A 253790-nucleotide genomic window follows, 5' to 3' on the forward strand; every position below is an offset into this window, starting at 1 on the left:
AGAAAATACCTGGGCCTCTTGTGGGAGGGCATGTAGATACAGAGAGAAGAGAGGGCCCATCCCAGACCCACCATCCAGGGAACATGGCCTGTATCCCCTCCTGTATCCCCTCCTGAAGGGCCCTCAAGTGCCTGGATGGGAAGTCAAATTCTTATTTACTTAGCTCTTGAGGGGGTGTGGTGTGCCCTTACTGAGCAATGTGGGGCTGAAAACTGGTGCTATGATCATTTTTTACCAGAGAAACTGACTAAACAGGAATTTAAAACTATTCTCACACCCTTGTACTAAACTCTTAACCTGGGTGGCTGAGACTGGCGATTCCCCAGTGGGTCCTCTGGGCCTCCTGAGAATACTTTGGGAGGCCAAAACAAAAACCAAATAATGACCAAAAGCACACTAATAGATACTGTTTCTCTTTCTAAAAGAAGCAGGAAGTTAAGAAATTACTCAAATTAGAGGCAGTGTGGGAGGCACCTGGGGCCTCATTCATAATCTGATTGGCTTTGAAACACTAGAAGCACGGTGAAGCTAAAATTTCTTCATAGAAGGAAATTTCTTTTATCAAATGACAGAAGTGTTTGTAAGGTAGACCATACCTGAATTTACGCTCTAAAGGTGTTCCAGGATGGGAGCTGCCAATGCAGGAAAGATTAACCATGGAATTAGAGTTAGATCTTTGAGTCAGGAGATCTCTGGTTAGTGGATGGTATCTGTTTAGAGAGGTAGGTGTTGAATTGAGGTCATTCGTGTGGCTTGAATGAGTTAGTTTTTGCTACATAACGAAACCCCAAGATATATCCCAAACACTGAGGCTCCACTGAACTTTCTGACTGGTCAACACAGAGATGTTCTGTGCAGGTGACAGTGTACTAGATTCTACACATGCTTGTGACACAATCAGACTGCTCTCCCATGCACCTATTTCTTTGGTGGGTTCTGATGCATATACTTTAAAAAATAATTCTACAACACCAAGTATAGCTGTTTTCCTGAGTTCTAAACCTGGAGAGGTGATATGGCCTGAATTTGTAGCCAGTTTTAAACTAAACTATAGGTGATTTGAGCACACTCAAATTTTCTTTTCTTTTCTAAAGGCAAAATCACCTATGAATTGGCATATTTGTTTATTTTTCAGTTTGTAAATGTCCTTAATTTATTGATGCAGCAACAAATGTCAGCTCTGATTGCTACACAAAAGAACATCTGCTTTTTCTTTCTTTTTTTTTTTTTGCTTCTCTGTCATTTTTTTCTTTTAAATTGTTTTTTTTTTCTTTTTTGGGTCACACCCAGCGTTGCTCAGGGATTACTCCTGGCTTTGTACTCGGGACTTACCCCTGGCGGTGCTCGGGGACCATATGGGATGCTGGGAATCAAGCCCGGGTTGGCCGCGTGCAAGGCAAACGCCCTACACGCTGTGCTATCACTCCAGCCCAGAACATCTGCTTTGTAATGAATGATAAAGTTTAATTGCACTGAAGAAACATGCTACATATGAAAAGTTGCTAACTGAACCATGAATCATAAATACTGAAAAAGTGTACAGCTCAATATTATTTATTTTATTGAGCAATCTAGGACATTCTCAGCCATCAGCAGCTCCGGGGCAGTATCAGATGCAATTGGGAATTCAGGAATCTCATTCAAGCTGTTAGTGTAATAAACATTGTAGGTGAAATACCTACATATCTTGGCTAGAACATGTGAAGGGATCTCTCTAAAACTCACTTTATTGACTTCATTTTCAGCAAACCTATCTGGGCTACTCAACATGACTTTTATTGTTCTAACCTGGGTTTGATTCCTCCGTCCCTCTCGGAGAGCCTGGCAGAGCCTGGCAAGCTCCCTGTGGTGTATTTGCTATGCCAAAAACAGTAACAACAAGTCTCACAATGGAGACATTACTGGTGCCCGCTCGAGCAAATCGATGAACAACAGCAGGACAGTGCTACGGTGCTACAGATGTTAATGCATGTTCTCTTTGTAAAATAAACTCACAGCCATCAAAGAATATTAATTCCGCATATATAGGTCAGGGCCTTCATGGTCACCATAGCTTTTCTCTTTCCCATATATTATGTTCTTGTGCAATTCTACTTCACTTCCAGAGGAAATGTAGTAGTTTCCTGGAGAGGCAGGGATGTACAAGATTCCTTCTCACTCACTGGAGTGTAGAGGAAGTAGCAGGACACACTAAATGTTTGAAAGACCTCTAAAACAAGGACAATCTTTTTTGGAGACTGTACCCTAAACCTGTAAGAATTGTGCTAGGAAGTTAAGGTCACACTGAGCGGAAGAGCTGAAAACAAGGAGGGAGTCTTGGTCCCCTGCAACTGCCATGGTCGCTCGTGTATTGAGATGGCAAAGGCAGCCTTTGCCTCCCCCGCCTGCCCTTGCACCCAGCCTATTCTTGCTCCACTGCCAGTCGCTGTAAAACTCCAGCAAAGAAATAGACGTTTCCCGCCTTCAGATGTACAATGAGGTCACAGCCATGACCTTATTTCCTGAAGTGCTGTCCTACATTGGCTCCTGCTAAGTGCCTGTGCCCCATGAGGATTCTGGGAATGCCTGGAAGGGTGGTTCATGTTCGCTCATGATCAAGGACAACAAGTTCTTTCTGAGGTTTCTGGAACCCCACTGTTTGCCCCAGGGAAGCAAAACTATGCTGCATATTTCTGCTTAACCCTCCAGAGTGTCTCTGCCAAACTCCGGGATCCTGCAATGCCTCTATGAATGGAATCAATCCAGCGACTTTGATCCTGTTTCTGGCTCAGATTTGGCCGATGGCAGTGGAGGGGCTGGGAATGGAGGAGTGTGAGGTCAGGGTGTTATTCCCTCTTTTCAACCAGCAGAAGTTTCCTGGGTTCTGCTAACAGAAGCTGCAGACCTTCACTGGTACTTAACCAATTACTCTCCGCCTAGGTCAAAGAGATAAAGGGAGTTTATTTGAGAATAGGACTTGTGATTTGTGTCCGTAACCAAGAGCAGTGTTAAGACATGTTGCAGTAGGACCAGCGCATAGGAGACCTTTAAGGATCAAGTAGGGAAGTGGTCTGATCTGGCTCGTTTGCTGTTTAGCTTTTTGAGTTGGTTCTCAGACCTGTGTGTCTTAACTCCTTTAAGATTGTGGGACCAGACAGGAGGCTGCAGGGTGAAGTCCGCTGTCACAATTAGCAGGTGACCTCTTGTTTTCTCTCCAAACTGATTAGAGTCAGGCTGGTTCATTTCCTCCTGCTTCCACTCATCATGGCAACTTCAAAACAGGATGATTCAAAACAATTTTCACATTTCACCCTTTTCATGGTGAAAAAGACAAAAATCCTTTTTAGGGATCAATCCAGTCATTGCCAGAGTGAAGATGATTCCTCTGTTCTAGTTCCACCACTGGATACTGAATTGACCCAACGGACATCCCTGGGATTCTTCCCTCCATTTTCTGCTAGGAATCCAGCTAGGTCTGAAGGAGGGGTTAGTCAAATGTCTTTTACAAAATGTTTTAACAAATTGTAGAGATAGGATTACACAGACCCAGAGAACACAAGTCTAAGCTCGTGATACTGTACCTGCAATGGCACCCAACTTTTTATTTATTTATTTATTTATTTATTTATTGACTCACCGTGGGAAAGGTTACAAAGCTTTCAGGTTTAGGTCTCAGTCATGCAAATATCAAACACATTTCCCTTTACCAATACTTATTTTTTACCATGAAGAACCCCAATAAAACCCCACCCCCCCACCCCTCCCAGTCCCTGTGGGGCAGATGAATTCTAGTTAACACTCTATCTGCTTCGATTAGATTCATTGTTTCAATAAAAGATTCACCACTATTATTTAGAGTTTATCCCCCCCCCCAAATCAGACATGCTGAAAAAGCATTGTGAAGTGATTTGCTTTCTACAGCTGGGTTCAAGAATTAAATGTTGGTTTTGGATTTCTGCTATTTTACTTATTGACCCTGGAAGTATTTCTACTGAAAGTCAGATAGTTAAGAAATTGGTTTCTGTGCTCTGGAGTCGTGGCCGTGCTGGAGAGCCGCTATTGGGGGGCAACTGGTGGCCTCGGTAGGGCGTGAAGGGCGGACCGAAACGCCCCCCTTCCCATGAGGTTTTAGTCGCCCCCAGTCCCCCGGCTCATACCTGCTGTCCACAAGGCTCCCATGCGGCCGCCATCTTTCTTTCCAGAGAGGAGAAGGCGACTGGGGCAACACCCTTTCCCCTCCGGACAGACCTGATGACCTGGATTAACGCATAGTCCGTTCACTTTTCTGCTCCAAGCTGCCGGGTTCTGCATTAAGTTCCTGTGCTTCTGGGGCCGTGGCCGTGCTGGAGAGCCGCTCGTGGGGGGCAACTGGTGACCTCGGTAGGGCATGAAGGACGGACCGGAACGCCCCTCTTCCCATGAGGTTTTAGGCGCCCCCACTCCCCCAGCTCATGCCTGCTGTCCATAAGGCTCCCATGTGGCCGCCATCTTTCTTTCCAGAGAGGAGAGGGCGAATGGGGAAACACCCTTTTCCCTCCAGCAGACTTGATGGCCTGGATTAACGCATAGTCCGTTCACTTTTCTGCTCCAAGCTGCTGGGTTCTGCATTAAATCCTTGTGTTTCTGGGGCTATGGCTGTGCTGGAGAGCCGCTCGTGGGGGGCAACTGGTGGCCTCGGTAGGGTGTGAAGGACGGACCGGAACGCCCCCCTTCCCATGAGGTTTTAGTCGCCCCCACACCCCCGGCTCATACCTGCTGTCCACAAGGCCCCCATGTGGCCGCCATCCTTCTTTCCAGAGAAGAAAGGGCGAATGGGGCAACACCCATTCCCCTCCGGACAGACATGATGACCTGGATTAATGCATAGCCCGTTCACTTTTCTGCTCCAAGCTGCTGGGTTATGCATTAAGTCCTTGTGTTTCTGGGCTGTGGCCGTGCTCCAAACTTAACTATGATTTTCAGAGAGAAACGTTGGGTGGTTTACTTCCCATGGTTCACTTTGTATATAGAGAGATGTCGCGCGGCTGCGTAAGTGGCCGCGCGGTTTTGAGGAAAAGTCCTAGTTCCTGCATACTCGAGCTGTGCTTGTAGAGGCTTCTGGTCACTGGGGTTCCATCTGGGGGAGGCGGGATGCAGTACCTACCCCATCTGGGACTTCCCGATGATCTCGGCTCTTTTTGGAACCTGTTTTTTTTTTCCTTCGGGATCTGTGGATCCCGCCCTCCATGTAGTCCTTCTCTTCGGCTGAATGCTGTAAAGATGGCCAATGGCACCCAACTTTAACCAATTAAATGACACAAGGAAAATTCATAATAATAGGAACTGAGTAAGAGGATTCTTTGGAAACCATGTATCAATGTTTCCAGATTTAATGAGTCGTGTTAGCTAGAACATATATTACTCCTTCTTCTTACAGATAACCCAAGGCAGTTCTGTGATCTAACCCAGTTGAATGAATTCAGTAACTTCTCCTGGACAGCAGTAACTTTAGTGAGGATTTTAGTTCTGACCTAAGGTGGAACAAGGTTCTAACTCTAATCTGGAAAAGAAGTAATCCAATCGCACTTTGTCTTAAAACTTCTTTATAACCTGCTCGCATACCTTAACGCTCAAGTTGTGCCAAAGAGTTCTTCCAGTTAAGAGAGTTTGATTCCTGGAAAAGATATGCAATAAAATGTCTTTAGAGTCACTGTGCAGGCAGGATGAGTCAATCTTTGTTGACACTGATTAATATATTAATCATGAACAAATACATTTCCAGGTTATTCTCAGACGTAAGGTCTGAGCACAGCCAGGTGTGGCTCACATAAGCAAGCAAGTAAGCAAGAAAGCAAGAAAAGGTGGGAGTAACTAATTAGGTTTTTAGAAGGGAAGTAGAGATTGCACTTTCTGGTATAATTATCAAAATTCAAAACACTGATCACATTTATTTAACCATAGACCAATCTTATCAAATCAGTGTTATCATGGGGGCTAGAGAGATGGTACAGTGGGCAGGGTGCTTACTTTGCATGCAATCTACCCAGGTTTGATTCCCTATAATCCGTATGGTCCCTGGGCCTGCCAGGAGTATCTCTGAGCACAGGGTCAGGAATAAATTCTGAGCACCCACTGGGTATGGTCCCCATCCCCCCAAACCAAAAACAATCCCCCCAAATTTGTGCTGTCCAACAAAATATCCTGTCATGATCTGAATTCTGGTAATTAAAATGGATTTAGATATAGTGCAGAAAAATAAAGTTGTGAGATGTTTCTTTAGCAATAAGGCATACATGGTGTCAACTGTTATGCAATTAGTAGCTTATATGAGACAAGTTTCACTCTGCCCTTTCACTCTTCTTAATGCCTGGAGATTATTTTTATTCCAGGGATGTGCTTCCTGGCATTTTCTCAGTAATCTCTCCGTTTCCTCCCTTTGTTATCATTGGCATGGGTGTATGTGAATCCAGGGACCTGACTTGTCTTCTGCGAAACAGGCTACAGAGATCCAGTCCAGTCTTGTACCACTTATCTCCTTTCTGCCACTGGGCACACTTAAGACAAAATCTCTTTCTCATCTCAATATCACCCCCCACCCTTTTTTTTTTTTCAAAAAGCTCTGATTTAAAAAGTTACTGATAGTTGCATTTTGGGCATAGGATCTTCAAAACCAATCCTTCCACCAGTGTCTTCTTTCACTACTGTTCCTAGATTCTCTCCCCATCCCGACCACCACTCACCCCCACCTGTCAACTTGACAGGCACAATACAAAGTTCCAGGGTGTGCTAATTGCTTCTTTGATGGCATGCTGTTAGTTATGTAGAATCTGAATATGACCCATTTTAAAATTGCCCTTTGGAGCCTTATTCCCTTCTGGAGAAGCCCATGTTCTCTCTTGAGCATATTATTGTTTTCTCTTTCTTACACCTTCACATTTCCCTACCGTACCCAGATTGCAATTTGGAGAAATTGTATCTAAACTTTTCCATAGGTCTATTCGAGGCTCTTTTTCTTCTCCTCTGGATAAGCTTGTGTTCTATCTTAAACAGGTATGACTTTCTCTTTTTTTCTCCCTTCACATTTTTCTAAGTAAATTCTGTTTAATAAAACTATTTTGTTTCACTAAAAAAATAAAATTGTTCTTTTGTTGCACATGATACCTCTGTTGCATGAGGGTCTTGCTTGCAACCTGGGCGCTCAACTCTATAACTAAGCCGCCATTTAAAATATTATTTAAAATAAGTGAATTTAAAGTAGGATACTATGACAGCTCAATAGTAAAATAAGCCATCACTAAGGAAATTATTTGCATGTCAAATCAAAATTGCAAGTGCAGTAAGTTTGTCCATGAAAACCATAAATATTAACCCTGTTGTAATCATCTTACCTAAACTATAATAAAAATAAATCAACAAATGACAAAACTTTAAAAGATCTATTTATTTTTCTATTATCTTGATATTATTTTTCCCTCTTTTCCTCCTTGTATTTCTTCTCCTCCTGCTCCCCCACTTCCTCCTCCTCCTCCTATTATAACATTTGGCTATATCTGCATAACACCCTGGGTTTTTTTTTTAGGGGGGGAGGGCAGTTTTGTGTCACACCAAGAGATGCTCAGAGGCTATTCCTGGCTGTGTGCTTCGAGATCACTCCTGACAGTACTCAGGGGATCATGCCGTACTGGGACAGATCACTAACAAGGCAACACCTTAACTCCTGTATCATCTCTCTGGCCCTCCTGCATAGCAAATTGCATCAAAACTCAATGGCACACAACAATAAGCATTTATTTTTCTTGCTTTGGTGTTTTTAGTTTGGCTGGAAAAACACTGCTTGAAGCTACACATCCATGCGGCTAGGATTAAGTTGGCTCGTGCGTATCTGTCTCCATATTTCCCTTGGTCCAGCCCTACTAAAATATGCATGTTAATTTCATGGCAAAGATGAAGGGCACAGACAGTTGAGTAGAGACATATGATGCCTTTCTAGTCATTCCTGACCATATTCCATTGCCCAAAACAGAACATACAGTCAAACCTGAATAAGTGACTTAACCAGAAGTTGATGCCACTGATAAGCATTGCTATCTTGAGGTAGAGGACAACCAGCATTGCCAGGAAACACAATACCAGGATTTGTGTCCTTCAAGACCTCCCCAAGTCTGCTATAGATGTCTCTTTTACAGTTGCCAACTTCCCTTAGCTTCCCGCTCTGAAAGCCCAGTTTCCCAGGAGAAGACTGAACTAGTCTTGACTCTCCCACAATTCCTAGTTTCTCGTTTCCCTTGCAGCCATTTCCTCAGAGGTTTGGCTTGGGGGATGAGGGCCTGGAGGGACTCAGGATTCTTCCACAAGGGGCCAGCCATTGTACTCCGGTTGACCACTGGGAGCCAAGCCGGACCAGACCTCTTTTTTATTTTCCTGTTTAGTACCTCAAACACAAATCTTTCTTGCACTGATTTTTCATACAACAAGGCTTGATGTACTTTGTCAGAGAATGAAGATCCTCAAATCACAGAATATCTATTTCTCTTTCCTGGATTTAGATGAAGTCTGGAGCAGTAAAGTTTCAGAACTCAGATTAGTTTTTCAAGGTGACCTTTCCATAGTTTGCATTCTCACTAAATCAACCTGAAAAATTGTAATTGGTTGAGCTTGAGGCAAAATTCTACAAATGTTTGATCAACCTTTTGGTGTAAATAACCTTCTGTCTGTGTATTTCCATTTATCCATTCTGCTTGGTTCAGTTCCATTAGTAATAGGAATAAACATTTTCTTGGACATAACCTAAAGTTAGAACCAATTTTAAAATCTACACAGGCATTAGTTAATTTAGCAAATGACACAGCTCCACCTAAAAAGAGTTGCAGCTTGGGTCTTATCAGTTTGTCCCCAAGGAGACTGTTTTGGTATAATCTTTGCAATTATACCAAAATCTTTCTTAGCAGACTTTCAGGAAAGTGACAATAAAAAGTAAAGCTACAACTTACTTTTTTAAAATCAAACTATCCACATGCCTATCTTATGACCCATGAACTCTACTCCTAGGCATTTTTACCCTAGACAACTAAATGTTAAATCTGTTCCATTTCTTGCACTGCTTTGTCATTCAACAAGGCTTATATGAAATGTAAAGACACATGAATGTTCATGACACTCTTATTCTTTTTTTTTCAAATGTGTGAGTACTACTATTTATCCAGGCGTTGATTAAGCTGGTCAATCTTATTCTTTATAAAAAAAAAAAACCCAAATGCCTAATCAATAGATGAAACCCTATAAAAGCCAGCTTAACAAAGAAAGCGAGTACATATGCTGCTTAACAAATTGTGGGTTAAATGCATGATAGAAAACTCTTCCATGAAAAGCAAATGACTGATAATACAGACAGCAAAATAGAACAGCTTCACATATTCTGAATGAGAAAAGTCAGACACAAAAGACTTTCTTTCTGCATGGTGCCATGTAATATGACACTGTCTTAATTACATCAGAATACCAGACTAGGAGACTTAGAAATAACTGAAATGTATTCCTTCCAGTTCTGAAGGCTAGAGGTACAAGATGAAGGTGTGGGCAGAGTTGGTGTCTGATGAAGGTTTTCTTAGCTCATAAACTGTGTGATCTCATTTGGTGGCAGTGGAGGGGGAAATCTCTGGAGTCCCTTTTATAAGTGCACTAATCTCTAATCCAGTTCACCAGGGCACTACTTTTCCCAAAGTCTCCTAATACTATCAGGTTCAAGCTTCAACATGTAAATTTTGGAGAGATCAAACACTCAGACCACACAAATATTCTTTCTAGAAAAGACAAAACCAAGATATGGGAATAGAAGTCAAAAGAGTTGGGATTGACTGGGATAGATCAACAATGAACTTTTCAAAGTATTTTGGTTTGCCTTACTGTCTATGACAGGGTTTCAATACTGTCCATGATTGGGTTTCATGCATGCAATGTATTTCAACACCACACCCTCCACCAGATGGCTGCTTTCCTACGCCATTGTTTCCCTGTCCCCTCCCAGCTCCCCACCTCCCAACCCCACCCTGGAAAGCTCAGTTCTATAGCCAAGTTCTCAGGTTCGGTTCCCATCTTTGGTCATTTGTTATTCCCTTACTATCTTTCTTTGCAAGAATTAACTGTTCATGTGCTAGAAATGTTTTGTGTTTGGATGGGAAAATGGTTATATCATGTTAAAATTTGTTAAAATTCATCAAGCTCTGTAGGTTAGGCCTGAGTACTTCACTGTATAAAAAGGATTATTCAAGAACATTCTAATTGGGTTATTTCCTTACGTATTTAAAGAATACACGTAGTCCTATATTAAAAAAACATAGGTAAGAGATAATCTCATCATCAGCCACCATCCAGATATCATGACTGCTTCTCCCGGAAGGGAGCATAACATGAGGCCCCCATAGCCATGCCACTGGACTCCACACCAGGCTGTTTTCACTCAGGGCATCCCAGAGTGGAGCAAGTGAGAGCCCTCCCCACCCCAAGGGACCCAGCTATGGGAGCCGACCTCCACTATCCAACTACTGCCATGCTCCAGGCTGCTCCCCACTCGCTGGGGCCAAACCTCACATATGAGTGAACATATTCCTGGACACATCATAAAACACTCCCTACCCATTCTTCATAACTACCACACCATATTTGATGGGGTTCAGACAATGGGCAACAAATCATAGAGGTAAATATATATATATGTGTGTGTATATGCATATATACATGTTTTCAGATATATATACCAAAGTTCACATGCACTGTCCTGGCAGGGACAGTGGCATGGGATTTATAAAGGACTTTAAGCATGGCTATGCCACGTGGACAACCAGTTCCAGGAATTCTAAGGCCCTGGTCTGCCCTGCTTCTCCCTGGTCCAAGATGCAATTATTATTGCAGATTATTAGAATAGCTGAATAAAGCATCAATCTTCCAAATCTTTCCAAGTTCTTCCCTCCTCTCTAGATAACAGGATGCAATATCCTAACAACTTTAACATGTGATATTCTATAGATTGTCTTAATGGCTCCTACCAAAATAGAACAATCTTCACACGGTTTCCTACATGAACACCATTTTTTGTAAGCATGTTCAGCAGTTCTTCGTAACAGACAATACAAAATATATTCTTTCGGTTGTGTTTTGATACAGGGCTTGGAGCTTGGGATGGAAACATCCTGAATTTGGTGGTGGAAAGGTGTAATGGTGGTGGGATTGGTGTTTGAATATTAAATGTAATCAAATATTGTGAGCTAACTTATAAAATTAAAAAATTTTTAAAAAACATAGGTAACTTTTGAGTTGGAGAGATGGTTGGTAACATGTACTCAGCAGGCAACTGACAAGGCTTTCTGTCCTGCTGATCATTAACAAAAGGATTTTCTGAAAAAGGCATATGAGACTCATCCAATTAGGTCCTTAAAATAATTTCAAAAATGGATCTCAGTTTCTGCTCAGTGAATTCAAAATGTCATTATAGATGGCTTTATGTCATTAAATCCCATTATGCTTTCTAGCTGAGAAACAGAGGCTCTTCAGCCCTCAGACCTTGGGTGTGAAGAGACTGTGTGATGCTTGGGACTTACAGGAGAAGTGTGAGATTCTAAAGGTGCCATCAAATAGATTGTGATCCTGCATCCTGTTATCTGGAGAGGTGGGAAGAACTTGGAAAGATTTGGAAGATTGATGCTTGATTCAGCTATTCTAATAATGTGCACTAATAATTGTATCTTGGACCAGGGAGAAGCAGGCCAGACCAGGGCCTTAGAATTCCTGGAACCGGTTGTTCACATGGCATAGCCTTGCTTAAAGTCCTTTATAAACCCCATGCCACTGTCCCTGCCAAGACAGTGCATGAAGGCTTTGCTTTGTTTGATGTGGCCTGGAATATCCTTAAGTTATGCTTAAGACTGGCATACATGCCTCCAGGTGCCATTTAAGCGCATTAACAGTCATGATCCAGAGACTCACAAATGAATCTCAGAACTGAACAGCTCACTACAGAGATGCCTCTGGACCTTAAAATTTAAAATTTTAGAATTTCAAGAGCATGTGGCCATGACAGCTTATACTTTTCTTAACAAACAATATGAAAAAAATTACCTAGCATCAGTCTGTTGGGCAGGTTTGAGTGGTGGTGGGAAGGTGTAATGGTGGTGAGATTGGTGTTGAAATATTGAATGTAATCCATTTTTGTGAACAACTTTATGAAAATAAAATTTAAAAAAAGACTGGCATACACACACAGACACTTAAGACTGGCATACACACACACACTTAAGATTATGTCTTTTTGACATAATCTTATACTGGGATGTGGTGGGACTGGGAAAAGCAAAACCAGAGCATAAACTGGGCAGGAAAGAGCTTTCTGCAATTTTTCTTAGAATGTACCTTTTCTTTTCTTTTATCCTTCATTAAATTTCTTTCATTACAATTCTAAGTATCCTATAACAGACTTTAAAGTCTTCTGGTGAAAAATGCAGAGATAACAATTGATAAGACTGGTGGTACTTTGCTTTTGTTATCAATTTTACTTTTTATTTATGTCTATATTTGATAAAATGTGCAATTTTTAAAAAACAGTTTTTGATTTCTGGCATTTGCCACATCCTAGTCAGCTCTGATAATTGATATACTGAGCATGAGATTAAGATGATTATACGATGTAGAACAGGGAGTTCCTCGTTGTTAAATTACTATACCAGTCACCTACTCCTAAGCATATTTCTCCCATTTTTATTGAGGTACCATGATTTAGAATACTGTTAGCGGGGCTGGAGCAATAGCACAGCAGGTAGGGTGTTTGTCTTGCACGCAGTCAGCCTAGGTTCGATTCCCAGCATCCCATATGGTCCCCTGAGCACTGCCAGGAGTAATTCCTGAGTGCATAAACCAGGAGTAACTCCTTTGCATCGCCGGATGTGACCCAAAAAGCAAAAAAAAAAAAAAAAAAGAATACGGTTAGCAGTACTTTCCCATATATATTATCCCAACAGGAAATGCTTTCCTCCTACCCTACAGGCCCCTACTATTGAAGGGGATCACCGCCCCCCCCCCCAAGAACTTTCAGTGCCTGGTGGTCCCAGGATGTCTCCTTTCACTCCACTTCCAGAAATGATAATGAAGTCAAGCCAGGTTCCAATTGACCAGGGCATTAGAAAGTTAAACACTGTCTCATTGACTTTGGTAAGAAAAGAAAGGCTTGCATTATAATTGAAGCAATGAGCAAACCTGGCCTCCTCTCCCTTTGTTTCTGGGAATATTTATACAAGTAGACAGAGGACCTTGAAACTTTCATCTTGTCTATTTTCTGAAAAACAGGACATGGGTTAGAGAATCAACAGGACCAGTATCTTTAGGAAAAACAAGAGGTCTCTAGATAAACAAGATGATAGTGTAGTAAATGGCTGTTGTTTCTTAGTGCAAAATTGCTTAATTATAGTGTAGATCTTATAACAATGTGTATGTATTCATGTCAGATAATCAGGATTCAAGAATTAGGTATGTGTGTGTGTCTGTGTGTGTGATATAGGAAGGTAGACAGGGAAGGGCCCCCATGGCAATAGAATTCCTAGGAAACAATAAAACCAATAGCCCAAGACTGCAAAAAACCCACTTTGCAGACACAGGAACTAAAGCCTAATATCACTTCACCTGGTGCCAACAGACCCAGAGAAGGCTGGGACCACCACCCCACTCCCCCCAACTAACCACACACACACACTCCTGAGAGAATTTCCAAAAGGAACAAAGGTCAAGGAGAGGAATTTCAGAGAAAACCCCAACAAAACACAACTCTACTCCCCCCCCCCCCCCCCAGCAAAGGACTCTTACCTAGCTAGAAAGCCCCATGTGAGGCTGCATGGGAAGAACTTTATAAAAGTCAACTTGAACAAAGGAAGCACGTGCATAAGCAACCCATGTACTGCTTTTGTCCACGTGGCCAAGCATATGTGGTGTCTGAGCACATGTGTCACCCACATATCCCCTCTTGAGATGTGTACTGGGGATCTCTCCGCCTTTGGAGAAGCCCCTGCTCTCTCTTGAGCGCATTACTTTCTTCCTTTCTCTCCCTTCCTCCTTCCCTTCCTCAAAAAGGCTCTAAATAAAATCCATTTTTACTTCACTGCTCATCTCCTAAAATTCTTTTCTGTGAGAAAGACAAGGACCCAGAAGCCCTGGGAAAGGCCTAGGACTGACTTTCTTTCCCTGCAGAGAGCAATTCCTCACTCCAGCCTGAATCCACAGTTCCCTGAGAAATTGGGTGGCGTGGATTAACTCCTGTGCCATGCAAATCAAATGGGCATCAGGTGTGGCTTGACAACTACCTAGTGGGGTTGGTGGCTTAGTGGTCTGTGCTGAGAAGTGGCTTCATCACAGGCTTTATTAGTCCTAGCCTTCCCAGGCTGTCCGAGGGTGGCAGAGGTGGATTGGAATAAAGTGGCTGTCTCTCTCCTCGACACAGTAAGTCACCCACGGGGGCCCACCAACTTCACTAGTTAGCTGGGATTCACAAATAGGTGTGTGTGTGTGTGTGTGTGTGTCTGTGTGTGTGTCTCTGTGTGTGTTTGTGTCTATTCAATATCAGATAGCCAATACTTTCTCAAAGGGCATGGGACCCCAGTTGAAAACCTAACAATAGTAAAAACTTGTTTAAGTGAAAAAAGGGAAGGGATATTCACTTATTCTAGAGGAAGAAACAGCAAGTGCAAAGCCCCAGAGGCAAAAGTGAAAATGATGCAGTAAAGAAAAGAAAGAAATTTCTCCCAGATGGTTGCTTAGGGAAGCATGCATCAGGAAGGAGCGTATTTTAGCAGCTGATTTCAAAAGAGGGTAAGTTAAGAGCCTTGCTGGTGTCTCTGGGCTAAGATTGCTTCCAATGTGTTTTGGCTTAGCCCATGGTGATCTGTAGGACTGCTGTTTCCTCTTGAAGAATCTCCTCTGCCTCAGTAGAACGGTATTAGTGCTTTTCTCTGAAGGAAGACAGAAAAGGATAATGCATGTAATGCACCTAGAATTCCCAGCATATAATGTGCCCACGCAAATCAGCCATTCTTGAGTCCCTACCCAACACCAGCAAGTCAGGAGTGGTCCCTAGACTGTGAGCAGGCTGGGCCTAAAGGCTGTAATTACTTCTAGCCAACCGGCTCATTACCCTGAAACAAAATGCTTACTGTCAACAAAAACTACCTCCAACACTATGATCGACAGAACAATGCAGTTCCCTGCCAAATGGCATTTTAAAAGTGCACCATAATGTTCACACATCTTTTTTGCTGAAATCTTGAAACTCTCTCTGAGGAGGGAATAGAGTTACAGAACTCTATTCCTCTATAAGAGCTGCGTGACCTCTTATACTCTATCCCACTGATTATTAAAAGTAGCACACATTTGTTTGAGTTTGTAATCTCTTATAAAAGGATTAAATGCCTCTGGCATGAAATACAACTATCTTCAGACACTTTCCTCTTATGGTGAGGGGAACGTGCATGGTGATGGGATTGGTGTTTGAATATTATTTGTAATGAACTATTGTGAACAACTTTATAAAATAAAATTTAAAAAACAAGCAAACAAAAGAATTACAGAAAAGGAAGCAGGAATTTTTGCCCAGAGAGAAAGAAGTCTCAGAGCCTAGAGTGGTTTCAGTTCTCTGACCCTCCATCTTCCACGGGCTGATAAACTTGGTTCCTTCTCGCCAACTCCCTCCATTCCCACTCTACCATGTCCAGCCAAAGAGCTTCCCAGGCAAGACCACAGTGGGTACACCACTGCCTTTGAGGGCTGCTTCCAAGGGAGTTCATCAACCCCACGGCCCTCCAGTCGCCAGGAAGTGGCTATGATGTAGTTGGGCGTGAGAAGGAACAGTGCGTCCCACTTTAACTCCACATCTCATCCTTAGGTCAGAAACAGCAGCTGCTGCCCTGCCTGTGAACAGCTAACTATGCCCTGATCTCATCGGAGGGGAAACAGTTTGGTTCAGCTTGCCTGTGTTGGTCTGAGAAATGGCTATGATTCTATTGGGAATTAGTTTCACCTCCCACCCTCAGCTAATTGGAGTACAGTATTATGTTTCCTGCTTTTCTGGTGTGCACATTGGCTCCCTGTATAGGGCAAGGCATAAATTACTCAAAATCTAGTGTGACCACAGAGACTGGCATTCATCAGATAGAGCAAAAGTAACTAGTGTTGGTGCAGATGTGGGGAAAGAGGGACCCTCATTTGATGCTGGTAGGAATGTCGCCTGTTTCAGCCTTTTTGAAAGACAATATGACATTCCTCAAAAAAAAATTGAACTTCCAAATGACCCAGCAATTCTACTCCTTGGGAATATGCCCCAAGGGCTTAAAAACAAATCAGAAAAGACATCTGCTGTCCTTTGTTCATTGCAGCACTAGTCACAATAGCTAAAATCTGTAAATAACCTAAGTTCTCAAGAACAAGTAACTGGATAAAGAAGCTATGGTGAATCTACACAATGGAACACCACTTGACCATAAGAAAAAATGAAGTCACACCACTTGCTGCTACATGGATGAATATGGAAAGTATCATGCTGAGTGAAATGAGTCAGAGGGAGAGGGACGGTCACAGAACTATCTCACTCATACTCGAGATCCCTTGATCACTTGACATCCCGTTACTCATCGATTTGCTCGAGCAGGCTCCAAAAATGTCTCCATTCGTTCCTGTCACGTGCTAGTGTAGCCCGATGGCGTCTGCTCGCTCTGGGAACATGAAGAGCCTCAAACCGATCGTTCAGATTCTTGATGAAGAAGTCTGATCATCTTGTAGGTGGGCAGCCACACGATCTTTTGATGTCCCGTGGAATCCAGTCGATAACGGCTTTCGTCCAATGGTCATCTCCAATCACATTATGTGTCCAGCACACCTAATTTTCGACGTCTTGGCAAATGAGACAGCGTCCCTGATTCTCAATCTTTGACGGATTCTTTCTCTCCCTTGAGTGAAGTGTGATACTCCAAGCATAGCTCTTTCGATTCCTCTTTGGGAGACCCGAATAGCGTTCTCATCCTGTTTTCATAGGGCCAAGGTCTCAGAGGTGTATGTTAATGCAGGAAAAACAGTGGAATCGAAGAGATGTGCCCGGAGCTGGAGGTTCTTCATCCTCTTAACTATTTCTTTGATGCTCTTGGAGGCGTTCCAAGCCGCTTTCTTCCTTCTGCACAACTCAGGTGCCAGGTCATTTGTCATGTTGACTTCTCGACCTAGGTACACATAACTGTTGCATTCGCAGATGTTCATTCCATTGAGAGCAAATGGAACATCAGGAATGAGTCCGTTTCCCATAAACATTGTCTTTGTGAGATTCAGCTGGAGTCCGACCTTTCCACACTCATGGTCGAAGTCGCCAGCATTTGTGCTGCTTGGCTAATGTTTGGTGTTATTAGAATAATGTCATCAGCGAAGCGGAGGTGGTGTAGTTGCCGACCATCTGTCTTCACTCCCATTCCTTCCCATTCCAGTCATCGCATGACGTTCTCGAGGGTGGCACTGAATCAGTTTCAGTGAAATGGTATCACCCTGCCAAACCCCTCTCTTGACATCGATGATCACTTCCTTATAGAATGGTGAGATCCTTGTAGTGAATCCACAATACTGCTCACGGAGGATCCTGATGTACTGAGTTTGAGTACCCTGTTAGGCTAGGGCTTTGATGACTGCTTCAGTCTCAACAGAATCTCATACGTGAGATATAAAGAAACATAGTAGGAGAACAACTAAGGCAATATAAATGAAGAACCGGAGAACTGATATTTGCCATTGAGGGGTTGGGAGAGAAGAGGTGGATTTAAGTTAGATAGCCAGACACAGTAACAACAAAGTCTCCAATGGAGATGTTACTGGGCCCGCTCGAGCAAATCGACGATTAACGGGAGGGCCTTTACCTTTACCTTACCTTTAGGTTAGTGAAAGAACCACTGTTCTGTTACTGTTGTAACAGTAGTCAAGAGAAGTGATCATTCTTTAACAGGACTAAGTGCTGAAAGGAGGTAAAGTGATATGATGATATCCTGTCAATAGCAGAATTGTAAATGGCAGTGTCTAAAAGTGGGGGGAGGGTGAGGGGAGTGGGAAGGAGAGGGTGATGTGTAGGAGAGGAGAAAAGAGAAAGAAAAAAGTGACTTCCATAGAGGCAGGCCTAGGGGCAGGAGGGAAACTGGGGACATAGGTGAAGGGAAGTGGACACTGATAAATGAATTAGTGTTGGAACATTGTATGCCTGAAACTCAATCATAAATAACTTTGTGGCTCTGTAATTCATGGTGATTTACTAAAAAATATTTAAATGAGTGTTAATCATACATTTATCACAGATATATGCACACAGATGAGTGTGTACTGTAAGACGTGCATTGTTTATAGACTGTGACAAATGAGCAAAAAGAGTTGAAATTGAATAATTATTTCCTAATCCTGGTTGAAGGTGGGCTTTTCAAGGAGAATTTGTTGCAAGAGAGTATCTGGGAACCTCAGGAGAACGTGAGTGGAAGTCAGGGCTCTCAGACCTGGTAGAGGAATGCAGGATTTTTTCTCCTCTCTCCTCTTTTCCTGTGTTCCTTCATCTTTGTTTCTCTCGGTTTTCTCTGCCAGCTTTACTATCTCCTGTTTTACAAATAACTTCTTACTTGGGGCTCCTGTTGTACCAAAAATGAACTCAGTCCTCTATGACTGTACAACTCCAGTGGCTCACATAGTTTAGTTTCTGTTTCTCTTACTTTGAATGCTTCAGAGAGAGTCTAATTGGATCAGCTTGCACCAGTTTTTCTCAATGGTCCAATTAGCTATGGCCAGGAGGTGGGTCCTCCAGAAAAACATGGTACCCAGCAACATTTTCTGGAGGATGGGTGTGGGAGCAGACAGAGAACAGAAGGTGCCCATCCCAAAGCTATGGAACACACTCAGTTCCTGTGCAGGGCCCTAATCCACTCTTCCTCCAACCCACGTGAACCTAGGACAGTTTGTTTCAACAAGCATTTTGAAGGTTGGCCTACACCTTCCCAAAAGTCTCTTGGTCTTGGAAAGGGAAAAGAAAAATTGAAATATAAGGATTCTTACTCCAAGTTCTAATTTTTTATTTTTTCATTTAAAAATTTATCTTATTGTCCAAGGTCTGTTTTTAAATAATAGAAACTTAACCACTGGATCCAGGAACTAGTTTAAAGTTAGAATATGGAACAGGTACAGTAACTTTTTTTTCTCTTCTTTTTTTTTTAATTTATTTTTTATTTTTTTATTTTTATTTTTTTTATTAGTGAAACACCATGAGGTACAGTTGTAGATTTACAATTTTTTGTGCTTGGGTTTCAATTATACAATGATCAGATACCCATCCCTCCACCAGTGCCCATTTTCCACCACCATGGATAATATCCCTCCCATCCCCATCCCCCCATCCCCCCTGCCTCTGTGGCAGGGCAATCCCTTGTGTTCTCTCTCTCCTTTTGAGTGTTGTGGTCTGCAAAAGAGGCTTTGAGTGGCAAACATGTTCAGTCCATAGTCTACTTTCGACATGCATCTCCCCTCCTGGGAGGATCCTCCAAACGCCCTTTATTTGGTGCTCCCTTCTCTATCTGAACTGCCCTTTCCTCTAGGATACCCGGCTGGCCTCTAAGTTATGGAGTAATCCTCCTGGTGCTGATCTCAGCTATTCTTGGATATTAATCTCATATTTTGTTACTTTATATCCCCCAGATGAATGCAATCTTTCTATGTCTATCCCTCTCTTTCTGACTCATTTCGCTTAGCATGATACTTTCCATGTGGAACAGGTACAGTAACTTTTGGTGGCAGAAACATAGGTACAAAAGCTTGTAAGAGCTGATGGGGCAGATCTTTTGATAATAACTATTTTTCAATTGACTGGTAAATGTTGAGATTAGTACTAACCATATTGGCAGGTTACAGGGAAAACAATAATGGTTGTCTCCTGCTAAGGGATGCAACAAAATAATAAAGCCATAGTGCTGTAAGGCATATGGCAATATTTACCAAGCTAGTAAATATGCATTCCCTACAACTCATCAATTTTAGGTCCAAGAATTTATCTTCAGTAATAACTAGGTTCAAGGACATTTGTGTCTGTGCTCTGCGTGAGAATGCAGTATTATTCAGAAAAGTGGGGTGGAGGGAGACAGATCCCAATTAAGTGCTCACAAGTTTGATCAGGAAATTATATTATAAGAAAATATAATTGTATAAAAGTCATGAGACAGTTATGGTTTGGTATGGAACAGTAGCCTGGATGTATTGCTGTGTGTGTTTTTTTAAAAAATCAATATAGACAATTGGGGACTGGAGAGGTGGTCATCAGGCAAAGCTCCTGTCTTGCACGTGGCTGACTGGGTTGGATTTCTGCATTCCACGCGGGTCCTGAGCCCTGCTAGGAGGATCCTGAGCACAGAGCCAGGAGTAAGCCTCGAGCACAGCCAGGTATGGCCAAAAAAGTTTTTTAAAATCTGATAAAATAGCAACTTATATAGTATCTGCTTTATAGCTAATGATGCCCTTTAATCCTGCAGACACCAAGAGTGCTTGGAAGGCATGTCCACAGTGATAAGGAGAGGCTGAGGGCATTTATCATCTCCTGTTTCCCAACAACACAATCAATCACTACTCTGGCCATAGCATTTTCTGAACCTACAATATTATTAATTTTCATAATTAGTTTAGTGACATTTTATAATTTTACATCATATATAACTTCATGAACTTATACATAATTTTGTAAAATTATGGAGTCCAGGTCTTCCATGTGCACTGCTCTGCTGAGCCCCAGCTCAGCCCCTTACTGTAATGCTTCACTGTAGAATAGTTTTGTAGAAACCAAAGTAGATGAATCTACAGGGCCCACTGTTTCCCACTGTTAGTATTTTGCATTATTAGCCTGGTCCATTTTTTTTTTACAAGTAATGAAACAACACTGATACATGATTATGAAGGAAAGCCCATTCAGATTTCTTGTTCCATCTCTTCAAGGATGGAACTATTTACATAATTTATTTAGAGCTCTTCTACACAGCAGACTTATTCAATTGTTTAATCATTTATTTATGCCCATATAGACTCTGCGTATTTATCATGCACTTATCTTCAGAAGCCCATGATACTTAATATTGCTGTCCAAAACATCTCTGTGCCAGCTTCTGACCTTTGGTAACGCTTTCATTTGGCTCCTGTTCCTTTTTCAGTGTTGAGTGTGAGTGCTGTGTGCACCCTTGAAGATTTGTTTCTTTCAAGCATTTTACTTCCTAGCATTGGAAAACGCTTCAGTCCCAGTTCTGTCTCTCCCATGCTCATTCTAGAATCTGTCTCTCCTCTAAGGAGCTCCTCTTCTTTACACAGCATGATGGTGTTGGACGTCTGGTTCTGGGCATACATATCACACCTGAGGTGCTATAGCCAGTGACCAACAGCCTTGGAGACTCATAGAGGCCAGTGCAAAATGAGGGCCCCTTTTACAAAGGCAGGTGGTAGAAGGGCTGCTGTGTGTGTGGGGGGGGGGGGTCATCAATCATGGGGTATGTGCTGAGTAAGCAGAGTCTGCCTGGTCTGGTCTGACCCAACTCAGAGTTCTCTCTGAGGGGCATAAAGGGAGGAGACAAGTCTCCCACCCTCTTGACCTGTAGGCACAAGGGCAAGGTGGGGCCTGATTTAGCGCTGGGGATCATGGTAGGTGCAAGGTGATACTTGTGGAGTTGAGACCCACTATTGGGGAGCACCCAATAGAATTGCTGAGAGAACCCAGTGTTGGTTGCATACAAGAGTAGGGTCTTTGTTTTAGTTAATAAAAATGCAAGACATGTAGTGCTACATGGAACATGTATTTGATAATAAATAACTCACTTTATTATCAAATACACACATACTCTAAAAATTATTCCCAGTATATCTGAGACTAAGACTAAACTAAGTGCTGTGTTTTTTTTACTGTTGTTTTTTCCTTTGTATTTTATTTTATTTTTATAAAGTAGTTTACAATATTTGATTACATTTAATACTTGAACACCAATCCCACCAGCATGACTCCTTTCCATGTCATATTTTGAAAGTTTTCATTCTGAACCCCAACACCTGCCCCCAAAGCAGAACCAAAATAATTTATTTTATATTGTTTGTTATGAATAATCCGCTAAAAATGATCCAAAAAAGGTTTCTTAGAGAAAAATGTGTGAAGATAGTTGTATTTCATCTAGGAGCCATTAAGCCCTTCTATAAGAGATTATTAACATATTGTTAAAGGTTGAGCCTTGTGTGCTTATATATGCATTTCTATATGTAATATATGTAAGATCACGGATCACGGTTTGGATCACGGTCCTCCAGTTATTCATCGATTTGCTCGAGTGGGCCCAGTAACATCTCCATCATGAGACTTGTTGTTACTGTATTCAATATATTTATATCTGTAAAAATATATTTTCCCCAAAGGTTGGTTGCCTTCTACTTTAAACCCCATCAAATGTGGTGTGCTATTCTTGGAATACTGGTGGTGTAAAGTATGAGATATCATGAGACCACATTTGCAGCCATGCGGTCTAAGAATAGGTTCACTCATGGGTGAGTCTTGATCTGAGTGTGCAGAGAGCAGCTGTGAGCATGGCGGTGGTTGAGTTCTAGAGGTTACTGCCACCATGCTCACAGCTGTTCTCCACAAGCTCGGATTGAGCTTCACCCATGAATGAATTTGCGGAAAACCCAGGTACTCAGGACTTGTGACTGAAAACTCTAGGTTCAATGGAACCAGGAATGGGTGACTGTTGGGGGGAACAGTTTCCCCAAGGTGCCTGGAACCATTGCCACTGGGTCTGGGCAGGTGCTTGGGCTTGGGGTCAAGGGGGATGGGTGTGTGGAGAAACACCCTTTGGGAGCAGATGATGGTGGCTCACTTTATTATCAAATACACACATATTTTATAGAGGGTCTTGACTTATAGGACGGTCCAATCACATAATGTTTATTGTTATTGACCTATGATCTTTCCTACTCTGCTTTGCCAAGGTCCAATCCCAATCAAGGCTAGATGCTGCAGTTAGGATGACTTACAAAGCAAAAGTGACAGTTTCTGTGTCTTTGGCACATGTGACTAGGAGGTCGAGTGAGGCTCAAGGCCAGACACCTGGTGCTGACACCCTGTTCTTGCTAACTTTGCCCAGTTACTCCCTCTTGTGAGGCCTCACTTCAGGGTTGCTTTGCAAGGTTGGGTTCTACCTGCTTCAGTGCCCATCGCCATGCTCCACAGGTGACCTCCCCCCCATCTCCCCGTTTCTAGAAACTTGGCAGTCACCCCCACCAGCCACCTCTGGCTGGCGCCATATAATCTCATCAACGGCCATAATCCAGAGATTCAAGAATAAATCTCTCAGAAGAGAGCACAGAACCATACGCTATAGTCACTCCTCCAGACCCCATGCCAGGCTGTTTCAACTGGGGCAATCTGGAGGGAGCTGGTGAGGCCCTTTCCTCCCCCAGTTGAGCCAGTCCTGGCAGTCAAAAACATGATGTTGTTTTTGGTTTATCAGGCAGCCTTCTCTAGGCTGCAAAATGCCTACGTGGGAGTGGCTGCCCCTCCTAAGGGGATTCTGGGAGGGGACAGTTACTTCCCAGGCTACCTGCTCCCTGAGAAGTTCTGCTTCTTCAAACTTTCTTTAGAGGAGTCGCCCTAATTGTGGACAAGGCTGAGGTCATCAGACAAGAAAAGCAAAACAGTCAGAGTGGGCTTGTGCCCACTGATGTCCTCCCCTAAATGGATTATTGTGTCCTCATGGTCAAGAAAGTAAAAGATACAAGTCACAAACAAAGCCAGGGAATTAACAGTATCTGATGACAATAAACCCTGAACTTTGATTAACAGTGAACTGAGCAGTGAAAGAGGAGCGTAGGGATTGGGAAGGAAGAGGTAGACTAAAAGTAACATAACGGCAGCAATGGAGGGTCTCTGGCACTTTGGAGGTTGTGAAGTTGCAAGAACTATACATCAAAATCATAAATTTTGGCGCTATTATAACAATGTTACCTAAACTTTAATTAAAATACAATCACAAAATGGGGGAAAGTTTTTTCAACTAATATATTTAATAAATAACTTTCATCTAGAATATATGAAGAGAATTCTAAGTAAAAACTAACATGATCCCAAAAAAAATTTTTAATGGAAAATAATCTAGATAAACTTTTCTCCAAAGAAGAAATGGAGAGAGATGCCTCCACACCCCACGCCAGGCTGAGTCTAATCCCGGGCACCCCAGAGTGGAGCGGGTGAGCCCACCACCCGCCCAAACAGTGCCTCGGCAGCCAAAAGCTTCCATAATCTAATCGCCACCATGCTCACAGCCAAACTCCACAGACTTGGGACAAGACTCATCCAGGGAAAACCTGTTGAAAAGCTCAGTTATGTGGGTTTTTTGACCAACATCTCAGGAAGTCATGGATGGGTAACCTCCTCATCGCCCTGTTCTTCCCGCAGCCTGGCAGTCACACCCAGCAACTGCCTCTGGCACCATATAAGCTCATTAAAGGAACATGATCCAGAGACTAAAAATTAAATCTCAAAAGAGATTAACAAGTTACAGAGATGCTTCTGTACCCCAAAGTCACCAGTTAAAAAATTAACTCCAGCTATATCACCCCATTCAAAATTTTAGAAGTACTGGAGCGTGTCAATGTGACATTTTATACTCTACACCACTGATACATCAGGAGTAACACACCACATCGATTGGGATGTAAAGTAGAAGGCAACCTGCCTTGATTACAAGGCTCAACCTTAGCATGTTAGTAATCTCTTAACAAAGGCTTAATTGCTCCAGAGTGAGATATAACAATCTTCACACACTTTCTTCTAAGGAAATATTTTTGATCATTTTTAGTGAATTATTCATAATGAGCAATACAATTAAATTATTTAGGGCCTGTTAATGGGGCAGGCTTGCATGGTGGTTGAGAAAATTGGAAATAATGTTGGTGGGAAGGTGTAATGGTGGCGGGCTTGGTGTTGGAATACTGAATGTAATAAATCATCGTGAACAGTTTTATGGAAATAAAATTTTTTTAAAAAAAGGAGATATGGAAATGCTCAGTAATTGCCTAAAAAAGATACTCAGCATCACTAGCTATGAGGAAAATGCAAATTAACACACGGATGGCAAAGAAAACATTTTCAGTACAGTGGGGAATAAAGGTAAGAGATGTTTTGTTCTGAGGCAATTGGGTGAATAATTTTATCTCCTCTACTTGGTATCAGTCACAAACATCAATTTCAAATGGAAAGTAGTTCTAAGTGTAAAAGTAGGGGCCAGGAGAGGGGGTGGTGGGGAACTCCGAGGAGAAAAAAAGAAAACAAACTTGGGGAATGCAACTATTTTTCACTATGACAATAAAAAACCACTCATAAAGGGAGAAAATATGATACATTGGACAACATTATGATTAAGAAAACAAAAACCAAACCTTCAGTTCATCACAAGATATTACTAAACAAGCGAAAGGGGGCAGGAGGGGGCTGGAACACAGCCATTAGGGTATTTGCCGTGCACGTGGCTGACCCGGCTTCAATTCCCTGCATCTCATATGGTCCCCCGAGCACCATCAGGAGTAATTCCTGAGTGCATGAGCCAGGAGTAACCTCTGTGCATCGCTGGGTGTGACCCAAAAAGCATGAATAAAAGGGTTCAGGAGAGATAGTGCAGTGGTATGGCATTTGACTTGCATGTGGCTAATCTAGTTTCATCCCTGACACCCAGTATGATCTCTTGAGCCTTCCTAGGGAGCAAGGATGGAACTCAGTAGCCAATGCCCAGCGGCTTCTACTATGGGCTAATTTGTATCCCTCTTCTAATGTTGATGTCCTAATCTCTAATACCATAGAATACCACTGTGCTTGGAGATAAAGTTTAAAAAGATGAAGTTGATAGAAGGCCTTTTGGTGGGTCTGCTGTACCAGGCCTAGTGTCCTTATGAGAACTGGTCCAAACGTGGATCTGTGCAAAAGGAAGAGCATGTGAAGTCTCAGGAACATGGCTGCCATTTGCAAGCTAAAGAGAAAGGCCTGGAGGCCACCAACCCCATGGCCACTTGCACTTGCAGTTCCAGTCTGTAGAGTTGTGAGAAGCTTGAGTTTCAGCCACACATTCTGCCCTGCCCCCGACTTCCTCTTTGTGACCCTCTCTTCAAAACTTATGCAAACCATTTGTCCTCCTTCTGCCCCTTCCCCTGACTTCTCTTCCCATCTTTGCAGCAACTTCTCCCTCCTTTGCAGATAAAACTTCCCTCTTTGTCTCAAGAAGAGCAGTCTGAGCCTAATCTCAAGTTTCTATACCTCAAAATTTTTAACTTTTAAACTTTATCCAGAAGTTTTCCTAAGCAGGTTTGCCCAAGAGGAAAGATCTTAATCTTTCCTACCAAGGTCATAATCTTTCCCCCTTGTTTTAGCTTTATGCTCATGACAAAGACAAAGACAGGTATTAAAGAAGTATCCCTTAAAGAAGTGGTGACACAAAAACACAATGGAACACCATGAAACCTCAAGGGGGGAAAAATGAGGTCATGCAGAAGCAACTTGGATGGAATCACAAGGCATCATGCTGAGTGAATAATCCAGGGGCAGAAGGACAAATACAGAATCATCTCACTCATCTGTGGTACATGAACAAACAAATCAAAGATATGGACAATATCAATTAATAATTAACCAAAGAGACTACAATACCAACCGGAGAGTTCTGGGTTGTGGGGGAATCAGTGAGGGGAGCCATGAGGTTGACCAGAAACAACATTGGTGGAGGGTCTGCAACTCATGGAAGGTGCTAAAGGAGATAATAGTATGCAGCAAAATCATAACTGTAGCACTGTCCTCCCATTGTTCATCAATTTGCTTGAGTGGGCCCAATAGCGTCTCCATTGTGAGACTTGTTGTTACTGTGTTTGGCATATCGAATACATCACGGGGAGCTTGTCAGGCTTTGCCGTTGGGCGAGATACTCTCGGTGGCTTGCTGGGCTCTCCTCAATAAAAAATAATGGGGGAAGTAGATTGGACCAGAGGTGACATGGGGTGGTGATAGAAGGTCAAGGGCATTTGGGTGGCAAGGGAGAGTGGTAACTTTGTACAACAATATCATAAACTTGAACACTATTGTAACCCTATTACCTAAACCACAATTTTAAAAAAATAACAAAACAATAAATCAAAATATATGCTTCAGATTCTTAGTGAAACTGAGTCATATGCAGGATCACCAGCAGGATATGTTCACACTAAACTATCTTCTGGGGGCTGATAGTATAGCAGGTAGGGCGTTTGCCTTGCATGCGACTGAACTGGGTTCGATTTCCAGCATCCCATATGGTCCCCCAAGCACCGTCAGGAGTAATTCCTGAGTGCATGAGCCAGAAGCAACTTCTGAGCCTCGCTGGGTGTGACCCAAAAAGAAAAAACAAAATTTTTTTTTCTGTACATGTACATGGTCCACACCCAGGAAAGTGGGGGTGAAAGCACATGGGCTACTCTGTGGGGAAGTGCATCCCTTTGACAGTTTGGCTGGGTCCAGTTCTAAAGCAGGAGCTATCTGGGGTAGCCAGCCAGGATCTGTGAATGTTCCTTCTCAGAGGGTTGAGAGGAAGATTGGCAGCTGTGATTTAAATAAAAAATCTGGCGAGTCCAGGGCACATCAGCAGGACTCTTGTAGATTCCAGCAGTTCTCTTTAATCTTCCAGTCAGCCAACCATAGAGAATGAAAATGGAATAAAATACTGTTGTTTATTACATGGGTTTTACATTTGGGAAAGTTAAGGCTCACTTGGTTAAGTAAACTCAAGCTCAGAGCCAAAGTCTGTAGACGGCAGCCACTGAGCTGAGCGTCTAAGATTTACTCTTTTGATCTCATTCCTCCTTGTTTGAAAAGGGTTATGTGTAGTGATTAAAGAGCAGAGATGGGGCTGGAGTGATAGCACAGCAGGTAGGGTGCTTGCCTTGCATGCAGCCGAACGAGGTTCGAGTCCCAGCATCCCATATGCGCCCCCGATGACCATCAGGAGTAATTCCTGAGTGCATGAGCCAGGAATAACCCCTGTGTAACTCCAGGTGTGACCCAAAAAGCAAAAATAAAATAAAATAAAGAGCAGAGACTTTGGGTGTCAGTTCTGACTTTATTAGGGACTGAGCCCCTTTGGGTAAGTTAATGGACCTACCCAGACTTCAGTTTCCATAACTGTAAAGGGAGGGATTGCAATAGTGCTTGTCTCCCAAGGTGGTTGTGAATATTAATCGAGATGACAGCATATTAGTAGCTATTCAATGTGCACTTACTCTTCTCTAGTGCCTCTTGCTTCAGTCTTATCTGCAGCAACCGTGATATAATATGTAACAAGCAGCTACTAGACATAGCTTCTACCTTAAAACTACCTTAAACAGGAGTGGGGGAGGAAGGGTGTGGATTCATCATCTGTGATTCAGTGACCCTATTGTGTGTGGTGAAAACTGAGGCTGGTACAAGGGGCTGCAGAGAACAGAAGAGCAAAGCCACCTAGGAGAGGAGATGGTGTTCAGACAGTGCCCTTTCCAGAGGACCTAGAAGAATGATGGCTTTCCACAAAGGCATGGCATTTGTCACACTGAGTCATCAGGAGCTGGAGGAGTGTGGCAGCAAGAGAGATAAAGCCAATTCTGAGCAATTTAGCAGAGCAGAACAGAGATGGCTTGGAGCTAGAGAGGTCAAAGTGCTCTCTACACTGCTCCTCCATTAGACAACTCAAATCACTGCTCCTGGGGTCTGGGCCAGCATTAGCAGAAAGGGCTGTCAGTGAGAAAAGACAGACTGGTAAGACTCTGTTGTCTAGAAAGGCCCATTCCCATTCCAACATGCCCAGGCCTAAGGTCTATGGGAACTCAGACGGCTAATGAAAATCGGGAAGACTTCACCCTGGATGCTCAGGCACAGGCTCATGGGTGTGTTTCTACTGCCTCAGTTTACCCTGGGAGGAATACACTGCTCTCAAGAAGCAGCCACCCAGGCGAAAGAGGCCAGAGGCTTGCACATGGAATGAAAGAATCAAACCATGTGGTCCTAAACTTCAGCTCAAAACGCAAAGAAATAAAACTTAATAGGGGGTATGGTGCCGCCAGCAGGTCAACCTGTACCTGAGAGGTGAATGCATCAGCAGCCTGATGGCACCTTCAGACTTCCAGATACCCCAAAATTGCTGCCGTGCCTTTAGCCAGACCCCAAAAACTTGGGGCAAAGTTTACCAAGAAGTAAACAGCCAAATATTAGATATGTGGGAGACAAACCCACAAACCACCTCTGGCTCAGCTATATAATTGGACGCATGACCTCTCTGTTTTCTAATTGAACTGCTTAATGGCCATGATCCCAGAGACTCAGAGACAAATCTCGGCACCCAGCGGCTTTTGGCAAAGATGTATCCAGTTCCCGCAATGGGTTACTGGTGCCAGACCACCCCAGGGGGGAAAGGGTGCTGTTCCTCTGCCTTCTCCCCCTTGGTGGCTTAGTGGCCGCCATCCTCCAAAGGCCATTGGACAGTCAGGTTTGGGCCCACAATACGAGACACGTGGGGATCACGGGATGGGGGTGGATCTGGCCCTTTCCTCCCCACCCCAATGAGATCCCAAGTCGCTGCCCACGAATGGCCTCTCTGGCTCCTGATCAAACTGCTTAACGGCCATGATCCAGGAGACTCAGGAGCAAATCTCAGAACCCAGCAGGTATTGGCAGAAATCTCTCCAGATTTAATTGTTAAAACTTCGGAATTCCAAAATCGCACGGCCACTACTGGTGGCCACATGACATCATATGTTATTCATAACCAGCAATAGAAAACAAATTGTCTACTGTTGCCTTTTTAGCAGATCTGAGTGTTGAGGTAAAATCTCAAATAATAATGGTGGGTCTGGTGTCAAAATATTGAATGTGATCAAAGTAGAGAGAGAGCAATGTGGAAATCATCTGTCCCACAGGAAGGGGGAGGGTTTGGGATGGGGGTATGCGAGGGGTTTTGGTGGTGGAGAATGGGCACTGGTGAAGGTATGGGTGTTTCATTGTATGACCGAGACTTAAACCCAAAAATTTGTAACTGCTTTCATGGTAATTCAATAAATAAAATTATAAAAAAGGGGGAAAAAGTAAGGTGGAGTTCATGCCCAGTTCAATCAGCCTAATCAATAGCTGAATAAATAGCAATACTCTTACATAAAAAAAGAAATAAGTGAGTAGGGAGCTTGCCTGGCCTGCAGCTGACCTAGGTTTGATCCCTGGCACCCCAGGTAGTAGTCTCTTGAGCCCCACCAGGATTGACTTTTGAGCACAGAAAAAGGCTTGAGCACTGCCAGTTGTGACCCAAACATAGCAACAAACAAAACAAAACAAAAAAGAAAGAAATAGGGGGGTATGGTGCCACCAGCAGGTAAATCTGTACCTGTGAGGTGAGTGCATCAGCAGCCCGATGGTGCCTTCAGACTTCCAGATACCCCAATATTGTTGTTGTACCTTTAGCCAGGCCCTTTTGGGGCAAAGTTTACCAAAAAAGTAAATAGTCAAAAGTTAGGTATGTGGGAGATACACCCACAAACCACCTCTGGCTCAGCTATATAATTGGACGCATGACCTCTCTGTTTTCTAATTGAACTGCTTAATGGCCAAGATCCCAGAGCTCAGAAACAAATCTTGGAACCCAGCGGCTTTTGGCAGAAATGCGTCCAGTCCCTGCAGTAGGCGAACGGTGCTGGGCCACCCCAGGTGGGAATAGGTTTCATGTATTGGCCTGTTCCTCCTGGCGGCCTAGTGGCCGCCATCCTCCAGAGGCCACTGGACAGTCAGGTTTGGGCCCACAGTGACGAGACATGTGGGGCCTCACGGGATGGGGGTGGAGCCGGCCCTTTCCTCCCCGTCCCAACGAGAATCTGAGTTGCCATCCACGAATGGCCTCTCTGGCTTCTGATCAAGCTGCTTAACGGCCATGATCCCAGAGACTCAGAAACAAATCTCGAAACCCAACGGCTTTTGGCAGAAATGCATCCGGACTATGCAGTAGGTTACTGTCGCCGTGCCACCCTAGAGGGGAAAGAGTGTTGTCCCTCCATCTGCTTCCCCCTGGCGGCTGGGTGGCCGTCATCCTCCAGAGGCCATTGGACAGTCAGATTTGGGCCCGCAGTGACGAGACATTTTGGGCCTGATCCCAGAGACTCAGAAACAAATCTTGGAACCCAGTGGCTTTTGGCAGAAATGTGTCCAGTCTGTGCAGTAAGTTACTGGTGCTGGGCCACCCCAGGTGGGAATAGGTATTGTGCCTTGGCCTGTTCCCCCTGGTGGCTCGGTGGCCGCCATCCTCCAGAGGCTGGACAGTCAGGTTTGGGTCTGCAGTGACGAGACACCCGGGCCTCATGGGATGGGGGTGGAGTCGGCCCTTTCCTCCCCATCCCAACAAGAACCTGAGTCGCCATCCACGAATGACCTCTCTGGCTTCTGATCAAGCTGCTTCACGGTCATGATCCCAAAGACTCAGGAGCAGATCTCGAAACCCAGTGGCTTTTGGCAGAAATCCCTCCAGATTTAAGTGTTAAAATTTCGGAATTTCAAAATCACTGGCCACTACTGCAGCCAACATGACATCATATGTTTTTCATAACTAGCAATAGAAAACAAATTGTCTACTGTTGCTTTTTCAGCAGATCTGAGTATTGGGGTAAAATCCCAAATAATAATGGTGGGTCTGGTGTCAAAATATTGAATGTGATCTAAGTAGAGAGAGAGTAATGTGGAAATCATCTGCCCCACAGGTAGGGGGAGGGTGTGGGATGGAGTGTACTGGGGTTTTTGGTGGTGGAGAATGGGCACTGGTGAAGGTACGGGTGTTTCATTGTATGACTGAGACTTAAACCTGAAAGCTTTGTAACTGCTCTCATGGTGATTCAATAAATAAAATTATAAAAAATGAAAAAAAAGAGTAAGGTGGAGTTCATGCCCAATTCAATCAGCTAATCAGTGGCTGAATAAATAGCAGTCCTCCTACATTTAAAAAAAAAGAAAGAAAGGAAAGCTGATGATTGGCCCCATACACTTCACACACACAAAATAGGTGGAAGAACTCTATGACTTTGAGAAAATGGTTCACCCAAGAGATTTAAGTGTTAAAATTTCGGAATTTCAAAATCACTGGCTGCTGTGTGGGTAGGAAAATCAGGGAGTTTCCTTCATTGCAGTGGGGCGTGTTTTCCTCAGATTTTTCCCTAATGCTGGAGGAGAAGTACAGTAGTGTGCGATCACCAGCTGCCTGGAATATGCGGCTATTTCTTCTCCACAGTAGAAATTTTTTGCAGACAACTGAAGAACACTGACGAATGAGAGCTGCCAGGGTAGTTTTTGGACTTCCAGACTGCACTACTGGGGCGGTAAAAGTCCCAGAAATGCCGCTGTTTGGTTTATAATCTAGAAAAAAATCCACCAAATCGAAAGGAAGGAAGAGAATGAGGAAGTGAAGAAAGGAAGGAGTTCTTAAGTAAATTTTTCCTCTTTTTTTTTAAGTGAGAAGTTGGCCCTAAGTACCCCCAAGTTCCCTCCCTATACAGCCTCACCTCGAGTTCCTCCTGGAGTGCTGGTTTCTGGAGCTACTGGAGGTGTCATCTTTGTCTGGTATTTTCTTTTTGGACACGTCACATGATGCAATCACCAGAGCACCTGCACCTTTCACATTGCCCCGAGCTGGTACCCACCTTCTTGCCAGTTGGGCCATCCTTCTGGGCACTGGTGATCAGTGGTCAGTGATCTGTCTGAAGGTGGACCTAGTGGCTTCCAAGTTACATGGTGAATTAGATCTCACAAAGTTTGTGTCTGGGACTGACTGTGCAAATTCACCTGTTTATCGTAGGTAGAGTTGGCAGTTGAGTCTCCCTCCAATCCGGTGTCTTTCCAGAGCCAGGTACAAGGCTGTGGTCTCCTGAATCCATCTGGAAGGTACTGTTTACCACAGAGCATTGTCCTCTTTTTTGTTTTGTTTTGTTTTAGTAAAAGTCTTACTTCCCCCTAGGGAGATAGGGGTGTGTGTGTGTGTGTGTGTGTGTGTGTGTGTGTGTGTGTGTGTTTGTGTGTGTGTGTTTGTGTGTGTGTGTGTGTTGAATTGAAGATATACAGTGGTGACTGAGCTACTACCAGGGCAGTTTGAGGCCTGGGACACATGACTAGATGAGGAAGGAAAACACCACTCCTGCTTCCTCTATTGTTTTCATCTTGACATTCCCAAAGGCACACACTTGTGAGTTGCTTCCTTCCTATCCCACAGACACCTCGGAGATGCTTCTGGTCTTCCTCTGGACACAGGCAAGAATCTCCTGGCAGGAGCTCCACTTTGGACTCCAGACAGATAGAAAGCTCCACATCTAACAATTGGCTGCCGGTTCTAGGCTTTAATTTTTACACCTGGTAATCTGTCTGGATGGAACATCTGTTTTGACTCTGGGACACAGAACACAGCGCAGACACTCTGTGAGACTCCATGGGATGTGGAAGCATAATAGCAGCACACACCTGCATAGGCTCTGGCTGCTCAGACCAAGGCAGCTCTCATTTGCCAGGGCCGCCTTTCTGCAAATGACTGTGCCACCTCAGAGGACAGAAGCAGGCTCAAGAGGCAAGCACTCGCCTAGTTCAGCACACACAAGAGCAGACTTTGTGCTCTCCCATCTCTCTGTGGGCTACTTCTGGCCTGCTCTTCCCTGTGTTTGGCTACGACTGAAATCCTGGCACCCAGCTCAGACAGTTTTCAAGACTGAGAAGCAAAAACTGTTTTTTGTGTGGCTATGTCATCTTCCAATCATCAGGCAATAAGTGGCACTTCCTAGTGCCACATCACAAGGGCCTTTGTAGACGTGACAGTGTCCAGCATGGTCAGACATCCTTAGCTCTATTTATATCTTTCTCAGTGGACATGCTTATTCTTCTTTTATTATTTATTTTATTATTATTTTTATTATTATTTTAACTTTTAAACAATGATAAACACACCTTTCAAGTTATTGGATCATTTTTACAGCTGAATTTATTAGCCTGGGTCTCCTTCTTCAGGACTGTTCTTCCCAGGCCCTCTCCTGGTCTATGTCATTAAAGACTATAAAATCTCTCTGAATTCTGTCTAGTTCCTTTGTTTGAAACACCACTTCCTCTGCACCAGCTATCACTGTATCACTGTCATCCTGTTGTTCAAAGATTTCCTCAAGCAGGCACCAGTAACGTCTCCTTGGTCCTAGCCCTGAGATTTTAGAAAGTGCCACATTCGCGGCTCTTTCAGGGTCAGGAGAATGAGACCCATCATTGTTACTGGTTTCTGGCATATTGAGTACGCCACGGTGAGTTTGCCAGACTCTGCCGTGTGGGCAGGATACTTTTGGTAGCCTGCCAGGTTCTCCAGAGTAAGAAATGGATAATAAGATGTCCAGGAGCTGGGTTTTATAGTCTTTTATCGGAAGAGAAAAGCGCAAAGTCTCCTGCCTCCGCGCCTGGCTGTCCTCACCCCTTGGAGGAGGGTGGGTTGAGTTTCCCTCCCTACCCCGAGCAGAGCCCTGGCAGCTGAAGACCTCTGATTCCAGCCACAGCCATGCTTAAGACCACTTTCCACACGTTCAGATGAGCCTAACACATGAAAGAACCGGCAGAGGAACCCAGATGTGCAGGACCCAGGGCGTAGATCTCCAAGCCTGCTCGGATTGGAACTGGGCCTCCTCCATGCAGGTCCCCCATATTCCAGTATGTAGGTGTTACACCCACCAACTGCCCCCCGGCACCATGTAATCCCATCAACAGCCATGACCCAGAGACTATAAAACCCAGCACCAGCTGTGCCTGCCACAATATATGGAAGTAACTATGCATATTCTTACCCCCATCTTCTGGAGACAGTACTCCTCCTGCCCTAACCCCAACTGTCTGCCACGGTTGTCCTCTACCCCTGGCAGCAAAGAAAAGACATGAGAATGAGACTCAGACAATCAGAGGGAATCAATCCCTGTGGCCATCATGATGGTTTGGAGAAGGGCACATGACCTAACCTGATGATTTCCATTTTTCCTTTTTCAAGGAAAGATAGCAGTGAAAATGCTACATGTTGGGGGTAAGGTGCTGCCAGCAGGTCAATCTAGGCACTGGTGAAGGTATGGGTGTTTCATTGTATGACCAAGTGTTAAACCCAAAAGCATTGTAACTGCTCTCATGGTGATTCAATAAATAAAATTATAAAAAATGAAAAAAAAAAGTAAGGTGGAGTTCATGCCCAATTCAATCAGCTAATCAGTGGCTTTTTTATGACATCTTATTATCTCATTCCTACTTTGAGCAAACTTGCAGGCTATCGAATGTAGCCTGCCCACAGGGCAGAGTCTGGCAAACTCCCCGTGGCGTACCAAATATGCCAAATACCAGTAACAATGATGGGTCTCATTCTCCTAAAGAGCCTTGAATATAATCTCAGGGCTAGGATGAAAGAGACATTACTGGGGCCTGCTCGAGGCAATCGACGAATAACAGGATGATGAAATGAAAAAATGAAATGAAATCAGTGGCTGAATAAATGACAGTACTCCTACATAAAAAAAATGTTACATGTGTGCATATCTCGTTTTACCATATTTTGCTTTATTGCACTTTGCAAATATGGCTCTTCTATTTTCTTTTTTACAAAATAAAAGCTTGCATCAGCTGTGCATCAAGCAAATTTGGGGGCCATTTTTCAAGTATGCAAGCTTGTGCTCACTTTGTGTCATTTCACTTAGGTATGCAAATGTACACAATTTATTGCACATTCCATAGACTATAGTATAGTGCAAACATGATTTTTGTGCACTGGGGAAAGCAAAACTTATACATGACTTGCTTTATTGTAATTTTTTGTTTATTGTGGTGGTTTGCAGTGTGGCTGTACTGATAAACTATTTTTTCATTTGTTTGATTATTTCCATTGGATAATTTGTCCAATTATTCCCTGGCTTGGAATTGCTAAGTCATGTGTGTGCATGTTTATAAAGATTTTCCCCAGTCTACACCATTCCACAGTCTCTCTTTGGGTCATACTAAATTGCAAAGTGAGCCTTTCTCTTATGTAACTCTGTTTGCAATTTAGTAGAGGGAAACCAGATCGATAAAGTTGTCCAGAGGGCCAGGAGAGTAATTTAGAAACTAGGCCAGAGGTTAGCAACTTTAGAGACAGGCATGTAGGAACATGACCCAAAGAGAGGATCAGAATCTGGAACAGAGTTCATCAGCTGTTTTTACTTCTGAGTCAGATAAGTAGTTCAAGACTGACAGCACCAGGTTTTGCAGACTGGATGGGGGTGGAGGTGCCCGATCTACTCTCATCCATAGACTGTGGAATGGTGTAGTGGGCCACACCTCGCTGTGCTCAAAGCTTACTCCTGGCTCTACACTCAAGAATCACAACTGGCAGGTGGACCATGTGGGATGCTGGAGATGAAATCTGGGTCAGCACATGCTAGGCAAGCCCCCTACCCATGTACTATCACTTTGGCCCCTGAATTTTATTTCGAAAATAATTATTTTTCGTGAAGTTGGTACTCACACTCCAGCTGAGGGTAAAATATAAGTGAAGTGCCAACTTGTTGACACTCACACTCCAGTTGAGGGCAAGGTTTAAGAAAAGAGAGGAGAAGGACAGAGAAAGAAATCAAGGGGGGGTGGAAGAAGATAAGAAAAGAATAGTTATATCCAAAGCACAGACACAACATCACTGAAATCAAGAAATCAATGTTGCAACCACTGGACTTTATAATGCGCCTGCCAGGATGGCAGACAAGAGGGCAATGTAGTAAGGAAACTGGTGGAGAAAGAAGACACTGGTGGTAGGATTGGTGTTGAAATATTACGTGCCTAAAACTCAATTATCAATAACTTTGTAAATCATGGTTCTTTAATTTAAAAAAATTTAAATGACGAATATTTAAATGCTAGCTAAATTTACCATGTAAAAATATGCTTTAAAAAATTACTTCCCCAAAATTAAATAAATGAACATTTTTTTTTAATTTTTGGTCACACCGGCGATGCTCAGGGGTTACTCCTGGCTCATGCACTCACGAATCACTCCTGGCGGTGCTCAGGGGACCATATGGGATGCTGGGAATTGAACCTGTGTTGGCCATGTTGGCTGCGTGCATTGCAAATGCCTTACCAGCTGTGCTATCACTCCAGCCCCAAATGAACACTTTTAAAAAGGAAAAGAGATAACACAGCAGACAGGACACTTACCTTTCATCTGCTGACCCTGGTTCGATCCCTGCCACCCCATGTGGTCTGCTTCTGGGGTTGACCATGTGCCTCTGAATTCTAATGATTTATTTTTCCAGTGGGATCTGTCCAGTTAGATGCCTTCAGTTCAAGGAAACGTCAAATTCTTTCCTGAGCCTTCCTGCCACCCTGTCAATTGGTCCACTTCACACAATCAAGTTAATTGTCAATTGCTTTGGTCCTGAGTTCTGCCTACCTGGAATTTGGGAGAATAATTAACATTTATAGAGTGCTCACTTTTTGCCAGGCTTTGTGCTAAGCATTTAAAATAGTTCATTACTCACATTCTTCATGCTCCCTTTGATGTCCTAGGAATTTCCCCCACAGCAGTCCTGAAGGGGAGTTGGGGGCTCAGCAAATGTTTGTTCTTTATACTTCCTTTTATGTCCATCTGCAAAGTATTGTTTTTAAACTTCTAAGTCTTTCACTTTTTTTTTAATTAGGTCCACTCTTGGGTGTTTAATCTTTCTGTGTATTGAAATGGGATTCATTTTCTCTGATATTCAGAAATTGGCTTCATTTGGTTTATGAGAATATGGCCTTGTTTGTTGATCTTCTACCTGGTCACCTTCCTAACTTGCTCTTTTAATATTTTTTACTTCTATGCTCTTTGGCTTTCTCAGCAGACAAATATCTTCTGAGAGACATTTACCCTTACTGTGCCTTACAGGAGACATAGTAAAGTTTTTTACAACTTCGTGGACCTGTGATTCATGCACCATTCAGTTTATCATTTGAAAGGTACCACACCCACTCCATAAGGCACGTGCCTTGCAGGCAGCCAACACTGTGATCCCTGATACTGTCAGTGGTGATCCCCTGAGTCCAGAGTCAGAAGTAAACCTTGAGCAATGCTGGCTGAAGCACTTTTAAAATATACTCAAAGTTGTACAACCATCACCTGAACCAAATTTTACAACAACAAAATTCTAGAACAGAATTTCTCTCTCTTTTTTTCACATAAAATTTATTAAGGTCAGCCATAGGTTGTTGAGTAAGTGATAATGGTGTTGTGAGCAACCAAATCTTCTTTCTGATTTTTGTGGAATGTCTAATAACTTTTTACATTGAAGAGTATGTCTGTTAACCATCTTTGGTGATCATCCCTTATTTATCTAAATAAGAATGTTTCCTCTATCTCTAACTGGTCAATAAATATATGATCTTGAAATAGGCATATATTTTACAAAATAAAACATCGGCTTCCTCCCTCCCTCCCTCCCTCCCTCCCTCCCTCCCTCCCTCCCTCCCTCCCTTTCTTCCTTCCTTCCTTCCTACCTCTGAGGAGGATATGAGGCGGGGTTCTGTTTCTGCAGGACTCTGATTATAGGCAGTCTTCTCAGAAGCATCTCCTTGGCCTAGCCAAGGTCAGCATCCTCATCTGATTCCTTCCCCTTTCAGCCTGGATTCTCTCCCTTTTTACAGGCTTTTCCCCCATTAAATTGTTTGCATTCCTAATTCCCCTCTAAGTCTTTCCAGAGCCCAGGGACTTACCCTACATGCTCACCTTTCCAACTTGGCGGCTACACTCTGGAATAACATATATCAAATCACTGTCACTGTCCTCCCGTTGTTCATCGATTTGCTCGAGCGGGCCCAGTAACGTCTCCATTGGAGACTTTGTTGTTACTGTGTTTGGCATATCGAGTACGTCATGGGTAGCTTGCCAGGCTCTGCCGTGCGGGCGAGATACTCTCGGTAGCTGGCCGGGCTCTCCGAGAGGGGCGGAGGACTCAAACTCGGGTCGGCCATGTTGGCTGTGTGCAAGGCAAACGCCCTACTGCTGTGCTATTGCTCCAGCCCAACATATATTAAATAAAGTAGAAAAATGTTTAGATTTCTAAAAATTAGATTCAACTCATCAATAAAGCCTCTTGTTTGTTTTATTTTTCTGGGAAAGAACTTTGATCATAGAGACTAATTGTCTATAAACGAATGTTTATTGGCCATTTTAGGTTTTCAATTTTATATATTTTGATAATTTGCAGTTTCTTGGGAAGTTCTATATTTTGATATAAATTTAATTTAATTTTTTAATTAAGATTGTTTTGTTGGGCTGGAACGATAGCACAGTGGGTAGGACGTTTGCCTTGCACGTGGCTGACCTGGGTTCGATTCCTCCACTCCTCTCCGAAAGCCCGGCAAGCTACCGAGAGTATCTGGCCCACACGGCAAAGCCTGGCAAGCTACCCGTGATGTATTGGATATGCCGAACACAGTAACAACAAGTCTCACAATTTGTTGTGAGACATTACTGGTGCCCACTCGAGCAAATCAATGAACAACAGGAGGACAGTGACAGTAATTGTTTTGTTAGAAGTTTCTTGGAATACTTTAAAATGTGTATTTTATTTCTCATTAATAAATGTTAGCTATCATTTAAATTTTTATTCATGTGTCCTATGTATGTGATCTGATCAGATTTTTAAAATAATAATAGACTCTTCAAAGATCAAACTTTTATTTTATTTTTCAAGTTTTGGAGAGGGGGGCAAAAGTATTACACACCATTAAGTTCTGTTAATTTTAATTTTCTATCTTTCTCTTTTCTTCGGATTGATTTTGTTGCACTTCCATTCTAGCATATTGATTTTAATGTTTCTTGTATTTACTTGGAGTATATTTTGTTTCTAATAAATTGCCCCTGAGTCACACTTGGATCATATCCCACGAGCCCCTGAAAAACAGATTCCATTGTGGCTTATTCTGAGTTTATAATTTCCTTTTTAGCACAAGAGTTAGAGGACACTAAGATTTTCAATTTATAATTTTATTGTTCAGCAGCCAAAATAATAGAATTGTATGATTTCTGTGTTTTGGAATGTTTAGGGGTTGCCTCTGTGGTCAAAACATTACTAATTTATTAAGGGGCCACAGATGTTTACAAAAATCAATGTTTTTTATGGATACAGATTTTACACACATGTATAATGATATATTTTAGAACATTATTGTGTGGTACCCAGAGGCATAAGACTTACATCTTTTTGGTGGGCCGTAGCTTTAATCAATATGATCTCATCATTTTTTGGCCTTGATAAGTTTTTAAATTGTGGTAAAATACAAATAATATAAAATTTTCCATCTGAACTATTTTTTTAAATTGAAGTCACATTGGTTTACAAGAGTGCCAATTGCAACATTTTTATTGTATTGTATTTTTAAATTTATTTTTGTTTGAGGGCCACACCCAGCTGTGCTCAAGCTTATTCCTGGTTCTGTGCTCAGGGATCACTCTTGGAAGTCCTCAAGGGACTATATGTGGTTCCAAGGATGAATCAGGATAGAGCATACAAGACAAAGATCTTACCCTTTATTCTATCTCTCTGTGTTTAAGTGTATTGTTTGGTGGCATTAGCACATTCACATTGTCTGTGTGTGTGTATGTATGTTTGTATGTATGTGTTCACATTGTATGTTTCTTTTTGGGGGGGAGGGAGGCACACCTGGCTGTGCTCAGGGATCATTCCTGGCTCTACATTTAGGAATCACTCTTGGTGGTGCTCAGAGGACTATATGGGGTACTGAGATTGAACCTGAGTCAGTTTCATGCAAGACAAGTACCCTAACCATCCACTGTACTATTGATCCAGCACCCACTATTCACATTGTACAACCATCTTGCCATTCGCCCACAGAAATCTTTCTTTCTTTCTTTCTTTCTTTCTTTCTCTCTCTCTCTCTCTCTCTCTCTCTCTCTCTCTCTCTCTCTCTCTCTCTCTCTTTCTGATATATACTCAGCAATGCTCAGGGGTTACTCCTAGCTCTGTACTCAGGAATTACTCCTGATGGTGCTCCTAGGGCATATGGGATGCCAGGGATCAAACCAGGGTAAGCTGCATGCAAAACAAATGCCCTACCTATCTCTCCAGCTTCTACAAAAATCTTTTCATCTTACAAAACAGAAACTCTTAACCCAATTAACAATAACTCTTCATTTCCCAACCCTGTATACTGGCCAAACATCATTCTGCAGATTTCTGTCTCTGAATTTAACTACTCTGCATACTTCATGTAAGTATGTAAGATTTGTTTATAATAATCCATCCATGTGAGACTCATACAATAGTTGACATTTTGTTACTGGCTTACTCTCTTAGCATGATGTCCTTAAAGCTCATCTACTTGGTGACATGTAAAAGTAAGTAAAAAAGTAAAGGCCCTCCCGTTGTTCATCGATTTGCTCGAGCGGGCCCAGTTACGTCTCCATCGGAGACTTTGTTGTTACTGTGTTTGGCATATCAAATACATCACGGGTGGCTTGCCAGGCTCTGCCGTGTGGGTGAGATACTCTCGGTAGCTTGCCGAGCTCTCTGAGAGGGGCGGAGGAATCGAACTAGGGTCGGCCATGCTGGCTGCGTGCAAGGCAAACACCCTACCCCTGTGCTATCGCTTGGTGACATGTACTACAACAAATTCCTTTAAGCTTTAAGGTATTTCAGTGTATGTACTCACCACATTGTGTGTCTCCCTCACATGTCAACAGAAACTGTTGCTTTCCTCGGTCCCCTTTTAGCTACCGTGAAAAAGGCTGCCATGTACCCATGAACGTAGGTGTACAAAGATTGCTCTGCTTGCAATCTTTTCAGTTCATACCTGGAAGTGGAATTACTGATTCATAGGAAATTCTCTTTTAGAATATTGTGGAGCCTGTTCTATTGTTCATGGCATCTCTGCCCCTTCACACTCCCACCAACACTATGTCTCGGTACCTTCACATTCTCACTCAGGCTTGTTATTTCCTATTTTTGGTGTTGTGCTTAAAATAAAAATGAACCTGTCTTAATGGGTTTGATAACTTTTAGCTTTAAATTTATTTCTCATTAATTAGAAAGTACATATGCACACCTATGTTCATCACAGCATTATTTACAACAATCAAGATCTTGAAATGGGGGATGGAGTGATAGCAGTTAGGTCATGCTACCTTGCTTGCTGCTGAACTGGATTTTATCCCTGGCATCTCATATGGTCCCCAAGCACTGCCAGGAGTAATTCCTGAGCATTATTGGGTGTGACTCAAAAAGACACACACACACACACACACACACACACACACAAGATCTGGAAACAACTCAAGTGCTCAATAACAGATAAATGGATAAAAAAAGTGTGGCCTCAATACATATGGAATGCTACTCAGCTATAAGATGAAATTTTGCAGTATGCTGATACTTGGATGGAATTGGAAGATGTCATGGATGTCATGCTAAGTGAAGGGAACTGGAAAGTAAAAGACAAATACCAGGTGATCTCGCTTATATTTGGATATCTGGAGTATGAAGAAAGGAAAAAGATTAGACAATTTCCAGTGGGAACAAATCCTGAGAGATGATCGACAGAACTGGGAACAGAGGAGGCTAAAGGGGAGGGAGAAGGACCATGAGACTATGGTAGGGAGATATTGGCACCCTGGTGGAAGGATTGGTGTAGCAGCACTGCAAAGACAGAACAGTGGTGTCAGCAGTGTAAATGATGACACTTTAATTAAAAAAATAAATAATGTTTTAAAATGTGCCTTAAGAACCAGAGAAATAGTACAAAATGCAAGGAGCTTGCCTCACACATGGCCAACCTCACACTCCATATGGTCCCCCCAGGCACTGCCAGGAGTGACCCCTGACCAGGAGTAAGCCCTGAGTTTCACCAGGTGTGGCCCAAACACCAAAATGTGTTTTATAGCAATTATGTAATATTTTATACAAATATAAGTATTATAACTTCCTTATTGCTTTATTTTTTTTGAAGTTTCTACATAATTTTGGTTTGGGATGTGACTTTTTTTTTTTTGCTTTTTGGGTCACATCTGGCTTTGCACAGGGGTTACTCCTAGCTCTGCACTCAGGAATTACTGCTGGTGGTGCTCAGGGGACCATATGGGGTGCTGGGAATCGAACCCTGGTCAGTCGCGTGCAAGGCAAACGCCCTACATATGCTACGGCTCCAGCCCCTGTATGTGACTTTTAGACAGAATATAGCTTAATTTATTTTATATTAGTTTAGCTTTTGGGTCACACCCGGTGATGCTCAAGGGTTAGTCCTAGCTCTGCAGTCAGGAATTAATCCTGGCAGTGCTTGGGGGACCATATGGGATGCCAGGGATCAAACCTGGGTTGGGTATGTGTAAGGCAAATGCCTTTCCCACTATACTCATCTCTACCCCTGTTTATTTTTTTTCCTGTTTTTTTTTTTAACTGAAAAATCTGTGTCTTACAGCAGTCTACTATAGCCTATTCGTGGCTACTATCATTACTTATATAACTAGATTCATCTCAGTCGTGTAATCAGGTTTTTTAAATTTATTTTAACTTTCTTCTTTTCCCTATTTTCTTCAGCTATTCACCTTTTCTTTATTATTATTATTTACATTTTCTTTATTTTGATGCTTTTCCTCTTGTGCATTGAAAATTATATACCTATATTCTTTTGATGGTTGTCATTAAATTTTATCATAAGCTTTAACGTGATTTTCTAAAGTACTTTGAATAAATCTGGAGCAGAGGTTGGCAGTGACCAAATTCAGCCTGCTACCTATCTTTGAACATCCTGCAGGCCAAGAATAATTTCTTTTGCTTTTTAAACAACTCATTTAAAAAAAAATCAAAAGTAGAATGGTATTTTGTAACACATGGTAAAGGTAAAGGTAAAGGCCCTCCCGTTGATCGTCGATTTGCTCGAGCGGGCCCAGTAACGTCTCCATTGGAGACTTTGTTGTTACTGTGTTTGGCATATCGAATACTCTCGGTAGCTTGCCAGGCTCTCCGAGAGGGGCGGAGGAATCGAACTCGGGTCGGCCATGTTGGCCGCTTGTAAGGCGAACGCCCTACCGCTGTGCTATCACTCCAGCCCATGAAACTTCTATAATATAAATTTCCACGTTGATAAATATTATTTTATTGGCACACAACCTCTTATTGCTTTGTTAGCTTTCTTGATTGGGGGGGGCATACTCAATATCAGTACTCAATACTCAGTACTCAGCAGAATCATCAGGACCACACCTGGTCATAATGCAGAGAAGGGGCACATGAGATTATGGGAACTGAACTCAGGGCCGTGTGTGTTCCAGAAACAAGCTCTTGAGTCATAGCCCACACCCAGAGCCTCATTTTTGTTGTTATTGTTGTTCTTTGCATATTGTCAATAGTTGTTCTTGCGCAACAGTAGCAAAACCTAAAGTATTGTCAATTCTGCTCTTTACTGAACGTTGGTAAAATATCTATCAGTCTCTAGTCTAGATGAGTACCTCATCCCCACTCCTGAAAAGGAAAGAATTAATGCAGATTGATGCTTCTTTCCTGGCTCCACACAACTTCCATGTTGTATTCATTTAGAGTACTTTTTACAGAAGCAGAAAACAACTCAAAAGTCCAACAGGTGAGTGGTTGAATTAATTGTGGCACATGAATACAGCAGAAAACTACTCAGTAATAAAAAAAAAAAACCTCAACTTTTGATGCACGTAAGTGAAAACATTATGCGAAATAGAAGAAACAACATGAAAAAAGGTGGATGATAACATTGATGTGGAATTCTCAAGAAACTCTTTCTCGGGGGCTACTAAAACCTCATGGGAAGGGGGGCGTTTCGGTCCGCCCTTCACGCCCTACCGAGGCCACCAGTTGCCCCCCACGAGCGGCTCTCCAGCACGGCCACGACTCCAGAGCACAGAAACCAATATCTTAACTATCTGACTTTCAGTAGAAATACTTCCAGGGTCAATAAGTAAAATAGCAGAAATCCAAAACCAACATTTAATTCTTGAACCCAGCTGTAGAAAGCAAATCACTTCACAATGCTTTTTCAGCATGTCTGATTTGGGTGGGAGGGTAAACTCTAAATAATAGTGGTGAATCTTTTATTGAAACAATGAATCTAATCAAAGCAGATAGAGTGTTAACTAGAATTCATCTGCCTCACAGGGACTGGGAGGGGTGGGGGTGGGGTTTTATTGGGGTTCTTCATGGTAAAAAATAAGTGTTGGTAAAGGGAAATGTGTTTGATATTTGCATGACTGAGACCTAAACCTGAAAGCTTTGTAACCTTTCCCACGGTGATTCAATAAATAAATAAATTTAAAAAAAAAAAAGAAGAAGCTCTTTCTCAGTGATAGAAATCAGCGGAGATCTTTCCTGGAGCCAGGGGTGAGGGAGAGAAGGCTGACAGCAAAGAGGCATGAAGGAACTTGGTGAGGGAAATATGTGTTATCATGATTGTGGGCATAGCTCTGTAACTGTCTACACTTGTCAAAACACATCCAGTTGTATACTTAAATTAGTTTATTTTGATGAATATAAATTATAGCCCTACTGTATCTTAATGGGGAGTTGTATTTTTCAGATTTTTCGCATTTACCCAAACTTGATTTGTATACATCAACCATTTGTACATTTTGGGGGGGGGGTCATAAGCAGCGATGCTCAGGGGTTACTCCTGGCTCTGCACTCAGGAATTACTCCTGGCAGTGCTTGGGTGACCATATGGGGTGCTGGGAATCGAACCTGGGTTGGCTGCATGCAAGGCAAATGCCCTACCTGCTGTACTATTGCCCCAGCCCCCCATTTGTACATTTTATTTTATGTAAGCTGTGTACCAAAGAAAATGTATTAAATATGTAACTAATATAATGCATGCTTGAATATTTGGAGGTAATTATCATAATATATAAAATTCATTTCAAAATACTGTAGCACTATAGCACTGTCCTCCCTTTGTTCATCAATTTGCCTGAGCAGGCCCAGTAACATCTCCATTGTGAGACTTGTTACTGTGTTTGGCATATTGAATACATCATGGGTAGCTTGCCAGGTTTTGCCTCAGGCGAGATACTCTCAGTAGCTTGCCGGGCTCTCCAAGAGGGGCGGAGGAATCGAACCAGGCTTGGCTGGGCCAGCTGCGTGCAAGGTAAACGCCCAACCACTGTACTATAACTCCAGCCCATTTTTTGAAATACATCAAAAATAAATGGCTTGGTGGATAGATAGGTGATAAAACATGTATAATGAAGTAAATGAAGTATTAATAGTAGAATCTAATTGATTGTGTTCTCTATAAAATTCTTATTTTGGTTTTTGGGCCACACCAGCAGGGACCAGGGGTAACTCCTGACTCTGTGTTCAGTAGTGACCCCTGGTGGTACTCAGAGGACCACATGTAGTGACAAGAATTCAAACTGGAATTAGTTACATGCAAGGAAAGTGTTTCACCCCTGTAGTACCTCTCCAGCCTGTAATATTAAATGCTATTTAAGAGCTTGTGTTAACATGAAGAGTTGTATGTGCTCAACTTGATCTTTAAGCCCAACCTCTTTAAATGATCTCCCGTATAAAGAAATAATTTAAAACTATTTTTTAGCGGGGGATGAAGAGATAGAACAGGCGTTAAGGTATTGCACGCAGCTAAACCCGAGTTCTATAGCTGGATCTTCATAGGGTCTCCCACGTACCACCAGGATCACCGTAAGCACAGAGCCAGGAGCAAGCCTTGATCAATGACAAGTATAGCCCTAAAATGAGCAAAAACATATGTATGTTTGTTTTGGGGCCACACCCAGCCACTCTGACCCATTTATTTATTTATTTATTTATTTATTGCTTTTTTGGGTCACACCCAGCGATGCTCAGGGGTTACTCTTAGCTCTGCACTCAGGAATTACTCCTGGCGGTGCTTAGGGGACCATATGGGATGCTGGGAATCGAACCCGGGCTGGCTGCGGGCAAGGCAAACGCCCTACCCGCTGTGCAGGCCCTGACCCAATTTAAAAAAAAAAAAACACTTTCATTGTGGACAAATATGTCTCGTGATCACCCACTCTTCATTTAAGGTCTGAGAATCATTTAAGGTCTGAGAATCCTAATAAGACCAGCCACTGCTCCATTTGAGCTCTCCGGGTTCTGCTGACATCTGGGGCATGGCTGTTGCTGTTGACACGTGGATGGGACTCCTGTCTCTGAGGCAGGGAGAACTGTAGCAATCTTCCAGTTTTCTGCTGCAGCTCTGAAAGCGGCATTCTGGGAGTTTGAGAAGCTTCTCGAACCCTACTTGGTCTGAATGTCTGAACAGAAAACTAGTGGAGTCCTGATAGGTGCCAGAAGGGGCCTTGGAGCAGACCCCAGTCCATAGATAATGAAACAGAGCAGAGAGGAGACCAGTTTCCCCACACTATTTCCTGACAGAGTCAGTTCTATGCCCGAGTCTCCCCACTCTCAACGCTATTTGGGCTGCAATTAATCTGACTTTGGCTTCTTTTCTTTTTTGTCTTTTCTTTTCATTTTGCGGCCACACCTGGCAGTACTCAGAGATCACTCCTGGCTCTGCACTCAGGGATCACTCCTGGTGGGGCTTTGGGGACCATATGGGGTGCCAGGGATTGAACCTGTGTCAGACGTGTACAAGGCAAGAGACCTCCCTGCTGTACTGTCTCTCTGACTCCTGATTGCAGTTTCTTAAGAGACATTGGTGGGAAAATATGGGGGTTCATGAGGTGGTAATAATCTCAATGTGAGTGGGACCTGGGTTCAACCTTTGGTTCTACAATGGTGGTTGATTAATCTCTCCATTTGGGGTGCTCTTGGGGCTGCCATAAACACAATGCTATCCTCTTCCTTTGGTACTGTGATATTTTAAAGGAATATAGTCTGTGAAGACCTTAGCACAATGCTTGGGCCCAATAGGCACTCTCTCCATGGAAACCACTATTATTCTTGTTGCTAATAATAACTTCCCTCCTCTGACATTCTGAGAAGCCGGATCTTGGCTCTGGCACTACACTTACTCACTGTGACTTCAAGTCTCACAACATTCTCCACGGTTGTAGTATTTTCCTGTTTTACAAATAAGTAAACGGATACACATGTCCCATTTTGAATCTTCAGATCAGGATCAAACACAAATACTGACTCTATGTAGGTGTGGTCACAGCTAAATTACCATTCAGCTAAAATTTTTCTAATACCTTCGTCATCTTTTTCTTTCTGAGAGCGCAGAGGTGCTGGGGTGGGAGAAAGCTTAGGCCACACCCAGTGGTGCTCAGAGCTTACTCCTGGCTCTACACTCAAGGATGATCCCTGGTAGTGCTCGGGGAACCATATGTGGTATTAGGAATTTGAACAGGGGTAGGCCTCATGCAGGGCAGCCTCCTTAATCCCTGTACCATAGCTCTAGCCCTCCTTCATCTCTTCCAACTGAAGATTTAAGTCATATCAAGTATCTTTTCCCAACACAGTGGCATAGAAATCAACAACCAAAAACTGGAAGAGAGGGTCAGAGAATAATACAAAGGGCATGGCTCTTGTCTTGCATGAAACCAACCTGGATTCAATGCCCAGCACTTCATATGGTACCTTGAGCACTGTCAAGAATGATCCCTGGGGCTAGAGCTATAGTACAGTAGATAAGGTATTTGCCTTGCACATGGCCAACCTGGGTTCAATCCCTGGCATCCCATAAGGTCCCCTGAGCAATGCCAGATGTAATTCCTGAGTGCAGAGCCAGAAGTAACCCTTGGACATCACACCCAGTGTGACTCCAACACCTTTCATCCCACATAAAAAAAGAGTAATCCCTGAGCACAGAGCCAGGAGTAATCCTTGAGCACAACCCGGTGTGGCCCAAGCCCCAGTCCCTCAAAGGGAGAAAACTCAGATCTGTGAAGTCTAACCATCACACCCCTGAATAACTCTTTGATTAACAAGGAAATCAGAAGAGGAATATAAAATTCCTAGAGAACTGCAAAATCAGAGATGAGTTATTAGATCTTATAGGATGAAGCATATATCTTAACAATATATTTGGAGGGGCTTGTTTTGGGGCTGTGCTTGGCAATGCTTAGGTGTTACTCCTGGCTGTGCGCTCAGGAATTACTCCTGGAAGTACTTGGGGGACCATATGAGGTGTTGGGGATCAAACATGGGTTGGCCATGTGCAAGACAAGTGCCCTACCTGCTGTACAATCTCTCCAGTCCTTATATTAACAATTTTTTTTGGCTTTTTGGGTTACACCGAGCTATGCTCAGGGGTTACTTCTGAAGGTGCTTAGGAGACCATATAGGATGCCAGAGGTAAAACCCAGGCCGGCTGCATGCAAGGCAAATGCCCTACCCACTGTACTATCAGCACCTATATTAACAATCTTGATCACAATGCAGACCCATATCAGTAAAAAGAAAAGTCTCAAATAAACTCTATAATTTTATGCCTATAGGAAGTACAAGAAAAGGAGGAACAGAATCAAAAGTTAGCAGAAGGAAGGAAATGATAAAAAGTAGTGTTAATAAACTAAACAGAGGCCCTAAAAGAGAAAATACAAAAGATCAGTGAAACCAAGAGATGTTTCTTTGAAAGGATCAATGAAATTATTAAACATTTGAGTGGACTCATTAAGTAGCCAAGAAAATCCTAATTGACAAACAGTCAGGGCTGGAGAGACATTTCAAGGGTGAAGGTTCTTGCCTTGCACGCTGCTGACACTGCTTTGATCCCTAGCACCACATATGATCTCTCTAAGCACCACTGAGTGTGGCTCCCTCCCTTATCCCCAAGTCAGAAATAGGAGTCAAAATTAAAACTGATATTGCAGGACCACACAGAAAACTACTGCAAATATCAGTAGCACTGCACTGTCCTCCCATTGCTCATCAATTTGCTCGAGTGGGCACCAGTAACATCTCCATTGTGAGATTGTTACTATTTTTGGCATATCGAATACACCATGGGGAGCTTGCCAGGCTCTGCCATGCAGGCGGGATACTCTTGGTAGCTTGCGGGGCTCTGCGAGAGAGAGACTGAGGAATTGAACCCGGGTAGGCCACGTGCAAGTCAAATGCCTTACCCGCTGTGCTAATTGGGAAAATAGTATAATATCAAAAAGCACGCCCGCTCCTCTCTGGAAAGAAAGATGGCGGCCGCACGGGAGCCTTGTGGAAAGCAGGTTTGAGCCGGGGCTGGCGGGAGCGGCGGGGACCTCATGGGAAGGGGGGCTTTGTGGGCCGTCCCCCACGCCCCACCGAGGTCCCCAGCTGCCCCCCACGAGCGGCTCTCCGGCACGGCCACGGCCCCGGAGGCACAAGGACTTAGCACAGAGAACCAGCCGCTTGGAGCAGAAAAGCAAATGGACTTGTGTTAAACCGCGCGCCACCAAGCCTGCCCGGAGGGGAAAGGGCGTTGACCAGCCCGCCTGCTCCTCTCTGCAAAGAAAGATGGCGGCCGCACGGGAGCCTTGTGGAAAGCAGGTTTGAGCCGGGGCTGGCGGGAGCGGCGGGGACCTCAGGGGAAGGGGGGCTTTGTGGGCCGTCCCCCACGCCCCACCGAGGTCACCAGCTGCCCCCCACGAGCGGCTCTCCGGCACGGCCACGACTCCAGGGCACAGAAACCAATCTCTTAACTAGCTAACTTTTAATAGAAATTCTTCCAGGGTCAATAAGTAAAATAGCAGAAATGCAAAACCGCGCGGCCGCTATTGCGGCAGCGCGACATCATTTTATTCTTAAACCAAATTGTAGAAAGCAAATCATTTTCATTTCACAACGCTGTTTCAGCATGTCTGATTGTGGGGGGTGGGTCGTAAACTCTAAACAATAATTGTGCATCTTCTATCGAAATAATCTATCTAGTCAAAGTAGATAGAGTATTAACTAGAACTCATCTGCCTCACAAGAATTGGGAGGGGTGGGAGGTGGGGGTCTATTGGGGTTCGGGGTTAAAAATGAGTATTGGTAAAGGGAAATATGTTTGGTATCTACATGACTGAGACCTAAACCCGAAAGCTCTGTAACTTTTCCCACAGTGATCCAATAAATAAACTATAAAAAAAAAAAAATTAAAATTAAAAAAAAAAAAGCAAGTATCAGTATTTAAACAAATTGAACAACCTAAATAAAACATAATTACTAGTTTGTTTGGGGGCCACATCTAGTTGTTATTGAAGTCTATTACATTGTTTGGTGCTCGGGGGTTGCTAACCCAGTGGTACTCAGGGGACCACGAGGTGAGTGCTATGGATCCACTGGGCCCTCCTGCATGCAAAGCATGTGCTCTAGCCCTTTGAACAAACTTTATGAACAAACAAATTTATTTGACACTCTAGAGTCAACCAGGGAGATGTAGATTACACAAGCAGAACAGTCATCAGTACAGAAATCAAAATAGTAATAAAAAATCTTTGGGTGGAAATGGGAAGACAGTTTAAAGGACTAGTATGCATGCTTTGCATGTAGGCAGTCCAGGTTCAATCTCCAACACTACCTGATCCTCCAAGCATCACAAAGAACACCCCCAGAACACCAAGCCAGGAGTAGACCCTGAGAATACTAGGGGACATTACTCCCCCCCTCAAAAATTGTCCATATGAACAAGAGCCCAGAAACAGTTTCACTAGTTAATTCTAAAAATCTTTCAAAGAACTAATTTCTGTCTTGCTCACAGTCTTCTAAAAGATAAAAGAAAAGAGAATACTTCCAAACACCACATTCTACAAAGATAGTATAATTTTGATCCTCAAAACAGAAAAAGGGGCTGGAGCAACAGTACAGCAGGTAGGGCATTTGCCTTACACACGGCCAATCTGGGTTCAGTCTCTGGCATCCCATATTGCCCTATGAGCACTACCAGAAGTGGTTCCTTAGTGCAGAGCCAGGAGTAATTCCTGAGCATCGCTGGGTGTGACCCAAAAAGCAAACAAACAAACAAAAAAGAAACAAATTAAGAAACCAGAAAAGGGCAGGAGGCCAGAGAGACAGAGACAGTACAGCGGTAGGATGCTTGCCTTCTATGCAGGGTTTGATTCCTGCACCAATATGGTTCCACAAAAACTGTCAGGAGTAAACCCTGAACACGATTGAGTGTGGGGGCAGGGGAAATAAACCAGAAAAGAACTCACACATGCACTCCACGCATGTGTACATGGACACACATCTACAGTTTCTGATATACATAGACATAGAAACTCCTCACACCAAGAGATCATGGTGGGCATATATATATATTTTCTTCTTCTTTTTAATAATCTAAGAGTACTGCTATTTGTTCAACCATTGATTAAGCTGATTGAATTGGGCATGAACTCCACATTACTTTTTATTTCTTTTTAACTGTATCACTATGAGATAGAGTTACAAAGCTTTCATGTTTGAGATTCATACAATGATGGAACACCCGTCCCTCCACCAGAGGTACATATATTTTCAAATTAATGTTGTTGTGCCCTTGCTCTTGCCAACGGTTGGAATTGCTAGGTCAAATGGAAGCTCCACTATTAATATTGAGAGACATTTCCATACTGTTTTCCATAGAGGCTGAACCAGATGATGGTCCCACTAAAAGGGAATGAGGGTTTCTTTTCATCACACTGGTTGTCCACCCCTGGGTGTGACCTAAAACCTCCTCCCCAATTATATACATATGTGTGTATGCCATCTTTCCTAAAAAATACATGAAATCAAAGCAATTCTTGTTATGAAAATAAACTTCTTTGAGCCAGAGTGATAGTGTGGCAGGGAGAGTGCTTGCCTTGCATACGACTGACCAGGGTTCAATCCCTGGCACTAAATGTGGTTCTCTGAATCCCTGAGCACAGAATCAGGAGTAAACCCTGAGCATCACTAACTGTGGCCCCAAAATAAACAAACAAGATGGGCTTTTTCAAGAAAACAGAACGAACAAAACTGAAGTTTGGATAAAACCACAAAAATCTCAAAGAATCAAAAAAATTCTGAGAGGATAGAAGAAAACTAATGGCACAACACTTCCTAACTTCAAACTAAATTACAAGCAAAAGTCATGAAAAGAATATGGCATTAGTACAAAAATAGCCACACAAACTAATGGGATAGAAAATTCAAAAATAAGTCCACATAAAGATGGATATCTGATCTTCGTTAATTTTGCTCGAGCGGGCCCAGTAACGTCTCCATTGGAGACTTTGTTGTTACTGTGTCTGGCATATCGAATACTCTCGGTAGCTTGCCGGGCTCTCCGAGAGGGGCGGAGGAATCGAACTCGGGTCGGCCATGTTGGCTGAGTGCAAGGCAAACGCCCTACCCGCTGTGCCATCCAAGATAATACAATAGAGAAGGGAAAACCTCTTCAACAAATGGTGTTGAAAAAAACTAACCTGCCCCATAAGGGGCCAGGGAGTAACCTAAATTATTATTTAACTTAAACTGGATTTAAAATGTGTATATTAGGCTTAAAGCCACAAAATACATGGAAAAAACAGTAAGTGATACACTCCAGGACCTGAGCATCAGATTGTATTTGTACATGCCATTCCACCATCAGGGGAAACAAAAGTAAAAGTAAAGGCCCTCCCGTTGATCGTCGATTTGCTCGAGCGGGCCCAGTAACGTCTCCATTGGAGACTTTGTTGTTACTGTGTCTGGCATATCGAATACTCTCGGTAGCTTGCCGGGCTCTCTGAGAGGGGCGGAGGAATCGAACTCGGGTCGGCCATGTTGGCCGCTTGTAAGGCGAATGCCCTACCGCTGTGCTATTGCTCCAGCGAGGGAGCGATAGCAGGGGAAACAAAAGTGAGAATAAATCAATAGACCTGACTACAGACTAGAATAAAAAGTGTGCTAAAGAGATAGCACAGGGGATAGGGCATTTGCCTTGCATGCAGCAGCCAACCTGGTTTCAATCCCCAGGACTGCATATGAGCTCATGAACACTGCCAGGAGTGATGTCTGAGCACACGAGTAAGCCCTCAGTATAACTGGGTGTGGCCCCAAATCCCTGAAAGAAAAAGAATGAAAATAAATTCAGAGTAGAGCAAGAGCTGAATTCAGCTGTTTTCATTCTTCTTGTTCCAAAAACATTATCTAAACACATAAAGACTGGCAAATTGAAGGCAAATTAAATAGCTGTTTTATGACTGAATAAATTTAATTCTATTTTCCCCTGCTGAATCACCAGAAGGCATGCATGTCTAATCCTTTAAGTCAAGTGAAAATAAATAGCTAAAAGTAAAGTGAAAAGCTTGTACTGTAAAAGAAGTTGCCACAGATAAAAAGGCACCCTATCAATTTGGAGAAGATATTTGCACATCATACATACAAGAGATTAATATCCAAAGTATAGAAAGAACTCACACAACTGAAGAACAAGAAAATACTCAACCTAATTTTAAAAAAAATGGATAGGCCATTTCAACTGAAAAAAAAATGTGGCTCAGTGGTAGAGGCCCTGCCTTGAATGCTCGAGTCCCTAATTCAATCCCCATCATTACACACAGAAAGAAAACAGCCAAAGACCTGAAAAGGCAGACACTCTCTGAAACAAACTTATAGATGGAAGATGGTCCACAGACAAGAAAAAGGGATCAATATCTTTATTAGATCAATTTTACTTATTAGGGAAATCATGCCTTGCATGCAGAAGGCCAGAGTTCAATCTACCATACATCTAATTGCTAATATTCAAGATATATAAGGAACTTGCAAAATTCAGCACACACAAAAATACAACCTCATCAAAAATGGGAAGAGCTTGGGGGTGCAGTTCTGCTAGCAGGTCAACCTGTACCCATGTGGTAAGTGCATTAGCAGCCTGATGATGACTTCAGGCTTTCTAATAACCCCAAATTGCTACTGTGTGTGTCCAGACCCTAACAACTCGGGACCAAGTTTACCAAGAAATTCAATGGTTGAAAGTTAGGTATGTGGGAGCCACGCCCATAAATCACCTCTGATTCAACTATACAAGCTCATTTACCAACCTTGCTTCAGAGATCCATAAATAAATCTCAAAAGAGATCAAAAACCACAGTTTTTCTCAGACCCACACAAGGCTGAACAAACCAGGGTAAATCATAGGGGGGAGGGTTGGCCTGGTGCATGTCCATGCAGAGCCCCTGGCAGCCGCTTGCTCCCACAATCCAAAATCACCGCCATGGCCCCAGCTGGATTCCACCTTCTCAGGAGACTTCACCAAGATAGCACAGCGGTAGGGCGTTTGCCTTGCACGCAGCCAACATGGCCGACCCGAGTTCGATTCCTCCGCCCCTCTCGGAGAGCCCGGCAAGCTACCGAGAGTATCTCGCCCGCACGGCAGGGCCTGGCAAGCTCCCCGTGACGTATTCAATATGCCAAACACGGTAACAACAAAGTCTCCAATGGAGACGTTACTGGGCCCGCTCGAGCAAATCGACAAACAATGGGAGGGCCTTTACCTTTACCTATTAACCTGTTGAAAATTCGGATATGTGGGTTTTGTGACTGAAATTTCCAGGATTTCTCAAAATTAGGATGGGCTACCTCCCCCCACCTTCCCAATACTCCTAGGAGCACTGGCAGTCACCCCCACAAACCACCTCCTGTGCCACCATGTAAGCCCTTCTACTGACCTTGCTTCAGAGACCCATAAATAAATCTCAAAAGAGATCAAAAGCTGCAGTTAATCTCAGACCTACACAAGGCTGAGCCGATCAGGGTAAATCAGAGGGAGGCAGGTTGGCATGTGCCCGCCCAAGCAGAGCCCCTGGCAGCCACAATCCAAAATCGCTGCCATGCCCCCAGCTGGACTCCACCATCTCAGGATGAACTTCACCAAGAAATAATTTGCTGAAAATTCAGGTATGCAGATTTTGTGACTGAAATCTCCAGGCTTTCTTGGAGTCAGGATGGGCTACCTTTCCCCACCTCCCTGTACTTCTGGAAGCCTCGGCAGTCAGGTCCACACCCCAATGCTGCCATCCAGCCAAAAAAGATTCTCCAGCCTTACCTTCCCAAATACAAATACTGAACACCCTGAACAAATGCAATGACCTCTTAGTACCTGTCTTGCAAAACATAATACACAAAAGAAGAGAGAAGGAGGAGGGGTGCCTGCTATAGAGGTAAGCTGGAGGGGAAGGAGTTGGAGGACAGTGGGAGGGAGGCAGGGGACATTGGTGGTGGGAGGTGGAGAAATGGGTATTGGATAATCGTGTGACTGAAACCCAGTCATGAACAGCTTTGTAATGGTCTATCATGGATATTTAATAATTTTTTTTAATGGGAAGAGATGAACAGAAACCAAAGAAGACATTACAGATGGCCAACAGAAAGCCATAAATGAGTGATTGGCAGGGAAATGCAAACCAAAATGACAATGAGCTATTGCACTCACACCACTGAGAGTGGCCTATATGAAAATAGATCAGAAGCAACCAGTGCTGATAAATATGTGGAGAAAAGGAACATTCAGACACACTTGTCAGTGGGGTGTAAATTGGTCCTGTCTCTAAGAAAATCACATTTCCCTTAGTTCTTCCAAAATTGAAATATCTTGCATACATGAGACTTGGGTTCAATTCCTACCACAGCAATAAATAAATAATAAAACATGATCCAGAAGTTTCATGCTAAGTATCTATCCCAAAATCATAAAACTAATATGAAAAATATGCATATCTATGTTCACTGAAGCATTATTTACAATAGCCAACATATGAAAACTACCCAACTGCCCAATGACAGAGGAGAATTAGAAAATTATAATATGTAGATTCAGTGAAATAATACTCAGTAAAATCTTGCCTTTTGCTCCAACATGAATGAAACTGGAAGAGTCATGCTAAGCAAAGTAAACAGAAGTAGAAAGACAAAAAATAGATTAGGGGCCAGAGAGGTAGTACAGTGGGTAGGGCACTTGACTTGCATGCAGTAAACCTGGGTTCAATCCCTAGCATCCTGTATGGTGCCCTGATCATTTTCAGGAGTAATTTCTGAATGCAGAGCCAGACGTAACCTATCACTGGGTGTGGCCCAAAAACAAAAACTGGGTGATATCATTTGTATGTTGTATAAACTGTAGTAAAATAAGGGGGGAAATGTGGCATTGGAAATAAACCCTTTGTTCTGATCACTGGACTGAGATTATCAAAAGGATTGAAAGAAGTAAGTTGAAAAGACCTAGTGGACAGCAGTGGACAGATTTTGGCACTTTAATGCAAAGTATGGTAGCATTGTTCTCCTAAAACATATAAGCATTTACACTTTCTAAACGAATACTACCTCAATGATTAAAAAAAAATTAAAAAATACGAAGGACGGATTTCAGCACTGGTTCATAATGGCCGTTGAAATCAATGCAAAGAGAACTACTAATGCTGGGGAGGCTGAGTACAGGTATGGCAAGAAAGTTCCTTAGAACTTGGCATCTCAAGCCATGATTAAACTTTGTCAGTCCCAACTCCTCCCCTTTAAAGAGGATGCAAATGCAGAGCATCCTCAATGAACCATGCAGGCACTTTAATGGTAGGTGTGGTATGGTAGCATATTTTGAAGAGGTGTGAAATTGTATCCTAAAGCATGTACAGTCTTGCAAAACACTACCTCAATCTAAAAATTTAAATACATTTGCTCTTCTACTAATGTCTGGTGTTAATTTGATTAAGGGATCTGGTAAGTGTTCCTTACTGGGCTGGTTGTACGGGAGTGGAGTGCAGTTTTGTGGAAAGGCAGTTTCAGGAGACCAGACAAAACCTTGGAACCAACGTTTGGAGCAAACAGAGAAGCGGGCCAGGCCTGAGGAAGTTCATGGAATTGGCTCTATAGGCAAACATTATATTTTTATTTATTTATTTATTTGTTTGTTTTGGTTTTGGGGCCACACTCAGTGGTGCTCATGGTTTACTTTTGGATCTGCATTCAGGGATCACTTCTGGGGTGGAACTCGGGAAATCATATGGGGTGCCAGGGACCCAACCTGGGTTGGGTCAGCCTTATACAAGGCAAATGCCTACCTGCTACACACTTGAAAACAAGTGTTATATTTTCAAAAGTCTCATTTTCAAGTGGATTTTCAATATATCAAATGGAAGCCTATTGTTGGTCAAGGGGAGGACAGAGGAGAGAACTTGAATTCATGGTTTTCATGAATCTCAAAGCAATCTCAGTGTTATTCAGCCTTTTTAACCCTGGCCAACTCCCAACTTACTATTCACAGATATGCTGGATATCAAGGCTAAGGTAGCACCTGTCCCCAGCCCAAGAATTTTTGCTTCTCAAGAGAAATGCACCCCAAAATGTACACAGCTGGAGCTGAATTAAGTTGTGCTTCACCAATATGTTTTCTGAACATAGACATTTATATGTAAACTTAGTTACTGCTAACTCCGGTGAAGAATTCTCTCACCTACCCTCAGATCACCAAGCAGCTGCTTGCCTGTTGGTAACGTATTTTGGTAACATATACATTATATAAAAGTATACAACACAGGGCTGGAGTGATAGCACAGCAGGTAGGGCGTTTGCCTTGCTTGTAGCCAACCCAGTTTCGATTCTCAGCATTCCATAGAGTCCCCTGAGCACTGCCATGAGTGATTACTGAGTACAAAGACAGGAATAACCCCTGTGCATCGGTGGGTGTGATCCAAAAAGAAAAAAAAATACAACACATGTTATATACATATAACATAAATATACATGTGCATGTAACATATGTGTTATAATGTATTGGTTACAAATCGCATATTTTAAATTGGTCAAGAGATAGCTCTTAAAAGATCTCATTGTTGTTGAGATAGGGTAAAGATCTCACCACACACAAAAGACAATCTGCCGTCATATGCTACAACTGAGATACGGTGATTCACTAATCATGATGATCATTTTGCAATACAGAAACTTTTTTAATCCTGAGTAACATTTATGTGTATGTCACTGTATTTTATGTCAAAAACATATAAATTATCTAGTAATATTACCCCCAAAAAACAAACAAAAAAACCAAATCAGACAGGAGAGAGCAGCCAATGGGCGACATACTATCTTTACGTGCCCTGTAACTATTTTCTATCAAAAAGAGTGACTTTGAGTGGAATGAAACAGGGCTGGAGCGATAGTATAGCGGGTAGGGCATTTGCCTTGCACACAATCAACCTGGGTTCGATTCCCAACATCCCATATGGTCCCCCTGAGCACCACCAGGAGTAATTCCTGAGTGCACAGCCAGGAGTAACCCCTGTGCATCACCAGGTGTGAACCAAAAAGGAAAAAAAAAAAAAAGAAACTTAGTGGAACCAAATGGGCGCCATGGGGCAATGCCGGCCCAGTGGGACTCCCGGCCCTACTACAGGCAGCAGGCAGCCGCAGTGGCAGAACTTCAGGTGAATGGGTGGGCTTCAGTTGAGCTGGCACTGCTGCGGAGCTCAGGTCCCAACTGGGGCCCCCGGGTTCCCACATGGCCAGGTTGCCACCACCACTTATTTCCTGGATCAGCCTGTGCCACCAGCGTCGCACCCCAGCATATTATGGATAAAAAATGCCCTGCCTGCACACACCAGTGTGTGCCCCTGGTCAGGTTCTGCCCGACTGGTGGCTGCAGCCGGGTCAGAGTGCCGGCGCCACAAATGACAGCAGCCCTTGCTTCAGTCCTAGCCCAGTAGGGCTGTAGCTGCTGCTACCGCTGGGGCCCAAGGGGTGCAGCACCACCAGCAGGCCGACCTGGACTTTGGGGGCGAGTGCATCAGCAGCCTGAGGGCGACCTCCACCTTCTGCACAGCCCCAAATCACCCTTTTGCCTCTGGCTGAACTCTGACAACTCAGAAACAAGCTTTCCAAGAAATTAAACCGCCAAAAGTTAGGTATGTGGGAACCATACCCACAAACCATCTCTGGTGGGCTTCAGGTGAGCTGGCACTGCTGTGGAGCTCAGGTCCCAGCCGGGGCCCCAGGCTCCTGCATGGGAGGTTACTCCCTTAAATGAGCCATATAAGCTCATTTATCAGCTTTGCTCCAGAGACCCGTAAATAAATCTCAGAAGAGATCAAAAGCCACAATTCATCTCAGAGCCACACAAGGCTGAACTGACCAGGGTAGACTGGAAGGGGGAGGGTTCACCTCGTGCCTGCTCAAGCAGAACCCTGGCAGCTGCTTGTTCCCACAATCCCACAATTGCTGCCATGACTCCGGCCAGACTCCACCGTCTCAGGCCAAATCTCACCAAGATATTAATCTGCTGAAAATTTGGGTATGCGGGTTTTGTGACTGAAACCTCCTTTCATGGGGGTTGGGATGGGTTACCTCCCCCCACCTCCCTATACTCCTGGAAGCATCAGAAGTCACATCCACACCCCAAAGCTGCCATGCAGTTAAAAAAAAAAGCTACTTTTTATGTACCTTGCCGATAGAAATACTGAACACCCTGAACAAACACAGTAACTTCTTAGCACCTGTATTGCAAACCATAATGCACAAAGGGGGGGGGGGAGAGAGAGAGAGAGAGAGAAAGAGAGAGAGAGAGAGAAGAAAGGTGCCTGCCATAGAGACAGGCAGGGGGAGGAGTGATGGGAGGGAAATTTTATTTGGATGAAGCAGAGAATTCACAGGAAGTCCTGACCAGGGCAGACAATGGCACAGCAGGAGGAGCCAGCCTCTGGGCCTCAGGTTTGTGAGAACAGAGAGAAGCCACACTCTTGCTGATAGCACCCTTGGGTGAAGCCCATCCAACTCAGGAAGCAGGTGTCAGAGAGAAATGGTGATTGAGGTTTGCCCAACCCTCATTGACCCCCTAGAGCAGACCTCATTACCCCCTTCGAAAAATCAGGACAGACCTCATTGCCCCCTACAACAAACCTCATCACCTCCCAGGACAGACTCATCCCCCACCTGGAACAGACCAAATCAGTTTTTGGTTTGCAGCTGTGCTGCTGGGACAAGTCCTGTCTTCTGTCCCCTCATGAAACTTGTCAGCTTGAGCATATGCTTCTGACATGGACCCCTCCGGAGGCTCCAGCACTAATAGACATTCCCTCGATCTGCTCAGTATAATGCCTTTGTTAGAACGTCCGCCAGGCAAACTCTCAGAGCCAAACCTCCTACAAGTTGTGAAAGCTTGCTGGAGAGACAGGGACTGACTGTAAAGAAAGAATGGAAGTGGATTCTACAACGCTCCTCGCTCACCACACACTACCTCGCTCCTGTATCTGTTATGCCAGTTATACCTGTCTACTTCCGCACTGCACTCCCATTTCAGAGGACTCCAGATTCCATTGCCAGGGAAGAGTCCCAGAGCCCCCAATGCAGCTGCATAAAACATTCCATAGTTTTTGCATTTGGTAAAGAATGGGTCACCTCTTAACCAAAGTTCATCACTTGCAGGAAGAACCTTGACTCAACTCTGGCTCCCTGCCCAGTTGGGTCCTGTGCCAGGGGTGAGTGGTGCCAGGTTAAGTTCTGTTATGTATTAGCAGTAGAGATCCATTTAATAAAAGACAGAGAGCTTCTGAAAATGTGTTGGAGGAGATAAGGAACAGATGAGAACTGATTGAGCAGAGGCAGAGTGTGGGGTGGGATTGCTGAGGGTGCGTCTCTTAAGAATTAGGGTCTAAGTGGCACCCTCTTACACACTGGGGCTACAAATCAGGCACCAGAGATGGGTGAATATTAAAAGGTTCTCCCCCACTGAGAATTAGCTCTCAGAAAAGATCTATTCCAAGCTGGAATCCTTGGTCTCCTTGCTTCTTGTATGTTTGCCTCTTTCTCTCCTCCTTATCTCCTCATTTTCTTCTCTTCTCTCCCCTTCTCTTTCTTTTCTTCCTTCTTTTCTTCTCCTCCTCCTCCCCCCTCCTCCTCCCTGTTCCCCTTCCTACTCCTCCTTTCTCCTCATCTTCCTCTTCCTTTCCACCTCCTCCTCTTCCCCTTTCTCCTCCTCCTCCTCCTCCTCCTCCTCCTACTCCTTCTTCTTCTTCTTCTTCTTCTTCTTCTTCTTCTTCTTCTTCTTCTTCTTCTTCTTCTTCTTCTTCTTCTTCTTCTTCTCCTCCTCCTCCTCTTCTCCTCCTCCTCCTCCTTCTCCTTCTCCTTCTCCTCCTCCTCATCCTCCTCTTCCTCCTTTTCCTCATCATCATCATAAACATCATCATCATCTTCTTCTTCTTCCTCATCCTCCTCCTCTTCACCTCATCTTCTTTCTTTGGTTTTTTGTTTTGTTTCGGGGCTACACCCAGTGGTTCTCAGGGCTTATTCCTGGTTTTGAGCTCTTTCTTTACAACTTCTTTTTCTACTTTTCCCTTCCTTTTGATATATTTTTATTAGGACCACACCTGCTCAGAGGCTGTTGCCTATTCCCACCAATTTTGGTACCAGAATTATTGGGGGATGGGAGGTTGCCATGTGGAGCTGGGAGTGAAACTTAGGACCACACAGTGCTGGGCATGTGCTCTTCCCCTGGGTGGCACCTCCAGTCCCTCTTCCTGTCTTGTTAAGGTGTGCCAACTGTCTGCAGAGGATGCCTTCTCCTGAAACCACCTCAGTAGATTCCAGTTGGTGTGTGAATAAAGGTCACCTACTAACACTGTTGAAAGAAATAGGCAAAGAAAATTGAGCATATTTAGTAAGTTTCCCTTGGGATATAACCTTGCCATGAAAAGAATTGCATGTTTCTTTAAACAAAGTTTTAAAGGTCATTTTAAATATATACCTATTGGGCAAATGGAGGAGAAAAACTGTCCTAATGTTAGGCAAATGGTAATCAAGACCTGATTTAATTTTTTCACAGTATCTAACATGGCTTCAGAAAGTACCATTTCTCAAGCAACTTAAGTAAGTGGAAATCTGGGGGTGCTGAATGAGAGACTCTGACAGTGCTCCAGGGGGAACTGTCACTTCTCTTGCAATCCCAAGTGGAACTCTTCTCTCTCCAGCTCCCAGACGTCTTTGGCTTTTCATGGCTATTTTCAGACCACTCTCATCCTTTCTGAAAAACTACCCAGTTGTGTCTCCCGTGGAGTATTGTCGGACTCAACCCACCTGCAGAGCCCAGGTGCCTTCTCGTTCCTTGCAGATGTTTTAGCTCCCCTGCTTTATCTTGCATAGGTGACTGTTTGCTAAGAAGACCCCCTCTTTGTCTAATGTCTTTGCCATTGTCTAAGGGTCTTAGTCCATCTGGGCTGCTATAATGGAAAACTATAACCAAGTGGGAGATTTCTGGGACTACTAAAGCTGGAGCGTCCAAGATCAAGGCATGCATAAGATTCCATGCCTGGCGAGCACCCTCTTACTAGTGCATAGCTGGGTATTTTCTTTCTTTCTTTCTTTCTTTCTTTCTTTCTTTCTTTCTTTCTTTCTTTCTTTCTTGAAACACCATGAGGTACAGTTGTAGATTTGCAAACTTTCGTGCTTGAGTTTCAGTTATACAATGATTGAGTACCCATCCCTCTACCAGTGCCCATTTTCCACCACCAATGAACCCAGTAGCCCTCCCACCCACCCCCCACACCCAACCCCTCCACACCCTGCCCCACCTCTGTGGCAGGGCATTCCTTTTGCTCTCTCTTTCCTTTAGGGTGTTGTGGTTTGCAATAGAGGTATTGAGTGGTCATTGTGTTCAATTCATAGTCTACTTTCAGCATGCATCTCGGATCCCAAGCGAACCCTCCAAACACACTTTACTTGGTGTTCCCTTCTCTATCTGAGCTGCCCTTCCCCCAGCATGAGCTGCCAGCTTCCAAGCAGTGGAGTAGACCTCCTGGTACTTATCTCAACTATTCTTGGGTGTTCGTCTCCCATTCTGTTACCTTATATTCCCGATATGAGTGCAGTCTTTCTATGTCTGTCCCTCTCTTTCTGACTCATTTCACTTAGCATGATACTTTGCATGTAGAACCACTTGTATGCAGATGACTGGTTAAACAAACTTTGGTACATCTACACAATGGAGTACTATGCAGCTTTTTGAAAAGATGAAGTCATGAAATTTGCATACAAGTGGTTCTATATGGGTCTTTTCTTTGTGTTTTCATATAGCAGAAGGGATGAGAGATGCTCTCTAGGTCTCTTTTAAAAGGGTACCAATTCCATTCCTTAGGGCTTTATCTTCATAGTGTTATCACCTGCCAAGACCTCACCTCCCCCCAAGTGCCACCACATTGACAGTTAGGTTTCAATCTATGAAGTTTGGGGGCCCTCTAGGACCAAGCCTTTAAGTTCTATGACCAAATCTCCACCAATGACCTCCTTCTCACCCACCCATTCCCTCATTCCTACCCTGGAACCAGGGACACCAGCTGTAGCCCTCAGCTGTTACCATTTCTAGCATCACACCCCAACAACTGTGCTCTCTCTTTTCAGCTTCCTCCTCTTTTACACACACTGGCAATACTCCTAATTAAGGCCAATTTCTTCAATGCCTCTTCCCTCCTCCATGCAAATGTCACAGTTCACTATGAAACTTCCTTGCACACATTCTGACTCCCTCCAATTTATTTGCCTGGCAAAACCTCCACTATGGCCGCCCTGTAATTCCTAGGAGAAGAAGCTAAGTAACCACAGATATATCTTCCTTTATCTCTCAATCCACCTCAGACATTGCTCCAGCTCTCTACTCCCTTTCACCAGAACATTCTATGAGCCATCCAATTGCCTCTCCTCTCACCAATGCCTCTCCTCTCCTTCTTCCTGGAACTCACACCCAGTGACTTTTGTTACAATCCATCGAAATAGCTGGACCTCATCCAGTTGCTAAATTCAATGAGTCATTCTCAACCCTCATCTTGTAAATCCCACCAGCAGCCTCTTCTGATGGAGAAGGTCATGCAACCTTTTGACCCCCTCCTCTGGGTGGATGTGCATTCTCCCTTTGATCTCTTCCTAATTGGCCATTTTATATCCCTCTCGCCCCAAATCCTGGGATGTCCTAAGGCTCAGGTTCTCGCCTCTATGGGCTCCTCGCTGACCTCATCAGGGACACAATGACTCCCAAAGTTCAATCTCCAGATCAGATTTCTCTCCCCAAATTCTATCTCTCCAACTTACAGCTTGACCTCTCTGTTGACTGATCAATAGACAGCCCACACTCAACACGGGAACTGTTTTTTATTTCTTTTATTCTTTCTTGCCTTTCATACAGTCAACTAGAAAATGACACAGCTTACTGTCAAAATACACTGGAACTCACCACTTCCTTCCACTGCTTTTGTATGCTCCAGCCCCCTATCATCTGTTGCCTGGTTACTTCAGTAATCTCCCAACTGATCTCTCACCGCTGTTCTCACCCATACCATCAGACAACTAGTGCAGATAATTCAAATTCAGTAAAATTATTCTGATTTTAAAACCTTCCTGACTTTTTACCTCATGTCGACAAATATGTAAGCCCACACAGTGGCCCACAACCTTATGTCACCTGATCTCCATCACTCTAGGACCTGTCTCTACTTCATCCCCATCATTTTGCCTTGGCCCCACTAGCTCCTCCCTTTGAATTTTTGCACTTTGCTGCTCCCTCTTCCTTTGCACAGAGTTACACAGCTGCTCTCCTTACTTTAGATGTCATATTGTCAAAAAGACCCTCTCTGATCATACCGCATGAATATCAAATCCATTCCTACCCCTTCAAGTTCTATTTTCCTCTGTCCCCTGGGGGAGGTGGCACCCTGACACTAGAACTGGAGAGTAGAAAGGATTTCAATGTTCTTCTGGTGATATTGGGGAAAAAAATGCCAAATCTTGGTTCCTCTTGCCTTAGGTTCCAAGTTATTAAACTTTCCTGTGCTTTTGGTTGGGTGTCCTTCTCCCTCTCTTTACACCTGGAATCCCAACTCCACCACCTCAGGGCTGGAGTGATAGCAGAGCGGGTAGGGCTTTTGCCTAGCATGCAGCCAATCCAGGTTTGACCTCCAGCATCCCATCTTGTCCCCTGAGTGCCGCCAGGGGATGATGACACCAGATGATGCTGATCCTTACCTAATTTGACTGCAGAGCCAGGAGTAAGGTCTAAGCATCACCCAGTGTGCACCCCCTCCAAGAAAAAAGAATGAACTAAATCCCAAATATGCCATTTCAAGCCCATTGGTCTAGGGAAGGGTCTCCTTTGGGACCCTCTGGGTTCCCCACCCCAGCAGACCCATCGTGCTCCCTCACAAGTCTTCTCCAGGACCCGTTTGGCACATGTTCTAGCACTGATTAATGGTAGGGGACAATCCTCCTCCTCTGAACGCTGAGTCCCTTAAAGGTGCCATCTCTCATCTCCCACCTGCATCTCTGATGCTTGGTCCTTGCCCTATAGCCTTTTGTTTTCCTCTGCATCATTATCTTGGAAATCTCACCCCATCACATAGTCCTGAGGTGACACTGGACAAGGGAGCATACCAGAGCAGTTGTCAAAGGTGAGGGTCTAAGGGCTGTTGTTTGTAGGGCAGGTGTTTCTACCTAGACAATTTAATGTGCTTTACACAAAAATGGGGACTTGGGAGTCATCCATACCCATGGATCTCTTTCTGGGTTAGCGGCTCATCTGAGCACAGGCCTCCCTGGGAAAGTTCGAGCTCGTCCTCTTGGTCATCCTCATTGACTCTAGACGGCATTCTCAAGCAGAAAAGCACTCAGGCAAGCCAAACTAAGATGCCTCCAACACAGCATAGCTCAGACATGCAACACTGTCACATATGTAGATGGACAGGAGATCTGTCGGGAGTGAAGTGATGCCATGGGGGAGAATGTTATCTGAGGAACTAATGCCGGCAGAGGGAACTTGGGGTTCCAGGACTAGGACACCTGCTTGATCTTTTATTTATTATCCCAGGGGGGTGTCTGGGGGTACACATTCATTATGGGCTATTAAAATAGATTGCTTGTCCTTAGAAAGGCAAAAACCAGATTCTCATAGAGTTGTCAGCTGAGGTTTGCCATTCAGAAGGCAAGAGGGGAAACAAAGCAAAGACTTCCACAGAGAACTTCCGACAGCTTCTCCCAGCATCCTCCCCTCCCAGGTGACTGTCACAGGCAGAGGAAACTAAAGGACACAGGTTTTCTTATAATAATGGGCAGAACATGAATACATTCAAATTGTATGGAAATGCCTGACTCAGTTAAAAAAGCACTCTTTTTTTTTGTTTCTTCTTTTTGGCTTTTTGATCCACACCAGGGGGAGGAGGGTTCTAGCAAACGGAATCCAATGACTCATCAAAAAGATCATACACCATAACCAAGTAGGATTCATCCTGGGGATGCAAGGATGGGTTAACATTTGGAAATCGATCAACATAATCCATCATATCAATAAAAGAAAAGATAAAAACCATATGATCATATCAATGGATGCAGAGAAAGCATTTGAAAAGATCCAGCACCCATTTTATATGAAAACTTTCAGTAAAATGGACATTGAAGGAACTTTCCTCAATATAGTCACAGCCATCTACCATGGCAAGCATCATTCTCAATGGGAAGAAACTAAAAGCCTTCCTTCTAAGATCAGGGGCAAAACAAGTTTGCCCACTCTTGCCACTCCTATTCATTATAGTACTGGAAGTTCTGGCCATAGCAATTAGGCAAGAAAAAGATATCAAGGGCATATAGATAGGAAAAGAAGAGGTCAAGCCCATCCTGAGGCTTCACTCTGAGGCACACTAGAAGCTAGGAGAGGGTCCATGGAGCATCCGTTCCCCACCCTCTCCCCGCTGGTGGAACACTCTGTGGGACTCTCACCAACCCCTTCCAGAGGTGCCCTTGGCGCCCCAGTGCTTTGAGGGTGACGTTTTGTTAAGGTGCCTGCTCTGACCCCCTTCATTCCTCCTGTCCCTCCCCTGTTTCACTCTCTTATCCCTGGAGACACTTCTTTTTGTGCAGAACATTAATACATTCAAATTGTATGGAAATGCAGTGCCTGACACAGTTAAAGAAGCACCCTAACTGAGGGGTGGGGGTACTCAGGTTTCACTCCTGGCTCTGTGCTCCGGGATCACTCCTGGCAGGATTTAGAGAACCATATGATGGGGAATGGTGCTGGGAATCAGTGTGTATTGCTGACGCCCTAACCACTGGACTATTGCTCTAGCTTCTAAGAAGCACTTTTTGAAAATATGTAACTCTTCCTTGAAATGTCCTAAAAACAGAAAGCAAGTGTGCTTGTGTGTGGGATTTTCAACATGACTTTTCATAAAGGAAGAGATTGGTCTCAAGGTCTTTCCCAGCCTTCAAAAAAGACCCCAACTCAAACACCTGAGCAAACACTGAGCTAGGAACAATGGCCCCCACCAAGCCCTCAAGGTGAGGGGCCCTCCATCCCCTCCCCCAGCACCCTAGTTCCTCTGGGCATCTAGCCCAAACAGAAGAACGATCACTGTCTGCCAAATAACAAAATCCAGACACAGCATCTGATAAGTGATTTCTGATTAGCAATTATATTTACATAGAGAATCTGACCCAAACAAAGTGTTGGTTCAACACTTTCTAATGCTTGATTGGAAGAGAAGTTCTGTGTCAGCCAGACCACCTTGGACAAGGCGGATGAACGGCCACTATTGCGTGTGTGATAATGGTTTGCACACTGAGGGCTGGAGCGATCGCACAGCAGGTAGGGCATTTGCCTTGCACACAGCCGATCCGGGTTCGATTCCTCTGTCCCTCTCGGAGAGCCCAACAAGCTACCAAGAGTATCCCACCGGCACATCAGAGCCTGGCAAGCTCCCCGTGGCACATTCGATATGCCAAAAATAGTAACAACAAGTCTCACAATGGAGACGTTACTGGTGTCCGCTTGAGCAAATTGGTGAACAAGGGAAGGACAGTGCTACAGTGCTACACTGGGGGCTGAGTTGTGTGCAGGCAGGCACGCAGGCGAAGGGAAACCCACAGGCTGGAACCCCCAGTGGCAGCTGGCATGGGAGGCACTGGGGGGCTTTGGTATGATGCTCATGCTCCTAACGAATTAGCAATGCCACCACAAACATCACAGAGCCTGAAGCCAGGCACTTAATAAACACATTAATCTTAACCCTAAGTGCTAGTATTCATCCCTATGGCTTGCTAAGACAGGTCACAAAAACTGGTGGGATGAGGGTGTGCTACTGTAGGGGAGTCCCCTCTTTCTTCTTCATTTTTTTATTTTTGGGCCACACCTGGCAGTTCTCAGGGGTTATTCCTGACTCTGCACTTAGGAACCACCCAGGGCAGTGCTCAAAGGACCATATGGGGTGTTGGGGATGGAACCCAAGGTAAGTGCCCTCCCTGCTGTACTATCACTCTGCACCTCCTTCTCCTTCTCCTTCTCCTTCTCCTTCTGCTTCTGCTTCTTCTTCTTCTTCTTCTTCTTCTTCTTCTTCTTCTTCTTCTTCTTCTTCTTCTTCTTCTTCTTCTTCTTCGGTCTCAGTCACAGTTTATTCCAATCTCATCCCTGTTCATTCCTGTCTCTCTCTCCTTCTCTCCCGAGCCCCAATCTGGAACCCCTCTTTCCTGGCTCTGACTCTGGATCTCGCACTTGATATTCACACCCCACCCCATTCTTACAGTCTAGTTAAATCCCAAAAACATGAGGGGCTGGGCTTACACATAGGTGTGGTCACAATCAATGGGGTTAAAGTTCTTTCCCTCAGGGGATGCTGCTTCTAGGGCAGATTCTCTTTCATCAGGAATCCCATGGGTGTGTTTCTCCTCTCCTTGTCCAGCAAACATATAAGCATTCATAATATTAAATTTTTGGGGGGTCACATCCGGCGATACACAGGGTTTACTCCTGGCTCTGCACTCAGGAATTACTCCTGGCAGTGCTCAGGGGACCATATGGGATGCTGGGAACCGAACTCGGGTCAGCTGCATGCAAGGCAAATGCCCTACCTGCTCCAGTCCCAATATTAATCATTTTGTATGGACACAGTAAGAGATGCATTAAGCTTACAGAATTGCTCTCCTGGGGTCATCCCGATCTCAGAATACAGTGCCCAGGTCAGATTAGTCTTTCCTATCCCTAGCAGGGTCCTAGTCTCGTCGTTACTTTTGGATCATGACAGCATTTGTTCATGATCAAACTCTTAACTTATAGTTAAGAATTGTGGCATTTTGGCCAGGCCCATCTGGATGCCAGAGTAGCACACAGCTTACCATCTTCTTTTTCTTCTTTTTTTTTAAATTTTTATTAGTGAAACACCATGAGTTACAGTTGTAGACTTACAAATTTTTGTGCTTGGATTTCAATTATACAATGATTAATGGATCACTGTGAGATAGTGACAGAATTACAAAATTTTGTGCTTACATTTCAGTCATACAATGATCAAGTACTCATCTCTCCACCAGTGCCCATTCTCCACCACCATCCTGGTATCCCTCCCATCACTCCCACCCCATCCCTCCCCACCCCTCTGCCTCTGTGGCAGGTGCATTCCCTTTTATTCTCTCTCCTTTTGGGTGTTATGGTTTGCATTACAGGCATTAAGTGGACATCATGTTCAGTATATAGTCTACTTTCAGCCCATATCTCCCATCTCGAGCAAGCTCTCCAAGCATCCTTTACTTGGTAATCCCTTCTCTCTCTGAGCTGCCTTTTCCCCCAGCATGTGAGAACAGTTTGCAAGCCGTGGAACAATCTTCCTGGTCCTTATATCTACTATCCTTGTGCACCCTCTTCTTCACCTCACTCCCTTCTGGTACCTGTTGCACTGAGGGCTGGAAATGGGAGGTAGGGTGTGAGTCATCCACAATGATAGCCTGTGGCTGGCTGACAGTAATGGAGCGGTCTGGGGAGAAGACTGGGTTTATGAAACGGATGTAATGACTGACTGGGAACTTATGCCAGAAGTGGAGAGTGTGGGGTATACAAGCTCAAAGCTACCTCTCCCAAGACAAGCACCCCTCCTGAGACACCCAGAAGCAGCCATATGCAAGTAGTTACTTTAAGAAGTGGTACCAGAGCTGGAGTAATAGTACAGTGTGTAGTGCACTTGCCTTGGCACACAGCTGACCCAGGCTTGATCCCTGGCATCCCATATGGTCCCCCAACCACTGTCAAGAGTGATTTCTGAGTTTAGAGCCAAGACTAGCCCCAGAGCAACATCAGGTGTAGGCCAACAAAAACAACAACGAAAAGAAGTGTCCCCAGGGATGAGGGAGTGAGACAGGAGGGATAGGAGGGATGAAGGGGGTCAGAGCAGGCACCTTAACAAAACGTCACCCTCAAAGCACTGAGACTTCGAGGGCACCTCTGGGAGGGGCTGGTGAGAGCCCCACAGTGTGTCCCACCAGAGGGGAGGAGGTGGGGTACGGATGCTCCATGGATCCCCTCCCAGTTTCTAGTGTGCCTCAGAGTGAAGCCTTGATATGAGGGACATAGTCAGTTGGTCTGGGAGCCTGGGTTCATGCCAGCAGTGTCCTGTCCCCTCCAAGAATGACAAGAATGATCAGCAAGACTGTGAGGCTTCACCCCAACAACTTTCTTCTTCAGAGAAGCAGGCCTAGGGGCTGGATGGGGGGAGGGGCGGTGGCTTGGAGGATGGGCGCACATGCTATGCACTTGGGAGGCCTGGGCTCCTCCTGCAGCTCCGCACGGGCCTCTGAGCACCACCAGGTGTGGCCCCGAAATAAAACAGCAGAGAAGGAAAGCACTCCTGCCCCAAAGTTGACAACGTGGGGTGACAATGTAGGCCAGTTGCTCAGACAGAGTTTCTGGGGTAAACCAAGCGCAGGTCCTCGTCCTTGCTGTGACTTGTGGCAAGAAGCTGGGACCCTCACTATCCCCTCAGTGACCGAGGTGACAGTTCCTGGGGTGGGGAGTCATGAGGCTCCCCCAATGAGAGACGCTGCCGGTCCTCTCTGAATAGGGATCTTCTGCCTCACCTCAGCTCCCTGCACAGCTCTGCGCATGGCCCTCCACACACACACATGCACATGGCCCTGCACATGCTCACTGCCCTCCACACATGAGTGCAGAGTGCCCAGAGGTCCAGCCCTGCCTGCTTGCGGAGGTCTGGGACGATGGTCCTGTGCTGCTGCAGGGAGGTAGAAACATAGGAGTTTCCTTGTGCCTTGGACAATAAAAAGAAAGAAAGAAAGAAAGAAAGAAAGAAAGAAAGAAAGAAAGAAAAGAAATGACATCTGTACCTATATGTTCATTGCCGCATTGTTCACAATAGCCAAAATCTGGAAATAACCCAAGTACCCTAAAACAGATGACTGGTTAAAGAAACTTTGGTACAACTACACAGTGTAATACTATGCAGCTGTCAGGAGAGATGAAGTCATGAAATTTGCTTATAAATGGATAGACATGGAGAGTGTCATGCTAAGTGAAAGAGTCAGAAAGAGGACAGACATAGAAGGACTGCACTCATTTGTGGAGTATAAAACAACATTACATGAGGCTGACACTTAAGGATAGTAGATAGGAAGTAGATAGTAGATAGTAGACAGGAAGATTGCTCCATAGCTGGAAGCCTGCCTCATGAGCAAAGGGGAGAAGGCAGCTGGAATAGAGAAGGGATCACTAAGAAAAAGATGGCTGGAGGAATCGTTCAGGATGGGAGATGTGTGCAGAAAGTAGATGAAGGACCAAACATGGTAACCTCTCAGTGTCTATATGGCAAACCATAATGCCCAAAAGTAGAGAGAGATTATGGGGAATCATGTCTGCCATGGAGGCAGGAGGAGGGTGGGAAAGGGGGGGTATACCAGGGATATTGGTGGTGGGGAATGTGCACTGGTGGAGGAATGGGTGTTTGATCATTGTGTAATTATAACCCAAGTTTGTAACTATCTCATGATGATTCAATAGAATTAAAAAAAAAGAAAGAAAGAAACATAGGAGTTTCTAGCCTACACCAGACTCGATCTCCAGCCTGCGCAGAATTGCAGTACACAGCGGGGTCTCCCATGTGGTGTTCAGGAGACTTGGGCCACTACCATGATTGCTCTTGGGCCAGGCAGTGCTCTAGGGGTCATGCCAGGGCAGGGATGAAACTGGGAGTGGACACATGCGTCATAAACTCGATCCTATCTCCAACCCTAGAGCTAGTAGATTTTATTTATTTTTCTCTTTTTTATTGGTTTTGGGGCCACACACACCGTTACTTACCGGCACTGCTGGGGAAGAAATCAGGGTTGGTTGCATGCAAGGCAAATGTTTTACCCCCTGTCCTCTCTCCCAGCCCTACAGCTGCTTTTCATCCTCACAGAAATCCTCTGTAAAGTTCTGTTTTTGTTGCACAGCAAACCACACATGTGAATGGTTCAACACACATTTCGCATTTATGCAAAAATATTCTTACAGCTGGGTGTATGCTCAAAAATAACACACAGAGGTATGACCACCAAACCCAATCCCAGGCCCCTGCGCACACAACGGCACTAGCTCCTTCCTCGGCCTGGCTGGCACTGTCCCCACCCCCACCCTGCCTGTTTCTGGAGGAAGTGTTGCTTGCTGCTTTTATAAACACAGTCAAGGAATCCCAACCCCCTTCCCTTCCTTAGATCCTCTTCCCAAGGTCTCCTCTGCCCAATAATCTCAACCTCCTGTGACTTCCCTTAGCAGGGACATCAGAGTCTTCCTGCTTCAGGCCATATAGGCCAGCTCATTTCCTGTGTCAGTTTGCCAGGCCAGCCCACTTCCTGACCAGGTCCCAGAGCACCTACCTCACCCCCACTGCAGCCTGGCCACACCTCTGCACTCGGGTAGGTCCTCAAACCTCCTTTGTTGGTTCTCCTGCCCCAGACACAGGATCACATGGACCCAGACACGTCCTGAAGCCTCTGGCCACATCCCAGTTCCTCCAAGGGCTCCTGCATGGTCCCTGCTTAGCCCCCTGGAGACATCCCATTTTGGGTCAGGACCTGCGAGATATAATTCATGCACTCTTATACATTGCAAACACCCAGTTCCCCATTCAGAACAGGAGAAACGATTTTCCCTACTCAAGGCCCTTGCTGACAGGCTTCTGCTCTTCTGCTTCTCTTCCTTGGTTTGTTTGTCTCTTTTTTGGGGTGGGAGGCGGGTCACACCCGGCAATGCACAAGGGTTACTCCTGGCCTTGCACTCAGGAATTACTCCTGGCAGTGCTCAGGGGACCGTATGTGATGCTGGGAATCGAACCTGGTTTGGTCGTGTGCAAGGCAAACACCCTACGCACTATCCTATCACTTTAGCCCCCCTCGGTTTGTCTCTTGACCAGCCCTGGTACTTCTGGCTGCCCCGGAGTGTGTTCACACGGACATGGGCATACCACAGCACAGCCTCTGCCCTCCCCAAGCGGACATTCACCGACAACCATCTGCTGTATTGGCATGTTGACCCCAGTGTCTCTCTTTCCATGGGGGCCTGAGCCTCTGGACGGGTGGCCACCCCAGAGCACTGTGGCAACCTGCTCCCTGGGGAACACGCTAGGATTGGATCAGAGAGGACAAAGGTTTGGCCCTGCTGAGTGGCCCACACAGCCAGCTCAGGCAGGAGAGCAGCCAGTCCCAGGACACAGCAGAGTATATGTAGCTGGGGTCGAGTACAGCAGTAGCTGCTGGGCAGGGTTTTGAGCAGAAATGGGCCAAGAGGTCTGGGACTGTGTGCTCAGAAGCTATCCTGGGAGGAGACAGAAGACAAGAGGGTGCCTGAACAGAAGCTTCAAGCCACCTGTGACCTTCATGTACAGAATAGAAACTCCCAGGTACAATAACTGAAAATGCAGAAACAGTGCCCAGGGAGCATGAAGACCCAGGCTGGAGGCTCTTCCAACCTCAGGCCTGGCATAATTCCAGACACACATGCCATCTGTGGAATCTTAGCCACCAGGTCCATAGTCCCTGGACTGTGATGTTCACTCTGTGCAGACAAACGAGATGCTTTGACGTGAGCTCTGGACAGTGAAGTGTCCAACTTTTCCCCAGTTTGTATTAAGGAAACACTCCGAATCATACTGTTTTAAATACTATAGTTTTATAGTATAGTTTGAAAATTGGGGCGCTCCTTCTAATCTTCTTCTTGCTTTGAGTGTTCAGGAGGGGTTGTTATTACTCCACATCAATTTCAACAGCATTTGATCCATGTCTTTAAAATATGACACTGGTATTTTTATAGGAACTGCATTGAATCTGTATAGTGCTTCAGGCAAGATTGATTTTGACATACTGATCCTTCCAGTCTATGAACAGAGAATGTGTTTCTATTTTTCTGCATCTTCTTTTATTTATTTTAGTAGCGTCCTGTAGTTTTTTTGTTTGTTTGGTTGGGGGTTTTTTTTTGTTTGTTTGTTTTGTTTTTGTTTTGTATTTTGACTCTTTTGCTAACTTAATTCCCAGGTACTTGGTTTTCCAAAGTACAATTTGAGAAAAACATATGTAGAACCTTCATGAAATTGACTCTAAAAGCACCACTGTTGATTCAATGACAGTGGACAAGCAAATGGAAGCAAAGATAAACAAATGGAACTACATCAATCGAAGAAACTGCACCACAGAAGAAATGGTGACAAGGAAAAGCACCCCATAGATTTTGGGAAAAAAGAAAAAGACACCCCACAGACTGGGAAAGAATACTTTCCCATCACTTATCTGACAAAAGGTTTACATCTAAGATATATTAAGCTCTCATAGCACTTTACGGGCTGGAGTGATAGCACAGCAGGTAGGGAGTTTGTCTTATACACAGCCAACATGGCCTGCCCGAGTTTGATTCCTCCGCCCCTCTCGGAGAGCCCGGCAAACTACCGAGAGTATCTCGCCCGCATGGCAAAGCCAGGCAAGCTACCCATGGCATATCCGATATGCCAAACACAGTAACAAGTCTCAAAATGGAGACATTACTGGGCCCGCTAGAGAAAATCCATGAACAATGGAAGGACAGTGACAGTGATAGCACTTTACAAGAAAAAAAAAAATGACCACATTAAAAAAAATGGGGAGAAGAGATAAGGAGACACTTCCTCAAAGAAGATGTACATATAGTCAAAAGGCATGGGAGAGACGCTCTGCTCCACTGGTCACCAGGGAAATGCAAGTCAAAACAACAATGAGATATCACCTCATACCAGTGATGCTGGTACCCATCAGAAAGAACAAAAATAACTGGTGGTGGGTGGATGTGGGAGAAAAGGGGCCCTCATTCACTGCTCATGGGTATGGCACCTGGTCCAGACATTTTGGCAAACAATATGAACACTCTTTACAAAACTAGGAATTGAAGGTTGGAGAGAGTGAGTAGGTGCTTGCCTTGCATGAAGATGACCTGGGTTCTATTCCTGGCACCACCTATGGTCCTCTGAGCACCAAGCGGGGCATTCCCTGAGCAAGAGCCAGGAGTAAACTCTGAGAATCACCAGGTATGTCTCAAAAAAAAAAAAAAAACAAAAAAACACCAAAAACCCTAACAGCCCTAGGAATTGAGTTTCCATATGATCTATTTTTTGGTCTCAACCTCAAGGGCCCAGAAATTCTGCTGATAAAATTGACATTTGCAATCTCATGTGCATTGCAGCACTATTCACAGTAATCAAAATCTGGAAACAACCTAAGTGTCCCAGAACAGATGACTGAATAAAAAAAAAAAAAAAAAAAACTATGGCACATATACACAATGGAATAGTTTGCTAGAGAAAAGATGAAATCATAGGGGAATAATAAATTGCTCCAGCACAGGGCTGGAGCAATACCACAGTGGGTAGGGTGTTTGCCTTGCAGTGGCTGACCCGGGTTTGATTCCCAGTATCCTATATGGTTCCCTGAGCACTGCCAGGAGTAATTCCTGAGTGCAGAACCAGGAGTGACCCCTATGCATTGCCAGGTGTGACCCAAAAAGCAAAAAAAAAAAAAAAAAAGCATGAAGGAAACATACAAGTGGGGGTTAGGACAGGGAGGGGGTTACTGGGGCAGTGATGAGGGAAGGGGTCATTCTGGTGGAGGGTGTGGTATTGGAGGGTTTGTGTGTGAAATGCTACCAAGAACTGTTTTGTAAACCACAGTGATAAAATTTTAAAAATTGTATGTGCTTTTTTAAAAAGAAAAAGAAACAGAAAAACTGATATAGTCAAACAGGCCCAGAAATGCTCTGTACTCCGTGCTCAACACACCCACTTCCTGTCACCCCTCACCCCCCAGCCTAGCTCGCTCCCACCTGCTGCCCCCCTGCCCTGCTCTCCCCACCCAGCTCCCCACTGGTCCCCAGGACACACTGTCCTGTCCAGAAAAAAAACAGTGGTGTGCTCCTGGACACTTAGCAAATTCACGGTGAGTAAAATAGAATTTGAAAGATAATGATGATCAATAATCTCCTCACCTTCCACCCAAATAGCCCTGCGGGGAACTATGAAAAGGTCAAAGGCTCCTGAGGTCTCAAGTGTCCCTCCCACCTCTGTCCTCTCGAACAAACTTGTACTTTGCTCTTGTCTAAGAGTCTTGCTCTCTGCTGAGTTCTTTGACCAGCCCACCCCTCAATCACCACTCAAGCTTCTCAGAGACCACGTCTGAGGGGCCCCTCCTCAGATCCCTGCAGACAGGAATTTAATTTTGTTATGATTTCTAAAATCCACACATTTATTTCTTTATGTAGGCTTGGGACCGCAGCTGGTGGTACTCAGGGCTTACTCCTGGTTCTGCACTCAGGGATCACTCCTGGTGGTGCCCAAGGGACCATATGGAGTACTGGGGACCAAAGCAGAGGACTTTATGCAAGACAAGAGCCTTATCTGCTATACTATCTCTGCAGCCCCACACAGAAATTATAAATTTTTTTTTCAGTTTTTTGGGTCACACCTGGTGATGCTCAGGGGTTACTCCTGGCTCTGTGCTCGGGAATCACTCCTGGCAAGTTTGGGGGACCATATGGGGATGCCGGCGATCGAATTCAGGTCAATTGCTTGCAAGACCTACCTGCTGTACTATCACTGTGGCCCAGAACTCTAAGTATTTGTATCACTTTGTGATTATTATTTATGTGTATTAGAAAAGCACCTGACTCACTGTCAATCTAGAATTTTAGAGGATTCTATCCTAGTCAGTTTAAGCAGCTAGAACCAAATACCTAGACCCTAAGTTGACTGACATTCGGGGAGTCTGTGCTGGGATCTGCACATGGTGGGGGTCTGGTGGGAGCCCCTATGGGCTGCTGAGAGGCAGCTTTGCTGGAAGGAGAGCTTGGGAAGGAAGCTACAGACTTCTCTATCTCAGAAATCAAGAGTTAGACGTGTCTGTACTCACTGGGGAAAAATATTTTTAAATAGAATTCTCCAGAATCCCTGAGGCTCTCCTCCTCTTCCTGAGAACCCCACTCTGTAAATCACCTCCCACATCACCCCCTGGGAAAGGTTATCAGAGAAGAATTGTGGTGGTCCAGACTATCAGTGTGTGACAGATCCAGGAAGTCCCCAGGAAGAAAGAAAAAGAAAAAGAAAAAAAAACATTTATTGAACGGGAACAAATTAACTGCTCTAAAGGAAAATATTAACTCAATAATAAATAATCCACGTAGCGCTTGGCTATAGTGAAGAACAAGAAGACAGTGTGGAGAGTTCAGGGACCAAGCATGCTAGAGGGTAAGTTCTGGAAAGTGATATCCAGCAGGTCTTGTATGTCCTCTTCTTTTTTTGTTTATTTCTTTGGGGGACCCACCCAGTGGTGCTGGAAACTCCTCCAAGCTCAGAGTTTGGGTAACTCCCAGCGATGCTCAGGGACCATGTAGTGATAGGGATCAAGCCCAAGTCTTCCACATGCAAAGCCTGCACTCAGCCCTGAGCTCTCTCCCAGAAGTGGTTACTTGTATCTGTTGGCGGGTTATTGGGGTGTGGGTGGGCCATACCCAGCTGGGCTTAATCCTGACTGCTCAGGCATCACTCCTGGTGCTGGGGCACCCCAGTCAGTGCAAGGATTAAACTAGAGCTAACTGCATGCAAGGCAAGTGCCCTAACTCCTGTACTATCTCTCCAGCCATTTTTCTGTATTTTTTTTTATAAGGAACAATATCTGGCCTGTAATAGCAGTTTGGAGGGACTGACAAAGTCCAAGACTTCCCTATCTCTGCCTGGAGTGATAGCACAGTAGGCAGGGCGTTTGCCTTGCACATGGCCGACCCAGGTTCGATTCCCACCATCCCATATGGTCCCCTGAGCCCTGCCAGAAGTAATTCCTGAGTGCAGAGCCAGGAGTAACCCCTGAGCATCACTGGGTGTGACCCAAAAGGACAAAAAAAAGACTTTCCTATCTCAGAAACCAAGAGATAAACATGTCTGTACTCATTGTGGAAAAAAAAAGTTTTTAAATCAAATATTACAGATACAGGGGATGTAGAAGCTGAAAGTTTCCCCCATAATTCTGCTTTCTAGATGTAGACAGTGATTATACTTGTTGGAAACTTCTTCCAGATATTTTCTGTGCTTGTGTGTGCATGCATGCACGTGCACATGTGCATCTCCCCGACACACACATAGATACACACACACACACACACACACACACACACACACCAACACACTATAGGCTCAGTACTCTGAGCTTCTCTTTTACTCCGGTCTGCCCTGGTCACCTTTTCACACGCATTTGTGCAGACCTGCTCTATGAGGGGACTTTAACTTCGCTAGGCAGCTCTTCAGGCTCGTGTGTGTGTGTGTGTGTGTGTGTGTGTGTGTGTCAGACTCTGTGGAGTGCCATGATCCCAAGGATGTGCCAAGTCTGAATTTCTCCCCACCATCCATCAGGAAAACAAAACAAAACAAAACAAATCATAAGAATCTGGGTGACAGTGGTAGTGCAGTAGGGAGGGGACTTGCCTTGCACGTGTCTTACTCAGGTTCAGTCCCTGGCACCCCAGATGGTCCCCCAAGCCCTAGCAGGAGTGACCCCTAAGCACAGAGCCAGGAGTAAGCCCTGAGCACAATTGGGTGTGGCCCCCAAACAAACTCACAAATCACAAGAATCACCAGTTTCCTAGGCAGTGACTCCCTCTTCTCTGAAACCATCCCTCACTCTCAGCCCAAACTACCTGCAAGTGTCCTGCACCCCAGTAGGGTGTTTGCCTTGCACACAGCCAGCCTGGCCGATCCGGGTTCTATTCCTCCACCCCTCTCAGAGAGCCCGGCAAGCTACCGAGAGTATCTCGCCTGCACGGCAGAGCCTGGCAAGCTACCCGTGACATATTCAATATGCCAAACACAGTAACAACAAGTCTCATGATGGAGATGTTACTGGGCCCGCTCGAGCAAATCGATGAACAACAGGAGGACCGTGACCATGACCGTCCTGCACCCCCAGGTGTGGGGTCTTTGTCCATTGCAATAATTCTAATCTGCTCCCCCAAGGAGATTTTCCAGTTTATCTTCATAGGAAAAGTTTGAGTTATTGAGGGGGAAAAGAAATCAATTTTCTCTCAAGTGTGCCCACAACACAATATACCAAGAAAAATTATAATCAGAATGAAGATGTTTCCTTAAAAGCCTATACAATAGAATGTAATGTAAGCTGATGGAGGAACAAATGAAATACTTCTGATTGAAAAGTGAATTGAAGGTGCCTATCCTCCTTTTGCAACAATTTTTCTCTTAGCCCTAGACCTGAATGGCTGGCTGACCCACACCTGTGGTCCTATTTGCATGGATTTCTCAGCAGTGCATTGAGAGTGCCAAAAGTAACATGAATTGTTCATAATGTCCCACTGTTTTTAGGCAAACAATTAGGCAAAATTGTTTGATGTGTTATTGGAACAGAGGCTTTATAAAGAAGGGTGGGGACATTGGTGGTGGGAAATGTACACTGTTGTAGGAATGGGTGTTGGGACATTGTATGACTAAAATTAAATTATAACTAATTTTGTGCCTCATAACCGAAACTCAAGCACAAAAATTTGTAAGTCTACAACTGTACCTCATGGTGTTTCAGTAATTTTTTTAATAAAAATTCAAAAAAAAAATTCAAAATAAATTTAAATTTAAAAAAATTAAAAGAAGGGGCTGGAGAGATATCATAGTGTGCTTGCCTTGCACACAACCTACCCGGATTCAAATCCTGCACCACCCGTGGTCCACCGTGCCCTGCCAGGAGTGATCCCTGAGCACAGAGTCAGGAATGAGTCCTGAGCACTGCTAGGCATGATTCTTAAACCAAAAACCAAAAAAATAAAAATAAGCAGAGGGACAACACAGGTCTTTTTTGTTTGGTTTCTTTTAACTCACATCTTGCCCTGCTGAGAGCTGTTCCTGGTTTGGTGCTAGACGTTTGCTTTGGCTGAGCTCAGCGGAGCATGCGGTGCCAGGGATCAAGCCCGGGGCACTCACATGCATAGTCACCTCAGGGACCCTACACACAACTGTTTGAACCACCCCACACAGCCTGTATACTGCTACTGGGCTGAGAGATGGTGTCCCGCTGAGTCAAGAGGAAGTTATTGAAACATCTCTAAAAATAGTCTGTATGTACTCCATGACCGGATGTTAGTCATCTTAGCACTCAGAGTTTCAGAGGGAGAAAAAATGGCAAAAATCAAAATCCCATAATCCCATTTTCCCCTCTGTCTCTTCAAGTCTGCCTGGACCTTTAAGAAAAAATGTCACGTTTATCATTAGTGCCAAGGCCTTTGTGGTCTAGATCCCCATTGATTAACTTCAAGAGATAATTTTTCCTTTTTTTCTTCCTTAGCAAAAAAAAATAACCAAGCATAGTATGAATAGTAAAGAACATACATTTAAGACTCTATGGGGGCTGGAGAAATAGCACAGTGGGTAGGACATTTGCCTTGCACGCGGCAGACCCGGGTTTGATTCCCAGCATCCCATATAGTCCCCCGAGCACCGCCAGGAGTAATTCCTGAGTGCAGAGCCAGGTGTAACCCCTGTGCATTGCTGGATGTGACCCAAAAAGAAAAAAAAAGACTATGGCCTAATGACTTTCTACATGGGTGCACAATTTCCTCTCTAACTATCCTCACCCTGGTGCGCACCAGCTCAGTGCAAAGGAGATTCCCATCATTCTGAAGATGCCCTTCCTCTTTCCTCCCAGATCAGAGCCTTCCTCCAAAGTAACTACCAGTGTGACTTCAATCACCACATGAATTTTGTCCATTTCTTTCCTCTAGGATATTATTGACATACTATATTGTGTGATGAGAACTTTCAGTTTTGTTTGGGGGTTTTGTTGGTTGGTTTTGGGTCTACACCAAGCAATAGTCAGAACTGACTCCTGGTTCTGCACTCAGGGATCACTCCTGATGGGGCTCAGGAGACCCTGTGTGGCATCAGAAATCAAACCCGGGTCTGCTGCATGCGAGGCAAGCACCCTACTCACTGTACAGCCTCTCCATCCCCAGTAGAAATAATTCTAAAAACTAAGATAGAATGGGGAAGGCAATAGTACCATGTGTAGGATGTTTGCTTTGCATGAAGCAGACCTGGGTTTGATCCCCAGCATCCCATATGGTCCCTCGAGCTTACCAGAGGTGATCCCTGAGCACAGAGCCGGAGTAAGCCCTGAGCACAGGAGGGTGTGGCACACACACACACACACACACACACACACACAACAAGATAGAAATTGAGGGGTTGGAGATGATTCATGGGTTAGTGTGAGGTCTTATGTTCAGTCCCAGGTGCCACCACATGTACCAAGTATGATCCTACAGCCCAAAGCTCTGAGAACCTTGGCACCACACAGGAGTTCTGGCTGCACTGCCCAACTGCTCAGTCAACTGAGCTCCTCAACTAAGGGGTGTGAGCCAGACAGTGCCAGAGAAATATGCGTCAGCATGAGAGCAGGAACCTCCCCAAGCCAGCACTGTGTGGGCACCACATGTCAAGTGCTTGACGTCTCTGCCAGGCAAGCACTGGGCAATGTGGGAGTGGCCCAGCCTGATGCGGAGTCCAAAGCATCAACAGAGAGAAGGAAAAAGGAAATAATAGGAAAAGAGGGGAGGGGAGGGAGGGAAAAATAGGAGAAGGGGAAGCGGAAGAAGTTCCGCTTAGAGACTCTTTCATGACTTCTCTAAACCAAACCGGTGACCTCTGACCTGTGTGACCCACCTAGGTCACACTCTCACTTAGGGACATGGGAAATTGCATTTGGGGGGAAGTGTGGTCTTCCTTGGGCTGTGTGTGGTGCTGCCAGCGCTGCTTGAGGTTCCATGGGTCCATATCCTCGGTTGGGAAGTCCCCCTTAGAGGCTGGGGGACTCAGTGGCCTCATGGCCTGGAGGGTGGGCTTTGCTGAGCCAGCATGGCCGCCCGTGTCCTGCCAGTTCCCAGTCCTGTCCCTGGCCTCACCTGCTGCCCTGAGCTGCCACCACCCACATCACTGTGCTCCGTATCAGTGTCGGTCTCTCACCTGCTGTCCCTGGTGGGACAGAAAGGATGACAGCAAGAATCAGTGGACCTCAGTGGTCCTCCCTTCAGACTTGGCAGAGTCCTGCATTCTCCCCCACCCCACTTCTGCGGGGTCTCTATGTCTAGAGAATTCTGCGTGTGTTTGTCCACAGAAGGACTGCTCGCTGCCACTCCAGGCCTCCCAAAGGAGTCAATGTCTGCTGGGAGGTGGGGCCTGGTGTGAGGCTCCTTTATCTATAAATGGGCCCCGACACCCTCTGCTCGTGTGTGATCATTTCTCTGTCCTGTTTTCCTGCCCTCCACACCTCATCCCACCACGGCTCACAGGTCCTGCAGCAGAACAAGCTCGCGTCCGGCTGACATTCTATCCTGAAAACAAAATAAACAATCGCCCTTCACAATTGGTCATTACGTGGCCATCACGTAAGAGTTTTCATGCTCCTGGGAGAATTTTAGCAAGCGTGCACCTTCTGGTGTTAGGTGGCAGAATTCTCAGTGGAACCTTCAAGTGTTAAGTGGTCACGAGCCTGAGCTCAGCCACTGACTGACACACAAAGAGACAGGACAGGTATTTCAAGGTTTTATTCACACACCAAAACACACTCATCCAAGGCACTCAGCAATGAGGGTTCGCAAGCCTAAGAGCCTTGGAACCCCGATCACCCTCCAGGAGAGGTGTTTAAGCCCTATGCCCTCCTGCCCGGGTGCACACCTGCATATCTGGGTGCCCCCTGCCAGAGGAATTCTTGCAGCGTTCTCTGCAAGCAAGCAGAGGTACAGAAGCAAAACAGAGCAGTTCACACGTCCTGTTACAGTTGCTTGAATTGTCCTTGTTATCTGTGGTCATATGTCTGGACATTTATGGTCATACCCTTGGGGTCTGGCACGCTTTTTATTTATTTATTTTTTTTGCTTTTCGGGTCATGCCTGGTGATGCTCAGGGGATACTCCTGGCTTTGCACTCAGGAATCACTCCAGGCAGTGCTCAGGGGACCATATGGGATGCTGGGAATCGAACCGGGGTCTGCTGCGTGCAAGGCAAACATCCTACCCACTGTGCTATCACTCCAGCCCCTGGCATGCTTTTCTTATTAGGTTGTAAACTCATGACCCTGTGGCACAAAAGGGAGTCGGGCTTTCCAAATTGGAGTTGCAGTGGTCCTTTCCTGGTCCCCATTTCAGTTGAATAGTGGCCCTCCACACCCTGCTCAGAGCCTTCAGAGGCCCCCGGTGCCCAAAGGGCCAGTGCAGAAGCCTGTCCCAATCCCGTCCAGACCTCTCAGGGCCTCAGCACCCCCACCATACCCTGGGCATCCCCACCTCTTCACCCTACCTCTTCACCTCTGTATTTTTTTAAAAATAATTTTTAACTAATGAATCACCGTGAGGTACAGTCACAGACTTACAAACTTTCATGCTTGTGTTTCAGTCATACAATGATCGATTACCCATCCCTCCACCAGGGCCCATTCTCCACCAGCAATGATTCCAGTATCCCTCCCACTACTTCCCACCCCACCCTCCCACCCCACCCCACCCCACCCCACCTCTGTGGCAGGGCATTCCCTTTTGCTCTCTCTCTCTCTCTCTCTCTCTCTCTCTCTCTCTCTCTCTCTCTCTCTCTCTCTCTCCCTTTGGGTGTTGTGGTTTGCAATACAGGTATTAAGTGTCCATCATGTTTGGTCTATAGTCTACTTTCAGCACACATCTCCCATCCCAAGCTGGCCCTCCAAGCATCCTTTACTTGGTGGTCCCTTCTCTATCTGAGCTGCCTTTCCCTGTAGCATGTGAGGCCCACTTCCAAGCTGTGGAGCAATCCTCCTGGTCCTTATCTCTATACTATTCTTTGTTCACCTCTATATTCTAACCCTGCCTGATGAGACCTGGCACCAATGTCAGCTCTCCTCCAAAGGATTCTGGCACCCATGTCACTGGCAGAGCACACTGTGTGGATTTGGGCGGTCACCCTTCAGTGCCATCTGTGGCCTGGCACTCAAGGTCAACTAGGTCAATTCATTTCACTAGTCAAACTGCTTCTCTGATCCACCATGCAAGCTCACAGTGGATCCTCCTGCTCTGTCCCATGTCAAATGCCTCCCCTCGCTCTAAACTTGGCACAGAAATGTAACTCCCACAGATAGGGCCATAGGGGAGAGAGCTCTGTAGCAGTGGAGCTTTGGAAAAAAACACACAAAGAAGTGATGTCCTTGGTCTGTTCCTCCTCTCCCCGGTGAGCAATGCATGGGGAATGCAGGCCTGGGTGGGCCTTGAATCTATGGGCTCTGGGAAAGCCCCCATGTTCCACCCTTTCCTGGGGTGGAGGAGGGGTATAAGCACTCCCCAGGAACTTCCCCCAGTACAGGGCTAGGTGCCCGCCAGAGCATAAGCGCAGAGCTAAGAATGCCCACACAAAGTCCTATTGACACTTGAGCACTAATCAGCCTCCGCCGAGTGCCATGGAAACCTCTGTGCGTGCAGAGAGGCACAGAACTCCCACACTGAGGCCATTGTCCCCGAACCACGCTGTGCCCCCTGCTTCCAGCCACATCTGCTTCCTCTCTAGTCCCCAGGAGGGTTTGCTCTGTGAGCCATGAGCCATCCTGCTCACCCCTACCCCCCGCTGTGACATCCATGGCCACCCTGGCTAAGTCCTAGGGGAGACCCCACAGGCACCCTGCAGCCCCCTTTGAAAGTCCAGACGGAGAGAACCTAGGCGGGGAGGTGGCCCAATGGCCAAGCATTGGCCTGGCAAGTGCCAGCCCCAGAGTTCCATCCAGGCACCTTGGAAAGCAAAAGTCTGTTGTGGGTGAAGGCGGCTCTCTGCTGCTCTGCCGGTCCATGCCCTCCCAGTCTGGCCGAGGCTCCTGGAAAGGCATCTGGGCCCCCGTCCCAGCTCCACTCAGGGTTTTCTCCTCTCCAGGTCCTGGGGGCAGCTTCTGTGTCTCTGCTGCACCCCCATACCACCCGTTCTTTCCAGCCCCGTGAACCCAGGCCAAGCCGCACAGACTCTGGAATAGAGTCAATCAGGGCAGGGCTGAGAGGCCTGAGGGGTCTGACTGCTGGACCCTTCCCCCCTCCACCCATTTACTGGTTTTACAGAAGCAGCAGAGGTGTGAGGAGGGGACCACCAGGGAACCCCTTTCCTTTGGCTTTGGCTGCTGTGAGCTAGAACACAGATCCCTAGAAGCAGAGAAATTCCCAGGAAGAGGAAGCCCTCGAGCCCTTTCCAAAGTGGGGTGTCAGTCAGTGGAAGCAGAGCTTATGGGGGCAGGACCCTCAGCCATTTGGGGGACTCTCAGAGCTTCTCTTCACAGACACACATTGTCACCTGCCCTAAACTTAGCACCCAGAGCCCTAGGCTTCAGGGTCAGGGGCTGGTTGCAACTGGGCAGCTGACGGGGCTGGGGCTGAGTCCATGGCTGGGGGACTGCGCTCCTGCTAGCTCCTGGCCTCCCCCCCCCGTACCCCTGTTCTAGGTGAAGCCCACCTGGAGGGCTTGGGACTAGTATGGCCCCTCCTTAGCTGCATACAAGAGGCAACACGAAGAGCCTACTCCTTCTGGGGAAGGTTTAGGGAGTGGACAGGAAGGACAGGAGTTCAGCAGGACACAGATGTCAAGGCTAGTCAATGACTGGGGTCTGGTGACCACTCATGTTGCCATTCTTACCTCTGGACAGCACCGACCTCAGGGCAGAGGGGTAAGGAGTGCTGAGGGGAGCCCCCCCACTCGTGGAGTCACCTTGTCCCCAGTCAGCCTCCTTGGTCTGAGGAGGATTGGGGGGTTGCAGAAAGGCTGAGGGCAGAAGCCCCCCTGACATTCCTGCTGGGGCTGGACAGGGGGTGGCCAGTTAGTTCCTGGAATGTCCAAGAAAAACAAACTGGTTATTCTGAGTGAAATTGCAGCCTGGCCTGGCGGGGCTGGGTCTGCTTCAGATTAAACACAGCATTTCTGAGATTCTTTTCATCTCCTTGCCACTGTGGGTTTGCTGAGACATTACCTCACCTCACCTTCCTGCTCCAGCCAGGCTAGCTCACTGGGGGTGCGCCTGGGGAATGGGGAGGGGGAGGGGCTCTGGGCTCCCGGGCTCCTGGGAGGTCAGAGAGGAGCAGCTTCTCCCTCTAGCACGGCCTCCCTCAGGGGAGGGGAGGGAGTGTGGACACTGGGGGTACAGGGTGGGGGGGTGCCTAGGATGCAGTCAACCAACTCTCAGAATTCAGCTGGGGAATTAGCATTTGCAAATCTGCTGCTTTTTCTAGGCGTGTTTGAAAACAACCGGGCAACCCTTTTACCAGTGCGAGGTCAAATCTTTCTCCCTGGGTGGCCAGGGCCTGCCAGCTCCAAGCAGAGGCCAGGAAGCTGAGGCCGGCGCTAAGGGAAGGACTTGGTCAGGGTGAACTTCCACTCTGGTTTCGAAAATTGCTTTCAGCCCTCTTTGCCAGTTTGTGGAATCCTAGAAAATTCCAGAGTGTGGAAGTCAGGCCGGCCTGGATGTGAGCCTCGGCAGCCTCACTTGATCTCACTTGGATCCTGAATATCTGCATTTTGAAAACAGCCTAAAAGGGACTGGAGTCATAGTAGGTGGGTAGATCGCTTGCCTTGCACGTGGCTGACCAGGTTCGATCCCTGGCTCCCCAGATGGCTCCTCAAGCCCTGTCTGGAGTGATCCCTGAGCTCTGAGCATTGCCACCATGTGTGGTTCTAAAATAACACAAAATAATAAGGTAAGGGTGTTGGTCTTTAAGGAGCTCAAAATTATTATTTTGGATATTTTTTTCCTAGGTCACACCCAGAGATGCTCATGGGAGGGGACTTAACTAGAGGAGCAACAGACAAAGCAAGCACCTTAGCCCCTGTACTACCTCTCTGGTCCCAGGGCTAATGCCATGAAATGTTGGGACCAGAGGAATTGTGGTGTAGGTAAGGGATTTGCCTTGCATGCTGTCTACTCTGGTTCAATCCTTGACATTATATAATGGTCTCTGGAGCGTGGTCAGTGGTCACTCCTGAGCATAGAATCAGGAATAGCCCCTGAACACGCTGGGCTATTGGGTCCAGTGCCCCACCACCCCCACTGCACCTGCCACAGGTGCTCAGGTGATGTACACCTGAATGTTTTTGTTTACAATAAACAGATTCTCTCTTAAGATGCCTTAGCATTGTAGCACTGTCCTCCCGTTGTTCATCGATTTGCTCAAGTGGGCTCCAGTAATATCTCCATTGTGAGACTTCTTGTTTCTGTTTTTGGCATATTGAATACGCCACTGGGGAGCTTGCCAGGCTCTGCTGTGTGGGCTAGATACTCTCAGTAGCTTGCTGGGCTCTCCGAGAGGGGCGGAGGAATCGAACCCAGGTCGGCCATGTGCAGGGCAAATGCCCTACCCGCTGTGCTCCAGCCAAGATGCTTTATGTCAAAGGAAAATGATTGCCTCAGTTGCCCTTATTTTTCAGTGACAGTTTGACTGTATACAAAATTTTTGAGCCTCTCTCTCTCTCTCTCTCTCTCTCGTTCTCCGGCATCTTGGGAGAATGGACCCCAGGGCCCTAAAGAGGTATCCATGCCACCACACCTCTGGGGAACCCTCCTTTCTTCCTCAGACAGCCCTTCTCTTTCCCATTCACTCTGGCTTTCTGCCACTCCTCCTGTGAGGCCCATTGTTAGCCCAGGAAATGAGGGCCATCTTCAGTGCCAGTGCAAGTCTTGGGAATAGCTGAATGCACTGCATGCCCCCCAGTGAGCTTCCCGCTCTCTCTGGGTTGGAGGCTCTGTCAGTGTGTTGGTTGATGGTGCTCAGCTCCTCAGACACCCACAGGAAACCACAGAACAGTCCTTCCTGCTCCAGCTTCTGGCCTGTGGGCTGCATGGCTGCTTCCTGCACCAAAGTCCACGGCAGTCTTCCTGCCCCCACCACCTCCTTGGCCTCTTGTCCTTTCTGAGCTCTAACCACATCCTTTCCATCCTGTCAGGATGATCACTCTTTCTCCCTCTGTCTCTCTCTGTATGTCTCTCTGTCTCTGTCTGTCTTTCTGTCTCTGTCTCTGTCTCTCTGTCTCTGTCTCTCTGTCTCTGTCTCTCTCTGTCTCTCTGTCTCTCTGTCTCTCTGTCTCTCTGTCTCTCTGTCTCTCTGTCTCTCTCTCTCTTAGGACCCAGTGGCCTAAGGGAAAATTTTCTGCACCACATATAATCAGGGAAATGCAAATCAAAACAATAGTGAGTCTCACTTCTTACCAGTGAGATTGGCACACATCAAAAAGAACAAAAACAAAAGCAACCATTGTTGGCATGGATGTGGGGAAAAATAACCCTCATCCACTGCTGGTTGGAATGTTGACTGGTTTAACTTCCATGGAAAACAAATATGACACTTCTTAAAAATCAAACTCCTATAGGACCTAGCAGCCCACCTCTTGGCATCTTCCTAAATGGCCTTAAGACACTATTTCAGAAAGGCATTTGCACTCCTATGTTCATTGCAGCACTCTTCACAAGAGCCAAGATCTGGAAACAACCTAAGTGTCCAAGAGCTGATGACTGGATAAAAAAACTGTGGTTTAAGTAAATATACAAAGAAATACTTGGCTGTTACAAAAACACCAAAGCAAGCTGTTTGCCGTTATGTGGCTGCAACTAGAGAGTATCACTGGTGGAACCAGTCAGGAGAGGAGATGCAGAGTTATTTCCCTTCTATGTGGAATATAAAGAAACATAACATGGGAATAACAAGTGTTGCAAGTGATTGAAGATGATGGGATCTGAGACAGGTCTACAGAGCTGAGCTTACCTGGAGTGGGGGCCAAGGGGGGTTGAGGGACCCCTGAGACTGGTGGAGGGAAGCAGACGCTCTGGTGGGGTGTGTGGTGCTGGGCCGTTGTTGTGCCTGGAATCCTATCACGGACTGTCTTGTAAATCACGGTCCTTCAAAGAAAAAATTACAAAGATCATTTGGAATGGTGCTTGATGATGGTAACCCTTGGCCCTGTATTACAGAAATGAGAATGCCAAGGAAGGAGGGGTGGGGGGAGGAGAAAGGAAGCAGACAGGTGGTAACATAAAGGCATAGCTCTAACGCTGTGAAGGGATTGCTCCGCGCAGTGCTCCAAGGACCATGCGAGGCTGGGGATCAAAGCTGCATTCCACGCAAGTGCTCACCCTCTGAGCATCTGAACCTGGTTCAAGGAAGGGCTCCTCCTCACTTCCTGGCACAATCACAAGTCTTCAGACTGGGAGTCCTGACCTGGCCTATGCATGTCAGGAGCCCTCTGGTCTTCTTTAACCCACGTAAGGCACCTCTGTTCAAGACGTGTTCAAGTGTTCAAGATGAACCCCAGTGGGTTCATTATGTCTGGCTTGAATTAGAGAGGGAGGCATCTACACGGACACAGAGGCTGCACCCGAGGAGGTTAAAGTGAGCTTTAGATCAGCCTCTGTCTAGGTGTGGCTGGCGGCAGGTGAGCATGTGGCTGCCTCATGGATCCGTTCAAGGTGGATTTGAGTTCTGAGCAGGAAGGCCTGGTGACTCTCGGGCTGTGGAGGAAGAGGGAGAGCTGAGTATCTGGTCTGGATGCTGAACGGGATCAATGGGGCGCCCTGTGGCAGGAGTGTGACGTCCCGCAGAGAGCACAGCCTCTCAGGTCCCAGGCAGAGGCCAGCCCAGATACAATGTGAGAGGCATGAGTCACTCGGGGACTCGGTCACAACCTTCCCACTGTGCCAGGCACCAAGGTTTGAGAGCTCACCGGCCCAGAAGCAAGCGTCCGCCGGTATGTCTGACGTGCCTTTATGCCAACTGCTGCCGTTCCCTCCCCTGACATACAGGGGAATGAACAAACCCGGCACAGACTGAGGAGACCCACTCGCCTCAATCCCGTACATGTGTACCTGGGCTCACATGAGTCATGCATGCAGCACTGCTCACCCGCGCCGGGTTCCCCTCTGCCCTCATGCCAGCCACAGTTGCTGGCCTTGAAGGCCCTTCAGAGTCAGTTTTGCTACCGCTTCTGCTCTGGCCCAGCCACCAGCCCTGCTCCGGGAGAGCACGCAGCGTGAGTAAGAAACAAACTTCTGTCATAAGAACTTCCAAGACCAGGAGTAGGAGGGGTCCTTGCTTCCTCAGTGGCACCCAGCAGGGCCCCTCAGAGTGTTGCTCTCCTTCTTTCCTCAGCCTCAGCCTTGCCCTGGCTGCTCGGTGGAGAAACACATTCCAGGCCCAGCCCAGTCTTACCAAAACACCGTCTCGGTTTCCTCAGAATGTGAAGCATGGACAGTGCTGAATCCATCACTCCCTCCCCCTCCCTCCCAAAGCTTCCACAGAGCACCAAGCTTGTGGCGACTCAAGAGTGAGTCTGGGGGCTGGAAAGATAGTAGAGTGGGTGAGGAGTAAGGCTTTTAGATTCAATCCTCAGCACTCCATATTGTCCCAAGCCCAGCTAGGAGTGATCTTCAAGGCAGAACCAGGAGTAAGCCCTGAGCACCACTGGGGGTAGCCCCAAAACTAAAGAATCTAAAGAGTGAGCTCCCCTTCTTCCTGACTGAGAATTCATATTTGAGGGATGGTGACAAAATACACCACTTAAAATACGCGCTTCGGGGCTGGAGTCATAGCACAGCAGGGAGGGCCTTGCACGCGGCCGACCCAGGTTTGACTCCCAGCATCCCATATGGTCCTCCAAGCACCGTCAGGAGTAATTCCAGAGTGCATGAGCCAAGAGTAACCTCTGTGCATCGCTGGGTGTGATCCAAAAAGCAGAAAGAAAAAAAAGAGAGAGACTGAGGTGGGCTGAACCAGAACGTGGGAACCCAGAGAAATCCAGCCCAACATCCAGGGCCATGTCTCCAAGACAACGAAGGCATGAAGGGGTGCACGCACGTGTGTGTATGTGGTGGTGGTGGTGGTGGGTGGGGGGTTTAAGGGGTGGGGATTGGTAGAGGGTTCTGCCTGTTTTTCTGGGAATGTTCGCAATGTCCAGGAATTGGGGAGAGGGAGGCTATTAGTGAATTGAATTTTAGTTTAATTGTTTCGGTTTTGTGTCCACACCTGGCAATGCCCAGGGGCTACTCTTGCTCTGTGTCTGGGGGGTGAGAGTTCTTGGTGGTGCTGTACCACAGTGCCAAGCTCTCCGTCCACTTGATATGGGAAGAGTCAAAATTGCAGTTTTTGATCATTTGTACTCTTTTAGTACTGTTACTTTTTGCTCCGGGAATGTTTTATCCTGAAGTCCTGTTGATCGAAATCACCAGTCTTTAGGGCAGTGGGAAAAGTCAGGTTGCTAAGCAGGGAACTAGGAGGCAGGACCTCTGAGTGACCCATTCTGGGAACTGGGCAAGGATAAATGGGCCAAGACTATAAATAATGATTTAAAACGGACCAAGGCCAACCTATTACCAAGGAGGATGGGGCCACTGAAACAATTAGTAAATCAATGTCTATATGGAACCTAAAACAGAATGTCTAACCACAGACATTCCTAGCTCTTGTACCTCTACGAATCCCTCTGCAGGGTGAATTGTGAAATTGTGACAAAGTACATTTTTATGCCATTCTTCACTCTGACCATTTGTCATGATTGCAAGAAAAATTCCTATAGAAAGGAGCTCTTAGGCCCTATTCTGGACCATAGTTTTAGGCCAGTTTGCTGAGCTGTGGTCTGCCTAGACATGAATAAAAACCTTGTTCCTTCGCCTAAAGATGGTTTTTGTGTGATTGATTAACCCTGTTACAACATACTTTCTGGCCTTATGGATCGTAGTGTTTTTTTTTTTTAATGTAGGAGCACTGCTATTTATTCAGCCATTAATTAAGCTGATTGAATTGGGCATGAACTCCACATTACCACATTACTTTTTTTTTAATTGAATGACTGTGAGATACAGTTACAAAGCTTTCATGTTTGAGATTCAGCCATGTAATGATTGAACACCCATCCCTTCACCAGTGCACACTTTCCACCACCAGTGTCCCCAGTATATTCCACCACCACTCCATCCCAGTCCTCACCCTGCCTCCATGGCAGGCAATTTCCCCAATACTCTCTCTCTACTTTTGGGCATTATGTTTTACTAGAATTTCCCCACCACCATTCAAGTCTTCCTACTAGGGGCAGATGCTAGATCATTTATTGTCCATTGTTCATTTTGAATAACATATGTGCTGTGGCCGTGCACTTCTGGAATCCTAGATTGTAAAAGGTTGGGTTCTAGAGACATTTTGGTAGAGCACTAATCCATTTTGATATTCAATTGGGCGTCTCTGGACCAGGACTGTTAGTGTGCTAAGATGGTGCCTGGAGGCACATTGTGGGGGTGACAGCCAGGGCAATGAGCAGGTGGGGAACTGGGGAGGGACAGCCCAGGACATGCAGCATGGAGATTTAGTGCTGGAACCCACCTACCTGGGCCTTGCTTGTGGAAGGTCTTGGTTGCCAGGATTCCATCTGGAGTAGTCAGGGAGACTGCACCTACTCCATCTGGGGTGCACCAGTGAAATTGGCTGAGTATGGGGCCTGACGAGATCTCTGGCTCTGTGGTGTCTTCTGGGACTCACTGTTGTGTCTCTGGCTTTTGAGTTCTTCTGAGATTTACTTAGGGGGTCTCTGAAGCAAGGCTGGTAGTAGATCTTACAGGGTGGTGCTGGAATTGGTTTGTGGGGGTGACTGCCAGTGCTTCCATGTGTATTGGGAAGTGGGGGTAGGTAGCCCACCCCAACTCTGTGAAAGCCTGGAGATTTCAGTCACAAAACCCGCACACCTGAATTTTCAGTAGATTATATTTGGTGGGGTCTGTCCTGAGACGGTGGAGACAGACCAGGGGTATGAAGGCGATTTTGGATTGTGGAAGCAAGTGGATGCTGGGGGCTCTGCTTGGGCAGGCATAGGCCAACCTGCCCCCATCCGATTTATCCCAGTCTGTTCAGCCATGTGCTGGTCTGAGATTAACTGTGGCTTTTGATCTCTTTTTGAGATTTATCTATGGGTCGCTGAAATAAGGCCAATAAATGAGCTTGTATAGCTGAGCCAGAGGTGGTTTGTGGGCATAGCTCCCACATACCTAACTTTTGGCCATTAAATTTCTTGGTAAACTTGGTCCCCAATTGTTGGGGTCCGGCCAAAGGCACAGGACAATTCTTGGGTATCAGGAAGCCTGGAGGCACCATCAGGCTGCTGATGCACTCGCCCTGCAGGTACAGGTAGATAGGTCATAGTTTTAATTGTGGTACAATATACACAATGTAAAATTCATCATGTCAACCTCTCAAGCTAGGGAGTGAACTCAGCCTTGGAGCTCTAGCCCTGGGCCTGTGCTGGCTGCTCTGAAGAGTGTGTTTTAGTGTATTCACACTGCCGCAGGGATGGTCGTCTCCAGACCTGTCCCTCCTGACCACCCAGCTGCACTCCTGTCCCCCACCCCCACCTCCGACACCCATGTTGCTGTCTCTGCATACCGCAGATAAGCAGGTGCTCAAGAGGTTTGCTCAGGGGATATGTGGTGGCAAGGAATAATCCAGAAGTTGGCTGCGTGTGAGGCAAGCACATTAAATCCTCTACTCTTTCTGGCCCCTGGACCCAGAGCAGTCACTAAGGCCCTTCTGTGGGGGCTGGAGGTGGGCATCAGGGAGGTGGCTGGGATCAGGCTGTGCGCATGCCTGCACAAGGACCTGCGTTCAGCTCAGGTTCAGGTCTGGACCACTAGGATGTGCTTAGGCCCTAGCAGTACTCCTGACAATACTCAGCCAGGCTGACACCTGAACACCTGAGCACTGCCTGGGAGTTCCCCCAAACTAAAAGTGAGGAAGAGTCAGAGATGCCTGTGGGCTTTGTTTGGGCCTGCAGACTGACGCTGTGCCCCTACACTATAGGATGGCGGCCTATGCGCCCCCCTCAGTGTCACCCCTTGCCAGCTGTTGTAGGGAGAACCCAAGGGTCTCTGCATTGTGATTTGTTTCACAGGCACAGATCTTGCCTCAAGTCGGGGAGTTTAACTTCCTGCCTTGCAAGCCATGCACCCCAAACCCTGTTCTTAGACTGGCTTCAGGAGCCAGCCTTTGGGCACGGCTGTGTGCACTGCTTCCCAGAGCTGTCGTGTTCTGAACTGAAGAAACCCCTGATTTCCACCCATGGGAGGACAGAAGATCCTCAGTAAGTAATCTGCCTTTTTCTTAGTGGAGCTGCTTTCACAAAACCCTGGCCGGTCAGGAGACCTCTGCAGGCACCCTGCTGACAGGGACAGGTTTCTTTTTTTTTTTTTTTTTTTGGCAGGGGAGGGTGGAGGGTGATGGTAGGGATGGGAGGATGCAGATGAGGCATGGGGCATTCCTGGCATGCTCAGGGGTTGCTCCCAGCTCTGTGCTTTTTCTAGCTGCTCTGAGCAGTAATGCAGAACCAGGGCTGGCCACAGCCAAGGCAGAGCCTTGGCCCCTGGACTCTGGCTCAGGAACTCTTGAACTGAACAGCCTCCTGACTGTGCTGGAGGAGTGAGGTGCTTTCAGGCTGCCTCCAGGAGAGCACATGGGGGTGTCCTGAGACTTCCACCCCACACTATGGGGCCAGAGTGACAGTGACAGTATAGAAGGTCTCTTGCCTTGTAGGCGGTACATCCAGGATTGATCCCCAGCACCCCATATGATCCCACAAGCCTGGACAGGGTGATCCCTGAACACTGCTGAGTGTGTTCCAAAACCAGAAAGAAAACAAAAAACCCACTCGCCGAGTAGGAAGCCATGGGGCACCCTGCACTCTAGCCCTCACAGACAACCCTGTAGGGACAGAGATGAGCGGGAAAACCTGGTCCCCATGACTCACTGCTGTTCTGAGAAGCTGCTGCCTGGACGTGATATGGCGGTCGCCAGGAGTTGCCACAGCGCGGGCTGGTCCTCAATCCTGCCATGAGGAGCCTCTCCTCGGGACCTGAGACCCTCTAAGTGGACTTTGACTAGGTGGCCCGAGGTGCACATTTAGAAATGTTTGGCCGCAGCTGTCTGGGCAACCAGGACTAAGGAAGTGGGATGGGGAAGCGATCACCGTGCCAGGTCAGAAGGCTGGTCCAGTGTACAGAAGCTCCATCGTTTGCATGGCTACTGCAAGCACATTTTCTATAGCCCTACAGCCACCAAGTCAACTGCAGTTCAAACATGTAAGACTGGTAAGGCATAGAGAGACGTGGGCAGTTCCTCGCTCTCTGCAGAGCACAAAACTCCAAACCTCTTCACTCATCAGGAAGCTCGGGAGTGTTTGTTTACTGGGATGGTCCACATTCCATCTAAATCACACAGAAGCTTGTTTGTGGCAAGCTTCCAAAGTGTGTGTGTGTGTGTGGGGGGGGGGGATAGGGGGGAAGGTTGGTTAGGATAGACAATACACCAGTACGAAATGATAGAAACGATCACTCTGGACAAAAACTGAGTGTTGAAAGTAGATAAAGGGATATACACGACACGCTTTTAGTATCTGTATTGCAAATGATAATGCCCAAAAGGGGAGGGGGGGTTGGGAGAGAAAAAGAGCAAGAGCGAGAGCAAGAGAAGTGCCTGCCGCCACACAGGCAGGTGGGGTGGAGGGCGTGGATGGGAGGGAAATTGGGGACATTGGTGGTGGGAGATGTACGCTTGTGAAGGAACAGGTTTGGAATATTTTATGACTGAAACCCAATCATGAACACCTTGAACTGTGTATCTCACTCTGATTCCAAAATAATAATGATAAAAAAAAAATTCACAGACAGCAGATAGGACCTCTCTGGGGAGCTACAGAGCTGAAGTCTAAGTACTGGCATGGAGATGGGGAAATGAGGATGGCTAGAAGTTAGTGGCTCAGCCAAGGACTGATGCACAGAAAGACGCTGATTAGAGGAGCGGCAGGAAGAGCCCTGGGGAGAGCCAGGCCCCAGGGGCCGGGGTGTAGAGAAAGGCCACGCTCCACACTGGGATCGGGACCAGGCACATTCCTCCCTCCGTGACTCAAACAGAAAATGACCTAAATACTCACGGGGGCCCCAGTGAAAATGCTGGAAGTGTCTTGATGAGAGTCCCTCAAAGGGGGGATTAATAATAAACTGTTTTGCTTCATCAAGAGGTCCATACCGGTGGTACTCAGGGGTTATTCCTGGCTCTCTGCTTAGAAATCACTCCTGGTGTGCTCAGGGGACCATATGGAAGGGACCGAACACAAGTCAATCATGAGCTAGGCAAGTGCCCTCCCTGCTGTTCTAATCTCATGCACTGCTCCAAGCGAGGGAGCGGGACCGAGCCACACCAAGGGGCAAGGTGGAGACACGACCAAGCAACAGACTACTCCTGGGCCCCAGACCTCACTGCCTCCACAGTGCTGTGAGCCCAACGCTCACTCTCCATTCCATTTTGATTAAAAAATATGCTGCTGGGATTGCTTCATCTTCTTCAGCCAAAAATGGGCTTGGACCTTGGAGTGGCTATTTCTGAAACCCAGATGTGTCCTCAGAGAAAGCCCGTTTATAATTCCGGGGCCACTGAAAGCAATATGCGGTGGCGGGGGGCCGGGGTGCGCCCAGGGCCAATGCCCTCAACACAGGGTCTCCCGAGCAGCGCCGAGAGCAGTCCCTAAGCCATTAGCGACCCCCGAGCACTGCCAGGTGTGGGCCCCCCAAAGAAAAACCATAAATAGAAGATGACTCAGCCTGAAGCGGCCTTCGCGGCCCCCCCAGAAGTTTCTGGACCAGCGTGAGCAGTCTCCTAGCTCCCCAGGGTGCACAGCTCTGGAATGTCACCCACTAGGAAGCACAGGTCACAGCTGCCCAGAAAATGTGGGGCGTGAGGGCAGGGCCCATCAACAGCCCCCCACCTGAGCTGGCTGACTTCAGAGGGCATGATCCATGCCCTGTCTCAGGGCCAATCCGCCCCTCCCCTGCGCCTGTGTGGGGAGCCCCGGAGCTGGGTGCTCCCGATGGAGCTTGGGGGCCAAGCAGCTCTTCCCTATGGGCGTCTCCTCTGACCATTCTGCAGAAGGCGGACACCGCCAGGCAGTGAACGGGCACCAACTCCAAGAACACCTTGACCTTTGGATCAGGAGCCTGAGGCAGCTCTTGCCCCGAAACCCCTCAGAGAGCACAGCGGGTTATGGCACAGAGGTTACCTTGCAACTGACCCGGGCTCGATCCCCAACAGTGCATATGGTACCCTGCACCCTACCAGGGGTGATCCGTGAGCACAATGTCAGGAGTAAGCCCTGAGCACTGCTGGGTATGGCCCCAAAACAAAAAATCAAAACCAAACCCCTGCCAAAACAAAACCCAAAAGACCACACAGAGCAGAGCAGCCGTCGGCCCTCCTGCCCACAAGTCCCGCCTGACCAGGTTTGCACAGGAGGGAAAGGCTAGGGTGGGGGCCGTCTCTGGAGGGGGCTCAGGCAGAGTGCCCTAACACCCTGTAGGCCCTAACACCCTGTAGGCCACACACAGCCCCTTCTTCCGGGCCTCCACTCCTGTCACGGGCAACAGCTCTGAACCTCTGCCAAGAACAGGAAGAGGAACCTGGACATGACTCTGCTGAGAAATATCAGTCCCAAGTTTTCGAATCACACCTGCAGAAGCCACAGGCCAAGGGGGAAAACTGAAAACCTGAAGCATCGTTTTTTCCCTTCCCAACAGTTCCAGTGATGTTTATTACTTAGCCTGGGCTGGAATAACATTAGACAAAAATAGAAACAGTCTGTGGATCTACAAAGTCTTTGTACATGTCCCCAGTCTCTTCTGGTCTGCCAGGGTGCCCAGTAGCTGGAGTCAGGTTAGGGGAGCCTAGAAGACTCCCCTCTGCACACCCCATCCCCAGCCTGCGCTGGCCGGAGGGGACAGAGAAGACAGGCAGGAACCTTATTCAACTGGGCTCTCTGGGAGTGGGCTGCAGGGCCAGGGGGACTTGAGAAGCACTGGAGGTCAGCAGGCACAGAGGTCGACGTGGGAAGGCCCATACCATCTCGGCTGTGGCCCAGGCAGAGCATGGGTGGAAAATTCAGGTCAGTGTCCACAGGGGCGATGTGGCTGTGGAGGACAGCCATGGGCCCTCGTCTCCCCCTGTGGAGAGCTGGAGCACTTGCCAGGGAGGCAACAGCAGCACAAGGGTAGGCCTGGCCTGGCAGCTCCGGCTGGAGTGGGCGGAGTCCGGCAGCCGTGCCCCAGGGGACGCTGGGCGGGCTGAGGCAGGTGCTGGCTGCAGGCTGGGAGCGTCTCCCGGGCCCAGTGGGTGCGTGGTGGTCCTGGGGTGTCTCCAGACAGCATGCCCGTCGCTATGTCAGGGGCTGCTTGAGCTCGAACAGGCCTGTTCCTCCCTTGACGACCTTTCCGACCACGAGGCAGGCTGAGGGGGACCGCAGCTCGTCGTGGGCTCCTGGGAGACACAGGGATGTGCGTGAGAAGGCTGAGAGAGCCTGTGGGGGGAGGGGGGAAGCGGGGGCCATGGCGGGCTGCGGGCGGGGTAGGGTTCATGCGGTTCTGCAACCCAGCAGGGAGGGAGAAGCACGTCAGCAGGGCCTCAGGGGGCCTGGGAGTGGGGGCCTGCACTGACCCATCATGGTGGCCTGTTTCAGAAACTGGAAACTAGTCTCGAACGTCATCTGCTGCAGCGGGGAGGAGTTGGAGCGGATCCCGAAACGATTCAGCGGCTTGTACACGCCCTCGAAGCACATGTAGTCCGCAACCAGGGAGAGGTGGCGGGGATCCACCGCGATGCCTGTGCCACAGGACGGAGCAGGCAGTGAGCAGGGGCTGTGGGGCGGGGATCAGCTCCCCTGGACACAAGGCAGCCCCACGCCTGCTCCCACGGCCTGCGAGTCCAGGCAAGAGCGGCAGGGCCCAGCGCGGAGCCTCACCTGCATGGGGGCTGAGCCCTGAAAGTGTGCTGGCCACTCAGCCCACAGGACTGTCCTCCGAGCCACGCAGGCCAGGAGGGAACAGGTGAGGGCGTCTCAGGGACAGGACACCTTACCCAGGACTGAATGCCAGTCAGACCCCTGGCTGTGACTCTCGGGGTTTCCCACAGGCTGTCCAGGCCTCCACCTCCTGGAGATAGGACTCCCGCCCTTACCATACACGGCAAACACGTCCCGGATCTCCTTCTCGATGACGCGCAGCGCAGCCTCGATGCCGTAGGTGTTGGCCATGGCATGGATGTCGTTGGAGTAGAGGCGACGCAAATCCAGCACCTGAAAGGGAAGAGGAGGGATGGAGGGGCTGGCTCTGCCCACTCCTGCGGTGAGCCCTGGCCACGGGGACGAGCTGCAGACAGAGTGGGCAGGAGGCGGGCCAGGCTTTGGAGGCGATGTGGGCAGAGCAGCTGCCGGCCCATGTGACAGGCCCAGGGTCAGTCTGGTCATCACCACCAGGGCCAAGACAACTGGTCTGCGCCTTAGAGCCAACAGGAAACAGGCCAATTTTCGTTCAGAGACGACGTCCTGGGGCCAAGGCTTGCCTTGGCAGAGAGGAACATCCTCTGGCAGCCCCTTCACCACCGTGCCGGGGGACAGGAGCAGGGCTCCACTGCAGAGGGTCAGCCAGGCCCCATGAAGGCCTCAGGCTCCAATTCAGGCCTCCCTGGGGAGCTGGGCAGGTCATTCCCCCAGAGGACAGCAGCGTCCCTGGCAGCCATGCAGGCTGGGTTTAAAGATCCCCTTGATGACCTCCTGCACGCCAAGCACGTGGCCTCTGCAGGGAGCTGCCGCCGGGAAGGAGGTACAGAGGCTCTGTCTTCCGGGATTCTACGGGAAGCACCTGGGTCACAGGGACTGAGAGCACTTCAGAAGGGGCTGGGGGCAGTCGGAGCAGAGGACAGGAAGGTACGTTGGTGGTGAAGTGGGAGAGCACAGGTCTCGGCCAGCATCAGCAAGAGCCTGGGCCACCTCTGCCCCCGGACCTGGGCCACCTCTGCCCGACCTTCACCAGGTACTTGAGTAGCTTCCAGACTAAGTCAGTCAGCCATCATCACAGTGCAGGTTCATTTCAAGGGGAAGACAATCACACTCAAACCAGCCTGGAAACTTGGGGTGGGAAAGCCAGGCGGGTGTCTGTGTGGACAACTGGGCTGATGTGGACCCCCCAGAGGTGGGCCAGCACCACAGGGCTAAGGACACTGAGGGGAGCGGAGGCCTGGTGAGTACCTCAGCGTACTTGAACAGCTCCGGGAGGTTGATGCCTTCCGTATTTAAGACAAGCTCCTTCTCGTGCCGGCTGTTGGTGGTCTCGTTCAGGAGACACCGAGTGATGCCCTTGGTCGCATAGACGACGGCGTTGTGGGCCACGGACACGACCAGGGAGCTCATGTCAAAGTTGATCTTCATCAGAGGGAGCTTCAATGTCACCTGTGAGAGGACATGAACCCTAGGCACCGGGAGGCGTCTCGGCCCACACAGGGCAGCTGCTTCTGGTCACCGAGAAGGGGAAAGAGCAGTGAGGTGCCGTAACAGCAGCAGCTCAGCTGTCATTCTGGCCACAAGGCATTGTGTGTGCGTATATACGAAACCCTGGGCACCGGCTCAAAGTGAGGGACAAAAGGCCTGCACAGTGATGTCCAGATACACAGCCCGCTCAGTCTTCGAGGCAAACATGCGTTCCCCAAGCCGGGGAGCAGGTGCTTGGTGTGAAGGGTTGAAGCATTCTGGCTGTGCCCACGGGACTCTGCTTGAGGCGCATTTAGCGCCAGGGCCAAGAGGGCCTGTACCTGAAAGTTCTTAAAAGCCCCGTGTGTAGGGCATGTTTTGGGGAAACAGCAGCTTTTCCCCGGATTCCTCAAGAAATGTGGAGTAAGAAAGGGTACGGTAACGAGGGTCAGGGAGATAGCGAGAGTGGGCATGCGCAAGGCCCGGGGCGGGGGCCCCCTCTGTGGGGTCAGCACCCCGGAGCTGCAGGGGGCCCAGGCCCACTGACCTCGCACCACAGGCTCCGCTCCGTGTCGAACTCGTACTCATGGATGAAGGGGTGGCACTCGAGCACGGCCCGCACACGATTCTCGGCGGCCTGGGGCTCTCGGCGGCGGGCCGTCCTCTGCTGCTGGCTCAGGGGGCCCTCGGGTGGTTCGTCTCCTTTGGCGCTGGCACCCGCTTCCTCCTCCTGCTCCTGCTCTGGGGCCTTGTGGGTGTTTTCCAGATGCGCAGCCTCCTCCTCTGGCCGTTCCTCCTCGTCCTCCTCCCCTCCTTTCTCCTCCTCTTCTTCGCTCTCGTAATCCACCTGGCAGGGGTTGAAGCAGAGGCAGTGGTGCCAACGTCCACCTGGGCCCTGGCAAAGGAATGAGACCCCACCTGCGCCACACCCCTGCCTCCCGCTCTGAAGGGGCAGGCCTTGCTCCTCTCGCCCACCCTGAGCTCAGCGCCACCCCTTATCTATCACCTCCTCAGTGCCTCTCTCTGGCCTTGTCCTTAGGCAAGCAAATGAGCAGGCGGCACCGTGCCCTGCAGCCCGACTTCATTGTCCTGCCAAGGGCCGCTGCATCCTTGAGTTGGACCTTGACATGCACCCTGTGTATTTCCTGCCCCAGAACAGGCTCCTCTCAGAGCACCGAGGGTGGGCTGGGCAGGCCTGTGGGTTCTGGCCCCTCACCTCCTCCTGCTGCTTCTCCTTGCGCTTGGCATCCGAGGCATCAGCATCGCCCTCCTCGGCTTCCGCGTCCACGATGCGGCCCTCCTCCTCCTCCCCGTCCTGCTCTCCCTGAGGTTTGGGGACAGGAGGAGACCGATGAGCCCTGCTGTTGGGGCTGGAGAATCTGCCGATGCACCCCAACACCTGCCATCCACTGACCTGCTAACCCACCTGCTCCCCTGCCCACCTTCCGGTGAGCTGTCCACACTCCACCCTCCCTCCACCCGCCCACCCTATGCAGATCAAGCCCTGTCCAGTCAGAGTGACCTTGTGCTGCTTGGCGCCCACACCACCGTCTCGCCAGCCAGGCGGAGGCAGTTCCATGCTGGGGCCTTGCCACACTTGGGATCATCAGGGACACCCGGATGGGGGCCTTTAGGGGCTACACCCAGCAGTGCTCAGGGGTCATGTGGAACATGCGTGATATGTACCCCTGACCCTTGCACTACCTTCCTGGCCCCCCACTTTTGAAAAACAAAAGAGCTTTCCAAGTCATTAAAAGCAGGCGGTAGGCAAGATGGTTCCAAACATGCCTGGTGCGGGTGGGGATGGAGAGAAAGGATAGGCTTGGTGGAACACTGGAGAACTAAACCAAAACACACCCCCAAATTGTGCTCTTGTTTCTGACATGGCCCCCGTAGATTCTGGTCTTCGGGGTGACTGCGGGGGTGTGAGGCGTGGGTAGCACTGGAGTCCCAGTGTGCACGCTGGCTGACACCAGTTCCTTTTATAGGGGCAAGGGGACATGGGCCCAGAGAGGGGCAACAGAGTGGAGAGCAGAGCTGGGCGGGGCAGTCCCCGTCTTTGTTAGCTGCCCTGTAGCTCCATCTCTCTGTGGATGCAGCCGCATCTTTCTGCTTCCAAGGCCCTGACCTGTCCTGGGTCACAGTAGCCTCTCACATCCCAGATTCAGCACGCATCTCGGCCCCTGCCAGGCACGCTGGGGCCTCAGCTCACCTGGCCCGAGCGAGCCTCAGGCGGAGAGAGACAGAACCAGGAATGGCTCTGAGAAGTCCAGAGAGAACCTGGCTGTAAGGCTTCACAGGGGCACCCCGAGCCAGCCTCACTGTCTGGTGGTACCCCACAGCCACCCAGGGCGGGGGGAGCTGCTGGGCTGTCATGGAGACCAGCCACGGGCAGCGTCTCTCCCCAGGACTGCGGAATGACAGGGCGGAAGAACTTACCCTGTCCTGCTCCGCCTCTCCATCCCGGTCAAGGTCCCGCTGGGTGGCTCTTCGCGTGTTTACATTTCTGAACGCGGAGGCTTTGCTATTCTTCTTTCTGATGGATTCCATCAGGATTTTAAAGAATCTGAAAGAAGAAGACAGCTGTGTAGGGCCTGTCCCGTGGCAGCGTCTCCAACCCCGTCCAGGGTTGGGGAGTCACAGCCTCTCACGGCTTACTCAGAGCAGGGGGACAGAGATGAGACAGACGCACTTTAGAAAGATGCTGTCTGCAAAACCACATCTTGGCATCTATCCTCAAAACACTACAACATGAATGAAAAAGGATACACATACAGCAATCACCACACTTAAGAGAAACAAGCCAAACGCCCCACTACAGAACAGGTCAAGAAGTTGTGGTCTAGGGGCATGAGCGATAGCACAGAGGGCAGGGTGTTAGCCCTGCACGCGGCCTACCCGAATTCGATTCCCAGCATCCCATATGGTCCCCCGAGCACCGCCAGGAGTAATTCCTGAGTGTATGAACAAGGAGTAACTCCTGTGCATCACCCGGTGTGACCCAAAAAGAAAAAAAAAATTGTGGTTTAGGCATGCAGTGGAATACTACGCAGCTCGAAGAGAGGACAGCATCATGCCGTTTGCTGTGACGTGGACAGACTAGAGTCTGTCATGCCGAGTACAGTCAGACAGAAGGAAAGGGACAGACCCAGACAGAACCCAGAATGCTCTCTCACATGAAGGACTCAGGATACACGCAAGGGAGCAACAAAGGGTAAAAGGCAGCACAGCTGGAGAACTGACCACACAGCTGGGGCGGTGGTGGTAGTAGGGGGCTTTGAATGAACGGGAGCGATGTTGGGCTTCTTGGGGGAGAGAGGTGGGGACAATGAGGATGAGTGTGAAGCTGGAATAATGTGCATGAGAAATCATCATTTACAGAACTGTAAGTCTGTTTTTAAAACAGAACTTTAAAAAAAAAAAGGTGAAAAAATATATATATATCGAGAGGCTTGAGTGAGCAGGGTGCTTGTCTTGCACATGGTCGACCCAGGTTTGATCCCTGACCCCCCTCCACCCTCCGCCAATACTAAACAAGCAGGAAAGCAGGTTTCCTAGAGAGTGACCCAAAAGCAGTCCTGAGTTTCTCTATTATACACACAGATGCTTTTTAAATGGAAAGGAAGGAAGGAAGGAAGGAAGGAAGGAAGGAAGGAAGGAAGGAAGGAAGGGGAAGGGAGAAAGGAAGAAAGGAAGAAAGAAGAAAAGCAAGCAAGCATAGAAGGAGAGGGAAAGAGACAGGGAGGGAGGAAGAGAAGGAGGAAAGGGGAGGAAAAGGAGGGGAGAGAGGCAGACAGACAGGCTGTTGGCTGCAGGCAGGCCGGGGACAGACTCTGTTTTCACTAGTGCTTCTCTGGGAAGATGTGAACAGCAGGAGGGAGGGAAAGCCAGTGAGCCCTGACCAGCAGGTAGGCAGCAGACATGGTCTTCAGAGAGCTCAAGTTCTGGGGGCACAAACAGGAGTTTCCCCTTCTGCGGTGACTGCTCTGAAGGGTTGTTTACAGCAAGTGCAAGGCCCAGGAGGGGCAGGCTGCAGAAGCCTCCCATCCCACATAAATAATTACAAATAGAACATGACCCTTGGCTGTTTCCGAAAGTGCTGGCAACCGCCCCACCACCTGCTGTTTGCGAAGTCAGGTTCACAGAAGCTCGAGCAGTGGAGGTGGCCAGCTCAGTGGAGGCGCCCAGCTCGTCCACTCCATGACTGGGGCCAGAACACCCACGCCACCTCCTCGCTCAGTGCCTGCTCCCTCCTCCACCACCCGGCCACCTTCCACCGCTGGGTGTGTCCACACGCGTGAAGCGCGACACTATGGTCTACTTGCTTCCCTTCCAGTCTCTGCCGACCACCCCAGCCCCACAGGGATGGAGGGGAGAGGTGAGCAGCAGAAGTGGGAGAGCAAGCAGGGAGACGGCGGGAGGACAGGCTTCCGGGGGCGGCCACTTTGACAGTCCCATTGCCAGCGGGGGCCCCTGGGATGCCCACGCCTGACAAAGGCGGCCAGACCGCACCCCGGCACCAGCTCTGGCTCTTCTGCCCGAGTCGTGGCAAGAGCTGCTGCACGTGTATCGGGCCCATTGGGCCTTCTCAGGGGCACTTTCCCACTGGCAAGGATTCAGGGCGGCCCGTCAGCAGGAACTGCTTGAGAAGGGATGGAATTCTGATGCCCCACGGGAATGTAAGTGAACAGGAACGGGGGCCCAGCCCCAGGCCCCGCCTGGACGCGAAGGCCCTGGCAGTGAAATGTGGGAGGAATGATCCCGCCTGCTCCAAGAACTGCAGTGGCCACAGAGTCAGGTTCCCCTTCCACAAGTGGGCCCGTGCCAGCACACTGGCGGTGCCTCCTGTAGCTGCGGCCGTGGGTGGAGGGCGGTGTAGCCTTGGTCTCCTCTCCATCACTCACTGGGGCAGTGAGGGAAGAGCTGAGAGGTGTCCCGGAACAGGACGTCGATGACCGGCCAGGCTTTGATGCTGGTCTGGATGGTCATTGCAAGCATGGACCCTAGACCCCCTGAGCACTGGAGGACACCCCCCAAAAGACACGCGCCCCAAGTTTTAAAAAAAATAAAACGTCTGCCCTACCTTTAGTTATGCGACCCACAGTTTAAACTGCTCAGGAAGATAGAAAGCAAAAACTCAAAACACAAAAACCACAGACGCAGATGACAGACACCAAACTAATAAGCGTTGCCTGCCTTTAGCTATGTACCCGTGGTTTAAGCAGCAAGGGTGTGGGTGGAAACAGTGCCCAGTGGTCTGACAGCTTTCCCTGGGCCTCACTAGGTATTTACTAACGGATGGATGGGTGATACTTAGGAGGTCAGAGACATCCCCGGGGCCAGTGAGGCAGTTCAAAGGGCCAGAGGACGGCTTCCGGTGCTGGAGGCTCAGTTCCAGCCCCAGCTCCACACGCTCCCCGGCACTGCTGGGGGGGACTCCACAGCACCTGGCCCTGAGCCGATCCCGAGCACTGTTGGGTGTGGCCCCCAAGCCCAAAAGGAAAACAAAATCAGAAGACTCTTATTTATAAAATCACAAGCAAACAATCAAAGGCCAGTGACATGGAAAAAAAAAAGAGGGGGAGGAAGAGAACTTCCTATTTCTGGTTCTGAACCAGAGATTTGGCACCATTGCCCCCACTCCTTGCCCTGAAGGGCCCGCGGCCTGCCCCTTGCACTCAGCGTTGGGGCCTGTGCTTGCCAAGCGCCCAGCGGTCACAGGAGACAAAATGGTGCTTGTCTTCCCTATCAGCCAGGAACAGAAGGAGAACTTCTAAGAATCTGGAGGTAACCCTACTTAGAGAAATGAGGCTCAAGAGGAAAATGCCAGAAGCCAGAGTAATAGCACAGCTGGTAGTATATTTGCCTTGCAGGCAACCAACCTGGGTTTGATCCCTGGTATCCCTTTTAGTCCCCTAAGCACCCCCAGGAGTTAATTCCTGAGTGCAGAGTCAGGAGTGACCCCTGGCATTGCTGGGTGTCACCCCCACCCCACAAATAAACAAAAGAACAAGAGCCACAAGCCAAATGCACGCTCTCCACAGGAGAGAAATGTCCTGGGCCCACCCCAAGCCAAAGCCCTCCCCGCTGCGGGCCCGTCAATGAGCAGGAGCCAGGGCCCCATCCACACCATGTTTCTGGGCCTAGAGGCTTCAGAGGGCAGGACTCACGCACCAGAGAAGCTAAGTGTTCCAGGAGTGCGTGCGGGAAACACAAACACCCCACAAGCCAGTAGAAGTGGGAGGCTCCAGGGCCTGCCTTCTCTGAAGCCGGTTCCCAAGGACATGCCGGAGCACTGCTGCCCCTCGGCCGGAGCCCTGTGAGGAGGTTGCAGCGCCCTGACCTGGTCTCCATGAAGTGCAGGATGTCCTCAGGTCGCAGGCACTTCTCCTGCTGGTAGTACGCATGGGGCAGGAACTCAAACCGCAACCGGTACACCCGCAACTTGCTCTGCTTCTCCCCGACACAGAAGGACTCCTGGACATCAATCTTCTGCAGCACCTGGGACCAGATGGACATAGGCATGACAGCTGGCCCAGGGCCCCAGGCCAGACACCAGGCATGTGTGTGTGTGTGTGTGTGTGTGTGTGTGTGTGTGTGTGTGTATGCGGGCACAGAGCCAGCGGTTTACCCAAGGGGCCGAGGGCAGTAGGCGCCAGGAGTGGGAAGCAATCGGGGCCCAGAGGAGGTGCAAGAATGCTGCCGGGTCCCTGTGGGACTGTCCTGACTGACCCCGGCCCAGATCCCGTAACAAATGCCGCTCTCAGAGGGAGCGGCGCCCTGCTCAGGGTCAGCAGAGCCTATTCCTCAGAGAGGGGCTCGGGGACAGACCGACTCCCGCGTAGCAGCCCTGGCCGAGACAATCACCTCTCCTAAGCACACCCTGGTGAGCTGCTTCTTCAGGCTCTTCGCTCTCTTCAGTGCTTTCTTGGTGTTGAACACTGGCACGCTCATCATGGGGGTCTTGATGTTGGAGCTGGCCACCATGAGAATCTCCCGCAACCTGTCACAGAACAGGGGCGCAGCTGAGGAGCACGGCACCCAAAAAACACAGGGAGACACACACACACATGCTGCAGCTGAGGAACAGACACATACAGGCGCATGTGCACATACATGGGCTCAGCACTCACAAAACAGACACACACACACCTACCTGGTGCAACTGAGAAACAGACACAAAAAATGCACACACATGCACACATATGGGCACAGCACTTACAAAACACAGGAAGACACACTAAGAGATAGATACAGACACATGGCACAGCCGAGGAGCACAGCACCCACTGTTACTCTCACACACACACACACACACACACACACGCACATGTACACACACACAGCTGCAGAGTACAGTACCCACTGCCTCACACACACACACGCACACACATACAGCCATAGAGCACAGCACCCACTGCTTCACACACAGAGCTGAACAGAACAGGAGGTGCAGCGCGCAAAGCTGAGATCCCCTCCTCTCCCTCTCACACAGGAACACACGTGCACGGATGCGGCACCAAAGTCCCCGACAGACCTTGGTATGCCCAGGGTGACGTTCATCTCGCCTCTGCCTGCGAAGTGGAAGGTGTTGAGGGTCATCTGTGTGGAGGGCTCCCCGATGCTCTGGGCCGCCAGCAGTCCCACGGCCTCGCCTGGGTCGCAGAGGGCGCGCTGCCACTTCAGTTGCAGCAGAGTCCTAAGGCTGGAGAGGGGCACCGTGGCAGGGTGAGGGCATAGGCACCAGGCTGCCAGCACCACCTGCAGCCTGAGGGCACCGGCTGCTCCCTCCTTCTCTCTTAGGTCCAACACAAACTGAACGCTTGACTACCAGGGCAGCTGCAGTGCCACCATGCCTGTACAAACCCCACTGGTAAAGCAGGCCCAGGTGCCACGTGTCCTGGGAAGGTCACGCAGCCACTCTGAATCCCTGACCACTGAGAATGTCTGGGCTTCCTGCTCACACTTTCCTTAGTTTTCTCCCCACTGACCAGGAAGAGGTTCACTAGGCCACTAGGGGGCTGTGAGAAATGTTCCCCCCAACCCCCCGCCATCAGTGACCTAGGAAGTTTGTTGTTTTTAGACCATACCCACTGGCTATAGCACAGCGGGTAGGGCATTTGCATTGCAGGTAGCCAACCCGGGTCTGATTCCTCCGCCCCTCTTGGAGAGCCCGGCAAGCTACCGTGACGTATTCGATATGCCAAACACAGTACAAGTCTCACAATGGTGATGTTACTGGGCCCGCTCGAGCAAATTGATAAACAACAGGAGGACAGCGACAGTGACAGTGACCCACTGGCGATGAAGGATCATATGGTCAAACTGGAGTCAGCCAGGATAACTAACCCCGGTACTCTCTTCGGTCCCACAATTCTGTAATTCTGCAATTCACTAACCATACCCTCTACAAAAGCTGGTCCTCTTTAAAAACAGAGTGACAGCAGTGGTGCTCAGTGGTATGGTGCTTGGGGTCTCCGGCCGAGCTGAAGAAGGCCCTACCCTGCCATGCCCTGGCAAGCACTCCTCAGAAAGCACTCTGACTTCTTGCCACACCCTGGTGCTGCCTGCTGCCTGGCTTCCCAGGTTATCTGTCCACTGATCCATCCAGCCTGGACACCTGGGCCTCTTCTCATCAACTTTGACTGATCTTACCTGTGTGTAAGGTTAGGGAACACGCCTGCTTCCCGGATTACTGACTAATGCTGCGGGGATGAAAGTGAGGTTCTCACAGGCGCCCTACCAGCCTGTCCCTCCTCTTTAATTTCTAGGGACACAAGTCCAAGCCGAGAGCCCCAGATGGTCCTTCTTTAGGAAACCCCAAGTGCAAAGGCTCATCAGAGTCATCATATCGTCCACCACCCCCACCCCAAGAGAGACAACCCAGCCGGCCCCATCTGTCCTGGCCAGAGGGGTGTCCCAGACCTTCCTGCCAGATCTGTGCACCCAGCGGCTGGTTCCCTCGTCCAGAGCACCGGGCAGGCCAGCTGCAGCCAGCACACCCATTACCAAGGTCACGTTACCTGTCGAGAGAAAGTGCCGACCTCCCGTGACTCTGCTCGGCCTCAGCTGCCCACTCGCGACTGTAGTCATCCATCTTCTTCTCAAACGTCTCCGACACAGAAGCAAAGTAGATGTCTGGGCGCCAGACGGCTAGGCTGGGGTCTGGGCACGGCGCTGCCCGTTTCTGGTACTTCCTCCGACTCTGCTCGTCTAACTCATACCACATACTCAGCATCTGAAAGCAACACCGGGCCTCAGTGGTGCAGTGGGACCCTAGCCAAGGGCTCTTCCCAGCACCCCCCGGAGAATGAGGAGCAGCACAGGCACAGTGTCCCCGAGATGAGCACAGCATGGGGAGAAAAACTCTCGACGAGGGCTGAATCCATGGCTCAAGGCCCCAGCCATGACCACGAACTTTTTTTTTTTTTTAACATTTTTGTGTCATACCCAGTGATGCACAGGGGTTACTTCTAGCTCATGCACTCAGGAATTACCCCTGGCGGTGCTCGGGGGACCATCTGGGATGCTGGGAATAGAACCTGGGTCGACCGTGTGCAAGGCAAATGCCCTACCCGCTGTGCTATTGCTCCAGCCCCGACCACAAGCTCTTGAAGCTGGCCGGCACCAGCACCAGTTGGAATACGGTTCATTGTACACTGCAATGTTGAGTAAAACCGAGAGCTACTGCTAATAATATGAGGGCGTGTGGCACAGCCAGGACTGTCCTAGGCAAAGCAGGACGAGCAAGGGCTGTGCCGGACGAGCCTGTCCCATCAGTCTCCATGCCTGAACTGCTCCTGCCTCCCAGCTGCACGGGGCATGAGAGAGAGAGAGAGAGAGAGAGAGAGAGAGAGAGAGAGAGAGAGAGAGAGAGAGAGAGAGAAGAGAGAGAGAGAGAGAGAGAGAGAGAGAGTGTGGTGGGGGAGGTGGGGGTCCAGCAGCAGAGGAGCAGGTGGTGGGCGTGGGCCCCCTTCCTTCCTGGGGGGAGCAAGGCCCTCCCCGCCTCCATCCGGCCGGGAGTGAGTCACCTGCTGAGTGTCAGGGCTGCGACCATTCTGGTTTGCTCCCTCGAGGCCGGCAGCCTTCACTGCAGCCTGCATTTTCTGGGAGTAATTCAGGAAGGCGCCTCTCCTCAGCGGGCCGCCGGAGTGCTTGCTTTGCCACTTCTTGATAGCTCTGAAATGGCGCAGGGCTTTCTGGGGGTCCGCCCTGGACAAAACTTCATGGAGGTGCTTCGATTTCATGATCACCTACACCAGTTGGACATACAAGGCCAAAGAAATGTGAAGGTCTCAAGGCGGGGCCCAGGCACGTCGCTTCAGGGGCAAACACGGCAGGGCTGGCACCCTTACCAGGCCTCTCAGAGGTGCGGGTCCCTGTGGCAAACGGGAGCCCTCACCTGTGCAAGCCAGGCACAGGAGTGGTGGTGCCAGGAGTTGAGGGGGTTATAGGGGCGAACCCGACTCGCTCAGAAAAATGGGGCTTTCTTTGAAGAAAGCAGGTCCAGCCTCTGTGGGTAAAGGCTCGTGGCAGGTGCAGAGACGGACAGAAACCAGGGCACAGTCCCAACCCAGACCTCAGTGTGGCCACTGTGCCAACATGTGTGGTATGGGGTCATCTTGGGCTCCACCACTACCCATGAGTGACCTGAGCTGAGTGTCAGGCTCTGAGCTACTGAGCAGGCGCAGAGGAAACGGAATAGACGGGGCACACCAGGCACACTTGGGACCCTCACCACGGCTGGGGTGGCCACTCTGCTATGGGGCATGTGCCTTTCCGCTGCCTTCCATGGGATGTGAGAGCCGCCATGTCCTGAGGCCGGGCTGGTGCTTCACCAACGCTTCCCCCTCCACCCTGCCAGCTGCCACAGGGCCTGGGTGGTGAAGCCTGGGGAGCCGGTGCACCCCTACCTCATAGTTGCTGGCGAGGAAGGGGAACTGCTTGGGCTGCAGGAACTGTGTCTTAGGGATGTCCAGGCCGTCCTCCCCGTACAGGAACTGCACCACGCTGCCGTCGCTGTCCCGGACTGATAGGTCGTACTGGACCACCAGGCCCTCCAGGTGCTTGATGATACACCTGCGGGAGACCCTCCCTCAGGCCTGGTGCAGCGCCCATGGATGCAGGGCGGGGGACTGCCTGGACCCCAGAGCGGGCTGCCAATGCTGGGGTTACAGGCCGCAGACGACGGGCTGGGTTGGGTTGGGGTGGTTTGCCCACCCACCCCATCGCGATGCTGTCGGCCCAGCCAGGAGACTCGGCCCGGATGCTGGTGGGCTCTCTGCTCTCTCCTGGGCACCCCCTATCTCAGTCTTCCCAGAGCTCAGCTGCTCCCGTCTGCCTCGTCCCTCCTGCTGCCGGCCCCTCTGTGCCGGCTGCCTCCACTCCTCCTCCTGCACATTAAGAGGCTCCCCAAGAAAGTGTTCCCCTAAGTCCACAGGGCTGGTCCAACACCAACAGCCACCTCCACTGGGAATGCCCGAGGCCTGATCTCTCATTGCTGTGCCCCCAACTCCCTGGGCCCCACACACTGCACTTCCCCAGCTCTCCAGCCCACCCCCCTGCCCCCGAGTGTATTTCCCCACCTCCCCAGGTCTTTGTCTTGAAGGGTCTGAGACGTCTCCCTCAAAACCCTGAAACCACACAGCACCCCCTTCCCTCCCCACCGGCACCTATCACTGTCAGTCACGTGGAGCCACGCAGGCTGGTCCCCAGGCGCTCTTGTCTTTTGTCCCCTCCTACTGTCCTACGCCTTAACCATGCTGGCACTTTCTACTGCCACCCTCAGGAGGTGGCTGCAGGGACTGCACTGGGCCCCTCCAACCGTCCTGTCTAAAGTGTGTTCCTGCCTCTGCTCCATGAGCCCCCAGCACCCACGCCTCCTGCTCCTCTGTCCTTCCCCTGCTGCAGTCAAATGGCCCGGGTGTCCCGCCCCACATGCGAACCCCCAGGCTCGCCTGATGGTGCCTTAGAGCCTTTTCTATGCTGAATTTACATTCTTGGGTAATTTAAGAAGGTGGAGGTGGGTAACCCTTCCTCCAGGGAGACCTGGCCAGGGCACCGTGCCCACAAAGGGAGAGCTCGTCCTAACACAAGGGCCGTTCATTTCTGGCTGCGCTGCATATCACCGACAGCGTACTCACCTCACCATGGTACACCCAAATCTGCTCCCACCCAAGCCCTACTTCTGACAAGGGGAAAGCTCAGGGGGGTCTTTGGCTCAGTAAGGAGGGCAATGGAGCAAGCGGCTGGAGCAGACAGGAGAATGTGCAGTTGGGGGCAGTGTGCCATGGGTTCCAGGCAACATCGCCCCCCACTGGCCAAACAGACAACAGGCTCTGACTCCTCCATTTCCCATCCAATCCCCAAGAGAGTCTCTGTGCTTCAGCACACAGAGGATGGCGGGGGGAGCTGGCCACTGCTCCTGTCCTGCCGGGGAGCTCAGAGCTGGCCCTGCTCAGTTTTAGGCATCAGCGCCCATTGCCTTTCCCACACAGGCTGCTCAGGGCGCCTGTTTCTGCAGCAGAGCCGGGACACGAGGTGCGCATGTCATCTGGGCCAGTCAGATTGCTTGCTCCATCTATGGGCGGGGACCCTGATGTCACCCCTAGAACTCTCTCTGCCTGGTTCTGCCCTGCTGTCTTGCCCAGGGCAGGGGAGGAGCATGTCCCTCTTTCCCCAGGGACCGGGACCGGCACGCCACAGAACACAGCGTTCCCACGCACGACCCTCGGACCTGGCTCTGCCACCCTGTTAGCGGGAAGAGAACTGCCGATCTCTTGCTTCTTGGTCCGCACTCATGGACCCCAAAGGACTCTGAGGCCAGTGACAGTGTGGTGGTAACACTGATCCAGCCACAGCAGCAGCGGGGCGAGCAGGTGGACCTTACCTCTGGAGGTAGCCCGAGCGGCTGGTTTTCACGGCAGTGTCCACCAGACCCTCTCGTCCTGCCATGCAGTGGAAGAAGAATTCCTGTAGGGAAGGGGAGATCAGCGCTGAGGGAGCAGCCCAAACAGTGCTCCCTGTGGGCAGAGTGGCCCAGGTCTCCGGCAGCCTCACTGCTCCCGCAACACGTGGCCCTGTGACTACCACCGCTTTCTATTTTTGTGGGGGGCAAGGAGAGTTTTGTTGCCAAGTACAAACTAGAGCTCATCAGTGTTTTCCCGGTGAATGAGGAGTCAACGGGAAGGTTTTTGGGGGAGGCAAGGCAGTGGGGAGTCTGAAATAAACCCATGTGACGCTCCTGCCAGCCACAAAAGCACCGGGAGGGGCAGTGCCTTTCTCCTGGCAGGTGAGAGCGGGAAACAGGAGACAGGAAGCAGGGGAGCTGGGATCGGCCTCGCTCTGCTTCGCAGAGATGAATTAAGAATGCCCTTCCCCAGCCGGATACTCTGGCTGGGTGCTGCAACACTGGAAACGACAGCATGGCCTCTCTTATGTCCAGTGGGTAAATGTGTCATTTGATCGCCCCCGGTGGAAGTTGCTGGGGAAGGTCACAGGTCTCCTTCCACAAAACTTAGAAAGTGAGAGAGAAAAAGCTGCATACGTACCGGAGGCCTGATGCCCGTGAGGAACCTGCCGGTGACGAAGCCACCCGCCCTGGGGGTGAACTCGTAAGGCTCGAAGCAGGGCAGCGACTTGCCGGATGCCATGAGTGGGGGTCTGCGACCTTCCAGCTCGATCTGCCCCAGCAGGCAGGAGATCTGCAGGGAAGGAAACCCACAGGGAACTCAGGATCCCCACAGCCGCTACAGGGTCACACCCTGGACAGGCTAAGACCGCCCCTGGGATGCCAGAGAGTGCCCGGGGTCTCAGTTCGGTAGGGGCAGCAGGGTCTCCTGCTGGGCTTCAGGCTTTAAGTCTATCCCTGGAGTCTACACCCAGCGACAGTTGGTCCCCAAGGCCTCAGGCACGCAAACACGAGCCGCTCTCCTTTGTGAACACGCTTTGAAAGCTCTAGTGACCCGAGGCAATGGGAGGCCACGCCAACAGTCATGGCGCTTCCAGAACAGGCTTGTAATGCAATGCTGAAAGGAGAATTCAGGTCACAGATCTGTAGGAACGTGGCTTAGATACCAACAGGGCTTATATACTGAGGGATTTTTTTTTTTTTTTGCTTTTTGGGTCACACCGGGCGATGCACAGGGGTTACTCCAGGCTCTGCACTCAGGAATTACTCCTGGAGGTGCTGGGGGACCCTATGGGATGCTGGGAATTGAACCCGGATCAGCCTACCCGCTGTACTATTATTCCAGCCTGAGGGATTTTTTTTTGGGTCATACTGCCACGATTGGTGAACTGGCAATATATGCCTATGTCTACGCCTCGGTCTGTACACTGGCATCAGCAGCCAGGGGCTACTGACAGTGGTCTACTTCTGTGGCGATTTCTCTATGCTTTTGTACTTTGGGAGGCTTGAGGATATTATATTTATGTATCTTTTCTTTATTATTATTTTTCCTTGTAAAGTAAAGTAAAGGCCCTCCCGTTGTTCATCGATTTGCTCGAGCGGGCCCAGTAACGTCTCCGTTGGAGACTTTGTTGTTACTGTGTTTGGCATATCGAATACGTCACGGGGAGCTTGCCAGGCTTTGCCGTGCGGGCAAGATACTCTCGGTAGCTTGCCGGGCTCTCCGAGAGGGGCGGAGGAATCGAACTCAGGTCAGTCATGTTGGCTGCGTTCAAGGCAAACGCCCTACCGCTGTGCTATCGCTCCAGCCCATTTTTCCTTGAGAACATTTTAAATGGGAGGTGAATCCTTTTTAAACTGAGAGAACAGTAATGTGAGTTACTGGCAAAGCACTTCCCTTGCAAGCCTGAGGCCTGGGCTCAATACCCACCACTGCAAAATACTACTAATAATAGTGATAATAGCAACAATAACAAAGCAATAAACAACTGCCAAATCAAATCTGCCAAGTGCCCCCGAGACCCCACCCTCCTGGCACGCCGGCCTTTGCTCGCACCTGCATGGTATTCACGGTGGACCCTTTGGCTCCGGACTGTACCATCATCTGCAGGTTGTTGTCTGGGAACTGCCGGTGCAGGCCGAAGGGCATGCATACCTGCAAATTAAACAAGCGCCTCGGTCAGGAGGCTCAGAGGCCACCCCATTGGACAGCACCTGGAACAAGAGCCAAACCATCGCTCCAGGGTGAGCCTTACTCCGTGCCAGCCCTCTGCCAGAACTCTGCAAGAGCCACCTGACGGGGGGCACTGGCATGCCTTCTACCTGAGCCTAAGGTGACCGACACTGGCCAAAGGGCAGCAAAGGCGCAAACAAAGAAAAGAAAGGGGAAGCAGACAGATGAACAGATTTTTTGAGACTTTTTTCCCCCCCTAAATAATTTAAACTCCAGGTTCAACAAAACCAGGAATGGGTGATACCCCCACCCCCCCAGCCCCCATTTCCTCTGTTTCCAGCAACTTGGCAATCACGTCCACAAGCCACCTCTGGCTGACGCCTTATAATCTCATCAATGGCCATGATCCAGAGACTCATCGTAAATCAGAAAAGAGCATACGGCGACATACCATACCCATGCCGCTGGGCCCTACACCAGGCTGTTTCATTCATGGCAACCTGGAGGGGGGCAGGTGAGGCCCCTCCCTGCCCCTAGGAGCCAGTCCTGGCAGCTGAAAATTCAAGAACTCAACTGCCGCTATGCTTACGGTTGTTCTCCACATGCTCAGGCTGAGCCTCAGCATGAGTCAACCTATTCCTGGACCCTGAAGCACTGCCGGTGTGATCCAAAAAAAGAAAAGAAAAAAAAAAGAGCCTTAACTCATCAGAACCTAGGCCCTCTCCCAATGTCCACGCCACATTCACATTTGCCAGCTGGCCACCCAGGTATATGGGGGTTTGGGGAGCCCCACGCTGGCTCTGGAAGAGCAAAAGGCCCCCAGATGGAGCCTGGAGAGATGCCAGGAGAGGGTCTGAGTCTATTGGAGCAACTGCCTCAGGTTCCAGGACCCAAACAGAAAAGACGGAGCTCCAGTCTGACAAGCAGCAGCTCGAGGCTGCTTCTGGGCCAGTGACCCACCCCCATCCCATCTGCCCTTCCTGGAAGCTCTGGGAAGGCTCTGGGAGGTGCCAGGAAGGCTCCGGTGAGGAACCCTCTTTAGGATGGCGCTACCGAAGCAAGGCCTGTGCTTCCAGCAGCCTCAGATGGGCTGCAAGGTGGTCAAGAGAACAAGAGAAATTGGCCTTGCTGAGAATTCCCGGTGGGCTTCATGGAGTCCGAAGGAGCCAGGCTGAGTCCGGCTGCTGTGACCTTAGGACTGGGAGCAGCGGCCCTGGGCCCGAAAGGTGGGAAGGATCTGGACTTGGGTGGGGGGGTTTCCCTTCTTTCTCAACCGCACAAAGAGGGACTCTGGGGGACTTCCCGAAAGCTCTTCCCAAACCGGTGCCCTGTGAAGATTAGCCTCTCCACGGCCTCAGCCACCCTTGAGGTCTGGGCTTGCACGTCCCTGGCTCCAGGCAGGAGCCCAGGGCAGACCGGTATCTCACTCTGCAAGAACTAGGCCTTCACACCTTTCTCTGCTACACATGCGCCAGGAGTGGCTTTGGGTTTTCATTCTGCTCCTTTCATCTTCCAGTAGCCCCGCAAGAAAAAAATTTCTTCAGGTTCCTTGAATGCAAACACTCGAAACCCAAATACTTCATAAAAAAAATAGTAATTCCCTCTCTGCATTAATCAAAGATCCCTTTGTGCAGATCCATTAGCGAGAGAACAAGGCCCTGCTCGTCTCACCACCCACCCCAACTCACACTGCACACACCTGACTGCCTCCATAGGCAAATAGTTTATGTGAGAAAGTTTCGTTCTTTCAAAAACTACCCCTCAGCACAGTGGGGAGAAGCACACGCACTGCCAGGCTTAACCTTGTTAATCTCGTTGCTGTAATGGTTCACTTCCTCCTTGAACTTCAGATCGATCATGTTAAAATCCCGCTGGTCTTTGCCCAGATGGGCATCCTGCCACTTCCCTCGGACCTCATCACATGACGCAGCCTCGGGCAGGTTGAAGGCTGCCCTGACGGCCTAGGAAGGGGAAGGGAACAAACACGTCAGAGGCTGCAGCGGAGACAGGAGGGGACGGGGGGTGGGTGGGCTGCACTCTGCACAGGCCCGGCTCTCCCGCCTGCTGCCCCTCGCAGGGTCCTCCTCACCCGGGGCCCGCAGCCTGCAGACTCTTCAACAATCCGGCGCCTCTCAGTATCCGCCTTCGGCTTCACCAAAATGTCTTCCACACCTGTGAAGTCAAACGCACAAGCTCAGGTAGGAGCAGGCCACCTCCTCCCAGAACCACAGTGGGTTGAGACAAGTGGTGACGCAGGGAGCACCTGAATGATGATGATCACGTTAGGCAGAGACTGTCCCACTTGGGAAGGGCTTCCCAGAGGCCCAGTCCCCGCTGTACACACGACAAAACCGAGGTGCAAACCGCAGCAATGCCCTTTCCCAGGGACAACGCAAACCCAGACCCATGACCCAAACTGGTGCGTTCGGATCTACGAGATGGCCTCCATTTACGGAAGCATCTGTTGGACACAGAGACTAGGGGTGAGGAAAGAAGTGTGGGGGAAAACTTCAGCTTAGGGAAAGAGGCGAGGGGAGGAGGAACATGTTGGGTTTGGGCTTTCAGGACGACGGTCACAGGCCCACATGCTGCTGCGATAAAGTATTTCCTTTCTTTGAACCTTTTAATCTCTGAGAGCTGCGCGTAGAAAAACAAGGGCTGGGCATCCCATCCGGAACCTCCACAGCAGGGTCCCCGAGGCTTGGGGGCTACTGTGGAGCCCTGGAGTGAGGGGAAGAAATGGGGGCTCTGTGAGGAAGCTGCGCCACTGCGATGGAGCCTGGCTCTGAGGCTAACCCTGCACTGACCCCTCTCACTGTCCGGGCAGAAAGGCAGTGTCCCTAGCCCATCGTTCTGGGGGGGCTTGGAACAAAGCTTGGCCTTCCCCCACAGTCTCAGCTAAGTGGCTGGTGCTTGCACTCAGGTGCTCACGTCCCTGGCTGCACGCGCCTTGGCATGTTTGCTAAGGTGCATCCTCACCCACAGAACTTCCACTTTTCACCCTGCAACGTGTTTGTGCAATGGGGAACCATCTCAGTCATAACGTGGACACCTTGAAAGGGTTTAAAACTTTGTTCCCAGGAAGTGGCTAAATAAGCCATGCTGTATCTATCCAAACCACAATAACTGGGAGCGACAGGCCTGAGGGTGGACTTACGCTGACTTTTCTATGGTTAATGTACATTGCATAATTTAGAAATGTTTTAAAGTATAATTAATTAATGAAAGTAATTCAAGTATATACTATAGTACTGTAGCACTGTCCTCCCATTGTTCATCGATTTGCTCGAGCAGGCCCAGTAACATCTCCATTGTGAGACTTCTTGTTACTATGTTTGGCATATCGAATACGACATGGGTAGCTTGCCAGGCTCTGCCGTATGGGCGAGATACTCTCGGTAGCTTGCTGGGCTCTCTGAGAGAGGCAGAGGAATCAAACTCGGTTGGCCAGGTCACCCTTGTCAAGGCAAACGCCCTACCCGCTGTGCTATCGCTCTAGCCCAAGTATATGCATCAGTCGGGTTGGCTGGGTCCACCGCATCAAGGCAAACGCCCTATCTGCTGTGCTATCGCTCCAGCAAGTATATACATCAGTACATATTACATAGAATTTTATGTATTTAAGTCCATAAGTGATGTAATGATCATTTTATATACTACATCAAAGAATTTTTTCAAATAAATCATTCTTGTTTTTCAAAACCTTTTGGGTGATAAAAACAAAACACCACACACACACACACACACACACACACACACACACACACATTCAGGCCTGATCCCTGCACTCAGAGATCACTGTTGGCAGGTTTGGGGAACCCTGTGAGGTGCTGGAGATTTAACCCAGGTTCATACGTTCAAGGCAAATGCCCCACCTGCTCTGTTTCCAAAATTACTTTTCATCTGTTTATCACATAAAGTGTATTGCGCAGGCCCCACTACAGGTCAATGGACAAAGTCCACTGTGGCGGCCTAGCAGTCCACCCGCAGGGTCTCTCTGCCCTGCTTGCACGTCGCCAGAGCAGCGGTGACTCCCTCATGAGCAGGCTGGACGGGAACCACTGTAGCAGGGTCCCGCTCACCGCCCCAAGCAGACCCAGCGGGGGGGTCAGGAAGGACACACCTGTGCTGTGTGCTCGAATACAGGGAGGAAACGGGGTTGTATCCCTGCCCCGACCCACTGGCATCCCTAAGAGCCGCTGGCATGCAGGAAGGCGCTGGCACCTCTCCAGGTGGACCATGAAGGCCCAGGGAAGCCAGAGAAAAGGGTCGGAGTAGAGTATGAAAGGCCTGTCCCTGGTCAGAGCACTGTGTTAGCACAGAGAGACTTGCTGTGGATGGGGAGTCTCCATGTGGGGAAGCACACAGTAGGGTGGGGCCACTGCGCAGGGGCCCACCAGCACTCACCCAAGGTGAAGCCCCTGTAGAGCTGCAGGTAGGCAGTGAAGAGCCGGGCCAGGCAGGTGAGGACGCGGCCGCTGGTCTGGCCCCCGTAGACCTCGTAGCAGCAGTGCACCAGACCGTAGGCTGAGCTGCCGTAATGCGCCTTGTCCAGCACCCCGCAGAGCAGCTCCCCGGCCCTGATGATCACCTGCAGGGACAGCCACGAGGCTGAGCAGGGGCGACACCTCGCGTGTGCGGACCCCTCTCTGCCCCAGCTGGCCTGTCAGAGGACACTGTCCTCCACTGCACAGCCTCAGCTCTGTAGCAGAATGTCAGGCACAGAGAGGCCAACCCCGCGGTTTTTAGTTTTGAAATATGGCTTAAGAGCTCAGCTCGGCCAGTGGACTTAAAAAAAAAAGTTTTCTGGGGGGCCTGGGAGATGGCTCAAGGGGCTAGAGAGCAGGTTTTGCTTTCAGGAGGCCCAGCTTCCTTTCCTGGAACCAGGTGACCCCCTGAGCACTGAGTCAGGAGCAGCTCCCCCCTTTCTGGGACATGGTACCCAAACCCAAGTGTTTTCTGGGGCTACTGGTACCCAATCCCCACCCCCACACACTGTAGTGTACTCCTCAGTTCCCCTTTCCTCCCTCATGGCCACATGCTCCTCACAGGGCTAGGAGTGGGAAGGTCTAGACACGAACTTGAACAAGGCTCTCCCGTCCCTGTACTCTGGGAGTAAGAGCACTGTGACTTTCCCAGCACCCAGGGTCTGAACCTGCACTCTCACAGAGCTCGGGGAGCGCAAGGAGGAGCCCGAGCTATAGACAAGGGCGCGCAGCAAAGCTACGGACTAGGAAAGGAAGTGACAGTTTCACTTCTGCACAAACGCTCCCCTTCCCTCGCGACAGAGGACCACAGTCATGAGCGGAGGGACTCGGAGATGCTCCCCCACCAAGAACATGTGGAGGTCTTGGAAATCTCTGTGGGGGAAGCGCCGACTTGCCCCCATGGCAGGGCACGCCTAGATGAACGCTCTGGCCTGTGCCACCTGCCACTCCCAGCCTCAGCATCCAAGGCCTGGAGTTGGGAGATGCGGACCACTCAGAGCACTGTGCCGACCTCATGCCCCTTGGGGCTGTTCGTTTTCTGCGGGTGGGGGTATGTGACACACCCAATGGTGCTCAGGAAACCACGAGGAGCTGGGAATGGAAACCGGAGCTCTGGCAGGCAAAGCATGACCTCAGCCTTGGGTCATGGTCCAGTGGCCCACGCAGACGTCTGGAGCACAGGTCCTGCCTTTCCAAGGTCGGCAGAGTCAGGCCCAAAAGCCTTCTGCTGGGGCTGGAGTGATAGCACAGTGCGTAGGGTGTTTACCTTGCATGCAACTGACCCGGGTTCGATTTCCAGCACCCCAAATGGTTCCCCCAAGCACTGCCAGGAGTAATTCCTGAGTGCATAGCCAGGAGTAACCCCTGTGTATCGCTGGTATGACCCAAAAAGCAACAAAAACAAAAACAAAACAAAACAAAAAAAGCCTTCTGCTGAAGAAGCCTGCCCAGCTGGCGTTGACCCTTTCCATAACTGAAGGGTCACCAACACAGCCACATCTCCTCTGCTGAGGCACGGAGCTTGCCCGGGGGTGGCAGGCTGCTCCAGTCCTTTGTTTCTGCTCTAGCTCAGTCTGCCCGCATACCCCAAGCCCGCAGCAGCCACACCTGGGACTCGCACATGGAGTCGGGGTTAAAGCCAGGAACCGGCCGCGGCGTGTCCTTCACCCAGGCCTTCCCGCTGATCTTTGCCTTCCCCGACAGGTTCAGGGGGATGTGGTCCTCTGGGATGATGTTGATGAGCAGCGTGGACACGACCTGGAAGAGAAAGCACAGAGCTCCAGCATGAAGGGAAGAGGGGAGAAGCTCCCTCGGAGCATCCCCTGTCCGGGCATGCGGCACTTGGACCCTCGGGCACGGCTAGGCAGCTCCACGGGACCGGCCCCGTCAGCTCTGACTTTTTTCTTACAGACTCCAGGTGCGGGCCCAGGGGTGGGGAAGACACCAGGATATGTATTCCTCCAAATAGTTCTCAAAATAAGCAATCCCCTGGACCTGAGTAGACCAAAGGAGGAAAGGAAAAAAGTATATTGCTGTGGGCTTAGTTAAGAAGATTTGAGTCAAGTGTTAGGGAAAAAAAAAAAATCAGGGTTAGAGAAATAGTACAGGGGGTCAAGCACTTGCCAGACTCATGGTTTGACCCAGGTTCAATCCTGGCACCCCATATGGTCATCTGAGCCCTGCCAAGAGTTGAGTCCCGAGTACAGAGCCAGGAGTAAGCCCTGAGCACTGCCAGGGGTGGCCCCAAACCAAAAAAATAATAAATAGAATAACATTTTAAAAATTAATAATATATATTAAATATATATATATAAAACAGGAAAATATAGAAACAAGAAAATCAGAAGGGGGGGGTCTGTTTTTCTGGGGGGTCTGTTATTCTGCCTATGGCCAGAGGTACTAACACGGCACCAGTCAGTCCAGACGGAGGCAAAGGCTGGAGAACACTCTCCACAGGGGCCTTCTGGAGAGATGACGGCTGTGAGAGCCCACGCTGCCCGCCCAGAGAAGCCCTGACAGGACGGTGGGTGCCAGAGAAGGAAAAGAGACAAAGACAGAACCAAGCACTTTCCCCCAGGGCTCCAGAGATAGTACAGCCGGTGAGCATCTGCCTTGCACGAGGCCCACCCAGGTTTGATCCCTGGCACCCCGTAGAGTTCCCGAGCCTGCTAGAAGTGATTCCTGAGCACTGGGCCAGGAGTAAGCCCTGAGCTACGCTGAATATCACCCTAAAACAGAACAAAACGAAAAAAGGGGGCTTTCCCCCGGAAAGCCTGAGCAGCAGCTGCAGAGGGACACTCCAGGGACAAGGGGGTTCCCGTGCCAGTCCCCTCGAGACCTGGCAAGTGCTGGCGTGGAGTGAAGGATTCAGACGGTCCCTCCTGCTCCCCTGGCCATTTCCTACAGAATGCTCACGCCGGGCGCCAAGGGCTAGGAGGGTCTGGACTGCAGAGTCTGCCTACGTGGAGTCTGCACCCCCAGGGGCTGCAGGGAAAGAGGGTCAGTGTGGTGGCGGGGAGAAGTAGGATCTGGACTGCCCGACGAGACCGGCAGGGAAGGCCTCAGCCAGAGCAGAGGGGCAGGGAGTCAGGTGAAGGCCACAGGAGCACTGCAGGGAGAGCAACAGCAGGGGGTGGGGCCTGACGGCCTGAGTCTGGGAGATCCGGCTCTCCCAGGACTGCTATCCTCTGCCTGGGCAGAGGCCTGGTCAGGCAGCGGGGCTGAATCAATGCCAGAGAACAAGACGAACGAGTGCCCCTGAGGAGCTGACCAGAGTGACTGAGTGGAAAGCCCCCCCGCAAGAGCTGAGTCATGGCATGGGATACACTGGTTAGTGACAACCAGGCTGAATGCGTGAGTCAGCAGGAGGGACAACAGGAGTATGGTTTGGTTTGGGGCCACATTGGTGGTCCTCAGGGACCGGTGCAGTACTCTGGGGTCATCCAGGCAGTGCTCAGTGGACCACATGGTGCTGGGGAACAAATCACGTGTTCCAGCCCGCTGAGCCATCTCTTCTGCCTCACCAGGAGTAAATTTAGAGGCCAGGAGTATTCCTCCTGTCCCAGCAAGACCCCTAAGAGCAAGGTCTCCTCAATAAGCGGCTCCCAACAGGAGGATAAAAGAGGCCATTTCTTTGTTCCTCTTTCCTTTGTGAGGCGCAAGTGTTTGGGCACATCTGACAAGCTCAGGACTTAATCCTGCTCTGATCTCAGGGATCATTCTTGGTGGGGCTTTAGGGACCATGTACCGTGCCGGGGATCAAACTGGGTTGGCTGTGTACAAGGCAAGAGCCCTCCCTGCTGTCCTACCTCTCTAGTCCCTTCTCCCCTGGGGCTTGGAAGGGTGACAAAGTGGCCACTAGGAGGATCCTGGGCCCTGGATCTCATGCCGCAGGAGAACAGATTCTCACTCTGCCAAGTTAGGAGCTGCAGGGGTGGCCAGTTCCTCCTGCTGACTCACGCACTCAGGAGCTGTCCGGGTTTGACAGGTCAAGTCTGAGCACATATCATAGGAGCAGCAGCCCCCAACCATCAGTTTCCTTTTGGGGCCAGTTTTAACGTCCTTTACTTTTTTTTTTTCCTTTTTGGGTCACACCTGGCAATGAACAGGGGTTACTCCTGGCTCTGCATTCAGGAATTACTCCTGGCGGTGCACAGGGGACCTTATGGGATGGTGGGAATCAAACCGGGGTTGGCCGCATGCAAGGCAAATGCCCTACCCACTGTGCTATCACTCCAGCCCCATGTCCTTTACTTTTAATAGTGACATAATAGTGGGCTGGAGCGATAAGTAAATAAATGGATAAGCCAGAATTTACTGAACCCCAATTTTGAATAGTAAGATCTTTATTAATTTCCCACCAATATAAACCATGGTATAACAGGCTGCTTTAATCGAGTAGTTTTTCCCACATTTTAGATTATTTCCTTAGGCTATATTCCCAGATTGAAGGGTAAGACTACTTACAAAATAACCTAAGACGGCATATAAAATAACACATAAATAGGGATAATAAAAAATACTGTTACATGCTAGAGACAAACACAGGGGCAAGGTGTTTGTCTTGCAGGCAGCCGACCCCAGTTCAAATCTCCGGCACCACACATGGTCCCCTGAACTGCCAGGGCTAACTGCTGAGCAGAGCCCGGGACAGCCCCTGAGCACCACCAGGTGTGGCCTCAAAGCCCCTAAAATAACAGCATCAGCAACCACAATACTAGCAACAATAACAAATGATGCAAACAGGAACAACACTATAAACAAATACTACACAGTCAACAAAGTCAGGGATCAAGGAACTATGGCTTATGGACCGAGTCTGGCCCTCCTCTGATTCTATAAAGTTAAACTGAGTCACAGTCAAGCTCATTCACTTCTGAGTTGTCTATAATCTTCGACTGCAAAATTCCCCATCCATTCTGTGAGAGTGGCCCATTTTCTTTTCCGGTAGGGACAGGGCCACCGTGACCAATTTACTTTCCCACCAGAAACACCAGGATCAGACCTGGACAGGAAATGATGCATTTCCAGATAGCACATACCAGGCAGTAAAGGATCAAGCAGTAAAAGTAAGCAAGGGCAGAGCAGACCTGGATTGTTGATGGAACCTGACATTTCTACAACACGATTAAGACAGATTGCATCTGAAGCCACAAAATCAACCTCAAAAAATCCAAAACAATTTAAGTAATCCAAGGTCTGCTCTCTGGCCACAATAGAGTTGAATTGGAAACCAATAATATAGATAGCTGGAAAATCCCCAAATATCTGAAAACAAAATAGTGGATTTATAAATAATTCATAGGTCAAAAAACAGAAACAGAATCCAGAAAGTTAACTGAAATAAAAATGTAGTAATTTGTAGGAGGACTGCTGGGGGAATTGAAGAAAAAAAAAAAGCGTGTAGTTTTAAAAAAGATGGGTGTGTGTGAAGAGACAGTACAGGGAGTGAGGTGCTTGCCTTCTATGCAGTTCCCTGGTTTGATCCCTGGTACCCCTGAACACCGAGTCAGGGGTCAGCACCAGCTACAGGAGGCATGATCCCACCCACCTTCAATTTTTAAATTTTTTTTTAATTTCAAAAGGATGGAGGTCTCAAATCAATGAATGACTTTAGTTTTAGGTAACTGGAAAAAGAAGAGCAAATCAAAATACACAGAAGAAAGGAGGTTAAAGTTGGTCAAAGTAAAATTAATCTGAAATAGAAAACAGCAAAATAGAAAAAAGTCATTGAAATAAAACGCTGATTCTCTGGGAGCAATAAAACTGGCCGGGGAAACAGATGAGGCATAAATCCTCACCTCCCAAATCCTGGCAATAAGGGTCTCTGTCCTGCAGGTTCCTTTGAGGAGTAAGTTAGTAAAAAGAGCAAAAACTCTCACAAAGTGCTTCATAGGTGCTTTGAACAAATGCTCTTACCACTGTGCTTGGATCTCACAAAAGGAAGGACCCTGTGCAGTCCACCGTCAGTCCCCTCTTCACTTACATCACCCAGACCCGGGCCCATGAGACAAGGCCAGACCTCTGCTGGATTCACCAGCTATCTCAGAGTGGGGGAGCGGTCCCTATTGTGGGAGTCATGCATGTCTGACGTGCACAGTTACCTGCTTTCCCGTCCACAGTGGACAGGGCTTCAAGATGGCAGGAGGGAAGATTTTCACACGCCCCACTTTGTCGGTGAGTCCTCGGTACACCAGCTCCATGTACTGCTCCCGGGTGAAAAAGCATCCTCGAATGGTCATGTTCGCACCCGATACCATGTGATCCTGGATCAACCCTGCCAATGGCTGACCGTCCTACAAACCAAAACAGACAAGAGAAGAATGAACTCCTATCTTCCTAACCACCTGCAGCCTCCTCAGAGCCCAGCTGGCCGTCCCCACACTCACTGGGTGGGGCTTCAGGCGCCCACCCTGAGAGTCAACTGCCCGCAGAGCGTCTACCTTTGCCATTTGCCACAGGGCTCCAGATCAGAACTGCTTTGGACTCATTCATCCAGCGTTGCAGGCCTGCTCTCTCCGACTCCATCTGGTCTTGATTATTCTAGTATAGCTTTGGCATTGATACACAGATTTGGTTTGGCTGCTGTCAGCTGTGTTCTTGTTTTTATATTTTGGTTTTACGCTTTCGTATCTTTTCACACATTTCTGGTCTGATTCTCCACTCAGTCAGTCATCCATTCAGCAAATATTTATTGAGAGCCTACTGCGTGCACTGGGACTGGGTTTTAAACCTTTAATCTGCTCCAGGGGCCCAAACAAACAACCGTCCTTCAGGGTGCTGAGGAATAGTTGGACAGTCAACAGAGGAATAAATACAAGAGTACAAATGTAAGAGAGGAACAGGATGGGTTGTTTTCTAGATCTAGGGTGTGGCAGCCGGGCTAGAAGCAACGTGAAGCTGAAGCTAGGCAGGGAGGGAGGGTTTCGGTCAAAGACTTCCCCAAGAAGGCCCTGAGTACACGGAGCAGAGAAGCCCGGAAGTCCCATGTGACTGTTCCTTCGCAAGGTGTCCTATGCTCATGGTGGCCATAAAGGCTGTTATCTACCAAGTGCTCAGACAAAGGCTTCTATCCAAGTCCCAGTAATGGTGGACATGTCCTCATTAGACTTTTTACAGCTTTCTGGACCCTTCACTTTCTCAAACCTTTATCTATAGAGGTTTGTGTTTTTGGCAACGAAGAAAAACAAAAGCAAAAATAGCGACACTCACTGACATTTTTAAAGATGATTTTGCAAACTTTTCAACAGTTACGGGAACCCATGGGGGAGCTCTGTGCCTTGGATCATAAGACTGTTACCATTAAATTATTTGTTTAGCTCTACCCAACATTACGGATAACTGCTTCATAACTAAGGCCAAAGGAACTCACGAATGCAACCATGGAGAAGAGCCAGGAATTTAGCTACACATACTAATTCAAAAGCTAAAAAGGCTGCTTGCCAACTTGTCTAAATAAATAACCTTGGAAATGGGCTCTATGTAAACATCAAATAATTATTATAGATGGGCTGAAGAAGCGCTGTGGATGTAAAGCAAGATCAGACTGAAGAAACTGCCCTTCTCTTACAGAGACTCTGAGCTAAAACAGGAATGAAAAATAGACTCAAAATTTTGTTCCAAGATAAGGTCTTATTTTGCTTGGGGGAAAACCCAAACCAATATTATGCATTTGACTCATCCCTTAGTCATTAGGGGCAGATAGATTTTTTTTTTTCTTTTTGGGTCATACCCGGCGATGCACAGGGGTTACTCCTGGCAGTGCGGAATTACTTCTGGGGGACCATATGGGATGCTGGGAATCGAACCCTAGTAGGCTGTGTGCAAGGCAAACGTCTTACCTGCTACGCTATCGCTCCAGCCCCTGATAGAGGTTTTTTCACCCTTTTGTTTTCTTCCTTTAAAAAAGCTAACTACGAGTAGTATAATCTATTCAATATTTTCTCCTTTCTTCATCCAGATTTTTTCCATGCTGAGAAAATAACCTAAATGGTTAAATTGCTTTCAATGCAATAGTCAGAAATTCTAGGGAAGACTGCTGATTAAAGCAATTACTATGGGTCTGCTTATACTTCTGAATTTCCTAAACCCTGCTTAGGATCAGGAAGACTGTCTCTGAGTTGAAAGTTCTGGGCCCTGATAGCTATCATATTTCACTTACTGTCACAGCAAAAGGGCATTACAACTAATGTCTTTGGGCAGGATGCTTGGAGAAGTAGGGAATTCTGTGGCTGGAATGTTCCAGCTGACTAAGTCAGTCAGGAAACTCAAGCCTTATTTAAATACTTCGTAAACTCTGGCTTTTCAATAAATATAACAGGTAGAGAGGGAAAGATAAAACCAAAACCTAATCCAAACAGAAACATAGATGAAATTTAACTTCTGGAAAAGAAATTTTAAGCTTCTATTTTAAGAAAACAATAACAACTTTGTTAAATGACAAAACCCAAAATAAAACGTACTTTAATTAGTGCTGTGGTTAAGGAAGAATAGAGGATAAAATGAAATTTAAGGAAATATATTTCCTTACAAAGTTAAGTAAGGAAAGAGTAAGAAAGAAAGAGAAATAGAAACAAAAGAAAATTTACATTAAAAAAAATTAGTAAGAGTTCTCACAACCAGCTCTTGACCACTCAGGTTGATCTACTCCAGTACTTCAAATCACACTACATTTTTGTAACCGTTAAAAACATTCTCCCCAGTGACCAAAGACCCATTAAGACTAAGTGAGCCTTATCAAAAACCACAATCTCTTCCTCCTTCCTTCTTTGGTTTTTGGGCCCTGCCCAGTGGTGCCTAGAGCTACTTCCCACTGGTACCCAGGGTCCTGGCAGTGCTCAGGGAAACGCATGTGTTGTGGGGGCCCACGCCGGCCTCCTGCAGGCAGCGCACCTTGAGACTGCCAAGCTACAGCTTGGGGGTCGCCAGAGCTCTTCCCTTCGACAAAAGACACTGAGAGCGGAGCAGACCCTTGAATCAGGCCCTAGTAGCTCGTAAACTTTTTAAAGAAGCCAGTGTGATAGCACAGATCTGTTTTCTACCTGTGTCCTGCCCTAAAACTCACAGGCATGCATACTGCAGGGCACATGGACTCACACAGCCCCTTCATTCAATCAAAACCAACGGAACATCCCGTTCTGCTGGTCTGAGAACTGCGGGGTAGTCCTGGTCAATGTCCAGCGTCACCTCCTCAGCAAAGACTCTCCTGCTGCTCCCCAGGAATGGCCCTTGGTGAAAGGCCTATAGAGCGGGTCAGTCCTGGTGCCCTGCCTCGTCTGTCCTGTTCTGTCCTGGGGGCTAGTAAAAACATGGCACAGACCATGGGGCTCGGGGGTCACTGGAGTTGGTCTCAGTCCTGGGGTCACCACACTTGTGCTGCCTTGAGCAGGCTGTTACAAGCACTGAACACAGAGCACTGAGCGAGACAGCTGACAAAAGGCTGTGTGCACAAACATCAGTTTTGCCTCCCACTACTGCTTGCTGCTAGGTAAACAGACAGGTCAGGATTTCTCATTTCCAAGCGCTCTCTTAATACGCTCCCTTTCTTTTCACCTCTTCACTCATCAACACCCTTCTATGGAAAAAAGGGAAGGAAGATCCCTTGATACCTCACGGCGTGTGGGAGGATGCCGCAGTGAGGTAGCGGGAAGAGCTGGGAATCGGAGTGACACTGCTTATCACCCTGGGGACAATGGACTCCATCACCTCTGGACCCGGGGGACAGGCCTGCCAAGAGAAAAGGTCACATGGACCTGGAGCTCTTCCTCCTAATCAGCTATGTGTCCAAGGGCAAGCTCTGTGGCTCCAATTCACCATACCCAGAGTGGACATGAACAGCACCTTTCCCATGGGCTGGAGACAGCTCTTGGGCTCAGAGCATGCTCTGTTTCCAGGGGGCCCAAGGTCAACCCCAGCACCATAAGGTCCCCCAAGCACTGCTGGGAACAACCCCTGGCCCAGGGCCACAAACAGAGTTCTCTTCCCACCACACCCCTCACCACTGGGAGTACCTCCAAAAGGAAGGGGGGAAAACCACTGAGTCCAAGGACTGAGAGGAGACCTGGAGGAAAAGAGATGCCACCAAAACCATGGTTGCTAAGCGGCGACATCTTTCTCGAGTATCAGTGCTGGTTCTTTCTGATTGCACAGAAGTCTCGTGAATGAGGCATAAGTACCTATCACTGTGCTGCAAAAGGCTTATCATTGGAAAGGCCGCGGGGTGGAGGGCGCTATGCAAGCTGGGAACGTTATTTCATCAAACATGCTTTCTCTCGCAGCCTGGCTCTTGCCCAGTGGACACCCCACCCCGCCCTGCCCCCAGGAGCACATGCTGACTTCCTGAACTTAGAACTGAGCAGGCCAGGGAAAAGCAGCTACATCCTTGGGTCTCTATCCCTTCCCATGGGTCTCCACACCCACCCATCTGAGGGCTGATCTGAAAAGAAAGAACTCCAAGGAAACGCCTTCATGTGCTCAAAGGGGATCTAGTCTGAGTCCCCCTTGGGGTTAAGCGGTCTCTTAAATCCCACCCCTGTCGGACTGTGAAGGATTAGCTACCCCCGGGCTGCTGAGACCAGGATAGCTGGAACGATAGCTAGGATGCTCATGTTTGGCAGGGACTGCTAAGTCACCTCCAAGTCTGCAGCCACTGCACTTAATGAGGCCCCAGCCCTCCATCTGAGTAGTCAGCGAGTGACAAGGCCAGCTTGGAAGCAACCAGGCCCTCTGCCCCGACATGCTCTTACCTCCGAGCTGCCCGCTCACCCCGAGAGCTGGCGAGGCACCACATCGTGCTGGCAAGGGCATGGGAGAAATTCAAGGCCGCCTACCTTGGGCACAAGGTACTGTTGGTCTGTGCAGGCCAGGATATAAGCTTCGGCCCGGCCCAGCTCGCTCTGGGGGAAGTGAGCATTCATCTCGTCGCCATCGAAGTCCGCGTTGTAGGCCTTGCAGTTGGCATAATGGAGCCGCAGGACTTTCTCTTCGGGCAGGATGCGAGCCTGGTGTGCCTGGATGGAGGGTCTGTGCAGGGTGGGCTGGCGGTTCAGCAGGAGAATGTCCCCATTCTTCACGTGCCGGCACACCTAGGGGGTGGAATGGATAAAGGGCAGTGAGCTGGGGCGACACCAGAATCATCCCAGTCAGCCTGGCCTGAGTGTGGAGTCTGGTTGGCTCTGGCTCTACTCAATTTAACAGAGGAGGAATTTGAGGTGGAGGTCCAGAGTGAGACCCTAGGACATCTTTAAGAAATATCTCCTAGGCTACATGGGCCTGTTGAAAAACAGCTCCCAGAGCAGGAGAGCCCTGGTCCTGGCTATGGGCTCAGAGAGCCAAAGGACAGGGAGTTCGAGGTTCCTGCCCTGCCGTCTGTCTTCCTTGCAGAGATGCATGGCCTTCCCTAGCCTTTCATTCCCCAGAACACATCAGGAAATGCAATGGACACGGCTAGAGACAGAGCATCATAGATCAGCATGGCACCCCAACCTCAAAAACATGGCAGCCTTCTGACCCTCGCCCCCGATGAGACCGTTACTCAAAAGATGAATTCTGGAATATAAGAAAACCTTGCCCAGCGTCACACAGCAGAGTGAGGGCTGGCAGACTGAGTTCTAGACTCCCAATTTAAAGAGCTCTGAACACACATTTTCTTGCATGTGAGACACGGAGAAGTTCACACTGCCACCAGTCTGGGGGAGGCACTGTGACAGAAAGAACTGAGGAGACTTCAACTGTGTGCGGGCATTGGAGAGACAGTACAATGAATGGGTCAGGTGCTTGTCTTGCAATCAGCACATCTGGGTTCAAGCCCCTGAACCCTGAGCTCCACAGAAGATCCCCGAGCTCACAGCAGGACAGCAGGAGTTAAGCCCTGAGCACAGCTGGGCATGACTCCCAAACAAAAATAGATGAGAAAGAAGTTGTAAGCCTTGTACTGACCTCTACCAGGTGTTCCATTAACTACTGAACTTCTAAATGATGAGCAGAAATGCTACTTAAAAACAACAACAAATACGGCCATAGAGATAGATAAACTACCATGAGCTAACGGGCTGGGCACCTGCTCTCCTTCAGGGAGGTCTGGGTTCGATCCCGAGCCCTGACTGGCCCAAGTACTGCCAGCAGTGACCCCCAAACAACAAAAACAAATGCAGGGCTGGAAAGAGAGCTCAACAGGCTGAGTGCACGAGGCCAGGATGAATTCCCAGCAGTGCTATGTGCAGTAAGGGCTCCTCCCGCTTCAAGTCACCCTGAATTCAGCTCAATCAGTTTGGCGGAAATGACAAATGACTCTAAGACTGGTGTCTTCTTATGCTGTGCACCCCCATTTTTGAGACTGCACCAGATAACTGGTTACAGAGAAAGGCCAGGGGTTAGTCAGAAACACTCCCCAACTCCCTCTCCTCACCCTAACTCTGCTGCCAGGAATTCCTCAAATTTTAACAGGTCATCTGAGAGCTGCTCGCCAGTCAAACTCCTGCTCCTGGGGTGCATGAACCTCCCCTCATGCTTCAGTTTCCAGGGAGCAAGGAGCTCCAAGGAGAATCCAGCCAGCACACATTGAAAAGCCTGAGCTGACTTCCCAGGTCTTACTGCTCTAGCCCCTCTAGGGAGGAACTGCCCAGGACCTGTGGTTCAGCCCAGAACCCGAGGCTGGGCACTGGTGCAAAGGCGCACAAATTCGAGACATCCTTCCGTAAATGCAAAGCCTGCAGATGGAGGGCACCCAAGCCAGCCAGCCAGCCAGCCAGCGGCCAATCCAAACAGACACCAAACCGGTGCCAACCCGCACCCGAGGCCCCCCTCTGTCTCTAAATAAACACCGCAGCAGAGATTAGTGTGCCGCAGTGTCAGAGTTCTCAAAGGCAGATCCACAGCCAAAGATCTGTTTCTTGTAGACTACGGGTCCAACTGCGAAGTAAGACTCTGCGGTCTCTTGGCCATTTCCTCCACACTTACACGGCCCAGGGGAGGGGGCTAAGATTTCACACCTCAGAGGAAACAGGTCCCACCAGCCACTCACGCCCTTGGTTAGCCAGGGCTGTGCTCACAAACAGCTGGGTGTTCCCCTCCCAGCCCTACGGGGCTTTCCTCATCCTTAAGCAGAACCTAACAGGAGTGCGCTGTTTTTTTTTTTTTTTAAATCCTCCTTCCTTCCACTTGATATAGTGACAGAGGTTGCACGCTTGGCTCTGGTGCTCACCTGCAGCCGCAGACTGCAGCTGTCTGCACCCACCTCACATGCACCCGCCTGCAGCGCCCCTAAGTGTCTTCAACCCTCTTTTAACATCATAAACTGGGCCTGGGCAAAGTCTGCCTCGAAGAATACGGGAGTGATGGGGCGGCCCTGCTGTGAGCCACTGTTCGAGGTCCCCCTTAGAGTCCCTGGTCAGAGCCCTGACTTGTGATGGATGCTTCTTGCCAGCCTCCTCCACGTACTGCCATGCTGGGCATTTGCACTAGGGGCCCAGGAAGTTGCTCTCAGGAACTCAGCTGTAAAAGAAGCTGCTTCCCTTCAACAGGGTTGTGCCAAATGTGGTCCTCAAGGCAGTGGCAACAGCAGCCCGTGAGTTCATGGGATAAGAACTAAGGCACTTGCACATTGGCTAACACTGGGTTGTTCTTGCTGCTCCTGCAGGGAGCTTCTGGTTTACTGAGCCACTCCCACAACAATGCAACTGAAGCACACCCAATTCCATCAGGCACTAATAATTCTATAGTGCTCTTCCCTTTCCTCTATGTCATTTGCATGGTTTACTTACCAATGTCCTTTTTGTAGAGACACAAGAAGACAGTTGATGCTATCCTTTGTAACATGGGAGTTAATTGAGTCCAAAATAATATTTACTCCTGGGCATCCATAGCCATAAACCTCAGTTGTCCTTAGTTCCTAGCACTCTAAGAGCAGCATCCCGACAAGGGACTGGATGGACCCAGGACAAGCTGTGAGCTACCCTGGCATCAAAATGGGCCAGGCCAAGTGCCATAATACTTAACTGTAAGTTAAGAGCATGGTCATAAACCATGCATGCATTAGAGTACTTTGGGACCAGAGCCCTGGCATCAATTTTAACTCTAGACAGCTCCTTTGTAAGTAAGTTTGAGATCTACCCTAAAGGAAGGAAATACTCCGTGACCATGGCAGCCAGCATCTGATGCTAGCTGTCCCCCACAGGTGGCTCTGAGGTTCTTCAAGGTCAAGACCAGTCCCTGGGTAACTTTGTATCTCCTTGGACAGCTTGATGTCTTTGGGGTGTCAGGCAGGAACTGAACAAACCCTGGTGCTACTCACAATCTTGGTGCCCTGGGGCTTCGGTGTCCCTGTGGCTGGTGTCAGCAGCTGTTTGGCGACAGCTTCCCGCTGGGTTTGGTCCACCGCGCTCAGGGCCGTGCGGCTGCCATCCTCGTTGATGACCATGGAGGCCCCTGGGTGCACGTTAGGGCCGTTGATGACCGCCTGCCTCAGTTCCTGTACGTTCCAGGGGGTAACTGGCTGCGGGTAGGTCAGTTTGGTGGCAAACACCTGGAAACAAGGAGTGGGTATGGAAACTCAGGGAAGACAGAAAAGGTTACTCGGACCCAGACCCGAGTGTGGCAACAGGCTGCGTGAGGGCTTCTCCAAGCCGGGGAGGCCCTCCTGGGGGAGGACACGAGTGGCTTCTCTTCACAGAGCCTCCTGTTCCAGTCACACTCCCTCGGGAAGGAACCGAGAGCTGGGCCGCCTGTCCTGGCACGGCCTGAGGAGACACCTGAGGGTTAAGTGTTCCACAACACTTTAAACTATTCCGACAGGGGATTACTTACCAACCAATAAATCCACAAACCCTGAAGACACAGATGGCAGCTTGAGAGGGCCAATACCAGGCCGTACCCTGACCCCACAGATGTTACTGGCTGCGGGGCGCTTGCCCTGAGCCCAGACACGACCCAGGAGTCTCTTTATTCGGCCTGAGATGAAACCAACTCCTAGCATGTAGAAGAGGGGGTCTTTACACTAGACCCACGTACCCCAAGAAAGGCCGGGTTCTGCGCGAAAGAGGGTTTCTGAGCTAGAGCATAAGCCTGCTGATGCATGTTCCCGTACACACCAGGGGCTCCGGGAGGGTCTGTCTCAGGATGTTGTTGAACTCTAAGACTCTGGACAACACTTGGACAGACCTGACCTCCGTCTGCCCTTCTGCCAAGGCACTAGCACCAGCTGCACAGCTTTTCTGTGTTAGGTACACTGGTCCACTGCTTCCTCATCTTATCATCCTTTCTTCCTCATCACTGCTTCACATCTTTCTCCAGCTCACTTGGCTGCTTCCCCTGGTAACACCTCTCCAGAGCACAGGGGAGCAAATGCAGCCATCTCACTGCGGGCTGCAGCAAGCGCCTGCAACCAGAGGCCTCGTGAGAGGCAGCCCTCGGCTACCACTGAAGGTAGAAGGCAGATGCCACTAAGGGTCTCCCTGAAAGCGAATGTTGAGAGGGGTATCGCCCCCCCCACCCAGCCCCCTGGCCCCAGAGCCAGGAGTGCCACTCCTTGGTCTGACAATGTTCTTCCCCAACCCATGACTTAGCTTTTCAGGTGCAAAGACCCATAATTCCCAGGGGGCGAGGGGCAGAGGGACTAAGTGTCCTGACCTGACCTTGTCCCCTCACCTGTCAAGCTCTGGCAGTGCAAGAAGGAGCGGCAAGGCGGCAGCCCAGGGGATGGTGACGGGAGCCCTCGAGCTCGGCTGCTTCCGAGGCAGAGAGCACGCAGGGCGGGCAGATGAGGCACTGCACAGTGAATTAAACCAGCTTCATCTGACCAACCGCTGGGTCCATTAAGGAGGAAGCTGATTACGGGACTAATAAACATCACACCCTGCACCGGCCGCACGGCGAGAAAAGGTGGCTGGCTCCCCGAGGAAGCTTGAGTTGGGGGAGATGGGGCAAATCACTCCCCACGGGGGACAGGAAGAAGAACAAGCCCATGTGGCTGCTCTGGGGGCTCATGCCCCTTCGCCTCCAGGCAAGGGTTCACGTTCCTGCTGCCAGGCAGGAACACAGGATACAAACCTTCCTTTCCCGCCTCCTGTAATGTCTTTAATCTCACTAGGTCTTGTTTCTGAGGGAAGCACTCCTGGCTGTGCTCAGAGGTTACTCCTGGTGGGGCCCAGGGGACCAGATGGGGTGCTAGTAATCGAACCCAGGTTAGCCATGTGCAAATGGCCTACACACTGCACTGGTCGCCCATCCGACTAAGAGATCATAACACAAGGAAAAGGGTTGGGGAAGTGGCATAAGGAGTGGAGAAGAAGGCTCTGGGCTCCATCCCAACACTGCAGACCCTGAGCACCCTTGCAGCAACCTAGGGGCCCAGAAACGGGCTTTCCTGTGTCTGTGATGGAGACCTGGTATGCAGCGAGCTCTCACAGCTGTACAGCTGCCCAGGATCTGCCCGGGGAGTGACAGAAGCTGGTCCGGCCCAAGACCCCACAACCGACTCAACCCTGCTTGAACACCTCATCTGCAGGGCGAGAGGCGTCTGAGTACACACCATGGGGATTCCAATCTCATTGGTGTTGATGTACATGTCCGGGCAGATGACCGAGCGGGCTGCGTAGTCCACACGCTTTCCCATCATGTGCTTTCGGAACAAGCCTTCCTTCTTCTCTAGGATCTTGATGAAAGAAGAAAGGAAAGAAGGAAGAAAGGAGTCAAACATATTATTATTTTTTCCCCTCTTTCTGTTGTTTTGGCCACACCCCGCTGTCCTCAGGATTTACTCCTGGTTTTGTGCCCAGGAATCATTCCTGGTGGACTCGGGGGACCACACCGGGGATGGAACAAGATTGGCCACTGGCATGGCCAATGCCCATACACTGTACTCTCTCCAGCCCTCTTGGTCATTTTAATTTTTTTGTTCATTTGTTTCTGGGAATTCAGCTGCTTCAACTCATACTCTCACTCAGACTGGGACAATTTAGTTGTGCCCATGGGTCTACATGCCCATGAGATGGGAAACCCATACCAGAAAAAACCCACACACAAGTGGGGAGAACGTACAAACTCCACACAAACAGAAAGGGATTCTTTTTAAATGTCATTGTCGTGATGAAATGATATTGAACAGAACATTAGTCAAAGACCATCTTATTAACCCCTCCAGCTAGCAACAGGGATCCAATTTATCCAATTTCTGATTTGCTCACCTGCCTGATACCAGGGAATTTTTCCATCATCAATTTGTCCATCTCACTATCAAACACAATATTGACGTGGCTCTGAAGGCGAATCCAAATGTTGTAAAGTTTGTCTGGGAGGGACTGGCCGGGCAGCAAACTCAGAAAGGACCGGTCCATGGCAACAGAAGCATCTTTCTCCTGAAAGACACGGTAAGAAAACAAACACGATGAGAAAAAAAACACAAAAGCCAGGCTTGATTTCATTTCTCTTTTGGAATCCAATTCAGGCAAATTGTGAGTTCCAGGGTTCACCGCCATGTCTTCTGAACCCAATAGATGGGCGGCAAAAGTGTCAATGACTCAGTCTGGTCAGTATGCACCAAGAGGACCTCAGTCCCATCGAAGCCCAGCCCAGCCCATCTCTTTCTGTAAGTGAAAAAAACTTAATCTTAGAAGTAGGCTCTGGGGGCTGGAGCAATAGTACAGTGGGTTTACCTTGCACATGGTTGCCCCGGGTTCAATCCCTGGCATCCCATATGGTCCCCTGAGCACTGCTAGGAGTAATTACTGAGTGCAGAACCAGGAGTCAGCCCTGAGCATCACTGGGTATGCAAAAAAAAAAAAAAAAAAAGGCAAAAAAAATCCCCCTATTAACAGTTATTATTATTACTTGGATACTTTTACTATATTTTTATTTCAGGCACTGTGATTTACATATTCAGGACTGAGTTTGAGGTATTCCATGCTGCAACACCCATCCCTTCACCCGTGTCCACTTTCTCCAGTAATGCCCCGTTTCCCTCGCAGCCTCCTGCTGGCCTCTATATAGGCTCCTTTTTTCCTTCTCGGCTCTGTGGTTTACGATACTGTTATCGATATGGTCTCACGTGTAACACTGTACCTTCTTCCAGCATGCCCGCTCCGGAGCAGCCTCTGCATCAGTCCCAGTGCTCCCTTCCCCAACCTCCCCCCACAACCCCAGGGCACTTTCTACAGGCGGCCAGTTCTCACACTATTTCTACTGTGCACCACATTAACAAACCCAGATTCTGGGCTCTTGGTTTCAGTCTTACCCAGAAGACAATAAAGAACAGGCCCGGAGTAGGGTTTTATTTGTCCCTCTTCTGCCTCGTTCTATTTTTTTTTTAGGGGCCACTCCTGGCAGTGCTCAGGGGTTACCAAGGCTATACTGGCAATGCTGGGACTATAAAGACAGTACCAGGAACTGAACTCAGGGCCTCACGCAGGGTTGACATGTACTCAGCAACCTGAGCGATATTCCAGGCCCCCAGCTGTGCTGAAGGTTCAGCTTGGGGAGGATCCACTTCAAAAATCCTGACAACTGCTCACATCATTCATGACTGATGGCAGGATTCGGCTGCCTGTGTGCAACCAAGGTCCTTAATTCCTATTTTTGCCTTCCGTGACTAGTCTAACACGCACCTGGTCATCTATGTATGCAGGAGGGTAACCAAGCAAGTGACCGGGAGCTGGCCTTTCTTAAGGAAGCTGCCGAAGCAACTTGATGTTTAATTCCTAAGACAAACCTAGAACTTCTGGCACATTAATACTCTTCCTCTGGGAGCTCTACTATCCCCCCGATTCCCATACAGAGCTTCAGTTTCATGTATTACTACAGAAAAAGCTGATCAATTCTCAAAATGCAGGTGAACAATTTTCTGAACGGAAGTTTGCCATCCAGTCGTCTACGTTTTCAGTTCCCAAGTGAGACATGGTAAGTTCCGGGTGATCTCCTGAATTCACAGGAATAAACATGCACTGACCCTTTAGTTCTTTCTGTCCCCACCTCTGGCCCCTGTTCCTTCTCCCTCTTGCCCAAAAGACATGCCCTCAGCCTTAGGCTACCTTAAAGCACAGCCTATTGACTTTTATTTCCTACGGTCAGTTGCTGGCTGTCCCCATTCGGGTAAGTATGACAGAGACAGACGCAGGGCCCCCCGTTCACTAGTGTGAGTCATGTGAGGAAAGAAACCAGCTGGTGTTTTGGGGAGAAAGTTGGGAAAGGTGGGTGAAGATCCAAGAACCAAGACTCAGATCCAAGAACATATGACTCAGAAATCAAGAAGTGGGTCACTCCTCAATCCTAAGGAACAGAGAGGTTATTGCAAAGACAATGATCTCTGCTCTGGCAACCCACAAAGACTCAGGCCAGGCCCTCACTCACTGCCGCCACTACATGACCTGGCTCTGGGTCTGAGGAAATGTGGGAAGGGGAGCCTTATTATTAAGGACATCAAAATATCATTCTTATTCCATTCCTATTGTCTCTGGCCAGGGGGTGGTTATGCTGTAGCCTTACCTCCCAAGTGGAGTTCCATAGTTCCATAGCTTTTTCATAGATGGTCAATTTTTCATCCACTAAGACTTTATTTAAAAAAATACACACCGACACTGACAGATTAGAAAACAAGCCAAGCTGAAGAATCCCTTAGCAGTGGAAGCACAGCTGGGAAAGCCGAACGGCAAGAGTCCAGGACACAGACAAGTGGCGCCATCTGGTGACTGGTCCAGCTCCCTGCAGCTGGACAGCACTTTTCCTATTAGCTGGGGAGGACCCCAATGATCTCCGAACTTTCTGAGTCGGGGATTCATCTTTGCACCTCCTATGCGGGCGATATCAAAGCAGATTTGACTCCAGCCTCATTGAGAATGCCGAGACCCCAAACCTGGCAATCCTCCTCTGGGGAAATCTAAGCACCTCTAACTGCCTTCCTGTCCCCAATGCTAAGCCTTGCTGAGTCATAACCACAGCAGTCCAGTAGCCCAGCAGGGACATCAGGAGGCCAAGGACAGCAGGCGGTCCTTCTCAGACAAGGGTGGGAGGCCCGGAGCATCTGTGTGCAGGTTTTCCCCACAGACCATCTACACTGTATCAGCGATGGATCTGTGAGATAAGGCAGCTAGCTCTTGGCTCGCTGGCAAGTGGCTTTTCGCTGGGCTCACACACTGCTCCATCCTGCCTGTCCCCAGATTCCCCCACTTGAGAGGTGCTCACAATTCCCAATCAGCATCTCCCAGCACTGCCTGGCCCTGCTTCTGTGTGACGAGGAGGCGAAGAAGCACCAGGGCACTGGTAATACCCGCTCCCAGGCGCACTGACCTCCTCGGGGGCGTGTTCTGCCACCTCCTGGGGCAGCTCCTGTTCTTGGGCCATCACTGCCAGCAGCTTCCGGATGAGAACGATGTCCTTCATGACTGCCTGCAGGTTCACCGTCTGGCCATTAGTGAACATCTGGTCCCCCAAGCGATTGACAGGGCGGTATCTGCGGGAAACGCATGGAATCAGAGAGCACGTAGCACGGAAGAAGGGACACGCACTTCAGAACATCACCCGGCCCGACTATAAGCAACTCACACCCCACAAACACAGAACAGCCAAGAGAACAGCCAAGGCCCCGCGAGAGTCAGGACAAACTCCCAGGAAAGTAACTACCCCACATTTCTGTGTCTCTTTTACCCATCCACCTACTCCCAGAGACCATAATTCAATGGGTCAATATAGTGTTTGCAACTAACAAGGCATTACCTTGAGGGTGGCACCACCAAGAAATCCAGGAAGAACATACTGGGATTGAATCTGGACTCCATGCCAACATCTGCCAGTCCCGAAAACAGGTAACTCAGAAAGAATCCTGTTGGAAAGAGGCCGAGAAGACTGTCAGGGCACTAATGGAGCATCACAGACATTCTGGGCTTTTTTTTTTTTGCTGAGTGTCACACCCGGCAGTGTTTGAGGGTCACTCTTGGCGGTGCTGGGGACCATAAGGCGCTGAGAACAGAAGCTGGGACAATGCACCCAGTCCTGAGCCATATTCTATCCCCTTGGTCCTTTATAGCCCCCCCTCCCCCCCCCCCACACACATATACACATGCAATTTATTGAGGGGAAATAATCTGGGAGTAGGGCTGGAGAAATAGGCAAAGGACTGAGGAAAAGTTCTGCCAGCAGGGGCCCCAGGTTCAATCCCTTGCACTCATGGTGCCCTGAGCACTGCCAGGTGTGTCCCCAAACCCAAACCCAATAAACCAAGCCCCCCAAACACAAGAAAATATGCAGCTTCAGAGCACATTCTTCTTTTTAAAAATGAGAAAACACACAATTTCCCCTAGATGGTAAGTCTACATGTAGAGGTGACACAGGCTGTAAGAAGACCACGAGGGACAGCAGGGTCTGGGCAACCAACTGCGTCACCACCCTTGTTACCCTCCTGCCTGTGACTCGGCACCCAGACACTCGCCTTCTCTCTAAGAGTGTATTTAACATAAGGGGAACCGCCAGCAAGGAGTCCTGGCCACCACTGCCTCCTTCCCTTCTCCCCCGAGTCAGCCCTCACCGCCACTGGTGGCTCCAGTAGCATATTATGGAGAAGAATCTTCCTGGGAACCAACCGGCTGGATAGGGGTTTAGTGCCCCTTGGTCAAGCTCTGCTGGACTAGAGGCTGGGGCCTGCCTGGAGCACCCAAGCCAGTTACGGGAGCTGCCCTGGCCCTGGTCTCTGCTGGGGCTGTTGCTGTCGTCACCACTGGGGCTGAGGGTGCAGCACTGCCAGCATGTCAACCTGGATGTGCGAGGCGGAAGCATCAGCTCCCTGGTGGTGCCCTCGGGCTTCCAGACACCCCAAAGTCAGTGCTCTGCCTCTGGCCAGACTCCAACTACTTGGGACCAACTTTTCCAAGAAATTAAACCATCAAAATTTAAGTATGCAGGAGCCACGCTTACAAACCGCCTCCAGTAACTCATAACTAAATTTCGAGAGAGATAAGAAAGATGCAGAACATCTTTCTGGACCTGTGTATGCTGAGTAATCTGGAGCACATCAGAGAGGGGTGGGTTAGCCTAATGCCCATCCAGAGCCCCCAGCAGCTGCTTGCTACCATAGTTGAAAATCACCACCATGCCCCTAGCCGGATGTCACCGAGATACTAATCTGCTGAAAATTAGGGTATGAGGGTTTTATGACTAAAATCTCCAGGCTTCTCTTGGGAGTTGGGATGCTCCCCCTACGTCCTTGTACTTCTGAAAGCCCTGGCAGTCACATCCACACCCCAAAGCTGCCTGCCACTCAGTTAAAAAAGCTACTTCACGCCCGCTCCTCTCTGGAAAGAAAGATGGCAGCCGCACGGGAGCCTTGTGGAAAGCGGGTTTGAGCCGGACTCGGGGGAGCGGCGGGGACCTCATGGGAAGGGGGGCTTTGTGGGCCGTCCCCCACGCCCCACCGAGGTCGCCAGCTGCCCCCCACGAGTGGCTCTCCGGCACGGCCACGGCCCCGGAGGCACAAGGACTTAGCACAGAGAACCAGCCGCTTGGAGCAGAAAAGCAAATGGACTTGTGTTGATCCGCGCCACCAAGCCTGCCCGGAGGGGGAAGGGCGTTGACCGGCCCGCCCGCTCCTCTCTGGAAAGAAAGATGGCGGCCGCACGGGAGCCTTGTGGAAAGCGGGTTTGAGCCGGACTCGGGGGAGCGGCGGGGACCTCATGGGAAGGGGGGCTTTGTGGGCCGTCCCCCACGCCCCACCGAGGTCGCCAGCTGCCCCCCACGAGCGGCTCTCCGGCACGGCCACGACTCCAGGGCACAGAAACCAATCTCTTAACTAGCTAACTTTTAATAGAAATTCTTCCAGGGTCAATAAGTAAAGTAGCAGAAATTCAAAACCGCGCGGCCGCGACATCATTTTATTCTTAAACCAAGTTGTAGAAAGCAAATCATTTCACAACGCTGTTTCAGCATGTCTGATTGGGGGGGGGGGGGGGGGTGGGTCGTAAACTCTAAACAATAATTGTGCATCTTCTATCGAAATAATCTATCTAGACAAAGTAGATAGAGTATTAACTAGAACTCATCTGCCTCACAAAGAATTGGGAGGGTTGGGAGGTGGGGGTCTATTGGGGTTCGGGGTTAAAAATGAGTATTGGTTAAGGGAAATGTGTTTGGTATCTACATGACTGAGACCTAAACCCGAAAGCTCTGTAACTTTTCCCACAGTGATTCAATAAATAAATAAATTATTTAAAAAAAAAAATTAAAAAAAAAAAGCTACTTCAGCTGTCTCTTTCTGATAAAAATGCTGAACTCCCTGAACAAACATGATGACCTCTTAGTAGCCGTATTGCAAACCATAATGCACAAAAGGTGGGGGAGGGGGAAGGGAGAGGGAGGGGGAGAGGGAGAGGGAGGGGGAGAGGGAGGGGGAGAGGGAGAGGGAGAGGGAGAGGGAGAGGGAGAGGGAGAGGGTGAGGGAGAGGGAGAGGGAGGGGGAGAGGGAGAGGGAGAGGGAGAGGGAGAGGGAGAGGGAGAGAGCGCCAGTCTGCCAAAGAGATAGGCTGCATATGGAGGAGTAAGGGTAGAATTAACTGGGGACCATTGGTGTTAAGAAATGCACACTGGTGGAGGGATGGATGTTGGAACACTGTATGGCTGAAACCCAATCATGAACCATTTTGTAATGGTCTTTCCCATGGTGATTCAAAAAAAATAAATAATAGTATTATAATAATAAAATAAGAGGGAAAAAGTCAAACCTACAAAAAGTCTTTTGAAAAGCAAAGTCAAAACAGACCCTACATAGATGCCAACAAGATGGGTTCTTATGGGGATCAGAGTTTAAGTTCCTGGTGACCGTTACAAAAACAAACCAAAAACTACAGAAAGAAGAGAATGAGCTAGGGCCCACCGCAAAATGAATCATGACAATCTGAGTGTCTTCTTCTCTGACATCACTTATCCTTTCAGCAACACTTCCATTTTTGAAGTGCTTCTCACTGTACGGTGTATGAGCATATGCTCTCAAAGGGTGGGTTATAGGAGGGCTTGAATACATCTCATCTTGTTATATACACAGGAAATAAAAGCGTGTTTTGGGTAGGAACTGGAAGTATACACAATTTGAAAAGAAAAAGACATACTAAGTTCATTTTTTGGATTTGCATAAGGAATTCTTACAGAAACCTTTGAAAAGAAATTTTTTAGTTACAAGCATTTGAAGTGAGTCTTTACTGAACCTTCTAGAGTTACATTCAAGTGTAGTAAGTGAGGCCCACCTACGGCTGTCACCGAACGAGCAGGCTCAGTTCAATCATCAAGCTTATGGTCCCAGGTGAGATAAACTTCCCACTTTACAACATACTCTGAGGCTTGCCTCAACCCTATGGACACATTTCAGGAAATATCTAGAGTTCTGGAAAACTGAAAATAAGGTAGGGTAATTAACAGTTAAGACCAGGAAATCAACATCCAGGAAATTCAAGCCAAGAGACAGTAATGGATGGCTGATTTAGTCTGGTACAGCACCTTCATTCTTCCAGATGGCAGTGAGATGCTCCCGGGCGGTGCTGGGAGTCAAGTACCCTCTCTTCTCCATCTGCGCCACCTCAATTCCTGGAATTCAAGAGGGGACAGAGCACAGTGAATCAGTAACCAGCACTCCTCCTAGGATGGGGTTTATCAATTCCTCTTCCCCATCCTGCCAAGCATGTAACTTGACCCCCCCCCCAAAAAAATCATTGTTCAAGACAGCATATTTCAGCTCGAGACTGCTCCCTTTTTAAAATCAAACTTCTAAAGTTATGAAATGATGCAAATACTGCATAAAAACCTAAAAAATAAAGGGGAAAAATCACCCAATTTCTATCACAATGTCAGCACCATCATGTTTTTTTTTTTTTTTTTGGAGGGGGGGAACAACTGGCAATGGTCAGGGCTCATTTCTGGCTCTGTACTCAAGGGTCACTCTTCCTGGGGCTCAGGGGATCGGCAGGGATGAAACCTGGCTGCAGATAAGGCAAGCCTGCTATACTGTCTCTCCAGCCCCTGTACTATCATTTTATTTCCATTGTTTGACTTAGAGTGAGTCTTATTTATATTTTTGTGTATCGTGGGTTTTGAGGCCTACAGCTGGGTTACATCCAGTAAAGCATAGGAGACCATGTGGTGCCAGGGACGGAATCTGGGGTGCCAACCTGCAAAACATGTGCTCTAGCCCTCTAAACCATCCCATTGGCTCATGCACGCATTTTAAATCATTGCAATCTTAGTGTATATTGGTTTTACATGCTATTCTGTTCATTTTGTATCCTCTGTAAGCATTTCTGCCTGCTACTGCATATTTTCGCCTTTTTTTCTCAGGCGGGAGTGCATGAAGGAGCATAGCTAGCAGAACTCAGAACTTACTCCTGGCTGTGCTCAGGGATCACTCCTGGTGGGGTTCCGGGGAACATATGCTAGGGATCAAACCTGGGTCGGCTGCATGCAAGACAAGAGCCTTGCAATTATATGTATGGTATCCCTAGCCCCCCATTTTCATTTTAATAGTTATAAATGATGCTAGAATGTTTCCTAAGTGACTGAATTATACTTTCGTTGCATATTTTGATCTCATTTTTTGTTTTGGAGTCACACCCTACAGTGGTCAGGACTTACTTCTGGCTCAGCACCTAGCACCCTGCCGACTGTACTAACATTGCAGCCTTCTCACTTTTTAACCATGAGGTAAAGGTAAAGGTAAAGGCCCCCCCGTTGATCGTCGATATAATTAATTCTACCCAAAGGATTCTTTTTTGTTGTTGTTTGTTTTCTTTTTGGGTCATACCTGGCGATCCACAGGGGTTACTCCTGGCTTTGCGTTCAGGAATTACTCCTAGCGGTGCTCAGGGGACCATATGGGATGCTGGGAATCGAACCCGGGTCGGCCATGTGCAAGGCAAACACCCTACCTGCTGTACTATTGCTCCAGCCCCCTATCCAAAGGATTTTTAACCACAAAGGTTAAAACCATTTTGGAAGCAGAACTACGTATAAGAGTCATCGTGTAAAAATGTCTATTTGATACTTCCTCTTTACAGAGATGATGCCAATGTGTAAGGAGTAGACTGTTGGTTTCTCATTTTAAGCAGAATTCTGGGATATTACCTGTTAACTATACCCTGAGAATCAGGAAACAAGTCATAGGGACCTCTACCTATGACATAACCAGAGGGTATGTCACCCAAAGTTTTTAGAAAAGCTTGCAAGAATCAACGGAAGTGCCCTAAATGACCTACTCGCTATTAACACCCAGGTAAGAACTTCAGTTTTAATACTCAAATAGTATCACTGGGTCAGAGAGTATAGCGAGTAGGATGCTTGTCTTGCATGCAGCCAGCCAAGGTTTGATCCGCAGCATCCCTGAGTACCGCTTGGAGTAATTCCTGAGAGCAGAATCAGGAGTAAAGTCCTGAGCATTGCTGGGTGTGGCTCCCCAAAACAAACAAATTGCTGACATATTTCTCTGGATTAAATCATAGAAGTGAAACTGCCAAATCAAGAAGCCTACAAGCATACGAATTTTGATGGTCATAAAAACAGAACGTTTCAACCAGTTAATCCCTGTCCATGTGGGCACAAAATGAAGAGAGGCTCTGACCTTCAGGAATAACGACAGAATGAAAAAGTCACAAATATTCAGTGGCGGAGGAAAAAAGCAGGCATAAGACTGTCAGCCACTTGCAGCAGAGCCCCCAGGCCCTGTCCCAGCACTGTCCTGGAAGGTGAAGCCCCCCCCGCCCCCCACCTCTGTGCTTTAATCCTAGAAAAAGGGGCTGGTGGGTCTCAGAACCTGAGTCCCAAGAGCCTACTGGGGGCTGCCACCTCTGTTCCTGGGCAGCTGTCCCGCTACTGCTTGTCAGTCTGCGGCAATGAAATCTGCCTGTCCGGAATACCAGAAATCCTCCAGCATGACTTTATGTGCTTCCCCTGAAAGAGTTGTTGGGGGGACCTATGAAGGCTCGACCAAGAATGGGAGACAGTGCATCCAACGCTTGTTCACTGCCTGGCACCCCCTGAGCATACAGCCAGGAATAAGCTATGAGTACTGCTGTGTGTGGCCCACAGAAGACCTCTCTGGCTCTGGTTCTAAATATTTACCAATACTTAGAACTTTTCCTCTTTTTTGGGGGGGAGGGCATAATTTTGGTGTCACATCTGGTGGTTCTTAGGGCTTACCCCTAGTGAAGCAAGAGGCATCTGGCTCAGCCTGAGACAAACACAGCCCCAACTGCTGGCTCTGCTGAGAGGGGGTCAAGTTCTCACTGGGATCCCTACAGTCTTTTTGTTTTGGGGCCACACCAGTGATACTCTGGGCTTACTCCTAACTCTGTATTCAGGGATCACTCCTAGGAGGTATTTAAGGGACCATGTAGGGTGCCAGGGATCAAACCCAGGTAGGTTGCATGAAAAGCATACGCCCACGAGGTGCGCCTGCTCCAGCCCCAATCCCCTCCACTCTTAAGAGGCCTGTCTCTCCCATGGCCACCGAGGAGCCGAGGCAGAGAGCCCAGCCTGCTTACCCAGTGGCTCTGTGTCCTGGCCAGCTTTCTTGTGCACTATGGCGGGGTACGTGATTGTCAGTTTGCTGTTGTGTTCCTTTCGGACAACTGACCGCCCGGTCCTAAACACAAGAACAGTTGTGATGGAGGGAAGAAAAGAGCCAACGAGATGTTTAATAACAGCGGGGGGGACTGGCCAGAGGCATCCCACCTGGGAGAAGGGAAGACAGGCAGGAGCCTGATACTCACTTGCAGTGCGGACACCTCTTGGCAGTCATGTGCGTCTTCCAGAAGTGAGCGATGAGTTTGCTCCTGCTCTCACAAACATTTTTTACCTGTTTCCAAAAACAGTGAGTGAATTGTGCCGTGCCATTCTGAAGAGAATCCAGTACACCTTCATTTGTAGGTTTCACCTTCTTAAATAAACCAGAGGAAGCCACCTACTTTCTTAAACAAAATTTTCCGTGGCACCCTTTTTTTTTTTTTTTATTTATTTATTGAATCACTGTGGGAAAGGTTACAAAGCTTTCAGGTTTATGTCTCAGTCATGCAAATATCAAACACATTTCCCTTTACCAATACTTATTTTTTACCATGAAGAACCCCAATAAAACCCCACCCCCACCCCTCCCCGTCCCTGTGAGGCAGATGAATTCTAGTTAACACTCTATCTGCTTTGATTAGATTCATTGTTTCAATAAAAGATTCACCACTATTATTTAGAGTTTACCCCCCCCCCCCCAAATCAGACATGCTGAAAAAGCATTGTGAAGTGATTTGCTTTCTACGGCTGGGTTCAAGAATTAAATGTTGGTTTTGGGTTTCTGCTCTTTTACCTATTGACCCTGGAAGTATTTCTACTGAAAGTCAGATAGTTAAGAAATTGGTTTCTGTGTTCTGGAGTCGTGGCCGTGCTGGAGAGCCGCTCGCGGGGGGCAACTGGTGGCCTCGGTAGGGCGTGAAGGGCGGAGCAAAACGCCCCCCTTCCCATGAGGTTCTAGTCGCCCCCACACTCGCGGCTCATACCTGCTGTCCACAAGGCTCCCATGTGGCCGCCATCTTTCTTTCCAGAGAGGAGAGGGCGAATGGGGCAACACCCTTTCCCCTCCGGCAGACTTGATGGCCTGGATCAATGCATAGTCCGTTCACTTTTCTGCTCCAAGCTGCTGGGTTCTGCATTAAGTCCTTGTGCTTCTGGGGCCGTGGCCGTGCTGGAGAGCCGCTCGCGGGGGGCAACTGGTGACCTCGGTAGGGCGTGAAGGACGGACCAGAACGCCCCCCTTCCCATGAGGTTTTAGTCGCCCCCACACCCCCGGCTCATACCTGCTGTCCACAAGGCTCCCATGTGGCCGCCATCTTTCTTTCCAGAGGGAGGAGGGCGGAGGGGAGCAACACCCTTTCCCCTCTGGGCAGAAATGATTGCCTGGATTAACGCATAGTCCTTTCACTTTTCTGCTCCAAGCTGCTGGGTTCTGCATTAGGTCATTGTGCTTCTGGGGCTGTGGCCGTGCTGGAGAGCCGCTCGTGGGGGCAACTGGTGGCCTCGGTAGGGCGTGAAGGGCAGACGGAAATGCCCCCCTTCCCATGAGGTTTTAGTTGCCCCCACACTCGCGGCTCATACCTGCTGTCCACAAGGCTCCCAAGTGGCCGCCATCTTTCTTTCCAGAGAAGAGAGGGCGAATGGGGCAACACCCTTTCCCCTCCGGCAGACTTGATGGCCTGGATCAATGCATAGTCCTTTCACTTTTCTGCTCCAAGCTGCTGGGTTCTGCATTAAGTCCTTGTGCTTCTGGGGCCGTGGCTGTGCTGGAGAGCCGCTCGTGGGGGGCAACTGGTGACCTCGGTAGGGCGTGAAGGACGGACCAGAACGCCCCCCTTCCCATGAGGTTTTACGTGGCACCCTTTTGCTAGAGGCAGGCCCCATCAAATCCTGATGATACCTTGGCCTCTACAGCTGCCTCATTCATAGAAGAGTTATCAAGTTGCTTCTTAAGTGAAGAGATCATGAGTGCAGCAGATGATGTGGAAAAAGTCCTCAACGAAAGCTAGGTACCGTCAACCAACCACCCTCTCCAGATGCAGCTGTGGGGAGCCTCCACACTGCCCGCCTCAGACGGGCCCAGAGGCCACAGGCAAATCCACAGAAGGCCTGGGACCAGTTCTGAGAAGCACCAATGGGCTCCTCTAACCTCCACATGGGCCCTACCTCAGCCCACTAAATTAGTCTCGGCCTGAAAACTGGGTGTAGGAACTGGATTTGAAGATCAGTACTGCAGGAATCTTACAACAGAGCTTTCTCCATTGGGGACTCCTTTTCACCTGAGAGAAGCAGCATGGGCGAGCACTGCCAGGTTTGTCATGTATTTGGTGTGGGATGAACTTCTGGTCTCTGGGTGTTCAAACATCTTTACTGTTGCCAAAGATTTTTTTACCCACCCTCACTCCCCACCATCACATTTAGTTCTGTAACTGCAGATGGGCTGTGCCCCAACATTTAAGAAGCCAGGTTCTGCAATATTCATCCATACATCCTTAGATCAAATCAGTACTTTGCAGAGGTATTGCGGGGTGACAGGCAGAAAGGCAGTAATTATATATGGTAACAGGAGAGAAAGGAAGGGAGCACAGGGACTTCATTCCAAAAGCATGTATGTTACAGCCCAGCTGTATGTAAAACCATCAAAGACCATCTAATCTCACAGGCCTTGAAAGCAGACATCAAAGGCAAGGGTGCAGGGATTCTGGGAGAAATCCAATTTCTGATTCCTGAGAAATTTGAGGGGCAAAAGGAAGGTTCCACATAAAAATACTTGCCAACATACATGTTTTATCTGTTACATGTGTTATAAACTGTGCATAATATCATTATATATATTAACTGTAAAATAGTTTATTATAATGACATATGTAGAGAAATGGAATTAAGGAAATCCCGAGGAAAAGAAAACATATTTATTGTACTGTATTTGTAAGTATTTCAAGTTTAATAGGCTGGTTTTATGAAGGGTCAAAGGTACATGCTTAAGGTGCTCAAGTTTTATTCCCACTACCATAGGTCCCTCAAGCATCGCTGGGGATAGCCCTGGAGGTCCCAGAGCACTGTTGGTATAACCCTGGAGGCCCCAAACAGCACCACACTAAGAGCCCAAGCATTGAGTGATCTAGTTCAGGGGCCCAAATATCACCAGGAGTGGTCACCAGGATAACCACTGCTGGGGAGACAGAAAATCAGGTGCCAGAGTAAGACGGTGTTGGCCTTGCATGCAGCCAACCAGGCTCAATCCCTGGCACCACATATGGTCTCCTGAGTACAGGGCAAGGAAAAAACCCTGGCGACAGTAGGGACAGTCCACATGTAACTCCCTTCCGCTCCCCCAAAAGTTGATCTGTTCCAACCTGTATGACTGAAAGGTGACCTGTATGTAATCTTTGGGTCGGGATTCCAAGCCAGGGCAACTTTACCAGTCCAATGCTCACACGAGTGAGCAGGGAGAGCTGTGGCGATGAAGCTAAGTGAGAATGCTCCAGAGAAGGAGACAGGGTGACTCACGTGTGCGCCATGGGGCCCCAGGTGGTTGTCCTGCACGATCTCGGCTGTCCGCTGCTCTAACTCCTCCTGAATTTCAGAGCCAGTCGGGTCAGGATTTTCTTCCAGAAACTGAAAGAACAAAGCCATGTTGTCAGTGGAGCACATGAGCTCATGGCGGGGCCAGACTTTCTGAGGGCAGAAGTTTAGCTGGGGCATGCAGGGAGAGAGGATGATGACAGAGACATTTCTAAATGCCCAACATAGATGAGAATATCCTGCTCCCCCAAAAGGGGTGCCGGTGGTTTCCAACTAGGGCAAGGACCAGCGCTGGCTGCAGGGGCAGAAAGGCCAAGTACACTGGGCATACCGCAATGGCTGTCAGGATGGGTCACATGTGTCTGCAGGTGTGAAAAGAGTGAAACACTCTGAGCCAGATGACTCCAGTCAAAGCCAGCACAGAGAAGAACCAGGTTGGGATTCAGCACGGAAACACCTTTAAAGCTGAGGCGCCAACAGGGCAGCGGGGACTGGGGAGGGAGGTCTGAGTGTGGGGCACGTGCTGGGAGGCAGGGCGATTCCTGTGGAGCCCTGTCCTGGGGAAGCTCCTCCAGGCTCCCTGGCAACCCCAGAGCTGCAAGACAGCGGCTCCCGCCTGTACACACTTGTCCTGATTCAGTAACTGGGGACTGTATTCCGCCAGCCTCACATAGAGGGGAAAGAAGCCAGAGCCCATTGTAGGAGGACATGAGATTCGTTTCTTCCATCCCAACATGGAAACAGAGGAAGCAGGAATCCCCCAAACCCAAAGGACCAAATATGCAAGAGGCACCCTCACCGGTGCGTCCACCCAGTCTCCACATTCAGACCGGAATGCACCACAGAGCCAACCGAGGCATCTCCTTTCTCACTTCAGCAACGTTCCTGGGCATTGTCACAGCAGGGGATGCTCCTGAAGTGTGCAGCCATTTGTTCAATCCCCACTGCTGGTCACTGGTCACCACTGCCACCAACTCCCCTGCGAGGACCCCCTTTCACCCTACTCCACACCACTTTCCTTCGGATGTTTCACATGAGCTGCCAGCACATGCGCAGACGTTCACCCCAGGACTGTTTTGCTCTTATCTTTTGGGCTCTGGCAGCTCACAACAGGCCACACCCATGCAGAATCTTTTCTTGGCTGCCCACCTTATGTCCTTATAGCTCAATGACCCAAGAAAGATAAGAGGAAGAAGCAAAGGAAAAGGTTTACATTTGTGCCAAGCCTAGGACACCTGCTACCACTCCAACTGTGCAATGGGAAGCTGAGCCACCAGAAAAGAAACAATGTGGAAATACTTAAGAGAAAGGAAACTCTTTCTTGGAGCGATAGCACAGCAGTAGGGCATTTGCCTTGCGTATGGCTGACCTGGCCGAGCCAGGTTCGATTCCTCCACCCCTCTTAGAGAGCCCGGCAAGCTACCAAGAGTATCTCGCCCACATGGCAAAGCCTGGCAAGCTACCCGTGGGGTATTCAATATTCCAAACACAATAACAAGTCTCACAATGGAGAGGTTACTGGGCCCGCTCGAGCAAATCGATGAACAACAGAAGGATAGTGTGCCAGTGTTTTTTTTTTTTTTTTTTTTTTTGCTTTTTGGGTGATACACAGGGGTTACTCCTGGCTCATGCACTCAGGAATTACTCCTAGCAGTACTCGGGAGACCATATGGGATGCTGGGGATTGAACCCGGTCGACCTCGTGCAAGACAAATGCCCTCCCCGCGGTGCTATTATTCCTGCCCCAGAAAGGAAACTCATCACTCACAGATGATTGAATTGTGCCAAAAATCTAGTAGAAGAATCTACAGAATACAATTACAATTGATAAGACACTTTCCCCAGGTGCCACATGAATTTTTAGTACAGAAAATCTGTACACACAAAAAAAATATTTTATGGCCTGCAAACAAAAAAATAAATTTTTTAAAAATGCTATTGGTAAATCACTCTAGAAAAATTTTCCACAATGATTAATGACAAGGGGAAATACATGTCACTCTGCAGTGGAGATCCGGCAGTGATGCTGTGTCCAGGTACCACACAACATGACCAGGAGAGACCAGCCTGACTCTGGGTATCCTCTGTCACATCAGTGAAGCATCCCAACAGCCTATGTAGTATTTGAGAAAAACATGACCCGAAAGGAAATCATCAAATTCAAAACATGAAAAATCTGATAAGACCACTTACCTTGAGTTTTCAGAGTACTCGCTACCATAAAAAATTATTTTTACACATTAAAACACCTACACATTTTTACACATCTATATGCCCACAGAAGCTGGGAAAAGCATTCGTAATGCCTGCCTGTCCTTCACCAACTACAAGACCAAGATGACTGCCCTCCGACATCCTGATGGATCTATCACATCTTCCAGAAGGGCAATGGAGAAGATTATTCATGACTTCTACTCAGATCTCTTTAATAGCCACGTCCACTTGCCCACCAAATTTCGCAGGATGGATATGTCGTTCCCAATGTTCTCCCTTCCGAAATTCAACACACCATCTCGTTGGTAAAGAAACAAAGAGCACCTGGCCCAGACAAGGTCAGACCTGAACACCTGAAGAACTTACCGTCAGTACTCATCAATACACTGGCTCGGCTCTTCACACGCTACCTATCTGAATGCAAGGTTCCATCCCAATGGAAAACCAGCAAGACTGTACTACTATACAAGAAGGGAGACATCCACGATATTGGCAACTATCGCCCAATCTGCCTATTGTCTGTCATCTACAAACTGTTCACTCGAATCATCCTGAATAGGATTGGTAGAACACTAGATGAAGGACAACCATGTGAACAAGCCGGGTTCCGAAAAGGATTCAGCACCATCGACCATATCCACATGATGACCAAGCTTATTGAGGTTTCTCGGGAGTTCAAGATGCCGCTCTGTCTAACGTTCATTGATTTAAAGAAGGCCTTTGATTCTGTTGAGACGGAAGCAGTCATAGAAGCCCTAGCCAATCAGGGAGTACAAACTCAATACATCAGGATCCTCCATGAGCTCTATTACAGATTCACTACCAGGATCTCACCATTCTACAAAGAAGTAATCATCCATGTCAAGAGAGGGGTTCGGCAGGGTGATACCATTTCACCAAAACTCTACAGTGCCACCCTCGAGAACATCATGCGACGACTGGAATGGGAAGGAATGGGAGTGAAGATAGATGGTCGGCAACTACACCACCTCCACTTTGCTGATGACATTGTTCTAATAACACCAAACATCAGCCAAGTGGCACAAATGCTGACTGACTTCGACTGTGAATGTGGAAAGGTCAGATTACAACTGAATCTCACAAAGATAATGTTCATAAGAAACAGTCTTGTTCCTGATGTTCCATTCACTCTCAACAGAACCACCATCTCCGAATAGAACAGTTATATATACCTAGGTCGAGAAATCAACATGATGAATGACCTGGCACCTGAGTTACGCAGGAGGAAGAGAGCGGCTTGGAATGCCTTCAAGAGTGTTGAAGAAATAACTAAGAGGACAAAGAACCTCCAGCTCCGAGCACATCTCTTCGATTCTACTGTTCTTCCTCCATTAACATATGCCTCAGAGACCTGGGCCCTACGAAAACAGGATGAGAACGCTATTCGGGTCTCTCAAAGAGGAATCGAAAGAGCTATGCTTGGAATATCACGTTTCACTCAAATGAGAGATAGATTCCGGAGTTCCGATCGCCGTGAACGCTCAAGAATCAGGGATGCTGTCTCATTTGCCAGGCATCAAAAATCAGATGGGCTGGACACGTAAAGAGGTTTAAAGACGACTGCTGGACTAGAGCCATTACTGACTGGATTCCACGAGACGTCAAAAGATCGCGTGGACGCCCACCTACAAGATGGTCAGACTTCTTCGTCAAGACCCTGAATGATCGGTTTGAGGCTCTGCATATTCCTAGAACGAGCAGACGCCATTGGGCCACGCTAGAACGCAACAGGGATGAATGGAGACGTTACTGGCACCTGCTCGAGTAAATCAATGAGTAACGGGGTATCAAGTGATCAAGTGATATGCCAAAAAAGGGCCAGAGAAATAGCCCAAAAGGCTAGAGTGGATGCACTGTAAAATGCAGGAGGCCGGGGTTTGGTCACCCACCACCACATGGTCTCCTGATCAGGAGTACCACCACTAGATATTGCCTTCAAACCACGAAGAAAATCAGACTGAGGAGATTTAACAATCCAAAGCAGTACATGAGCCTAAAGAAATGTTCCAACAGTGAAAGACCATCTGATCAACTGCTGAGGATGAAATGGTTTTTCACCATTGTTTTCACAAATGTTTCTTTCATGACTTTCATGGCTATGTGCCTCACGTTGAGGTCTTTGTAGGAAATATAAAGGCCACAGCTTCTGGTGACTACTGGGATGCAAGTTCACAGGGATGGCATACGCCCAGCTCTTCTCCACACCATCCGGCTTTCCTGATTCCCACGAGAGCCACCATGCACTTACCCTGCTAAGAATTCTCTCCAGCTCATAGACGGCGTGCAAGGCCCCAACTTCCAGAACTCTCAGCTGACACACTAAGAGATGAATCACAGCACGGGGGCAGGTCAGCAAGTGACAGTTTAAGCAAGAGCCCCGGAGCAGCAGGTAGAGTTTCTGAGGGGAGGAAAACATACACATCGTTAGAATGAGATGTTGTACCCAAGGAACTTATCAGTAACAGGCATTTGTATTTGTGTAGCAGCTTACCCTTTCTGCTCTGGGGCCAGAGAGCTAGTACGGCAGGTAGGATGTTTGTCTTACCTGCCAGCAACCTGAGTTCACTCCCCAGCACCCGCTATGTCCTTTGAATCCTGCTGGAAGTGATCTCTGAGCAGAGCTAGGAATAAGCCCTAAGCAGGTGTGGTCCAAAAACAAAACAAAAAAAGAATTCCACTTAATCCTCAATGCCTAAAAACCTTTTTTGAACCCAAGAACTGGATACATATTCCTCTCCATATTCTTCTATGATCTAATCTCAATTCATGAAAAGATTTTTGAAAGCTGGAGGAGTCTCCTCAGCAGTGCTAGGGGATGTTTCTTTGGAAGGCAGGTGGAATGCAGTGGATCCAGGGGATCATACCTGGAATCTTTGGCATGCAAATTGTGCGCTTCACCCCTATAGGCTATTCCTCAGTCCCTAAGATTTACTTAGGTCTGAGATAAGGAACTATATTTATTTTAACTAAGTCCTAAATACTGAAATTAATATTTCAAATATTTTATTAAAGTGTTAAAGTATTTATACTGCAGCCGACCATGGTTTGATCCCCAGCACTGCATATGGTCCCCTGAACCACACCAGAAGTTGTCCCTAAACACAGAGCCATCAGTAAGCCCTGAGCATTGCCAGGGCTGGCTCAAAAGTTAAAAAAAAAAAAAGTAGATAGTACTTAAATAACTTAAACGTACTTAAAAAATTCAGTTTATGGGGGCTGGAGCAATAGCACAGCGGGTAGGGGGGTGTTTGCCTTGCACGCAGCAGACCTGAGTTCGATTCCCAGCATCCCACATGGTCCCCTGAGCACCGCCAGGAGTAATTTCTGAGTGCAGAGCCAGGAATAACCCCTGTGCATTGCCGGGTGTGACCCAAAAAGCAAAAATAAGAATAAAAATAAAAAAAAAACCCACAAAAAATTCAGTTTATGAATAAAATTCCCCGTCTTTAATATGACTAACAAGCCTGCTCTTCATGGCCCTGTTCTCTGTGAACACTCATCTCGCTCACTTATCTCAATGTCCCTCTGCTTGCTTGCTCTTTTAAGCTTGTGTTCCCTCCTGAACATGGAGACCTTCTCTCTTTTCTTATATCTAAGCAAGTTTTGTTCAATAAAAACTATCTTGCTTCATTAAAAAAAGAACCATATATATAAATTATACATATGCATGACAAACAGACAAAAAGCACGCTTACATCCACTAACATCTGGATCCTTTAAAACACACCTATGTGACTAGTTTAAGTGATAAAGGGCTGAAGAGGAACAATGAGGACCCTTAGGAGACTGTGAGGGCTTCTCGAGCTTTGCTCTTCCTGCCACCAAGCATCAGCCTGTCATCCACCTGAAGACATCACAGACTAGGAGAGGCCTGACTGTCCCTCACCAGCAGGAAGGGCCCGGGGATGAATCTACCCCCCTCCACCCCTATGTGATGAGAATCCATCTGAGGCAACAGAACTGACACTCCTGCAGGGAAGACTCAGGGATCCAGGGGCATACATATGACTTGGCACATTGAGGTTTCATCCTGGGAAAGAGCACTTTCACCCCAAGAGTCTGAAGAGACCTCCTCAGACACTCCCTGTTGGGTGAAGAGTGGTACTTGCACCCCACCAGTAGCACTGAGACCATTGCCTCACGGCAGCCCTAGGTGAAACGTACGTCGAAGAGCAGCGGGTTGTAGACGGTGAGTGGGAGCTCGATGTGGCCCAGGTGCCCGGAACAGTTGTTGAAGTCCTGCACACAGGTGGAACACACCTCCTTGGAGTCCGCAGGGCCCAGAGCCAGGTCATATAGGCCATTCACTGACGGGTTGCCCAGGCTGTCCAGGTACCGAGGATTTGTGATCGACTTGACACTTAGTTTCCTAAGAAGATTAAAACCAGATAGCAGGAAAGCCAAGGTTACCTGACTTCTCAATGGTTTCCCCTTCGCTGTGGTCGAATGATAGATTAACATGTTTCTCAAACACTGGCAGCTGCAGAATCTGTGTCTGAGTTCTTACCTCCACAGGCCAGTGCTGAGGGGAGCCTGCTCACAGGAGTGGCTCGATAAATAGGTACTTAATGACCAAGTGAGATAAAAACCGCTCAAACATCAATTTTGTACCAACCCTGCGCTGAGCACACTGGAACACTTTATGAAAAGGAGGTAAACCATCTGCAACTTAGATGCTTCAAAGTACTCAGTCTTGACCATAACCCTCCAAAATGGGCACCACTACATAAAATTTTCAGAGGAGAAAACTGAGACTCAGAGCAGGAAGGTGATTTAATTCAGGTGACCTACACAGAATGAGGGTTGGAGAGAGACAAGAGATTTAAACTAACTCAAAGGACCCCACAGTTCAGTAAAGGAGTTGTAGCCCAAATAATCCCAGTAGGCAAGTGAGTGAGTGCTGAAATTTTGGCAAATTAATTGAAGATCTCTGTGTGATATTCAAGATGCTCAGGAAATAGATGAATAAATAAGTCTGAACACCAGGAAAAGCAATTTGGGCTTTTCTAGTCTAGAAAAAAAAATTTAGGACAAGAAAAATTGTGCAGAGCTGGGCAGATGGCTCAAAGGGCTGGTGCACATGCTTGCAGGGACCCCCAGGGTTACATCCCCAGCACCCACATGGTTCCCCAAACACAGGGACTGGCCAAAAGAGAAAAAAAAAGTTATGACCACTGTACCACAAGAACACCTGGATTTATGAAAATGAGTCATCAGTTAAGGAGCCTGAGAAGAAATAGAATATAACCACCTTGTTCAACAAGGTGTCAGAAAGCAGAGTTCACTGCTTGTGAAAAACTGGACCTTAACGGTGTCTCAGTTTGATAAACTGAGCAAGGAAAGAAAGCAGTACTTTTCCACAGAAATTCACTTACAAAAACAGATTCTGAAGACAGTAGAATGTTGAGGCTGCACTCAAGACTGTCAAAACTGAGGACCGAAGCGTCCTCAATTGATCTGGGTACTAGAAGGAGAACTTTGCAAAAAGTTGTCCCCTAAACAGGCTTGAAGAATAATCATTTTAAGAATAAGACTAATTCCGTTTAAGAAACTGCGTCAATGACTTTAATATAACTCCACAAACGCCGGTTAATTTAATAGGAGCCGGGAAAATGATACCACCACAACCTGGTAACTCCCTCCATCCTAGCACAAACTCTTTCCCCAATCCCACAGCAGAAGCCCGCCGAACATCTCCAGAACTACGAATCCCAGCAGGCGACGCGCCGAATATCGTGGACTCAGAGCCCACATTGCGCGCAAAGCCTGGCGGGAATTGTAGTTTGAGGCGCCCGCCCCCCCTTCCCCGCGGCACGCTTTGCTGCACTGCCCACCAACTCCTTACTTGAGCTCTTCAGCCGAATACATCCCGAAGGAAACGCCCTGCAGCCGCCGCCAGGGCAAGTTCTTTGAACCCAACATCTTCCCAGTCAATTTCGAGTCCGGACACAAGAAATTTCAATCACCACGCGTACATTCCCGTCGCAGACTAGAGATTCCCCGGCACCATGTGATTTTTCACTCCGCTTCCGCGCGAGATGCGCGCTGGGAAATGAGATTTACGTGGACTAGACAACTTCCTCTGCGGGGGGGGGGAGACAAAATGATTTCGTGACTCTTGCTCTCTTCCCGTGAAAACCATCGAATATATCAAAACATCAAAACAAGTATTTTATAAAAAATCTCCGAGGGAAATGAAACATGTTGAGATATTTAATTTCCGTGAGGAAATTGTTAAAAAAAAAAAAAGAGGCTCGTGTTTCCCGGCCTTTCTCGTGCTTGGTTCGCTCTTGTCCCGTCTCCGCCAATAGCAGCGCTCTAGCCGCGCTAGTTCCCGCCCAGCCCTCCGTTCTCCCCGCCCCCGGTGACCCTGAAGGGCGAAGGCGTGCTTTCCCAGCATGCTTAGCAAGGGGCAGCCATGGCGGCTGCAGCTTCGGGGTTCTGTTTGCGGGCCCCCAGCAGGCTGCGCCTGCCCTTGACTGTTCGGCACGTAGGTGTATGTGGACGGGCGCTCAGCTGCAGGTAAGAAACGCGTAGGGGAGTCCAGGGGGAGGACTCCGGCGGCTTTTGGCTTAGTCTGGCGCGGCCGCGGCCGTGCTAGGGACGGCTGGTGGCGCGCGCCGGGCGCCCTCCTGCCGCGTGCTCCTCCAGCCCGGCGGCCAGAACCCCCTCCCCGCCCCCCGACCTCTGGGACGGAATCCGTGGCACGTGGAAACTGCTCCTTGGTTTTATCTACCCAGGGGCTGACGCTGTTGGCAAGACCAGGTTCTGCTCTCCAGCGGAACCAGCCTCTTCCTACTGTAATCATTAGCCAGCCCACTCTCAGTGATAAAGTTGTCGTTGCTCTTAACATCAGGCAGCGTGGAGCACTAGAATTTCCCAGAACTCTCTGGGCCGGGCACTGTGTAAAAGTTCTGAACAGGCTCTTGGGATGACTGTCGGTTGCAGCCTGTCGATTATAGAAGTTTTTTCACTGATCAGATTCATTGGTAGGCTAGGAGTTTTTTTGTTTGTTTGTTTTGCCGTCATACTGGCTTTGCACCCGGGGATCATTTCTGGGACTACTCGGAGGACCATCTGGGGTGTCGGGATTGGAACCCTCAGCGCCCTCTAGGCAAGCGTGGTACCTGCTATGCTATCTCTCTGCCCTTGGGTTGTAGTTTATAATAAGTAATTGAGAAAACTGCAGTTTAGGACTTGATGTTCATATTTCATTTTCTTCATAGGATGGTAGACAAATTAATTCACTTGTAAATTTGATCTAGCACGGACCTCTAAGAAAATAGGAATAAGTGAGATAATGTAGTTTACAGCACATGATTCTTTTTCTTATATTTAAAAGGATGGGGATCCGGTGATGTTCAGGTCTTACTCCTTACTCTCTGCTCAGGAATCATTCTTCCAAGTGCAAGGGGGACCGTGGCCCCAGTGATTCAAATCAAACTCGGATCAATCGCATGCAAGGCAGGCGCCTCCTGTACTATCTCTCCTGCCCACTGCAGTGTAAGCCTCCACCTAGTCCTGCAGAAGCCTTACTGCCCAGACTCAGTCTTGGTTTTGCAGGTGGTACTCTGTGTTGCCATTCTCCTACCCATTTCCTTTGCCTGGCAGCAGTATCTTCCCCTTCAGCTTCCATCCGTTGATCTGTGACTTAATAGCATAAGAAATAAGTAACTTCTTTTGTGAAATATTCCTAACTGATAGAGACATTCTTGTTTTAAAGTGATGCCTGAGGGTTGGAGAGATGGTTCAGAGAATTGGAGAGCTTTGCATGCAGGAGCCTAGATTTCATCCCTGAATGCCATGGTATTTGGAGCACCACCAGGAGCACGAACCAGCAGCCTGGTTCGAAGGGTATGGTCCCAAACTCCAGAATAAATAATACATCACTTATTATATAACAATAAGTGATGCCTTAGACCAGACAGCAGTATCAAGAGTGTTTTTCTATTTTGGCAATTTTTTAAACAGTACAGATGCCATATAGAGAAAGGAAACACACAGAAGACACACATTATCTGTAGTGTGTTAGCTATTTTTATTTTTCGAGTATGATCAAAGCCTTTTGAAACCAAGTCGTGGGTCAGGATGAAAATAAAAAATAGCAATTCCATGTTTTAAACTGCTCTTTCCTGATTGAAATGAAAAATTATGGTGATATTAGATTCATAATCATATTTGCCCTAATATGGATAGCTTTATCAGGAACACGATGATTGGGATGTTGCTGTAAAACCAGCTGATAAATTGTTCTTAGAGTGTTAATCAGCTTTTCAGATTTTTCATTAGCTATTAAACTTACCCCTTTTAGGACCAGAAAGATAGTACAGTTCTACGTACCCCGTTTGATTGTAGGTACATGACGGGGAATGGTCCAGTTCCCTCTCAGTCCTGTACCTCACCAAAGAAACTACCCCTACCTCACTCTTCCCACTGCCCTTTTAAAAAATTATGTAATGAGCTTGCATGGGTTAAATCATTTTGACTATATTGTTTATCTCTTGCCCATTTTGTAATTTAACATTCTTGAGGCTGTTTTCTAACTGAACATTGACACAAATTATCTAGTTTGATCTATGGTGTGGTCCTAGGCCTCAGATTGTACATAGGTTAGGAGGAACTTCAGGTAGGAACATTAATGAATGTTAGCTTTAGGATTTTTTTTTTTTTGCAGGCCTTATTCTGGAAGTATTGCTGTTTCAAAGGTTGAAGGAACTGATACAACTGGTAAGAAAAATATTGTTATTATAAAATGTTGCTACTTTGTAATAATAGTATTGAGAAACTTTCACTATTTTATTTTTTTCACAAAGGGGTTGAAGAAGTGGTCATTCCGAAAAAGAAAACATGGTGAGTATTATGTCAAACATGGTGAATATTTCGTCCTGTAAATTCATTGGGTGATTGAGACTTCATATGAATGAAATGCTGGAAAAGATTCAGTGGCCTGAAGCTCATTCAGAGAGTGTTCTTGGAGAGAAAGTTGGAAAGTTAGAGAGTCCCAAAGAGCATAAAGTGCATTGGGGTGCATTGGGGTTGAGAGCACATGCTTTGTATGGATGAAGCCCTGGTTTTGATCCCAGGCTCTGTGCACACACACGGAACAGGAGAGAGAAGATGCAAGTAGTGAGTGGGGAGTAAGATTTATCAAGATTAGGAAGGGAGGGGTGCAGAGAGAGTACAGTTGGTGGGCACTTGCCGATGACCCAGGTTTGGTCCCCCAAAACCCACTAGGAGTAAGCCCTGAGCACTGCTGGGTGCTTGCCTTTTATGCGGCTGACTCAGGTTCGATCTCTGCACCACACAGGGCCATGAATGATCCCTGAGCACAGAGCCAGGATTAAATAAGCCCCAAGCACTGCCAGGTGCAGGCCAAAGACAATACCCTCCCACCCCACATGTTTAAAAGAAAATAAAGGATAAAAACATCTTCAGGGCTAAATTTGGGTTAACATTTTTGAGAGAGGAGGTGAAAGTAACCTCTATATATAGCCTTTAAGAAGGTCAAAATTAATGATACTGACAAAAATTTTTTCTTCTTCTTTTTTTTTTTTTTTTTTTTTTTGGTTGATACTTCGCAGTGCTTGAGGGCTACTCCTGGCTTGTTGGTTGAGGGTCTTTCTTGGCAGTGAACCAAGACTGAATCAAGATGGCTTCTGCATGCAAAACATGCTTAGTTCTTACAGCAATCTCTCAGTCCAAAATGCTTCTGTTTTAACTCAGTAAAAAGATTCTTGAGTGAACTGCCTATTTTTTTTTTTTTGTTTTTCTTTTTCGAACTGCCTATTTAGCGTAAAAGTTCTTGTAGAAAAGTTTTAATTGGGTGTGTTTAAAGACTCAAAAAAAAAAAAGGTCATTCCCTCAGTGATCAGAAGATTCTGGTACATTTAAGAAAAAATTTTGGAGGCATTGCCTGTAAAAATGACCTCTTTTGAAGCTATTGAAGAATCTGAATGTCAGTCCTTTAAGACTTGCATGAATGTCACTACAGAAAACCTAAGGGACTTTTTTATTAGCCCCTCCACTCTGAGAGGAGAACCAGTTGTTTGCTTTGTATGAAAATTCCTGATGAGGGTTAACTTACGGTTTTCATTCTCAGGGATAAAGTGGCTGTTCTTCAAGCTCTTGCATCCACAGTAAACAGGGTAAGTAAAGAATTCTAGGACTTTGCATCTAAAATAGCTAATAGCAAATGCATTTATTGTTCACACCTCTTTGTTATGTAGAATTAAACGTCTGTGAATCTAGAAGTTTTCTTAAATATTGTCTAAGTCAAACAACCATTCATGCGACAAGTGAATCTTAAAAGTTTTTGAAGTAAGTGGTCTTGGTCTCATTAGGATGATAAAGTCTGGATTTAGTTTCCTGTTTGAAATTCTTGAAATTTAATATATCTACTATACCAATGTTGCTTAAAAACTTATTCTTCTGAAGAGTGAGCTAATGCAATGTGTGTTCCCGGGGAATAGTTTGTACTGTCATGCAGGATATCTTAGATCAGCTGTGGGAAATTGTGTCCAGGCCACGCTAAAAATATGGAACATGAGTTTACAAAAGCCAAATATTTTGTTCCATAGTCAAGTAGCTAGCTTTGTGATTACCTTTTCAGTATGGTCTTTGTTAACTTTTTCCTTTTTTTTTTTTTTTTTTTTGCATAGTAGTTATTTTTTAATTCTCTGTGTATTTTGTGTTTTCCTGGAGTAGGGGTATTTTTGGGCCTGGGGGTCTCCTAGTGTTTGACTAGTACTTTAGCATGTAAGAGGTACTCAGTATTGGCTGGATGTATAATGAATGCCTTGCACTCAGTTGGCAGTTAGCAAAGAGACAGTGGCGTCAGTAGGCAGAGCTATTAAGATGCTGGAGTTGGCTCAGTCTGGTAACAGTTTCACTGAGTAGAAGAAGAATACCTTCCAGCTCAATTGCAATGTGCTCAGTGCCATTTATTAAAATAAGATAGGAAGGAGATTAATAATTTCAGGAATAAATTGGATTGAACTAGACTGTTAAGTGTGGTGTGTGATAAGGAATCCAGCGTGGCGTCTAAACAGGGTCTCAGATTAGTATTCTCCAATGCTGATGGGGGATCAGAGCCTGCACCAACTGTTTGAGCTGAACAGGGAGGAGCCTGTTACACTTGCACTAGAACTGTACTTCTGTTTATTATATCCTTGCTGCATTACTCAAGGGGGGCACGTAGCTAGCCAATAGGCCCTGAGGGGGCTTGGGTCTTAAAAATGACAGCAGGAAGATAGGACTGAAAAATACTGCCTCCCTTGAGAGTCATAGACAAGGAGTGCTCTAAGAGGAGTTTAGGACAAGGCACCGGGGCTGGAAGAAATCTGGGTATCGGTGGGTTTGCCTTAGGAATCAAAGGCCCCAGAACTGCAGAAGGGGAATCAGAAAGAGGAAGAAAGGAAATAATTTGAGGGCAGTTCTAAATGTGTACTTGGGAAGAGAGGGTAAATAATTGCTCAGAAAATAGAACCGTATAGAATGTTGTGGTAATATAGTAGCAGAATAATTTAATGAGGAAGGACAAGACAAAGAAGAAGCTGCATCTCCTCCCCGGGGTTCCGGTGGTACCTTCCAGTTGAGGAGGAACTCGGTCAGTGGAACTAGCTAGTTTGGAAGGAAAACAGTGTAAGAAACTATTAACTAGTTAATAGTTAATTCAGACTAGTTAATTCAGAGGATTAATCCCTGGAGTCTAATTGAAGTAATAGACACATCTTTTTCTGTTTGTTTTGGGCCACACCTGGTGATGCTCAGGCTTAGTCCTGACTAGATTGGGACTTGAACCAGGTCGACCTTGTGTAAAGCAGGTGCTTTAGCCACTGTGCTAATGCTCTAGCCCTCTTTGTTGTTGTTGTTGTTGTTGTTTGGGGCCACACCTGAAGGTGCTTGGGACTGGGCTGTTCTAGGGATCAAATCCTGTGCTTCTGTATACAAAACTGTAAGGTTTGGGCCTCTGGGGACAGAGAGATACTATAGGAGGCAGGCACCACCCCCTGCTCAATCCCTGGCACTGCTATGATCCCCAAGCACTTCCGAGAGTAAGCACCAAGCACTGCCAGGTATGTTTCCAAACACCCCCTTATTCTCAAACCACCATAAAACACCAGAAATTAAGACCTCACATAGCCTGCTTGATCCCCAGCATTGCATGGACCCCCTGAGCATGGAAGCCGGAATCACTCCCAGTCACTGACTGATATGGGCTATGCCTCTATCACTTGGCCACAGAAAGGACTAGTTTTGGGGTATCCATTATTTTCTGTTGCATATAATCATAATTCAGTCTGACAAAACTTAGTTTATTTAGGTATTAGGGTATCTTTTTTTGTATATGTGTATATAGAAAGGTTTATTAAACATCATCTATATCCTGAATATAATTAAAAGTAACGATTTATAATTAGCACTAAAATTTGCACAGTTCTCACTGAAAATCTCACTGAGGGACCGAAGAGATCGTACATCTGGTAAGGCACTTACCTTGCACACAGATGACCCAGGCAATCCCTGGCACCCCTGTAGTCCTCTGAGCACCATCAGGAGTGATTGCTGAGTGCACAGCCAGGAGTAACCCCTAAACAAGGCCAGGTATGGCCCTAAAACCTAAAAACCATAACAATCTCCCTGCTCCTGCCAAAAAATGTCACTGAAGAAACTCTTCTCCACAGGATGCCACAGCAGTCCCTTACGCCTTTCAGGATGATCCTTATCTCATACCAACATCTTCCTTGGAATCTGTAAGTATTTTTTAATAATTTAAATTACTCGGTTTTATTTTGCTGGTGTGGATGCAAGGGTGCCTCTGTATTTTAGAAAGACCTTTGAAAAATAGGTGCTCATATTTTGGGTAGATTTTCTAAAATGAATCAGGAAGATTTAGAGTTAATCTCTGGAAAGGGTTTGGGGTTGGATTTTTTTTTTTTGTAGGTATATTGCTATTTATTCAGCCACTGATTAGCTGATTGAATTGTGCATGAACTCCACCTTACTTTTACTTTTTTTTCTATTTTTTTATAATTTTATTTATTGAATCACCATGAGAGCAGTTACAAAGCTTTTGGGTTTAAGTTCGGTCATACAGTGAAACACCCGTACCTTAACCAGTGCCCGTTCTCCACCACCAAAAATCCCAGTATACTCCCATCCCACACTCCCCCTACCTGTGGGGCAGATGATTTCCACATTACTCTCTCTCTACTTTGATCACATTCAATATTTCGACACCAGACCCACCATTACTATTTGGGATTTTACCCCAACACTCAGATCTGCCGAAAAAGCAACAGTAGACAATTTGTTTTCTATTGCTGGTTATAAATAACATATGATGTCGTGACTGTAGTAGTGGCTGCGCGATTTTCAAATTCCGAAATTTTAACAATTAAATCTGGAGGGATTTCTTGTCAAAACCTACTGGGTTCCGAGATTTGTTCCTGAATCTCTAGGATCGTGGCCGTTAAGCAGCTTGATCAGGAGCCAGAGAGGCTGTTTGTGGGTGGTAACTCAGGGTTTTGTTGGGACGAGGAGGGTTTTGTTGGGACGGGGAGGAAAGGGCTGGTTCCACCCCCATTCCATGAGGCCCCACGTGTCTAGTCACTGCAGGCCTGAATCTAACTGCTCAGTGACCTCTGGAGGATGGCAGCCACTGAACCGCCAAGGGGGAGCAGGCGGAGGGACAGCACCCTTTCCCCCCTGGGGTGGCCCGGCAACAGTAACCTACTGTGGGTTCCAGACATATTTCTGACAAAAGCTGCTGGGTTCCAAGATTTGTTTCTGAGTCTCTTGGATCATGGCTGTTAAGCAGCTTTATCAGGAGCCAGAGAGGCCATTTGTGGGCTACGACTAGGGATCTCATTGGGACGGGGAGGAAAGGCTGACTCCACCCCCCATCCTGTGAGGCTCCGCATGTCTCCTCACTGCAGGCCCAAACCTGACTGTCCAGTGGCCTCTGGAGGATGGCAGGCACTGCGCCTCCAGGGGGAACAGGCCAAGACATGGAACCTATTCCCACCTGGAGTGGCCCAGCGCCAGTAACCTACTGCAGGAACAGGACGCATTTCTGCCAAAAGCCACTGGGTTATGAGATTTATATCCGAGTCTGGGATTGTGGCCATTAAGCGGCTTGATCAGGAACCAAAGAGGCCGTTTGTGGCAACGAGTTGGGGTCTCGTTGGGGTGGGGAGGAAAGGGCTGGCTCCACCCCCATCCGTGAGACCCCTCGTGTCTTGTCACTGCGGTCCCAAACCTGACTGTCCAGTGGCCTCTGGCTGATGGCGGTCACCGAGCTGACAAGGGGGAGCAGGTGGAGGGACAGCACCCTTTTCCCCCCTGGAGTGGCCCAGATATAGTAACTTATTGCAGGGTCCGGAAGCATTTCTGCCAAAATCCGCTGGGTTTTGAAATTAGTTTCTGAGTCTCTGGGATCATGGCAGTTAAGCAGCTTGAGCAGGAGCCAGAGAGGCCATTTGTGGGCGGTAACTTGTGTTCTTGTTGGGACAGGAAGGAAAGGCCAGCTCCACCCCCATCCCATGAGACCCCACGTGTCTCATCACTGCGGGCCCAAATCTGACTGGCCAGTGGCCTCTGGAGAATGATGGCCACCAGGGGGAACAGGCCAAGGCACGAAACCTATTCTCACCTGAGGTGGCTCAGCACCTGTAACCTACTGCAGGGACTGGGCGCATTTCTGTCAAAAGCCGTTGGGTTTTGAGATTTTGTTTCTGAGTCTCTGGGATCATGGCTGTTAAGCAGTTCGATCAGGAACCAGAGAGGCCTTGCTTCCAGTTATATAGCTGAGCTGGTGGTGATTTGTGGGTGTGTCTCCCACATACCTAACTTTTGGCTATTTGCTTTCTTGGTAAACTTTGCCCCAAGTTTTGGGGGTCTGGCCAAAGGCATAGCATCAGTTTTGGGATATCTGGAAGCCTGAAGGTGCCATGAGGCTGCCGATGCACTCGCCTCACAGGTACAGACAGACCTGCTGGCACCATACCCCTGGGGTTGGGTTTTTAATATTTAACTTTTCTTCACATTGTAGCAGCCACAGAATTTAAATTGTTTCCCAGGTTGGGAGAAGCATGCTGAAAATAGACTATAGACAGAACATGATTGCCATTCAATGCCTCTTTTGCAAACCACAGCACCCAAAAGGAGAGAGAATACAAAAGGGAATACTCTGCCACAGAGGCAGGGTGGGGTGGAAGGGATAGGGGGTGGGAGGGATACTGGGATCCGTGGTGGTGGAAAATGGGCACTGGTGGAGGGATGGGTACTTGATCATTGTATCATTGAAACCCAAGCACAAAAATTTGTAAATCTACAAATGTACCTCATAGAAAGAATTAAAATTTTTTTTTTTTATATCTTAAAATGTATAGAATGTAACCTGATGGTGACAGATCCCTCCCAAATGTGGGAGAGGACACAACCCCAAAACAATAAATGATCCCTCATGCTGACATTAAAAAAAGAAAAAATGTAACCTGAAGTCATCTCACTCATCACAATGGGAGATGATGATTTGTATAAGGAGTCCATGTATTATACATATATTTTTTAAGGGAGGAAAGCAACAGTAAAAATTCATGCCTATGGTATAACTTTGCTACCTTGAGTCTGTTACATGTAAATACCAGTAACTGGATTATTTTCTTTTATCTTAGCATTCATTTTTATTGGCAAAGAAGTCTGGAGAGAATGCAGCGAAGTTTATTATTAATTCACATCCTAAATATTTCCAGAAGGACATAGCTGAACCTCATATACCGGTAAGGAGATGTAACAGATATTTGGAAAAATCCGTAAATTAACCAGATTCTAATAACTGATCTCTGAGTAATCATTTGAATACTCTCAATGTTGGAATGAACATCTTTTAACCTGTATAAGCTTTCTTTCTCACTGTACTAACCCTTTTAACTTCTTTGTGTATATGCTTCTTGTTTTCCACATTTAGCTTTTGTAACTCCGGGCTCTTAGGTATTTTTTTTTTTTTTACCTCTTTCATTCTTTTTTTTTAGATTCTCCTGATTCTTTTAGGAGCTTTCTCATCTATTCCTTGAACAGTGATGTCTTGGGTTTTTCTGTTCTCAGTCACTTTCTCTTTGCTCCTGAAGTCCTGGTCCATGTCATATGCCTTTTGGTGTGTTTGTGTAGCTACTCTGCTTTTAACTCTGGTGTCCCCTGCTCCCTCCTTTTCTCTTGTCAAAAAAGAGCATTTGTGCAGTATGTGCAGTATTTCAGACGCTATGCGTGAGCCTCAGTACGGTGGGAAGGGAAGCTGCCTATGCCCTCCTGGGTTTATTACTGGGGAGTAACCTCAGGCTCCTTGTCCCATATAACCCTTCTCACCACCTCCTCGCTTCCCTGGAAACACCTCATGCAGCCCAGTGCTCCAGAGCACTGACTTCCACGGTGAGGAAGCCGTGGCACTGTGTGAGCAAAAAGACAGACTCCTAGAGCGAAGGTGATGGAGCCCTGCAGATGGGAGGCCCTGAGGTGGAATCCTGGGCCCGCACCTCTCTCTCATACACACATGCCCGCCCACTGTACTCACTCCTTCTCATCGCTGGGCATGGCTTTAGAACAATAAAAATAAATAGTTGTCTGAAAGTATCAGTAAACCTGAGGTCGATCTCTCTCTCTCTCTCTGTCTCTCCCTATTTGTCTCTATCTCTCTCTACCTTTACCTCCACCACCCCACCCCACCCCCATCTCCTTGCAGCATCTCTTTCTCTTAACCTCCCTGCTCCACCCCCCCATCCTCGCATTGCAGGGACTGGCTCTTAGAACAATAAAAATAAATACTTGGCCTAAAACTCAAGAAACCTGAACTAAGATCTTGGCTGTGGCCATTTATTGAAGTGCTGTTTTCCTTTGTGTTTTTGGCTAACAGTTTTTCGTGTTGGCTCCCTTTTGCTGGATGCTTTCCGGGTGTCCCCTGCATCTGGGGCAGGCAGCACTGTCATACCAGTCTGTGTTGCTCACCATCTCACTTGTTTCTTTGGTATCCATTATCTAGTGAGTACTCAGAAGTGTTTGGATTTCCCTAGTATCTGCTTAAGGTTTCCTTAAGAAGTGGGCATTGAAAAAGTTTATGATTCAATTAGTTTTGAATTAAAGTCAGCATACATTGGTGCAGTAAATGCTTAGAGTGAAAGAAGTTTCATAAAGAAAACTACATGTGCTGTGCAGTGCTTTTAAGCAAGATTGGGAGAGGTAAGACAGCAGCACATCAACAAACGACCATAACCGGGATCTTAGTTCAGGCTTCCTGATTTTTTCAGCCAAGTATTTAACTGAATGGAGGGAAAATACTAAACTCAAAGTTGGGAAATTTAACTGGAAATGGGATTCTTAAATATGGATTAGTTTAACCTCGAGATTCTCCTCAAGCTAGGAGATGCCTAATCTTGTATTCCATTGAAACTCTGGAGACTTATTTTGTTGACAGGGTCAAGGGGTAGGAGGTGGACCATATTCCATAGTGCTCAGACTTAATCCTGTCTCTGTGCTCATGTATTAACCTTGTGGCATATGGAGATGGAACGTATGTGGTGCCAGAGATCAAGCTGGGTTGGGGCGCATGCATGGCAAGCTCTATACTATCTTTCGTGCCCTTTCTCATCTTTTAGTTTCCATTTCTTCCACTATAAACACATTTGTGTAAAGATAAAGAACTCTGGTCCATGAAAAACATGAATGAGATCAATGTAATTTTATTTTGGTATTAATAAAAGTTTTTTCCTACTTGCCTTTGCCTATTTGTCCTAACACTGGTATCTCATTTTCCTAGTGTTTAATGCCCGAGTGCTTTGAACCTCAGATTGAAGATGTAAGTGAGGCCGCCCTGCAGGAACGTATCAAGCTCAGAAGAGTGAAAGCTTCTGTAAACATGTTTGATCAGCTCTTACAAGCAGGTGACTAAGTTTATTTGCAGCCACTCTAGCAATGTGTGCTTGAAATTAACATTTATATACTCAGATTAGTTGTGAGTAGAAGTTAGAAAGTGCTGCTGTATGTACTGTGCTTAATAACTATGTTGATGTGCTAATAGTTTACTAAATAACTTTTTTTATTTTTTTTTTTGGCTTTTGTTTTTGGGTCACACCTTTCTATGCTCAGGGCTTACTTCTAGCTCTGCACTTATGGATCACTCCTGGCAGCGCTTGGGAGCCCAAATGCAGTGTCTAAGATCAAATCCAGGTAGCCTGTGTGCAGGGCAAATGCCCTTTCTGTTGTACTGTCTCTTTGACCCCAGCTTTATTTTTGAATTGTAGGTGAGAAAAAGTTGGAACTTTGTTCATTTTTTTTTCTAGTGTTACAATTACATGGTTGTTCTTAGCTTTGTTCTGTAAGTAGGTATAAGTGTTTTAGTGTTCTGTTTTTTTTTTTTTTCCACTTTGATTTTTGGTCATCACCAGACAGTGATCAGGGGCAACTACCTATACAGAGCTGGAATAGTCATTGTTCCACAGTGCTTGGAGAACTGTGTGGTGCATGAAATTCAACCCAAAACTCCCATATGCAGAGCTTGCTCTCCAGTCTGTTGAGCTCTTCCAAGTCTCATTAGCTTTCAATTTTGATGTGTAGAGGGGGGAGTGTATTATATTCAGGTATCCTGTGTTTACGAAGGAAGGAATACTAAATTGCAGAGTCTGTGGTTCGGGTACTGGTTCTAGTTGTAACATTAATAGCACAGCAGTAGGGCGTTTGCCTTGCACGCAGCCAACATGGCCTACCCGAGTTCGATTCCTCCGCCCCTCTCGGAGAGCCCGGCAAGCTACTGAGATTATCTCGCCCGCACGGCAGAGCCTGGCAAGCTACCCGTGATGTATTCGATATGCCAAACACAATAACAACAAAGTCTCCAATGGAGACGTTACTGGGCCCGCTCAAGCAAATCGATGAACAACGGGAGGACAGTGACAGTGATTCTACTCTAATGAATCAGTCATTCTAAATGAGTTACTTGATTCCTTATGGTGACTTTCCAGACGTATAGGGCGTGTCCATAAACTTAAAGGAAGCAGTAGCATCCTTTGAGTTTATTGAGTGATTTAGAATGAAAACCAAACGGAGAAAAGTGAACTAAACCACTCAACAATACTGAATACAGGGCGAGAGCGATAGAGCAAGTAAGGTGCTTGCCTTGCACGAGGCTGACCCAGCTTCCTGAGCTCTGCCGGGAGTAAGCTGAGTGCCACAAGATATATGTCCGTGTCCCCCCTGCCCCAACTCCCCTTCTCTTCCCCTCCAGAAAAAGAATCTCAAGGCCTACATCCTAGTGGTATAGTTGGTTGTGTTTGTAAGAATGAACTGGACCGGGAAACTTAAGTGGCAGTAATTTGCAGAGGATTTGGATTGGAGATGCTCGTGAAAACCATCAGATAGGGCTGAGGGGACTGGATCAAATGCTAGGGCACTTACCTAGCATGTGCCAGGCCCTGGGTTTAGTCCTGGCATCACATGCCCTTGGCATCTCAGGTGTCCTGATTGCCCCTACACCAAGCACTGTTGGGTTTTTGCCCCCACACCCTTCTTCCCCCCTCCCCAAATCACTGCATAGCTCTGTGAGCACAGACTTGGAATATTCTTACGGGTGTAAGTGAGACTTCACCACACTTCATCTTGGTTTTTTAATCTTGTCAAAGCACACTGGTTAGTAGGGATTGTTTCGCTGCCTCACTCCAGTATTTCAGTTAATATGGAGTATACACTCATCCTTTGATAAGGTGATGATGGTTCTAAATAACCAAAAAGGAAGAATTTTAACTGGGAGGGTTTTGTTGTTTGAAGCTTAAAGGTTTCTTGCCTTTTTTCTTTACCCGTAGGAACTCCTGTGTCTCTGGAAACAACTAATAGTCTCTTGGATTTATTGTGTTACTATGGTGACCAAGAACCCTCTGCTTACCACCATTTTCAGCAACAATCAGAAGAGTTGGTAATGGCTTTTAAAAGTTTTTCTTAGTAGAAAAAGGGGAAGGGGCTAAAGCGATAGCACAGCGGGTAGGGTGTTTGCCTTGCACACTGCCGACCCGAGTTTGATTCTCGGCATCCCATATGGTTCCCTGAGCACCACCAGGAGTAATTTCTGCCTGCGTAAGCCTGGAGTAACCCCTGTGACCCTCCCCCAGGAAAAAAGAAAAGGGAAGGAGGATTCTTGTGCTTCTTGTGCTCCGTGCTAAGGCAATGGAGATTTGCTTTGGGGTACATGCAGTAAGAGAGCTCAGATAGAAATTGGTGGGTTCCACTCTTGCATTGCAAGTCACTCAGCCTTTTATTGTTGCCGAGTACTTGAGTACTGAGCACTGCTGGGTGTGCACCCAAAACAGAAACAAATCATAGTGAAGCAGGGCGAGTGGGGTTTTCCGATTCTGTCACTGTAAACAGCAGAAGAGCCGGCCCAAACAATCCGAGATGGTTTTGCCTGTGTGGACCAAATGCGAATCGGTACTACAGAGATTTAGGCACTAGGCCCTGTACCAGACCAACCCCAGCTTGGGGTCAATCCCCAGCACCACGTCTAGTTCCCTGTACACCACCAGAAATGGTGTACTGGAATGAGATCTCAGCACAGTCAAGTGTAAGCCCTGAGCACAGCCAGGTGTGATCCAGATTCCCCCTACCACAGCCACCACTCCCCCAAAGGCAGGGGCACAACTAGACCGGGGCTGTAGGGCGGTGCTGTGCAGGGAATGAATTCTGGGTATTGAATACAGCCTAGAAGCAGAACCCAAGAAACATTTGGATCAGAGATGAACGAGGAGGTATATATATTTTTATGCTGTATCAAGAGATGCAAAAACAAAAAATGGGGATATAGATCTGGTATGGAAATAAAGAATAAGCAAGGTAGTAGGCCAGAACAGAGCTTTTCCTTTTTCCACTCGAGACCTCTTCTTACCTGAGAAATGCAACACCACGAGCAACCCAAAGCATCCTGGATTCAGAGGCTGCAACAATAACGCATAAGGTTCTCGCTCCACATACAACCGACCCAGGTTTGATCCCTGGCACATCCATATAGTCCCCCGAGCACCACCAGGAGTAATTCTTGATTGCAGAGCCAGGAGTAACCCCTGAACCCTGAACCTTGCCAGGTGTGACCCCTAAAACCAAAAAAAAGAAATAGCTTGAATTCATTACATATTTGCTAATTGAAGTTTTTATTGTTGGTACATTCAGTCTTTTACTATTGTCAGTTATTTTTTGAGCCCCATATTTAGTTGCATGACCTCAGATGGGATTGCGACCATATTTGAAGGAACAAGGACCTCCGCAGTGTATGATTCCATTTTAATAAAAAGTTTTTCGTATGAGTAAGGGAAAGTATCAAAGAGTGTTATTGGGGTGGGAGATGGTTCATGTGGCCAAATGAGTGCCAGAGTCTCAGTTCCTGGCTCTGTCCTGCCCTGCCGCCTCTGGGTGTTGTCCTGCTGCTCCCTGAGCCTCTCGTCGGGCGTGTGCTCTCACCCTTTAAGCCACCCTTGTCAAATGCTTAATTCTTTCGATGTTGGTTCGTTTCAGGAAGAGACCACAGAGGAAGATAGTGAGAAGCCAAAGAAGAGGCCTGTTCATCAGTTATACAAATTGACTTGGAGGTACGTTCTACAGAGCTCATATTGTGGCTTATTCCACTGCCTGGTATGTTCCCTATCTCTCAGAAGAAAGGTAATGACCCTATAATGTTCTAAGTATTACCTAAAGTATTGTCAGTGTGGTGAAATGCTGTAATTGACATTTATAGGGGTATTTTCTTCATCCTTTTCCCAGACGATCTCTTCCTCTCTAAGAAGGGTTTGTGTGTGGTGGTGGGGAGGGGCAGGAGAGATACTGGGGACATTGTTGGTGAAAAATGTACACTGATGTTGGGAATGGGTGTTTAATCATTTTATGACTGAAACTCTGTCTTGAAAGCTTTGTAACTATATCTCACAGTGACTCTAATTAAAAAAAAAGGAAGATTTTTACCTCTTTACCTCTTAACAACAGCTGTCCATATTTGGTTTTCTCTTTTCCTTCATTTAACTCTATGGCCTTTATAATAATTTTATTAGTAATTCTACTCGGCAGTAGATAGCTCTAATTCTCAAATTGCTTAAGAATACACATGTGGGGGCCAGAAATACAGTACCACAGGTAGGGTGCTTGCCTTGCATGTGGTCGACCCAAGTTCAGTCTCCAAAAAGCCCTAAAACAGAACAAAATAGAGACCCATGGGCTAGAGAGAGAGTACAGCACCCGACCTGATACTGATCCCCTGCATCCTCTGAGCATCACCAGGTGTGACTCAAAGACAAGCAAAAAAAAAAAAATATATATATATATATATATATATATGCATCTATAATAATGTAGTTCTAAATTAAGAGATTTTGCCAGCAAGCAAGAATTGTTACTATGTTTTGTTTTGGCCTTTGAAGAGAGAACAGTAGGTGCTGTGGCTCCCCAGCTTGGCGTTGGCAAGTGCTCCTGGTATTGTTCGGTGACGGTGTGATGCTCCGGACAGTGTGGGCTTCTTACAGGCAGAGCATGCTGTGTTGTCTTCTTCCCAGACATCATTTCTGAACAAAAGAGCCACGTTTAATTATTTGCCAATTTACATAAGCAAAAGTGTCTAGACAAAACTACTGTGTTTGGGTACCTAAAAAAGGAAAACTCCTGTTATCTGAAATATACTTTGAAGTGAAAAATGAAATATTTTTGGTATATTTTTATAGTTTCATGTAGTGGAAAGTATCATAGACTCAAGTGCCATTCTCACTCAGATCCTGGTTCTAAATTCTGAGAGAGAGAAACTAAGTATGACAGGTGGTCTTTATTTTTCACTAGGCATATGGTTGCTGGGGTATAATACCTATATATGCTGGATGATGCTAAGATTCAAGTCCGATTGTCTCTGGAAAACTTGACTTTGCTCTTGGCTCAGTACTTACCTGTATAAAAGGCGTTTTCATAAAATGCCTTTTCAGTCCTACTCCTGTCACTGACTGACAAACTTTGGACAACTTAAGGTCGGTGAGCCTTAGTTATTTCCGTTTTCAGAATAACTACAACCCATTATTGGCGACATGAATCATTTGAAATTATATGCAAAAAATACTTAGTGTACTGTGAGTTCACAAAGTGTGGGGGTGGCCCATTTTGATGCCGGGTTAGCTTCACCACTCGCCCCGAATCCATCCCAATCCCATGGCGGGACCTCTCTTTGTGGGGTGTTAGGAACTACGGCAACCGAAATCTGAGTCAAGTAATTATGATGGATACTAAGGAGTAGATATATTTCAGAGTCGGTCAGCTCCCAGGTATTAGTACATAACATTAATGGTCTTTCTGTGTTTAAGCAAAGGACATTGCTCTGTGGTAAAATATGGAAAGGCTGTAAGGGAAATAGAAAAGCAAGTAATTCACTATAAATGCAAAGACTAGGGTTACCAGAAAGTTTGACTCATAAGTAACCAGCCCTGACTTGGGAAATTGTGACAGTGAGAGGCAAAGCACAGTGGGAAAAAAAGTTAGAGATAAACTCGGGCTCAGGGATCGTCACAAAAGCACAGAAAGCTTTTCTGGGAGGAGGAGAAAGGGCAGGTCACTGATGAAGATGAAAACACTTACGGTTTACATCCAACACTGTAGTGCTTGGAACTGTAAACTCTAGTGAATTGTAGTGGCCATGTTCCATGTGTGTGTCGTCCCCCCTCGGTCTGCTTTCCCCCAGTTCACATTTATGTGCTTGTGTCTAGGGCGAAAAACAATGCTGAAAGAATCTTTGCTCTAATGCCAGAGAAAAATGCACATTCCTATTGCACCATGATCCGAGGAATGGTGAAGGTAACTTTTGGCGGCTTTTTTTGGTTTTTCTTTTTGAATGCTTTCTTAATTAAAGAATTAATTTTAAGAATTAAAGAATACTTTCTTTTTTCAATTTCGCCAAGTCAGGGTTTCTTAGCCTGAGAAGTATTCACATTTGAAGCCAGTCATTTGTTGTGGGGGCTTCCCAGCGCCCTATCAAATGTTCTGATTCTCCCAGACCCACTGCAGACCAGACTTGACCCTCACTACCTCAATTGTGACAACTGAAAATGTCCCCAGAATGTTACCTAATGCCTTAGTTGGCCCCAGTCAGAAACATTAGAAGATCAGCATCTTGTTTTGTTTACAGCTATTTTCTCAAACCCTAGAGCATTAGAGCATTAGATTTTCGATTGTTTTTTTTTTCAACACATACATTTATTGATTGCTTCATCTTTTTCTTTTAACCTTTCCCTTTTCTAGCACCGAGCTTATACACAGGCATTAGACTTATACACCGAATTATTAAACAACAGACTCCATGGTGAGTGTATCTGGAGAACTCCCTTCCCTCCTGCTCTTATTTCGTTTGAGCCTATGAACTCCTTGAATCTTGCTTTAGTCACTCTCTTGCTTCTGTTTTCCTGTGGGATTGGTAAATGAAGGAGGACTAGAAAAGAAATGCAGAGAGAGATTTTCTAGTTGTATCGACATATGTGAGAAGAGTTTTTACAAACCACATTTTGCATGAGAGGACCATTGAGGATCAATCAACCCCAAATTTTATCAAAAGTCTTCTTCTTTCAGCCGATGTTTACACTTTCAATGCATTGATCGAAGCAACAACGTGGTTGACAAATGAAAAATTTGAAGGAAAGTGGAATAGTGTACTGGTAAGTGTATTTCACCTTTGTTTTGTCTTCTAACAGATACAAGTTCCTTTATGTGGGAAGGCCTGGCTTGGTGCATCAGCTCTGGCTAGCCCTGCGGAGTGCACTGTGGGTTATCTGCTTATTGTCCTGGCAGTCCTGTTGTTTTGTTTGATGTTTTGGGGCCACACTCGGTTGTGCCCAGAGGTTACTCCTGGCTTTACACGCAGGAATCACTCCTGGGGGGCTCGAGGGACCATATGAGGTGTTGTGATTCACAGTTACTCATAGTTGGATTTCTGGCACATGGTGTCCCAGCACCAGGCCACCCCCAGTGTTTACAGGTTCCCTGAGCTCCCTCCTTGGCTGGCATCTGTTCAGGTTTGGTTGTTGTGATCTGGGTCTCGTGCTTTCAGTGTCGGCTCTTTGGTTTGGATCTGTAGAGATGGCACACTATCTGCCGCTGATGTAGCTGAGGCCCCTGGTTCCTACCCTGTTAACCTTCCATCTGCCTCTTTTTACCCACCTGCTAAACACTCCTCCACCAAGTGCTCCCCCACCCGCCCTCAGTTTTTTTCCTCCTCTGTCCTTATTTCTGTACTCCAGGGTGAAGGGTAATTTAGGTATCCCCTTTTATATGTTTTATATTTCCTCATTTTGCTCCTCTGTCTACCACAGATAAGTGAGTTCATCTGGTGTTTGTCCTTCTGACGGACTTAATAGGAAATTCTCCAGTTCCATCCGCGTTGCTATCAATTGCATAATTTCATTGTTTCTTGCAGCTATGTAGTATTCCATTGTGTGTCTACCACATTGTCATCAGACACATAGATTGGTTCAGTATCCTAGCTGCTTGCTAAGTGCTGCTGTGCAGAATGGTGTGCATGTGCTCTTTGGAATTTTGTCCTCCTTGGCAGAGGGACAGAAAAAGAAACCAAGAAGTAGAATTGCTGTGTCATGGCAGCTGTATTTTTTTCTGAGAAATTTCTCATTTCTGTCATTTAAATAACATGTCCCTTCCCCCAATATCACCGGCCTCTGAGCAGCTCCGCAGCCAACAGCAAAATCTTTGATTGCAAATGGCAGGGAAATAGAACATGGTTTAATGTACCTGCTTTTTATGCAGCCAACCGCGGCTCAGTCCCCAGAACCACAATGTTCCTCTCAGCATTGCCAGTAGCAATCCCTGTGTGCAGAACCAGGAATAGCCCTTGCATGTGGCTGGATGTGGTCCCCTGCACTTTTCCTGAAAATTAAAAAGGGAAATACCATTCTAGTCTGTCCTTGTGTTGAACATCTGAAGACCTGCTAGTGCTCAGGGGTAGCTGAACCTTCTCTAAAATGCAGTGTCTTTGAATAACATAGGTTAGGGACACATTTATTAATCTGCTTTATTGAAACTTAGTTGTGTGTGGAGAGGTACACCCAACATTGCATGGGAGACCTCTTTGAGCCACTTATTTTATTTTTCCTCTCAAGCCTTTATTGAAGAGCAGTGTTCCATAACCTCCTTTAAATATAGTCATTTAACTTCCTATCACTATATGTAAAGTCATATTTTTTTTCAGTATATAAGCCCACATTCTTTTTCAGTACATAATGTTAGCTTATCGAGCAGATTAATCTACTGGGTGTTAATCTCTTTGTGGATTAAAACAGGAGCTGCTGAAACAAATGGCTGCACAGAATGTGAAACCAAATCTACAGACTTTTAATACCATTCTGAAGTGTCTCCGAAGATTTTATGCATTTGGAAAATTGCCAGCCTTACAGACCTTTCGGGAGATGAAAGCCATCGGGATAGGTGAGGGGGTGCCCGCGGTCAGGCCAGCCAGGGGTTCTGGGTGAGAGCAGCTTCTCTCGAGTGTGCTGGGACTGCATCTTTCTCCTGTTTGGCAGACCTACTCATGTGTGATGTGTCTTTGTGTTCTCTAAGGCTGCTCATAGTGTTCTCTTAGTGGTGTCGATACTTTTATAGACCTCAGTTCCTGGGCAGATTACTCACTTCCAAGTTAGCTAATTTTAAATCCTGTGATGTTTTCTAGCATAATTATGAATTTGAATCTAAATATACCTTCATATGCCATATGCTTTCATTTGTCGAAGGTTATTTTGAGAATCTTCAGTCCGCTTTAGTGTTTGTGTATTTTGTTATTTTTGTTTTGGAGTCCACACTCTGCTGTGCTCAGGGGTTTATCCAAACTCTGCTCAGGATCACTCCTAGCAGTGCTCAGGATCTTGTGGGTATCAAATCCAGACTTTCCCCATTGGACTATCTGGTTAGTCCTGCTTTGGTGTTCAGAAATGGACATTAGGGCCAGAGAGATTGAGTACATGTTTTGCAAACAGATGGCTAGATTTAACACTGAGCACCGCAGGAAGTGACTTCTGAGCACAGAACTGGTTATGGAGGGGGGGGGGAAGATAAGAGTCATATTACTGATAGATTAGTTAGACATTTCAGTAACTAAATATAATTTGATCATTTTGATACTTAAACCCAGTGAGTCTCTATAAAAGGAAAGAGGAGCCCCATCTTTACTCTCTGTACTAGTGTCACTGTGTTCTTAGTTCACTGGGCCTCTATTCTAAAGAGCAGTGTTGAACTTACAGCATTTCTTCTTTTAATTTTCTAATCTTCCTGTCATTTCAGAACCCTCGCTTGCAACGTATCACTACCTTATTCAGCTGTTTTATCAACATGGTATGTATGAGATTATGTTACATTGATACATGTTGAACCAGTTTCAAAAACAAACAGTTCCTTTAAATTCATATGACTAGTAGTAGATCACCTTTGCATATGAATTAAGAATAGATAATTTGCCAGTTGTTTCCATCCTGAGCAAAATGTTATGAGAGCACTGGCTCTTGTGTGTGTGTGTGTGTGTGTGTGTGTGTGTGTGTGTGTGTGTGTGTGTGGTGTAAATGAGCTGATTGGGAGGGGAAGCAAATCCCTAAATTCTTTGATATGTTTAGAAGTGATCAGAAGGCACAGGAGTTTGCAGTTCCTTTGCTCTCCAAAGCTGTGTTGTGCTATCCAGTACAGTAGTGCCCGGCTGTGCAGACTATTGGATCAAGTGTAAAATGCCTTCATCCCAGTAGTGCCCTTCAGCTACTAAATTTACTGAAGCAGAGGAAAGACCTTTCCTATCACTGTCATAGTAGCTGTGACCTTGTTTGGAATCCCCAGGGGAGAGCCTTGCCAGAAGGGTCAGGAAGCTTGGGGAGCACGAGAACTAGACTTGTGGCTTGGAGCACTGCCCTGTGAACTGCATGTGTACTCAGCAGCTGCATCCTGACCCAAAGTGTGCCTGGGCTTGGGATAGAGGATGGGGCAGTGACCTCTGTGCTAGGTCTGGGCACTGGCACCAGAAACAAGCCCTGGGTCAAGCGCATCTGCTTTGTTTTGCAGAAAGTCCTTCGAAAGGTGCATCCCTCATAATCTATGAAATCATAAAAGAAATGACAGGGAAGAAATTTTCCCCAATGGATGTGGATGACGGTAAGTACAGAAATAGCTTATGGAGTCCGGAGCACTTGTGTAGTGGCTAGGGCGCTTGCCTTGCACTGGCTGACCCAGGTTCCATCTCTGGCACTCCATATGGTCCCACAAGCCCCGCCAGGAGTTATCCCTGAGAATAGAGCCAGGAATAAGCCCTGAGTACTGCCAAAACAAACAAAAAATAGCTTATGCAGTCGCAGGAAGAACCTTCTTTCTGTGCAAGTTACTAGACACCTTGTGTTGAGGACAGGATTTGATCTATTGGTAGATGCTTTGCAGTACACTTCCTGTTGAGTTTTTCATTCCTTTAGTGTTTTTTTCTTAGACAACATTAATTCTATGACTAGGACTGTTATTGTTGTTACTAACCCCAAAATGCATTTTAACCACAGTAACCAGGCTCTTGTGAACCTTGATTTTCAGATATGTTTTTTCAGTCAGCCATGAAAGCTGTAAGTATCATTTCTTTGCTTTTATTTTCCTTTCTCCTTTTATCCATTTCCTATCAATATCCATATCTGTTTCATACAGCTGGGTTGTATATGTGGGAAGGAGGATTCTCCCTCATTCTTCATTCCATAATTTTGTTCATGTCTTTCAGACTTCTAAAATTGCTAAATCATCTAACATCCCTTTCTTACCTATTCTGTAATTGTATATTTATTTTCATATCTCTCTTCATGTAAGGTATTTATATTTGCCTGGTAGGGCAGGGCCCCAGCTGTGCTGAGGGCATAGTTCTGGTTCTGCTCAGGGATAACTTCTGCAGGCTCAGGGGAACATATGTGAGACCCAAACCAGGGTCAACCGCAAGCTGGACAAGCACCTCGATCTTTACTATCTCTCTGGCCCTGTTAGTAAATTTTAGGGTTGATGAGTGGCTTTTAAGGTTGGTTTTTCAGTTTATCATGCTTCTCATGGGGAAAAAAAATCAAGCGGTTTCTGAATCCATAAGCATAGCCCATTCCCTCAGCATTATAATCTAGTTGGTATCTTTCCAGATTTTTTCTTAGTCCCAACACACATACCCGGGCACATTTTGTGTCTTGCTGACAAGAGTAGCTGCATAGTTGGGCAGGACTAGGATTCATGGAACACTGCTCCTGCAGAGATGTTGTGGGGTGGGTTTGCAAGGGCACCGATGCTGAACCTGCAGAGCAACCCAATCCATTCTCGTCGAAGGGATTCTAAATGTCTGTGATCACCAGATCAGAATTCTGTTTTAAATTTCACAGTATATGGGTTTTGTTCTTTTCTTAGTTTTTTATGGCTCCTTTGCTCTTAACCAGTACTAGCACCGAATTAGTATAAATAACTCCATGAGTTACTATTTGTTATGTAATGAGCCACTATTTGGGTAAGGATTTTAGTGATGCTTATTTTGCTATTTGCAAAATTTCAGTGCTCATCTCTGAAAGATCTGGAGCTTGCTTATCAAATACATGACCTTTTAAACACTGGAGAAAATTGGAAATTCATTGGATCTGACAATCGACGTAATTTCTACTAGTAAGTATATTGGAATCTCTGCTGGGCTTCCTTTCAGCACTCATGGTAGGTGGGGCAGGCACCTCTCGTAGCCCTTCTGTTTCTTTACTCTGGCAGCTTGCCACTGGCCTAGTGAATGGGCACTTTGAAAATCAAACAGTGGTAAGAATGATTCCTCGGGCTGACCTGTCCGGTATATTCTTTAAAGCTTTTTCTTACACACTTTGAATCCACTTTTCCTTTCCTTTTATGCCCTCATGTGTTACATATTTTTGGATATTTAGCAGGGTACATCTCTAACGATTTCAGCATAGCCTCTTTAGTGAAGGGTGCTGTCTCCCCAGCAGTGTTTGAGAAGGCGCCTGACAATACTTGGCCCTATTTTGTTATTAAAGGTTATTACTTGGGCCAGTAGTACTCAGGGCTGAACTCATGGCCTCCTTACCAGACCTTTGGGTTCCTCCCTGACCACAGTCTCATTTGTTTCTAAAGATGAAGATACTGCAACCCAAAAAGACAAGAGTTGAGGGAGACAGACGTGTGATGTTAGCTCACGCTTAGATCCTTACTTCACATTGCATGCTTTTTAAAAAGAAAATGCTATTCCCACGCTGCTTAGAGTATGCTGAGGCAATCTGAATGATCAGTTGAAAGTAAGATTTTCATTGGCAAGCAGAAAACACAATTAGCATAGGCCATGTAACTCAGAATTATTTGCAACCTTGAAATCACAAGAAGGCAGTAAGTATTTATTCCTCCATTTTATTTTGGGGCCACACTCGGCAGTGCTGGAGGCTGTTCTGGGCAGGGTAGAGGGAGAGTGTCACTCCCAGCAGTTTTTAAGGCATCATATCATGCCAGGGATTGAGTCCTCTCAAGCAAATGCCCTGTTCCTCTATTAGTGTTTTAAACAAACCCTTTCTCTCTGTTGCAGTTCTAAATTTTTCAGTTTGATTTGTCTCATGGAACAAATCGATGTCACCTTGAAGTGGTATAAGGACCTGATACCTTCAGTAAGATCATTTGTTAACTTGTCTCTTATTGTGGATGTATTTGTGGGGGGTTGCTGATTATTGCTTTCAAACTACATTTCTGTTTCTCTTAATCAGGTCTTCTTTCCTCATTCCCAAGCAATAATAGATCTGCTTCAAGCACTGGACGTGGCTAATCGGCTAGAAGTGATTCCTCAAATATGGAAAGGTTAGTGTTAAGCTTATGTGTCTTGGCTTATACTTGTCTTTCATTTTAACAAACATGTTGGCAATGTTAGGAATAAAATTTTTGATTTTTTGTGACTTACTTGAGTTTGTGAGCTTGGGATAGGATTTAAGAGATGAGACATCTGCACTCTGTCACTGAGCTCCATCCCTCGCCCTGCAGACTTTCATTGTTGACGGAATTGAGGGCATTAGTTGAGGTTAGCTCCAAAGTCCTCATATCTTGCTCATCTTGCCTATTGAATTATATGAGCTAAAATACTGGAAAATAACCCCGTAAGTTCCTTTATGACAGGAGTGAACTGGGAACTATCTTGTGACATGACAAAGGGGAGGTGAGTGCTATGTAGCACACCCTAAATCTGAACGTAGGTGTCCAAACCCCAGAGTCCATGCTGGCGCTGTGCGCCATGTTGAACTGCTGACCAGTTCAGTCAGTGGTACTTAATATTTATGAGAAACAGCTCTGGGTGATGTATGTAAATGGGCTGCACAAGATGTTTTATTGCTTCCATCAGCTTAATGGTTATTGTCCATTTCTGTCTGCTTCAAAACTTAAGTCTCGCCAAAGTAGTCAGTGACTGAGTACGACTAGGAGGCTACTGGCATTGGCTTTGCTGCTCTCTGTTCTAACCATAAGTCATCCTGTTCTTCTAGAATAGTCCTGAAATTTATCAAATTAGCATGTTTCACCCACCCAAAAACATAGGTGACAGTTAGTAGTGAACAAATTGTGCCAGAAGATCTTGGTTTATGACAGTGACTACTTTCTCATTTTGTTACTTGTTTCAAGATTGTAAAGAATATGGTCACACCTATCGCAATGACCTGAGAGAGGAGATTTTGACACTCATGGCAAGGGATCATCATGTGCCAGAGGTAGGACCGAATCCCTGAGTTTCAGATACACACTGCCCAATATAAACTAATGCCAACAACCGTGGCAGGCCTCATGGGGAATTCTGACACCAGATCCAGTTTATTGTGTATCTAAAGCAGAATTCTGTTTCTAAAGTTAATTCTCAGTCCTAGTTCAAAGTAGACAACGTGGAAATATCTAGTCTGTTCTGACATGTTAGTAGCTTGTGGGATTTTCTTATTTTTGTTTTAATATCTAAAATGAAAATCTGAGGCCAGAGTGACAGTAATTCCGTAGAGCATTTGTCTTGCACATGGCCAACCTGGTTTCAGTATCCTGGCATCCCGTATGGTCCCCCAACCTTTTCTTGAGCAGCACAGACTATCACTGAGTATGACCTAAAAACCTATATAAAAATAAAATGAAAACCCGTAATTGGATTATATTTGGAAAATTCGGTTCATCGGATTACAGATGGCAGAACACTTTTTTTTTTAAATTTTCTTTGTTTCCATGTGTGCTGTCCACATGTGCTCAAATAGTAAAATACATCACATGATGGCCATGTGAAATGAAGTCATGAAGCAAGCGAGTTTGGCAGTTCAGCTAATCCTCCGTCTCTCAGCTTCAGGTGGCATTCGCTGACTGTGGTGCTGACATCAAAGCTACATACGAGAGCCAAGATGCCAAACAGACTCCTGATTGGCCCGCCAACCCTCTCAACTGTATAGTTGTCCTCCTCCTAAGGGCTGGGAGAGCCCAGGAAGCCTGGTGAGTACAACAGACAAATATCACTACAAACCTTTGTATGTGGACCTCGGAAGACACCAAACCTGGTCAGTAGAGGTTCTCTAATTTGACTCTCTGATGTCTGTCTTATATATATCTGGAGAATGTTGTACCAAGTTTCCAATGAGAAATTCCAAATGTAGTAAGTCATTACTTATCAGGAATGAATAGTTGAAAAACAAAAGCAGATCATTAAATGCTGTCATTTCATTTAGCTTTGACAAGGATTGTTTATATCATCTGCATAATGGAGTAACATTATTCCAGAGAAAAGGCGAGGTTGGAAGGAAGAACATCCTTCATTGGGCTTATTTTTTTTTTCATTTTTTGTTTTTGGGCCACACCCAGATGTGGTCGGGCGTTATTCTAGGCGGTACTCAATGTGATTCAGGGATGGAACCATGGGTCTCTGTGTGCAAACCTGTGTTTTGCTCATGAAACTATCCTTCCTTATGTGTCTGGAACTTCCTCTGGTCAATGTTTTCTTCAGTGTTGGCACGGATTGTTTTTTACTTTTCTCATCAGCATAATGTGTCCAAAAGAAAAGCAGACTTAGACGAAAAGGCATGGCTAGTTGGACTTTCCATTTCTTACCTTTTGTGTCTCAGTCAGTCACTTTATTCACAAAAAAATACCTGCTTTGGGGGCCAGAGGACAATTCTACTGGCTGGAGTACATGCTCTGCATACAGGAGCCCGGGTTTGATCGCTTGTACTCAGCGATCCCCTGAGCACTGCTGAGTGAAGCTGCAGATCAACTATTCTTCCAAGCATGTACTAAACATGGCCTTGACTAGAACCTGGTTTGTTAGCACTCAATTCACATAATAATTTTTACTTGTGTGTGACTTGAAAATAATTTACTTTGAAGAGCCAAAGAGATAGTATAGCCAGCAGAGCACCTGCCTTGCATGTGGCTGACCTGAGTTCATTCCCGACAGCCCATAGGCACTGCTGAGCACTGCGGGTATGACTCACAAACCAAAAATAAATACTTACTTTGAACATGATCATCAATACAAAACACAGCTATTCATAGCCTTAGGGTCAAGTTGGTGAATGTTTCACTACTTCTGCTCTTAGGAGCCTGAGCCATCCATGTGACCTGCTATGATGATGGTGAAAGAAACATTTGGTGCTCAACTTTGATTGGTGCACACCTGTTATGAATCAGGCTGTGATGATTGGCGCAGGGGTACGGACCTCAGCTGAATCATGGGAGCTGAGTGTATGTGTTCTGCCTTTGTCCTGCATGTGGCAGGTTGATGGCAGGCACTTACATGAGACTGATGCCTTAATCTGAGCCTGCTCTTCATAACAACAGAGTTATATGAGTATGCAACTCATATTGAATTGCATCCCTCTCTTCCAGCTGCACGAGTAAAGAGAAAACAGGCCATTCTCATCAACCAATGAAACTTGGTTTGTGAGACTTCATGAGCTGTGTAGGGTGGGAGGTGTTGGAGCACCAGGGGAGATTGAGTAAGTCCCTGGTGAGTAGAGAGCGGCTCACAGATTGACAGTCTTTCTCCTATTTTACCTTCAACAGGAAGATGTTGGGGCTTTTTAGGAAGCATAATAAGATTCCTAGGTAAGTTGAAGTTAAGCCTGTTTGGGCACACTGTGGAATCAGCACAGAGGTCACTTTTGTGAAGTGACTGGAGTTCATACACAAACCTCAGGAGCTGGGCATCCTCCAGGCAGGTGAACGGAAAACCACCCACCATTGGAAGCCTGGCGCCTTAAACTAGGGGGTGTGAGTCCTTACAAATTTTGTTTTAGGGGACCTGGAGAGAGAGTTCAGGGGTTAAGGCATTTGTTTTCAACTACAGTTTGATCCCCAACAACACGTATGATGCCCCAGATACAACTTGGGGTGATTCCTGAACATAGAATAGGAATAACCCTTGAGTACTGCTAGGGTGTGGCCAGAAATCCCCCAAAATAAATGATTCATCATAGAAGTTTGATTTATATATCCTACTTACCTGGAGTCAGTTTGCCAGGCAAATAAGGTTGCAAGTGGAAAGGGTTATTTTGGGTGAGGGGGTGGGGGAACAGTCACCAAGGATTGTACCCGGAGATCACTCCTGGCTATGTTCCAGGGATCATATGTGGTGGCAGGGGTCAAACCCAGGTAAAAAGTGGGTACCTTACCCACAGTACTCTCTCTCCAACCCCACACATAGAGTAAGCAAGTAGCCCTGCACCCTGCCCTAGAGAATCCAAGCATACCCCTTTTGAAAATTGTACTCGGTGATTGCCACACATGTGTGGAATGCATTGACTAGTCTTTGATGAAGACATATGGAACCGCTGTTCATTTCCTTTTTGGTCCTTTAGTTAGTCACATATCACTTCCAAAGCTACTATGCAGAATTTTTTGACTGGACTTGTTAAAACAGTAGAGTTTTGCACATAAACTTTGCAAAGATTAGTTGTGTTGAAGAATTTTCCTTACATTCTCCCTCTCTTTAACAGAAACGACATGCTGAAAGAACTCATGGATAGTGCCAAAGCTTCCAACAGTCCTGCGCAGGCCATTGAGGTTGTGAAGCTGGCCCAGGCCTTCAGCTTACCTGTCTGTGAGAGCCTCACGCAAAGAGTGATGACTGACTTCAAACTCAGCCAGGAGCAAAAGTAAGTGGGTCTGTGCCATCACCAAGAAAGAGAAAAATGTAGTAGCAGCTGGAGAGATAGTATGGTGGGTGGGGCGCCTGCCTTGCATGGGGGCCAACCAGGTCAACTCTGAGCACCTCAAAGAATTTGAGTGCAGAGCCAGGAGAGTAGCCACTGAGCATTACTGGGGTTACTCAGACTGATACGATACAGCCTAAAGAGGCAGACTAAAGAAGCAGACTGTTAGAAGGTACTATGTGCCCATTTAAGTATCTTCTTGGGAGAAGACATGGTATGTTAGTGTAACGATTGTTTCATCATCATAGAAGTCAGAGATGTCTGTAGAATTGATTGCTGGAATTTTTTCATCTGTGGAGTTCATAGCTACAATTGAATTCTAGCGTAAACCTCTGAATAACTTTGAATAACTCTATTTATAGGGAAGCTCTGGGAAACCTAAGTGCACTGAGCAGTGACAGCGAGAGTGACAGTGACAGCGACATTGGTGGAAGCAAGTAAAAATCAGAAGCAGCACTGGCTGGCTTAGTTGTTGAGAACTTAGTTCATACTGAATCATGATATCAAAGAAAAGAAGACAGACTTGGTGTACTTGGAACTGACAGAACTCTTAGGCGGAATTCCTGATTGGATACTGACCATCCGTCCTGGCTGCACTGTTTATGCTGTTCACAGTGGAACATTCCAGCCCTTCTCGTTTTCCACACACCAAGGTGCGCGGCTTCTGGTGTCACTGTAAACTCTGCACTTACGGACTGACAGCACATTGTCATCAATAGCCTTTGTATGTGATGCTGTGGTACTTCAGCTTCAGAGAAAGTGGTAATCCAAGGATTGGTGTTGAGTTTGTGGTCTCCCTGTTTCAGGGATGTTAAATGTGAAAAGCCATACATCTTTGTAAATAAATACTAAAATGTGCATGTGTTTCCATTTATATACTATGTAGACAAGGAGGAGCGTTAGCACAGTGGGTAGGCATTTGCCTTGTACACGGCCAACCCGGGTTCAATTTTTACCTCCCTCTCAGAGAGCTTGGCAAGCTCCTCATGGCATATTCGATATGCCAAAAACAGTAACAAGAAGTCTCACAATGGAGACATTACTGGTGCCTGCCCAAGCAAATGGATGAATATCGGGAGGACAGTGCTACTGTGCTATAGACAGGGAGAGAAAATTAAGGTCCATAGGATTGTTTTCCACTTCTGTTTGGGGTGGGAGGCTTGTTCACACTTGGCATTGCTCATGCCTCTTCTTGATGATCAAAGAACAGGGTTGGCTACAGACACAGACAATGCCTTCATCTCTGTCATTTTTCCAGCTCTGGCATTTCCATATTTAAAAGGTTATTGAACCCATATTTCAAGGGTAATTGCACTGACAAATTGAAGTTAGCCTTGAATAGTAAGATGCACTCCTTTTCAACTACCAAATTTTAGTTTTGATTCTGGCCTTTCAGTTTGCTTTATACAGTCCAAATATTTTATTTCTCAAAGGCATTTACAGAAAGAAGCAACTTCTGTAAGCAACTTCATGCCTCCCTTGTTTTCCCATTTGGGCAACACCCAGCTCTACTTAGCGTGGAACCCTGGCCTCACATAGGGAAAACATGAACTCAGCTTACTTAATGGGAAGATCAGACAAACTGCAGTCTTAAAAAAAAATCAGACCAAAGAGGCTCACAGAAAATTCTGTACAAAATGAATAAAACATTTTGCCAAAAATGTTCCATGGAACATTCTTAAGCAGAGACCATACACCAGTACACAAAATAATTTATGAAAACGAACTCATATTTAGCAACCACTCTGATCCACAATGGTATCAAGTTATAAAATACCAACAGGATGGATATGTCCACGTATGCAGAGATTGAACAGCATGTGAGAATTCAACGGAAAAGTATCTGGAGATAAAAGTAGAAATAACTCACTGGAATCTCTGTGATGCAGCAAACAGTACCTAAAGGCACTAGGAAGTAGACTACCTCTCAAAAAAAGTCTTATCTGATCCTAACACCTAGGAAAACAAAGCACTAAGTCAGTAAAAAGGGGGGATAGTCCAGAACAAGCTTCACTAATTAATTTACATTCAAAAAATAGTCAATAACGGCATTAATCAGCCACAAAAAGTACCTTTGCCATATTTGACAACACAGAGCTAGATATTCTGCTGAAAGATTAACTATAAACAGCAAATCAAACTCAGCTACAGAGAACAGATTGCTGATCAGATAAAATTTGACTAACGGTGAAAGATTCTGGTGATCCTGTACACATTCCGATGTTAAATGTAACACTACGCAATGAACCTGAGGAATTTTATTAATTTGGCAGGGGTGAGGTGTGTGTTCTGCTTCGACAGCTGGAAAGTCATCAGTATTAAAGGTATATAAAGCAACTTAGTTGTAAAATTATAATCAAGAGGCCAGAGACAGTAGAGTAAGACTCTTGCCTTGCACACAGCCAACTTGGGCTCGATCGTTTTTCCACATATATTCTCCCAAGCACTGCCAGGAATGATCCCTGATCAGAGTCAGGAGTAAGTCCTGAGGAGAGTAGTGTTGGGTGTGGCCCCCAAACAAAAAGAAACACAAAAGCTGGAGAGCATAAAGCGTGACTTTTTTCAAGAGGTGGCTCAGGGAGCCAGGGTACAGCTCAGTATTAAGAGGCCCAGCCTTGTGTCCAACCCACCAAGAGCAAAACAGATGGCAGAGCCATTTGTGATGCCCACTGCCACGACCATGTGCCAGCGTGGCAACGCAGCCCAGCAGAAGCCACAAAAACCCAGGACACCAAAACAAAAAAGTGAGGGGGAGAAAGGAAGGTTCTGCAAATACCTTGTAGCGTTTGTTACATTAATGCTGAAATTCAAAAAATTAGACAAGGCTAAATGTTAAGTGTGGTTCATGACAATGTAACACTTGGGTAGGAAGCAGAAGGCTAAAGCCAACTGGGGGGTGTAAATAAAAATGCTTAAGAGTCCCACCATGACCACCCTGAGTCTGTCTACCCTTCTCTCCATTTTCTCATACTGTTTAAGAGCTGGTAGGTAGCCCAAGTCAAGCTGAACTCTATGTAAGAATGACGAGGCCACAGGAAGGAGAATCAAGGCCTTTCAACATCACCATTTTACAATACGCAGTGAAGGGACCACAGATTGCTGGAGGAAAACCATCAAATGCACTTCATTATTTTGGTTTCTAGAACTCAAACACACCACCCAGTTTTGCTTACTCTCTGTGAGCTGAGATCATAATAGCAGAAGGAAGTTATTTCTAGAAGCCAAGAGAAATCACATTTCCTGATAAGCTGTATTTTATGAGTTAAAAATTACCAGCACTTCTTAGATGAAAAACAGGTCACTTTGTAAGTACTCTAAATTTCATGTCATCCCAAAGATGAGAAGGCTGAATTTAGAATGCCCTCATTATGTTCTAGCAAGAATTTAAGAGCTCTTAAATGATGAGTGCCTTCACTCTCAAGAGGTTCAGGACATTACAGGAAGCATCGGTGCCAGAGAAGCTAAATGATTAAGGAGAGGGCCAGAAAGGACAAACTCAAATACCATGCAGATGAGAAAGAGGAGTTCAGGAACTGACATATTCCTTCAAAAATGTAAAGCAATGCCTAGTATTTTTCATAATTTGCAAGATGTGCTACTCAAAAAAAAAGTACTTCCTCTAGGGGCCGGAGCAACAGCAGAGCGAGCCGGTCATTAGTAGTGGTTCCCCTAAACCCGCCAGGAGTAAGCCCTGAGCATAGCTGGGTGTTGTCCAAAATAAAAAGTATCTCTTTATGCATAAATTCCAAAAACAAATTTGGAGAAAAGAAAAGCACCATTTGAGCCAAACACATAGTAGTACCAGGGTTAAGGTGCTTGCCTTGCACACAACTGACCTCATAACCCCTTCAGCACCACCAGGAAATGACCCTTGGGCACCTCTGAACACAAACACCAAAAAGAAAAGTATTTGGTGTCTGAAAGACAGTGCATGGTCAATTCCATAACACCAGTGGGGGTTACCATCACTCACAGATCTGGGAAGAGCCCCAGAACCACTGCAGGAGACACAGAGCACTCCCCAAAGTATCTGGATGGAGTTAGATAGTGTTTTCCTGGCGATCCCATATGGAAACTGCTCAAAACTTCAGTGGCCAAAGTTCCCTGCATTTTGTGGAAATACAGTTCAATTATACCAGAAAAAGAGTCAATTCTTTTAATATTCCAGATTGCAGATCAAGAGATAACACAGGGGTTAAGACACATGCCTTGCAACATGGCCAATTCCAGTTCAATCCCTGGTGACCCCTGGTTCCTGAGCATCATCAGGTGAGTCTAGTCTCAACACCGCCACTGCAGTGAAGAGGGCCCCGGGTCCAATAGCAGAAAAGGAGTAAAGGTGATTTATAGGAATTTCAAAACCGTGTGCTGTGACCTGTCTGGGAGGTTGCTGAGTTCAACAGTGGGTAGAGGAGATGGGCAGTTTTAATGCCAGATGACAGGAAAAACTGCACAAGTTTTAAAGGAAAACAGTGGTTCAATAAATGGTTCGTGTGCTGGAGAGGCTAAGAGACTGAACACAAGCTTTGCACATAGGAAGCCCAGGCTGGACCTTCCCACATGGTCCCCAGAGCACCACCATGAGTGGTCCCTAAGCACCAAACTGGGAACAGACCCCAACACTACTGTGACCAAAACAACATAAACACCCAAACTGTTTCATGTACATAAATATATAGACAGAGTTCCGATTTTTTTTTTTTTGCTTTTTGGGTCACACCTGGCAATGCACTTGGGTTGCTCCTGGCTCATGCACTCAGGAATTACTTCTGGCGGTGCTCAGAGGACCATATGGGATGCTGGGAATCGAACCCAGCTTGGCTACGTGCAAGGCCAACACCCTACCTGCTGTGCTATCACTCCAGCCCCTGATATTTAATTTTTAACTGTGCATTTTTGGGTTAGGATTTCTGGCCAACTCACCTTCCCCTTTCTTGGTGGTGCCAGGTCTTATTACTAAGCCACACATACATAAAACACACACACACACACACACACACACACACACACACACATACACACACACACGTACAATTATTTTCCTGTAATACCTGTAAAATTTGGCATACACACCATTTCTTTTGCACCTCGTATAGTGACTATCACTAGATGATAGAGCTGCAATTTTATATGCCACTGTAGCTTCAGAATCAGTTTCAATAGGAATCAGCACATCAAAACCTAAGCCCCAGGCCTCAGAGCCCTGGAAGCAATTCAGACTTCCTACTTCTGTGCTGCTGCTACTTGTTTGTTTTTAGGCCATACCTGGCAGTGTTCAGTGCAGGGGAAGTGTGTCACCCACTGTACTTTCTCTCCTCTGCTACTTAAGAAAATGCTGTGCACACAAAGCAAAACTAGAAACGACAGTTTTTAAAAAAGCTACTCAGTTTACATCTTTGTTTTATTCAGTTTGCTCCAAGGGCAAAATCAATAGTAATAGGGATCACAAACATTATTTTGATTGGCTCACAAGCCTGATCAGTAAAACCTGAAAAACGGAAAATGTTACACGAGTTGCAAAGAAAGTACTCCCGGTGTTCACGGACATGATAGCAAATGGAAAGAACAGAAATGCAACAGGTGTGAACATTTACAGCAGCACGGTCACTGCCCGCCTTCTAGACCATTCTGGGACCCTGTTGCAAACCCTCATGTCTCGCCGCAGCTCTCCTGACACCAAGTGTGGCTTTACAAAGCTCTTACTGGACCTGCTCCTGCTGCACCTGGGTGGTTCCTATTCCTACGGCGCTGGCATATGCCGTCAGGATTTCCACTATCTGCTTTGTTTCTAGGGTCATTCGGGCTTCCTTGAGCCAGTCTTGGGCCACTCGTCTGGATTCCCCTTTCAGCTGATTGACAAACTTTGCCGCCAGCTCCAGATCGCCATGCTCAATGCAATAGGAGGCATAGGACAGTAGTTTAAAGGTGTTTATATCCTCGGGGCGGAGCTCTGCTGGTGGCTTCAGCTGCTGCGGTGGGGACAGGAGCAGGGACTGCAAGTAGGAAAGGAAGTACTGATACAAGCTATTTCGGGTCTCATCAATCATAGCTACCCTTCGGGCCAATTTTCGGACATCATAGAACCGAACTCTAAGGGTCTCTTCGCTGTACACCCCCCGGGTGAGGGACTCGGGAGGGATAGCTGCGGTTAAAGCTTGGGCGAATTCACTGTCGGCGCAGCTGGCCTTGATGGCCTCCACCGCCCCCCCTAGAGGGACCGTGGGCTGCTCGGCGGATGCGGTCTTCATGCTGTACTTCAGCGCTTCCACCGACAGCCACAGCTGGTGAGCCTTACGCGCCTCCTCCTCGGCAACGGCATGGCCTGCGGCACAAAGCAAAGAGACAAGGGAAAACATTCCTCCTCACAGGACCAAAACTGAAGCACCTCAACAAGCCCATCCCAATGGGGTAGACAGGGCCACACGGTCACCCCCAAAGCCACCGCAGCACTGGTTTCCAGGCTGCTCTCTGCAGAGGGGGCCACAAGGCACAACAAAATACACCCCTGGGGGGTTTGCATCAAAGCCACGGAGGGAACTGTGAGGCACAACTCTAGGCTGTGATATTTAGGCCTTGAATTCGGACATTTATTCTCAGGAAAGGTTTTTTAGAAATTTCTGCAAAAAGACCATGCTATTTCGACTAAAATTTACATGAATGCAATTCAAAACTTCTTGCAAAGGAATATTAAATTTAAACCTTTGTTTAAGAATTCCTTTAAAATTTCTTGAGTCTTTAGTTCAGCTTTAACTGAGGGGGGATAAAAATGATTCTACAAATATCCCAAAGAAACATTTTTCATGGGGGTCTGGGACGCAAGGGGCCGATTTTCATCCCCGGCATTCCACATGGTCTTGAGCACTACCAAGAGTAACTCCTCAGGCTCACCTGGTGTGGCCCAAGAAACAACAAAAAATGGTGAAGAAACTCATTTAATCAATCTCCTCCTCCTATTGGTTCATGTTCCTTCACTGGGGCACAATGAGGCCGACAGAACTGCTGCTTATTTGGCAGGTGAAAGCACAGCTCCTGCCCTTCCTCCAACAGCAGTGGAGACTAGCAGCAGCAGCTGGAGGGGAGCCTGTGTTCGCTGTGACCGTTTTTCCCATTCAAGCCATGTGAGACACGTGCGCTGGGTAAGCCGCTTTGCACACCGCTGTGTCAATGATGCCCATCACATAAGGAATGAACCTTCTAGTTGTTTGGATTCTTAAAAATTTCTTGCTACGAAACATCAAATTTGATGTTTCTGATCTAAGAGATGAGTAAAATGTAGAATGCGCATGCCTAATGTTGATGCATTTATCCCACCAGCCTCACAAGAAGTTACAAAAATATTATTCTAAGAAGTTGGACTGAATAAAATTATCAGGTTCATGTGCTTACTCTGAACAGCCTGTTCAATTCCTCTCAGCCTGGCATAGGCAGTGTTTATGTCCAAAGTAAAGTTGTCAACCTGCTCCTGACTGAGCCGACGAAACTGTAGTTCTTGATCAGCAAGCTTATCAATCAAGTCCTAAAATAAAACATAAACAGTATACAGAAAAAAATAGATGCAACCTTAATGCCTGTCACTAGCAACTGCTCCTGCGAAAAGCAGACACCTTTAAATCTCCAGTGACACGAGACTTCTATACTGTGAGTCTTAAAAAAACTTTCCAACTTTTCTGTGATATCTAATTTTCTACAAATTTACTAATGAGACAAATTTCACAGTAAATGGACCAGGAGTTCGAGGCAGCTGTTAAAAGTGAAATCCAAGTGGGGCCAGAGTGACAGCATAGGGTAGAGTGTTTGCTTTGCAGGTGGCCTACCTGGATTCAATTCTCGACACCTCATATGGTTCCCTGAGGACTCCCAGGAGTAAGCCCTGAGAATGCCTGGTGTGGACCAAGCACCCCAAATGGTGAGATCCAGGGCTGCGAAGATGGTGCACAGAGCTGGGATGCATGCTAGCAGGCACAGGACCCCAGGGTCCAGCTGAGCACCACCTCAGGATATAGCCAGCAGCCCTGACATCTCTGGAAAGTGCCCCGGGCCCTCCACCCCGCCCCCCCCCCTAATAAAAAACAGTGAGATACAACCTGCCAGCATTGAAAAGTAGGGCAGAAGCTGAGCATGTGAGATGTCTGGGTTTGATTCTCAGCACCACCAGGAATGACCACTAAGGACTGAGTCAGTAGCAACCCTCAAGCGTCACTAGATGTGATCCAGAAATCACAAATACTTAAATATTTTTTTTTCCCAAGTTTTTGGAAGTGCTCAGGGTGTACTTTGGGCAATGCTGGGGGACAATCTTTGGTGCCAGGAATTCGAAATAAAGTGGCTACATGCAAGGCAAACAACTCACATGCTATACTCGCTCTCTCCAGCCCCCAAAATAACATTTTCTGGGAGGGGGGTTTGTTGGGGACACACCTAGTGCTGCTCAGAGCTATTCCTGGCTCTGTGCTCAGGAGTGATCTTTGGTGGTACTCAGGATTGGAACCAGGGTCACAGCTTCCATAGCCTCATATAAGGCAAGTGCTTTATCTCACTAGCTCTCTGGCCCAAGATATGAACTCTTGAGCACTACCCAAGCTCCGGGAGTCTGGGGGATGGGCTTAGCAGTTGTTATCTGTGGCATTCCTAAAACCCCCTCTATGTCAAAGTTTTAAAATATAAAATATATCTAACCAATAACATGTATGGAGAGGTAAACAGATCACTATCTCTATCTGTGCCTTTATGTAAATAGCAGTTTTGCAGATATACAAAAAGGTCTATTCTACCAAGACTTAGTATCTTTCTCCCAAACATAGCTCATCAGTACACTACTTGTCATAGTTGTGTGAGGCCCTAGGTTCGATCCCTGGACCAGCTAAAGTTTAATCTTTTCCCCATTCTTCCAAATCCTCAGATGGACGGGCAGAGTTCATTATGAGGAATGGAGAAACGATCAATAATGTAAAGGAGAAAAAGAAGTACAAGGGGACCTGATGCTTTAAAACAGGCCCTCACCTGCTCAAATTCGTATTTCAGTTCCTGCTCCTGCACCCTTAAGACATCTCGCAAGTGATCCGTGTGGGCAGCAGCCTGCCGGCGAAGCTGGGTTCTCATTTCATTCTCCATGGCATCTCTCACTTCCTCTACCTGCAAAACCCAGCATGGTCATGGTTAGTTCTCATCCTCACATATTTTTAGGAAAAGACAGACTAGTAGCAACAATAGCAGTTTCTGGACTGAAGAGATAGTACAGGAGGGTAAGGTGCAGGTCTCGCATGCGACCAATACCGGTTTGATGCAAATTCAGCCCCTGGCACTACTTGGTCCCCCAAACACAACCAAAAGTCATTCCTAAGCACAGACGTGCTCTAGCAGTGCAATGTGTACTGCTCCCTACACACACACACACACACACACACACACACACACACACACACACACACACACACAGAAGCTTCTGGGACCTGAGAGATGGTGTGTGTGTGTGGGGGGGGGGGGGGGGAGGGTGTAGGGTGACTGCCGTGCACACAGACATTTCCTGCTACCCCACAGTGTCCCCTGAGTACTGCCTAGTATGATCTCTGAGCAGAGCCAGAAGTAACCCCAGCACAGCCATAAAATATTTCTTTAAATAGAAAAGTAACTTCCACCCTCCTGCATCCCAACCATGTACCATACTATGTACTCATACTTCACTATTTACCTGAATCAGAAAGCTAAATGTTAGAAGACAACTCAAAGTCACACAGCTGTGATAAAAATCCTATTCCAAACAAGGGTCTCTAGCCCAGAAACCTGGGATTCTTCCACATCACTAGGCTGTTTTCCAAAGAACACAAAGTCCATGGCATCCAAATTCACATATTGCCTTATGAGGGAAGATTCCCAGGCTGGGATTTAGCTCAGTGGTAAAACAACTGTTTCCATGTGGAAGTTATGGGTTTGATAAAAGCCCACCAAAAATAATAAATACAAGGAGCCAGAATCATAGGACACGGGTTAAGGTACTGGCCTGGCAAACAGCTTGCCACAGTTCAATTCCCAGGACTGTATATTGTCCTTGCAGCACTGCTAGGAGCAAAGCCAGAGTAAAACCTTAGCACAGCCAGAAGTAACATATAAAGAGGTTCCAGAACAATGTACAGATCAGAGCAGAGACTCCGGGGAGAAATATGTAGCAAAGGCACCGAAGATAGTGAAGAGGCACAGAAAGCCTGATGCACAAGCAGGAAGAAGGTCAAAAGGCTGTGGTGTTTACAGTAAACGCAGTGGGCATGAGCTGGAGGATCTTCAGCAGCCTCGTATGGAACAAGAATAGTACAGCAGATACTATCAGCTGCATGCATTTGCCTTGCATGAGGCCGACCTGGGTTTGATCCCCGGCATCCCAAACGATCTCCCGAACAATGCCACGAGTTAATTTCTGAGTGCAGTCAGGAGTAATCCCTGAGCATTGCTGGGTGTGACCCAAAAAGCGCCCCCCCCCCCCCCCCCAGGAGTCCATTTCTCCACATAAATAGGCAACAGAAAGGATACTTCGAACAAAGATGGTGGCGGAGGAGAAAGAAGAGCTAACATATTTGAGCTGTACTTTTGATATTTTGATTATATTTATAAAGGAACAGGATGTGAAAATTCACAGATGGACAGATGGTGGTTCATTTAGAGAAAAATAAGTTGAATGGGCTACAAAGAGGGGTGGGAGAGATTCAATAAATTTACTTGAAACATAATGAATTTGAAACAACCAATGGAAATTCATCAGGAGACACCAAGTCAGTTATCAGACAAAAGCCTAATGCCGACATTTTATGTCAGAGCCAGCAAAATAAGGGGGACACTTCAAAGACCAGATTCTGGAGACAAGACTAAACTTCTAACTGCACGTTATTTTAAGAAAAAAGTCCCTGGAAAAATCAAGACATTGTCAGTAACAAAAAACACAAGTAGACAGTTTGGATCAGAGATCCCCAATCTTACCTAGCCCCCTTTTTGGAGAACAAAGATCAATCCTCCACCCTGGAAATTGTGCTTTCTTTAAGCAGTGAGCCCCTAGTCACACCCGAGGCCACCACCACCCCTGGCTCAATGGCCCAGGAGAGTAGTACTACCAACTTGTTTAACGTGGACGAGAGGTTTCAGAACCCGTGTCATCACACAACAGTGTTTGAGAAGCTTAGCAAAGGAACCCAAAGAGTGGCCAGCCACAGTGAGGGGAGAAGGCAGAAGAGCGGGGTGTGGTGCTCTAGAAGCCTCAGGTCAAAAGCGAGCTTTGGGTCAGTGGTGCTGCTGAGAGGACATGAGCAGACTGAAGAGCCAATCGGCCTCAGACACCTCTTCAACAGATGGGACGGAGAGACTAAAGGAACTGCCTCATCCATCCTCAACCATTAGTTACTTAATACAGGTCGACAAAAAACAACTCAGAACCCAACAGATTCTTTCAGTACTTCTTTAGGGAACAGAGGGTCCAGTGGGAAAAGATACAGCTGACAATCCCAAATATCAGCAGCTTGTTAACTTTTTACACTTCTGCACTGCTCACATTACCTGCTTAATCAATCCCTCTCTAGAAGTTCTGATTTGCACAGCAAGGGTCTAAGCTCCACCGACAAAGTGGAAAAAGCGCATCTACTAATTTCTTATGACTACCAGTATTCTCTCTAACAGCAGAAAATCAACTTAAGAGTCCTTTATACAGGGGATGAAACGGTATGTGCATGCTTCATGTTCAGGACGCTAGCAAGGCCAGGTGTAACACAAACCTAGACTATCTTTTTTTTTTTTTTTTAACTTTTTGGGTCACACCTGGCAATGCACAGGGGTCACTCCTAGCTCTGCATTTGGAAATTACCCCTGGCGGTGCTCAGGGGACCATATGGAAAGCTGGGAATCAAACCTGGGTCGGCCGCGTGCAAGGCCAATACCCTACCCGCTATGCTATTGCTCCAGTCCCCCTAGAATGTCTTTTGAACAGAACTGGGATGTAGCTTGTCCAAAATGGGGTCTGCCCCAATTAAAAATGTCTTTACCTTTCTGTCCTGTTCAGTCTGTATTTCACCTCTGTGATGCTCTAATGCTTTTGCCACTGCAGAGTCAAATGCCCGCTTTTCTTCCAGCTTCTGTTTTTCCAAAGCTAGTGAAATGTGGTGCTTTTCTTTGGCTTTCTGTTCTGCCAGCTCTCTGTTTAGCTGATCAATGCGGCGATGTGCATGAGCAATCAGAGAGTTCAGATCATCTGTAGACAGCTTGTCAGCTGAACAGAAAAGCACATTAAAATGTTAATGACTGACTGGACACACCTGTTCTCTCCTGAACATGTATCTTTCTCATCCCCCTCACACTTCTCTAGGCAAATTTCTTTTTAAAAGAAACAAAACTATTTTACTTCACACAGGATGTGAATGATCCCATCAAAATTATGCATCTGTAATGTAACTTGCTTCAGTTAGATTATAATTTTTAACAGCTGCAAAGAGTAATTAACATTTGGAAAGAGATTTAGATTCTCCAATGCAACCAGAAACTTGTATCAAGTGTTGAATAACTTAAGTGAAATCAACATCACACAAAGTAATTTAGGTAAGTCATCAATTAATTATATGATCAATTCATTTCCAGGAACTCAAATTTCCAATCTGAACTAATTATAATCTGGTTTTGTTCACTCAATACAATCTCCCCATTAAAGATGAATCTTATATAAACAACATTTCTGTACTTTCTTTCATGCACCCAGAGAAAAGAAATTTAAAAACTTTACTCAGGAAATATGAGCAGGAAGGGAGAGGGATAGGGAGGGAAATCATGCACTGAACTGGGATGCAGCATGTCCAAATGGAGTGTGCCCCAATTAAAAATCACTTCTCATACATTTTCTCATACATATCAGATTCTCATACATTTCCCTTGATCACTTGAGAAGCCGTTACACCTCGGTTTGCTCAAGTGTGTGCCAGTAATGTCTCCATTCGTCCCTGTCACGTGCTAATACTTTTCCCTATTAACATTTTTTTGTTCCTACTTTCTTCCTCCTTCCCCCTTTGTTCCTATCCTTAAACAGTGATCTACAACTAGTGATGTGTATTGCAATCACGTACAAACTACTTAATTTACTTAGACAAAATACTGACATAAGCTTAAAATATATTCCCCCAAATCTCATAGTCATAAATGTGTTACCAACAGATTACAATAGGTAAAGAATTAAGGTTTCAACCAAAGTACACAATGTCAAAAATACTACTGGAGGGAGCCGGGGCAAGATTACAGTGGAGAGGGCATTTGCCTTGCCCCTGGCTGACCTGAGTTTGATCTCAGGCATCCCATGTGGTTCCCTGAGCACCGCCAGGAATGATTTCTGAGTGCAGAGCCAGGAATAACTCCTGAGCATTGCTCAGTGTGACCCCCCCCCCCAAAAAGAAGATAAATAAAATTATTTTAAAAAGAAAAAGAAATATTACTGGATACATGATAACTCTATAAAAGGTCAAAAGGTCAAACAAATTAAAGCTTATTGACCAAATTCAGTAAGTTTGTCCTACAGACAAAGACAAATATTTAAGTAACTGAAAAAAAAATCATGCTATGAAATGGTTTGGGATATCTGAAAATGGGACAGACGTTTGATGGCATTAAGGAAAAATTATTTTTGGTGCTATTATCTTTTCCAAAAACATATTAGAAGTACATATGAGTGAAAAGATGGTATTTGCGATCTGCATATGAGACAAAACTAGCAATGTGCTACATACTGTTGAAATTGGGTGATGGATCTACAGTGACTACTTGCTTTCTACTTTTCTAAAGCTTAAAATTAAATATAACATATAGGGGTCAGGAAGATAGTTCAAAGAGTTAGTATTCAGGCTTTGCATGCAAGAGACCCAGGTTCAATCCCCCAAAACGCATAGTCCCCCACGATGTACTGGGAATAGCTTGTGAGCATTGCCATGTATGCCCACTCTCAACTCCCCCCCCAAAAAAACACAACTATATATATATATATATGTCTCTCATACACACCCACACACACAAACATCTATAGGTTTCAGATCACTTGGTGAAATATTATATTCCTGACAGTTAATGAATAGCAAAAACTCCAAATCAGATTTATCACATGCAAGTGAATTCTAGTCTATATTATTCAGATAGTTTAATATAAGAATCATAAGCAAAGAAAAAGACTTCAAGGGCCAAGGATGTGGCTCAGTGGTAGATCACATGCCTCTCATGTGTGAGGCCCTGGGTTTGATCCCCAACACTGGAAAAAAAAAATAGGCTTTAGTCTCTGAAGTCTCAAAAACAAACAAAAAAAGAGCTATTAAACATAAAATACACATAATTACTCACCTAGATCAGAAATACCTACAAAGAAAAAGAAAAACAGTTTAAAAATATTTATATTTCAGTTATCGACCACTGAACAGAGTATCAAAGAAAACAAAAGGGAGCTAGAAAGGTAGTCACAGTAAAACCCTATTCAATCCTCTTCTCAAAAACCCACATAGAGGAGGGGGGTGGGGAGGGCCAGTGACATGCTTCAAGTACAAATAAATCAGGCAGAGAACAGTGAAGTGAAGTTAGTGAAGAATAATAAAACCCTGGAAGCTGGAGAGAGCACTCAAGGGGCTAAGTGCACGTTTGTACTGAGGCGGCCCAGGATCCATCCCCAGTAATGTGAGGATCAGGAAAAACACTCCCTGAGCCGAAACAGGTGCGGCCCTTGAGCACCAAAGAGTGTGGCCCCACAACAAAACAACCTACCCTCCAGAAAATCCTAGTTCCATTCTCAAACTTGGGCAAATTACTTAATCCACTGCTTCAGTTTTCTCATCACTAAAATGAGCACAATAGGGGCTGGAGGGTAGCACAGAGCACAAGGCGCTTGCATTTCAAGTGGTCGACCTAAGGTCCGATTCCCAACATCCCATCAGTTCCTTGTGCACTGCCAGGAGTGAACCCTCAGAGTGGAGTCAGGAGTAACCCCTGAGCACTGTCCTCCCATCCCCATGAAATAATAGTAAAATGGGAACAATAGCGAACTTACTTCCCTAGGCCTGTTGTGAAATTAAATGAATTAATACGTAAGCAACACTCAGAATAGAAAGAGAAGCTTAACATTACCTAATAGTATGTCAAGAGTTACAGAGAACACAAGTTTTAGGTATCACCAGACATACAGAATCTTAGGTAAATAAAACTCAGGAAAAAAAAAAAAGAAACATAAGTAATACCAAGCATTACTACCAAGTTTGGGATTAAACGAGTTCGATTCCAGATGTGATCCTTTCTACTCTGACAGCGTTTCACAGAAATGTGACTTTCCCTGCCATCATGCAGTGTAGGTTCCTGACCAAAGTTCTTGGAGCATGAGCAATTCAAGGTCAAGAATGACAAAGTTTTCCTTTCTTCTACAGCACCCCTGGGTGTGTTCTCAACACTGCACTGTTGCAAAGCAGTCAGAGGGGGTGCCCTAAAGTAATTCAGCATATTACCAATTTTTTTTTAAACTTTTACAAATAGATAATATTCTAACAGATTCAAGATCATAAAGTCACCCTCATTTGAATCCCTTTCCTTTCTGGTTTGTTTTTTTTAGTAGATGAGACCACACTGGATTCATGGATTTTAGAATTAAACCCTGGCTGGACCTGACGTCCCCCAAAGCTAATACTAATAGCCTTGGGGGAGATATGGTAGGTATGTTATTTGACTGTGATGAAATGCCAAAGTAACTGCTCAGCACACACTCAATAAATCTGCATTCCAGAGGGATTTAAACTAGATGGAGTTGAAGCAAGTTTAGGTAAGTTGATCAGCTGCTAAAAGACAAAAAGAAATTTCATTTGCACTTACTTTTCCCTTTCCACCCTGGCTGGACATCTGGAGTAATACTGTCCAGTTCCCGTCTGAAATCATCCCGAGCTTGGACCACCAACTCATGGTACTGAGACACAACCTTGGCCTCAGACTGTGCTGCCTGGACCTGAACAAAAACAAAGAATATGTGGCTAGCTGAACAAAAATCACCTGGAATCATTCCAAAATGCACACGATATTCATCCATCTATTTATGTTGGACTGGAAATGTGAAGTTCTGCAAAAGGATCAGACCAAGCTTTGTTTCCTAGTTCTTTGCAGAAACGGTCTTACTGTGCTACACTTTCTCTGGCTTATAGAAGCTACCTCAGATTACAGAAACAGATCTGCTACCAAATAGCCATTTTCAGAAGGGATTCACAAACAGGACCAAAACATGTTACCAATTATAAAAGGTTTCAAAAGTAGGAATATCTTACTTTGCATCTAATGCAAGGTTCCAATATTAGTCACAAATAATATCTGTAGGGTAAGTGAAGAGCATCACCAGGTGCGAACTCAAAACAAAACAAACAAAAAGTCCAACTGTAAAAGACCTGGGAAACACACCTTCTGGACCATCTTATCCAGATCGACTATCATGTTGTGAAGCTTCTCCTCTGCCGCAGTTATATACGGCTTGGCCCCTGCAACATCTTTTTCCTTTGCATTTTCAAGTGTAGTTTTCATCTTCTCTAAGTGCTCTCTAGAAACCAATAAGAAAAATATTTAGGTTATTCCTTGTCAACTTTATTAAAGAGCTTGAAATCAATACACTACTTAGTTTTAAAAGTCTATAAAAAATACAATTTTAAAAAAATTAGTTCTAGGCTTCTTCGTAATTAAGAAGGTCCTCCCCAACAACTGAAAACACTCAGTCAAAAACGAGTTTTAGCAGCATCCGCAGAAGCACACATGGTGCGCAGTTAAGACATGTTCCCGTCCCGGGCCAGCCTCTCCCTGGCCTCACGCTCTCCACACGGAGTAAAGTCTGTGACAGGTACCTGGACTGTACGAGCCACATCAGAGAACTCCTAGATAGCAGCTTCTGCAGGTGTGGGGCTCAACTTTCATGTTAGTGAGAGCAAGTTAAAAAACATGAAATTCTCGGTCTACTTAAGTTTTTACATCTCAGAATATTTCAGAGGCCAGATCGACTCTAATCTACCCAGCATAAAAGAAACAGTGCAGTGGGTAGGGCGCTTGCCTTGCATGCAGTCAACCCAGGTTCAATTCATGGAACTCCAAATATTACCCCAAACACCACCAGGAGGGATTCTTGAGCAGAGTCAGGAGTTGAGTCCTGGACACCGCCAGGTATAGTCCCTAAACCACCACCACCCTCCCCCCAAAACACATGAGCCCTGAAACAATGCAGTAACCTGAACTCAGTGTCTTTGGTATATTACATTTCTGACTTCTTTCTATACTCAGCAGTGACTTTTTAAGACAAAAGAGTAATTAAATTCTATTTATTTACTTTTTATTTATAAAAACTATTCCCTACATTGACAAGAACCTTGATTCAATTATAAACACTGTCAGAAGCTGATCCAGGAATCCAAACCCAGGTGGTCAAGGAGACCAACCTGCATTAAGACCAGCAGTGCGAGACAATCTACCATCTATTTCAGTTGCTAAAGCAAAGACACTGATGTGCTCTATAAATTCCAAGAAGTTAATCAACCATTCCACAGAAACCCTAAAATTATGATAATAGAAGATTTCAGAAAGGGTGTAGAGCTCCATCACCTAAGCAATCATGGAAACAAAATAGGATTTTATACAAAACCCTTCATACAGGTCTCTGCCAAATTTATTCTGGTCTAATTATATTTGATTCCCTCTTTTTAAGCCTCTGTGTTCCTTATACCAAAACCGATCCAGTTGGGTGGAGAGGGAAAGGAAGGTTTCGCTTTTTCCTCTTTTACATACAGACAGTACGAAGAAAACCCAGGCCCCGAGAAAGCCCCCAGGAGGCCCTAATTACTTGTCAAGTCCATGAGTAATTACTTGGCTTTGAGAAGGGCGTCAGCAGCCTCACTGACTGCCTTTCTGCGTTCCTTCAGAGCACCCTCCACCGTGCGCCACTGGGCTGCTTTCTTCTCCCCTGAAATCTGAACAAGACATTTAAATTATGCAAATGCAAGTAACTGCTATTATTGTCATTGACACAACAACAACTGCTATCACTGCCAACATGACTAAATGCAGTGTGGTTCAATTTCAAAATTAAAAACCATTTAACTATTTCCTCAGAGTAGGGGCTGGAGCGATAGCACAGCGGTAGGGCGTTCGCCTTACAAGCGGCCAACATGGCCAACCCGAGTTCGATTCCTCTGCCCCTCTCGGAGAGCCCGGCAAGCTACCGAGAGTATTCGATATGCCAGACACAGTAACAACAAAGTCTCCAATGGAGACGTTACTGGCCCGCTCGAGCAAATCGACGATCAACGGGAGGGCCTTTACCTTTTACCTAGGAACACAATCTCTTAGACTCAATGCCGCTCATTAGGATCAATGACGGTCACGAACCACAAACCATCTCCCATCTACTACTGCCCCTCCAACGACAATTGCAAAAATATGTGGCCCGATGCATATAAGTATTTTCTAAGGAAAGATTTTTTTTTTCCTCCTCTTCAGTTTCTGGTTCAGTGATGCTCTGGGAACCGTGAAGAATCATGGATCAAAGCCAGGGGACTTATATGGCAAAGCACGCGCTCATGCGCTCAGCCCTTTGGGCCTATCTCCAGTCTAAGGATATTTTTATTAGAATGTCAAAGTATAAAGCAGTAAAGGTTAGTAAGCACAGTAACCTTTCATTAAGTTTGTTAATTTAATCATTCTTCAATGAAACAGCGATACTTAAGTTTTTAACTATCCATCTACCAAAAGCATTATTTTATTTTTTTTTATTTATTTTTTGCTTTTTTGGGGTCACACCCAGCGATGCACAGGGGTCACTCCTGGCTCTACACTCAGGATTTACTCCTGGCGGTGCTCAGGGGACCATATGGGATGCTGGGAATCGAACCTGGGTTGGCCACGTGCAAGGCAAACACCCTACCCTCTGTGCTATTTCTCCAGCCCCCAAAAGCATTATTTTAAAGATAAGTAGTAAGTTCCCATATGTGTAAGAGATTTAGGGTAGATTTAGGGTTGCCTTGCACGTGGTCAACCTGGGTTCAATTCCCAGAATCCCATATGGTTCCCTGAGCACCACCAGGAGTAAATCTTGAGTGCAGAGCCAGGAGTACCCTGTGCACTGCCGGATGTGACCCACAAATTAAAAAATTAAATATATTATCAAAGAGATGGTTCAAAGGGTTTTCATGCAGCAGCCCCAGGTTTGCTTCCTACACCGCCTGAACTCCTAAGCAATGCCAGGAGTGGCTACCCTCCTGCCCCATAAAAATACTATCCTGAATTTTTCTTAAAAAAAAAAAAAAAGATTCCTTTCAAAATGTCATAGGCTAGTAAAATGTTTTTGCTTTAGCAAAGGAACTGAATATCACTTCACCAAATGCTGGTTCATATTTAAAGGATACATCAGGCCAACAACAAAGAACAAAAGCTCGCTTCTACTACAACAGTCACATTCCGTGCCATAAGACGCCCACAAAAGAGGGTCAAGATCAAAACAGACGAGACTTGACTTGCCTAAGTGGAATGTTATTGGAAACTGTCTGAACTATTTAAATGACATTAAGTAACTATTAGCTATTTAAAATTGTTGTTTTTTTGGTTTACTTGTTTGTTTCGGGGGCACACAGATGCAGTGCTAGAGGTGGTTGGGATGTCTACTCCCGAATGCAGTGCCAGGGATCAGACCTGTCAAGCACATGAACCATGCTTCAGCCCTAACAGCTATCTTCCCAGTCCCTTTTCACTTTCTCCTTTTGTTCAGTTTTGAGAACATGCAGTTTAGTGTGCTTTGTATAGATATGAAGCAAAAATCACCTTATGGCTTATCTTTAAAGTGCAGTATACTGGGATCCCTGGGAAACATAATAAATTACAGAGAGCACAATAGTTTTCATTTAGAAAAATAACTGGCTCAATAATTATGTTTCAAGTCACCCAGACGGCCACTGTAGAGGCTGATGTCTACGGAGGACATGACCACCATGTCAATTAGGCATCTCAGGCCTTGGATGACCCATCTGGATCTTCTCATATTACAAAGACAAGGAGCTCTGATTCTGCAGTCCCAGAGCGATTACAAAGCAAAAGTAATGCCTCCAATTTCAGTTATTCAGAACCAATTCACATTATGTTCCCACTTGAAATCTAGTGTGGCTTCTGTTTTAAGAAGTCTATTGCCAATGGAGATTTTTAAACAATAAAGTCTTTGGAGATGTTACAGTGCTGTCGCTGTCACTGTCCTCCCGTTGTTCATCGATTTGCTCAAGCGGGCCCAGTAACGTCTCCATCGTGAGACTTTGTTACTGTGTTTGGCATATCGAATACATCACGGGGAGCTTGCCAGGCTTTGCTGTGCGGGCGAGATATTCTCGGTAGCTTGCCAGGCTCTCCGAGAGGGGCAGAGGAATCGAACTCGAGTCAGCCATGTTGGCTGCGTGCAAGGCAAATGCCTTACCCACTGTGCTATCGCTCCAGCCCTACAGTGCTACAGGCAAAATTAATCTAACCAATGGACCATTACGGCAATCTAAAGAAACATCTTTTTTAACCACTTAAAATGAAACTACAAGTTTACCAAGAAACCCAACTACAATGAAGTATTCTAATTTTTTTTTTTAATTTTGTGAAACAGGAAGCAAGATCTAGTGATAGTATTGATAAATCCCTACTTTAGAAAAATTCACATAAACATTTCAAGAGATTTCTAAATACCATAATGTAATGTGCAAATACCAGAGCTTTCCACTGTGACTTTAGTGCTAATATTATGGTGGTTTGTTGCCACCACTCACAGCTGAAAAAAACTGTCGAAGCTAAGAAAAATACCGATGTTTTCCACAGGAATCTAATAAGCCCTGGAATTCTATCCATAGACCCAACATCAGGTTAAGAAACCTGCTTTAAATAAACGTATATGGTATCTTTTCTTCTATCACTACCTTTTACTTATTTATGTTCTAACAAATGTTACAAATATTATAACATGTTACAAATATTGTGCGATTAATAGGCTTATGTTTTAGTGAATGTTAAGTCATCTTGTGGGGGGAAAAAAAACTTTAAGGAAGGCTGCTGGTCTGCAGTATCCAAAAAAAAAAAATTAAAAGTTAAAAGAAAAATTAAAACAAATCAGAACCATTGAGTTCAACCAGCACCCACTGGTCTACCTATCCCAAGAGAGACCCTTAAGGCACCAAGGACTAAACGAGGAAATTCTGATTAAAAAAATAAACCAGGGAGGGTGGGAGAAACAGAAGAGGTTTTCGCCTTGCAATCAACCGACCCCAGTTCAATCCCTGGCACCACATAGTGTCTCCCTGAGCACAAAGCCAAGAATACTAAGCCCTGTGTACCAACAAGGGTGACACCCTCCCAACCCCCCCGCCCCCCCCACAACATCAAAAAAAGGAGCGATAAATACATTCAAGAACTGTTAAGATAGGAAAGCAAACTGGCACTATTTATTGTGCCACAATATTGCTGGAAGATAAAACAAAATATTAAAAACTCATAAAAAGAGTTATGGGTGAGAGAGATACCGCAAGCGGCTTGAGGATGTTGGTGCCTTGGCTTCAACCCGCTTCAAGACTTTTGCTGCCTGAGAAGTCAGCGACTCTAGGAATTCTTGCTTAGCGAGAGTAAGCAACGGAGTATGACTACAGGTGACCCGGTGCCCTTTACATCCTCAACATGCTTTGGCTCACCTCTGAGTTGTCCATGGCTGCCTTCAGAACGCTGGAGTGTGCGCTAACGGCCTGGACCGCAGCCTTCTGAGCAGCAATGGCCTGCACAGTGACGGAAGCGGTGAGGCCCAGGGATTCTTCCAAGCTCTTGACTAGAGCTGAAGAAAAAAGAAGAGATAAGAGACAGATCCCTCTCCTAAAAATGACTTTTATTTTAAGCTTTTCCAGTTCATGTTGAATCTGCCATTGTCTTCCCCAAAAGTGTCAAAAAAAAAAAAAAACAAAAACAAAGATTGAAAGCAGCAAAGCTTCCTTTTCAAGTACGGCAGTGGGTTGGAGAGATAGTACAGTGGGTTAGGCACCTCCTTGCACAAGTAACTGACCCAGGATCAATTCCAGTCTGACCCCAAAACAAAAAAGCATGGTAAGAGGCCGGATAGATAGTGAAGGGGATGGAAGACATTGCCTTGCATGCAGCCAACCCAGGTTCAATCCCTGGTACTACAACTGGTTCCTTGAGTACTACAAGGAGTAATTCCTGAGCAGAATCCTGACCACAAAGCCCTGAGGACAGTTGCCTGTGACCCCCAAAGAGGTATGTAGGGTCATCTGATAGCTCTAGGCTGAGTGCATGTTCTGCATGTGAGAAACCTGGCACCTCATGACCCTCTATGCACCAAAGGCGCCTCATGAGAGCAGAGTCAGAAGCAGCTCCAGAACTATAACATGTGGTCCCAAACAACAAAAAAGTGTGTATGGCTAAAAATGAAAGATGCATGTACTGAATCTGAATGATGGGCCTGTAAGGCTTCATTATACCACTTTTAGGTGTACCTGATTTTTTTCAAAAGAAAAAACTACACGTATGGGTCTTTTTATGGGAAAAAAAAAACTTTAATGGAGGTTATAGAGTAGATTTTAAATGGAAGGAACAAAGTTTGGGACATTTAGCCCCTCTTACCTATTACAAGTAATAAAGTCAACATAGCAACCAGTGTTTTCATTTTAATGACATATCCATAGTGGGGAAAAATGCCTATTTTCATCTCGGCAGGAAGGACTATTTCGCTAATTATATCACTAAGCTATGATGAGAGAGACAAGAAAAAGACAAAAACACACAACAAAAAAAGCTTGCGAGCAGGCAATGTTTTTCTACAAGAGGACTCAAGCAGATAGCAGGCTCAAAGAGGTACCTATTAAGATGCTCTATCTTCTTTATCAGTAAAGCAAGCAATAATTTCAATAATTTTAGCTGTGACTCTAAAATGAAAAAATAATCATCTGAAGGCCTCTCACTTTATTGGATGGCATACAACAGTGAAACAGACTAAGCAGGTAAGACAAAAACCAAAAGATGATTTTGGGCAAAAGCACAAGCTTGAGATGAAAGAAACCTAATGAACCTCCACAGTGTTTCTCTGCAACAAAGACAAAAGGAGAAAATGAGGAAACAGGACGGTAGGGTTGAGTTCAACTAAAGATGCAGGGCACGAAAGAATGAGGCATGGGAGGGTCAGTGAGTCACCTGGTTGCCATGACACGCACAGCACGTCAGTGGTGGGACACATGCATCATTAGAGTCATTAACAATAAATTTCAGAGGAGCCCAAACACCCCTGGATCAGGCCACTGGCTCCAATCCTTCTCAACTCTTATTCCCTGTGCTTTGATTCCTCATCCTCCCACCCACAACCGCCTACATACACACACCGTTGGTTGTTTCTGCTCTCAACATACACACACCGCTGGTTGTTTCTGCTCTCAAACTGTGCGAACTCACAAGTATTTTGGATCTTAAAGTCTCAGTAGATAAACGGTTTGCAAATTTGTCTCCCATTCCTTAGGCTGCTTTTTCATTTTTCAACAGTCATCAGCTGATAGTTTGGAAATTTTTTAGTTTTCTAGAGTTCTGCTCGTTGACATTTTTTTGTTTAATTTCATATACAAATTATACACACCCTTTTATAGGGAACACATATCCCTTAAAGAAAAGTTCAGAAGGTAGGGCTAGAGATATAGTATGGGGATTAAAGCTAAGCAGGGCTGGATCCCTGGCACTACACGGTACCCTGAGCACCACTGCAGCGACTTCCAAACAGAGCCTGGAGCAGTCTCTAAGTACCATTTGGGTGTGTCCCAAAATCGAAAACAAAACCAAAAAAACAAAATGATAAAAAAATTCTGAAATTTTTCACTTTGCCTCCAATGAAAAATAACAGGACAGAGGAAACAAAGCATGTTCAAAGAGCAGACACCTTCATTTAAAAAAATTAGAACTTAAGATATCTATTATGATCTAAGAGAGAAAAGGTGAAAAGAAAAAAAATGAGGGAAAAAAGTGACCTTGGATTTGCAACAGAGAATTCAAGAGGAAAAAAAATCAAGTGGGAAAAGGGTATATACATAGATAAACACACACACACACACACACACACAAATTACTATTCAGAAGCCACTAACTCAATATTCTCAAATCTATGTAAAGAATTCAGAATACAAAGCACAAAAACAAAATCCAAGTAACAAAACTACAGAGTTAACTCACTCATTTTGCTCCTTCTACTCTACAATTTGAACAAACTTGCCTCCTCAGCATAAGGAGGCAAGCAAGTACATCACATACAGTAAATAGGAATAACTCAAAGGCAGAAAGACAAAAAAAAAAAAAAAAGAGAAACAAAATAAAAATTATAAACTGTTGGTGAGTAATTTAAAACAAACATCTCTCAGTACATCTCCACAGTACATGCCAACTACTTCCAAAGACATCAACATCTTACAGCACAGTAAATTATGTTCCGTGTGCCTTCCTTAAGGCAGAAAATCACAATTTTAGATATCAATGCAATCTACATCCTTTTATTAGTTGCAGTGCCAGGAATCCAGGACCTCACACAGACAAGGCAAATGCTGTACTACTGAGCTTCAGCTCAGCACCTAATATACTTTATTAAACCATAAAACACAACACAAAGTTGAGACTTTTAAAAGGAATGTGCTTCATGAAAACCAGCAAATTATGGAGCGTTCCATTCTCCATGAATGTCAAATAAAGAGTGACTAGAACAAGAGTCCAGAGGCAGGATAAAGCACCAGAATAAGTCACTGTGACTCACACAAATGTATGACCCTCTAAGACAAAGTTCCCAAAACAAAGTCCCTGCTACACAGAGCACTGAGAATCTTCAACATTTACCATAACAAAAACAAATGAATAAAGTGATGATACGACTTAGAATTCTTATCAATATACAATAAGAATAGCCTTTGTCACCTGGGCAGCTTTAGATGTCACCTTTAGATGGAGAGAACATAAATGATGAAATAAAGGCAGTGAATGGAGAGCTATGCTACTAAAGAAACAAAGGGAACTAAGACTAGTTCGTGTATGAGAAACTTGTATTCTGGTGGTTGAAGAGAGCAATGAACAGAGATGACCCAAAAAACTGTCTGGTTTACATACACTGAATCTTAACTTGTTCTTGCTTTTCCTGTTGTGCAAGGCGGGCTGCAACTTCTTCAGGTGGTCGCTCCCCTACAGAAGTTGAGGATGCTACTTCTTGTGGCAAAAGTAAATAAGAAGAAATCAAAGTTCAACATAGAATTTCAAAAACAGGTATCCAGGTCCCTCCCTATTCCAACCCCCATTGAAAAGTAGAATGGTTATTGAGAATGCTCAGAAACTTTTTCCATTTCCATTTATTTAATGATAACAGCATTCCCAGCCCCCCCTCCAAAAAGAAAAAAAAAACAGTTTACTAAGAGACATCAAATAGGGACATTCTTTACTAAAAGAAGAAACCTATATGCACAGCACAGCAGGTAAGCACCTCCCTTGCATGAGGCTGACCCTGGTTTAATCCCTGGCACATTCATTCAGTCCCCCAAGCACCACCAGGAGTAATCTCTTGAGCAGAAAGCCAGGAGTAAGCCCTGAGTACCTCCAATGTGGCCCGAAAACAAACAAAAGAACCCTCTCATTTGTATAGGCCAGATAGAGCCAGGGAGGGCATGCTTCTAGTAAAGGATTCTAAACTTTCCACACCATCAATGATTCAAGAACAAAGAAAGGGACCAGTTTTATATACCCACCTCCCTTTTCAAAGATTTCATCAAATTTAAAGACTTTGAAGATTTCCCCAAGCAGGTCTACAGATGCAGACTTAGTTCAGTACATACATCATACCTAATAAGAGTTTCATGGTTTTAGGTCTTAAATTTACTCTTTAATCCATTCTTCCATTCCGACTTAATTTTTATGAGAGGCATGGTAAGAGTCCAAATTCTTTTTTTCTTTTAAATTTAAGCACTATTTATTAAAAAGACTATCTTCTTCCCCTACTCTTGGCTTCCTTGCTACAGGAAGTTGAAGGTATATGCTTGGGTTTATTTCAGAGCTCTTAATTCTCTTCCATTGATCCAGTTATCTGTGTTTACTCCACTCCATACCTGTTTGGTAACTATAGCCTTTTTTGTTTGTTTGTTTTGAGAAAATTACAGTTTTTATTTGGAGGTTTTGAAGGTTAGGAGGAGGAGAAAATGGGACAGTGGAGAGTAACGAGCTCAAGAGAAAGCCCAGTCTTCTCCAATGGGGAGAGAGCCCCTACACACACCCCAGCAATGGACAGAAAAGCATGAAAGTACACATCTCAAGAGGGGGAGATGCGGGTGACACGTGTTCAGGTACCACATGTGCTCAGCCACATGGGCACAGGCAGCACATGGGCTCATGCAGTTATGTGCACCAATAACTATAAATTTACGCCGTAACAAAGTCAGGATGGGGGAACACTCCTGCTTTGTTTCTTCTCAGGATTTTACATCAAGTCTATGGATTGCCAAGGCATTGAGTATTTCTGATGAACATATAACATAAAATCATCAATATAAATCATTAAACTACCTGAAACCGCAGGCTTGTGTTTTCTTTCACCAATTTCAGTTTTTTTATATTCCTCAAGCTGAACCGCAGGGGCTGGGACCGACAGTGTATCACCTGCTGCAGAAATAATTTGAGCTGCCTCTGTAGGTGCTATAAATATTTGTTACTCATGGTATTTACAGTTCCCTGGGTTAAGAGAAACACAGAAATTGACTACACAGTTTCTTCAGACTCCTTAATGGGGCCAGGAGAGAGTTCAATGGGCTGCAGCACCAGCTCTGCATGCAGACCCTGAGTTCAACACTGTATCACATGAAAAATAAAGAAAAACAAAAAATGCATTTGCTGCCACTCTTCAAACACACAAGTAGACAAAGGAACTGCACACACATAACCACAGATGACGGACAATGTCTGAGAACGCACAGGAGAAAGAAGTCCCGTCAATGCTCACCTGCATTTTAACCATCACTTTTTTCAGAAAAGGTTCCCAGGAAAAGTACTACTGCCAAAGTTACTAAATAGCAACAATGAGAAGTAGACAAAAGATTTACAGTAACATGGAAATATAAAAGCAAAAGAAAGAAAGGTTTAAAGAAGGTATATAAAATAACCAGAAAGAATAGCCTCGAAGAGAGGCAAGATATGAGCAAGAAACAGTTTGAATCACAAAGAAGTTCACAATGGTGAGTTAGGGAAGAATGGAATTCAGATTTTTTACAAAATTAATTCTGAAGATGAAATCTGGAAGGATCAAGAGCTGGTAAGTTTTAGTAGCATAGATGGAAGAGATAAATCAATTATTCTAGAGGTGGAATAGAAGTGGGTAAATCAACAAAATGAAGAAAAGCTTTAAGATAAATTAAAGGTCCATTTTAAGAAAAAAAAAAAATCTTGATTATCACAAAGCCCATTAAATGGAATGTTGTTCAATCCTGGTCTCTTTATCTAGTCTCCATAATCTTACTGTCAGGTGTCATTACCTGCTGCAGAATCCTCCCAATACTTTCCCTTTCTACTCAGAACATCAATCAAATTTATTTTAATGACCTCCAACAATGGCCACATAGGCTTTTTCTATTCCATCTCTGACCTAATTTGCTCTAACTCCCTTCGCATCAATTTCAGTTTGCTCTGTGCTAGTCCGTGGCAAGCCTTAGCACCAGTTAATCCTTCTACCTAGAATGTTTCTCCCCACTAGCTTTTTGCATACCTTAATCCCTCACCCTTTTCTAGTCTGTTCAAATGACAACTTCAAGATGAGATTTCTAATCTACTCCAATTAAAATTGCAGTATTTCCTCCCACATTTATCACTGGCATTCTATGTACTTCACCTGTATATTAAAACATGTGATCTCCCATTACGGAATATTTGCAGGCTTTTTCTTTTTAAAAAATATTTTGTTTCCTGTTATAACCACAGTACCTAAAAGAATGGTTGGCACATCATAGGTACTCTGCGAGTATTTGAATTAAAAATTATTGATTTAAGGACTGCTGAGACAGTACAGCAGGCACGTGGCTCACCCAAGTTCAATCCCTGACACCCCATAAGCTCCCTTAAATTCAGCCAGGAGTGATTCCTGAGTACAGACATAAGAATAAGCCCTGAGCACAAATTAGTGATTTAATCAAGGTCAGGACTGATTAATGAAAAGCAAGGTTAGTTTGGTAAGAACGGTAAATTAGGATGGGATTATTAGTAAATCATAAAGGCAAAATATATATGTAGACGAGGATCATATTTCTATTTTAAAAAAATGGGAAGATGATGTGACCTGAAAAGCCAAAAAAAAAAAAAAAAAGAAACTATGGCTTTTTAGGTCACACCCAGCGATGCTCAGGGGTTACTCCTGGCTTTGCACTTAGGAATCACTCCTGGCAATGCTCGGGGGACCATATGGGATGCTGGGAATCGAACCCGGGTCGGCCGTGTGCAAGGTAAACAACCTACCCGCTGTGCTATTTATTGCTCCAGGCCCAAGAAGTTTCAAGGGCTGGAGTGCATGTTTCCATGCAGAAGCCCAGGTCTGATCCTCCAGTAATGCATTGTCCCCTGAGCACTGCCAAGAATGCCCTGAGTCACAAAGTCAAAACCAAAACAAACTGGAGCAATATTTCAGCAGGTAAAGCACCTGCCTTGCAAGCAGTCCACTTGGGTTCAATCCAGCACACATATGTGCGCTAAGCACAGAGCACAGGAGTGTAAGCCTCGAGCACCACCAGGTGTGGCCCCAAAATAAAAACAAAACAAAAACTCATCAGTAAGAAGAGTGTAAGAATTGGTGAAGAGGCAGAAAAAGGGGGTGGGAATGAGAATAAATTTTATAATCTAAAAAGAAGGAAACAGTAGGTAGTCAGAAGAAAAACAAAACTATGAAAGGAAAAAATGTGCTGCAGACAATTCTCACACTATCCTCATTCAGCAGTCAAATAGCATAACTCTATTCCAGACACCTCCTCACATGAGAGCCAGGAAAACAGGCTAAGAGCTAGAGACCAGAAGGGAATATTCACAGGAAGGGGTCCCCTCTCAACCATGGGTACAAATACATCAAAACCAATTCTGATACCTGTAACTGCAAGAGAACGATTCTAAATAACGGTACCTGTTAAAGCCGGTGTCTCTCTCTGTTTCTGTTTAGATTCTTTCATTACCTCTGATACACTAGAAATCTTCATTGGACCAGACTGAACCTTGAAAATGAAAAGCATTTAACACGTTAGATAGTATGTATGTTTTAGAGTGCTTTGTCTTACTCCCAAAGTTTTTCAGACTTTCATCCAGAGATAGTACAGCAAGTACTCCTGTACTGCCTGTCTCAGAGCAGTGAGTGTGCCCCCACCCCCACAGTAGAAAACTAAAAGGAGTCACTACTAACTATAGCAGTTGGTTTCTGTATCTTGACCATCCGACATTTATGCATTTAGTCTTGAAAATCAGAGCTTAGTAGCTGAATATTGCATACCTCACTTAAGCAACAGACAGCTACCTATCTCTTCCTAGGTGGCCTTTTCCAGCCACCCTGTGTGCCACACAATTATTTTTATGTGGCATGTATAAATGAGATCACTACTGGACTCCACAGAGATAAGATCAACTCCACAAAGCTCACATATATCTGGAAAATTCTACTGAATTATACAAATGAGATTTTCAACATGAAAACTGCTCTTCAAAGTATTACACAGGATAAAACAGAATATTGTTAAAACTCTTACCTGTTTCTTTGGCATTGGAACATTGTAAGGCGGGGCGCCCAGAGTCATCTCGAAGAGTTTATCTGAATAAGGTATGGTTTTTTCTACGCTTTCCCGAAAGTGGGAATCCCATTTGGCATATAGAATTGTGCCACCAATACCTCCACCAACAAACAAAAACCCAGCTCCAGCGATTTTGCCAGCAGTCAACCTAAATAAGAGAATTAAGAAACATGTTTTACATTGCTCAGCTTTCCTAAGACTACTTCCTTAGACCAATGAAAGGATTCTCAGGTCAAAAATAAAGCTCAAAGGGGTGGACATACTCTCCGCATATAGTAGGCCCAGGTATCAATCTCCAGCACCAAATAATTCCTGGGCACAGAGCCAGGAGAAACCCACAGCACTGCCAAGTGTGCCCCCAAATTAGAAACGTCTCAAAGGCCTCGATATCCTCTACTTCTCTACCACTGATTCCAGTTCTAGTAGCCAAGCTTACTCCCAGAGCTACATATCACTTTTCCTTCCTTGATTCATTTAAAACATGTCTGTCATAAAAAAAAAAAACATTAATTTATGAATAGCCAAAAAAATTTATTAGGGTTAAGGAAGTAGTTTAGCAGTAGAGAACTTGCCTTGCATGAATGAAACCCTGGGTATGGTCCTTAGCAAGACACAGACAGACACAGACACACACATACACATTAATACTGTAGTATCTAGGATAGGAAGAATGAAGATATCTAACCTTTAACATTTAAAATTCAAACTGCTTACAATAATGAGATTTCCTTTTAACTCATGATATTGGAATATCATGAACTTTGAAAGCTCCTATCCATTTATTTTTGTAAATAAGGAAAAAATTAACCCTCTAGAAAAGAGAACATAAATATCAAATAGAATATTTTTAAAATTACAATGTGCTGAGTTCAGAATATACAGAAATACATGGAAAGGATCCATCTACCTTACCTTGGATGTCAACTACCAAAGAAGCAAAATGGGCATAAATTTCACCTACAAATAAACAATGCTCCAAAATTACTATAGCAAAGCTCCAATAATAAGGTTTTAGGGTCAGAGCAATAGTACAGTGGGTAGAGTATTTGCCTTGCACATGACTGACTCAGGTTTGATCCCTAGAATCCCCAAAGCCCCACCATGTGCGGTCCAAACCCAAAATATACCAAGGTCTTAAGCAGCTATCCCAAATCCAATGCACGAATGCACACGCACACACACACAAACAGATGTGCACACTGAAGTCCATAGTCAAAAAGCATTTATAGGAGAAACTACATACCCAGAACTGCCTGAAGTGGAGTATCTACGGCATGGCGGCAATGGACGAAAGACAAATTTCCCACAGAGACAACTCTAAAGAGAAAGGAAAAAACATCAGTCAGTATGTTTAAATCTGGGAAGCTTTTAGGGATGGCAAATCACAAGTTATACTTTTACTAAAAATGATTTCATTGAAGAAAAATTTGACTTTCATAAGCGAGCCAATCATATTTACAGACCTTTAGAAACAGTGATATTTCCTGCACTTCAATGCTCATATGAAAAAGATCATCAGACTATGATCAACTAAGAGGTCTCCCTAGCAGTGCTTGGGGTCACCCAGAGAGCTCTCCAGAAGATACTCAGCCAGGCAGTATGGGCTGAGACGCACCCAGTGTCACCCCTACAGTGGCCATGCAGTGCTACGCCCAGCAGTGCTGGGGAAAGGCATGTGCTACTAGGTGCTAATGACAGAACCTGGTGCCTCCCACACGCACTCTACCCTTTTCAGCTATCTATCACCCAGGCCTAGCAATTAGCACTTTTAAAAAGGGGCTAGAGATAGTACAAGAATTAAGGTACAAGCCTTGCATGCAGTCAACCCCAATTCAATCCCGAATACTATATGGGCCCAGGGCTTACTCTTGGCTCTACACTCAAGGATCACTCCTAGTGATGCTCAGGGGACCAAATTGGGTGCTAGGAATTGAAGCCAGGTCTGGGGCGGCAAGTGACCTAACCATTATACACCATTTCGGCCTGTGGCTGTTTTTGGTTTTAGGGTAGGTTTTTTTTTTGTATTTTTAAAATTTTTTTGTTTTATTGAATCACCATGAGATAGAGCATTACAAATCTTTTCATGATTGAGTTTCAGTCATACAATGTTCCAACACACATCCCTCTGTTTTTTTAATAAAAAGCATCCCAGTAAGACCCACAGGAAACCCACAAAGTGTTAAAAAAAAAAAAGAAATTATCAATGAGAACCATGCAAGCCTGGATTTAAAGGGGAACTTAAAGATCAGAGAGAGTTCAATCCTGGACCACCACTCAGTCCTTTGAGCACTGCCAAGAGTAATCAGCAAGCACTTAGCTGGGAGCAGTGCCCCAAGAGACAAAATATGGTTCAAGAAACAAAGATTAAAGGGAAATTTTAAAAAATTACAAGGTTTCTGGATTTTACAACTTGTAAAGCAATCTGACAAAATAACTCAGCTACAAAGAAGGTACATTTTCTGGAAAAGGAACATTAACCAGATAAAACCAAGAGGCCAGAAAGTAGAACCAAAAGCGATGAGAGCTCATATCCAAACAATAAGACTAAGTCCCAATTAAAAACCTAGCCGGGTATTGGGCTAGATTTAACATTTTTTACGGAGCAGTTAGTGCTGTGTGTCTCATTCCCAGTCTTGACGAAAGGAAAGGTCGCTGAGATGCAGGAAACAGGGAACAGATCACGCCTCTTAGTTCAGAGGTCTTTAGGAGGGAAGATAAGGAGGTAATTGACAGACCACAGATTCCACCCCTATCTGCCTACCTGAATCTGATCCAGATGGCAAATACCTGACTTTTTAGTCTCAGCGTAATTTTGTGACAGGATGAGATTTTGGAGGGCTCTGAGGCAGGTTGTGGATAAGTTTAGATGGGGGGTGGGGAGTAAGTTCCTTGGCCAGAGGGTCGACAGTATTTCCTGAATCACATACTCTTCCAGAATCCTATGGCAGTTCTATGCAGCCTTCCCTGAACAAAGGGCAGGCTGCAGTTACTAACTCACTAATGAAGGGTAGTAAAAGAGGTCTCCGTGACTTGAGGAAAGTGATACAACTCCCACCTGACTCTGGCTCTTAGATTGGCCATGGAACCCAGCTGCCAAGTTGGAAGGCAGCCAGACACAAGAAACCATGCTGGAGGTGGCCCAGTCAGCAGTCCCTGGCAGTCACTATCAAAAACCAGGCACATTCGAGGAAGATCGGACATGACCCTAGCCCAGCTGCCGTCTTCTTTCCAAGAGAGCTAGCTAAAAACTTATCAGCTGAGATCCAGTAACATCCAGAACTGAATAAGGAAACAAGAAATCATAGGTTCTATTTGCTTTTTTTCAAGCACATCCCGCAGCACTCACATTATTCCCGCTCTGCACCCCTAGTTCTACAAGGGACCATGCGGAACTGGGCATCAAACCCAGTTTGCATACACAGCTTGCGCCCCAGCCCTTCTAAGCTTCCAGGCCCAAAGTGTGAACTTTAAGTAGTGGGTTTTCTCAGTGAATTTTACCACACAGGGAAAAAAACGACTGTTCACCCTGTGCATTTGCAGAAGGACTAAGAGAGTTCGCTCAAGACTGAAAATGTACAGGTATCAGGCTGGAGTCCAATTGCTGGCACAGCATCGTCTCCTACATACCCCAGATGTACCCCCAAGCAGAGCCAGAAGTAACCACCAGCACTGCAAGGAGTGGCTCAAACACCACCACCATCACCCACCCCCACAAAAAAACTCAGAAAAAGCAAAAATGTAAATACAATTCAAATTATAGCTCTACATGGTTTTCACTGACCAAACATCGAACAGCTGAATTTTCTTTTTTTTTCCTTTTGGAGTCACACCCAGCAATGCTCATGGGTTACTCCTGGCTCTGCACTCAGAAATTACTCCTGGTAGGTGCTCGGGGGACCATTTATTGGAATGCTGGGAATCAAACCAGGTTAGCCACCTGCAATGCAAATGCCCTCCCTAAATACTATAGCTCCTGCCCTGGGCCAATTTGCATTTTCAAGAGGCCAATAGCTGAAAGAAATCCATACTTTTTGGGTTTTAGGTCACATAGGCTGTGCTTAGCGATCACTCCTGGTGGGACTAAAGTGACCGTATGTTGCACCAGGGATGGTATACGATCAGCCACGTGGATAGCAAGTTATCTTACCAGCTCTACTAGCTCTCCAGTTCCCAAATTCCTGAGTTCTTAAAGATATATCTGGATAGAACTGCAAAGGAAGCTTGGAAGAAAACAATACCTTGAGAGACATAGCTCACCTACTCTGCATGCTGGAGGCCCAGGTTCAATTCCCTTAAGGAAATTCCTGTTAACCAGCAGTCGCTGCCTAGTTTTCCCTCCTTATCCCTTAGTGTTACACATTTGTCTATTCTGGGCATTTAATATAAATGAAATTGAACAGCATGTGACCTTCTGTGCCTGAAGTTTTTCACTTGAAAAAATTGAAATACTGTTTCCAGGTTCACCCATGTTGTAACATGTATCATTTAGATAGCAAGAATTTATTACAGCAGAATGTAATGCTACACTGTATGCATATATAGGTATCCCTTCAAACCCCTATCACCCCCAGCTTTTCAAAAGCTTGAATTATGAGACTTTATTCTATAACATCCCTTGTTTTAAGGGGGGCCCACACCCAGCAATGCTCAGGGGGCCATACGTATGACAAGCATAGCTCACTATATGATCACTCCGGCCCCCAAAGATGTCTGAAGATTTTTGTTTTCACTACAAGAAGTCAGTATTTGGTGGACTGAGCTCATGCTTTGCATGCTTGGGTTCCAGAGCACTGTCCCGTGTGATCCAAAAACCAAGCAAACAGCATCTGTTTTATAGCAGTGCTGATAGAAGCAGCATGCATAAAGAATCCGTACCAGTTAGGAAGGAAACACTGCCAGCTCCTCTTGGCAACTTTACACAGGGTGTGTGTTTTCTGATCACCCCTGTATTTATGATGTTAGTTAGACAATGAGTTTTCTGTGCAGAGGATCTGAGTTAGCAGCATCCCCAGAAGTGTTCTGGGACCACTCTCAGTGACACTGGGGCTGGTGGTATGGCACTGGTGGCTCAGTGCTCAGTCAGGTGACATGCTGCTCAAGCCAGTAATGCAGGGGATCCCAAGGGCCATCCTGGCAGTGCTCAAGTGCCACAAAACCACACTTAACGGTGCTCAGAGAACCATGAAGTACTGGGATGGAACTCAGGGCCTCAACCTAGTAAGGAACATTCTTTACCCCTTTGAAAAATCCCCTCAACTCTCAGACTTATTTTGAGTCTAGGAACACTGACAAACTGTCCCTGTATAAATTAATTGCTTCTTCATCTATTTATTACTCTACTTTCACAGTAGAGAATCCTGTACCAAATTTTTTTTCAACAAATATTGGACATTTGGAATACACACATCTTTTGGTTTATGTTGAATAGAGCTGGAGCTATAGCACAGCAGCATGGTGTTTGCCTTGAACGAGTCTGACTTGGCCGACCAGGGTTGGATTCCTCTGCCTCTCTTGGAGAGCCCAGCAAGCTACCGAGAGTAACTTGCCCACACGTAAAAGCCTGGCAAGCTACCCGTGACATATTTAATATGCCAAATACAGTAACAAGTCTCACAATGGAGACATTACTGGGCCTGGTCGAGCAAATCAATGAACAAGGGGAGGACAGTGACAGTGCTATCTGTAAGTTTTTATTTGAATATCCAGTCTCAATTCTTTTTTTTTTTAATTTATTTATTTATTTATTTATTGAATCACCATGGGAAAGGTTACAAAGCTTTCAGGTTTAGGTCTCAGTCATGCAAATATCAAGCACATTTCCCTTTACCAAAACTTATTTTTTACCACGAAGAACCCCAATAAAACCCCACCCCCCACCCCTCCCAGTCCCTGTGGGGCAGATGAATTCTAGTTAACACTCTATCTGCTTTGATTAGATTCATTGTTTCAATAAAAGATTCACCACTATTATTTAGAGTTTACCCCCCCCCCCCCCCCCGGGAATCAGACATGCTGACAAAGCATTGTGAAGTGATTTGCTTTCTACAGCTGGGTTCAAGAATTATATGTTGGTTTTGGATTTCTGCTATTTTACTTATTGACCCTGGAAGTATTTCTACTGAAAGTCAGATAGTTAAGAAATTGGTTTCTGTGCTCTGGAGTCGTGGCCGTGCTGGAGAGCCGCTATTGGGGGGCAACTGGTGGCCTCGGTAGGGCGTGAAGGGCGGACCGAAACGCCCCCCTTCCCATGAGGTTTTAGTCGCCCCCAGTCCCCCGGCTCATACCTGCTGTCCACAAGGCTCCCATGCGGCCGCCATCTTTCTTTCCAGAGAGGAGAAGGCGACTGGGGCAACACCCTTTCCCCTCCGGACAGACCTGATGGCCTGGATCAACGCATAGTAGTCTCAATTCTTATGGAAGTGCAGGGCCATAAAGTTATTATATGTTTAAGTTTGAACCATTTTATAATCCCATCAAAAGGTACGAGGATTCTAATTTCTCTATATCCTCACCACAATAGTCTGCTTTCATTACAGTAGCACGAGTGTGCGAAGAGTGGCTATTTCACTGCCTTTTTCCTTTTCTTTTGGGTCACATCCAGCAATTCACAGGGATTACTTCTGGCTTTGCACTCAGGAATTACTCCTTGCGGTGCTTGGGGGACCATATGGGATGCTGGAAATCGAACCCGGATCAGCCGTGTGCAAGGCAAATGCCCTACCCACTGTACTATCGCTCTAGCCTCCTCACTGTATTTTTTGGAAGGGGTTTCATACCAGACAGAGATGGAGGTTGCTCCCTTTGTTGCTCAGTGGTGAATCGAATCTGGGGTGCCCACAAGTAAAGTATGCACTACAACTCCTCATTGTCATTTTTGAAAACTTACGTCTGGGCTGGAGATATAGTATAGGGGCCTTGCATGTAGACAACACTCATTCAATACCTCACAATGCTTATGGTTCCCTAAGCACTGCAAGGAGTAATCCCTCAGCACCACCACTGAGTGTAGCCCAAAAACAATAGAAAAGTTTGTGTTTTAATTTGTAGGGTCTTGGGATCACACCCAACAGTGTTCTGGGTTAACTACAACAGTGCTTAGGGGATTGTGCAGTGGTAGGGAGATTATGCAGCATCAGGAGGCTGAACTTCACATACTTGTCATCTGAACTCTCAAACCATCCCACTGCAATTTTGGCTTGCATTTCCCTAATATAAAAGGCTGGTGATCATCAGCTTGTTAGCCATTTATACATCACGATCACGACCACCCTGTTGTTCGTCGATTGCCTCGAGCAGGTGCCAGTAACGTCTTCTTCGTCCTAGCCCTGAGATTTTTTTTTTTTTAAAGTGCCATATTCAAGGCTTTTTCAGGGTTAGGAGAATGAGACCCATCACTGTTACTGGTACTTGGCATATTGGGTATACCACGGGGAGTTTGCCAGACTCTGCCGTGTGGGCATGTTACATTTGGTAGCCTGCCAGTTTGACCAAATTAGGAATGAGATGTCAAGATGTCGCGCGGCCGCATGCTTCCGGGAGCTGAGTGTGATAATCTTTGGATCCTGGCCGTTGTTGGAGTTACACGGCAGTTGGTGGGTGTAACTGTCTAGTTACTGGCAGGTCCAGTCCCAAACTGTGCAGGCTTGGAGATCTCAGCCCCGGGTCCCACACACCTGGGTTCCTCTGTCAGTTCTTTTATGCGTGAGGCTCATCCAAGTGTGTGGATAAATATCTACTAAAACCCCATACCTACTTTTTCTATTTAGGTTTTTTTTCTTTTCACTTTCCTGAGTGTTCTTTGAAGCATGCCAACAATTTTGGTAGGCCTGACAGATAGTACTGTAGGTAAAGTGTGATGCAGCAAACCCAAGTTTGATCTCTGGCATCCTATATGTTGTCTCATATCAGGAGTGATTCCTGAGCACAGAGCCAGGAGTAAGCCCTGAGTATATCTGATGTAGACTCAACCCCCGCCCCCCATAATCAAAATAAGAACATTTTTGAATGGAGTCAAATTTATCTTTTTACTTTGAGATTATATTTAAGAAACTACTGCCCCAGTCAGCAAACGAGAGTGTGTCTAGTGATATATTACTGGTACTAAGAGAAGCAGAGTTCCAAAGCACAAGCACGTTTCTGGAAAAGAAAGAACATGAAAAGACTGATTTCTGATTAAATATCCATAATCATGAAATTTAAGGGTAAGTCCAGTTTAAAGCAGGGGTCAGGCAAATAGCTCAGGTGACAAAACTGCCCAGAATGTTCAAGGCTCCTAGTTAAATTTCACATACTACAGGACCCCTATTAAAAATATAAAGTAGGAATCAGAGTGACAGTACAGCATTCAGGGTGGATGCGGTCTACCCGGATTCGATCCCCAAAATTCCATATGGTCTCAGAGCCCACCAAAAATGATTCCTGAGTGCAGAACCAGGAGTAACCCCTGAGACATCAGGTATGGCCCGAAACCAAAAAATAAATTAAATAGAGCCACCTGTGATGTTAATTGGATGTGTCAACTTAGAGGATGTTTTTGGAAGAGATTAAAAATAAAACTGATTGGGCTCAAGTGATAGCACAAAAGACAGGGTGTTTGCCTTGCAAGTGGCTGACCCAGGTTCGATTCCCACCATCTCATATGGTCCCCTGAACACCGCTAGGACTTAATTCCTAAGTGCATGAGCCAAGAGCAACCCCTGTGCAATGCAGGGTGTGACCCAAAAAAGGAAAAAAAAAAAAAAGAAAGGAAACTGATTAGTGTCTGAGAAAAACAAATTGCCTCTTACCATGTGGGTGGGACTCATCCAATCAGCTACATAAGAGACACCTACTCAAGAAAGAGGAATTCCCAATTGCACAGACTGGCCTCCCTGGGTTCTAGCAGGCTCTGCTCTCCAGGGTCTCTGCAGAGTGAGCCCACCAGACTTTGAACTTGCTCCTCTACAAGTGCATGAGTTAGTTACTTATAATTAACCATTCTATCTGTAGACATACCCTTGGTTTCCTGGAGAACCTAACATACTATCATAAATTTGAAAACCTCCTGTAGTGGAGAGGTTTAAAGGGAGATCCCACTCACTTAGAAAAATTAAGATAAATTCACATTTACTCTTTCAAAGTGTCCCCAGAGAGGTAGTACTTGTGAAGCATACCTTGCATGCCAGAGACTGGGGTTCAATTTCTGGCCCCACAAGGCGCTTCTAGCACCTCCATGAGTGACTGAGCACAGTGCTGGAGTAAGGCCCCATGCACGCAACACCAAGTGTGGCATTAAAAACCAAATCAAAACAGATAAAAAAAAATGCCACCAATATTTATGGAGCATCTACTAGAGGGGTCATTTGTCAGAACTAAATACTGACAAATCCATGCCTTCCTCTCAAAAAAAATAAAATTCTGGGGTAGGAGGCTGGAACAACAGCACAGCGGTAGGGCGTTTTGCCTTGTGCAAAGCCGTCCTGGCCAAGTCGGGTTCATTTCTTCCGCCCCTCTCGGAGAGCCCAGCAAGCTACCGAGAGTATCTCGCCCACACGGCAAAGCCTGGCAAGCTACCCGTGACGTATTCAATATGCCAAACACAGTAACGAGTCTCACGATGGAGATGTTACTGGGCCCGCTCGCTGGGGGTAGGAGGGGATTGTGTCTTGGGGCCATTCTCACAGTGCTCAGGGCTTCCACCTGTTCTGCATTCAGGAATTACCTCCGGCTATGATTGGAGGACTGTATGCAATGCCAGGAATCAAACCGAGGTTGTCAGCAAGGCAAAGTCTTAATCCGCTGTACTATCTCTCTGCTCCTCCACCTCCTCAGTTTTGTTAGAAATCTAAAACTCCTCCAGAAGGAAGAGGGTATTTAAGTATATTTATTGTACAAGGAAGATGCACATTTAATAAAAGAATAAAGAAGAATGAAGGATAAGGTACTTATTTGAGAAAAGACAAAACTACGAAAAAAGCCACAATACAGTTTCATAAACCTATAAATTGAGCCGCTATAGAATAATTGAGATATAAATCAATAAATTTTACAACATGGATCTAAAGGTTGCTTGTGAGCTGAAAACTATTTGATATTTTAAATTTTCCTCTAATTTTCTGAGATCCAAATATGGCTGGGAGAGTCTGAGAAAGCAAAGAAAGGAGAAGGCAGCAAACACAAAATAGGCCAAGGGCACACAGGCCAATAAAGAAACAGTTCAGCTTGGAAAGGCAGCTCGGCTTCCTCCATCCTTTTGGCCCCATCCTTTTACTAAGCAAGGTGGGATTCTGATGGACCCTATTCTCTCCACCCACTGCTATTAAACCCAGGATTAGGTGAGATGGCAAAACTTAGGTGTTTGCAGATGAATTCAAGTTGCTGATCTGTTCACTATGAATTATTCAAGAGCGATGATCGGTATGGACTGTTCTGTGGGCTAAGCGTTGATCTGGGTGGCCCAGGTTCAGGTGCCAGCACCTCGTGATATCCCCGAACACCACCAGCATCAGAGCTAGGAGTAGACTCTGAGCATCACCGAACGTGGCCCAGCCCCCTCTCATAGCCGCCCCTCCCCCCAAAAAATTATCTAAGTAGGCCGAGGCTAATCATATAAGCCCTTTAATCACTGGGTCTGTTATCAGAAATAAGACTTCGGGGTTTCGGGTTGTTCCACTTGGGGGTAAGGGATGGATTTAGGCCTCATCCAGTGAGATACTTCTGACTCAGTGTAGGTACAGAGTGGGGCCGCTGGAAGGGGCTCAAGGGACCATTTACAGTGCTGGGAATTTAAATTTCAGTCATTGGAATGCAAGGCAAGGGCCTTAAGCCCTGTACTACTTCTGCAGCCCCAGAAAAAAAATAATTTTAAATTGCTGGTAACCTTCAAGAAAGTTATTAACTCCCACCAAACTCTTCATGGCAGTCTCTAAGAGGTTAGGCAAGAGCCAAAAAAAAAAAAAAAAAAACCCCACACACAAAAATAAAACACCAAGCTTCAGTGCTGTCTATAAGATGCTGAATTCTGCCAACAAACTGTGAGTCTGCAAGAGGAACCCCTGCTCCAGATGAGAACCACAACTCTCACTCAATACCTTGATACAGTCCAGTGAGACAGAACACACACACTCTATGCCCTGAAACTGCAGTATCCATATGGGTTGTTGCTAAATGTGGATTTTTCATGAAGTAACAAAAAACACAAACCCCACTCTTCTAAGAAAGAGCATTGGGGGCAGAGGTTAAGGTGCTTCCTCGCCTTGCATGCAGGTAAAGAAGGGGGTTCCATCCGGAGCACCACATACTGTCCTGAGCCTCACGGGGAGTCATCCCTGAGCACAAAGCCAAGAGTAAGCCCTGAACACCACTGGGTGTGGTTCAAAAACAAACAAAAATAACTTTAGGAAGCTGCTTCTTTTATCCAGGCTTAAAATGGGACAATCTTTACCATAAGACCGTTAGGTTTCTCATTCCAACTCACGTTAGTGTGGTTTAATTACTACTTGAGTCACAGTATTTGTTCTGCAATGTAATCTTATATACCAAAACATCCTATTTCTTCAAATTATGAGCAATGTAAATAGATTTACTTTTAGGAAACTACTCCAACCATGCAAAATTAACAGCAGCCGAGTCTCTTATGCTCCATGAACGTCCACCAAAGTCTTCCCAGCACCTGGAGGCACAGGTGGCCCAGGCCTGTCTTCGCAGTGACCACAAGGTCACGACTGTGTCCTTCCCCAAGTACTTAAGTTTTTAAACTCCACAAACTACAATCTTCCATCTTCTGTTTGGCGTGGCAGTAGCTCAGCTGGGCTCTCACCTATCAGGAGGGAGTCCCCTCCGGCATAATTGCCACCCTGACCCCTAAAAGGCGAGTGAGCAGTCCAAGCACCTCCTCATTAGAGATGCAACAAGCCGGGGCCATGCAAGTCCTGCCGGGAATGGTAGTTCTGCCCCCACGACCTTCAACTACTGCTGCGCGAAACCCATCACGCGCCCAACCGGCGACGCGGGCGCCAGCGGTCACGATTGGTCCCGGCCCGCGGAGGGACGAGCTGATTCGACCACTCGTCCCTCAGAGCCGCGGCCCCGGCCCAGCGCCCGCCTCCCGACTCTCCACACCCCACCGGTGCCAGCGATCACCCTCAAGTCCTTGCAACCCATCCCACTACCGAGGGCAGCGACGCACGCAACCCTGCGGCGCGCCCGGTCCGGCACCGCTCCTGGGGCCCGGGCCCGAGCGCGGCCGGAGCCCCCGCCCCCGCCCCCGCTCGCCGTTGGGCGCCCCACGCTCAGCGTCCTCGCTCGTTCACTCGCTCTCTCGGCGCTGCGGCGGGCTCACCTGCGCCGCGGCGGTAACGCCCGACAGTTGACAGGCCCGCAGCATCTCGGCCGGGTGGGCAGCGCTGCTGGTGAAAGCCGGAGCCGGGGCGGGCGTGCGGCGGACGGCCGCGCTTGCGTGCTGCGTGCTTGCGTGCCCCGCTTCCGGGCCGCCTCTCCGCGCCCCGCGTACCGGAAGGCGCCAGCGCGCGCAACTGCGCACGCGCGGCCCTGTGCTGAGCGGGCGGGGCGGGGCGGGGCGGGGCGGGGCGGGGGGGGGAGTGAAAAGAGCAGGTAGTTTCTCCTTCCGGGTCGCGCTCGGAATTCTGGGCGGGGAGTTCGGGGCTCCGCTCCCCACGGGAACCAGCGAGCGGCATCACTCGGAAGTCGAAGCAAGGCAGCCAGCGCCTACCGGCTCTGTCTGAGTGCTGGCTCTGCCGGTTGCTGTGTCCCAGAAGGAACCGATATGGCCGAAGTTGCCTGAACTATGGGCTTGTTTCGGCTTGCGCGGGTTGTTTTTAATTTACAGCCCTTTCTAGAGTCATCCTCATTGCTCACGGCGAGGTGAAGGAACAGTGGAGAAAGTTGTACAGATGTATTGTTCACTGAATGGCTCCGCGGATGGGATTCCACAGCGTCTGGAGCTTCAGCTCTTTCCAGCTTAAGTCATACTGCTCTCGCCATCTAGTTTTTTTGAATGTTAGAAACATTCTTGTTCGGCATTTTGTAGGATGAGTTGGAATATTAGGGCACTGCAAAAGCACACCAATGACTAGATAATCCATTTATAACAGTATTCAATACTGTTACTACTACTAATGATCTTATAGTAATGATCAAAATCAAACACGTCTTTAACTAGCTGATTTGTTACAATGTTCTGTTCTCCCTAGAGGTAATGCAACAAATCCCCCCCTTTTTTAAATGGAGAAATGAATTTGAAAACTAACATTAAATAATTATGTTTTCACTATTCTTTATGCTATGCTATTTCATATTCCACTGACTAACATCCTCCAGGATAGTCTCATCTTTTTTTTTTTTTGGCCAGGTGTGCAACCCATGCAAGAAAAAAAGAATTGGGGGAGAGGGTGGAGAGAGTGCATGGGTTAAAGGTTTACCTTGCATGCAGCCAACTCCAGGTTCAAATCACTGGCACCAGGTTCTCTTATCACAGACTGGAATCCTGAACACAGAATCAGGAATAGTCCCTTAAGCACCAAAGGGTGTGTTCTCTCACTTCAAATAAAGAAAAAATTCAGAAGGTCATAGAAATAGCCCAGTGGGCTGTATACACACTTTGCACACAAGAGGCCCACGTTCAACCCCCAGCACAGCTCACTCCTAGAACACTGCAAGGAAAGACCCCAGCACTGAGCTCAGAGTAGCCCCTTCCCTGAGTACCACTGACTGTGCGCACCTCCCCCCCACCCCACCATGCCCCAACAAAAAAAGATCTTGCCCTCATTAAAATCTTTTTCTAGAAGCCAGAAGATGGCTCAGAGTACTGGAAAGAAGGAACACTTTTCATGCCTGGAGGCTGGGTTTGGGCACCATGTGGCTCCCCAGAACTCGGCTATTCCTCCCTATACTTTGAGACTGTTGAACTGGAGGGATAGCACAGGGGTAAGGCGTTTTCCTTGCACGAGGCCGAGCCAGATTCGGTTCCTCCATCCCTCTCAGAGAGCACGACAAGCTACTGAGAGTGTCCCGTCCTCACGGCAAAGCCTGGCAAGCCACTTGTGAAGTATCTCACAATGGAGACGTTACTGGTGCCCACTGGAGCAAATCAATGAACGACTGGAGGACAGTGCCACAGTTGGCTATATTTCAGCTCATCCAATGAGTCCTTTATATGGTTCGTGTTTGTGTTTTGTACTTAATTTTAATTCTTTGCTAAATTCCTTCACATCCAATACACTACTTGACTCGTAACCATTTCAAGTAGTGTATCATGTATATGAGTGGGGTATCTGAAGCAACATGGATAATTTTATTTCGTATTTAAATGATTACCAATTCTCAGGATACAAACTGAGATAATAATCTTACAATTGACAATCTCTTAATAACTAGTAAACAAAATGCATGTGTAATATTCTTGGGTATCTTGAATAGCCTAAAGATGCTATTCAACTGGTTTCCAAAATAATTTCTATAACGTTGTTATTTTTTCCCACTTTGTTGTATTTTATTTTGTGTGTATTTATTTATGACACACACGTGCCTCCAGAATATTGGTAAAGGTATTAGGCATTAAAAAAAAAAAAAGGTTACCTTGAGCACCTTTGTTATTTTCCTTCCAGGACCTTGCCTCGGTGCTTTTTTTCCTTCACGGCCCTTTGCCCTAATGCCTTTTGAGCCAGTGCGGCTCCCGTAGGGCGGGCGTCAAGATGGCGGCCCCCGTCGTTACTGGCGTGCTGAGATTAACCTCAGGTCAGTGAAAAATTATGCGTTCGACATTTCCCTTCACCGAAGGGGATACGGACACGCATGGCATGAGCATTTAACAGGACAGTAAAAAAATAAAAACAAAACATTTTTTTAAGCGGGGGTTTGGGGTGGTTTATTATTTGAAGGCAGAAAGCTCCGACTTCCCTCTCGAGTGACCCGGCAGCCGCGCGCCCTTCGCGTCGTACCGGTTCCTACCCATTCCTCCTAGAAAACAAACCCAAAACACACCAGGACACGGTGGAGAAAGCCGAGAGAGATGAAAGGCGCTTCTAGCCTTCTGAAGCAGAGGCTAAGTCACGGCCAGTGACCTTGCAAAGACTTGTAAATGTCTGAACTTCAGAGTCCGCAGCTCTGAAGGGGCGACGATTCGGTCTGAGTGAGGAGGAAGTGTAGGGGAGCATGGTGGCACCTCGCCGAGTGCCCTGCGGCTGGCACGCAGGCTTCCTTGACAGAAGACAGGAGAAAGGCAACTAAATTTAGTTGTCCCTGCCCCCAGGACTTTTGTAAAACAAGGGGGAAAAAAAGAATTGAAATATCACTCAACAACCATAAGATTTTCAGGAAAGTTGACGTGACAAAAATAAATGAGCGTACAGTTTTGTGGAAGAATAGAAAACGAAAAGGCCCGGATGTAAATTTCCCAGCCTTTCCAGAAGAATGGTAAACAAATGTTTCCTATAACGAAAAACGCATGTAGCGTTTAGGAGTGGCTTAACAAATAATTCTAAAGCAACCCGTGTAACTGACAGCCTGGTGAGGATTTAGACTTCCAGAAAGCTTCTCCACCCTCTGCGCCTCCCCGTGAAATGTCCTTGGGGCCGGCAAGCTACCGAGAGTATCCCCACCTCCCCTGCTCCCCCTGCCCCCCTAGGCAAAGCCTGGCAAGCTACCCAGGACATATTCAATATGCCAAACACAGTTACAAGTCTCACAATGGAGACGTTACTGGACCCACTCGAGCAAATCGATGAACAACGGGAGGACAGTGCTACAGTGCAGCGCTGTCTAACATGAACACTACCCTCCTTCATAGTATGGCCTTTTCTCGCACATCTCCACGTGCTTCTCTTAGGTAATAGGAGACTCCTTTTGCCTGTTTTTATACTGTAAGTGAACGAAATCACAGCATATACTCTTGTGAATTTCAAATTGCATGTATGTTACAGTAGTTTTCATTTCGTGTACTGTTCTCTTGTACTGTTCTCAAGTCACAGGTCTATTGATGGGCATTTCTGTTTCCAGTTGGAGTGTAAGGGGGGTGTGTGTGTGTGTACGCATGCAACTGGCACAGCGGAGTCTGCATATGCTGAGTCTGCATATTCAGCATTATCTGTTAATGCCAAAGTCACCTGCTTTTTTAAAATTTATCTTTTGTGTTTTTGGACCTCACCAAGTGGTACTGAGGGGCTACTCCCTGCTCTGTGATGAGGCATGGGGAAGGATGTGGTGGGGGTAATCATACAGAACATGCATTCAGTCTGTTGAGCTTTTTCTCTGGCTACAAAATATCTCCTTTTAAAAAAATTATGTAGAATAACTTTGGTCACACCCCAGAGGTGTCCAGGGGCTATTTCCAGATCAGTACTTGGGGCTTGTTCCTGGCTTTTCTCAGGGGACCGTGAGGAACCTGACCTTCGGTATGCAGAGCTTGTCCTTCCTTTGAGACCTCTTCCCGGTCTTAATAGCCCCCTAGATATTTTTACCTGTTTATTTGATTTTTGAGCCATGCCTGGCAATACTTGGTATGTAGAGATCACTCCTGGTCGTGCTCAGGAACGTAGTACTGAGGCTCAAACCTAGGCATTGAGCATTGAGGGATCTCTCTGGCCTTTAGTAGTTTTTTTTTTTCCTACTTCAGTGTATCTATTCTTCACTCTCATCTTGTTAGTTTTGATCCATTTTCTTTCTTTTTTGGGGTGTGTGGGAGAGGGGCTGCTCACACCTGGATGTGCTCAGGGGTTACTCTGGGCTCTGACTCAGGAATCACTCCTGGTGCAGCTCCAGGAACTATATAAGGAGTGCCAGGAATCAAACCTGGGTCAGCCACATGCAAGGCAAGTGCCTTTCTCTCTTGCCCCTCCATTTTTTCCCTTACAAGTATTATTTTGAGTCTTCGATACCTTAAGCCCTGGCAGTGCTCAAAACCACATGTTGCCAGGGCTCCAACTTGTAAGATACACTGGAACTATCTCCCTGGCCCCTCAAATTTACACATATTTGATTAAAATGCCCTATGGAGCTTCAGGTCTTTCGTAGAAGTTGAAAACAAAGACTGAGCACAGGGCTCAGAGGGCTAGTGTGGATGCTTTGCACGCCTGAGCCCCAGGTTTAATCCATAGTACATGTGGCCCCTGGAAGTAATCCCTGATCCCTGGGAATCCAGGAAAACAGTCACAAAGAATAGCAAGCAGTTAATTTGGGGGAAGTTTCTAGTTGGTTTGGGATTATATTTTCATTATTATTGTTATTATTTTAACTTTTGTTCACGCTGGAGCGATAGCACAGCGGGTAGGGCGTTCACCTTACAAGTGGCCAACATGGCCGACCCGAGTTCGATTCCTCCGCCCCTCTCGGAGGGCCCGGCAAGCTACCGAGAGTATTCGATATGCCAGACACAGTAACAACAAAGTCTCCAATGGAGACGTTACTGGGCCCGCTCGAGCAAATCGACGATCAACGGGAGGGCCTTTTTGTTCACACCCAGCAGTGCTCAGGGTATTTCCTGGCTCTGTGCTCACGGATCACTGCTGGCAGGCTCTGGGCACCATATGGGTTGCCAAGGATTGAACCCGGGATTGAATGCCAGGATTTAAGCCTAGGTCAGCTCTGTGCAAGGCAAGAACTCTACCACTGTACTAGACTGCTTCATAAGCACCATTTTAAAAAAAATCTATAAGCCTACTTTTTGATTCACTTAATCTTTCAAAGATTACCTACTGCACTCGGGAATCACTCCTGACAGTGCTTGGGGGACCATATGGGATGCTGAGGATCAAACTTGGGTTCACCACATGCAAGGTCAAATGCCCTACCCACTGTACTATCACTCTAGCCTTCTCACTTAATTTTCATTATCTGGGATCATAGTGATAGTTAAGTAGGGCACTTGCTTTGTAACCAGCCAACCCCGGTTTGATTCATAGCATCCCATATGGTTTTCAGAGCATTGCAGGGTATAATTCCTGAGTATAGAGCCAGGAGTAACCCCTGAGCATCCCCAGGTGTGATAGCCCCCTGAATTTTTTTTTCATCATCTGCCCCTAATTAACTTCATTAAAACGTGGGGGGGGAGAAAGGTGCACAGAGAGTTTCAAGTACTATCAGGGTCAGATGGCCAGTAAGTACTAGCTGCAGTATGAACCCAAGCAGTCTGCTCACTCTAGCGCTTTACTTTCACACCACGCTGCCTCTCACTTTTTGAAAAATTGCTGTCTTGAGGCCACACTCGGCAATCATCCTGCCTCTGTGATGAGATCAGTCCTAGCGGTGCTCAGAGGACCAATGTGGTGCTGGGAATTGAACCTGGTTCAGCTGTGTGTGAGGCAAGCACCTAGGCCCTGTGCTATCTCTCCAGCCTCTCTTGTTTTTATTATCTGTCACTTAATTTATCCCCCTTCCCTTCATTATTATTGTTGTTGCACTGACCCAGGTTTCACACATGCCTGGCTGTGTTGCTGGCACATCTCTAGTTGTGGTGCTTGCTGAGGGCTGTACCCTTTTTTGGTGATGCATATACATACCTAACTGATAAAGGTGGCAATTACTTGCAGCGCTGGACATCTCCTAGCAGAGCTGCCAGGATTATGTTCTACACGTGGGACACTGGGGGCTAAAACTCCATTGACAGAAGCTTGCAAGGCAGGTAACGTCAGCCAAGAGCTGTTCCCTGGGTCCTGCCCTTCTTGGTTATGTGAAATCACTGTACAGTGAGGCAGTGGTTCTAAGCCATGGCTGAGCATTAGACTTACCTGTTACTTTTTCTGGAGCCAATTTTTGAGGCATGCTGTAGATTAAAAAACATTGTCCGTGTCTGTCATTTAATGATTTTATTCTCTGAGTGCACGGCAGAGCCTGGCAAGCTCCCCGTGGCATATTCGATATGCCAAAAACAGTAACAAGTCTCACAATGGAGACGTTACTGGTGTCCGCTCGAGCAAATTGATGAACAACTGGAGGACAGTACTACAGTGCAGTGCTACATTCTTTTTAGTAAATTTAGCAAATTGTGCGACCATTACCATAAACTAGTTTTAGACTATTTTACAACATCCCATGATTTTTTTCAACCGGCACATTCTTGAAACCCACCTTAGATTCAGAATGTACCAGGGTTCCCTAAATGATATGGTTTTGTGGCCATGAACTTGGGCTTGTGGTAGTGTAAAGACAGATGAAGATCCAGATGTCTATGCCTTTCATGACCTGTCCCAGCAAATGTATTTTTTACCATGATTCCCCAGGCATCACTAGTGATGCTGGGCTTCTGCCCAGGTGTGGTCCTCTCCCACAGACTCTGTTCTTCCTCTTCTCATAACCCATTTGTTTCTAGAGAAGAGCTTCATTCTCCCATTTTCTTTGTTTTTGCATTGTTTTGTTTGGGCTGGGCGGGGACGGGGGGGGGGGGGGTCACACCTGGCAGTGATTAAGAGGATATTCCTGGCTCTGCACTCAATGGAGCTCAGGGGGACCATATGGGATGCCAGAGATTAGCCACATGCAAGACGAATGCTTTACCCACTGTACTGTCTCTCCAGCCCCTCTCTTCTTTTTCCTTCTGGTGTTTTCTTGTCACCACTCTTATCTTTCCAGCTTGTCTTGTCAAGCTTTTTTTTTTTCTTTTTGGGTCACACCCAGCAATGCTCAAGAGTAACTCCTGGCTCTGTGCTCAAGAATCACTCGTGGTGCTTGGGGGACCATATAGAATGCTGGGAATCGAACCCAGGTCAGCTGCATACAAGGCAAACGCCCTCCCCGCTGTGCTATCCCTCCAGCCCTAGTTGTCAAACTTTGTTTTTGTTTGTTTGTTTTGCTTTTGCTTTTTGGATCACACACAGTGATGCACAGGGGTCATGCACTGGTTCATGCACTTGGGAATTACTCCTGGCCGTGCTCGGGGGACCATAAGGAATGTCAGGCCACATGCAAGGTAAACGCCCCACCCGCTGTGCTATCACTCCAGCCCTGAGTTCTCAAGCTTTGTATCTCTGCCCTACCATTAAACTCTGTCGGATTTTTGAACTAGTCAGTGGAAATTAGTATCATTCAGATTTTACTCCCCACTTTGGAACACAGAACCAGGACACATAGGACTGGATCGAGGTGATGGCTGCACAGCTCTAAACACAACTAAAAAGCATTGACCTGCATACAAATGGGTAACTTTATGTAAGTTTTATTTTAGGAAATCTGCCAGAGTGCCAAGGTGAGTCATGCTCCGGAAACATAACTCATGGGTCACTGAAGCATATGCTTATTTTGATATATTACTAAAATTTACATATCTGGATGTATTCGCTTAGTTGACATGCTTCTTTCTCTTTACAGGGCTCTTGCGGCCACTGAATAAAATTTTGGTGTCTTCAGCCTATCAGAACTGTGCCAGGAATGCCTGTCTTGGCTCTGCGCTGACCGCCCAGCAGTTTAGTTGTCTCCAAACTCCATTTTCCTCTGTTCCCAGATTTATCACATCTGTCAGGAATGTGACTTGTGGCTACGCTGCAGGGATCCTCCCCAGGTAGAGTATATCTCACTAAACAAGATGCTTGGACCAAAATTGTAAAAAGCTTAGAAGTAGCTAATAGTGTCTGCCAGTCTGCGGTGTATTTTATAGTCTTTGCCTGACAGAGCAGAGAATATCTCAATGCTCCTTTGCCTCTCTGCCAACCACAGAATCAGCAGACAGCACACTGCTGATTTTTTTTAGTGTGATTTCCCGGATGGAAGCGTCAGTTAAACAGAGGCTGAACAAGATGCTGAGCTTATCAGGCTGGGTCGTACGTCTGTTTCTTCAGCTAACAAACACACTCAGCACTGCACTGTGCAGAAAGGAGAAAAAGAGAAACAAGTCCTCATGGAGTTTGTAATCTACTAAGAAAGATGGACAGGACACCCAAAGATTAAAATAATAATGGGATAAATTCTCTCAGTGAATGGAGATAGTACAGGGTTTAAGGTTTGATCCCTGGCACCACATATGGTCACTGAGTCAGGAGTGATCCTTGAACACCACTGGGTGTTACTCGTAAACCCGCTACCACCACGTCCCTTCCCCTCCCCCCCACCATAAAATTCAGTGATTAAGGGAATAAATTGATGGAAGGGTTGCAAGTTATACTGTTTGTTATTCTTTTGCTTAGTGTCTGAATCATTTTAAGTTACTATTAAAGGTCAGTGGCTGGGGCAGGAGAGAGAGTAACTGGACAGGGTACTTGCCTTATATGTGGCCAAACTGGCTTCTATCCCTGGTACCCCATGTGGTCCCCTTAGCATGACTAGGAGTGATGACTGAGCACAAAGCCAGTAATATGCCTGAGCCCCTCAGTGTGTCCCTTGTTCCCCCCAAAAAAGTTAATATAGGGGATAAGATGCTTGCTTCCCTGTGGCTAACCTAGGTTGAATCCCTGACACCACATATAGTCCCCTGAGCACTAGCAGAAGTGATCCCTGAGCACAAAGCTAGGACTGAGCCCTGAGCACAGCCAGGTGTGATCCAAAATCCCAGCCCTCCCTCTTCCCACTACCCCCCAAAAGTCAGTGGCTGGAGAGAGCTCTACAGGCTGGAGCTCGGCTTTGCCTGTGAGAGACCTGGGTTCAGTCCCAGCATTGCATGGTTCCCTGAGCACTGCTAGGTATTTCCTCTCAACACAAGAGCCGGTTATCTCATGGAAACCATAAAGTGTGGTCCCAAACACCATCCCCCCCCCCCCCCAAAATCAACCCTATTCCAATGGAGCTTTTCTGCTTACTTTTAAATATAAGAATGGAAGTGGGTGTAGGGATGTTGGATCATGCCCTGCAGTTGTCCAGGGGCTACTTCTGGCTCGGCTCTGGGTTGTGGTACTGGGAATAAACCAGGACCTCTTGCATTTCTGGCCCTAGAAATCGATTTTTTAAAATTTTATTTTATCTGGGGTGTAATACCTGGTGGTGCTCAGAACTAATTCTTGGCTCTCTGCTCAGAAGTCACTCCTGGCAGAGCTCAGGGACCGTATGTGGTATACCAGGGAACAAACTGACAACAGTGTGCAAGGCAAGTGCCCTACCCACAGGACTTTCACTCCAGCCCCACTGGCTCCAGATTTTTATTCTTTAATCAGTCTTATTGCTGAGTTAAAAGTCTTGAAATATATTTTCAGAGTGGCTCCCTTGCTTCCAAATATTCAGACACATCCGGTCAGAACATTAACATACTGCAGCACGAGAAAAGGCAAGAGGAAGACTGTAAAAGCTGTTGTCTACAGGTTTCTTCGACTTCATTCTGGCCTCTGGCTAAGAAGGAAGGTGAGTCTTCACACTGTTACTTGATTGAAAAAGTTGTTGAGCAGATTAAAATGAATTAGAACTCAATTAGCTTATTCATTGACATAGTAAAACTTCAGCAGAACTTGGTCACATAGCTCAGATATGATACTGAAACACTTTATAAGCCTGTCTTGGATTGGATCCTTTGTTGGCACAATCTGTCTTCTAGGGTTTTTTTGTTGGTTGTTTGGGGGATTTTTTTGGTGGGTGTTGAGGGATGGCATCATACCCAGGAATCATATGGGATGCTGGGGAGGGATTCAGGGAACCATATGGGATGCTGGGAATGGAACCAGCCTGGGCCTGCCTTGTGAAGGCAAGTGCCCTACCCACTGTACTATTGTTCCAGCCCGTGTTTTTGGTTTTTGAACCACAACCACTGATGATCAGGTGACCTGTCTCACATAGGTGAAAGATGCTCATTCTAGCTTTCCAGCCGAAGGCAACTGAATGTTTATGCTAGCTTTTGTTTGTTTGTTTGTTTGTTTGGGGGGGTAGGGCACATGTGGCACTGCTCTGGGTTAACTCTTGGCTCAGCACTAAGGAATCACTTCTGGGGTCATGGGGGACCATATATGATGTCAGGGGTTGAACCCTGGGTTTGGCGCACAGGGCTTACCTGGTGTGCTATCTCGCCAATGTGAATTTTTTTAAACTTTATTTTTTTTCTTCTTATTTATTTTTTTTGCTTTTGGGGGCAACACCCCACTGTGTTCAGGGGCTACTCCTGGCTCTGTGCTCAGAAGTCACCGCTGGTAGTATTTAGGGCTCGTATGTGGTATCAGGGATTGAACAGGGTTCAAATATACAAAGCAAGCAGCTTAACCTCCTGTACTATCTCCCCAGCCCCGTAAATTCTCTAAAGATCAAAATTTGTGTCTCTATAAAAATAAAAGAATTATTTCAGCCTGGAGCAATAGTATAGCAGGCAAGGCGCTTGCCTTGCATGTGGCCAACCTGGGTTCAGTCCCCAGCATTCTATATAGTCCCTGAGTACTACCAGGAATGATCCCTGAGCATAGAGCAAGAACTATGCCCTGAGTACCACCTGACATGGCCCAAAAACCAAAAAACTTATTTGGTAGGATTCTTCCACTGTTTGAAACATTGACAGGATTATTCCCAGCCTATAAACAATACTAATTTTCATAGAGAAATAACTTTGATTGGAACTCATAGCTGTTCTCCATGAAAAACTATGTGACAGTTGAATAATTTCTATGCATATGTGAAGAATTATGTTTGAGTTTAAAATTGTAAGCAATGAGTAGTAAAAAATATAATCTCTGGCATTTATTATTATTATTATTTGTTATGGGCTGGAGCGATAGCACAGCGGGTAGGGCATTTGCCTTGCACGCAGCCAACATGGCCGACCCGAGTTCGATTCCTCCGCCCCTCTCGGAGAGCCCGGCAAGCTACCGAGAGTATCTCGCCCGCACGGCAGAGCCTGGCAAGCTCCCCGTGACGTACTCGATATGCCAAAAACAGTAACTACAAATCTCACAATTTGTTGTGAGATGTTACTGGTGCCTGCTCAAGCAAATCGATGAACAATGGGAGGACAGTGCTATTATTTGTTATGCCAGGAATTGGACCCAGGGACTCATGGATGGAAGGGGTGGGCCAGCCAGGGGGTCCTATATCAGGCACTTTAAAATTATAATATTTGTTCCAGGGAGATGTACAGCATTTAGGGCACTTGCCTTACACATGACGTGCTCAAGTTCAGTCCCCATGCTGTGTGGTTCCCTAAGCCTCCCAGGAGAGATCCTGAGCACAGAGCCAAGAATAAACCCTAACTATAGCTAAGTGTGCCACAGCTCCCGCCCCCCAAAATAATAAAAATTAAAAAACCATAACCCTTTTTGTCGGGCAAGGCGGGGAGGATGAGTTCACACCCAGCAGTGCTCAGGACTTACTCCTGACAGGATTTGGGGGACAATAGGTGGTACCAGAATCAAACCCAGGTTGGCCATATGCAAGGTAGGCACCTTGCTGCTGTACTCTTGTCAGTCCCAAACCCAAAACTTTTAAATAGCATTTCCTTATTTCCGAGCATCACTGTTCTGTAGAAGACAGCAGTCACAATGACGACACTAAGGCATGTGAGAAATTCACAGCACCTTCTCAATTAAAGGGTTGTTTTGAAAGAACCTTTGGCTTGAACGAACCCTTGTGATTAAGCTGGGTTATCTCTCTACTACCTGTGACTTACTAGATAGCTTAGCCAGCATCAACCCGGGTGGCACTGAGGTCTGTTATGGTTTAAATGAACTATCGCTATACCTTTTGTATTCAACCTGATCATTTCTTTAAAAATGTATTACTTAGAATTAGTGCATGGATCACATATTGCAATTCTGGTTCCACACCTGGATTAGTAATTCATTTGTTTTTTCATAATTATTTTATATTCATCATTCCTTAGAAAAGCAATTCCTGCATACATTGGTCATAATGTACAAAAAGAAAAATGAAGCAGGAGCCAGAGCTGTAATAGTAAAGCAGGTGGTGCACAGCCCTTATAAGCCGCCCACCTGGGTTCGATTCTGGCACCACATACGAGATCCCCAGAGCCCCGCCAGGAGTGAGCCCAGAGCACAGAACCATTGGGTATGCCCTCCACTCCCCACCCCCAAATGAAGCAATATATTTCAGAACTGTGCTGCTCAGGCTTTGAAAAAGCTAAGCTCCTGAAATGAACATAAATGTCATTCAAACCACTACCCTCTTCGTTGTCTTGCACATTAGGAAAAATAGTCCTATAGTGGTTAAGAATTTTTCTAGTTCTTTCACCTCGACCTACTACTTAGCCTCTCTTGTCAAATGTTGTTTCTCTCTGATCTGCAATGTGAGAATGCTGTGTGGTCGTAGAGAGTTAATAATGACGTATGAATACATGAAGTTAACCATTCGAGTGCTCTCTCCCTGTATTTCATTGGCCACATAGATTTATTTAGCTTAATTTTTCCCCAGCAGTTCCAATGTAATATTTTTCAACACTAAATTATTAATATATATTTTTTCAAGCTACCCGTGCTTTCTCTTTCTGCTTCATATTGAGAATCACATCTTTCTGAAAAACATTTCCTCCCCCAAGTCTAGTCTTTATTACTGTTGGAAACATGAGCAAGGAAGATGTCTATTGTTCTCTATATAATGTTTTCAATGTCTTGATAATGTTATCTAATAGGCTGGTTATAAGAAGAAATTGTGGAAAAAGACAGCTGCAAGAAAAAAACGCCTGAGGGAATTTGTGTTCTGCAATAAAACCCAGAGTAAGCTCTTAGACAAAATGACAACATCATTCTGGAAGAGGCGAAACTGGTATGCAGATGACCCTTATCAGAATTACCACGACCGAACAAACCTGAAAGTATAGATCAGTTTTATGACTTCTCAGATATTGAACGTGGATCTGTGTGTATACGATATCTCTGCACACGTTAAGTGTAGATGATGTAAATTGTAAATTGATGTATTCCAGCTGATGTGAAAACATTTGTTGTCTTATTAAAATTTAATGGATTAATAAACATTCCCAGATTTGTTCAGGAAAATAAAGGTTTAAGTTGTTGAATAGTCATTTTTAACAAATGGTAGTGGCTTAACTAATTGTTCAATTAGACTGTTTAGTTGCAAGAAATCTCATTAGGACAGACATAAAAAGTCTATAAAGCTAATAATTTAGCAGGCAATGTGACATTATTTTATGATGCATGTCTGGGAGCTCAGAATACGCCTCACACCCCCATCTGTAAAACTAATTTCCGAAGCCTTAGGAAGAACAAATATGAGAAGGTGACCCTGGATCCAAGGTCCTTGCAGGGACATCAGCAGCAGGAAATTGTGGCACCATGAATGTGGCTTGTTCCTTTTCTACGTCGTTTGCTCTGGTTCTCTGCTCGCCAGTCTCTAACCCATAGCATTTACATAGTTTCTGAGCTCTTGTCATAACTCTGGCTTCTAACTTTCACCTCAGTTTCTTTTCTACATCAATACCTTCAGCTCCTCTGCAGCCTCTGATCACCAAGAGAGTAACTGGACCAGCTTTTCTTTGGGGGGAGGGAGGTTTGCCAAGCAATGCTCAGGAGACGTGGGGGCCACTCTTGGTGATACTCTATCAACCAGACCAGGTGGTTTGATGCTTGGATCCCATGGAGTGCTGCTTGGGCCCAGTAGTACTGGTGGCCACTATGGCCACTCCGGGGGGCTCAGAGTACCACCAGAGCAATCCCTGGTAGAACTTGGGAGCACCAACAACACTAAGGGGGCATATTGTACTGGGATTCAGCTTGGGTCCGTGTATATGCACGGCATGAACCCCTGACCCCAGACTCTAGACTCTTTCTCCCAACCTATGACCTTAGCCCCCAGTGTGTACCCCAGCCCTAGCCTAACCCCCACTCAATCCTCCCAGCCTCCAGTGTATATCCACAGCCCCCATTTCACTCCCCCATTGTATCCCCCTGCCCCTACACCAGAACTTATCAATGTGCGTGCATAGGGACTGGCTTTTCTGAGGGTAGGGCCCACCTTGACCTCCTGGGTTATATTAGCAGATTCCCTGGAGCAAAACATAGTTGTGGGAAAAGTTCCAGTTGGAGGTGTGCATAGGTTGGCAACACATGTCTAGCATGTGAGATTCATTAAGTTCGTAACAGTTCTTCACTTGTGGAGTATTTATTGAAAAAAAAAATAGAGTAAATGAAATAGCCTCTCAATGTGTCCTTTGATGAAACAGGAGAGGCTACACAATACTTTCCCTGAGCATTAAAAGATACCTTTGGGGAGTATACCACTGCTCTCCACAGGGAGGCAAGGCAGGTTGAGGCTGAGAACCCTGGGGCCTTCTTGGAATGGGGACAGGCATTGAAACCCACAGCCACACCTGACACTCTCTGACATAGAAACTGCCCAGGTTCAAACCTGAACCTCATCAAACAGCCAAGCTACCAAACCTTTCCAGCTCTGTCTGGAACGTGTGGCTGCATATGTGGCCACAAAACACCTCAAAATATCTTAATAAGGGGCTGGAGCGATAGCACAGCCGGTAGGGCATTTGCCTTGCACGCGGCTGACCTGCATATCGATTCGCAGCATCCCACCCATATGGTCCCCTGAGCACCACCAGGAGTAATTTCTGAGAGTATGAGCCAGGAGTAACCCCTGTGCAAAGCCGGGTATGACCCCAAAAGCAAAATTATATATATATATATATATATATATATATATATATATCTTAGTAATTTCATAGTCAGCCCAGTAGGATCACAACAAATCTGATGGGAAAGTTGCATAGAAGCCTGCCAAGCTCAGTGAGCCTGAACAGTAACACGGAAGGCTCAGCTAACACCAACCAGCACAGAAGATCTTTAGACAATGACTTTCATAAAACTGTTATGAGATACAACAGTTATCACAAATTGACTGCTACTGATTTAAGATTTGATAATTCCATTTGCCTTTGTGTTGTAGCAAACAATATGAAGTACATCTGTGCCTACAAGGGGGCAGGGCTGGAGTGTTGGGTGGAGAAGAGGAGACATTGGTAGAGGGAAGGTGGCACTGTGGTGGGATTGATCCTGGAACACTTAAGGTCCAAAACAGCTGTATTCTGAACAACTTGGTAAATCACGGTTATAATCAAGATCACGACCATCCTGTTATTCGTCGATTGCCTCGAGCAGGCCCCAGTAACATCTCCTTCGTCCTAGCCCTGAGATTTTTTGAAAAGTGCCATATTCAAGGCTCTTTCAGAGTTAGGAGAATGAGACCCATCATTGTTTCTGGTATTTGGCATATTGGGTACGCCACGGGGAGTTTGCCAAACTCTGCCGTGTGGGCAGGTTACATTCGGTAGCCTGCCAGTTTGTCCAAAGTAGGAATGAGATAATAAGATGTCATAATAAGATGTTATACGGTTATAATAAGATTTTTTAAAAACACCTTTAGTGGGAAGAGGAGGGATTGGACCATACCCAGGTGTGCTCAGGGCTGACTCCAGGCTTGTGATCAGGATCATTCCTGGACATGCTTAGCGAGACCACACACGGTGCCAGGGACCAAACTGGGGCTGGCCACATTCAAGACTAATGCTTTAACTACTCTAGATTCTCTCCAGGCCCTTTTATAAATGGTTTGTTTTGTAGCCACACCTGACTAGGTTTGAGGGCTACTCCTTGCTCTCTGCTTCGGGGTTGCTTCTGGCCATGCTCAGGGGACCAAGTAGTGCTAAGGATTGAAGCCAGGCCTCCTCATGCAAAGCATGCACTCCAACCCCTGAGCTGTCTCTAGCACCAAAGATATCATATTTAATGGGTTTTGGGAGTGGGTGGCTGAGGGTTCTGGCTAGACTCGGGAGTCACCCTTGGCGGTACTTGAGGGACCATATGCAGTGTCCAGGGGATCCACCTGGTAATCAACTACATGCAAGGCAAGTGCCTTAACCTCAGACTATTCAGCGAAATAGTCTTATTCAGGAAAAATGAAAATGAAAGAGGAGGGAACCACATGGAGTAAAAGATCCCCGGCAGCCCATTTGGTCCCTCAGTACTGCCAGGAGTAATTCCTGAGTGCAGAGCCAGAGCTATGCCCCTGAGTATAGCTGGGTGTGACCCAAAAAGAAAAAAGAAAGTAAAAGAAAAGGAAAAATAGAAAAGAGTTACAGTTCTGAAATTGAGATATAGGCATTTCCAAAAAATATTTTTTTTTTGGGTTTTGGGGTTTTTGTTGTTGTTGTTTTCTTTTTGGGGCCACACCCAGCGATGCTCAGTGGTTACTCCTGGCTCTGCACTCCTGGCCGTGCTCGGGGGACCATATGGGATGCTGGGAGCCGAACCCAGATCAGCCGCGTGCAAGGCAAACAGCCTACCCGCTGTGATATCTTTCCAGTCCCAAAGATATTTTTGTCTGCTTTGTCTTTTATGCCACACCAGGCTCTGTAAAGGGGGATGCTCCTGGTGGGTGACCAGGTATTGTTGGGTTTGGCATGCACCGAGCTGAGCTATTCCTCTGGTCCAGACTGTATTTGGGGGTTTGTGTTTGTGTTTTATTTTTGGGTCACACCCAGATGTTCTGTGGGTTCTCCTGGAGAACCTTGGGGGCCATACGGAGTGCTGAGGATGGAACCCAGGTCAGCTGCGTGCGTGGCAAGTTCCCTATTTCTCTAGCCTCTAGATATATATTGCCCCTAGATATTTTTAACAGTTCATTTACTTGTTTGAATGTTCATATTTTTAATTGCGAATTAAAATCTTTTAAAAGATATTTTTAAAAATCCATTTAAAATCTTTTGCCAAAATTTCCCAAAGATATATTGTAGAAATTAAGGAACAAGAACTAATCTCCATCATTTAGGAAATGACATGAGATCGAGCACTGAAGAAGGGCAGTAAGGGAGTTGAGGAAGAGCCAGTGGATTGAGTGGTTCCTGTTCAGGGCCGTGGTTCTCAGCACTCCCAGTGGGGTCAGCTGGGAAATATATTGAACAGAACACTTACCCTGGATGGAAGCCAAGTGAACTTACATTCATTAGTGTTTCAGTTTCCTTAATATAATAAGTGAAGTGGGACCAGAATGATAGGACAGCAAATAGGGTGTTTGCTTGCACGCAGCCAACGTGGGCTTGATCCCTGCATCCCATATGGTTCCCCAGCACTGCCAGACTATTCCTGAGCCCAGAGCCAGGAGTAATCCCTGAGCATCATCAGGTATGGTCCAAACACACACTCACACACATACACACACACACACATACACACGACAGTGATACAGATGTTGCTCTATTGCTCATAGAATAAGTAAAAGATGATAAGAGAAAGAACACATGGAGGGTGCGGGATCCCGGAGGAAAAAAAAAAAGAAAAAACAGGTTCCAAAAAGAGCCAAGTTCACCCGCAAGTTCCAGATGGAGTAGGCGCCGCATCTCGCCTCCCCCAGATGGAACCCCGGTGACCAGAAGCCTCTACAAACACAGCTCGAGTATGCAGGAATGAGGACTTTTTCTCAAAACCGCGCGGCCGCTTACGCGGCCGCGCGACATCTCTCTATATACAAAGTGATCAATGAGAAGTAAACCACCCAATCTTTCTCCCTGAAAGTCAGAGTTAAGTTTGGAGCACGGCCACAGCCCCAGAAACACAAGGACTTAATGCAGAACCCAGCAGCTTAGAGCAGAAAAGTGAAAGGACTATGCGTTAATCCAGGCCATCAAGTCTGCCGGAGGGGAAAGGGTGTTGCCCCATTCGCCCTCTCTTCTCTGGAAAGAAGGATGGCGGCCGCATGGGAGCCTTGTGGACAGCAGGTATGAGCCGGGGGTGTGGGGGCGACTAAAACCTCATGGGAAGGGGGGCGTTCCGGTCCGTCCTTCACGCCCTACCGAGGTCACCAGTTGCCCCCCACGAGCGGCTCTCCAGCACGGCCACAGCCCCAGAAGCACAAGGGCTTAATGCAGAACCCAGCAGCTTGGAGCAGAAAAGTGAAAGGACTATGCGTTAATCCAGGCAATCATTTCTGCCCAGAGGGGAAAGGGTGTTGCTCCCTTCCGCCCTCCTCCCTCTGGAAAGAAAGATGGCGGCCACATGGGAGCCTTGTGGACAGCAGGTATGAGCCGGGGGTGTGGGGGCGACTAAAACCTCATGGGAAGGGGGGCGTTCCGGTCCGTCCTTCACGCCCTACCGAGGTCACCAGTCACCCCCCACGAGCGGCTCTCCAGCACAGCCACGGCCCCAGAAGCACAAGGACTTAATGCAGAACCCAGCAGCTTGGAGCAGAAAAGTGAACGGACTATGCAGTGACCCAGGCCATCAAGTCTGCCGGAGGGGAAAGGGTGTTGCCCCATTCGCCCTCTCCTCTCTGGAAAGAAAGATGGCGGCCACATGGGAGCCTTGTGGACAGCAGGTATGAGCCGGGGGTGTGGGGGCGACTAAAACCTCATGGGAAGGGGGGCGTTCCGGTCCGTCCTTCACGCCCTACCGAGGTCACCAGTTGCCCCCCACGAGCGGCTCTCCAGCACGGCCACAGCCCCAGAAGCACAAGGGCTTAATGCAGAACCCAGCAGCTTGGAGCAGAAAAGTGAAAGGACTATGCGTTAATCCAGGCAATCATTTCTGCCCAGAGGGGAAAGGGTGTTGCTCCCTTCCGCCCTCCTCCCTCTGGAAAGAAAGATGGCGGCCACATGGGAGCCTTGTGGACAGCAGGTATGAGCCGGGGGTGTGGGGGCGACTAAAACTTCATGGGAAGGGGGGCGTTCCGGTCCGTCCTTCACGCCCTACCGAGGTCACCAGTTGCCCCCCACGAGCGGCTCTCCAGCACAGCCACGGCCCCAGAAGCACAAGGACTTAATGCAGAACCTAGCAGCTTGGAGCAGAAAAGTGAACGGACTATGCATTGATCCAGGCCATCAAGTCTGCCGGAGGGGAAAGGGTGTTGCCCCATTCGCCCTCTCCTCTCTGGAAAGAAAGATGGCGGCCACATGGGAGCCTTGTGGACAGCAGGTATGAGCCGGGGGAGTGGGGGCGACTAAAACCTCATGGGTCGGGGGGCATTCCGGTCCGTCCTTCATGCCCTACCGAGGTCACCAGTTGCCCCCCACGAGCGGCTCTCCAGCACGGCCATGGCCCCAGAAGCACAAGGACTTAATGCAGATCCCAGCAGCTTGGAGCAGAAAAGTGAATGGACTATGCGTTGACCCAGGCCATCAAGTCTGCCGGAGGGGAAAGGGTGTTGCCCCATTCGCCCTCTCCTCTCTGGAAAGAAAGATGGCGGCCACATGGGAGCCTTGTGGACAGCAGGTATGAGCCGGGAGTGTGGGGGCGACTAAAACCTCATGGGAAGGGGGGCGTTTCGCTCCGCCCTTCACGCCCTACCGAGGCCACCAGTTGCCCCCCACGAGCGGCTCTCCAGCACGGCCACGACTCCAGAACACAGAAACCAATTTCTTAACTATCTGACTTTCAGTAGAAATACTTCCAGGGTCAATAAGTAAAATAGCAGAAATCCAAAACCAACATTTAATTCTTGAACCCAGCTGGAGAAAGCAAATCACTTCACAATGCTTTTTCAGCATGTCTGATTTGGGGGGGGGGGGTAAACTCTAAATAATAGTGGTGAATCTTTTATTGAAACAATCTAATCAAAGCGGATAGAGTGTTAACTAGAATTCATCTGCCTCACAGGGACGGGGAGGGGTGGGGGGTGGGGTTTTATTGGGGTTCTTCATGGGAAAAAATAAGTATTGGTAAAGGGAAATGTGTTTGATATTTGCATGACTGAGACATAAACCTGAAAGCTTTGTAACCTTTCCCACAGTGATTCAATAAATAAAAAAAAAAAAAAAAAAAAAAGAATAAGTAAAAGATAACCAGATTGAAATTCTGTGACATGTCAGACAAGGTCAGAGGAATTCCTTGAAACCAGTGTGTATTCACTCAAAGGAAAAGAGGTAACTATAGATTGTTCTAGAAGATTGTTATGTCTATATCTGGGGTCATAATAAAGAAGAGACAATTAGATTTGAGATGAGACTTAAATGAAGCGTGAAATGGCATACTGGATGGGTTTTTTTGTTTTGTTTTGTTTTTCTTTTCGGATCACACTTGGCGATGCTCAGGGATTACTTCTGGTTCTGCACCCAGGAATTACTCCTGAGTGCTCTGGGAACAATACGGGATGCTGGGGATGAAACCAAGGTTGGCCGTGTGCAAGGCAAACACCCTACCTGCTGTACCATCATTTCGGCCCCCATTCTGGGTGTTTTTGTTTGGTTGTTTAATTTGGGGGGTCCTCACCCACTGGCGCTCACAGACTGCTCTTGACTCTGCTGCTGGGGACCACACTGTGTTGAGGCTTGAACCTAGACCCTCCCACATGCAAACTGTGCACTCAGCCCATTGAGCTATCTCTCCATCCCTGAGGGTAGATTTCGGCTCATTTACTTTCCCACACAGCTGTGGCAGAAGCCACCCACCCCCCTTCCACACCATTCTTACCTGCTGCCTCCTGCTCGCCACTTTCGGGTTGGAGGATGGAACTGATGCCTGAAGAAACAAGAGAGGAGGACTCTTTCCCACATTCTCCATCATCCTCTAATGCAGTGGTCATAACTGTTTTTTTTTGGGTGGGGGGCATGTATGGTCCCCGGACTTCCCCAGGATATTCCAAGGAGGCGTAGGTTAAAATTATGTAAATTGGATGGGGGGGGGGGGGAACCGGGAGGATGGAGATCACAGGAAGGAAACCAGGTCAGAGGCAGGCTTTGAGAAATGCGCTCTAGTACAACTGGAGATAACCAGAGCCTCTCTTCAGGAACCTCAGAATCCCCGAGTTTCTCTTCTAGGCCAGAAACAGGTCGGGGAGAGGCAGGAACACCATGCCTCAGCATCCTAAGATGAACTGAAGTAGAAGGACTGAAAGGCATTGGGACTTTCCATATGTCCAAGGGAAAGGGACTTTCCATACACATAATTTTTGTTGAGTGGGTAGCAGAGCTTATCAACACCAATTTCACAGTTTGACCACAAATCTTTTATTAAATTAGAGGGTCTACCAGGGCTGGAGCGATAGCACAGTGGGTAGGGCATTTGCCTCACAAACGGCCAATCCAGGTTCGATTCCCAGCATCCCATATGGCCCCCCAAGCACTGCCAGGAGTAATTCCTGAGTGCATGAGCCAGGAGTAACCCCTGTGCAATGGTGGGTTGAGCAGAAAAATAAATTAGAGGGTCTATCTACATGATACTGAACTATAGGTACCATTTATTAAACATTTACTATGCCCAGCCCATTGCCCCAGCATAGAGTTGGGTCTGTATCCACAACACTGCTGGTCCACATACAAAGATTTAAATGGAGGAATTATTCATCCCTAGTTTGTAGTTAAGGAAACTAGTTCTTAAAGGCTTAAGTGGATTACCTGAAATACAGCTAATAACTCACAGAACCCAGATCTGACTCCTTGGAGTCCACTGACTCTTTTAAATTACATGGGGTGGGTGGGGGGGGGGGGGGGAGAGTGGGGAACACAGTT

At 46.7% G+C, this 253790-nt stretch overlaps 4 protein-coding genes and 1 non-coding gene across 18 annotated transcripts; 3 read left to right on the forward strand and 2 right to left on the reverse strand.

Annotated features, from left to right (window-relative positions):
• Positions 1–98849: 98849 nt before the first annotated feature.
• On the reverse strand, positions 98850–160446 carry POLR1A (RNA polymerase I subunit A). Its single transcript, XM_056118162.1, has 34 exons — positions 160271–160446; positions 158590–158794; positions 156674–156823; positions 152176–152283; positions 148875–148960; positions 148647–148747; positions 145615–145701; positions 141853–141958; positions 141427–141589; positions 138333–138503; positions 137678–137800; positions 135443–135673; positions 131982–132236; positions 127257–127448; positions 122761–122910; positions 121073–121256; positions 118755–118837; positions 118468–118626; positions 116549–116647; positions 115133–115285; positions 114472–114554; positions 112496–112661; positions 111614–111835; positions 110606–110820; positions 109120–109287; positions 108450–108585; positions 107926–108083; positions 104022–104148; positions 102799–102906; positions 102130–102429; positions 101364–101564; positions 100295–100412; positions 99776–99940; positions 98850–99598 (listed from the first exon to the last, which is right to left on the reverse strand). Exons 1-34 carry the CDS (start codon positions 160345–160347, stop codon positions 99498–99500), a joined length of 5151 nt encoding a protein of 1716 aa, XP_055974137.1. The 5' UTR covers positions 160348–160446; the 3' UTR covers positions 98850–99497.
• Positions 160447–160837: 391 nt separating this feature from the next.
• On the forward strand, positions 160838–190504 carry PTCD3 (pentatricopeptide repeat domain 3). The gene is made up of 24 exons (XM_056118176.1): positions 160838–160947; positions 163100–163152; positions 163239–163275; positions 164525–164570; positions 167109–167177; positions 170103–170207; positions 172235–172358; positions 174273–174382; positions 175969–176042; positions 178185–178272; positions 178717–178777; positions 179041–179126; positions 180762–180906; positions 181756–181806; positions 182518–182607; positions 183031–183059; positions 184010–184116; positions 185030–185108; positions 185205–185295; positions 186106–186191; positions 186797–186942; positions 188509–188550; positions 189441–189599; positions 190019–190504. Exons 1-24 carry the CDS (start codon positions 160844–160846, stop codon positions 190095–190097), a joined length of 2061 nt encoding a protein of 686 aa, XP_055974151.1. The 5' UTR covers positions 160838–160843; the 3' UTR covers positions 190098–190504.
• Positions 188131–188267, forward strand: LOC130029450 (small nucleolar RNA SNORD94). Its single transcript, XR_008793348.1, has one exon. It is a non-coding gene; the product is annotated as a small nucleolar RNA SNORD94 (small nucleolar RNA).
• Positions 190505–195039: 4535 nt separating the features above from the next.
• On the reverse strand, positions 195040–231963 carry IMMT (inner membrane mitochondrial protein). Of its 14 annotated transcripts, none has more exons than XM_056115587.1 (15): positions 231807–231963; positions 220731–220804; positions 219446–219635; positions 218833–218920; positions 216243–216335; positions 214803–214898; positions 211358–211494; positions 207519–207622; positions 206076–206211; positions 205503–205632; positions 203997–204011; positions 201674–201897; positions 198657–198788; positions 197043–197172; positions 195040–195978 (listed from the first exon to the last, which is right to left on the reverse strand). In XM_056115587.1, exons 1-15 carry the CDS (start codon positions 231849–231851, stop codon positions 195356–195358), a joined length of 2217 nt encoding a protein of 738 aa, XP_055971562.1. In that variant the 5' UTR covers positions 231852–231963; the 3' UTR covers positions 195040–195355. The 14 variants fall into 14 exon arrangements, with proteins under 14 accessions (XP_055971562.1, XP_055971554.1, XP_055971546.1 ...); XM_056115579.1 differs by having other exon boundaries at positions 214803–214895; positions 216243–216338; XM_056115571.1 differs by having other exon boundaries at positions 216243–216338.
• A 2148-nt stretch (positions 231964–234111) lies between these two features.
• On the forward strand, positions 234112–245470 carry MRPL35 (mitochondrial ribosomal protein L35). Its single transcript, XM_056117483.1, has 4 exons — positions 234112–234220; positions 239783–239972; positions 241594–241738; positions 244956–245470. Exons 1-4 carry the CDS (start codon positions 234178–234180, stop codon positions 245142–245144), a joined length of 567 nt encoding a protein of 188 aa, XP_055973458.1. The 5' UTR covers positions 234112–234177; the 3' UTR covers positions 245145–245470.
• Positions 245471–253790: the final 8320 nt, after the last annotated feature.

Source organism: Sorex fumeus, unplaced genomic scaffold (genome assembly GCF_029834395.1).
Source record: "Sorex fumeus unplaced genomic scaffold, SorFum_2.1 ptg000003l, whole genome shotgun sequence".
Classification (NCBI taxonomy): Eukaryota; Metazoa; Chordata; class Mammalia; order Eulipotyphla; family Soricidae; genus Sorex; species Sorex fumeus.

What these genes read in the sequence shown, in the direction of transcription:
- POLR1A (XM_056118162.1), bottom strand. Translation starts at nt 160,347, where the DNA reads ATGTTGGGTTCAAAGAACTTGCCCTGGCGGCGGCTGCAGGGCGTTTCC. An exon ending in TCCTCGCCAGCAACTATGAG is followed by an intron (nt 111,836 to 112,495) that starts GTAGGGGTGCAC and finishes CAACTGGTGTAG; the next exon opens with GTGATCATGAAATCGAAGCA. An exon ending in GGACGTGTTTGCCGTGTATG is followed by an intron (nt 99,941 to 100,294) that starts GTAAGGGCGGGA and finishes CCTGTGGCACAG; the next exon opens with GCATCGCGGTGGATCCCCGC.
- PTCD3 (XM_056118176.1), top strand. Translation starts at nt 160,844, where the DNA reads ATGGCGGCTGCAGCTTCGGGGTTCTGTTTGCGGGCCCCCAGCAGGCTG. An exon ending in TGATCAGCTCTTACAAGCAG is followed by an intron (nt 172,359 to 174,272) that starts GTGACTAAGTTT and finishes CTTTACCCGTAG; the next exon opens with GAACTCCTGTGTCTCTGGAA. An exon ending in TTATACAAATTGACTTGGAG is followed by an intron (nt 176,043 to 178,184) that starts GTACGTTCTACA and finishes GCTTGTGTCTAG; the next exon opens with GGCGAAAAACAATGCTGAAA.
- IMMT (XM_056115537.1), bottom strand. Translation starts at nt 231,851, where the DNA reads ATGCTGCGGGCCTGTCAACTGTCGGGCGTTACCGCCGCGGCGCAG. An exon ending in TTCCAATGCCAAAGAAACAG is followed by an intron (nt 218,921 to 219,445) that starts GTAAGAGTTTTA and finishes TTCATTTTCAAG; the next exon opens with GTTCAGTCTGGTCCAATGAA. An exon ending in TGGATAAGATGGTCCAGAAG is followed by an intron (nt 205,633 to 206,075) that starts GTGTGTTTCCCA and finishes GTTTTTGTTCAG; the next exon opens with GTCCAGGCAGCACAGTCTGA.
- MRPL35 (XM_056117483.1), top strand. Translation starts at nt 234,178, where the DNA reads ATGGCGGCCCCCGTCGTTACTGGCGTGCTGAGATTAACCTCAG. An exon ending in CGTGCTGAGATTAACCTCAG is followed by an intron (nt 234,221 to 239,782) that starts GTCAGTGAAAAA and finishes TTCTCTTTACAG; the next exon opens with GGCTCTTGCGGCCACTGAAT. An exon ending in GCTGCAGGGATCCTCCCCAG is followed by an intron (nt 239,973 to 241,593) that starts GTAGAGTATATC and finishes ATATATTTTCAG; the next exon opens with AGTGGCTCCCTTGCTTCCAA.